The 244,322-nt window shown below is 53.1% G+C and overlaps 3 protein-coding genes and 1 long non-coding RNA gene across 20 annotated transcripts; 3 read left to right on the top strand and 1 right to left on the bottom strand.

Annotated features, from left to right (window-relative positions):
- The first annotated feature begins 10,035 nt into the window (after positions 1–10,035).
- Positions 10,036–99,645, top strand: COMMD7 (COMM domain containing 7). Of its 9 annotated transcripts, XR_009604919.3 has the most exons (12): positions 10,043–10,252; positions 16,933–16,986; positions 17,080–17,182; positions 26,593–26,649; positions 26,735–26,772; positions 27,414–27,504; positions 27,815–27,864; positions 28,215–28,290; positions 85,576–85,735; positions 86,481–86,645; positions 91,838–92,152; positions 95,681–96,065. XR_009604919.3 is itself a non-coding variant. In XM_060615237.3 (11 exons), exons 1-10 carry the CDS (start codon positions 10,169–10,171, stop codon positions 86,641–86,643), a joined length of 876 nt encoding a protein of 291 aa, XP_060471220.3. In that variant the 5' UTR covers positions 10,043–10,168; the 3' UTR covers positions 86,644–86,645; positions 87,088–88,210. The 9 variants fall into 9 exon arrangements, 7 of the variants coding, with proteins under 7 accessions (XP_060471232.3, XP_060471220.3, XP_060471210.3 ...); XM_060615237.3 differs by lacking the exons at positions 91,838–92,152; positions 95,681–96,065 and adding an exon at positions 87,088–88,210; XM_060615249.3 differs by lacking the exons at positions 91,838–92,152; positions 95,681–96,065 and having other exon boundaries at positions 10,036–10,252; positions 16,936–16,986; positions 86,481–89,120.
- LOC132677030 (uncharacterized protein C20orf203) lies at positions 59,474–75,885 on the top strand. Its single transcript, XM_078443792.2, is given in 7 exon segments — positions 59,474–59,531; positions 61,507–61,600; positions 67,617–67,681; positions 68,232–68,440; positions 68,442–68,488; positions 68,490–68,600; positions 68,602–75,885. Coding segments are annotated over 7 exon segments (693 nt in total). The 3' UTR covers positions 68,711–75,885.
- Positions 99,646–119,894: 20,249 nt separating the features above from the next.
- On the top strand, positions 119,895–243,922 carry NOL4L (nucleolar protein 4 like). Of its 8 annotated transcripts, none has more exons than XM_060615143.3 (11): positions 119,895–120,336; positions 169,910–170,065; positions 175,771–175,882; positions 184,088–184,197; positions 219,083–219,224; positions 235,192–235,469; positions 237,488–237,673; positions 237,755–237,946; positions 238,227–238,349; positions 238,668–238,869; positions 243,259–243,922. In XM_060615143.3, the coding sequence occupies exons 1-11, from the start codon at positions 120,016–120,018 to the stop codon at positions 243,477–243,479; spliced, it is 2,043 nt and encodes a 680-aa protein (XP_060471126.1). In that variant the 5' UTR covers positions 119,895–120,015; the 3' UTR covers positions 243,480–243,922. The 8 variants fall into 8 exon arrangements, with proteins under 8 accessions (XP_060471126.1, XP_060471148.1, XP_060471156.1 ...); XM_060615165.3 differs by lacking the exon at positions 119,895–120,336 and adding an exon at positions 161,842–161,948; XM_060615173.3 differs by lacking the exon at positions 119,895–120,336 and adding an exon at positions 162,751–163,454.
- LOC132666937 (uncharacterized) lies at positions 181,458–185,016 on the bottom strand. 2 transcript variants are annotated; one of them, XR_009604908.2, is made up of 3 exons: positions 184,937–185,016; positions 184,156–184,354; positions 181,458–181,702 (listed from the first exon to the last, which is right to left on the bottom strand). It is a non-coding gene; the product is annotated as an uncharacterized LOC132666937 (long non-coding RNA). The 2 variants fall into 2 exon arrangements; XR_009604906.2 differs by lacking the exon at positions 184,937–185,016 and adding an exon at positions 184,641–184,928.
- Positions 243,923–244,322: the final 400 nt, after the last annotated feature.

Here is a 244,322-nt window from a genome sequence, read left to right as displayed (position 1 = left end):
CCACCTCGCCTGGCTGAGCTTTACCGTCTCCATCTGTAACGTGTGGGATGGTGAGTGTTGAAAGGAATGACGCATGCCCTCATGTCTGTCCTCGTGCACATTGGCACAGACTTGAGCCTGGAGATTTTCCTGAAGACACATCAGCTGGGCTGGTGGTAGAGATAGTGACAGGGAAATCCAGGTGCCCAGTAACCAGGCCATGTTTACCTTTACAAGTTTTAGGCCCCAGGCCCACCCCAGTTCTGTTTCTGTTCTCAGGGCCTCCGAGAGACCTCAGTCCACCTTCCAGGTTTCAGGGTTCCACCTGAAGTTCTTGTCTGTTACTCCCAGGTAGATGCCTAAAGGATCTTACATTATAAGGTCTTTTTCATCCCCCTACTCCAGTGCCCTCAAGCTTCTGCTTAAAACCCTGACACAGGTCACTCTTTTTTTTTTTTTAATTTTTTTTAACGCTTATTTAATTTTGAGACAGAGAGAGACAGAGCATGAACGAGGGAGGGTCAGAGAGAGGGAGACCCAGAATCTGAAACAGGCTCCAGGCTCTGAGCTGTCAGCACAGAGCCCGACGCGGGGCTCGAACTCACGGACCGCGAGATCATGACCTGAGCCGAAGTCGGCCGCTTAACCGACTGAGCCACCCAGGCACCCCTGACACAGGTCACTCTTGATGCAAAACCCAGAGTCCTGGAGGTAGGATTGAGGCCACGTAATGTTTATGTGTGTAACATCTTGTCCTTTCCTCGGCCAATCCATATGGACAAAATGTCCATGTCAACACATATGACTGTCATTCTTTGTAACTGCTTCACAGAATCCCACAGGATGAATGAACTGCAGTTTATTTCACAACGGATCCTGCTCATGGACAATTCATCTGTTTACAAGTTTTTCCCATTACAATCCTGGTTACCAAGAACATTCCTCTATATTTCCTCTTCATATGTATATACACTTCTAGTTTTATAGTTACTGTTCAATTGTCCAAGATGACTATGGAACAATTTATTAGTTACTTTTATAATTTTCCAACATTTTATTATGGAAAATATTCTAACATTCAGCAAAGTTGAAAGAATTTATGGGGAACACTCTTATACCTCCACCCAGATTTTGCTGTTAACATTTTATCCATCCAGCCATCCATCTTACTTTTTGAAGCATTTCAAAGTAAGTTGCAGACGTCAGTACACTTCCTTCTAAACATTTCAAAATGCATTTCATTAACTAGAGTTTAACATTTGTTTACACTTTTTTGTCTTCAAGGTAAGATTTGCATAAAAGACAGGAACACATCTTAAGTGCACATTCCCTGAACACTTATATGCACATATACACAGGTGTGTGCTTGTGTATAAGACACAGTTAGGAGAACCCCTATGAAGATACAGAACATCATCATCACCTTGGAAAGTTCTTTTGTCCTTTCCAGGCAATCTCTGCCCCAACTCTTGCAGAGACCATTGGTGTTCTAATTTTTCCACCACTGATTGCCTGTTCTAGGTCTTTATGTTTTTTAATGAGTGTGGGGATGGGGGGAACACTCCCTACCTACAATTTTTTTCTTCCTTTTATTTTAATGGGAGAAAAAAAGTATCTCACCTCCTCTCCAACACCTAAAGGAATTTCTTCCTGGTCAGATAAGTTCTATTCCTTCTTTGAGTTCCAATAAGCAATTAACTTCTCATTCCCTGGGACACATGTATTTAGGCTCTGAGCTACCCTAGTGTAGGGACCACAGTTACCCGACAACAGGTGCTCAATAAATGTTTCTTCCCTTGAAACCCTAACTTATTTTTCTCTTACTTTCAAACACACCATGAAGTACCTGTGGGTTTTCCTTTATTTCTGGAAGCTCAGGTTTGACTCCTGAGGGGGGTAGGATGGTAAAGGGAAGAAGGTCAGCAGCCTGGTCTCATTCTTCCATCAACCCACTGAGTGACCCTGTGCAAATGTTTTCCCCAGGCTGGGCACTGGCTTCCCACACTGTCAAACAAGGAAGCTGGGACAGTGTGGAATGGGGCCAAAAACCTTAGTGTCATTCTTCACACCCTTCTCTCATGTTTCCACACAGGATCTACCAGCATATCTGACAGTTTTTCCTTCAGCTCTGATACCAAATCTGACCCTCACCACTCTTCAGTGCCAGCACCGTGGTACAAGCTACGGTCCTCACTCCACCAGAATCCTGCACCGAGCCTACTCACTGAGTCCCTAGCTTCCACCCTTGCCCACTCCTGTCTGCTCTTCCAGAACAGCCAGGCCGGTCTTTGTCCAAAGCCCTCCTGTGACTCCCCATCCCACTGGGAGCAAAAGCCAAAGTCTTTCCAAGGGCCCCCATGACCTTGACCCAATCCCACCTCCTACCACCTTCAGTTCTCACCACACTGATCTCTGCTTTTCCTTGAGCATGCCAAGCATACTCTGACCTCAGGGCCTTTGCATTTACTTTTCCCTCTACCTGAAATTCTTCCCCCCAGATATTTTCATGGCTCATTTCTTCACTACCTTCAGGTCTTTGCTCAAATGACACTTTATTAAAGATGCCTTCACTCACCTGCCTATTAAAGAGCAAGCCTTCGCCTTCCTCCTCCAGCACTCCCCATCTCCACTTACCATTGTCCAATGTGCTATGTATTTACTTATTACTGCCTGTCTACCTGACTCGAATGTAAGCTCCATGAGGGACAGCTTTTTTATCTGTTTTGACCACTGCTATATTTTGTTCACTGTGCACCTAGAAGAGGGCCTAGTTCATAGTAGGTGCTCAGTAAATACGTGGGGGAGTCAGGGAACATGGGTTTGGGACTTACCTCTACCAATGATCTTTTCTAAGGCTTGGACTCTTCCCTTTAAAAAGGCTCTCAATGTTTCCCTCGTTGTGTTGTGAAATATAACGTGTGTTTCCATGTTATAGAGTGCTGCCTAATTAAGAGTGAAGAGGCCTTATGACTTAGGGCACTGGCTTCCAACACCAGGTCACTCAGGTTCCCTGGCCCTTCTAGTACTTGCTTCAGAAGTTTCCTGAGGGTTTATACAAGAGGCCACGAGGAAAGTGCTTAACACAGTGTCTGATATAGTAATAATAACAACCGTCCTTGTTGAGGGGCTGGAAAAGAAGGATTCTAGTTCCCGGGATTTGCTCTGGATCTGGACTCTGCCTCCTCTTTTGTTTTGGGATAAACAGACCTGTCCAGACCCGTCCTTATCTCCTCTGGGCAGGCCCTCTCTCCCTCCAAGCTTCAGGAAGTCCATATACACAGGCTACAGATAACCCTGCCTGCAGGCTGGGCTTTGGAAAGTGCTTACTGAGTCATGCTGACCTGGGGAGGAGCGGGAGAAGGCAGGGTGGCAAGCCCCAAACCCTAGGGTTGCCCCCTTGGTTGTTAGGTTTATGCCCACGGCCAGTCCATTCGTCTTTCAGGTCTACCCACAGATGGCTTACCCCCACGGACGCTTCACCCCCATCGAACCTGCTCACAGCCTCCCCTCCTTCCTAGAATGTACCGCTTTGCAATGTCTTTGAGCGACTTTCTAAATGCAGTGGGTCTCTCCCATCAGACTGTGAGCTGCTGGGGGGAAGGGGGAAGGGGGCGGGGCAGTAATCTGTCTGGGTCACCACCGTGTCCCCAGCACCTAGCACAGGGCCTGGGACACAGAAAGTATTCCGTAAATACCTGCTGCCGGAATGACTGAGTGGACTTCTCCATCTTTCAGATGAGAAAGACGGTCTAGAAGCGAAAGTTCCCCTGGTAACTCCTCCAAGGTTACACCCAGGCAGTGTTCTCGGCACCCTGCGGCCATTTGCATTGCAGTCCTACCTCAGGCGAGGCCAGGCATTCATTTTATAATTGTCCTGAGGAGAAAAACAAAACAGACAATAGAGATCCGAGGCCTCATTTTCTCAGGCAAAGAGATTCCAACCATGAATTTGAAATAAGGGGTGAGATTCTCCTAAGGTGGAGGCATTATCACCCCCACCCTCAAAACTAGGAACTTCCCAAGGGTACTTTAAAAAGCAAATTTCTAAAAAGAAAAAGAAAAAGAAAAAAAAATACACACACATATATATATACATATATATGTACACACACACACACACACACATATATATATATATATATTAAATAAAAAGCACATTTCTAGAAGGGACTGTTTAAAAGTCCATTGGAGCTTAGGCCAAGGGTCTTAAAACGGCTTCACCTTTATCCTAGGAGTTCCACTTCTAAAATTTACGTCAAAGAAAAATCTTGAGATTCAGGCAGGTTTTCGAACAGGTGAGCAACTTCTCTACATCCTATTCAAAAATCGGAATTGGAACTGTCCTAGAAGTCCAACAATAGAGGAATGTTTACATTAATGTGCAAGTATAAGGATAGAAAGCTAAAAAGGAAATGACCCCTCTCCCCACAGCTTTCAGCAAGCTCAGAGCCAATTTGAAGCCTAGTCAATAATCTCTCTACTGCTCCACATGTTGGTGAGTTTGCACCCTACCTGGTCCTGATTTACGTGGTTTTTTTTTTTTTTTGTTTTTTGTTTTTTGTTTTTTTTTTTTTTTTTGGTTTTGGGGTTGTTGTTTTTTTTAACCCTCCTACTTTAAGTGGCTCATTTCTTCAGCCAGTAACAGCCTCCCAACAGGGGAGTTTTGTCTGGTTCACTGCTCTGTCCCAGCACCCAGCATGATTCTCAGTAAAGACATGTTGCATGAATGGACAAATACATCCACAGGGTTGACTTCAAATCTTGGGCAATTTCGCAACTCCTACCCGAATGAAAGGGGCCAACCCAGCAATTCCATTGTAAGACCCAGGAATACCATTCATAAGATATCTGTTTGCATGGATACCTCTGTATATGAAAAGGCAAGATGCTGAAGAGTGTAGTAGTATATATAGAAGTCCATGGTGCGAACCAAAAATAATAACTCAGAGAAAGAAGTCTCAGCCATTCTAGAATGATCCTAAAAGCACTTTTGGGAAGTTCAGATCTCAGTCCTGCCCCTAACCAGCGTGGGACCTTGGATAGCACCTTTCCTCCCTAGGCCCCAACCCCCTGCCCCCAAAAAACAAGGATAAGAGTTAAGACCTCCTGGTGGGGTTACTGAGAGGATTAAGGAAGAAAATGCAGGTAAACGCCCAGCGCCTCTCCCGGAGTGAGTACTCAGATATATTAGTTAAAGTAGAAATTTATTTCCCTTGCGACAGGATGGGAACAAAGATCATTTAACTTCTTTTCACTCCTTTAAAAATGTATTCTGTAAATAAGTTCAAATTGATGAAAGAGTTTCAGGAATACAAAGACTACCCATACACCCTACCCAGAGTCAACAACTGTTTATCTTTGCCATATTTGTGCTTTTAACCGCCTCTCCGGGTTTTTTTCTTGAACCATTTCATCCCTCTGTACCTTACTTTCAGCATGTAATTCTGAAGAACAAAAACATTCTCCTACATAACCAAAGTACAAAGGAAGTTGAACATGGATACAATAGGATTATCTAGTTTAAAATCATCTTCAAATTTCATCAATTGTCCCCATAATGTCCTCTTTTAAATTTGTGGTTAAAAAAATAAATAAAACTTGTATAACATAAAATTGACGATCTTAACCTTTCTAAGCATACAGTTCGGTAATGTTAAGTATATTCACGTTGTTGTGCCAATAACATATTTTATGGCAATTGCTTACCTCCATCCAAGACCACACATTGGATTTAGTTGTCTTGTCTTGTCTTTTTTTTTTTTTTTTCTTTTAATCTGGAACAATTCCCCAACATTCCTTTTTTGATGACTTTCATAACATAGGTGTTTTGAAGAGTCTAGGCCAACTCTAATTTTGCATTCCGTTATGTGCTTTTATAATAAAGGAGCTAGTATTGGAGGTCTGATGAGTATAATAATAAATGGAAACACGAAAATGTCCATAGTATTTTTCTTCCCCAGTTTTTGGTAGGAGGAGGACCTGGAGTCTATCCCTTCTGTTATAAGGCCCTTGGGTGACATGCCAGATCCTAATGGTGATGGAAATGTTCTGCATCTCCTACCAGTGTTAGTATTTTGCTTTAGAAGATAGGATCTGTACGTGGAGGGAAGCTGGGTGAAGGTATAATGGATCTATTGTTTCTTACAACTGTACATAAATCTACAATTGTCACAGAATTAAAAATTTAATTTTTTAAAAATGCTTTTTGGCATTTCAGAGCAGGAAGGGTCAACCCTTCTCCCAGGAAGAACCTGGCCCTGTGGTGGAATTCCCAGCGGGAATCCTCGTGCCTGAGAAAGGACTTCTTAATGAGCTCCTTTCACTTGCAGGGGTGGGGGGAGGGCGCCTCCTTTGCCCTCCACAGGGACATTTTAAAGTGAATGAAGGGAGCAAGGTCTCTCATTAAGGCTGAAATGGGAGCTGCTGGGGGCGGGGGTTTTCTAGAAAGGAGGCCTGGCCCCAGGTCTGCATTTCCTGCGACAAAGTTATGGCATTAACAATAATCACCACTCCTGCAACCAAGAATGGACTGTGAAGGGTAACATTTGGAAAGGCCGTTTTACCTATTATTTTCATTAACTGCCAAGTACTTAATAAAATTGAAAAATTGTAAAGCCCTAAGTAGGCATCCTTGGGGATTAGTTATGAGCATTATATTCTCGCTCAGAAGAATAGTAGGCAGCATCTAATAGCATTTATAGTTGAAGCCAAGAATGGCATTGTCTGAGATTTTGAGGTTTTTTTTAGAGGATTTGGAATTTTCCTCAAGGCTGAGGGAAGCTGGGTTGGAAGAAGAGCGAGATGCTCTTAAGAGCATCATCAGGGAAACGAAACTACCCCCGGATCCCTGTTTAGGGTGAAATGCTAATTTCTGAGATCAGTCATGGTCTCTCCCTACCTAGAAAATTTGGCCATTTTCTTGCTGTTTAGAACCCAGAAAGTCTGAACATAACATTCCTTGACCCTCATAGGAATTTCTCATAAACAAATCATCAGAGGTGGGGGAAAATGCTTATTGCCATATTTCTGTAAGATTAAAAAATTGGAATAATAATAACAAGCATTTGTTGAGCACCTACCATGGGCCAGTTGCTGTGCTGTTTCATGAACGTTGTCTCATTTCATTCTTTCAAGTAGGTTCTATTTTTGTCTCCATTCTTACAAATGAAAAAAGACATGGAGGCACAAAAAGGTTAGTATTTTGCCCAAGACAACATTATTAGTAAGTGAGGGAGACAGATGTGCAAATGGCAGCAATAATGCAACGTGATAAACTTTAAAATAGAAACAATATGAGCGACTATACGTAGACGATGTTACGTGTTGTCCACTCAGGTGTTTCAGGTAAAGCCTAGCACATGGTAAGCATCTAAAAATGGTTGTTATTATTTATACTTCAAACTTGAATGTGCCCAGGAATCACCTGGAGATCTTGTTAAAATGCAGATCCTGAATCTGCAGCAGGTCTGGGGGTGGGGGACGGGTGCTAAGAGTCTGCATTTCTAACAAATTCCCAGATGGCGTCCATGTCATTCAAGGATCACACTTTGACTATCAGAGAGTAAATAGGTTGGGGAAGTGGGAAGCGCTGAATATTTAAAAACAAAACAAATCACAGAAACCCCAAGGACCTGTGATGTGGGAGAAAACTGGAAAGTAAGACAGTCATTGTGTTACTACAGTGTTGGACAGCAGCTTTGAGTGGATTTCTTTCCCTCTATTTTCTTTTCTTTTCTTTATTTACTTTGAGGGAGAGAGAGAGCACGCATGTGAAAGGGGTAGAGAGACAAGGAGAGAGAGAGAGTCCCAAGCAGGCTCCGCACTGTCAGCTCAGAGCCCGAGGCAGGGCTTAAACCCAGACACTGTGAGATCATGAGGTAAGCTGAAATCAAGAGTTGGATGCTTAACTGATGGAGGCACTCAGGTGTCCCCCCCCCCCCCGCCTTTTGTCTATTTTCGGTCACATGGGTTAATTCAATTCCATAAATATTTATTGAGTGCTTCAGCACCAGTCACTGTGGGAGCAGAAATGAAAGAAATCCAATGGTTTCCTTAAGAATTTTTTTAAGTTAAAAATAATTTAGGGGTGCCTGGGTGGCTGGCTCAGTCAGTTAAGCATCTGACTTTGGCCCAGGTCATGATACCACAGTTTGTGAGTCGGGCTCCATGCTGACAGCTCAGAGCCTGGAGCCTGCTTCGGATTCTGTGTCTCCCTCTCTCTCTGCCCCTACCCCACTCATGCACTGTCTCTCTCTCTCTGAAATATAAATAAACATTAGGGGTGCCTGGATGACTCAGTCGGTTAAGCGTCCGACTTCAGCTCAGGTCATGATCTCATGGTTTGTGGGTTTGAGCCCCACATCAGGCTCTGTGCTGACAGCTCAGAGCCTGGAGCCTGCTTCAGATTCTGTGTCTCCCTCTCTGCCCCTCCCCTGCTCATGCTCTGTCTCTGTCTCAAAAATAAATAAAAACATTAATTTTTAAAAAATAAACATTAAAAAAATTTTTAATAAATAATTTAAAGAAACATACTTAAAAGCACATTTCATTGTATGTAAATTATACCTCAACAAAGTTGATTTAACACTTAAAGATATGAATAAATATCTGGGGCATACGAATAATGCTAGGGCATTATATTTACTCAGGGATATTTCTTAAAAGGTTAAAAATATTTTAATATAAAAATTCCTGGAGGGTGAGTCCGGGGGCTTGAGTTCAGTTCCTATCTGTCCGTAACTTGAAGGTTTGCTCTCTTCCAGGTAACTTGGACAAGTGCTCTGCATATATTTCCAAAGCACTTTGTGCTTCTTGGCATCAGTTAACAATTTCATGCACATGTGAGTTTCCCATGTGTGTGTCTGCTATCCTGAGTAAACTCTGACTTGTCCCAAGTCAGGCTCTGCATCTGGTTGCAGTGTGGTATCCCAGCACCTGTCACGGCATCTACTCCACAGTGGACACCGGATATTATCTGATGAATGAGTGCATGAGTGAAATAATGACTAAAGGGGAGGTGCTTGGCCTCTAGGTAGAAGGCATTTTGTTCATACCCTTCCAGAGGGTATTTAGTAAAAGGTAGAGAAGAAAGCCTGGTAGGGAAAGCCAGCCAGTCCTTTCCACGGTCCCCCATTCCACGTTTCTAGGCACCACCTCCCTACCCTCAAAGTTGAGTGCAAGGGTAGGTGAAGAGGCTCTTGGACTTGGGAGTCCTGTCCTAGGTTCCAGGGAGCATCTCTCAGTTTTCTTCTCTGTCCAATGGAGATCAGGGTAAAAGTTACTTGGGGCTGTGGGAGGTCCTTGGGAAGAGACAGACTGGGGGTTAAAGTGTTTCAGGGGCTGCAGTGATTATCACTGTCATAATAATCTCACTTCATGGACCTGACCACCACCACCCATCCTGGTATTATCACAGTCTTAGCACTTCTTTGGGGCAGTGTCCTCCACTCCAGAGGTTCTCAAAGCGTGGTCCCGAAGTACTTGCTGGAAATCCAAGTTCTCAGGCTCCACACTAGACCCTTCCAGATGAGATGCTTTGGGGGTGGGGCCAGCAATCTGCTTTACAACAAGACCTCCAGAAGATGCTGATGCAAGCCCAACTTTGAGACCTTACTGCTCTGCTCTGATGTAAGCTCTCCTAGGGACACTGGGCCTGCACTGTTCACTTCTCTATCCGCGGGGCCTGGCACGGTCAGCGTGCAATTAATATCTGCTGAATGCATAATAACTATCAATGATAGCCACTAACCATTGATTGAGGGCCTCCTTTGTGCCAGGCTGTGTTCTGAACGTTTTGGGAGGATTAGCTCAGTTAAGCAGCCGTCGCTGGGATCACGTTACAGATAGGGAAACTGAGGCTCAGGGAGGCCAAGGGTATTGAGGTGTTCTGGGGTCACCTAGCGGGAGATCCGGCATGGAATCCCGCGTTTCGCGGCTGGGCTCCTCCGGGCTCTCCAGGGGTCGCAGCGGCCGCACGCTCCTGCTGCTCAGCCAGGGCGCCCTGCCCCGCCCCGGGGCCCGCGCGTGTCCGCGGCTCCGCGAGTGCCCCGCCCCGAGGCCGGCCGGGGGAGGAGCGCGGCGACGGCCGGAGGGCCCGTGGCGAAAGTGCGGCTGCGGAAGCTCGGCGAGGCGGACGGCGGCGAGGGAGGAAGCTGGGAGGCGGCGGGCGCTGCGAGGCCGGGCCGACGCCATGGGCCGCCTGCACTGCACGCAGGACCCGGTGCCCGAGGCCGTGGGCGGCGACATGCAGCAGCTGAACCAGCTGGGCGCGCAGGTGGGCCGGGCGGCCGGGGCGCGGGCCCGCGACGGTCCCGAGGGCCGAGGGCCGCCTGGGGGCGGGGAGAGTCCGGGGCGCGGTGTGGCCTTAGGGACATTCAGCGGCGGGCTGAGAGGGAAATTGGGGTCTGAGGACAGTTCGGGGGGCCGAGGGCTCTAAGGAGGCCTTAGGGCCAGCTGAGGGGTCCCGGGGGCGTGGGGACTCAGACGTGGGACTTCCTGGAGGCGTGAGAACGGGGAGGGATCTCGGAAGAGGAATTGAGGGGAGCCTCGATGAGGCTGAAAGCATTGTGGGGAACCGAGGGAACAGACTGGGGTGTCGGGAGGCCTAGGGAGTTTGGGGAGTTGTGGAATTTGAGACGTTCAGTAGGGAGGCCAACTGCGGAGACTGAGGGTCTTTGCATCCTCTGGGAGCCCGGGGGTGGGGGTGGGGGAGCCTGGAGTAGGGGCAGGTAATCCGGGGTCGCATGTGGGTTTGGGTAATGGCCAGGCCAGGGTGGGACTGTCCTACCTCCCAATTAAGAGGAATACCTGGCAGTCCTCAAAGAAAGAAGCCATATAGTCTACACAGTGGAGGACCCCTCCCCCGCCCCCCACCTTGATAGTGGAAGTGGGGAGGCTGATTTTTGCCTGTTCGGGCAGCAAATGCCAGCCAGCCGACTTCCTGTCCTTGTGCTGGCCGGATGCCCTTTTCAAAGCACCAAGGCAGCGAAAATAAATAGGTTAAAATGACACTTCTCACCACCATTGTAAAGGTGCATCTGTTTCCCCCCACCAAGTCTTAACTTCCCAGGAGATGGGGTTCCCTCTCCTTCCTCTCAGCATCCCCTACAACCTACTGTTTTCTCCTAAAGTAATTGCAATGCCAGACATATTCTGAAGCCCCTTTGTCCAACAGAAATAAATTGCGAGCCACAGGTCTAATTTTACATTTTCTAGCAGTCACATGTAAAAATTAAAAAGAAGGTGCCTGGCTGTGACTCTTGATCTCAGGATTGTGTGTTCAAGTCCCACATTGGGAGTAGAGATTACTTGACAATAAAATCTTTAATAAATAAGTAAAGAAATAAACAGAAAGCTGATTTAATGTTTTCTTTAATCCAGTATATTAAAATACTATCATTTCAACATCTAATCCACATAAAAAATATCAATGGGGGATATTTTACTTTTTAGTACTAATTTTTCTGATTCTGGTGTGCGTTTCACATTTACAGCATATCTCAAATTAGACTAGCCTTTTTCTTTTTAATAGGGTTTTGAGTTTTTTTCTTTATTTTAGAGAGAGAGCCCAAGCTGGGGAGAGGGGGAGAGAGAGAAAGAATGAATCTCAAGCAGGCTCCATGCTCAGCGTGAGCCCAACAAAAGACTGAATCCTGCCACCCTGGGATCATGACCTGAGCTGAAATCAAGATGCTCAACCAACTGAGCCACCCAGATGTCCCTAGAGTAGCCTTTTTCAAGTGTTTAATAGCTACATGTGGTTAGTGGCCACTGTTTATCATACAGCACTTCTAAGTGCTTTTATGTGTATTACGTCATTGAGTCTTTACAGACACCCTAGGCAGTAGGTTTTATTATCATCCCCATTTTACAGATTAAGGAAACTGGATCACAGAGTGGTTGAACAAAAATAGCTGTCATTTATGGAGCATGTACCATGTGGCAGGCACTGTTTTCGTTGCTTTATGTGTAGCAACTCTAAAAGGTAGGTGCTGTTATAATTCCCATTTTACAGATAAGAAAAACGGTTCAGGGAAAGAAATTGACCTGTTTTTTTTTTTTTTTTTAATGTTTATTTATTCACTTTTGAGAGAGAAGCAGGGGAGGGATAGAGAAAGGGAGACACAGAATCTGAAGCAGGCTCCAGGCTCCAAGCTGTCAGCACAGAACCCGACGCAGGGCTCGAACGCCTGAAACGTGAGATCATGACCCGAGCTGGAGTCTGACGCTTAACTGACTGAGCCACCCAGACACCCTAGAAATTGACCTGTTTAAGGTCGGGCACCGGGGTGGTAGAGCCCGGAATTCAGGACCTGATGCTCGATTTTAGATTCCGGGGAATTAAATATACAGAACAGAGCTTTCCAGATGACCTCCCTACCCAGGTTGCTTAGCTTTTACTTGTATGTGTGGCAGGATTTTCTGGAAGACTTCCATGTGGAGAATAAAAAAGATTCTGCTGCTAAAAAACTTTTTTGAAGCTACAGGATGCTATGACGCCTAAAGTTACCTCCTCCAATTTGGTATTCATGGAAAAATATAAACCACGCCCTTTAAAACCAGAGGTTGCTTTTTACTCATTCTAACCTTAAACTACACTCTGGACCTTTCACCCTTTTCTCTTAAGTTTATTTATTAATTTTAGTAATGTCTACACCCAGTGTGGGGCTCAGACTCACAACCCCGAGAGATCAAGAAGTGCGTGCTCTTCTGGCTGAGCCAGCCAGGTGCCCCTTTACCTTGGTTTTTAACACAGAAAGCTTCTTCCTGATGAGCAACTTAGCAGAGTCCTTTCCCTGCCTTTTGTTGGGTGATCAGATTTCCCCGAGTACCCACTCTATTAGCCGAATTTATTTTGAAGTCTGAGGCCTAGATATCAAGGAGAAAAAGAATCATTGTATTAATGTGGGCATCACCATTTGTTGCTCACTCTGTGGGTATTTATCTGAATGCCCTACTGTGCCCAAATAGCCACTAAACACAGTGAGGTGTGCAAAGGGTTGATGGACACAGCCTCTTATGCTGGGGAAATTTTGATTTGCTAGGGCAGGTCAGAAAATGGAGACAAAGTACAGTGCTGAGTTCACCTAGATACATCCTGTAATGCCTTGGGCCAGTCCTACGTAATGTGGAGCCTTGAGAATATGATTTTAAAAATCATAATTTTGGGGGCACCTGGGTGGCTCCGTCGGTGAAGAGTCCAACTTTTACTCAGGTCGTGATCTCACGGTCTTTGAGTTTGAGCTCCTCAAGCTGTGCTGACAGCTCAGAGCCTGGAACCTGCTTGGGATTCTGTGTCTCCTTCTCTCTCTGTCCCTCCCCTGCTCACTCTCTCTCTCTCTCTCAAAAATAAATAAACATTAAAAAATATTTTAAAAATAAAATAATTTTTGGAATGGTTATTTGAGAGGAAAATCAGAAAAATATAAAGAAGAATAAGGCGCCTAGGTGGCTCAGTTGGTTGAGTGTCCGACTCTTGATATCAGCTCAGGTCGTAATCTTGCAGTCTTGGGATGTCATGGACTCTTGCGTGGGGAGCCTGCTTGGGATTCTCTCTCTCCCTCCCTCCCCCCATCCCCCGTACTCCCACCTCCCCACTGTCCCCCTCACGTGGGCATGTGTGCACTCTCTCAAATTAAATAAATGAACATTAGGAAAAAAAGAAATGGTCTGTAATCCTCTCATCTAGCTATAAATGAAAGCAACACATGCAGTTAGAAAATTTAAACAGTATTCAAGGTATAAAGTTAAAATGCCTGTTTCTCTTCTCTGCAGAAATTGACATTTTAATAGTTTCTTGTGTATCTTTGGAGAAAAAAAAAGTCTGCCTCTGCCTGTATATATATGGGTAGCCTTTACAACATTTTCTTTTTTACACAAGAGATTAGACTAGCCTCTTTCTCTTTTGCATGATATTCTTTGAAATGCATCTACCATAATTTGTTTAACTAGCCCTCTGTTAATAGACAGACACTTCAGTTGCTGTCAGTCTTTTGTTTTTCTGAACAGCGCTGCCGATGAACTGCTTTGTGTAAATGTGGCTGGGTTTACCTTTGGGAACATATCTGAAGGGTGTTCTTCCTGCAATCAATTACTAGGTCAAGAGATATGAGCATTTAAACATTAGATATGACTATCAGGGCGCCCGGGTGGCTCAGTTGGTTAAGCGTCCCACTTCAGCTCAGGTAATGAGCTCATGGTTCGAGCCCCACATGGGGCTCACTGCCATCAGTGTGGAGCCCACTTCAGATCCTCTGTCTCCCTCTCTCTCTGCCTTTCTCCCCACTCGCACTGTCTCTCAAAAATAAACGTTTTTTAAAAATAAATTAAAAAATAAAAATTAGATATGACTATCAAATTGCTGTCTGGGAAGGTTGCCCCAGTTTGTCCTCTCATCAGCAGTGGGAGCACATCTGTTTCCTGGCACTTACTTGCATCAGCACTGGTGTCATCAGACCTTTATTTTTGAAGATTTGATAAGTAAAGCAGTGGCATTTCCTTATTTTGCTCATTTGCATTTCTCATCTGGAATGATCTGGAGCATCTTTCCATGTATTCGCTAGTGAGAACAGTTAAGATTTTGATTTCTCGGATGGTGATGGGCAGGTGAGCATTCCAGAGGGAGACAGCTATGCAGATACAAAAAGGCAAAGAATGAGGAAAGTGTTTAGGGAGATTTATTCAACAAATACTTAACTATGCACTTTCATTAACTAAGGCTCTGTGACCATACAAACGTATACAAGGAACCTTCTCTGCTAAGACAAGTCTTTTCTTATCAAGATTTAACATTCTAAGTGCCCTCAGGCAAGGTTCCAAGAGGGAGCCTTAGAAGTTAAGAATCTGGGTAGGTCACTTTCTTGTTGGGAGGGTCATTGTGTCTTGGCAGAGCATTGAAGGATAAAGGAGGGTTTGGAAAAGTGGAGATAGGGATGGGGGTCAGCATGTCCTGCAGACCAGATTAAGTTGAGGCTCCCCTTGAGAGGAGACATGGGGGAATGAGGCCTCACAGGGAGGTTGAGCCTGAATGCTAGGCTGAGGCCTGGAAATAGAAAAGCTGCTGGAGGGCTTCACAGCTGCTCTCTTTCTTAAAAGGCTCAGGGTGGCAAAGGGTCAGCCAAAGATCTGAGGGTCCACAGATTCAGAGCTGAAAAAAAAAAAATTAAATCAAGGAAAACTCACAGTTTGAGGACACTGTCTGAAGCTTGTCCCTGACTTTTCTTGTTTTTACTATATAGAATCAGCAGTTAGGCAAAGCTATTATCATAAATACCACAGAAAGACAACCCCTGGGTCAGCATTGGTTAAAATGTTTCCAGGGAATATCTATGAAGTTTTGAGAAGGTAGATACTTATGTGCCATTGGCTGGTGGAAATGTAAATCCATGCAACTTCTTTGCAAGGCAACTTGGCACCATTTTACACAGAATTTAAAATGCACATATTATTTGACCTAAGAAATTTTTAAAAAGTGTTTTGTAGACACGTATGTCAAAAAAATATGTGGGAGGATATTCATTGCAGCATTGCAGTAACATCAACCAAAGCACATGTGCACACACACGCATACACACACACACACTAATGTTCATCCCTAGGGAGCTAAATTATACTGTCTATGCAGTTGAATACCATGCACTTGTTAAAAGAACTGGGTAGAGGGGCACCTGACTGGCTCAGTCGGTGGAGCGTATGTCTCTTGATCTCCGGGTTGTGAGTTCAAGCCCCCTGTTGGGTGTAGAGATTACTTAAAAATAAACTCTTGGGGGGAAAAACTGGGTAGAATTATATCTACTGACAAGATCAGTCTCTAAGATATAATTGAATGTAAAAAGGCAAGATGCAGTGTGTGGGTTCACTTACATCCCATTTGTATTTATTTAAAATTTTTTTTAAGTTTATTTATTTATTTCGAGAGACAGAGAGGGAGTGCAAGTGGGAGAGGGGCAGAGAGAGAGGAGAGAGAGGATCCCAAGCAGGGTCCACACTCAGCACAGAGCTCAATGCAGGGCTTGAACTCATGAACAGTGACATCATGACCTGAGACAAAGTCGAGAGTCAGACGCTTAACTGAGCCATCCAGGCTCCCCTAAAATAAAATATTTAAAAAAAAAAAAAAAAAAAGAATAAGAGTGTGTTCTAAGACAGTGTATAAGGAAGTGTAAATTTTACTGTTTTGTTATATACATAATGTTTATTGTGGGGGAAGAAATCCAGAAAATATGGATAGAGAAAACAGAAGAAAATAAAAATCACCCAAAATCTCACTCCACAGAAATAACTGCTTTAAAAAACAAGGTAGAGGGACACCTGGGTGGCTCAGTCAGTTGAGCACCCGACTTCGACTCAGGTCATGATCTCATGGTTTGTGAGTTCAAGCCCCGCGTAAGGTTCACTGTTGTCCATGAAGAGCCCACTTCAGATCTGTCCCCCTCTCTCTGCCCCTCCCCCACTTGCGTTCTCTCAAAAAAAAAAAACAAAAACAGATAGAGAAAAAGTTTATGAAGTATGTTAACATTTGTGTGGGGCAGAATAAGAAATTATATATTTGGATTGGCTTATGTTTGAATAATAAGTATGTGGAAATATAAACAAAACAACTGCTATTAATCTTCCAATGATTTTCCTTTCAGGCTGTGTGTGTGTGTGTGTGTGTGTGTGTGTGTGTGTATTTGGACCCTTGAGATGTGCATGTGCATGTGTGTGCATACACTCACAGTCTCTCAATACATATCTCCCAGGTGTTCCACTAAGATATACAAGTTTTTCAGACAATATGGTGATACTGATATATTGATACTGGGTAGTGGGTATTGTGAATATTTGAACTATAAGATGATCAGACAGGTGTCAGCACCTGTGTGTTCTCTCCAAAGGGTCTATACGTGGATGAGATGTGGGAACACTGACCCAGGAGTAGAATTTTGCTGATGTTCTGTGTTATTCTCTTCACAGCAGTTCTCAGCCTTGACAGAAGTGCTTTTCCACTTCCTAACTGAGCCAAAAGAGGTAAAGTACCTTGTGATAAGGAGAGTGCTGAGTGTGGGTCTACAGCCCTGAGATGCTTAGAAAGTGAAGGCCTGGCTTGTTCCCTCTCTGCAGGTGGAAAGGTTTCTGGCTCAGCTCTCTGAGTTTGCCACCACCAATCAGATCAGCCTTGGCCCTCTCAGAAGCATTGTGAAAAGCCTCCTTCTGGTTCCAAATGGTGAGTAGCCTCTCTTAGCAGCTGAGGCCAGAGACGTTCTTTGAACAGTGTTTCAGACCACGGAGTTGGCAAGCGTGCTTTGGGCGCTGAGCCAGTGCATTCAATGGAGAACCAGACGTGGGCGGGACTCAGTCTAGGAGGGAAGCCAGGTACACAGATCACCGCAGTAGAGTGAACTAGAGGTACAGCTAAAAGTGCAGTCTGTATCCCAGCTTCCATCCCCAAACTGCTGTCTGGTCCCCTGCGCAGTGTATAGAAATCGAGAGTAGGCAGTGAGCTTCCTTTTGCGAAATTAGAGCAATCTGGCAAAATATTTTGAATTTACTGATTTTTAAAATGGGGCTTATCTCTATATATTTTTAAAGATTTTATTTTTTTTTGGGGGGGGGGGCGCCTGGGTGGCTCAGTTGGTTAAGTGTCCAACTTGAGCTCAGGTCATGATCTCAGGGTTTGTGAGTTCAAGTCCCACGTCGGGCTCTGTGCTGACAGCTAGAGCCTGGAGCCTGCTTCAGAGTCTGTGTCTTCCTCACTCTCTCCCTTCCCCGCTCATGCTCTGTCTCTTTCTCTCTCTCTCTCTCTCTCTCAAAAATAAATAAACATTAAACATCCAAGGTGGGACTTGAACTCACAACCCGGAGATCAAAAGTCACATGTTCTACTGATTAAGCCAGTCAGACAGGCACCCCACGGGCTTGTATTTTTTTTTTTTAATGTGGTAAAATATGCATAATGTAAAATTTACCATTTTAACCATTTGGGGCTTATATTTTGTATGTGGTTTTTCGTTTCAGATTTCTGGAAATTAATTTTCGTTGTTTTTTTTTTTTTTTTCAAAAATATTAGTCCACAATGGATTCAAAATAGAAAAGGTCTTCCATGACAGATGGTTTCAGAGGTAGAGTTTGCCTAGAGCAATCAGGAAAAGTTTCTAGCCAGGAGGGAGGCGATCACAAAGGTTTAGCTGTAGAGATATCCATTACAGCACTGTTTTGATGGTCTAGAACAATTAGAAACCAATAGCCCAATAGTTGGAGATTAGTATAATGTGCTGTTTCTACAGGGGAACATCATGGGGGTCAAAAATTCATGTTCTGAGTTAGGTAGACGTGGGCCTGTCACTCGATGAGTAGTGTGACTTTGTCCAAGTACCCTATGTCTCCCAACCCCAAGCAGCAGCCCCTCTCTCACGTTTTCCCCCCAGTCTGAGCTTTTTCTTGGTGTGTGGAGGGGGCTTGTTTTGAAGACTGAGATAATATAAAACATATGCTTAACATAGTACCTCAGTAAAAGGTTGCTCTAATTTTTGAAATTCTGTAATAATTTAAAAAGACGCTATCAAGGAAATGTAATGATATGGAAAATCTTTCGCAGTATAATAGTTTAATAAAAATAACAGTTTATAAAACTGTTTAATAAAAATAATAGCTTATAAAACTACCACAGTCCTACTTTTGTAACAAAAACAAAAAAGAATGTTAACTGTGACTATATTATCTGGGTGGAGGGTCAGCAGGTTGTCTTGTTTATTGTTGGCTATGTTTTGCCTAAAAAGTTGCTAGAATTTGGCAACTTAATCAAAAGTTCATTTTATGTAAAGAGAGGGGCGACATTTGAGCCCAGTCTCAAAGAATGAGTCGATGCTGACCCGGCTGAAAGTGGGTGAAACAGCATCCCCGGTTTGCACGTTTTACAAATTAGTAACGGGCTGATGTTCCCCAGGCTCTCAGCCCGGTGCTGCTGCGCTGAAAGTTGGGCGCCCTCCCATGTCTCTGTGCAGGTCCTTTCCTTTGCCTGTCATAGGTTCCTGATGTTCTGGGGGCTCGAATCAGAACCTCCCAATGTTTCCAACTGTGACATTTTCTCATCCTCTGTGTGTGTGGTTCTCGCATTTTTTGCTCTCGTGGCGGGTTAAAGGCACGTGAACCGAAGGCTGTAGGAGAATGTGCGGTCTTTTGTAACGCGGGCATACTTTTTTCACTGCACACCTACAACAGTGCGGAGCTGTTGGAGAGTCAGAAGGGAAAGATCCCCTTTGACCCTCATGCTGCTCTTGTCTGCAGACACCATCGCAATTTAATTTTGCTGTGTATCCTTTTATATTTTCACACGCGTGTGCATTCATGTTCTGTTTGCCGTAAATGGTGGTAAACCATAAAAGTGCTCGTGCAGCTTGTATTTTGTCATACCTGTTACGTCATGGGGACCTGTCCATGTGAACCTCATTCTTCTCAGGGCTGTATGTGCCGTGGACTGGATGTATCTTTTAGCCATCTGTCTCCTGCGGCCGGACATTTTAGTTCTAGCCCTTCACTCTTAGAAACAGTGCCGTGGTGAACATCCTTAGGACATTGTGCCCTCCCGAGTGTGAGTGTTAGGATAGCTGCCCGGCATGCAGATCTTCTTTCTCGTTCTCTAGCCTACATCTGTGGGAGTGGGTTTGTTTGCAGGTGGGGACCTGTCCACCCAACAGCTGTTGTGGACACTGATTTTTCAGCAGACCTCTGTCTTCTGGCGTCCCTGCCTCCCTCCTTTGCTGTCTTCCTTAGCTCTGCTCCCCATGCCCCTCAGCCCTGTCAGACTGCCTTCACCCCTCCCCAGCCCGGGAACTCCCACCAGAAAGCCTTCCTAAACCACTTCAGTCTGCAGTGACCTCCCTTCCTCTCAGCTCCCGAGAGATGGTATTTATCTACAGTTACCATTTTGGGCCACAATCACTTACAGTTTTCTATTGTTCATGCTGTTTTACATGTGTCTGTTTTGTGGCTTCGACAGAGAGCTTGTTCTTTGAAGTCAGAGGAAGATCTCGTACTTCTTTCCTGAGCCAAGGTTACAAGTAAAGTGATGACATGAAGCGATGCTCAGTATATGCTGCGTGAGTTGAACTGAACTTGGGGGATCCTGTCACCTCCCAGGGGATGTCGGGCGTACGTTTTTCAGGCAAGATTGGTTGTCATTGTTTACAGCAGATCATTTTCTATAGGTGCAGAGAACCCCAAGGAACTCAGCATACCAATCAAGAGATGGGCTTTGCAGTCTCACGTGGATTTGAGGGTCGATCACATCACCTATGTAGCTATTCAGCCTTGGGCAAATCAGCCTCAGTTTCACATCTGAAAAATGGAACGATAAGAGCAGTTTATGGTGGTGGCATTAGGAACGAATGAGTTAATATATGCAAAGCACTTAATTCGGTGCTTGCTAAGCTTCGCTTTATGTATTGTAGTTGGTTTCGGTCCTATGACTCCTCAGACTATGAGGACTGAGCAGCTGAGAGAGTGTGACTTATAAGTCACTTGTCCTTTTCCTCAGCCCGGAATAAGTTCTTAGTCCTTCGTGCCTTCTTGTGGCAGTGGCGTCTCCAACGGGGCTCTTCCATCCCAGGTTCCAGCCTGGCCTGGAGTACGGTCTGCAGCACAGCGGGGGTCACGCTGCACCTCTGAACTGTTTGCTTCACATGATGACATCTGTAGCCCTCAGAGTGGCGTTCAAGGCCTTTCCCAATCTCATCTGAAATACAAGGGCCTCGAGGTCCTCACCTCCTTCCTCATCCCGGGCCTGCCTTGCAGTAAGACCTCCTTGTTAGAGCTGGAGGAGCCTCAACCCTCCAGATCAGTTGTCCCCAACTTGGTGTTTTCATCCAGAAAAGGCTTATGTGGTCAGCTAGAAGCAGGAAATACTGTCCCCTCCCACTCCCCCAGCCTTGGAACCTTGAAGAGACACACACATTAACATATCTTGGGCTCTGAAAAGTCCTGCAATAAAGAAACCTGCTTATCCGGTATCTGAGAAACAGTTAACCATGAAACCCTCCTTCTCCTTCTCCTCCTCCTCTCCTCCTCCTCCTCCTCCTCTCCTCCTCCTCCTCCTCCTCTCCTCCTCCTCCTCCTCCTCCTCCTCCTCCTCCTCCTCCTCCTTCTCCTCCTTGTAGGGGGAGGGTCAAGTAAAACCTTTTTGTAAAGGCTGATCTGGTGTAATCTTTGTCTTGTAGATAGAGACAGAGCCCTAGAGAGAAGTGACTTGCTTAGGATCTTACAGTAGAAAAGCTGGGGCTACTACCTCCCTTGGTTGGTGTAAAGCCCAGTGGTTTGTGTGTGTGTGTTTTAATGTTTTTCTTTTACTAACTAGTGTGTAATTCTTAAAAAAACACCTGACTTCAGGGACACCTGGTTGGCTCAGTCGGTTAGGTGTCTGACTTCAGCGCAGGTCATGACTTTGCAGTTTGTGAGTTGGAGCCCATGGAGCGTCGGGCTCCGTGCTGACAGCTCAGAGCCTGGAGCCTGCTTTGGATTCTGTGTCTCCCTCTCTCTGCCCCTTGCCCGCTCACGCTCTGTCTCTCTCTCTCAAAAATAAATGAACATTATAAAAAATTTTATTTTTTTTTATTTTTTATTTTAAAACATTTTTTTTTTAACGTTTATTTATTTTTGAGACAGAGAGAGAGCGAGCATGAACGGGGGAGGGTCAGAGAGAGAGGGAGACACAGAATCCGAAACAGGCTCCAGGCTCTGAGCGGTCAGCACAGAGCCTGACGCGGGGCTCGAACTCACGGACCGCGAGATCATGACCTGAGCTGAAGTCGGCCGCTTAACCGACTGAGCCACCCAGGCGCCCCAAAAAAATTTTTAAAAAAACACCTGACTTCAATAGTTACCAGCCCATAGCCAGACTGTTTCATGTACAACCCGTCCACTTCTCACTGCTCTCCACACTGGATTCTTTTAAAGCAACTCTCAGGTCATATCATTTCATTACTGAATACCTAATTACCATCTCTAAAAAATAAATTTTTTTTCCCCTTATCAAACCACAGTGCCATTACCTAAAATTAAAATATGCAGTCAGTGTTCTAGTGTCCCCATTGTCTCACACATTTTATTTGTCTGTAGTTGGTTGCTTTCGTCAGGATCCAGGGAAGGCCCCACATTGCATTTGGTTGCTGGATGTCCCCTCATATGCTTACTTGTCACCATGGCTACTTAACAGCTTTGAGATCTTGAGCCAAGTTACTGAACCTCTCTGAAAATCTGTTTTCTGAAGAAAACAGAGCTCCTAATAGTAGCTCATATATCATTATATGAATAAAGATAATAACTGTAAAATCCTTCAGTAAGCGGTGGCTGCACTGTTGCTAATATTATGATTGTTGTTATCATTACGAGTTGTCTCCCAGACACAGGGAGCTCCCAGATTACAGATTACTTGGCTGTAGGGCTACTACTGAAGGCTGGTTTTATTTTTTTATTAAAAAAAATTTTTTTTTACTTTTTTTGTTTTTTACTTTATTTATTTATTTATTTTTAATTTTTTTTTGACATTTATTTATTTTTGAGACAGAGAGAGACAGAGCATGAACGGGGGAGGGGCAGAGAGAGAGGGAGACACAGAATCGGAAGCAGGCTCCAGGCTCTGAGCCATCAGCCCAGAGCCCGACGCGGGGCTCGAACTCACAGACCGCGAGATCGTGACCTGAGCTGAAGTCGGACGCTCAACCGACGGAGCCACCCAGGCGCCCCTGTTTTTTACTTTTATTTTAAAATTTTTGAGAGACAAGAGCATGAATGGGGAAGGAGCAGAGAGAGAGGGAGACACAGAACTTGAAGCAGGCTCCAGGCTCTGAGCTGTCGACACAGAGCCTGATGCGGGGCTCGAACTCACAGACCACGAGATCATGACCTGGGCTGAAGTCAGACATTTAACCGACTGAGCCACCCAGGTGCCCCTATTAAGAAAAAAATTTTTAATGTTTACTTATTTTTGAGAGAGACACACAGTGTGGATGGGGGAGGGACAGAGAGAGAGGGAGATACAGAATCTGAAGCAGCCTCCAGGCTCTGAGCTGTCAGCACAGAGCCCAATGCAGGGCTCGAACCCACGAACTGTGAGATGGTGACCTGAGCCAAAGTCAGATGCGCAACTGACTGGGCCACCCAGGCACCCCAAAGCCTGGTCTTATTTTAATACGTAGCAAGATATGTGGCCCTTGTGGACACTCAGTAACTGGTTTTTTTTAGGAAAAGTTGATAACTCCCCTTCATTTGTCCCAAAGGAGTTCTTTCTGGCTGGGCAAAAATAGAGTAATCAACAATGAACAATAGTCACGAATGGTATTAAACAGCTGCAGAACTAAGTTCCCCAGGACTCCCAACCTCACTTCCCTCTATTACTTCTTTCTATGGCACTTTTTAGTCATATTCTATATGGCTTTCTTACTTGTTACATTATTGTTGTGGTCTTTCTCTTCCTTATAGAATGTAAGCCTCACGACCGCAGACATTGATGTTTGCCAGCATCTAGCATCGTGCTGGCACTAGTAGGTGCTCAGTAAATGCATGCACAGTGACTATGACTTCTGTCCTTCCGTGAGCTTCAGGGAAGTGGATTCAGCTGGTCAGCCTTCAGGGTCAGTGATGGCTCACTGAATGTGGCTTACCGTCATCTCCCATCTGCTTCCTTCTCCTGGAGTTTTAACCAAGGCTTAGTTCTTTTCCTTGAGTTTCCTTTATTACACAGAATAAGCCTATGTAGATTTTTGGCTAGTAGAACAATTCGCTAATTTCCCAACTGTTTCCTGGCAAAACTGAAACCGTCCCCCTGGACATACACTTCTGTGTTGTCCCCCATACTGTTTGATGGCAATAAGGGTTTACCAAGGCAACTGTTCCAGTGACAATTGGTGCTCAAGGATTTTATAAACCATCTCAGATGGTTATATGTGTGGGTTTTTTAATGTTTATTTTTGAAAGCGAGAAAGAGTGTGAATGGGGGAAGGGAAGAGAGAGAGGGAGACACAGAATCCGAAGCAGCCTCCAAGCTCTGGACACAGAGCCCGACGTGGGGCTTGAACTCATGAACTGTGAGATCATGACCTTGAGGCGAAGTCGGACGCTTAACCGACTGAGCCACCCAGGCGCCCCTGGTTAGATGTGTTTAAAGATGGACATTCTCAGATTTCCCCAAGTGGGATGTTCTGGGGACTCCAGCTCTGGATTTACAGTTTTCTTTCTGTCTGACATAAAGTCAAGGCTTCAGGCCTGTCTTGTGCTTAGGACAAAGGTATCACCAAAGGAGAAAGCTGAAAAAGAAGTTAAGAGCTATAGTCAACAATTCTGTTATTATAAACTTCAAAATAGCTCAGAGGCTAGATCTTAGAGTTTCTAACCACAGAAGGGAAGTGATAATTATGTGATGTGATAGAGGTATTAGCTAATGCTACAGTGGCAGTCATATTGCCATATATGAATGTATCAAATCAACAGATTGTACACCTTTAACTTACACAACGTTATAGGTCAATTATATCTTAATAAAAAGAAAGGAAGATTAATTAAGGGCTTGAGGCCTAGCATGATGCAAATATATATGTGTGTGTGTATGTGTGTGTGTATACGCACACATGTATATATTTTTTAAGATTTCTTTTTTTTATTTAAATTTTTTTGAATGTTTATTTTGAGAGAGAGAGAGAGAGAGCACATGCAGGGAAGGAGCAGAGAGAGAGGGAGAGAATCGCAAGCAGGCTCTGAGCTGTCAGCGCAGAGCCCGATGCAGGGCCCCATCTCATGAACTGGAAAATCATGACCCGAGCGGAAACCATGAGTCAGATGCTTAACCCACTGAGCAGCCACCCAGGCGCCCCGCAAATACATTTTTAAAGTACGACGTGGGCCACAACAGTGGGCACAACGGACCAAGTCTTTAGTCTCATCAAACAGGCATTCTAGTGGAAAAATTGACAGTAAATATGTAACATGAAACTGGGTGGTTATAAATGCAATGCTTTGAAAAGCGTAGCAGTAGGAGGGTGCCAGTGAAGAGCGGCTCCGCCTGAAATGGAGGGGGGATGTTCAGGGAGAGGCTGTAATGACTGTGTGCAGATTTGAGGAGGAGTGTCCCCAGCAGAGGGAACTGCAAAGGCAAATGCCAGGAGGTAGGAACCTGCCTGGCATGTTGTAGAAAAAGCTGAGTAAGCAAGGGAGAGAAGAGCTTAGGGGTTCTAGAGGTGGCCAGCCGCTGCCACACGTGTATTTCAGTGTACTTTCAGGAGTGTATCTGTTGGGTGACTTCTTGGCAGTGCAGTTGTTGACTATGTGCCTTTGCCAGATTTTCTCCCCCAAAGCTTAATCTTTCTGATCTTTAGTTTTCCTGGTAAATTAAAGGCTTCGATAGCAATCCCCCACTTCAGAGTACTTTGGGATCATCAAGCAAAATATTGGATTTGAGCTAGGTATACACTAAGGGGCTGTACATGTGGTAGTTATGAATTAATTGAATTGGCTAGGAAGTGGCCTTTTTCTAGGGCCTTTATGGCCAGGGTTTCCTGGTGTCTTGCCTTTTTTATTTCCCTATGGCTTCCTTGCTCAGTCTGATTTTGACGATAAAAGATTTCCTCCCTTTGTTTACATGGTTTATTTTGCTGCGGACAGGCTTTAGGATTGTTTTTCTGGAGTGAGATGGGAGTGGGGGTTGGGTTTAGGGTATTACTTCAGGGCCCTCCCTGGATGGTGGTGGATATCTTCTTATTCTTTAATTAGTCATCTTCTGGAAGACTAAGAAGTGGAAAATTTTAAAGTGGTTTCCAAATTGTGACTCTAGGCTGTAGTCTGAGGTTAAACACTGAGAAGCCCAGGTTGCTGGCGACACTTTGTTTTCAGGAATTGGAGCTCGCAAGCAGAACAAAGCAGCCCCCACAGGGGAGTGATCGCAGGGCTTGTGAGGAGCTTTGCCCGGCCCCTCTGGAAGTAACTTGTGAATCATAGAGGCCAACTGTTTAGTCCATCTTGGTTTACGTCCTGAAAGCAGGTTCTTTCTCTATGGCAGCGCTGGCCAGTGCAACTATCTAGGTAGACGAAGATGGTCTCTGATCTGTGCTGTCCAGTACCGTGGCCACTGGACCCATGTGGCTGTCGAGGACTCAGAACAGCTAGTGCAACTGAGGAACAGAATTTTAAATTTTGTTTAGTTTTAATTAATTAAAACCTAAGAGGGTGCTGGGAGAAAGAAAGAAAGAAACTTTAAATAGCCACACATCTTTATGGTTACGTATTGCCCAGCGCAGTTCTAGGCTGTTGCCCTTACGCCCAGCCTGACGTCGAGCTCCCCGATGTTGCTCCAGGAATCTGAGGCCTTACTCTTGCCTCTGATCAGGGACCCCCAGCCCCAAGTCCATAAAGTCCTTTCTGTTGTCTCTTAGTTTCCTTCGTACTTTCTGGAGGGGTGAACACCCCTGTTGTACAATAAATAGAACGTGCTGTCACGTTCTCCAGTCGTTTCCTTTCTGCATCTTCTCCGCAGCTGGGTTGAGATCTTCCTGGAACCGGCCACGTCTTTGTGTATCCCTTTTGTCCGTTGATGCCTACTGCCAATTGATTACTGATTTGTCCTTTTTAACTGCTTTCTCCCCTGTTTCCCAGGTGCCTTGAAGAAGAGTCTCACAGCTGATCAGGTCCGGGCTGATTTCATAACTCTGGGTAGGTCATCACCGAGGGAGGTTGCTCAGGGTGACAGGCCCAGTGGCTCTTTATGATGTTAAAATCTCCTTCTCTTCTCTTATAGGTCTTAGTGAGGAGAAAGCCACTTACTTTTCTGAAAAGGTATCATAATTCCTCTTAATCAAGGTTAATTAAGATTGTTTGCTTTTATTTCATGAATAGAAACAAATGAGAAATGCCGACTAAGGAGAAACCACTCATCATTATGTGTCATTTCCCCAGCTTACTGGTTTTCATTTGATTTCATGCAAATAACATACATACAACATTTAAACGGCACTATTTGGTGCATCTCTAATTTTTTGCCTCTGATTTGTCTGACTTTAATTGTCATACAGTTTTTGTTCCAATTTGGAACAAATCTTGGAATGAAAGAAAACATTTAGGGGCACCTGGGTGGCTCAGTTGGTTGAGTTTCCGACTTTAGCTCAGGTCATGATCTCGTGGTTCGTGAGTTCGAGCCCTGTGTCGGCTCTCTCCTGTCAGCATGGAGCCTGCTTTGGATCCTCTGTCCCCCTCTGCCTCTCAAAAGTAAATAAAACATTAAAAGAAGAAAAACATTTATATCGTCTTCTGCCCCTCTTTGCTTCCCACATCCCCCAGATCTGTGCCTATAGGCCAGGCCCTTAGTTCTGCATTCTTCGCCTTGTCTGTATAAATAAATACATTGCCGTGCTGGGGGCAGAATGAAGAAGGGGGATTTTCCCCATTGTTATGACTTTGGCTTTTTGCTTTTGTTTCAGTGGAAGCAGAATGCCCCCACCCTTGCTCGATGGGCCATAGGACAGACTCTGATGATTAACCAGCTTATAGATATGGAGTGGAAATTTGGAGGTAACTAGTTAGAGCCAGTCCTGGGTCATTTGGGGGATGTAGGGCGGGGGTGCAGAGGCTTTCAGATAGCTTCCAGGGGGAGGACAGGTCCTCAGTCCTCAAAGACGATTGGGGCCAGCAGCGGCTGCTCTGTATTGCCATTGGGGAGCTGTTTCTATCCATGGCTCTCAGTAAGTTGACTTCCTGAAGAGCACATTTTGCTGTCCTCATACTCGTCCCCACACGGCTTCTGCTGGACAGCCTGCAAGATTGGGGTGTTCAGAGTCCGTTGTCAACCCATCACTTATTACTTTTCTCTCTTGTGTCACAGTGACATCCGGGAGCAGTGAACTGGAAAAAGTGGGAAGTATTTTTTTACAAGTAAGTTTCCTGATCTGTGAAAATGGGTAGATTTTTGACTTGGTTGATAATTATAAAATCGACATTGGATTTTTTTTAATACCCAATTTGGATGTGGAGGTCCTGTGTATCTCCGAGCAGTATTGTCAGCCAAAAATGTGGCCACTGACACACCTACTCTCGGATTAATAGGATCCTGACATTGTTCTTAAAAGCTCGATTGTTCTGTAATCATGCAAATTGTTAGAAGTTTCAGTGATAGACGCCCAGACCGCTCCGTCTGACTCTCAAGTCCGAAGCTGGATGCTTTGATATTTAAGTGGAAGGATTTCAAGAATTTCTTTGCCCAGTTGTCATCATTTTAATTTCAGCTTTTTATTTCTTCTTTTTTTAATCAGTTAAAGTTGGTGGTTAAGAAAGGAAATCAAACTGAAAACTTGTACATAGGTGAGTCCAAATTCCCATTTGAGCCTTTTCACTTTTCCCGCGTTCTCTTCAGTCTGTGGGCTCGTGAAGCACCACAAATCATTTCTTCTAGCACAAAGTCATAACCAAGCTGTGGAGTAGCCATTCCGCTGCCTCTCCTCTCGTAAATAATAAGCCGTCGGCAGGTTGGAGACCCCACAGTTGAAGGGCCTCTTTGAAAAAGGGAAAGCGCAGGGAGAAGGGACGGCAAGACTGAAGAGCAAGCAGCCTTGCGTCAGAAGTCGCGTTGAGCGTCCTAATGCCCTTTCATCTCTTTGTGCTGTGGAGTTAGGCCGCTTTTAAATTCTGTATGGAGCTGAGAGAACCCTTCTCTGTTCAAGGCTCTCAGTTCTTTATTATGGTCAATTACCCATCAAGAGCTGCTTAGATGTACTAAGTCAAAAAAGAAACAGAAAAAACTCTTTGGGTGGAAATTCGTTTTCTCAGATGATTCTGTGGAGTTGGAAACATGTACCTGAAGCTGAATTTTCTCTCCCCAGAATTAACCTTGCCCCAGTTCTACAGCTTCCTGCACGAGATGGAGCGGGTCAGAGCCAGCATGGAGTGTTTCAGCTGATGTCTGGCCCCCTTCCCTGCCCCCTCCCCTTCCATGGGTGGCTGCTCTGAGAGGCGCCTCACCCACAGGCCTGTGGGGTGCTGATAACAGCCCTGCTTGCTTCTCGGGAGCCCAGGTGCAAAGGTTTCTGGAAAACAACAGGATTAAGTACTTAAAGAGCCCTACACGATTACTCTGTGAATCCTTTGTGAAGGGAACCTCCAGCACCTATATCTCCCAGGACACTTTTTAGGTATTCAGACAGGCTATTGCTTCTCAGATTCAGGGGAGGAAATAAGTTGTCACTTCCCCATCAAAGTTTCAGAGTAAACAGATGGTGCCATCACTCAAGATGCCCGCTGATCACCCTCCCCTCCAAAAAGCAAGGGCTTATTTATGGCTGAGGAAGAGGCGGACTCGATGGCTGACACACGTGGGGAGCCCCAGCAATCTGTGCGCACCCTGCCTCGGTGGTGGTGGCGGTGGTGGTGGTGCATGGCTAATCAGTTTTGAACGGGGCACCTGTGTATAAATACTTGCTTCGTCTGCTCAGAAAAGAACCGAGGCCAACCTCTGTCCTCGTTTCGGGTTGTGCCCTGTTGTGTTGTAATGAGGCTATTTTAGCTTGTTTTGGTTCAGGCTGACCTTCTCTGTTGGTTAGATGTTGAATAAAAAAGGTTCTGAAGAAAAGGTGTGAATCCAGTTGTCTCTGTGCATGGATGAAAGAGTCATCTGCCTCGCAGAACACTGTTGCTCTAATCTGCAACGTTTATTTTCCCAGTTTTAGGGAAGGCCCTGCGTCTTCTGTGAAACTGTTGTCCAAAGTTGGAATCTGTAAGAGCAGTTCAGGGGAGATTCAGGTTAAAAACATTACAAAGATCGTAGCGTATGAATGCTTTGTGTTCCCCTGACTCTGGGCTCCCACCTCGTATGTGATTTCTCCCCTCCTGCCTCATCCCTTCTTGGGAATTTTTTTAAATTGAGCATAGATGATACATGGCCGTGATCGTGTAGTGGTTAGTACTCTGCGTTGTGAGTAGATCATACGTGCCCGTGGTTCAGAAGGTACATTGTGAAGTAGTTTGTGCCTCACGCCCATTCCCTAGTTCCCTGTTGCCTTTCCCCAGAGGTAACCACTGTTACAGTTTATTCTGTGCCCTTCTGGACTCTTTTCTTGCGTTTGCAAATACACAGGCATAGGGTCTGATTTTCTTCCCACACAAGTGGGAAGTACACACGGCATCCTGCGTCTTGCTTTTTTTTCTACTTACCCTGGAAATCGTTCCACATCAGAACAGAGAGAGCAGTCCTCTGTAACAAGTGCACCATGTTTCTTCACATGGATGATTTATTTAACCGGTTTCCTGCTGGTAGGTGTTTAGGTTGGTTCCATTCTTTTTCTCATATTAATGATGCTGCATCTGAATATTTTTATAGGTATGTCATTTTGCATGTGTGGAAGCGTATTTATAAGGTAAACAAATGGGTGTGGAATTGCTGGGTCAAAGAATATGTGCATTTATCAAAGAGTATGAAAATGAATAAAACAAAAAGTTCTTCTGCCTTATCCCATTTACTCAGTTTCCCTACTACTCTCCTCCAACAGATAATCCCTGCTGTTAGTTTCTTTTTTGTTTTTAATTTTTTTAATGTTTTATTTTATTTTTGAGAGAGAAAGAGAGAACACGAACGAGTTGGGGAGGGGCAGAGAGAGAGGGAGACACAGAATCTGAAGCAGGCTCTGAGCTGTCAGCGCAGAGCCATGAGATCGTGATCTAAGCCGATGTCAGACATCAATTTAACCAGCTGAGCCACCCAGGCGCCCCATGCTGTTAGTTTCTTAAGTGTCCTTCCAGAGGGTTTTTCCCCAACATATAACCAATGAGAATTTAAATGTTTACTCTTTTTGTTTTATATACAGATGATTATACACTGTATGTACTATCCTTAATATATCTTGGAGAACTTTCCATGTCAGTATATAAAGTGCATTCTTTCCTGTGGCTGTAGCATATTCACAGAACCGTAGACAGACAGATTGATTGACTTTCAAGGATTGGCTCACATGATTGTGGAGATTTGGTAAAGCCTGCAGGATAGGGGTATCTGGGTGGCTCAGTTGGAAGAGCATGAGACCCTTGACCTTGGGGTCGTGAGTTCGAGCCCCACATTAGGTGTAGAGATTACTAGAAAAATAAATAAACTTTAAAAATATATAAAGTAAAAAATAAAATCTGCGGGATAGGCTGGAAGAATTTCTTCTTGCTGGGGGAGGCAGGGATATCCGTCTTTTTTTTTTTATTTCTTTTTTTAATGTTTATTTATTTTTGAGAGAGAGCATGAGCAGATGAGGGGCAGAGAGAGAGGGAGACAGAATTTGAAGCAGGGTCCAGGCTCTGAGCTGTAAACACAGAGCCCGATGCAGGGCTCAAACCCACAAACCACAAGATCATGACCTGAGCCAAAGTCACGCTGTACCTACTGAGCAACCCAGGCACCCCTGGGGAATCAGTCTTTGTTCTATTAAGGCCTTCAACTGATTGGATGAGGCCCACCCACACTATGGAGGAGAATCTGCTTTACTCTCATATAAAAGTCCACCAATTTAAATGTTAATCTCATAAAAAAATAAAAAAAAAACAGTTTCACAGAAACATTCAGAATAATGTTTGACCAAATATTTGGCCCTAGCAGGCCAGCCAAGTTAATACATAAAATTAACCATTACGGTGCCAAACTGACATATAGAGATTGTTCCAATGTATGCAAGATTACCAAATTAATCTTACAATACCAAAGAAGGGCAAATTGGTGCCTTTGGACAATGTCCAAATGTGTCTGTGAGATTTCTGGGGGCCTCATATGCCTGAAACCATGAAAATCTAACGTAAAAAGAATTCACAGAATGTCAGAACAGGAAGACACCCTAAATATACATACAATCTAGTTAAATCCACTCATATTTACAAATGGGGAAGTGGAGTCCTAGAGACTGAAACTGGTCACTGGCTAAAGGTGAGCCCTGTGAGCCATGGGTGTCCTGCTTAGTTCAGAAATGCAATCCTGAGAGACGTGAAGGGGATTCAGCCTGGCAAGTGCTGGTCTCAGTCAGGATACTCCGTAACGGTTGCACCCAGCTGGCCACTGGACAGATTCTGACCAAGGAGCTCCTTGGCCCTGCCCAATTCAAGCCTTCCGGCCCCACCTGGATCGCAACAGTGGCTTCCTGATGGCCCCACCCCAGGCTTCAACCTCACAGCTTCTGCTATCTGGCCTGTTTCCTGTGTGAGCATTCTTGTGGGCAAGTCTCATGTCAGTAGACAGATCCAAATGCTCGTGACTCTGCATGGTATCCAGGGGAAAGTCCAAACTCCTTAGCACACCAACCCCCCACAGTCTGGTCCCGCCTATATCTTCCACCCCTCCATCCCCCTTGCCTCCTGGCACGTGTCCTGTAGAGGAGTGTCTGGTCTACCAGCCTACTGACAGCTGACAAGCCATGAAGCCATCTGCCTCTTTTCCCCTTGGGCCCACAGTGCTTGCCAATGCTTCGAGATGTAGCATCCAGGGCACTTCAGAGGGCCTCCTCTGACGTCTCCGGGCCATAATAAGGAGAACTCTGGTCTCCGCCAACACTTCCACTACAGGGGGCACCTGGGTGGCTCGGTTGGGCATCTGGCTCTTGATTTCAGCTTGGGCTCTGCGATTCTCTCTCTCCCTGTCTCTGAAACCCCCCACCCCCATAAATAAGTTGACATTAAAAAAATACTTCCCCGGGGTGCCTGGGTGGCTCAGTTGGTTGGGCGTCCGACTTCGGCTCGGGTCATGATCTCACAGTCCGTGAGTTCGAGCCCCGTGTCGGGCTCTGTGCTGATGGCTCAGAGCCTGGAGCCTGTTTCAGATTCTGTGTCTCCCTCTCTCTCTGACCCTCCCCCATTCATGCTCTGTCTCTCTCTGTCTCAAAAATAAATAAACATAAAAAGAATTTAAAAAAAAATACTTTGCCTAGGGGCGCCTGGGTTACTCAGTCTGTTGAGTGTCTGACTTCGGCTCGGGTCATGATCTCGCGGTTCGTGAGTTCGAGCCCCGCGTCAGGCCCTGTGCTGACAGCTCAGAGCCTGGAGCCTGTTTCAGATTCTGTGTCTCCCTCAGGCCAGCTCCTAACCTCTCAGAACTTTAGTTTCCACATTTGTGAAACAGGTATAGTTCTCGCCTCACAGGGTTATCGGGTGGCTCATAATGCCTGCCCAACTAACGGTGAGCTCTTCATTATCAACTTATTGTAATTATTTGTTTCCAGGATTCTCTTCCCCACTAGCCTGTGAGCTCCTTGATAAGACTTGTTTTTCGGCTCAGGAACCCTAACACTTGGCATCCCAACCCCCACCTGGTCACAGGTCCTGTTGTCAGTCGAAATGAAATGAGGCTGTGTGCAGATCCTCTGTGGCAGGACTGTTAAACAGGCCTGGCTTGATCATTGGTTAGTTTTAACACAGATCATAGATAAGTCTTAGTACAAGGCAACCTGCCCCTCTTCCAAGGGCCTTCTTCCAGGAGCCGTTGAACACCTTGCTCCATGATCCCACCAACGTTCTTGGAGCGCCTCCTGTGGGCCAGGGCTCCCCTGGTCCCTGTGGACAATAAGCTGTCTACACCGGTAACTAGCAGTTTGTCTTTTCAGTGCCTCTAGTTCTATGCAAGAGGAGGTTATATCCTCACTCCCAATTGTTCTAGTGCAGATTTCATTATGAACCCCAGGAGCTCCTCCAGTCACTTTATCGATTGGAATTTCATTCCAAATATCATCTATCGAATCAGGGGCATTGATCAGAGGGCCTGTAGACTGTTAGGTAGAGATTCTGCTGCAGTGCTGGGGCCTCTGAGCAGGGTCTTTCTTACTGTTAGCACTTCATCTTTGCATTGATTCACTCTTGTTCCTATTCTGCTTAAAAATCTGCTATCCGTTCACCTAGTCTTTGGTTACAGATTCTTCTTATTTTATATCTTATTTACTTTTGGAGCACAGCGTTTCTTAAGACGGCACTAGTCAGGCCAAAAGATCAATCAGCAATACCTGTCTTCTTTCCCTGGAGGAAAAAGGACTGCCCTGGTTGGGGTGGAGGAAACATTCACTGTTCAGTTCTGACACAGAATTAATTTTACTCTGGTGATTTAAAAAAGAAAAAAACAAACAAACAAACAAAAAAACCCAAAACGTGATGACAAGGAAAATCCCCAAACAGTTCAAGTGGTCAGCTGCTCCACTGTGGGACCAGCTGCCTCACACACGAGCATTTGCTGGGGTGTCAAAATGACCTTTCGAAAAGGCAGATAGCCGAACAACACATATCTTCCTGAAACATATTTGGTCTTTTCTGGATTGTATTTTTTTTTACATTTGTTATATTTCACAAAGATATTTCAGAACTGTGAAAAGCATTACGGATAATGTCTGATGGATGATACCTTGTATTTGGATGGCACTATAGTTTTTTGGTTTTTTTGAGGGAAGTCAGATTTGTTAAGGCATAACTCGTGTAATACAATTCACTTTTTTTAAGTATACAGCTTAATGAGTTTTTTTTTTAATGTTTTTTAAATTTACTTTTGAGAGAGAGAGCACAAGCAAGGGAGGGGCAGAGAGAGAAGAGGACAGATGATTTGAAGCAGGCTCTACACTGACAACAGTGAACCTGATGTGGGACTCGAACTCACAAACCATGAGATCATGACCTGAGCCGAAGTAGGATGCTCAACTGACTGAGCCACTGAGGTGCACCCAGCTCAATGAGTAGGTGTATGTAGTCATGTAACTATTACCACAATCAAGATACAGAATATTTCCATCACCCCAAAAAGTTCCCTCCTATTCTTTATAGGCAATCCTCTCCTCTTACCCCCAGTTCTGGTAACCACTGACCTGATTGCTGTCCCTATAGTTTCACCTTTTCCAGAATGTAAGTGGAATCATTCAATATGCACCCTTTTGTGCCCAGTTTCTTCCACTTCGCATGCTTTTCAGATTCATCTATGTTATTGACACATCAGTAGTTTATTCCTTTTTATGCCTGGCTTACATTCCATGGTATGGATACACCTCAGGTGTTTTGTTTGGTTTTTATCTATTTACTGCTAACCAATGGAATGGGTTGTTCCCTGCATTGGTGATTATGAATAAAGAACAGTAATATAGTTTTTTCAGCATTCATTCTTTCACATCCATCATCTTCTGAAGCTCAGGACACCCTCAGAGTTGGGAGTTGTTACATCAGGTAGGAGAAAAAGGACACACCAAGGGTTGTGCTTACATGGGGTCACCGGGCAATATTTGGAGCCTTGGTCATCCAACTCCCAAATAGAAAGGGTTTTTGTTTGTTTTTTATTGAGAGATAATCCACATTCCATAAAATTCTATAAAATTGGAAAGGTATTAACAGAATTACGTAAACTAGGAAGTATTATACAATCTAATCCCCACTGAAACATCTCCAAGAATATTTTATTTCTTATTCTGTGCTAAGACAGGAAGAATCTCAAAACATCATTTAAAAAAAAACTCGAGAGAGAGTGTGCAAGCAGGGGAGACAGGCAGAGAGAGAGAGAGAGAGAGAGAGAGAGAATCTCAAGCAGGTCCACACTCAGCGTGGAGCCCGGACACAGGACTTGATCCCAAGACCCTGACATCATGACCCGAGCCAAAATCAAGAGTTGGACATTCAACTGACTGAGCTACCCCAGGCACCCTAAACCATTTTTTGATCCAGATTGGGTTCTTTTTGAATCATGAGTGATCCAATGATGACTTAAAGGTAGTAGTCTAAAAATAAACATTTGTAATAGCAACTAATTGAGAGCAATCTAGTATTAGGTAATCGGAGATTTGTTGTATACATTACATATAGGTATAGAATGGGATAGCATGCAGCCACTGAAGCTGATACTGAAGAAGACAGTGTGTGAAAGGGATCATGGTCATGGTGTATAGGCAAAAAAAAAAATCAGGTTGTCAAAACAGGTCAAAGCGAACCCACTCTTGTAAAAAATGTTTACATAGATATGTAATTTTTAATTTAAAAATAATTTTAATTAATTTTAATTTTTTCTTTTGCTTATCTGTAATTTCTAAATTTTTCAATATAAGCATATGATTCATTTATAGAGATAATACATGAAAGGTGCACAATCAAAAGTTCAAACAGAACTGAAAATGATGAAAAGTGAAAACAACCTCCTTCCCTGCCCCTCAGATTGCTAAGAACAGCTATTATTTTTGTAAAAACTTTTTCAACCAAAACAGTTGAACTTCCTCCACACCAACGACCTGAATTATTTCTGTCCCTAACATTTCTGCCCTGTCCCTAAAAAGGCCATGATGTGGCTGATGTGGGCCCATAACCTGGGAGTCCATTCTTCTAGCTGGTGGCCCCACTTCTCTCCCACAGCCCCTCTGGAGCCAGCTCTGTACTGTGTCTTTTCATTCTTGTGCCCCTAGATCCAGCCCTGAGCATCTTGACGGTATATTTAATTCAGAAAAACTTTCAGGTATCTCTACTCTTATAAAATCAAGAAGGAAATAAGGAAGGGAGGGAAAGAGAAAAGGAGAAAAAGGAGTAGAGGAAGAGAGGGGCGCCTGGGTGGCTCAGTCCGTTAAGCCTCTGACTTGATTTCAGCTCTGGTCATGATCTCGAGGTTCATGGGCTCAAGCCCCAAGTCAGGTTTCTTGTAGGCCTCCTTGGGATTCTCTCTCTCCCTCTCTCTCTCTGTCTGTGCTCCTCCCTTGAGCCCATTCGAGCATGCACACTCAGTCTCAAAATAAACAAACAAACAAACAAACAAACAAAAACGACAAAGAAGCTTTAGTCCTTAGTCCTCGCCTCCCAGAACTTGCATGACTTTTAATGCTTCCCGCTGATGTGGCAGAATGAGTTTGAGCTTTGGAATCAGACTTGGGTTCAAATTTGCCTCTTACCAGCTGTGTTCCTGGATACGCTTGTTCCATGAGAATACGTTGGCCACCTGATGTGCACCAGCTCAGATGCTAAGCTGCATGTGACTTTGAAGAGGTTCGCCTCACCACTGTGCACCTTTGGGTTCATCTGTAGAATTGAGTGGCTGCCTTATATACAGTGTGGTTGTAAGGACCGACGGAGGTGGCCTCTGCCCGGTGCAAAGCCCAGGGTCTGCTCCAGAGGGGTTGGTGCATTGTCACTGCTGTCACCCATCTTTGGGTTGTTGGTAAAGAGAAAAAGGGAAATACAATCATTGGTACTGGGTAACTGCACCCCTTCCCTAAAATTTTCACCCCAGGACTGAAGGAATGGTTAGACCTGTGGTTCTCAAAGTGTGGTCCCTAGACCAATAGCATCAGCATTCCCTGGAAACTTGCTAGAAATACAAATTCTTCTGCCCCCGCTCTAGACCTACGGAGTCAGGAACTCCGGGGTGGGACCCAGTCATCAGTGTTTTAACCAAGCCTCTGAGGGTGATTGTGGTATACGCTCCAATCTGAGAACTCCTGTATTACATACACCATCCCCTGCCTTTGAGAGACCCCTGAACACGTCTTTAATAAACACAGAATATGACCAGGCCAAGGGGGACTCTGCTAAGATTCTACCTCTGACAGAGATGCCTCTGAAGCATGGGTTGAGGAGCCTTGAAATTTAGAGACATCCCTTAAAACGCGTTGGCTTCCCCCAGGAGCACTTCATGATGAACTCACCCTTGAATTTAGTAAAGAGTTTCATCTAGTGGATTAGGTTGTTCTTCAATTTTTTTTTTTTTCATCCTGCTGTACAAAACGGCAGGTTTGAGACTTGTGGAGTGCTTTGTCTGGATATCAGAGAGAAGGGAAGACAGATTCTTCCCGTTATACTTTTTTTTTTTTTTAAGTTTATTTGTTTTTGAGAGAGAGAGAGAGCGAGAGGGCATACACACAGGGGACGGGCAGGGAGAGAGAGGGAGACCCAGAGTCTGAAGCAGCCTCTGAAGCACAGAGCCCGACATGGGGCCTGAACCCACAAACCATGAGATCATGACCTGAGCCAAAGTCAGATGCTTAACTGAGCCACCCAGGCACCCCCTGTTATACTCTTATATGTTCCCTTCAATCAATGGTTTTTTGAGCTGTTTGCTGTGTATATGGCAGCCCCAGTTTCAAAATTCTGCCCCCTTGTCCCTTTGGGAACCCTTAAGCTTGTGAGATCTTTTCCATAGGTTTTTGGTTTGGAAGTAATGGTCCCTGTAACCGTGTACGAGGCATGGTGCTGGTGTGGCAGGGGAGGTTGGGGGGGGGGGGGGGGGGCGCAGAGTGAATTAGGATATCTAGCTTCTCATCATCAAGGAACTTGAAATCAAGTTCAAGAAACTCAGGCAACACACCGGAAATGGTAAATCTGTGTGGACAGGCTGTGCACGGTGGACAAGGAAGAGCACCGGCCGGGGAGGAGAGGGGGTGAGTGGTTGTGGAGGCCTCACTGCAGGCTGGTCCAGAGTCAGGAGCTGTCGCTTTGCCCTGACAGGCTGAAAGAGGGGGAGTGCCAGGGCCACACGTTCCCTTCTCATGGCCCAGTGTGTTGAGGAAGATCAAGAAGCTGCCTCTGGCCTCTTCGAGAGACCATTTACCTACTGTTGACTAAATAAAGGCTTACAGAGGCTTATAGAATAAGGCGGCTTTCACATCAAAGGGCTCTTACAAAACAGCTTGGTGATGAGTTAAGTACAAATGAATCAGAAACAGATGGACTCAATTTCCTAGAAAATACCCCTGGGCTTCAACAAGAAGAGGAAAAGTGCTCAGCCAAAGGCATTGTGGGTTTTTGCTGATCCTAAAATATGCTGAACGATTTCGCCGGAAACAGAGCCAAGATGTCGGGACTCTGTCAGGCTCTAAGTCACTGGGAACTCCAGGCTGGGATCCTGCCAGCACATCACCTGATTCCCAGCAGCCCCTCACCTGCTCTCCCCAGTGGCCTGGAAGGGGACCCTGTCGACTGGGTGTATGAGGGCTGGACAGAGCGCCAGTGAGACCTTCCTCTTTCCTGCCTCAGTTCCAGCTATAAAATGCAGGAGTTAATTTAGATGATCTCTAAAGGCCTTTTCAGTATGAGTGTTCCATGAGTAATAATAACAATAATAATTGCCAACATTTACTGAATGATTCTTTATGCCAGGCACTACCTAAAGTGCTTTATATACATTGGCTTGTTCCACTGCTTTTGAATAACCCTGACTTAGAACTATAATGATCTCTATTGTACAGATGAGGAAACTGAGGTTCAGAGAGATTAAATAGCTTGCCCAAAGACCCACAGCTGGTATATGGTAGAGTCTGGAGTTTAACCGAGTGACAAAGTAAACAGTAATTCCTAGACTGTCAATTTATAGATTTCCATTCTTGTGGCAATCTTCTAGTCCTTGAGTTGGTACAGAATAGTCTCCTCTCTGCCCTGCCTGAGGCTCTGTGTCCTTTTGGGAGTCTTTTGAACCTGGCCACAGTAACCTGAAACCACATCTGGTCCGTGCTTACCCTCTGCTCCCCCAGACCACTACCTGCCTGGGCTCAATACTTGGGATGCCCAGCTTTGTTCTTAGGGACAGTGCCTCCAGGGCAGTGTCACAGATGCCCACTGGAGGAAGAGTGCAGGGCATACCCAGGAGCCCCAGAGGGGCATGTCTGACTCAGACTGGGGAGAGGTACCAGCAGGATCTGGGCAAGCAGGAAAGGTGGGGTGATGGTACTGCTGAGGGAACGGTGTTGCCTTTGCAGGGAGGTGACAGATGTGACAGAGACCCAGGGTTGACATAAGATAGTAAAGGACTAGATCCTAGCAGGCCAGCCTTAGGACTTGGTCCTGAAGGGAGTCACAGCCAGGTGTTTCTCAGAAGAGTGACAGGAGCATCGTGTCCTGCCTTCTGGTCTGGCCCTCCTCCTAGCTGTCTCCCAGCCCGAGTGGGAGTGAAGGCCTCAAGGGCAGGGGACGTGTCCAGCACAGCCCATAGTAAGTGTTCAGTGTTGCCAAGAGTGCTGGTGACAGAAGTTGGGTGGCCTTGACCCTGAACATCCACTTCCCACAAGATGATCCAGGTCCTCTGACTTGGGTCAGCTGGAGTAATCTAGAAAACGAGGATCTAGGCAGTGGTTCTTAACTCTGGCTGCACCACAGAATCACCTGGAGAATGTTTGAAAACACCAATGTCAGGTCCCTGGCCCTTGAGTCAGGATCTCTGGCAGCAGAGGGGCCTGGCATCAATGTTTTCAGAAGCTCCTCAGGTCCCTTGGTGTGCATCAGAATCCCCCAGGGCCTTTGCTTCGCCCCATTCCAGACTTGTGAGATTAGCATGGGATGGGGGCACGGTTGGGGCATCTGCATTTTTAATAGGCTCCCTGGGTAATTCTCATGTATACACAATGTTCAGAACACTTGATCCTATCATTTGGATGTACAGTAGAACCTTGGTTTGCAAACATAATTCATTCTGGAAACATGCTTCTAATCCAAAACACTTGTATGTCGAAGTGAATTTCCGCATAGGAAATAATGGAAACTCAGAGGATTCGTTCCACAGCCCCAAAATATTCATATAAAAATGATTACAATAATGTAATATAATGCAAAATAACAAAGAAAATACAAAATATAAAGAAAAGTAAATAGGGGCGCTTGGGTGGCTCGGTCGGTTGAGTGTCCGACTTCGGCTCAGGTCATGATCTCACGGCTCGTGAGTTCGAGCCCCGCATCAGGCTCTGTGCTGACAGCTCAGAGCTCGGGGCCTGCTTCGGATTCTATGTCTCCCTTTCTCTCTGCTCCTCCCCGGCTCATGCTCTGTCTCTCTCTCCTTCAAAAATAAATTAAAACATTTAAAAAAAAGAAAAGTAAATAAATTAACTTGCACTGACCTTTGAAAACCTTCGTGGCTGGTGTGAGAGAGACAAGAGAGAGGAGGGTTGTTTTGTAGGACCACTTTCACTATCACTAATGGATATTGACTACAGTACAGTATTAATAAACTCTGTCATATATTGTAATTAACATAACTGGCAATAAGGCAGCAGAGGAAGGGGTCTCTATCTGCAGGCAGCTTGACCTAGAATGAATCAAAACATCCCTAAGTTTACTCTTGTTTGGAAAAGCAAAGGACTGTCCGCAGGTGCTTCAAAGTGACAAAAAATACGCCAGTGCCAGTTGTGGGCACCTGTGGGCACCAATGTTCTGAAACATGACTGATTTCCGCCAAACACCATGGCCTGAGACTGAGCATCTGAGCATGGGAGACGTCACTCACAGTCCGAGCAGGGGAGCATTACCCACAAACCTGCAAAGAGAGAGAGAGAACCATTGGCTCAGTCGTCATCATGTGACATCTGGTGCCACGTCGTACTCATATTGCAAGACATCGCTCGTTTATCAAGTTAAAATTTATTAGAAATGTTGGCTCGTCTTGTGGAACACTCGCAGAACCAAGTTCTTCACAATCCAAGGTTTTTACTGTATTTGCTTTGCCTTCTGACATAGGTCTGGGTCCTAGTGGGTGCTCGTAAATGCTGATTAGAGATTGATCAGAGGGGGACCCAGACAAGCTCGAAACACCTGTCATGAAGCCATGGGTGTTTGATGACTCTGCCATGCTTGGGGCCACAGAGAAGGGGACGCCGGCAGTTTGTGGAGTGTCCTACAGAATGCTGTCTCACATCATCATCCACAGGGCGGGGTGCTCACCTGAGTGGGTGGAGCCCTGTGCCTGGGCTCCAGACTCTTGGCTCCACCCCCTCCTCCAGTGTCCTTCTGACCCCTCTCTCATGAATGTCAAATAAGAGCAATGAGGGGCACCTGGCTGGCTCGGTTGACAGTGCATGGACTCTTGATCTCGGGGGTTGTGAGTTCGAGCCCCGTGTTGGGTATAGAGTTGACTTAAATAAATACACTTAAAAAAATCGAGGTAAAAAAAAGTAAGAACAGTGAAAGGAATGGACATGTTCTGATCATTTGACTGGTCGACTTGGTGATATAGTCAGAGGACAGAGGGACTTGAGTGCCAGCCTGAGGGGTTCTGATCATATACGATAAGTCCTTCAGTTACTTATATAATAAATATTTGCCAAGGGTCTGCTTTGCATCAGGCACGGAGACACCATTGTGAGCAAAACCAACCTTACAGGCTTACTCTACACGTGGGCGCAGATAATAGATAGGTAAAGAAGTACGTAATTGTAATATGGGTTGGGAACTATTTTAATGCAAGGATAGGGATAATGTGTGGTGGGGGGAGGCTTCTTGTGGTGGTCAGGGAAGGTCTCTCTGAGGAGGTGACAAGAAGCCTAGTCCTGGAGAATGATAAGGAGCCTGGCGACTAATGTATGGTAGACAGAAGGTGTGGTATGTACAAAGGCCCTGCGGCATGCTTGGTGGGTTTGAGAAACAAGGACGCCAGGGTGGCTGGAGAAGGACAGCAAGGGGGAGTGTAATGAGGACAGAGGTTAGCAGCGCCCAGGCACACAGGGCTGTGCTAAGGAATTGAGTTCTTCAGGAGAGCAACTTGCATTTTATCTCCCAGGTGGGAGTACATCGGGGTTTGAATGATGGGAAGTGAGAAGGACAACCTACGACACCTCCATTTGAGGGGACATGGGCTTCAAGTCTGAGGACGTGTGTGACCTGGGGCGAGTCACTTCACCACTGTGGACCTCAGTTTCCCTTTGTGGGAGGACTGGCCCAGTGATCTATGTCTATCGAGGTGTCCTGGGAGCCTCTAGCTACCCGTACATACACTGAAGATAAAGAAGTGTCCACCGCTGACATTGTCCCCAGGGCAAACAACCAGCAGATGCGATTCACCAAGGCTGAGCTGGCCTTATTTCACATTGGTCTTTATCCCAGGAGGAGAGTGTAAAGTGGGCGGGGGAGAGGCAGGAGGGAGGAGGCTGGAGGTAATGTCGTTGTGTTGTGTAGCTGGCTCGGGGACAGTGGTTGGGGTGAGGCCAGGAGCCGGGCGCTGGGAAGGTGTCATTTTTTATGAATGATTTCCTGACAGGTAGAGAGGCTGACTCAGCTGGCAGCCTCCCGCAGGCGGGTGTGTGGGGCCTGCTTTTCCGGAGCCTCGTACTAATCTGCCTGGGGCAGCTGGCCCCGGGGAAGGAAGGGCCTCCCGCCCGCTCGGAGGGGAGGGCAACTGTGCATCTCTGGCGGTTTTTCTACCCCAGAGCTTTTCTTAGCTTGTCCAGCAGGACCCACCAGGCCTCTCTCCTCCTCCTCCTTTCTTTTCCTTCCCCCGCTCCTCCCCACCGTGCTCCTCCTCAGAGGCCTGCCGTCAGCAGCTTTCAGCTCCAGTGCCCGCCTCACTCCCGTGCAGCTCTCAGCAGCCTCGTGTCTGTGGGCAGCGTGTGTGTGTGTGGGGGGGGGGGGTTGTTGGGGGGAGAGGAAGGCTGCTCCCTAAGAGCCCCTCTGCCCAGCAAGCCTCTACAGCCAGCAGGTTCTGGGCGGGACTGGAGGGAGGGGGCTGAGCTCTCAGGAAGCCAGGGTGACTGGTGAGGACAGATTCTGCCTCCTCCATCCGTGCACCAGCCCTTGGGAGCTCTCCCCCAGAGAACTCCCTGACTCACTCTGTCATCTCCCCAGGGTCAGAGAAACCATTCCAGAAAGAAGCCCTGTGCTTGTGGCCAGCGTGGGAGGATTTTCAAGCCCGTCCAAGAGCCTGGACAGATGTGTGTCTCTGAGCTTGGGAAAGTGAGGGAGAGGGGGAAGGGAATCTGTGGAATGTCTGACCGCCTACTAGGCACCAGGAAGGACCGCCGGGGGCCCAGGTGGAACATTCCATCTTGTAGACACCTTATGTCATCAACTGCTTACTACAACATTAAGAAGCAGTTATTATTTTCCCTATTTTAAATATGAAGAAACAGGCTCAGAGAGAGGAATCCAGTTGCCGGAAGACACACAGCAGTTACGTTGCAGGGAGTGAGGCTTCCAACCAGTCTGCCTAGCCCTAAAGCCATCCCTTACACTTCATCCCCTTCCTCTGGGAGGGAAAACCTGTGAAGAAGATGAATTTGGAGGAAGAGTCCCTCTTAGTGTGTGCCATAGAGAAGGACGAGATGGGGGAGTCAGGGGATTAGAATCAAACTTGCTGTGTGATCTTGGGCAAACTGCGCCCTCTTTCTGCTCCTCCATTACTCCATCTGTACCAGAAAGGGTTTAAACTAGATGCTATTGAGATCCCTGCCCGTGCCGAGGTTTTCCTTCTGAAATCACCTGCCAAGGCCCAGAGCTTTGCAGGGGGGCTGGACGCTGACTGACTTGGCTGAGAGTCCTGCCTGGCTGTGGCTACCAGAGCCCCTTCCTGTGGATCTTCCACTCTTCCTTCAAAGCTGGTTCAGTTCAGGGAAGGAAAGGCACTGCTGGTAAGTGGAAGCTGAGCTCTGACTCCTCTTTGCCTGAAAGGTCTGCGTGACCTTGGGCAAGTCACTGAGCCCAGGCCTCAGAGAATGGGGTCCATGACCCACATCCTGCCTCCGTACTAGAGGCTCAAGGGAGATGAGGATGCCAAGTGCTCTGGGACACTCTGGAAGGAGGAGCCCCCTATTCCCTCTCAGGTGTTGATTAGATTGGGTCTGCTGTAATTATCAACATTTGGAAGCAATTTGCAGCCGGCTGCAGGCGGTGGGGGCGGAGGGGAGGGGGCAGCCTCTGGAGGGCCTGGAAAATCTAGTTGCTGAGGAGCATCTGGGTCAAGGTCTTCTCCTCCCAGACTTATCTGCAGGCTGAGTCAGGCCTGCCCCCTCATCCCTGTCTTTGTGGCACAGCCGAGGACCGATGCCCCACCCTGCTAGCTGGTTAGGGATGCTGGAAACAAGACGGAACAAGTTGGCAAGTTTAAACATATCAGGTTCCTGGAAGCCCCTGTCAGTGCTCCCTTGGGGGAACGTCTCTGGAAACCGGCATGCCAGCTTCCTCCTTCCAGACCCACACTTACTGCCTGGGGGCCCATGAGCAAGTTGCCCCCCTCTGCGTGCCTCAATTTTGCCGTCTCTAAAATGGGAGCAATTCCTGTGCACCTAGCTGGCTCAGTCAGTAGAGCATGAGCCTTTTTTTTTTTTAACTTTATTTATTTTGAGACACAGAGCGCGCGCGAGAGAGAATGTGAACAGGGGTGGGGCAGAGAGGGAGGGAGAGACACAGAAGCCCAAGCAGGCTCCACAGGGGCAGCGCAGAGCACGACGTGGGGCTCGATCTCACAAACTCTGAGATCACGACCTAAGTGGAGATCAAGAATCGGATGCTTAACCAACTGAGCCACCCAGGCGCCCCAAATGAGACTCTTGAACTCAGGGTCTGAGTTCGAGCCCTACACTGGGCGAAGAGCTTACTTTAAAAAAATAAAATGAAAAAGATAAATAAAATGGAAGCAAATCCTACTCTGGGGCTGCTGGAGTACATGAAGCCAAGTGTGTATTCTTGGCATCCAGGGTGAGTCAGTCCGTGACAGCCATCGCTGCTGAGGGTGGCTGTTACTGTTGGCATAACACCTCACACAGCCCACCCCCTTGCATTGCGCTGGACACTGTCCCCGGATGGAGGCAGCCGTCTCCTTTGCCCCCTGACAGCACTGTGATGGGACTTCCATCTGAGCAGCTGCACTGTACTTGCTTCTTTACCCATCTGTCTCCCAGCTAGATGGTGAGCTCCTGTGATTCCAGGGCTGTGCGCCCTAAGGCCGACACCCATTATTGTTGGATGGATGCTTTAACAGTCTTTGCAGGGAGAGGAGGGGAGGCAGGGCCCTTCCTGCTTCTGAGCCTCAGGGTACTACTGTGTGCTTCCCGCCTCCCCCCCCCCCCCCTTACTTTGCCGAGTTCCTGCTGGGAGCGTGGGGCTGATGTGTTCCCTGCAGAACCCCTGGCACGGGGAGAAGCAGACGATTGCCCAGACTGCCTTGAGAAGGAGCCAGGCTGCAGATCATGCACTTCCTCTTCCATTCGCACCTGCCACATCCTGAACTGGTGGTTCTGTCCCTCTGCGAGAGCTGATAAACGGGCCCGTGGGGGTGCCCAGAGCCACTGCCCATCGTACCCACCCCCAGCATCCTAGAAGGCCCCAAAACCGAGGAGGTGCTTGATATGTGTTTGCTGGATACATGTTTATGGGCGGGGCTTTCTTCCGGAAGCACCTACTATCAAGGTAGATAGGAAAGCATGTAAGTAGTATCCTTGAAATTGCCAAAGACACCCTGAAACCAGCTCTGCAACTTCTACCACTGAGGCTTGAGCTCGTACTGGACTGAGAGGGCTACAAACTGGAAGTGAAACCAATGTGAGGAGCTGGGCTCAGGCTCTCTAGGGGCCCCTGATGCCCTAGCACCACCAAGACCCCACACTTCTGTGATGGCGCTAATCAGCAGGTAGCAAGGAGGCCAGGAAGTAGTGGGAGCGCCGTGCGGCTGCCACCCCATCGTCTCTGCCTGTTGAGTGACACCGAGGGCGGTGCCGGTTCAGCCCACGTGCTCTCAGAGCATCCTGGAGACACCAAGAGCCAATTCAATAAATGCTTATTGAGCACCTCCTACACACCACTGGGCCTCCAAGATGGATGTGATGCACCCTCTGTCCTGGAAGCCCCAGGGTGGACACGTGACCCAAGGCAGGTGATTCAGAACCATTTGGACAAAGGGTTGGGTGCCTTGGGTGGGGGCAGTCAGGAAGGGGTGCCTAACAAGCTTCGGGTCCATGTGTAAGTCACCTGGCGCTGTGCCTTGGCTCCCCCACCTGTCAGGCAGTCCTGCGTGGTCGTGGTCCAGCCCCTGCCTCTCCGTCACCCTCTGTGCTGCTCTGGTGTCCTGTGGCCTCCCACACTAACCCCTCCTCGTTAGGCAGGTCTCAGCTCAGTGTCATCTCCCCCAGGAGGCCTGCACACCTCCGCATTCCCTATAGCTCTTTGTTTTGTTTTTTTAATTTTTTTAATGTGTATTTATTTTTGAGACAGAGAAAGAGCATGGACAGGGGAGGGTCAGAGAGAGGGAGACACGGAATCTGAAACAGGCTCCCGGCTCTGAGCTGTCAGCCCAGAGCCCGACGCGAGGCTCGAACTCACAAACCGAGAGATCATAACCTGAGCCGAAGTCGGATGCTTAACCTACTGACCACCGAGGCGCCCCTCCTATGGCTCTTTGTGACACTTGACATCAGGTGCGACAATATGTTTATGTTGCACCTTTTACTCTCTCTCCCCAGCCCAGGGCTTGGTGCTGAATACATATTTGATGAGTGAGTGAATGAACAAATGAGTGAATGAACGAATGAATGAATGAACGAATGAATGAACGAACGAATGAATGAACGAATGAGCAGGTTTGCCAGACCCTGTGGGGCCTTGCTCACCACACCAGTACTGCTCCTGGAGAGTAGAAAGACTGGAAGGTGTTTTGTTTTGTTTTGTTTTGTTTTGTTTTGTTTTGTTTTGTTTTTGTCAAAAGGCCTTCCTGTCACTCTCCCAGGAGGGGTGAGAGAAGAGGGAGGCAAGATACCAGAATAGAGGCTGTCACCATTGCTTTCCTCTCTGCCTCCCTTCCAGGCCTCACCCCTTCCAAAATGGAGTGTTTTCAGCTTGAAGCCCAGCTCCTCATGAACTGTCATTATAAATAACCTAGAGGTCAGGAACAAGAAAAATTCTTTGTTATTCTTTTTTCCTCCTTAAAAGATTAGCATAATGAAAAGCTGCTGTACAGGGGTAGGCAAGAGTATGGCATGCCTGAGCTAAGAAGGGCATGGGGTCCTCAAGACTGGAGGCCGGGGCCCAAAGAGAGGCACTCTCAGAGCCCAAGTGTCCCAGTGCCCTTGAGGGCAGTGCTTGATGCCCAGAGCGCTGGCAAAGTGAATGTAGTGAATGTCCTCCTGTCACAGTGTCTGGCCCAGACTGGAAGGGGAGGAGCAGCAGGGGGGGGGGGCGGGGAGCAGCGGGGGGGGGAGAAGGAGAGGGTGGGAGGAAAACCCAGGGGTACCTAGAAATCCAGAAGGAGTATCCTGTGGGAAACTGGCTTTTTGTTTTGTTTTGTTTAAGTAGGCTGCATAACCAACATGGGGCTTGAGCTCACGACCCTGAGATCGAGAGTCGCGTGCTCTACGAGCTAAGCCAGCCAGGCATCCCCTGACTGTGGAGTTTTGAGAGATGGAGAACTGGAGAGAAATACTCCCAGCAGAACAATGTGAAGATAGAAGAGTTAGAATTGTTTTCTGTGTGTTTGTTTTTGGTTAAGGGGTAAGGTTGTGAGGAAGGACAGAGAGGAAGCCAAACATATAGATATTGTCAACAACTAAAGCTTCTTGGGCGAGATGAAGCAAAAAGACTGGCCTGTTTTTGAAGAAGGTCTGGGTATTGTCATTTGTTGTTTTTAAATATATATATATATATATATATATGTTTATTTATTTTTGAGAGAGAGAGAAGGAGGGGGGTAGAGGCAGAGGTGGAGGGTGGGGGGGGACAGGATCTGAAGCGGGCTCCAGCAGGGAGTCTGACATGGGGCTTGAACTCACAAACCATGGGACCATAACCTGAGCAGAAGTCTGATGCTTAACCAACTGAGCCACCCTGGCACCCCTTGTCATTTGTTTTTGTCATTTAAATCCAGACGCTGTGGGCTAACCTGACTGAGCCCCTGACCCAGAGGTGCCTCCTGGTGGTTGGTTCTAAAAATACTCAATGTTTTCTGGCTTGCTTTTTCTCCCTCATTCAAACAAGGTACTGTATTTTTTCCTGAGTACCAAACAAATAAATCTAAATACAACATATTTTCTATAGGATAAATTCCTGAAAGCACAAGGGCAGGGTTGGTGGACACCAGCATTTTATTTTTTACTACTTATTTTATTTTACTTTATTTTTTTAAAGTTTTTTTTAATGTTTATCTATTTTTGAGAGAGAGAGACAGAGTGCAAGCAGGGAAAGGACACAGAGAGAGAGGGAGACACAGCATCCGAAGCAGGCTCCAGGCTCCGAGCTGTCAGCACAGAGCCCAACACGGGGCTTGAACACACGAGCTGTGAGATCATGACCTGAACCGAAGTTGGACGCTCAACTGACTGAGCCACCCAATCGCCCCAATTATTATTATTTTTTTAAAGTTTATTTATTTATTTTTGAGAGAGAGAGAGAGAGAGAGAACCAGTGGTGTAGGGGCAGAGAGAGAGGGAGACAGAAGATCTGAAGCAGGCTGTGTGCTAAGGACAGAGAGCCCAATATGGGGCTCAAACTCACAAACCACAAGATCATGACCTGAGTTGAAGTCAGACGCTTAACTGACTGAGCCACCCAGGCAACCCATGAGCATTTCACATGTGGGCAAGTTATGTCTAAGTCTTTTTCCAAAAAAGTTTGCACCAGTTTGCACTCCCTTTTTGGTCCATTTAATGTTTACTTATTTTTATTTTTGAGAGAGAGACAGAGACAGAGACAGAGCATGAGTGGAAGAGGGGCAGAGAGAGAGGGAGACACAGAATCCGAAGCAGGCTCCAGGCTCTGAGGTGTCAGCACAGAGCCCGACGCCGGGCTCTAACCCACGAGCTGTGAGATCATGACCTGAGCCAAAGTGGGCTGCTTAACTGACTGAGCCACCCAGGCGCCCCCCCCACCACCACCTTTTTTGGTCCATTTAAACATAAATAAGATGAGACAGGGTAGATCACTTCCCCGAAGTGTCCTGTCCATAAAATGATGGGTCTAGACTTTAAAAAAAAAAAAAAAAAAAAAGGAAAGGAACCAGTCTTTTTTGGGCAGCACAGCTCCTACCCTGCCTTTGAGAAGTGGGTGTATGTTAGACTCGTGCTCAGCTAGCAGGCAAAGGCTGAGAGAACAGCTGCTGGCAAAGTCTTCCCAGACAGCGACCGGCCCAAGGTCACACAGCTAGTGGGTCTCAGCTGGCTTTGCTTCTCAGACCTGTCTGATCTCCAAACGCTTTGCTGCACCCACTCCTTCCCTCCCCCGCATCTCCATCCATTCCACCAACAAACAGCTTTAAGTGGCTAAGGTGACCAGGCTCCCTGCTTCCTGTTGGGGATGCCACAATGAGCAAAAGCAGATGCATCCCTGCGAACTTGAAGAATCTCACCAAGAAACACACAACTGCAAACAGAGCCAAGCGGCCTGGGCAAGAGGCCCAGAGGAGCACAGGGTGAGGAGGGGAGCCTGCAGCTGGCCCCAGCTCAGCCCCTGTCTTTATCTTAAAAGCACGAGGTGACCCTGAAGGGTTTGAAGCCAGCGTGGGTGACAGAGGGAAAGAGCGAGCAGAAAGATCTCTGTGTGCTTTTGAAGTTGCTGTCTGAGTCTCCCTGGCCCTCACGTGTCCCCTGGAGCCCCACCTGGGCCTCTGGGCCCACGGGACCTGTTGTGGCCGGGGCTCCCCCGCTGTGGGGGCACATGGCCGTTGAGCCCATCTCCGGCAGCCAGGTCTGAAGTCCCGGCCACTTCCGCCCTTTGCTGTCCCTGTGGTTGCTGGTGGGGCTGAGGCATCTCGGGCCAGCGTTGAGGGGAGCAGGAGGGGCAGCCCGACTGTCCCAGGAAGGGCTGAGGGCCTCCCCCCTCCCAGTTTGTCTGTGGTTCTGAGGGCCCACTCCAGCCTCTTCCTGCCCTTTGTCCCGGGTCTAGTCAGGAAGGCATTTTCCAGGGCTTCTCCCCACCCCCTTCCCACTTCCCTTCCCCAACTTCCTCCCAGGCCGTGAGGGGAGGCATCTTGGGGCTGGCCGGCTTCTTTTACCGACACTCCCTTTCAGCTTCCTCCTCGCTGCTGGTTTCCACTCTTGCCTTCCTCAGGTCCTCCATGGTCTCCCAGGCCTGACGCCAGCTGTGCCTCCCATGTGTCTCGGTCAGAATCCATTCCCCAGCCACAGTACTTACCGGACTCCTCCTGGCGGCCAGCTCTGGGTAGAGTTGGGGACAGAGGGTGGGACGCTCCCTGCCCTCTGGAGCCCCCAGCCCGGTGGGCAGATGGCAGAGCCAGGCCTGAGTGAGCAAGAGAAGCAGTTTTCTGCAAATGCGTGTGCAGAGAGCTATAGGCTTGGGGGAAGAAGGGGAGGGAGGAGTGGTGGTCAGTGGAGGAAGAGTCCATGGCTTCCTTCCCCTGGGATTTCCAAATACAAGGCCTAGTGTGATGAGGAATTGTCTGGGCAGGGTGGGGGAGGGGGCTATGAAGAGAAAGAGAACAGGAGATCGAGACACCCGCACATGATGGTTATTTAAAAGCTATTTAATTTGGAAAAAAAAAACTTTAAGTTTTATTTATTTAAGTAATCTCTATACCCAACATGGGGCTTGAACTCACAACCCCAAGATCAAGAGTCACGTGCTCTTCTGACTGAGGCAGCTGGGCGCCCCAAAAGCTATTTAATTTGAAGGGTTATTCTTTATTTTGAGATGATGACCTTCCTGTTCTTTTGTGTTTTAATGTCCTGTCCAGGAGGTACTTTGTTGTTTATTTGTTTCATTGCTCTGAAAAAAAATTTCTTTTAAAGTAAGCTCCACGCCCAGTGTGGGGCTTGAACCCATGACCGACCCTGAGACCAAGAATCAGACGCTCCACCACCTGAGCCAGCCCGGTGCCCCCTCTTTTTTTTTCTATTGTAGTAAAAAACATATAACATGACACCTGCCCCTCTTGACAAATTTTTAACTGTGTGGTACTGTATTGCTAACTAAATGCACGATGTTGGATGGCACGTCCCTGGTTTGTATTCATCTCGTATGACAGAGACTCTGTACCTGCTGGCCAGCAGCTCCCGCTTCCTCCTTTCCCCGGTCCCTGGGAACCACCACTCTAACTTCCTGTTTCTGTGAGTTTGAATTTGACCACGTCAGATCCCTCCTATAAGTGGGATCTTGCAGGATTTGTCCTTCTGGGAGTGGCTTATTTCACTTAGCGTGATGTCCTCAAGATGCATCTGCGTTGTAGCATGTGATGGGATTTCCTTCTTTTTTATGGCTGAATTATATTCCATTGTATGCATAGACCACATTTTCATTATCCATTCATCCATCGGTGGACATGCAGGTTGTTTCCACCTCTTGGCTTTTGTCACTGATGCTGCAGTGACCGTGGGAGGGAAAATACCTTTTGAGATCCTGATTACAGTTCTTTTGGATAAATACCAAAGGTGGGATTGCTGGATCATATGGTAGTTCTATTTTTTTTTTAATTTTTTTTTAACGTTTATTTATTTTTGAGACAGAGAGAGACAGAGCATGAACAGGGGAGGGTCAGAGAGAGAGGGAGACACAGAATCGGAAGCAGGCTCCAGGCTCTGAGCCGTCAGCCCAGAGCCCGACGCGGGGCTCGAACTCACGGACCGCGAGATCGTGACCTGAGCTGAAGTCGGATGCTTAACCGACTGAGCCACCCAGGCGCCCGGTAGTTCTATTTTTAATTTTTTTGAAGGACCCCCATACTGTTTTTCCTAGCACCTGCCGCATTTTACATTCCCACCAACAGTGCACAAGGGTTCTCTTTTCTCCACAGACTCCAACATTTGTCTCTTGTCTTTTTGATAACAGCTGTTGAACATACGTGGGGTGATACCTCGTTGTGGTTTGATATCCATTTTCTTAACGATTAGAGATGTTGAACACCTTTTCATGTACTATTTGTATGTCTTCTTTGGAGAAATGCCTGTTCAGGTCCTTTGCCCATTTTTAAATCAGGTTTTTTGTTTGTTTTGCTATTGAGTTGTTAGGAGTTCCTTATATAGTTCGGATGTTACCCCTTACCAGATACATGATTTGCAAATATTTTCTCCCATTCTGTAGATTGTCTCTTTTTTTTGTTACTTGTTTCTTTTTAAACAATTTTTTTGTGTTTTTTTTTTAATTTATTTTGAGAGAGAGAGAGAGTGCACATGTGTGCACACGTTGGGGAAGGGCAGAGAAAGACGGAGAGAGAATCCCAACCAGGCTCTGTGCTGTCAGTGCAGAGCCTGATGTGGGGCTCAATCTCACGAGCTGTGAGATCATGACCTGAGCCAAAACCAAGAGTCTGACACTTAACTGACTGAGCTACCCAGGCTCCCCTTTTAAAAAAAATTTTTTTTGAAGTTAAGCTTTATGCCTGGCGTGGGTCTTGAACTCATGCTCTCTACTGACTGAGCCAGCCAGGTGCCCTCAGTTTACTGTTTCTTTTGCCCTGCAGAAGGTTTTCAGTTTGATGGCGTCCCACTTGTCCAGTTTTGCTCTTGTCGTCTGTACTTTTGGCATCATACCCGAGAAATCACTGTCAACACCAATGCTATGAAGCTGTTCTCTTATGTGTTCTTCTAGGAGTTTTATAGTTTCAGGTGCTACATTTAAGTCTTCAGTCCATGTTGAGTTGGTTATTGTGTGTGGTAACATCAGGGCCCATTTACACTCTTTTGCGTGGGTATCTGGCTTTCCCACTCCCATTTGTTATTTGGTTTTAAGGGCCTTCCTTGGCAGAATCACAAATGTTCAGTCCTTTGCAGGTTCCCCAATGTTTCTTTAGAAATGTTATTGGTCTGTGAAATCTTGTGAACCAGAGTCTCATAATTTTGTTGTAGTGTCCAATTATATTTTAAAAGTTTGAATGTGTGGTCTGGTATGCACATAGCTCTTATGAGATGAATGGGTCAGTCAGGAATGTTCCAGAAAAAATCTGAGCTGTAGGACTTATGTCCTTAGAGGCCACATCCCAGTCTGACTGGCAGTTAGTTCCTTTTCCCCAGAATGTGAGCACTTTGGAGTCGGGACTTCACAGAGTAGGGGCTCAGTTAACATCTGTTCTCTTCCATGCAGCCAGGGATGCTGAGATCAGAGAGGTGAAACCCTTTGCCCCCATCACAGAGCGGGTCAGCCAGAGGTGGCTCAGCCTGGGCTCTCCCAGTTCTCAGGCCAGTACTGTTTTGACTGCACTCGAATCGGCCTGTAGCTCTGTCTGCATTGAATAAAATTTTCTTCCCCTGTGGCCCAGAGTGGTTGAGAAAGAGGTTTTTCTTTCTCAATGGGAAAGCCTTGACTTTGTAGAGATGAGGCTTTTACCATCTTGGTGCCAAGCTGCCAGCACGACATCTGGCACATGTGGAGAACAGGGTAAATGTCCGAATGAAGGGATAGCCAGCAACTTCAATTGTGAGGCAGCCATTAGAGCCAGAAATGAGAACATTTAGATTCTGCCTCCTGCTCTGCCTTAGGTTTGCTGTGTGACATTAAACAGGTCCCTTCCTGTCCCTGTGTCTTAGTTGTCTGGTCTGTTAACACCGACAACAAGCATAGTAACAGGCTAACGTGTAATGAGTGCCTCCTATGTGTCAGGCACTGCCCTAAGCACTTATATAGGGTATAAACTCCTCCTGGCCACCCCCCAGAGATCAAGATCATTCACACATCCACTATATGATGAGGAAACAGAAGCCCAGAGGGGTCAAGTATCTTTCCAAGGTCACACAGCTAATTAGAGGGCAGCAGGGGTTCAAACCCAAGCAGGTCAGTCCCAGAGACCACTTAATTATTATATGATACGAGCACCTAGAAGATTTATCTTTTCTTGAGTGATTCTTTGGGATACAGAAAGTGGCAGCTGTTTCAGTTCTGGGCCCTTGGCAACATGTTTTTGGTTGAGTTCCTTTAGGCTTTGTTAAATAGCTACCATGCAGATCTCTTCCTGGAAGGGAGGCAACTGTTGAGACAGGGTTACTTGGGAAGAATTTTGGCAGAAAGGGAGGAAAAAGGCAGATGGCAAGGCTTCTCCCCTGTCTCGCTGCCTCTCCATGGCCTCTCCTGTGTTCCCTGAAGCTCACCATGGCTGCCTTCACCAAGGTACAGGCCACCTTTGGCCCTGACCTGGGCATGTCTCTGGACAGCTAATTCCGCTCTGCAGCATTGCAAGTGGCCAGAGTCAGCCTCTAAAAGACAACAATGGATCACATCACACCCCTGCTTAAAGCCTTCCCGTGGCTTCTCAGAGCTCTTGGAATGAAACCGAGCATGACCCCTGCCCGCCTCTCTGACTTCATCTCACACCTCCCCTTTGCTCAGCACCCTGTAGCCCTGCTGTGCTGTGCCAGCCAGTGGCCACTAGCCATATGGGGCTGCTGAGCATTTGAAATGTGGCCAGTCCAAATTGAGATGTGCTTGTCCATATAAAATACACACTGGCTCTCTAAGCTATAGTCCAAAAGAGGGCGTAAAATACCTTATTAGTAATTTTATATTGACTATATGTCTATTTTTTTTTTTAATTTTTTAAACGTTTTTATTTATTTTTGAGACAGAGAGAGACAGAGCATGAATGGGGGAGGGGCAGAGAGAGGGAGACACAGAATCGGAAGCAGGCTCCAGGCTCTGAGCCATCAGCCCAGAGCCCGACGCGGGGCTCGAACTCACAGACTGTGAGATCGTGACCTGAGCCAAAGTCGGACGCTTAACCGACTGAGCCACCCAGGCGCCCCTTTATGTCTATTTTTTAAATTTTTTTAAAAAAATTTATTTATTTTTGAGAGAGAGAGAGAGGGAGGGGCAGAGAGAGGGAGACAGAGAATCCCAAGCAGGCCCCATGCTGTCAGTGCAGAGCACAACACGGGGCTTGAACTCACGAATGAACTGTGAGATCATGACCTGAGCTGAAACCAAGAATCAGACGCTTAGACTGAGTCACCCAGGTGCCCTGATATTTATTATATGTTGAAATGATATTTTTTATATATTGGGTTAAACAAAATACATTATTAAAATTAATTTCAATTCTTTTTACCTTTAACAAAAATTTTTTAATGCTTATTCATTTTTGAGAGACAGAGCATGAGCAGGAGAGGGGCAGAGAGAGAGGGAGACACAGAATGCAAAGCAGGCTCCAGGCTCCGAGCTGTCAGCACAGAACCCAACACAGGGCTCAAATTCATGAACTGTGAGATCATGACCTGAGCCAAAGTCAGACGCTTCACTGACTGAGCCACCCAGGCGCCCCTACCTTTTTTTCTTTTTTAAAGAGAGAATGAGCACGTGAGCAGGGGAGCGGGGAAGAGGGACAGAGAGAGAGAATCTTAAGCAGGTTCCACACTCAGCGCAGAGCCTGATGTGGGGCTTGATCCCATGACCCTAGGATCATGACCTGAGCTGAAATTAGGAGTGGGACGCTCAACTGACTAAGACTCTCTTTTTTTTATTGTGGCTACTAGAAATTGTCAATTCCAAGCATGGCTTGTGTTCTGGTCCCATCGGACCGTGCTGTTGCAGCCACACGCTGGCCTTTGTCAGTTCCTGGTCTGCCCAAGGTCTTCCCTCAGGCAGGCAGGGCCTATGTCTGTCTGCTACTTTCAGTGCCCTCTGCAGTTGCAATCTTTCTCCTTTTTTAAAAAATAAATCTTGATTTTCTTATTTTATTTTATTTTTGAAATGCTCATCTATTTATTTTATTGAGTTTTTTACCTTAAGTGTATTTATTTTGAGAGAGACAGAGAGAGTGTGAGTGGGGGAGCAGCAGAGAGAGAGGGAGACAGAATCTCAAGCAGGCTCTGTGCTGTCAGCACAGAGCCCAATGTGGAGCTTGAACCCACAAAACTGTGGGATCGTGACCTGAGCCGAAACTAAGAATCGGATGCTTAAACAACAGAGCTACCCAGGCGCCCCTAAGTTATTTTTTTTAATGTTTATTTATTTATTTTGAGAGAGAGAGAGAGAGCAGGGGAGGGGCAGAGAATGAGGAGAGAGAGAGAGAGTGAGAGAGAGAGAGAGAATCCCAGATAAGCTCTGCACTGTCAGCACAGTGGATGTGGGGTTCGATCTCACAAACTGCAAGATCATGACCTGACCCGAGACCAAGAGTCGGATGCTTCCCCAACTAAGCCACCCAGGCGCCCTTGCAATCTTTCTCCTGTTTGCTGTCTTGCTGCCCCAGGCAGAGTCGGGGTCCCCCACTGCAGGTGCTCTGCCCTTGGTCCACCACCTGACTCTGGACCACAACCAGGAAGAGCCTGGGGTCAGTCACATACCTGGCGGAAGGAAGGATGGGAACTGACCCGGGCTCTCCAGCCAAAGGGCTCCGCGTGCTGCTGGCCAGGGTTTAGCTGAAGTAGGTGACCAGGATCCTCAGCGGCTCTGAGCAGAACACACACACGGACTTTAAGAGAGGGCCTTTGGGCTTTGTGTGGGGTTTGGGGCACCTGCCGTGTCAGTAGGATGACGGTGCGAAGCCTCCCCAGTCTTCATCACAAGAACCCGTTTGGCAGCCTGGGTCAGCGGTCATGTGTGCCAGGTCATTGGGAATCGCCAGTGCGGCCGAGGTGGATTTGGGCTTTGCTGGGACACCCCAGGGTCCCTCTCAGCCTTGCTGCTTACTACACGGTGACCTTTGGAGGTCACCCAGCTCCCATTTAAGTGAGGATTGGCTCCCTGCCTAGAGCCAGTGAGGACCAGAGGGAGGGCTGTGTGTCACCAGCGGGGTATGGCGTGGGGACACATAGGTGTTCAGGCCATCAGAACATCCTTGTGACCAGCTCGCCCTTCCTGCCCTCAGCTACCTTCACAGGATGCTGGCCACAGTGGGCATGGAAATAATGCATGGCCTCAGCTCCTGAGCAAGGGCCCCCTGCTACGGGAGGACCACCGGGTTGTCCCCTCATGCTGTTTTCACCCTGAGGACACTGACTTTGGCAGCATCTGGAGGAGGGAGAGATGCCACCATTTCTGTGAAAAGGGCCTGTGGGTTTTAATTGACCGCAAGCTCGGAGTGAGCCAACGGGTGACCTGATTGCTAAAATAGCCCAGGAGGAGGGCGGAAGCTTCCAGAACAGGGAGGGGGTGGCTAAGATCTCAGCTGGAAGGAAGTGAGGGCACCATTCTTGGAACCTGCCCAAGTCTGCAGCTCCAGAGAGCAGGGAGGCCCTTCTCTGTAAACTCTGCCTTATCCAGCCCCCCTGGGTGAGATCGGGGTGGGACAGGAGGCAGCACTGCCAGAGGCAAAGCTGAATCGCTCCTGGAGCACAATAACCTGGGAGGGCGAACGCAGGCCAGCACCCCTGGGCCTTCACCACTCCGTTTAGTTACAAGGGCCCAGGGAGACGAGGTGGGTCAGGCACTCCAGTCCCATGTGGGGAAGCCGAGAGCCTGCCTGAGCCCACAGTGAGAGGGTGACAAAGGCCAGCTGTCCTCCAGCCTTCCTGCTATACTCAGCAGCTCTGAAAGAAATGCAAGGAACAAAGAAGATGACTTCTCTCATACAGCAGATAATGAATGTTCTGATTCGCAGCCCCTGAGAGCATCAAATCCCAATGTCCCCGGCCAGGAAATTTACAGCCTGCCATTGACCCTTCTGGAGGGCCCAGACAGGGCAGTGTCCCCTTGCTGGTTCCTTCATGGGCAGAGATGGCTGGTGAATCCCACGACCTCTGTGCCGGCTGCCCTCGGCCTCCAGTGGCCCGGCCAGGGTCCCTCAGCTCTGGCCGGTGCTGGGCTGGTCAGTGAGGACAGACCCAGAGGCCACCCAGCTGTGTGCGGGGGTGGGTGGAGGTGGAGGGGACAGGCCTGGGCAAGGGCAACCCCTTCTCTGCCTTTCTGCTTTATGTCTAATTATAAAAGCAATTCATACTCATTGTAAAATTGGGGAACTACATTAAGGTGCAAAGGAGAAAATGAAAGTCATCTGTCATCTCGCTGCCCAGAGATAACTGTCATAACTACTTTGTTATATTTCTCTCCAGTCCTGTTTTTCTATTTGGATCATACATATGCATATAAGTGCATTTTTTAATTATAATAATACTCTGTAGCTGGCTTTACCCCCTGCCTTATGTTATATGGTGAAATGTTTTCTCACAGTTAAAATTTTCTTTAAAGTTATTTAATGGCTATATGGTATTGTGTTAATAATTTAACCATTCTCCTATTTTTTTTTTTCATTCTCCTATTTTGACTCTCTCTCTCTCTTTTTAAACCAAGGAGACTTGGCAGTTTTTAAAATTCTGCCCAAAGGGTGCCTGGTTGGCTCAGTCGGTTAAGAGTCTGACTTTAGTTCAGGTCATGATCTCACGGTTCATAAGTTCGAGCCCCACATCAGACTCTCTGCTGTAAGCTCAGAGCTTGTTTCAGATTTTCTGTCCCCCTCTCTACGCCCCTACCCCATTCACATTCTCTTTCTCTAAAGTGAGTAAACATTAAGAAATACTTTTTTCAAAAAAATAAAATTCCACCTAAAAATTTAGATCCAGCTTTTTAGCTGCTGAGATGGAACAGTTCTGGGTTGCTCTCTGCCATTCACACTGAGAGGGGCCTCTCAGGTTGAACAGCTCAGGTGACAGCAGAGGTAGAGTATTTAGAAACACAAAAACAAAAACAAAAAATAAAAACCACCACCATCGGGATGTTTAGGAAAGGAGTTTCCTGGGACCCCTGGGTGGCTCCGTCGGTGAAGCGTCCTACTTCAGCTCAGGTCATGATCTCACGGCTCGTGAGTTCAAGCCCCACGTCAGGCTCTGTGCTGACAGCTCGGAGCCTGGAGCCTGCTTTCGACTCTATGTCTCCATCTCTCTCTCAAAAATAAATAAACATTAACAAAAATTTTTTTCAATTAAAAAAGGAAAGGAGTTTCCCTCTGTGCCTGCAGCTCATGCAGTGCCCCTGCTGAAGAACGATGGGCATAGCCAGCATGGGTGTAGATGTGCCCATCCTTGCAGGTGGCTTCTTGGCATGTGAGCTGGTGGAGAGGGCTGGCAGTCCTTGGTTCACGTTTTGCCTGTGCCACAGGCTGGTGTGATCTTGGGCCAGTCCTTCCCCTGCCCCGTTTCTCCGTTTCCTAGGCTGTGAAAGGGACCTGATGTCAGAGTGGCTGAACCGAATGCCATAACGCTGCCTCTGAGCCAGGATGCTGTCAGTGGGGAGCAAAGGGACACACGCTTGTTCCTAAGGCATTAATTGGGTTTCCCTGCCCTTTCTGGATCCCTGCTCAGCATCCCAGAACCAGGCCCACGTATGATTCATGGAGAACCCAACCCCTAGAGAAATTTCCCATTGTGTTCAGGGCTCAGGGGTCACGCAAGCAGGGTTTCTGGAGGTTTGGAACTGGATACCACTAGAATATATGCTCCAGGAGGGCAAGAGCCTTGTGCTTCTCGTTTACTTGGTGCCCCCGGTTCCCAGCACGGGGCCTGGCCTACAGTAAGCCTTCAGTAAATACTAGCAGACCCAAGCAAGTGGTGGCCTCTTCCTGCCTCAGTTTCCCTTTCTGTTCTGCTAGGCCATGAGCTCTGCAAGAGCACAGATGAGCCCAGTTTACCTGAGTCCTCAATGCCCAGCAAAGACACTGACATGTGGAGAGGGTCCATGAATGCATAAACAGAGAACAAATGGATTGATGAATAAATCATGTCCCAAGAGAGTCAGAGCTCATGACGCAGGCCCTTCCTTCTCCCACCTCCCCTCCATAGTGGGTCCCTGGCCTCCCTCTGAAGGGTCCTGGATGATCCATCCCTCTGTCCCTCTTTGGTTGAAGTTGGCCGCCAGGAACTCTGAGACTTCCTGGCTGTGTGACTTTGGACAAGTCACTCTACCTCTCTGAGCCCCCATCACCTCTTCTGCAAAATGAGGCAGATATGATGTACTGAAAGGGCTTTATGAGGCTTGGTGCCCGATTGCATATAGCTGGTGCCTGGAAGGTGGTAGGTACCCAAAGAAGCAGCCCCTCTTGTTGCCAGTGGCCTGGCCCTCTGTCCACGATGAGCTCTCTGACTCGAGTTGGCTGAACAATTGACTCTGGGAGGGACATGAGATAATCTTGAGCTGGGGCTACCTGAGAGGCAGCAGAGGGTTACAGATCCCCTGAGACCCCTGCAGCTGTCCTTGACAATTCGCCTTGCCCCTGCCATTCAGTGCCCTTTCCCCTGCCAGGAAGGCTCACGCTACAGCGGGGGTGGGGGGTGCTGGGGGGGGGCGGGCCTCGGCTGGGAGGCAGGCCGCTCCGCTGGAGAACTGTTCTCCTGATGCCCCTGTGATGGGAGAAGGGAGCTGGCTGCACTGCCAGGAGCTTCCACACCAGGCTGCCCTGGACCGTGCTGTAGGGGCCCCCATGTCTTCACTGCCTGTCACTCATGGCTCTGGGCCTCCCATCTCCAGGCTTCAATCAGATGGAAGATTTGCAGTTTTGATGAGAGTAGCAAATGAAACAATGCACTTTCGCCTCTGCCCCCGCACGCTCCTGAGGTTGTGCTACAGTAACTAGTAACTTTACTAGGAGCCAGCCCACGGAGGTGGGGAGCGTGCCGGGGCCTCTCGCAGCTACCGCAGGCCGCCTGGCGGAGCTTCTGAGAGTCTCTGCCTCTGCGCCTGGCCCTGCCACATAGTCGCCGTGGGACATGGACAGGTGACTTCCCTCTCTCAGCCTCCGTGTCCTCATCTGCAAAACCAGGGCGGCCACCTTCCTGGATTTCCAGGAGAAGCCTCTGACGCTGTGCCTGCGAAGGGTCTGGCTAAGTCCAGCCTCAGTGAGAGTGACTTCCCCAGGCACCCAGGCTTCCCAGACCTCAGTTTGCCCAGGTGTACTATGGAGATGATGATCCCACCCATGGCTTCAGGTCATCGGGAAGGTTCCATAAAACCAACCATGTAACCCACCTAGCACAAATATATATTGCTCATTTAGCTCGTTATTACGGGATTTTGTGCCGCTAGTGGGCAAAGCCAGCCAGGATGAGACCCTGCGGCCGCCCGCCCTGCCCCCTGCCCAGGGCTTCTTCCTCTGGCCCACAATAGGAGGCTTGTACAGGTGGGACCAGAGTGACCTCCCTCCGGTTTGCCAGGTCAGAGCCACACTCCCATGTCTGGAGCGCAGCGGGGGGATGGCCACGCAGCACCTGCTGCCAGCTACCTGATCGGCTGAGTCTCCAGGAAGCCGCGGTGGAGGCTGGGCCTTGGGGTTTCGGCTAAGCCCTGGGGTGCTGAGCAGACAATGAACTTTGGTCTTCTCCTGAAGTGCCCCTGTGCAGTCTCCCAGTGCCCCAGCGTCTACTTTTCTGGCCACACAATGTCAGAGCGCCGAAGGAATGCCCCAGCCACAGTAAATAGCTTTATTGGTTTTTTTCGGGCTGTAAAAGTAATTCTTGTTCATTGCAGAAAAAAAAAATCAGAAAAGCGTAAATTAAGAGCACCCCAAATCCCAAACTTTTGGCTGCTTTTGTGCATATGCACATAAAGATATAGATTGTTTTTACTAAGATCGACTCTTATGATACACGCTTTAAAAATTGAAATGAGAATACTTGATTTTTTTAATGTTTATTTATTTTTGAGAGAGAGACAGAGCATGAGCAAGGGAGGGGCAGAGAGAGAGGGAGACACAGAATCCAAAGCAGGCTCCAGGCTCCGAGCTGTCAGCACAGAGCCCAACACGGAGCTCGAACCCATGAGCCATGAGATCATGAACTGAGCCAAAGTCAGACACTTAACCGACTGAGCCACCCAGGGCACTCAGGTGCCCTGAGAATACTTGATTTTTAACTTTTTTGTTACAAAATATGACACAGAATGACCATACAAAATAATTGTTCAGTTGACATATTATTATAAGGCAAACTTCTGGAACCACTGCCCAGGTGAAGAACTCTGCCAGCCACCCTAGAAGCCTTCAGTGTGCCCCCTCACCCTACCCCACTACAAAGAGTTACTGTTAGCCTGACTTTTTTTTTCTTTTTTCTTTTCTTTCTTTTCTTTTCTTTCCTTTCCTTTTCTTTTTCTTTTCTTTTTTTTAAATAATCTCTCCTCCCAGCATGGGGCTTGAACTCATGACCCTGAGATCAGGAGTCACATGCTCTACTGACTGAGCCAGACAGGTGCCTTTTTTTTTCTTTCTTTTTTTAAAGTAAGCTTTATGCCCAACATGGGCCTTGAACTCATGACCCAGAGATCAAGAATCATGGTCCACCGACTGAGCCAGCCAGGTGCCCCACTGTTATCCTGACTTTTAAGGTCATCACTTTCTTGCTAGTTATCACTCAGTGTGAATCCCTAGATACTATAATTTTGCCTTTAAAAAAAAAATCTCTTTTAAGTCCCTTTTAATCTATAGATGTATTTTTTTAACTTTTTTTTTTTTTTTTTACAAAACATGACAGTATATCTTAGACCTTGTCCATGTTAGTAAATGTGACTCTCATTTTTATTTTTATTTTTTTCAATGATTCCATTGTTCCATCCCAGAGTTGAACATAACTGACCGGTCTCCCCCACTGATGGACACTTAGGTTACACTTTTGCTGTTACAAACAATCCTATGCTGGAAATCTTTATACCTATGTTTTTATGCACTTGAGTAATTCTTAGAAGAAATTTCTGGAAGTAGAGTCATGGGTCCAAAGAATAGGTTTGTTTGGTTTTTTTTTTTAACAGTATGATTCACTTGCCATCCCATTCGCCCATTTGAAGCACACAACTCAATAGTTTTTCAATGGTATGTTCAGAGTTGTGCAATCATCACCACCATCAATTTCAGAACATTTTCATCATCCCAGAAAGAACTCCACACCCATTTCTTCCCAGTCCCTTCCCCCTACCTCTAGGCAATCACTGCTGTAAAAGAGTCTGCAAGGTTCACCCATTGTGGACACTTCATGTAAATGAAACCATACAATGTGCGATCTTTTGTGACTGACTTCTTTCACTTAGCATATATTTCAGGGTTTACCCATGTCACAGCACGTATCAGTACTCCTTTCCTTTTTCTTGCTGAATAATATTTCTGTGTGTAGCTAGACCACATTTTATCTATTCATTCATCAGTTGATGGGCATTTGGGTTGTTTCTACTTTCTTAGCTATCATGAATAATACATCTGTGAACATTCATGTAAGATTTGGGATGAACATATGTTTTCCCTTCTCTCAGATCTGTACCTCCCAGGTATAGAACTGCTGGGTCACGTGGTCATGCTACTTAAGCTTTTGAGGAACTCCCAGACTGTTTTTTTTTCTTTTTTTCTTTTTTTTTTAATTTTTTTTAACGTTTATTTATTTTTGAGACAGAGAGAGACAGAGCATGAACGGGGAGGGGCAGAGAGAGAGGAAGACACAGAATCAGAAGCAGGCTCCAGGCTCTGAGCTGTCAGCCCAGAGCCTGACGCGGGGCTCGAACTCACGGACCGCGAGATCATGACCTGAGCTGAAGTCCGATGCTTAACCGACCAAGCCACCCAGGCGCCCCTCCCAGACTGTTTTTCAAGATGGCTGCACTGTTTGCATTCCCACCAGTAGTGCGTGAGGGTTCTGATTTCTCCACATCCTTGCCAACACTTTTCACTGTTTTGTTTTTTTTTTTTTTGATTACAGCAAACTTACTGTGTGTGAAGTAGCATCTCATGGTTTTGATTTGCATTTCCCAAATGGCTAGTGATTTTCAGCATCTTTTCATGAGCTTATGGACCATTTGTATATCTTCTTTGGATCAATGTTTATGCAGATCATTTGCCCATTTTTAAATTGGGTTATTTGTCTTTTAGTACTGAGTTGTAAGAGTCCTTTATGTATTCTGGTTACAATTCCTTATCCAGATATATGGTTTGCAGATATTTTCTCCCATTCTATGTCTTTTCACTTTTTTTTCCTTTTTTTTTTTTTTTAATATTTTATTTTAAGTAATCTCTACACCCAACGTGCCTCGAGCTCACAACCCCGAGATCAATACTTGCACGTTCTACCAACTGAGCCAGCCAGGCGCCCTGTCTTTTCATTTTCTTGACGATGTCCTTTGCAGCACAGAAGTTTGTTATTTTGATGATGTCCAATTTACCTGTTTTCTTTTTGTTGTTGTTGCTATGCTTTTGCGTCATATTATCGACTAATCCTAGGTAATGAAGATTCAGGCCTGTGCTTTCTTCTAAGAGTCTTATCGTTTTAACTCTTATATTTGGGTGTAAGATCCATTTTGAGTTAATTTCTGTGTAGGGTGTGAGGAAGGTGCCCAGCCTCCTTTTTTTGCAGTGTGGATGTCTAGTTGCCCCAGGCACCATTTGTTGAAAAGACTGTCCTTTCCCCACTGAACTTTCTGGGCACTCTTTTTTTTTTTTTTTTAAGTTTACGTGTTTATCTTGAGGCAGGGGGTGGGGGACAGAGAAAGAGAGGGACAGAAAGAATCTCAAGAGGGCTCCACACTCAGCATGGAGCCTGATGCGGGGCTCAATCCCATGATCCCATGACCGATAGATCATGACCTGAGCCAAAATCAAGAGTCAGACGCTTAACTGACTGAGCCACCCAGGCGCCCCTGTCTGGGCACTCTTGTTGAAGATTAATTGTCTGTAAATGTGAGGGTTTATTTTTGGACTCTCATTCCGTTCTGTTAATCTATATATCTATTCTTATGTCAATACCACACTGTTTTAACTACTGTAACTTTGTAGAAAACTTCCTATGGTTTCTCCAACAATGTTCTTCTTTTTTCAATATTGTTTTGGCTATTTGGGGTCACTTGAATTTCTCTAAGAAATTTAAGATCAGCTTGATAATTTCTGCAAAGAAGCAAGTTGGAATTTTGTTGGAGATGGTATTGAATCTGAAGATCAATTTTGGGAGTCTTGCCATCTTAACAATATTGGGTCTTCAGATCCATGAACATGGGATGTTTTTCCATATATTTAGGTCTACGTTAATTTCTTTCAACAGTATTTTGTAATTTTTAGAGTATAAGTTTTATACTTGTTTTGTTAAATTATTTGTAAGCATTTTATTCTTTTATGCTAATATAAATAGAATTAATTTCTTAATTACATTTTGAAGTGTTCATTGCAAGTGCACAGAGATACAGTTGCCTTTTTTTGTATATTCATCTTGAATCCTGCAACCTTGCTGAACTCATTTTTTAGTTCTAAATTTTTGTGTGTGGATTCTATTTAGGATTTTCTATTTACAAGATCATGTCACCTGAAAATAGAGATAGTTTTACTTCTTCCCTTGCAATCTGGATGCCTTTCCCCACCTTGTTTAAGTATACTGGCTGGAACTTCCAGTAAAATGTTGACTAGAAGGGCAGGAGTGTACATCATTGTCTTGTTTCTGGTCTCAGGGGGAAATCACCCAGTCTTTCACCATTAAGTGTGATACCCAATACTCTCTGTAGGAAGGCTCATTTTAGGCTTTCCTGAAAGGCTGGTTGGTTAGAGCCTCACTATTAGCAGCATATGAGAGGGACCCCAGTCCCTAATCTCCTTGTCAGTAGCTCCAGGTTTTAGGAGGAGCTAAAGGAGGCTCCTTCTGAGCCTTGGCCTGAGGAGCCCAAGGCCAGAGAGCAGAAGTGTTGCATACATCATCACACAGTTGCTCAGCTACCTGCCATTCCAATTGTCTTTGGTCACTGGGGAGTGAGCCTCTGGGACACTCAGTCTTCCCTCCCCTGGTGGAGATGCCTCGCGACCCACCAAGAGCAGCCACTGGTGCAGAAGGAGACCTGGCTTCTGTTCTGGACCTGGCCACGGACTTACTGCATGACCTTGAGCAAGTTACTCCCCCTCCACACCCCTCGCAGCCCCAGGCCTTTGTTTTCCTATCTGTGCAGTGGAAGAGGTGGTTCAACTCTGAAGTCTCCACGTCTGACCCGTCTGACCGTCCACCCTTAAGCCTGGGCTGCTTCTGCCACTGCCCAGAGTGGCCACCAGAGGGCACCCCAGACCAGCATTTGGCCCAGCTAGGGCACAGGGGGCCCTGGGGAGGCTGAGAAGCAGGGTGTGTTTTTAAGGAGCTGCTAGCTTTGCTTGCTCAGGCTTCCTTGTGGCTACACCTGCCAGGCCCTGTGCCTCATTCCTCTGGATGAGCCCTGGTCTCCGAGGAGGGAGGATGGAGACATCACCCCCAAGACCAGTGACCTTGCACTCATCCCTGACTGCCTTGGTTTGGCTGCCTAAGGCCCAGGCATCCGGTGTCAGGGCCAACAGCCTTGAGTGTCTCAGCTGGGAAAGGTTTCTACTGTCTCTGGGCCCCTGTGGGCACCGCATCCTTTGCCTACTGCATTTCGTGGCAGTACAAAGCCTCCCTCCTGGTGAGTTCCCGGCCACCTGGAAGGGAACAATTACAGCCCCTTTAGGACATGGATGGATTCTTGCCGGGGGTCCTGGACAGTGTAGCATCTGAAACCACACCCTCTGGGACTCCCAGATTCCTCAAGAGACCGACTCCCCAAACCTCAGAACTAGGCACCTTAGGCATCAGAGACCACCCGACACTCCCCAGGGCAGAGTATCTGAGCCCCGTGGCAAAGGATTCTCCTGGGAGCACCAGAGGGGTTCCAGCAGCCCTCTCTAGCCTCCCCCCCGGTGCTGATTGTACCCTCCAAATAGAAGCAGAACTTTTGCTTTCAAATCGAGCTCCCAGTCAAAGCAGCAGCTCTCAGCCCCTCGCGTGGAAGGACACTGGAGCACGTGCCCAGATGCCCGCCACGTTTGCCTGGAGCCCCCATTGTTGTGTCTTCCCCCCCTTCCACACCGGGTCCTCTTGAGGGCAGAGCGAGTGTCCAGTTCCCCTACGTCCACTTCAGGGTGGCTGGCTCAGGACTTGGCGTCCAGTAGAGAAGCTCAGCAGGTGTCACCATGGGAACGCTGACCCCATCGTCTCCCACTCCGGGGACCAGGGCTGCCTCTGCCCCTTTCTGAGCCGTACGACTTTGGGCAGGTCACTTAGGTTTCTGCACATCCACTTTGTTTTTTCTTTGTTCCTCTACTTCCCTCAAACGGTCACGGGGGTCAGAGCAGAGATGAGAGCCGTGGTGTGAAGGGTGACCTGCTCTCCCTGTGTCTGACACAGGGACACAGGCCCTTATCACCCCTGCTGCAGCTGTGGTGTCAACCAGGAGGTCACATGGAAGAGAGGTGGACAGCAGGCCACATGACTCCCTGGGATTTTCAAATAATGGCTGGCGTTTTCTGGGCCCCTTCTGTGCACCAGACATTGTGCTGAGTAGCTCACCTGGGTCATCTCTCTCGATCCCTTCAGCGACCCTGTGAGGAGGACGCATTACCGTCCTCAGCTTTGCAGATGAGGAAACCGAAGCATGGAACGATTAGCTACCTCGCCCAAGGTCCCACAGTTGGCAAAAGGTGGGGCTGGGGCTTGGACCTCCGGCCTCTGGAGCCCATGCTCTTAGCCACTGGGCCACTTCCTGCCTTGAGCAGATGTGGGGCTGGGACGGGCAGTTTGGGGTCTTTTTGTCCACGACATAGGAACCTCCAAGGACCACAGATCCTCGGTTCTGATCCTCTTTTCTAGACTTGTGTACCGAGACCAGAAAGGAACCCCTCCTCTCAATCTCTGTCTCTCTCTCTCACACACACACCAGGGCCTATGGGGCAAAGCAGGACCCCAGCGACAGCAGGTGTTGTCACAGCAGGGAAATTGGGTAATCCTCAAAGCCCCTATGAGTCTCAGAATCTGTGATTCAAAAAGTCATCTCGGGGTCTCGTCCACAACAGCCAACCTCCCGTCTTGGTCGAGCTCATTTGCCCAACTCGGGGGTCTTGGGAGAGGGTGAAAGGAAGTACCTCAGAGGCTCAAAACGATGCCCACCCTCCAGCCCAGACACTGGGCACCAGCAGGCTCCTCCTCCCCAACGCCCGGGCCCTTATCAGGAAAGCAATTTGGGTTGGTGGGGAGGGGGAAGTCCGAGGCCCCGGGCTCCGGCAAGGTGGGTAGGAGAGATAGGGAAGTGGGGAGGGGGCCGTGGGGCCCTGCTGGGAGGGCCTGAGGATGGAAGGGATGCCGGGAGCCAGCGCTGTCCTTGCTGGCCTGGCCTCTTGACATGGTCCCAGAGCTGCCTTCCCTCCTTGCCAGGCAAGGCGCCCGCACCTTTAATTAGCGAGCAGCAGCCTCTCCCCGATTCATCTCAGTCACTGTTTAATTAGCCGCGCACAAGGCACCCCTACCCCCCAGCTCTGGGTTGAGCAGCCTGCCTCTCTCACGGAGGCTGCCACCACCTCATGGTGTCCCCTCTCACACACACACACACCCCACCGTATTTATTCTGCTCCCCAGAAGGGGGGATGGGGCGGGCACGCCTGGCTGAAACCTCAAGGAGATTCTGGGCACTGACGCTTGTATTCAAAGCATCCAGCAAACATTATTAGGGCTTCGAGTCTGCGCCAGGCTGGCGCTGGGCGGAACCCAGGCTGGATGGGGGTGGCCGGCCGCCGTCCTGTCCAACTGTTCCAGAACGGCTTTTCCCTTTGGGAGGTGCCGGGACACCTCTCCAGCTGGTCCCAGGGTGTTGGGAAAAGCTTAATAATCCTCCCTGTTGCTCCCCCCCGCACCCCGCAACCAGAAAGGAACGATCGTTTCTTCCTTCGCCTCCCTGCCCCAGAGCCCAGCAAGCCCCCCGGAGAAGGCTGCATCCACTGAGGGGGAGAGGGCCCTTCCTCCAGCCGGGCCTCCGCAGTGCTCAGATCCCAGAGGCCCGGGCCGAGGCCATGGGCAAAGGGAGGCGGTGAGGCGTCTCAGTCCCGCTCTGGGGCCTTGGGGGCACAGGAGAGAGCCCACAGCCTGTGGCCGGATCGGCTGCCCTCTGTTGCCCTGAAGCAGGGTGGAGCTGGTGGCCCCGGCAGCCGCGCTCACACCCTTCCGGGCAGAGCCGGGGTGCCACCGCCTCAGGGCAGCCAGCTGGAGCCTGGAGGCTCAGGTTCCAGCAGCCCTGCGCCCCAGTCCCTCCTGTGGCTCCAGGCAAATCAGCCGCCCTGGGGCCTCAGTCCTGCCCACAGAAGGGTGCCGGCCCCCCTGCTCTGATATGGACCAGGGACACGGAAGGACTAACGCTTTATCTGGTACTGACCGTCTGTGTGGCCGCGGCCAGCCACCAAACTGTGCCGTGCCTCAGTTTCCCTATAATGTCTACCTCGTGGGCTGTCCTGAGGATTAAATGATTCACGATGTTTAACACACTCAGAACGGTGCCTGGCAGAGGGAGGAATCATTGGCTGTTTCTGCCATGATTTCCCCTGCTTTTACCGATCGATATTTATTGCCAGGTATGAGGGACTTGGTGGTGAGTAATATGGCAATCTCCCTGCCTTTCAGAGTTTTCCTTCCGGTGGGGGAGGCGGATGAAAACAAGTAAATAAAGGAAAAGTGCAATTTCATCTGAACAAAGTCTGCGGTTTAGTTAATAGTAATGTGCCGGCGTTAACATCTTGGTTTTAACAGATGTACCATGGTCAGGTTAAGGGACGCGGTGACGTGGAGAAAAGTGGATGAAATGTATACAGCGACCCTCTGTACTGTCTTTGCAGCTTTTCTGTGAACCTAAAATTATCCCTCCCCCAAAAAAGTTTATTTAAAAAATACAATTTCAGGTAAGGGTAAGTGCCATGAAGAAAATAAACAGGGCTAAGATAGAAGAGGGTGTGGGGGCCGTTGTAGACAGGGTGGGGTCTAGGAGGGTCTCTGTGAAGAAGTGACACTTGGGAGAAACTGAGTGATGGGAAGGAGCCAACCTTGGGAGATGAGGGAAGGGCCTGCCCCAAGCGGACCGGCAAGTGCAAAGGCCCGGAGGCAACCACTGCCTTGGGAGGTTTGCAGTCCACCCGCTGGGTGGGAGAGGCTCGATGTGGGGAGATGCATTCAGAGGAGGAAGTAGCTTCCCTTCAGCATCATTTTGCCCTTTCAGAGGACAGGAAGGAAGGAGACTCGGCAAGAGCCTCTACCTAGCACTCTGGTACCTCTTTTTTTTTTTTAAAGTAAGCTCTACGCCCAACACGGGGCTTGAACTCACGGCCCAGAGATCAAGAGTTGCACGCTCCACCAACTGAGCCAGCCAGGCCCCTCTCTAGTACCTCATTTTAGTCTGTAACTTAGTTACCCCGTGGGGACAATGTGGTCATTTCGCTTCTAGACAAGCCGGTGGACAGGTGGAGACTCGGCCCATGTCACAGGCCTGTGCTTGGAAGGAGACACCTCCTGGGTGTTGAGGTTGTGCTGGGGTCTCGCTGGGAGACACGGAGCAGGTCCAGGCCTGGGTGTGGCTACGGAGGGGTGGGCCAAGCCAGGCACCCTGTGGATGGGGTCTCTGGCCAGCATGAGACCATGTGTCACGGCAAGGGAGCACCTCTGTGTGATAGTTACGTAATCCACTCCAGTAACAGTAACACCACACGTATGTCATACAAAATTCTGGAAGTCCAAAACAACAGATAGGATGACAATTTAGATTCCCCCCTCCCCCCCACTTTTCCTCCCCAGGGATGCTGTCTGAGACCCGTTCCTTGTGGTCTGGACGACAACTCTTGGACCACACCAGCAGACCATCGGCGGGCCCCCTGGTACCACCTTCCAGAAAGCCCTAGATGCAGAGCTGTCTTTTCTCATCCTCATCCCCAGCCTTGCCGTGTGTGTGTATTGAGCCCTTCCCGTTAAGTCAGAGTGAACTGGGGCGCAGGCAGGCTAAGTCGCTCTCCCACAGGGTTCAGACTCAGGGACTCTCTGACAGCATTGTACAGATGAGGAAAGCGAGGCACAGAGAGGTTGTGCGACCAGCCCCCGGTGACTCTGAGCGGGTTGAGGGGCCGGGACCCGAGTCCGGCTGGCTCACTTCAGAACCCACTGCACCACTGCAGCACCGTCCCGGGAGAAACGCCCCCGACTCTGGAGCCCGCTGGACCCAGGACTGATGTCTACCACTGCCTGGCTGCATAGCCTCGGGCAAGTCACCGTCTTCCCTGCGATGCGGGGGGGCCCCCCCCAGGACAAAGAGAAGGAAGCTTTCCTCTCAGATGGCTTGAGGGTGAGTGCAAGTGGTGGAGAGCTCAGGCGTGGGGCGGGCTCCGGGCACACTGGTCTCACCCCCGCTTGTCATGATGGGCAGGAGGAAGGGCACGGCCAGGTGGGTGCTTCAGGGGGCCCTCAGCTCAGGTGGGGCCTTCCTTCCCTGCAGCTGTGCAGACAGAGCAGGGGGTCGGCCCACGAGAGGGATGGGTGGAACCCTCTCCCCACTGCCTCCCAGCACGCAGCCACGCTGCTGACCCAGGAGTTCTGAGGAGTCAGGAGAGGGGAGGGGGGTTTCCAAAGGTTTGTGTGATGCCCGCCCCCCCCCCCCCCACACACACAGGCTGAGCACCAGGACCCTGCGGGGGTGGGGAGGTGGCTGGGGCAGGATGCAGAGGAGGAGGCCGCAGCCAGAAGCGGGCACCCAGGTGCCAGCTTAGGCTGGATTCCTGGGGGTCTCCATACTGGCAGTGTGACCTCAGGCTGGTGGGCTGGCCTCCAGCCAGGCAGGCTCAGAAAACGGATTCATCTACCTGCCCTGACCACCCCGGGATGATCAGAATGTTGGGGGCTAAAACAATCAGATTCTCCAGGACAAACCCAAATGCCAGTTTTTTTCATCTGCAGTGTGTACCAGACTGTTAGGGGCCAGACTATTTTAGTCCCCCATCCGGTTCCCTTCCTCACACCCTAGGCCCTGAGAACCTGGGTTAGTAATGACAAGGGGGCCCTGGGATCTAGGTGTAGACCGAGGTCTTGGAGTGATCCTAGCCAGGCTGCATCAGAACAGCACCGTGGAGCGGAGAATGCTGGGACCGGGGAGGCAAAACCACGCTTGGGTTTGCCGCCCGGCTCTGCTGTGTCCCTGGGCATGCTAACTCACCACCGTGAGCCTCATTTTCCCCATCTGTAAAATGGGGCTGTTATCAGTCCGAGATCTCACCGCAAAGATAGAGCTTCTGACACAATGCACAACCTGTAGTAGGTGCTCAATAAATCACTCTCCTCCACTGACTAGCCAAGTAATCTTGTTTTCCAAACCCTACGGGGCCTAGAGACAAACTCTGGCACTTGTCCTGTATTCACACGGCCGTCTGGGATCTGTACTTTGGCTGCCAAATGCTGGAACATTTACAAGAAGATGGAAGAGATGATTTGCAAGTGGTGCTGTCCCTGCTAATGGGGCTTGGTGGTCCCAGGGCCTCCTCTGCAGGTGCCAGGAGTCTCCTGAGCCTGAGACACCTCTCTCTTGCCCGAGGCTGGACTTGCCCAACTCACAGAGGTTTCTCTTTGGCAAGTCCTTTTTCTCAAAGGCTCCTGACAAGACAAGACGCCGCCTTCTGTCCTGATGATGTCTGGGTGTTGCGTGTGGTCTGTAAGAGCCGAGGCTGCTGCGGAGGGTGGAAAGGGGCTGGGTCAGTTCTTGCCGGGCATCCTTGAGAGGCCTTCACGCTCCGATCCCCCCCTGACCCGTGGAGCAGGGCTGAGGGCACATGGCAGGGCGACGCTCGCCTGTGGGCCAGCGTGACCGTGCTTGAAAAACTGGGGGTTTCTGAGGGGGTTTTCAAGGCAAGGAGGATGATTTTTAGAAAACGTTCTGTCTTTTCTGTGAGGTGGAAACTGTGAGCCAGATATGACCTTGACCATCAGTGTTTTTCCAGGAAGATGCTAAATTGATATTGGGCCGAAAAGGGCATTCGTGGTCAAATAAATTTGGGAAACACCACCATGAACATCCGATGGGCTTCCTCACTGCAGGTTTCTCAGGCCCTTTCCTGAGCATTTGCTAAGGGCAGGGGCTGTACCTACTCAGCAGCCAGGCCTGTTGGATGGTCATGTTCTTTTCAACCGTCTTTTCTTTCTTTCTCCCTCCCTTCCGTCCTTCCTTCCTTCCTTCCTTTCTTTTTTAAATTTATTTATTTATTTTGAGGGAGAAAGAGGGAGAGCGTGCGCAGGGGAGGGGCAGAGAGAGAGGGAGACAGAATCCCAAGCAGGCTCCCCACAGCCAGCACAGAGTCCGATGACGTGAGGTTCACACCCACGGACCGTGAGATCACGACCTGAGCGGAAACCAAGAGTCAGATGCTTAACTTACTGAGCCACCCAGGCGTCCCTCAAATTGTTTTCTCAAAAAGCATCTCGTGAGACTAGAGGGCTATGGAACACACTTTGGGAAATGCCGAAACGGTTGAAAATTTCCCCCTCCTCCATGTATGAAAGCTGGAGGACATGAGGGGGAGATGGAGGCCAAATAAGTTGAAAGGACTTGGAGGATGTTCGAACCTTTATTTTATTTTGTAAATGGTGTATTATTTATTTATTTATTTATTTATTTATTTATGGGAGAGAGAGAAAGAGTGCATGAGCAGAGGGGAGAGGTAGAGGGAGAGAGAGAGAGAGAGAGAGAGAGAGAATCTTAAGTAAGCTCCCCGCTCAGTGCAGAGCCCAACTCGGGGCTCAATCCCATGACCCTGGGATCATGACCTGAGCTGAAATCAAAGAACCAGACTCTCAACAGAGTGAGCCACCCAGGCACCCCTCCAACCCTTATTTTATTTTTTTAAATGTTCATTTATTTATTATTTTGAGAGAGAGAGCGACAGACACAGTGAGAGAGAGAGAGAGAGAGAGAGAGAACAAGCAGGGGAGGGGCAGAGAAGGAGGGAGACAGAGGATCCAAAGCAGGCTCTGTGTGCTGTCAGTGCAGAGCCCAAGGTGGGGCTCAAACTCATGAACCATGAGATCATGACCTGAGCTGAAATCAAGAGCTAGACTCTCACGTGACTGAGCCACCCAGGTGCCCCTCCAACCTTTACTTTAAAGCTGGGACTTTGGGACACCTGGTTGGCTCATTCAGTGGAGCGTGTGACTCTTGATCTCAGGACTGTGAGTTTGAGACCCACATTGGGTGCAGAAATTAAAAATAAACTAATCTCTAAAAAGCTGAGACTTTAATCCCTATTTTATGTGTGTCAACTCACAACCACACTGGAGAGTAAACACTGCTGTCGTCTTCATTTTTCTGAGGGTAAACAGAGGCACAGAGAGGCAGGCCCTTCCCCAAGGTTCACAGCTTGTAAGCGGGATTTGAACTCAGGCTGCCTGAATGAGGGGCTACACACACAACCACCGCGCATGCCTTCACCACGGAGGCTGGGTTGGTGAAGCCGGCCCTGCCCAGCAGCCACACGCTGAGGCTCCTGTCTGAGGGTTAAGCTTCCTGCAAGAGGCTGGTCTCCAGTGTTCTTGGGAGAGTCTGCCTCCCATTTCATAGGATGACAGTCTTCAAGCTCTGAATCCAGGGCCTGGGGACACCCAGTAGGCGAGCCCTGCTGTCCACAGCTTGCCTAGCAGCAGTCTGGCCCCACCAAGAGGCTCTGTTATGGTCTCATTTCATCCGCACCCCGGTTTCTCCATTCTTGCAGGAGAGGCTTAGAGGGGAGCCAAGACTCAGAGCGGGGAAGTAATTGTCCCAGCCACACAGCCAGGAGATGGTGAGGCTGGGATTCAAAGTCAGGCAGTTGGATTCCAGAGCTGGATGTTCAGGATTCAGGTGCCCTTGGTGACAAAGCAGTGGCTTTCCGGAGCCAGGGCAGGGGTACAGCAGCAGGGTCACGCCCCACCACGGCCCTGTTCTCATCTGACTCGCCATGGCCCCTACCGATCTTCTACAGTCCCCCTCTGGACAGATACGCTCTCCAGTTCCTTGCTAATGTCTCCGGGCCTCCCCTTCCCAGCCTTACACAGGCCAACAGTCAGTAGCATAAAAACAGGCAGATCACTCAGGGCTTTATCTCCAGCTCCCGGAGCAGGGTCTTGGCCATAGCCTCCCTCTGGGGGGCAGACTTTTTGTTCTGGGTGTTTTTTCTTCCCTTTGGTTCACCGGTTCCTGGAGGTGGGCTTGTTTGTCCGTCTGTGTTCATCCACAGACCCTCATTGGACACCTGTCATGGGCCTGGCCCCAGCTGGGCTGGCTTCCGTAGCAGCTGTGCTGGCCCTCACTTGCCCAGAGGGTAGGCAGGACTCCAGGATGCTTCCAGATCTCCCTGAAGTCAGGGATGCATGACTGTATGGGCAGGATCTATTGCTTGACAGTAGGACAGGACGTGGGTTCAAATCCTACTTCAGTAATTTAATAATAAAGACACAAATGACCCATGTTTTTTTTAAATGAGCAAAGGATCTGAGTAGACATTTCTCCCAAGAAGATATGTAAAGAGCCAATAAGCACACGAAAGATGCTAAACACTATTAGCCATCAGGGAAATGCAAATCAAAACCACGTGGGATATCACATCATACCCACTAGGATGGCTCTAATCAAAAAGACAGATCATAACAAGTGTTGGTGAGGACATAGAGAAAGTGTGACCTTCATGTACTGCTGGTGGGAATGTAAAGTGGTGCAGATGTTCTGGAAAACATCCTCAGAAGACGAAACATAGCATTATCCTATGCCCCAGCAATTCCACTCCTAGGTGGATCCCCCCAGGGACTTGAAAACACATGTCCACACACACAAATGACATAAATGTTCATAGAAGTATTATTCATAATTCCCAGAAAAGTAGAAATAACCTGAATGTCTTTCAACTGATGAATTGAGAAATATAACATGGGATGCTACTTAGCCATTAAAAGGAATAAAGTGCCGACCACACGCTATAGCACGGGTGAACCTTGAAGTCATGTTAAGTAAAGGAAGCCAGACACAAGCACCACACGTTGTGTGAATCCATTTATATGAAAGGTCCAGAACAGACACATCTGGAGAGACAAAAAGTGGTTGCTTATGGCTAGGAGCAGGGGTTTGGGGAAATGGGGAGTGACTGCTAATGAGTAGGGTTTTGTGGGGGGAATGATGACAAACTTAGCAAATAGTGGTGTTGGATGCACAGCTCTGTGAATACACCAGAAACCGTTGAATTGGACTCTAAATGAGTGAATTGTGTGATATGTGAATTACATCAGCATAAAGCTGCTATAAAAAGTTAGGAAATACAGATAAGCAAAAGAAAAAAAAATGGTAAGGTCATAATCCTATCATGTAGAGACAACCCCTGTTACATTTTATTTATTTTTTTTCCCTGTTACATTTTATTTTATTTTATTATTATTCTATTCTATTCTATTCTATTCTATTCTATTCTATTCTAGTCCAGTCCAGTCCATTCCATTCCATTCCATCCTATCCTATCCTATCCTATTCTATTTTGAGAGAGAGAGAGAGAGAGAGAGAGAGATGAGAAAGAGAATCCCATTGTCAGTGTGGACCTAGGCGTGGGGCTCAATCTCATGACCGTGATCAAGGCCTGAGCCAAAATCAAGAGTCGGACACTCAACCAACTGAGTCACCCAAGTGCCCCCTCCCCTGTTACATCTCAATGATACTCTCCCAAATTATATTGTTGCCCTACATGCTGCTTTTTCATTTGATAATACATGGAGAACATGTCAGTAAACCTACCTGGATGTAAAACCGAATCCTGCTTCAATCACTCCCTGGCTGTGGGCCTTGGGTAAGCCAACCTCAGCTCTCAGACACTTGGTCTCTCCACCTGTAAGGTGGGGTAACCCAAGGACCCCCTCCAGAGGAAGCAGAGAGGACAGAAGGAAGGACATGGCACACGTAAGGCACGTGATACAGACACGGGGCCCAAGGGAAACACTCTGAAGGTGGAGGCCCTGTTCAGATTCCATCTGGGCCCAGCTGAGCACTCCCGCCAGGCCCAGCTCCTCTCTGTGCCGTTCTGTATGTTCCAACACATCATGGTTTAAAACATCCATGGTTTAAAAGTAGGGAGGGTGGTCAGGCACTGACCCCGGAGGTTGTTGTGACCCTCTGGAAAGAAACCAGCCTTCCCAAGCACCTACTGTGTGCCTGGCGTAGGCTCATGTTGTCTCCTTACAATATCATCAACCCCATGTGACAGATGGGGAAACTGAGGCTCAGGGAGCTGCCGCCTGCCCTTTGCAAACAGTCGAGGGTGGAGCTAAGGTTCATTTCCAGGTTTGCCTCTTGAAAGTCAGTGTCCTTGCTGCTTTGCTGTCCTCCAAGGAAGGGACACCTCTGAAAAGCCTTGAATCCTGTCCAAATTGGGGATTGGGCTATTATTTCCCAGACCTGGAGAGGGAGCAGCCCAAGGGGGAAGTCACTGCTGCTAGATTTTGAACAAGAGATGTGTTCATGTGTGCCTACTCGCTCTGAGCCCTCTGCTGGGCTGTGGGGACACAGTAGGGGCTTGAATGCGGTGTCTGCTCAATGCACAGGCTGGCAGGGTGGCTGCCAGGGTGAGCCAGGGCCCCACCTCCCGGGTAGGGGTGAGGGGCACAGGCTCTGCAGCCAGACAGTCGGGCTTGGAACCCCACCTCCACTGGTGACGTGGGCAGCTACCCCACGGTCTGAACTTGATTTTCCTGTGACAGGTGGGAGTAAGCACTGAATAAGTTAGAGTGCCTGGGGTCACTCAGCGTAGCTCCTGACATGGGATGAGCTTTGGTATCACTGGGGTGAGCCAGGCTGACAGAGACAGGGAGCCCAGGAGGAAGGGCCCCTGAGGGGGCTTTTGCCCACGCTGGGGTTTTGTATGCTCCCCTCCAGACCCAGCGGATGGGTGGCCAGCCCATATGAAGGCTTGGAGACGGTTGGCCACAGCTTCCCAACCCATTGGCTAGGAGAGAAGAGGAAGGGGACACTGCCACCAAGAAGTCTGCCCAAACAGGCTGGGTACCCCCTGTCTGCCTGTCCCAGGCAGTTGCTCTGTATCCCTTCAACATGGACCCCAACTGGCCTGGCCTGGTCTCTGTACCCCTCCCCTGCTTCCTGTCCATCTTCCCTCGGTCCCCCTCAGCACCAGCCCCAGGACAGCCACCTACTGGGACCCAGGCTGCCTTTGTAGTCCTGTGGACCCTTCTGTGAAGCCCAGCCCTGCCTCTGCGCAGCTCGGTGACCTCAGTAAGAGATGCCACCCCACCCCCCACCCCGAGCCTCCTTCCTTCCCTATGGTAGCAAGGTTAGCAGCTGGCTCCAGAGTCTGATTCCGACCCCCGCACTTACTGCTGTGGCCCCCTGGGAAAGTAACTCAGCCTCCCTAGCCTCAGTCTCCTCATCTGCACCTCCACAATTTGAGAATTCACTGAGAAAATTACATGTAAAAGCCTCAGAACAGTGGGTGGGCAACAGTAGCAAATGTTCAAGATATTTTGGCCATGGTTACTATGATCCTGGCCTCTTAGGACTGTCGCAGTGCCCAAGTCCTGCCCCAGGGACCCCAGCTCCAAATGCCAGGTCTGCGGACCCACATACAGCCTGGTCTCTGTCCCTCCCACCACCAGCCCGTTAGACTAAGCACTCTGCTTTGTAGGCCCCCCCCCCCCCTGCACCCTGCATGGACACGGTGTGTGCTGATGTCTGTTGAACAAACTAAACAAAAGACGAAATGCATAAAAAGAAGGTGGAGCGGGGAAAGTGCAGGGTCCACTCATTCGGTCACCGTTCATTCTTTTATTCAACTATTGCCTGCTGAGCACCTGCTATTGGAGGCACTGGGGATCCAGCAGCAAACACAACAGGGAAACCGCTGCCAGGGTAGAGGGGACACTCTCATAGGGGAGCCAGACCCCAAAGGAAATGAATAGTGACACAGAGAGAATGCTGGTTCGTGATAAATGCCGGAAGAACACGTCCAGCAGGGAGAGGGAGGAGGCTACTGGAGAGGTTGTGAGCTGAGACTGGGGAGCCAAGGAGGCCCTGCGGAGAAGGGGTATCTGAACAAAGATTTAAAGGAGGTGGGGTTATTTGTTCATTCATTCATTCATTCATTCACTCGTTCGTTCACTTGTTCCTTCCTTCCTCTTCCTTCCTTCCTTCTTCCCTCCCTCCCTCCCTCCCTCCCTCCCTCCCTCCCTCCACGCAGTCAGCCAGTGACACCAAACATCTCCTTGGGCCTGTTATGTGGCCTTAGCAGGCCTGGTGGGAGGAGTGGAAGCAGAATCTAGGGTGACCAGTCACGGGATCTGCCCGGGGCTGAGGTGTCCTCGAGACACAGGACTTTCAGTGCCAAACCAGAAAGTCCTGGACAAACCAGGACAAGTGGTCGCCCTCACAGAGATTGCCCTCGGTACCAGCGGGCCCAGGAAAGGTCAGCAAAGGCCTCCACTTGCTTCTCTGAGGATGTGACCCTTGCGAGGGATGGGGAAGGGAGAGGCCATGCGCCCTTGCCAGGTGAGCGAGGATGACAGAGGCCCCAAATCACCAGTGCCAGAGCCTGTCAGGGGTGCAGGTATGGGACAACACTGTCTTCCGGGGATCAGCAGGCGATGGGGCGGGAAGGCATGACGGGGCCTTGGGGGTCTGTACGGGGGCCACGTTGACTGTGGGCAGCCGGCTTCCAAGCAGGTGGGTGCCTGTGTCTGCATTTTAGAAAAATCCATGCTTTGCTCTGCAAGTTTTCTCCCCCAGGCAGAGGAGAGAGAGAGAGAGAGAGAGAAAGAGAGAGAGAGAGAGCAATACCATGTCCTCGTTCCTTCTTTCCTTCATTCCAGCGAGCATTGAGCAACTTCCAAGCTCCCAACTCTGGCCAAGATGTCTGCACTGGGTCAGCAAGACAGGGAATTTCAAAGCGAATAGTGGAGAATCTAACTGAAGGGTAGAGGGGTGTTTGTTGCATTATTTTCTGTAGGTTTAGACATGTTCAAAAAATGTTGTGGTGAAGAGTAAATAAAAATAAGTCCTCGGCCCCATATAGAGCATCTGGGGAGGGTATAGATGAGGCAGGGTCCTTCCCTCCAGCAGCCCAGGCTCTGATGCGGGGTCTGGGTCCATAAACCTGCCTTTCCACATGGTGGGTGCTCCGTGTGTGTGAGGTCCTCAGAGGAAGGGCCCTGAGGCAGGTCTGGGAGGCCAGGGGGTGGGAGTGGGGCGGGGGAGGCAGGGAGCCGGGGTTCACAGGATGGAGAGGGAAAGGGAAGGGCACTCAGATGGAGGAAGAGCAGAGACAAAAGCTCAGAGACTGGAGGCACAGGGATGTTGAGGCAACAGGACGTTCTGTGTGGCTCAATGGAGGGTTCGAGAGAGACTGGAAAGGGAAGTTGTGGCCTCATGGACCTTGTCTCCTCGATTCCGCCTCTGAAAATAAAAGTGAGACTGGCCCACTGTTGCAAAATCAGAGAACACAGGAAATTATCTTAAAAAAGGAAATACAACCCCTAGGTTAGCCCACCACCAGAGGTAACCACTGTGAAGTATTCGACGCATTTCCTAATATCTTTATATATACATATATCTATACATACTTATAACTTAGAATAATAAGTTAGTTTGTATCGTGCTGTCTTTGGGTTTTTTTGAAGATTAAAAATTTTATTTTTATTTGTTTAATTTGAGAGAGCGAGAGCGCGCACGCGCGCAGGTGGGGGAGGGGCAGAGGGAGAGAGGGAATCCCAAGCAGGCTCCAGGCTCAGCACGGCAGAGCCCGATGCGGGGCTCAATCCCATGCCCCCTGAGCTCATGACCTGAGTGGAAACCAAGAGCCAGACGCTCAGCCGACTGAGCTACCCAGGGGCCCCTTAAAGATTTTAAGTAACCTCCATACCCAACCTGGGGTTCAGACTCAACCCGGAGATCGAGAGTGGCATGGTGTACGAAATTCAGGAGCCCCTGCATTTTGCTGCTTTCTACTTAACGTTATGCCAGATGCATTTTTCGAGTGCCGTTAAATAACCTCTGCTAACCTGATTTCTAAGCCATTCGGATGACTCCAGCCAGTGGTGGGTTCTTGGCTGAAGTGGTGATTTTTCATGGCTGGGCACTGTTTGTACTTGTTTGCTGTAACAAAGAACACCGTGATAAACAGCCTCCATACATACATAATTCCATGTCCACATCGCTGATTTTTTTTTTTTTTTTCTGGTCAGTTCCTAGACATGAGATTCTTGGAAACCCTGCTCAGCGCGGAGCTGGCTGGGTAACCAGGAGAGGGGGTGGGGTTCCCAAGGCCACCTGGTCCCACCTGAGGACAGCCTGGGCCTCAGCTGTAGGGAACAACTTGCACTTTCTGAGTGCCTCTGGTCCCACCTACCTCCAGGCCGGTTTGTCTGGGTGTTACACCGCCCCTCCCCGAGCTCTCTCTTTTCCCCCTTCTCTCTGTCTTACTGACTCTTCCTCATCTTTCCAGATGCTGGCATAAGCTTCCCCAGGGAGCTTTCCCAGGGCCCCCAGGCTGGGAGCTCCCCACCGCCACTCCCTCTGCCGCTGTGTGCCTGGGCCATCTCCACCGGAGTGCTTTCTTGTGGGGTCACAAGTGCTGTTTCTTTGTCTGGTTTTCCTTGTCCCCTGAGGACAAGGCCCAGGCTAGATTCATCTCTGAATTTCCTGAACCAGGGGTTGAGCTGGCTCATTTCAGTTTCAGTAAATGTTTGTTGAGCAAAGGAATGGAGAGTTGGACAAATGAATTGAACAAATGAAACAAAGTCCATGGAGGAGGCTGGGGCTCAGACATTGGACTTCAGACGAGCATCCAGTGCAGGGGGACAGAGTGGGGTGCAGAGCAGGGCCCCTGAGCCAAGAGCAAGGAGCAGGGAAGGGCAGACTCTTGAGAAAGGAAGCAGAGGCCTGGGCAGTGCAGGGCAGCAAAGGAGGAAGAGAACTAGGGACTGACCTTGGGAGTCAGAGGCAGGGGGCACGAATGGAGGGTAATGTGGACAAGAACATTCCAGAAGAGGGAAGAGTTTCATGGGCTCTGGAGCCTCCACGTGGATTCAAATCCTGACCTTGATGCGTACAAGCTGTGTGATTCTGAGTCAGTGACTTTGCTTCTCTGTGCCTCAGTTTTTCCATCTATAAAATGTGAATAACAAATGTTAGTACTTCATTCATTCATTCATTCATTTTCTTTCTCGCTTAACAAACACTTGTTGAGTGTCTGTTCTGGGCCCAGGATCAGAGGCTGAGATGGAACTGACCGTCACGGTCACACACGCAAGCAAGCCCTGTAGCCGAGATGGAACCCAGGTTTGGAGACCACAGGTTCCGTTCGTGATTCCCTGCAGTCTCCCTCCCAGGCTGTGGTGAGACCAGAGGAGGTGCAGTTACACACGGAGGAAACACTTACTAAGCAGGAGATGCTGCCAGTCCTCCTGAGGTGTCGTCATCATCAGGTAGCCTGTGCTGACCGAGCACAAGGTCTTGGAGAATGTCCCCACCCCCTCTGAGCCTCGGTTTCCTTTAGGGCGAGCAACCATCTTGGTTTGCCTAGGAATGAGGATTTCCCCAGGATGCGGTGCTCTCCATGCTAAAACTAGGACAGTCCCAGGCAAAGGGGGATGGTCGGTCACCCTAGTTCCCTCACCTGGGACATGGGGAACCGCCTGCCTCCCAGGGCTGTTGTGCACAACAGAAGTAAGCACAGGGGAAAGGCAGAAAACCATGGGAGTAGAATTCTAGATCGATTACATGAATATTAAAGACTTCCATGTGCCATGGAAATCCAGTCATGAAAAAGAATGAGCCAGCTCGCGTGTACCGCAATGGAAGAAGCTCTAAGATACATATTTTTAGTGAAAAGAGCAAGGTACGGAACGTTTTGTGTGGAGACCTTCCACTAGTATCAAAGGAGGGGTGTGAATAGACACACACATGTTCATGTGCGTGGATTCTCTGGGGAGGGAGCTGGGTGGCTGGGGAGAGAAGGTGAGGAAAAGATCAGCTTTTCACTATATATCCTTTTGTGTTGTTGGAAGGCTTTTAACCTTTTGTTGTCCTCATCAGGTTGAAAAACCTCCTCAACTTCTGTGTGTCCAAAAAAAAAAAAACCAAACAAACCCAAAATTAAAATAAAAAAGAACGATTCTAAACGATTAGAAGGCCAAAGATACACAGCAGGAAAAGCATTTAGCTCAGGGTCCAGCACCCAGGATGTGCATGAATGGCCTTCTCCCCTCTCCCACCCATGGCCTCGTTGGCTGCGGGTCTGTGTAAGCAAGGGGCACAGTGTTCATCCGGCTCAGGTGCAAGCACAGTCTGGGAACACACAGTCTGGGAACCGTAGGCCTGGGGCTCACGGGACCCTCACCCGCTTCTGTGCCTACATGTTCCGAGGTGGCCATCCACCAGGTTCCAGGGCTCTCCCTGCATCTTGGGGTGGAAGTGAGCCCATCTTGCGGGGTAAGTGCTCAGTGTTCACATACTTCCAGACTTCCCCGACTAGGAAACCTGCATGTTCTACTGCTGCCACCAAAGCCAATTCTCTCTGCCTCTGGCCTTGGGGAGAAAGAGCCACAGCTGGTGTAGGAAGGGGCTCCAGGCTCAGCCTGAGACTACCCAACGGGCCTGACCCCCACAGAGCAGCCTCCCGTGAGATCCCGGCCCAGCCCTGCCTCGAGATGCCAGACACGTGGCCAGGCTCTTTTCTTTTTTAATTTTTAGCGTTATGCACATATTTCAGGGAAACGTTCTCATTGCAATATCTCAAGCATTAACAAAATGTAGCAGACAAAAACCGGAGTAATTCCCCTGAATTTCCTGAGCCTCATTCCCCTCAAACATTACTGCCTGTTAGTGGGTATGCCCTTGAACGTTTTTGCTATCCTGTGTATATGTCTGTATCTTTCCCTCTGTATGTACATTTCCATCTGCGGGTGTGACTATACCTTCGTCTATATCTGCATCAACTGTATCTATAACTATGGATGTAGAGGTGTGTGTGCTTCTCACATAAGTGGTAACATTCTGCATGTTCTGTTCTGCATGGTGCCTCATTTTTCACTGAATGTCATATGGGCATTGTTCTGGGTCCGCACACATACAACCACCTGCTTTTTAACAGCTGAGCACTATTCCACCATGTGAGCTGGCCCGTCGTTTCTTGTCCAGTCCCCTATTGAACATTTAAATGATTTCTATTGTTTTGCTTCCACAAACGGCCCTGGGCAGGCCTCATTGTGCACAGAGCAATTTCTCTGGGATAGGTACCTGGCTAACCTCCCAGCACTACTGAAGACACTGGGTACCCCATCTGTGACGAGTACTAAAAAATCGCAGCCCGGGGAAGCCAGAGAGCAAAGCCACACTCCCACACAGGGCATAGACCGCCTGCTTCTGTGCACATCACTGGCACTCAGCTGCCCAGTGTATCACATTTTTGTATCAGACCATCTCTCCCCAGCATGATCCTTACCTCCCAAGCCTCCAATCACTCCATTGGGATGGCTTTGAAGCCTGGATTACAGGGAACTTTCCAGCCATCTTGGTTTGTCCTGCTAGTGAGTGACCTCCTGCCTGGGGTGATTTTAGGGAAAACGGAGGAATCTCCCAGTCTCCAAATTTCTCCCATATCTAAAGGAAGAGGAAGTTTCGTGAAGTCCCTGCCCCTTTTGGGAGCTCTTTTTCCTAAGGCTTCCGCCACATGGGCAGTGTGGAACAAAGAAGGGCAGGCTTGGGAGGTGGAAAGCATAGCAGGAACCAAAAGAGATAGAACCGTAATAATGGCCTATTCCTTACAAAGTACCCGCAGTGCCCCTGACCCCACACCAAGCCTGAGGCACACACCCTGCACTGGGTGCTGTAATTGCCCCCACCTTGTAAGTGAGGGAGCCGTGGCTCAGAGGGAGGGGAAGCAGGATCTGAACTCAGGCCTATACAGCCTCAAAGCCCCGGTCCTGTAATGGCAAGGAGCTAAAAATGTGTGCCAGAAGGTAGTACTGACTCCCCGGGGAGCCCAAGATACACGAAGGCTGGAGAAGCGTGTGTGTGTCTTGGTGAGGAAAGGGATCTGAGAGACGAGTGGGATTTGGGGAGCAAGGGAAGCACCTTCCGGGGTCGGCAGAACAGCCTGAACAAAAGCCCGAGGTCGGGGTGAACCTGGCATGTTGATGGGAGAAAGGTCTGGTCTGGGTCTGGGTGTGAGACGCAAAGCTGGAAGCGGCGGAGGGGGGCGGGAAGGGGCCCTGCACTGCCTGCCATGAATGCCAGGCAGGGAGCTGGCTTGCAGCTAATCACCACCGCCGTTATTATCTACAGTCAGTGACATGAACACAGCTGCCATCACCCCGGCCTTCCACACGTGTCAGCACACCCTTCCAACAACTTCAGGACATGGCCGCCACGACGTCCGTTTTGCAGACGAGGAACTGACAATGGAGCACCAAGGGGGCCGGATCACGGCTGCTGACCCACCCCGGTATGCCCTGTGCCCAGTCCTGGGACTGCCCTCCAGGACGAGAGGGACAGAGGGAGGAGGAAGGCAGACGGAGGGATGAGGGCGTGGGGCGCCCCGCAGCGCACTGTCACGGCCCCTTGCACCCTTGGGGTTTCTGAAGATGGCGGGTGCTGGCTGTGGTGTGGCCTTCCTCAGTCCTCCTGACCCGAGCCGCTTTACCCAGTGACCTGCGACTCCCAGGGCTGCTATTAGCTGCGAGCTTGGCCCGGAACCCTTCCTTCTGAATTTACATCCACAGTTCTTTCTCTCACATTCCAAACGCAAGCACTGTTGGATGGCTGCACCCCACAGAGCTCTGGGAATACATGGGACTTACCCACCCGGTTCCAGCCACTCCATGATCTGGGAAACAGCAGGCTCTTTGGGTCTGGTCCTGGCCAGAGCCTCAGTTTCCCCGTGTGTGAGACAGAAGTGGTCACTGTCAGACTGGATAATTGCTATGGGTATTTATGCTTGTCTTGGGCCCCTGCTCCTCTGGCTTCTGGTCTCAGAAGACATGTTGGCACAGGGAATGGAGTGTGGCCCCACCTCAGACCCTTGCTAGCCTCTGTCTCAGGAGGACAGAGCCACCCTGGACCGGGGGTCAGCCATGATTTCAAGCTCTGCTCCTGACACTTTCTAGCTGCAGCCTGAGTGAGCGTGTTGGTACCCACCACTTATCGGGCACCTCACGTCACAATCCCTCCCTCTTTCCCTGCCTGGGCAGGTCAGGTCGCCTCTCCGGGCCTCAGTCTCTGGATGCCTGCGATGGCTGTTCCTCCCACCCAGCCCAGCACCAGGGCTGTTCGAATGAAGCCAGTGTAAGATGCTGGATGGGGAAGAGTTTGCGGATGGAAAACTTGGCCCATTGGGAAGATTTATTGCCGTGACTGTGAGTGTGAGGGCCAAAGGCCATCGGGGCCGGACGGGCCCTGCCCAGAAGGCTGTGCTGGAGCCCAGGCCGCTTTCCCTCCATCTGTGGTGAAGGAGCAGATGACCTTCTCCCCGCGGCCTCAACGTGTGGTGACATGCCAGGGCTGGGCTCCCTTTCGACCAACATTTTGCCTCTTATTTTGGAATGCCCACCTCCCCTGCAGGGCCCTGGTCAGCACCTAGATGACCCAAGTCTGGGGGGCGGGATACACAGGCAGCCCAAACCCCTGGACAAACACAGAGACGCAGACGAAGCCCTTGCTCCCTCTCAGCCCCCAAGTCCCATCTGGTCTTCCTGTTCTCCTCTAACCTGCTATTCCTGGGGGTCCTTGCCTTACCTGTGGCCCCTGCCAGCTTCCCCACCGCCCTCATGGCCCCTCCATTTCCTCTCTTGCCACTAGCGACCTTTGGAAATCAAGGATTCCGGCAGATCTCTCCTGCCGAGTGCCCTCTGCCAAGTGTCCCAGCCTGTGCAGAGCCCCAAGGGGCAACAGGGGCCAAAGGAGAGGAAGAGTGTCCCCGTGCTCTGTAGCCTGCTGACCCCTGGCCTGCTAGAGTGGTCTCCCGCTGCTCCTGGGCCCCGCATGCTGACCGAGGTGCGCCCCCCACTCCTGCCCACAAGAGGCTGTGCCTGCCCCCTCTCTCCTCTGCCCGGACCCCACCCCTTCCCTCAAACCTGACATCGCCTCATGGGCATCAAGGCTCCCTCCGGGCCCTCTTCCCATCCTGCCTCCGGTGTGTGAGGGAACCTGTCTGTGTCCCCTTGACAGTGTGTGCTCTGTAAGCCATGGCTGCAAGTCTCTCTGAGGGGTCCATGAGCCCCGGGGGGAAAGGCACACCTGTTTCGCGGCTGGGGCTCTGAGCCCAGCACTGCGCCTGGCTCCTGAAATACTCGTCTGATACCCAAACCCATGGACGTCACTCGCCAGCCTGAGCATGGTCACCCCAGGCAGTCGGGAGTGTGTGTGACCTCAGGCTCAGCCAGGCTGAGCTATATTTAGACACCGGGGCCCGGGCGAGCTTCTGGGCCAGAGAAGGCGGCGGAGCCCATGGTGGGGCCCCAGGGGGACCTCCTCATCTAGGGGGACGGTCCCACGTAAGAGGCCGTAGCCCAGACCAGGCGCTGTTGGCTCCCACTGCCCCCAAAAAAGGCCAAGGAAAGATTCTGTTTGAACAAAGGAGGCTCTCTGGCTGGTTTTGTGTGTGGTGTGTGTTTATAGTTAGAAAAAACAAGTTCCGGGCTGGTCGGTCAGCTCCAAGGGTGGGCCAGGGGTGGGGGGCAGGGGCGAAGGCAGGGGTCTCCCGGGCAGCCCCGCGGGCCCCTGCCGGAGCTGGGTGGGTAGCCGTCTGCCCACCGGGCTGCCTGCGCGGCGTTCCTCCCCCGCATACCTCCGGCGGCGCCGGGCCAGGCCAGGGTGCGGCCACCCGGCGGGCGAGGAGGGGCTGGCCTGGCCCCGGCTGCTCGCTCCCCTGCTCTCCCGGGCGGGCAGGAGGCAGGATGGATGTTCGCAATAATTACCCAGCTGCAGCTTCCCCAGAGCGGCCGCCATAGCAACGGTGCCGGGCGCCCCAGCCGAGCGGGCGGCCGAGTGGCAGGAGGGGGTGTGGGCGCTCTGGGCAGGTCGGGGAGGGGGTCGCCCGAGCCCCCGGCGCAGCCCCACTGGCTGCCTTTGTTGGCTCCCTCTCCCCGTCTGCCCCTCCCCCAGAGGCCAGGGGGAGGGGGCTTTGTCTGGGCACAGGGAGGTTGGCACGGCCCAGGGGAGGCTCCAGCGACGCCCCATTCCCGCTGCCAGGACCCGTGGGGGCAAGGGAAGCAGGTGTCAGGACTGGGGGTGCTTGGGGTCCCTGTGGCTCAGGGCTCCACTCGGGGCATGTCGGCTGCCCGCTGCTCACCCAGGACCCTTGGGTGTAATCACCCCCAATGTCATCTCCCCTCTCCAGAGGGGGGCGCGCAGTCACTGAGGGCTCTCCAGGAAGGGTGTTTATGACTCTACTCACGCTGCCCTGGCAGGGTCCTGCTGGAGCCAGGCATAGAGCTGTTGTGGGCAGGGCTGGCTTTGTGTGTGGGGTTGCCTGTGGGGGAGGCCTTGGGCCCAGAGGCAGTGCTTCAGGACCCCCAGAATCCTGCCCTGATGGTGTCCAGGCCACTCCACTCAATAGTAAAGGCCCCATAGGCCTCCCTCCTGAGAATGCTTGATCTGATGGAGGGGATACATTTACCTCCATTTTACAGATGGGGAAGCTGAGGCCAGAGAGGTTATGTGGCCTGTCTGAGGTCACACCACTGAAAATAGAGAGTGTCCAGCCAGTTCAGGCTTGTCACGGCCCTGCCATCGCTGTGGTATTTGTTGTGGCTATTCCCCAGTCATCTGTCATCTGGCAGTGTAGCCCAGTAGTTGGTAAGGGCGCAGACTCTTTGGTCTGGGCTGGGAACGGGAACGGGGGTGGGGGGGTGTGGGGATGCGAGTCAACCTCTCCCAGCCTCAGTTTTCCCCTCGGTCCAGTGGGGGATATAATGAACCTTCCCTTATGGGATTGTTGCACGGATTAAAGAAAACAGTGCATGGAAAGAGCAGCGCCTGGCACGTGGGAAGTGTTAGCTGTTGTTATTGTTGGAATTATGATTATTTTTATTATTGTTACAACGCGAGGAGGTGGACCTATGCTCTCACCAAAGCCCCTTTTGGCTCTGGCCTCCCAGGGCTCTCCAGGCGGCTTTCTGAAGGCGAGGCCTCTCCAGCAGGCACCAGAGAGGCTAAGCAGGCTCGGAAGTGGGGAGTTCACAGCCTAGCGAGGAGCGGGTGCTAATTGCCTAATCCCGCAAGTGTGTCTGGGGTGTGGGCTGTGAGTGTGAGGAAGGAGACAGATGTGGGGCTGAGATGGGGTGTGCCAAGCAAGGGCTGAGACCCCATGTAAGCAGAGTGAGCCGGAAGGGCCTCTCCAGGGGGCCAGCCTGTGGAAAGGTCAGGAAGAGGACATTCTAGAACATGGCCTTCCTTGAGGAACCGAAGGGGTGCCAGGGTTCTGGAGCAGAGAGAGACAGGAAGACTAAGGTCGGTGAGGTCTCACAGGGTTGGATCCCCAGGGCTTTGTGGGCCATGGAGGAGAGTTTTGGGATATGATTCTAGAAGCTGTAGAAAGTCAGAAAGTGGTTTTCGTCAGAGAAGGAGGTCAATACATATTTGTTAAATGAATGAATGAATGAATGAATGAGTGAATGCATGATTGAATGAATGGAAGTTTTGTTTTGCAGTGGCCAACCACAGAAACCCTCTCCCTTCACCTCTCCCCCTCCCCATCACCCCAGTCCTTCCCTGATGGTTTGGTCCAGTCATTTGTCAGCCGCTGCCCTGGGAGCCCACAGTCATATGGTGGATGATCAACAAGTAAATGGAAGAATTCCAGGTCAGCTGTTTGGCCAGTCTGGAGGAGTGTCCTAAGAAAGGAGAGATGACACTGGTCAGGGCACTTTCTGAGATGGGTGTTGAAGGAATAGGAGTTCACCGTGTTGCCAAGGCAGAGAACACAGCACCTGCACAGGTTCAAAAACAGGAAACAGCACAGCACAGTGGGAGAATATTTTAGTGTTTTCGTGGGACCAGTGATAATTAAGGACAGCTACCTTTATGGAGCCCTGACTGTATGTCTGGCCCAGGGCTACAAGGCATGTGCTCTTTGGAATCACACAATTTAAACCCTGCTCTCTTTGTGGCAGCGGCCGATTTCACCTTTCAGAATGAAGAATCGAGGTTCAGATAAGTCAAGTAACTTGCTCAAGGTCACACAGCAAACCCAGAGTCCGTTCCCTCCAACACTCAGGGGTGGGGTTGGACTGATGATTCTAACTGGGCCATAAAAGGCCCTGAAGGCCAGGCTAATGTCAGGATCCAGTTCTGGGGCTTCTGGGGAGTCATGGTGAGGCTTTGAGGTGGGGAGAGAGAGGGTCGGAGCTGCGTGCGAGAAGAGACTCTGTGGCCTCTGTGGAGGGTGGGTAGAGCCACCAAGACCAGCCGAGAGGCTGCTACAGTGGTGCAAGTGAGGGCTGGTGGGGTCTTGATCCACAGGGGCCCCAGGGCAGGACAAGGGGAGGCCTTTGAGGGAGGCCGAAGGGCAGAGGTGGGGCCGGGTGAGCAGAGAGAGGCCTCTGGCATGGAGGCCTGGCTCATGGCTAGAGTTCAAGTGTAATGAGCCTGACAGGAAGTTGGTGCTCTTTCCTCCCCTCTGGCCGGTTATTATTTCACTGATATGTACAAGAGTTGGCCTTTTCTCCCTTGTGAGATTACAGGCGGCTTTTTTCTTTAAAGGTGGCTGGGACAAGGCATTTCTTAACCCACAGTGATGCTGGCTGATGGTGGCATTTCAGGCACAGGGCCACTACTGTGGGTTTTCCCCAGAGTCTCCAAGGCCCCTAACAAGCCAAGAGCACAAGGCACCATTCTTGGTGGCAGTGACCCCTGAGTGTGCAAGTGGGAGCCAGCATTTGGGAGGGGGTCTGGGCAGGGGTCAGACTGCCCTGGGTCCATTCCAGACGTTGCTACAGCTACAGAAACTGGAGACGCTTCTGGAAGCCCAGCAGCAGCATTCCTGACCTCCCTCTTTGGGCTTCCCGAGGCCGGGCCAGTGAACTGAAGCCCTTGGCCCGCCTGCCCGCTGCTCTGGGAATATTGTAGCTGGTGGGCCAAGCAGGCGGTGGCTCGAGCTGCAGGTGCTATATGTCACCTGAGCCCAGGTCCCGGCTGCTCCACGGGGAGGAGGGAGCATGTTCCCATACAGCCTACTGGCTGGCTCGCTTCCTCTTCCTCGTAACTCAGAGAAGCATGGCCCGGGCCTTCCCCAGCCCAGAACCTGGGATGAAGGTGTGGCTTTGTCGACCCCCTGCCCACACCTCAAGTCCCTTCTGGGTGTCTGAGGCCAGTGGGGAATTGGGACTTGGTGGAAAGTGCTGGTCTGGAATCCAGTAGTCCGAGGTTGAAATCCTGGCTTGGCTTTTTAACACCTAGGTGTCCTTAGACAAACCACCCTCTTCGCTGAGCCTCAGTTTCCACACCTGTAAAAGGGGGGGGGGGGGTTCGTATAAGATGGAATGAGATGATGGCTCCCACACAGAGCAGACAGGAAGTGTGAGCCCCTGTGTCCCCTTCTGTTCCCCAGCAGTACCACCGGGGAAGAGATGGGCCAGACGCAAGCCAACACAAAATCACTGGGAGCCTGATGAATCTGGGGACGATGGCCCTTGTCAGAGGCCCTGCTTGAGCCGGATGTGCTGTCAGCTCGGCGTCCAGATGGGCACCCCAGAGCAGGGCACGCCTGGCCAGCCGTGGAGCACAGATGGCAACAGCACAGGAGGCCAGACCCAGGTCTCCCGGGCCAGAGCCAGGACTGCGGTGGGACGGACCATGGAGGTGGCCGGGGGCGCCAGCAGCCTCCAGGCCCTCCCTTTCTCCTAGAAGAGCCTCAGCTGTTCAGGTCAGTCTCTATCGGCGGTGGTCACACTGCTGATCTTGGCGCTAAGTTTCACCAGCCTTTAGGAGCCCTTCCTCATCTGTAACCCTGCCCTCTGTGACAAGGCAGACAGCTGAGTCCCCAGGAACGGTCACTGGCTTCTGTCTACATGACCGGGTCCTCTCCAGCACACCCCAGAATCCTCGAAGGATGGGACAGTCCCTTCTGGCCTCACCACTCTGGGATTTTCTTCTCCCAGAATCTCTCACAAGGCAGCCCACGGAGCTGAGGCCACCACCATCCCCATCCCACAAACGGGACGTAGGGGGCAGCTCCATTCATTGCAAAACTCCTTTGGAGCGACGCGGCACCCTCCAGAATGACTCTGTTACCTTGGAGTAATCCAGTTCCCACACGCCTCTTACACATCTGCATTCACCGTTCCCTCTGCCTATAGTGCTCTGCCCCTAGATCCCTACCAACTCCTGCGTGTCCTTGAAGCCTCTGTTCTAATGCCCCCTCCCCACAGGAGCTCTTGTGATCATCTAAAGGTGCCTCCCTTCTCACTCGCTACCCCCTACTCTCTCTAGTCTTCTTCCTAGCACTTACGCACTGTTTGGTTAACGTGCAATCACCTGCCTCCCACACCCTGGCCCCAGGAGTGCGAGTGCCACCAAGGTGAGGGCCTCTCTTGTTCACGGCTGAACCCCAGGGCCTAGCACAGGGCCCGGCCTAGAGAAGGCACTCCATACAATCGTCGAGAGAATAAACGAGCGAATGGATGACAGAAGGAATTTATCACTCAGCACACATTTATGGGCACATACTTCGGGCAAGGTCACCATCGGTACAGGGCCTGGGAGCCAAAACCCTCACACCGGGTCTTGGGGATGACGCTGCAGGGCAGATGACCCAAAAGCAGAGGACAGAAGGAGGCAGGGAGGAATCCCAGGAAACCGAGGCATGGGTTCTCATCTGGGACCATCTTCCATTTCCTAGCTGTGTGCTTTGGGGCTCAGCGCTTGCCCTCTCTGAGCCCCACAGTCCTCCCTGTAAAGTGGAGCAAAAAATTCTGACCAGGGGGCCCCAGCCGGCCTCCGCCTCATCTCCCAGCCACCGCCATCTGGGCACATCTAAAATCTATTATCCACATGGCAGCCAAAGGGGCCTTTTCTTTTATCTTATTTCTTTCACTTCCAAAAAAGTATTTATTTTTTGAATAGGTGACAAATTTGCATGGCTCAAAATTCAAAAGGTGCGAGAATGAGTGTAGAAAAAAGAAAGTATCCCTCCCACCTGGCCCAGCCAGCCAGAACTCCACCCCAGAGGCAGGCACTGTTTCCTCCTATTTTCATCTATCATGCCAGAGATAATTTTATGCATATACAAGCCAATGCATACCTTTCTCTCTCTCTCTCTCTTTTTTAAGCAGACCACGCACATGGTTCTGCCCCGTGCTTTTCTTCACTTGACAATCAATCTGGAGAATTTACAGAGGACTTTTAAAAACAAACAGAATGACTGGTCCCTCCCTTGCAAACCACCCCTCTGGTGGATCCCTAGCCTTCTCAGAGTAAAATCCAGACTTCCACAGGGTGCTCTCTTATCTGGCCACTGCTGACATCTCTGAACTCACCTCCCTCTCTCTCCCACTGGCTCCCTCTGCCCCAGCCACCGTGACCTCCTCACTGTTCCTCCAATATGGCAGGCACAATTCCACCCCAGGGCCTTTGCACTTGCTGTTCTGTCTGCCCTCTGCCTCCATAAATTCTCTCGGCTCTCTCCTTTTTTTCAGGTCTCTACTCAATTAGCACCTGTTCCGAGAGCTCTCCCTGATTAATTACCCTGACTAAAGCATCCATTCCCTGCCCTGTCCCTTTATTCCCCTTTATTTTTCTTGATAGCATTGATTAGCATTTGTGATGGGGTGTAACTGTACTTCATCTGACTCTTCCACCTGACTGCTGGGTCTGTCTTCGTCAAACACCATTCAATACTTGCAAATTTTTTTTTAAGATTTTATTTTTAAGTAATCTTTATACCCAAAGTCAACCTTGAACTCACAACCCCGAGATCAAGAGGCGCACCGACTGAGCCAGACAGACCCCCCAACACTTAGATTTTTTTTTTTTAAATAAAGTTTATTTATTTATTTGGAGGGGGGGGAGAGAGAGAGAGAGAGAGCAAATGCACAAGAATGGGGGAGGGGCAGAGAGTGAGGGAGAGAGAGAATCCCAAGCAGGCTCCGTGCTGTCAGCGCAGAGCCCAACACAGGGCTTGAATTCACGAGCCCATGAGATCATGGGCTGAGCTGAAATCAAGAGTTGGACGCTTAACCGACTGAGCCACCTGCGTGCAATCCCCCCAAACACTTCGATTTTAATGAGTACTCCGTAACTATGTGTTGTCTGGTGAATCAACATCCCCATTTTACAGACGAGGAAACTGAAGCACAGAGAAGGGAAATCCCTGCCCAAAGCCGGGGGCGGGGTGGGGGGTGGGGTGGGGTGGGCATCGCAATTCCATCACCCCTCCTGGGTTCTTTCTCCTCGGAGCCCCTCCTCCATTTCCTAGCTGTGTGGTCTGGGGCTGGCCTCTTGCCCTCTCTGAGCCCCAGCGTCTTCCCTTTCCGTGCCGCGAGGGACTGTGAGGAAGATGAGAGGGTGTCCGTGGCGCTTTCTCGGAGGAGCACAGCCTTACTCACACATCATGATGCATCAGATACATCGCTGTCCTTTGTCCGCCGGGACCCCACCGAGGCTGGCCCATCATGGCCGTCTAGTGCAACGAGAAGGTTCCCAGCCACTAACAGTATTTTTAAACAACGATCCCAAGGAAATATTTTTAAAAGCCTGCGTCGTGCTGGGGAACAGCTCTGAATTATTAACTATCAGGTAGCCCTGCTATATTTTTGGACAGAGTTTATTCCGACACATACAATTTTCCTCCTGGTAATTTATGAAAAGCGCATTCCCTTCTTCAGGAAGTCACACCCCCTTCTGAGCACCACCTCCCCCACCCCAAACTTGAATGTTTACTGGGTAAATGCAACAAACTTTTATCTTAAAGTGCATCTGCTTGCTCGCTTGATACTGGAGGACATTTCCCAGGGAGACACTGCAACGGTATTTTCTGAAATGTCCAGCCTGGGGCCTTTTAGGAATTCAATAAAACCTTGTCAATTAGGATGAATTAATCATCCACCCCCTGCAAGGCCCCCTTTCCCTCTGCCCCACACTGTGACACCTACTGGGGAGATCACATATCTGCTTCATAGCCAGGCGTTTGTGGGTTCAAGCCCCAGGGGAATCCTGTTTCTTGGGACTCAGGGAAAGTGGCCTCCCCCTGCATTGCCTACCCTGTCCCAGGCCTCAAAGGCACACACAGAGTAAAATGATCCTGAATCTAGAGGCAGAGGCCCTACGTTGTCTTGGCATCAGACTTAGCCGAGTGACCACAAGTAAGTCACCAAACCTCTCTGATCCAGTTTTTGTGTTTTTGGTTTTGGTTTTGGTTTTGTTTCCTGATACAGTTTTCTCATCCCTAAAGCAGGAGGTGATGGTCCGAATTCAGGCATCCACTCAACAAATATATAGACGACCACGTGCTGGGCACTGGGGACCCAAGCCAACGCCCACCCTCACGGAGCTCAATCCAGGTGGCAGGTCCGACCAGCTACACACACGAGTGAACAAGAGAAATGTTGAACGCTAGTAACAGCTATGGAGAAAATAAGGCTGGGGGCGCCTGGGTGGCTCAGTCGGCTGAGCACCTGACTCTTGATTTCGACTGTGGTCATGATCTCACAGTTCGTGGAATCGAGCTCCACGTGGGGCTCTGTGCTGACGGTGCGGAGCCTGCTTGGGATCCTCTCTCCCTCTCTCTCTCTGCCCCTCCCTATTCGCTTGCACACATGTTCTCTCTCTCTCTCTCAAAATAAATACTTAAAAAATTAAAAAAGAGAAAAGAAGGCTGGGGTAGGGAGGTGTGATTTTCAGAAGGAGGTCCAGGACAGGGTGGGATGGGGGGAATGAAGCAAATCCCAGACCTCAGCAGGGAAGAGTGTGCCCCCCAAGCCCCAGAGACAGACATTCGGCAGTGTCTGGAGATTTGGGGTTGCTGCCCTGGGGGTGGGGTGCTGCTGACCTCCCGCAGCGCAGGGGGCAGCCCTAAAGTGGACAACGCCCGGGCCCTGGACGTCATTAGTCCCGAGGGGAGGAACCCTGCTATGGGGCCGTGGGCCACTGCAAAGCCTTTGGCTCGTACTCCAGGTGGAAGCCACGGGAGGGTTTCAAGCAGAGGGAAGACGTGACGTGACTGGGTGGAAAATGGGCTGTATGGGGGAGAGGGATGGCCGAAGTCCCCAGAGATGCCCGCACAAAGACGACGCCACTGATCCCCAACCCTCCTTTACAGGGAGCAGCCGCCGGGTGCTGCTCACGTAGCAGGTAGCAGCCGACAAGCTGGACCAGGGCCTGCCCTCGCTGGGTGTGCATTCCACTCGGGGAGCGGCAGGCACATATGCACGGAGCCACTGCTCTGTGCAGAGTGCAGAAAGCTCCTCCCGTGTCACTTGGGACGTGCTCCAGGGTCCACAGGCTGTGCCTGGCCCCTCTGCGCCCTGCCCGGCCCTGCGCTCCCTCGCACCCTGTCTCCGGGCCTGCGGATGTACCTGGGGTGTGCTCGCCTCCCACCAGCAGTGCCTATGCTCTTCCCTCTGCTTAGATACTCCCCTGCTTTTGTGACCCTTCTCAAACGTCACCGCCTTACCGAGGCTCCCTTGGCCCCCAGCCGCCCTGTCTAAACAGCTGTCACTTCATCCTTCACCTTCTGGCTCCATCCTCTGCTTCTATCCATCCTCCCATCCATCCTCCCTTCCGTCTATTCATTCGTTCAACAAATGCTCAGTGAGTCTTAACTATGTGCCAGCCCCTGTGCTGGGTGCGGGGGCCCCAGGAGGGAATGAGACAGACAGGGCCCCACTCACGCAGGTCCACTGAGGACAGGTGTTATTAGTCACACAAGCACACGCCTGCAGCTATAAGAAGAGTTGTAAAATAAAGGTTCGGGTGCCCTGGGAGTGTACAATGGGAGTGCCTGGCACAGGCTGGGGTCAAGGAGGGCTTCCTTGAGGAAGCGGCCGCTGAGCTGAGGTCTGGAAGGCAGTAGGAGGTAAGAGGGTGAAGTGTGGGTGCATTGGTTAGGGGGCTGGGGGTGGGCAGGAGCATGGTGCATGTGGGGACACTGGAGGCCAGTCAGCGTGGAAGAGCTTGGAGAGGTCGGGAGGTGCGTGGGGGGCAGGAAGTGAGGTCCAGAGGTAACCGGGGGCTCAATCATGTGAGGCCTGTGGACCAGGGTAAGGAGGGCCAGGGGGAGGTTTGAGGCAGGGGGAAGTGGGAGATAATTTACATCCTGGGTCCTCTTGCTCTTGGAGAATAATCTGAAAGGGGATGAAGGGGACCGCAGTGAGAAGGGTGCTATGATTGTCCAGGCCAAAGAGGGTAGTGGCCTCAACCAGGAGGTAGCAGGGGAGATGGAGAGAAAGTGAAACGTCAAATGGACGGCTCTGAGGGTGGAGTGGATGTGAGGCTAAGAGCAAGGGAGGAGTCAAATATTCATTCACCCACTGAGTTGCCCTTTGTTGGGCATTGAGTAGTCCACTGGCCCAAGAGTCCCCTTCTCCATCCATCCATCCATCCATCCATCCATTCATCCACCTGCCCATCCATCCATCCATCTACACATCCATCCATCCATCCATCCATCCATCCACCTGCCCATCCGTCCATCCATCTACACATCCATCCATCCATCCATCCATCCATCCACCTGCCCATCCGTCCATCCATCTACACATCCATCCATCCATCCATCCATCTGCCCATCCATCCATCCATCCATCTTTCTATTCTGTGTTTCTCAGCACCTACTGTGTATAAGACTGAGTGTTGAGACCCAGGGACCAGAAAGCCGAGCATTTATCCCACTCTCACTGGGAATCCGGAAGTCTGGTTTCAGTTAGAGAATCTTAGCAAGGCTGGAAGGGGCCCGAGAGGTCAGAGGCCAGATGCCATTGCTCCAGGGGCACTGAGGCCAGGAGAAGTGCAGGTCCCCATCCATTGCCGAGAAGCAGGAGGATGGGCCTTGGAATCAGAGAGCCCCCACACCTCCCACTGCAGCCCTTTCGCCGGTCTCCTGGAAGTCCTTCCTGGGACCCTTCAATCCCTAAGGAGGCCCTGCAGCCATATGGGGAGTAGCCTTCCTGGGCCCACAAGCCCCTCCTTGCAGACATCCTTGTCTCACTGCACCCCCCCCCCCAACCCCAATGGCTGCAGGAGGGGCCCGTCTGAGAAAGTGCTTCTGTGCCGCCCAGAGGGCCCCTGGGCTGCTGATTCATGGCTCACAGGAGCTGCCTGTTAAATATGCAGAGCTTGGCTATGGCCTGTGCCTGTCTCTTTAAGGCGGGCTTGGGGCTCCCTACCCAACCAGCATTCCCTGAGGAACAGGAACCGGGCAGGCCTGGTGTCTCCTGGGTATAGACCTTGTGACTCCTGTTAAGGCAGCCTGGGGCGGGACCACAGGTCCCTGGGTGGAGCAGGGAGGCACCCCCCAGCTCAGAGAGGCCATCCTTTTCCCAGGATCACATTCCCAGGAAGGAAAGGAGCCTGGATCCCAGATCGGGCAGCTGGATTCCAAAGTTTGGGTCTGTGGCACCTAGGAGGTCCTGAGCAAGGGTAACCTATTGTTTGGTTTGTCTGAGGCTAAGGGGGTAAACCAGGACGTGTCGGTCACTCTATTATGAGCACTCTATCAAGGCCAAAGCAATACCCATGCCGATAGCCCTGTGGGGTGGAAAAATTCCTGGGTCCTAGGGGCTGCCCCCCCGGGACAAGTGTGACCTTGGGCAGATCCTCTGGTCTCTATACTCCCTTCTCCTCAGCTATAATGTGAGGCCATGGCCACTGCTCTGCCCCACTCAGGCCAGTGAGAGATTCCAGGCTGCCCAGACTTGGATGCTTCGTTTGAATCCGTTTCTGTGCACTGGGGTCAGCTGTCCTTGGGGACTTCTGGATTGGCCGATGTGAGGAAGGGGATCCGTGGAATCACCGGGCACAGGGCTTGGCACATAAGAGGTGCTCAGTGCATACTGAATGAATGCATGCGTGCATAAATGAGCGGACAGAAACATTTGTCTGTGCCTCCTCCGTGCACAGAGCTGGCAAAACAGAAGAACCAGACCTAGCCCTGACACCAGGAGGTCATCCTCGGCGGGGAGGGGAGACAGAAGAAGAGGCAGTGCCCAGAGTGGCCCCGGTTTGACCTTCTGGGTTATACTACTGCCGGCCAGGGGACCTTGGGCAGATCACTTTACTGTTCTGTGTCTCAATATTCCCCACCTGAAAACAGCATTCAAAATGGCATCTTCCTTACAGGTGTTGAAAGAAGTAAACAAGCAAATGCACGTAGCGCCCAGCACCTGCACGATGGTGGTTATTATTATTGCAATCATGATGTGAGGGAGGCAGATGGGGGAGAGGGGAGAGGTTGCCAGGAGGAGGGGGCAGTGGCAAGGGGAGAGCCAGGAACCCAAAAGGGTGACCTTGGGGAAGGCGCCTAGCCTCTGTCTCCAGCTGGCACGGAAGAAGTTGGAAGCAGCAGCTCTCAGGCCTCTGGGGTCTGCTGGTCTGAGTCTGCAGAGTCTTCAGGAAGCTGAGATCCCTGACTAGGGGGGTGGGGTGGGGGAGGTGGGGCGGGGGTGGGGGGGGGGCCCTTTCTGGCAGAAGCCCTTCTGCCTTGTCCACACCTCATCAGGGCCAGGGTCGGGTCCAAGGACAAATCACACGATTCGTTGCTGCCGGGCAGCCTTCAGCCTCGCCACAAGACCACGCTTGGCAGGTGAGGAATCCACCACAGCTAAGGTTCACCAGCTACCTGATGAGCCAGGGTGGGGCAACCATTTGCTGAACCAGAGCCAGCTCTGCCCCGACCCTGTCCCACATAGAGCTCTTTCAGCTCTGTCGCTCTTATCCTCCAGAGGCGGATGGGGAACTGAGGCTCAGGGAAGCCAGTGGGTCACCCGTGTTGCCCAGTGAACAGGCAGAGCAGAGAGGCCAGGTCTTAGGCAACCAGTCTCTACCTGCTTCTTCCTGGGCTCCACGGGACCCACGGGGACAGGGACAGATGGCAGGCTTCTCCCCAGGACACAGAGACATTGGGCATTATCATAGCCTACCACCCACGCTAGCTGGCCCACTGCCCTCCAGCTCCCGCGCCTGCTCTGTTCCAGGGTTCCCAGAAGCCCCATGGCCAAGCCCATTCATTGTGCAAAGGCCAAGGTGGCACTGGCTGACTCCCCTCCTCTTGGCCCAGGAGCTGAAACCCGGGGACAAGGCTGATGCTGAAACCGGCCAGGCGAGGGGCCTGCAGCCTGCCACTGTGCTGGGCAGGCAGGGGTCCTGAGCCACTTCTGGGCACCTGCTCGCTCACTCGGCCTCGTTTGCCATAATTATCCAGCCGTCCCCTTCAAATGTATGGCAACCATAGCAACAGACAGATGTTCTGTCCCAGCCACAGTCCACAGTGAGCCAGGAGGCAGCACAAAACTTAACCCCTTCCAGCTCAGGCAGGCAAGGGCAAGAGTGGACTGTGGGCCCAGAGGCCCCAGCCAGACGCTTAACCTCACTGGACCCCTCCACGTAGGACTAGGTGACTCCTGAGGACCCATTCATCTTAGACAGTCACTTCCCTGTTTGTCCCCTCCCACCCTTTGTACCCGCTTCTCCCTTCTCCCCAGAAATGAAAGAGAGTGGTGAGGGATAGAGGCCCTGTATAAAAGGTTGGGACGGGCTGGCTGTGCCTTGAGGACTAGCTAGCAATGGTGCAGGCTGGAGAACCCTGGACACGGTGTCAGGTGAGCCGAGCTGGGCACCTGCTTTAGTTCTGCCTCTGGTTTGCTGTGTGACCTTGGGCAAGTGACTCGCCTTCTCTGAACCTCAACTCTGCCTCTGTACGATGAAGGGGGTAGGCTCTCATTCCACAAATATTCATTGGTCATCCATTGCACGCCAGGCCCTATGGCAGGCCCCGAGGAGACTCCAGGGAACGCGTGGGGAGTTCACACCCCAATATAGAGATGGAGACCCAGACAATAGAAGCAAACAACACGTAAGCTGACCGGCATTTTTGTTAAGTGCCGTGAAAGGCCTGAAAGTGCCCCCTGACGGAGGGTAAGAAGTGGTGGGCGCTGGCCTGCTTTAGACAGGTGGTCGGGGGAGGATTCTGAGGAGGGGACGCTGGAGCTGAGGCCTGAGGCTACACACGGCCCAGCTGTAAGCACTGGGGGAAGACAGTCCCTGGCAGAGGGACCAGCAAGGGCTAAAGCCTGTGGGGGGAATGAGTGAGACAAGCCTCCACTGTCTGGGAGCAGCAAGGAGCCATGGGGAGGGGAAAGTTGGGGTGCCAGCCGGAGACGGTCCCACAGTGCTTGGCAGGCCCACCTGCCCTGGGGAGGTTCTGAGCGGCGGCCCCCCGGTCCGACTTCTGCACAGCCTCGAGGCCTTGGCTGTGATGTCTCCCGTCCCAGCCAGTCACCCTTGACTCCAGCAAATTGGGCCTCTCGAGGGGGCAGGGGACAGTGGCTCCAGCCTGCCCGCTCGCTCATTGAGCTTGGCCCCAGAGGTGACTGGGTTGAGCCAATACCTCTTGGCTCCTGACCTAACAGGGCCCCACCTGGGTTAGCTATTAATGAGCAGAGCACAAGTGAGCCCCAGGAGTGATCGGGAGGGGCCCCACCTAGGGAGGGGCCCCAAATCCCAGCAGGCCTGAGTCCAATCCCACCTCTGCCACCTCCTTGTTTTGTGGCCTTGGGTAAGTCACTTAGCTTCCTCGGGCCTCCACTGACCCTCGTGGGAAAGGGCCTCCCCAGCCCAGTCTCCCTGGTTCACTCAGCTCTGGCCTCACTTGCTGTTTTGTAACACCCCGAGCTCTGCCTATCTCAGGGCCTTTGCAATTTACTGCTTCCTCGACCTGGAACATTCTTCCTCGGGTTCAGTCTTCACGGCCTGAGTATCTGCTCTTGCTGCCTCCTCACAGAGGCCTCCGGGACCCCCCTGGCTAGCATAGAGTCACCCCAGGGCATCTGGGTGGCTCAGTCGGTTGAGCATCGGCTTCTAGATTTTGGCTCAGGTCACGATCCTGGGGTCGTGGGATCAGGCCCTGCATCAGGCTCTGCGCAGGGCCTGGAGATTCTCTCTCTCTCTCTCTCTCTCTCTCTCTCTCTCTCTCTCCCTCTCCCTCTCCGTGTGCTCCTCTCCTGCATGCACATGCACGCTTTCTCTCTCTCTCTCAAATTAAAAAACATTTTTAAATGAAATAATGTAGAGCAACCCCATCTCTCTGTCTCTCTGTGGCACTTGATGTTCTCCTAAGTGCTTCTAGATGGCACTCCTTCATTCGGCGCCTGGCACTGTCCTAGGTGCTGGGGAGAGAGCAGAGGCAATCCTTGCCTGCCCTTCCCAGAGGGCACATTCTAGTGGGTGACACAGACGAAGATAAAGCAAATGGCGAGAGGGTGGGGAATTTGGGGGGCCTATGGTGGGGGGGGGCTCACAGAGACAGCAGCAGAGGAGCAGAGACCTCAAGAAGCAATGGCAGGTGGGAAAGGTGTCAAGGCAGAGGCCCTGAGGAGGTATGTCTTTGTTATCGCTCTGTTCTTGGCGCCTAGCACACAGTAGGTGCTTAACAGACGTCTGGCGTTGCTATCGTGGGGGGCAGTTGGAGGAGCGTGGACCGCTGCCGAGCTCCTGGCCCACGCAGGGCCTGCACACCCAGGCCCTCAGGGAGCACGCTCACCGTCACAGGGTCTGATGGAGCCGGCTGGAGAACCCTCCTGCGGGCACAGGGAGGTGGCGAGAGCCAGCAGGGAAGGGGGAGGCAGGGTGGTGGCTGGGGCTCGTCTCCAGGGGTCTCCCATGCCATGCAGGGAATGGACATTATCCCGAGGGCCAAGGGCAGCCGTTGAAGGCTAGGGTGGGTGGAGGACATGATTAGATCCAGGCTTTTTAAAGCCCTTCCGGCACCCACTGAGGAGAATGGAAGATCCGAGTGCGCCAGGGGATGGCTGGAGGCAGGGAGACCGTGGGGGAGCAGGAAGGCCTCCAGCAGGCCCAGGCCCAAACGAGCCCCCTGACTGCCCAGCCAGGCCCTGTTCAAGGCTCAGGGGAGGAGGCAGGAGCACATGAACCCAGGACAAACCGGTGCCCTCCTGGGAGAGACCGGCTACAAAGGCGGTAAGTAAAAATACATGTATGCGGGACTGTTCTAAGTGCTAAGGGGAGAGAACGAAAATGGGGAAGGAGACAGGAAGTGGCAGGTGGAAACTGTGGATAGGGCGCCAGCAAAGGCCTCCCCAAAAGGAGACTTCTGTGTGCCTGAATGCTGCTGGGGAAGGACATTCCCGGGAAGCAAACCCCCTAACGCAGGAGCTGGAGTGGAGGCACCTGGGGAGGAGGAGGGAGACAGCCAGAGGGGGTGCGGAGCTTGCGGGGCCTAAGGGTGTTTATAAGGAGCCAGGCTTCTCTGAGGGCCTGCCACCCACCGGGCAGCGAGCCCCGCAGGCCATGTGGGGCTCTCCTCGGAGCAGGGTCCCTCTGGCTGCCACGTGGAGAATAGACTGCAGGCAGCAGGGCAGAAGCGGGGCCGTGGGAGGCTGGGGAGGCTGCTGGCGGAGGGAAGAGCCGGATGGAGGCTGATCCAGGGGGAGGTGAGGGACTGGCGAGGAGCGCTGGAGACGGAGGTGAATCGAGAGGTTGGCGCCAGCAGGACCTGCTTGTGCTGCCCGGGCGGGATGAGACACACACACACACACACACGCACACACACTCACACACACACACACACGCATACACATGCACATGCACACGGAGCCAGAGCCCGAGTCCGAGAGGGAGGAGTTCAGGACGTCAGCCAGCGTTTTGGCGTGGGCCGTGGGAAGACCGGAGTTGCCATTCACTGGGATGAGGAAGGTCGCGGGTGGAACAGGTCAACGTGCAAATATCAGATCAGATGGGAGCCAAGTAAACTGGGGAGGCCAGGAGGAGCGGGGGGCTCCGGGGAGATGTCCAGGTTGGCCATCTCGGAGAGGCGGTCGCCCGCAGAGAAGCCGTATTCATTTTTTTTTTTTTTTACTTCTTGTATTCTATTATTTATTTATTTATTTTAATATACTTTATTGTCGAATTGGCTAACATGCAGTGTGTATGGTGTGCTCTTGGTGTTGGGGGTGGATTCCCGTGGAGAAGCTGTCTTTAAAGTCAGCCAGGGAGGAAGGTAGTCGGAAGACACTGGATGGGGGGGGCAACCCTCAGAGGTGGGGGTGAGAGGGCAGAGGAAGCCGAAAAGGGGCTGAGAAGGGGCAGCCAAGGGAGCAGGAGGCAAACCAGAACATTCTGACAGCCGGCAAGGAAGGTGTCGAAGGAGGGTTAACTACATCGGATGCTGCTGGTGCGTCAAGGGCAATGAGAGATAGCAGGGGTTTGGCAAGGCGGAGGTCCTTGGTCTCCTGAGAGGGGAGGCGATAGGCTGAGGGGCGCTGGTTCAAGGGAGGAGAGGGGGCCGCAAGGAAAGACTCACTTTCCTGTGCAGGGTGGGAGAGAGACGGGACAGCAGGGGAGGGATTGCGGGCTCCGGGAGAATACCCAGCGGTGTGTATGTTGCTCGGGTTGAGCAGGTAGACGGGGAAATGCTGGCGGGTTCTAAGAGGGGAGAATTGCTGGAGCGATGTCTCAGGGAAGACAGAGAGAAGGGGTCCTTGAATCATCCCCCGCCCCCTCCACCCTAGGAGGAGAGCAGTGCTACCGTTTCTGCTTTACGGATACGGAAACCGCAGCCCAGAGAGGTCGGTTCTCCTGGCCCAGGTCACACAGCCAGGAGTGATGGCGGATCCCCACTACTCTGCCCTACACTTCATAGGCGGGGCTGTTGTCCTAGTTGACAGATTCGGCCCAGAGAGGTTCAGGCACTAGTCACAGCTCACAGAGCAGGTTAGGAGGTGGATTTGACTAGATGTTGAGGGAGGGGCAGTAGGAGGTGTTAGGAGTGACTCAGGTACCCAGAGCAGTTGCCCGGGGACTTCTCCCTGGGCTGGGAACCGGGAGAGGAGCAGGTTTTCAGAAGAGCTCAGTCTGGGATGTGCATGAGTTTCCCCGTGTATAAAATGGGGCATGGAGCTGACCTCACCAAGTCACTGAGACTCAAATGAGTAAATACAGGTAAAGCCCTTGGACTAGGGCTCAGCACCCAATAAATGTCATGTAGTGTGTTTGTAATCATTAGTCTGAGTCTGTCCGGTTGGCTGCACAGGGCGGCTTCCACCCAGAAACGTGTAACCAGCAGCTGGCTCGTGGGTGAGCTTGGCAGGACGAGAGGATGATGGGAAACTCGGGGCCACAAAGACCCTTCGGAGTCCCTCCAGGAGAAGCCTCGGCCCTGAGTTAGTCCCTGGATTTGAAGGCTCGGCCTTCAAGGGACCTCAAGAGCCCCTAAGAAGCTCCAAGGATAGGGGTGCCTGGGTGGCTCACTCCGTTAAGCGTCTGACTTCAGCTCAGGTCATGATCTCATGGTTTGTGAGTTTGAGCCCCACATCGGACTCTGTGCTGACAGCTCAGAGCCTGGAACCTGCTTCAGATTCTGTCTCCCTCTCTCTCTGCCCCTCCCCCACTTGTGCTCGCTCTCTCTCTCTCTCTCTCTCTGTCTCTCTCTCTCTCTCAGAAAAAGTGAATAAACATTTAAAAAAAATTTTTTTAAAGAGGCTCCAAGGATAGAGCCTCTGGGGGAAAGAGCTTTCATTTCTTGAAGCCTGAGGTCTTCATCTAGAGGATGAGTAACCTGACTCTCACTTTGAGGAGACGCGGTAACTGTAAGATGTGCTGACTGAGTCCTGGGACCAAAATTCAGGACTGGGAACTCTACCTGCTCTGCCCTAATTTGCTCTGTGACCTTGGACAAGTAACCTAACCTCTCTGGGCTTTGTCTATAAAACCGGGGTGATGTGAGTGTTCCTGCAGACTGATGACCCCATCATTATTTAGAGCTTCTTGATTTCATTAGTAGGCAAGTCCACAACTATACCTGGGGAGCTTCTTAGCTTTGAAGGCCTGCTTCTCATCACAGCAGGACAGGGGCTAGAGCAAGGAGAATGCAAGGCCTCCTGGGTCTGAAAGATCCCACTTTGGGGCAGCCCTGCCCCAGGAACACTCTGAGGTGTCTGGGGTGGCATCTCGGGTGGCCTGGGTTTCATTGATCCAGGACAAAGAAGCTCTGGCATATTTTCCAAGTGTCCCCATTTTATGGATGAGTAAACTGAGGCTCGGAGGAAACATAACTCACCTACCCTCAGAGCCCTCCTCTTGCCACAACTCCAGGCCACCCCAAGGAGCTGGTCCTCAGGGTCCAGCTATCAGACCCTCAAGGGCATAAATAAGCCTCCGCTCTGGTTTCCCAGTCAGTCTCAATCTGTGGCATCTCCCACATGTCAGGCCTCGTACTGGGCACTGGGGACACTTAGAGGACTCAGATAGCGTCCTCGCCTAGAAAAGACGGGCATCCTCTGGTGGAAAAGACACATGCGAACAGAAACACAGAGAAGTTAAAGAGAAGGAGAGATTCATTCTGACCCAAGGATCTGGGGAGGCTTCCCGGAGGAGGAGGCACCAAGATGGTTCTGGAACACCAACAGTAACTGTTACCATCTTTTGAGCAACAGCCCCCCGCTTCAGGGTATGGTCTTGCCGCACCTTTCCAGGTCCATTTACCTCAGTCCCATTTTAGAGATGAGAAGAGTGAGGGTCAGAGAGCCAACGTGACAGGCCCAAGGTCACGTGGCTTGTGAGAGGTGCCTGAGCCCATTCCGGAGACGCACCCTCCTGGGCTGAGGAGGCAGGGAAAGACTCCTTAGCCCGACAGCCTCAACCCAGGAGGCCCAGGTCTTCCCCTGGCTGAGTGTCCCCAGCACCCAGTTTCACTTCCCAAAACACAGACCTATTTTGGATCCTGCTGACTTCCTTTCTCACTCATGGCCGTTCAGGCTCCGAGGACTGGGCAACCGTAGAATGGACCCGGTGCCCCGGGCCTTTCCCAATGCCCCTCTTACACCACCGCGTTGGAGCCTTCTCCCTACCGGGCGCCCTGGCTCCTCGGGGAGGGCATCGACCGCAGGGGGCTGGCAGGAGCTGCTCCCCCCGCACCAAGCCCCAAGCCCGCTCCCTCCAGGCCCCTGGCTCAGCCTGAGCTGTCGGGGTCCAAGTCCCAGCCCCACTGTGTCCGGACCCTGCGGCCTCAGGCAGATCAGTGCCTTCCCCGAACCGCCCGTTTCCTCCTCCGTGCTAGGAAATTGAGGCAGCCTCCCATCTCGGTAGAACCGAGGGAGAGTCCGCCTAATTTAGCAGCTGTTGTGGCCCAGACACTACCCTCGGCACCGGTGATTCCAAGACCCTTGCCCTGGGGAAGCGGAGGCCCTTCTGGGGGGGGGGGGGGGGTGAGGCGGTCAGGGGCAGAGACTGAGCAACGGGATAGGCCAAGTACGTGGTGTCTTAGAAAGCGAGGTGAATTGGGGCGCCTGGGTGGTGTAGTTGGTTAGGCGTGGTGGTTTCCGCTGGTTACCGAAACTGACGATGGTCAGTTACCGCACTGACCATGGGAGCCTGCTTGGGATTCTCTTTCTCCCTCTCTCTGCCCCTCCCCCACTCGTGCTCTCGCTTTCCCTCTCTCAAAAGTAAATAACGAAGAATTTTAAAGAGCCAGGTGAGTTACCGAGAAAACGAAGGTGAGAAAGGGATGTATGTGTGTTGGGAGGAGGGGTGTCATTTTATTTTTTTTAACTTTTATTTATTTATTTTACTTGAGAGAGAGAGAGTGTGAGCGGGGGAGAGGGGCAGAGGGCGAGAGAGAGAGAATCGTAAGCAGGCTCCATGCTGAACGTGGAGCCCGACTAGGGGCTCGATCCCACCACCCCAGGATCATGACCTGAGCGGAAATCAAGAGTTGGCTCAACCGACTGAGCCTCCCAGGTGCCACAGGAGTTGTCATTTTAAGTAGGGCGGAAGGAGACCTCCGGAAAAGGTGACATCTGATGGCCTCGGGGACTGACGGAGCTGGCTGTCCTGCAGAACCCCGGGAAGGGCATTCCAGGCAGAGGGCACAGCACGTGCAAATACCTGAGGCACGAATACCACCTCGGTGAGGAGGAGAGAGGGCTGCAGCAGAGGAGAGAGGGTGAGAGCCTTTGGAGCAGGGGAGGGACGGTTTGCTTCCCGCTGCCTTTGGAAGGTACACAGAGGTACACTGTGGGCCAGTGTGGGGGCAGGAAAAGGTGGGGGCAGCCATCCTGGTGGGGCCGGGGGTGGCAGTAGGGCCGGGAGAAGCGGTCAGATTCTGGTTCTGTTTTGAAGGTGGAGCTAAAGGGATTTGCTCCCGGGTCAGGTGGCAGTGAGAGAGACGGGAGGGGGGAGGGTAAAGGTGACTCCAAGTTTTCTGGCTGAGCAGTGGGAAGAATGGAGTTGGGGTGTGCTAAAGTGAGGAGGCAGTGGGACGGACAGACGCGGAGAGGAAATGGGGAGCTTGGAGTGGTGATAGGGGATCAGCAGGTGGGCAAGCAGGTCTGGAGGTCAGGAACAGGAGCAGGCTGAGTGCAGTGGCCGTGTCTGCCTCCCAGGCCTCCCTGTTCCCCTCCTGCCCTCCTGCAGGCCAGCCCACAGATAGACCTTTCCAGTCCCATAACTTCCCACTGTTGTGGCCTAGAGCCCAAACCCCTAGCCCGGCCAAACTTCAGCTTCATCTTCTTTCAGCTTGTTGGCCTCGTTCATATTTTGTGCCAGCCACAGGGCCTTTGTACTTACCCTGCTGCGCCTCACCTGCCACGTGGCCCTAGGCTCATCCTTTTCCTGGGCCTAAGTTTCTCCATCTATAAAGGGGGAGCTTGGACTCCTCGAGCCCTAATGCAGGTCCTTAAGTTTGGAACTTTTAGGGCCACAGAGAAGCTACCCTTCTTCACACTGTTTATGCCTGGTGAGACCTTGGGCAAGATGCTGCATGTTCCCCACCCCCCTCCATCTTACCTGCCTTCCAGGGTCTGTCACACGTGCTGGCTGCTGAAGGAGGGACACGTAAGCCCTGGGATCCCATCCCTGGAGGAGTCACACATCGGACAGACCTGTGTGGCCTGGGGCAAGACCTTCCCCACTCAGAGCCTCGGTTTTCTCACCTGCAGAATGGTGCTCGTGGTTGCTGGGGGGTCTGGAGACAGCAGAGTCCCCGGTGCACTGCAGGTTCAACAGGCACTCACTAAGCGCTGGCCCGGGGCCCAGCCAGCTGCCCTGATAGTGGGGGTGAGAGACCCAGCCCTACCCTCACAGAGCTTGCCCGGCGGGCACTAGGCAAATGGTGTGATTACCACATAGGACACACCCAGGGTCCCGCCCCAGGGGACGTGGGGGGCTCAAGCTGCACACTCGACCAGCACCCGCTGACTGCGTTCTCCTCGGCCTGCAAGGCTGGGCCCCGGGCCTCCCTCAAGGACTCCACCCAGGCTGACAGCTCGGAGGATGAGTTGGACTTAATTAGGTGAACTCATGGCAAGAGGGGAAGGGTTTGGGCAAAGTGGTGGGAGGGAATGACATGTCCGGCATCACATGGCTTGTAAGAGGGGCCTGAGCTCATTCCCGAGGCTCTGGTAAAGTCAAGGAAGCAAAGGAAGTCAGTGTATCTGGAACGTCCAGTGACGGCTGTTGAGGAAGATGGGAGAGCAGGGGGTCAGACCTTGCTGGGTCAGTCATGGATTTCACGGTTTCAGGACAGAAGTGACCTCAGAAACCACCCAAAAGCCCCATGATACAGAGGGGGGAAACTGAGATTCAGTTGGGTAAAGGACATGGGCAAGGTCAAAGCAAGTTGGGGGCAGACCCAGGGTTGGAACCTGGACTTTCTAACATGTGCCCATGGCTCTTTTTTTTTTTTTTAACGTTTATTTATTTATTTTGAGAGAAAGAGTAAGCACAGGCATGAGCAGGGGAGGAGCAGAGAGAGAGGAGAGAGAGAATCCCAAACAGGCCCCACACTGTCAGTGCAGAGCCTGATGTGGGGCTCAATCCCGTGAACCCAACTGGGAGATCATGACCTGAACCAAAATCAAGAGTCGGACGTTTAACTGACTGAGCCACCCAGGAGCCCCTGCCCATGGCTCTTTCTGCATCTGGTGAGTATCCCAAGAGAAGAGGGAGAATATAAAATGTTAAATTAGCACCTACTATGTAACACACACACACACACACACTTCACCAGTGGGTCCCTGGGCCTTAGGCCAGGGCCGGCCATAGCCTTGGGAATCCCTTCCAAACAAGAAAGGAAAAGGAACCTAGAAGGTCATTTGCTCCAGCCTCCTGCCACTGGCCTCAAGGCCTCATCCCACTGTCTCAATTGAAATCCTCTGTAGTAAGCAGAAATTATAACCCCCATCTTGTTATGAGCAAGCCAAGAGGAGAAAATGAAGCACTGACCTAAACTCCCACAGCAAGCATCAGTTAAAGCTGTCTTGACTCCTAGTTTAGTGCTCTTTCCAAGGTCATGCACAGCCCAGGTCTGAGCTAGCTGGCAGGAGGAAGTCCTTCCTGCTGTCTAACTGAAACCCCTCCTGCTTTACTGTGCCAGCTTTCCTTTGGTTGGATGCCTGAAGAAGTAGAGAAGCACCAACATCCACCTCATGGTCCTTGACTATTACTGTGGAGGGGACTGAGCTGGGTGTAGGAGACTCAGGGACACCTCCCCCTCCCCGCCATGAATCTGAATGCAGGAGTTCGTTTGCCGGATGGGGTGGGGGAGGTAGACAGGCCATTTGCTATTAGGGCCTTTCCTCCAGGGGAAGGTTCTGGGAAAACTCTGGAAAGAATTCCTTGGGGAAGAAGTCCTTCTGGATCACCCCAAGGACACACATGCTCCCCAGGACACAGCCGCCTGGGAACTGAGCTCGCGGCCAGCAACCAGCAGAACCCAAGGCCTCAGATCCACCCCCGTGGCCAGAGGCGGCCTTGCGTTTCCTCCGCACACATGCCTGTTCGACTTGCTTGTCAGAAACCACTCAACAAAATCCAATTTATGGAACCAATATGAAGTGGGGGAAAATTCCTCTAAACAAAAAATGTCTTTTTTCAAATCAGGGAGGAGGAAAGCCCGGCAGTTGGACATCCGGATGAGTAGGCCCGGTGCTAAGATCCGGGTTGCGAACCCTGCGGAGGGGAGCCGAGTCGGGACGTAGCATTTACTTGGGTTTCTCCAGAGAGACCCACGGCTCCCCCAGATGTCAGGGCTCAGTGTGCCCAGTACTTCCGGAGAAAGATGAGCTCATAGGGATGCTGGTGGCGATTTACTGAGGGCCTACTGTGGGCCGGCCCCTGTGCTAAGTGCTTCTATGTGGATTACTTTGCCTGAACCCTCACAGCAACCCCATGAGGTAGGTGCTATTACTGTCCACACCCCACAGATGAGGAGATCAAAGCTCAGGGAAGTTAAGCCATTTGGCCCAGGGCACACAGCTCGGGAGAGGGGGTACAAGACTTAAATGCAGGCAGTCTGGCTCCAGGGACCCCCACTCTTAACATTTCGCTACAAAAGTGACTTGCACCTAGCGGGGGCCGGAGACGTAAAGGAGAGAGATACAGAGGCACACGGGAGAGAGCACCGGCTGAGGCAGCAGGGGGCTGGGCCCCAGGCCAGTTCCGCTGTCAACCGTCCAGATGAGTCCTTGTCCCTCTCTTGCCCCTTGTCATTCCTGAAAGGCCGCAACTGGGTAAGGTGATCTCAAGCTGGCACCCAGGCTCCCAGTGCCCACTAGCACATGAAAGGTTCTGAGAAGTCCCGAAGTAAAGAAAAGCCAGTGAGTGCTTAACTGGAAGACCTGACCAGCAAAAATCGTCACCTAATGATTCATAACCTTGAGTTGAACTCCTATCAGTAAGTTGGTAAGTTGACAACTATTCACGGGCCCCTTGGAAGGTAAGTGAACAAGACATGATCCTGCCTGTGAGGTGCTTCTTCTCTGGAGAGAAGGTAGCCAAGTGGAAGACAGTGACCACACTGTGTGGCCATTGCTCTGAAGGAGACCGGTCAGGGAGCCTGAAGCACCAGGCAGGGGAAGAGGCATCTTGCCCCACCTGAGGGTCAAGGGAAGTATGGCAGAGAAGTTCACGGTCAAATAGGGTTTTAAAGGAGGAGTAGGAGTTCTGCAGGAAGAGAATTAGAGAGGAAGGGCAGCCCCAGGGGTAGGAACAACATGTACAAGTCAGTCGTGTTAAGGGTTTCTTGTTCCACAGGCTGGAAAATACAGCGTGGCTGGCAGAGAGGGGTGGGCTGGAATAGGAGCGTGAAAGGCCTTGAATGCTAAGCCAAGGAGTTCAGATTGTATTCTGGGGGAATAATAGAGGCCATAATTGAGAAGAGCAACCCTTTGGATCCGGGTGGAAGGGAAAACCTACAGGCCAGGAATCCAGTGAGGAAGCTGGTTCTGCCGTCTGGGCCAGAGCAGAGGAGGCCCAAACTGCATTGAACAGACAGCACATCTGATCAGCATCTTTGGTTTGCAAGAAATCCAGCACAAGGAGACCTAGGTGAAAATGAAAAGGGCCTTCAAGCATGACTGAATCCAGGGGCTCGAATGATATTGTCAGAAATCTGGCCACAGTCACATCGGTCCAGGGGATGGGATTTTTTCGTGACCAGTGTTCAGGTCAGTCATGCTCCAGCTACATGCTCTGAATGTGGGGCAGGGGCAGTTTCTCAAAGGAACTTCGGATGACCGGCAGCAGGGTGTTGCCAGGCAGGTGAAAGCAATAGCTGGCCGCTGTGGGTGGCGACTGTTGCGGCTTTTGGTGGGGGATGGGCCCTTGCCCAGCCCTGCCTCTGAGGCTGAGGCACGCAGCTGAGGGCCGGGGTGGTCAGGGTGGGCTCCATGGAGGAAAGGGGCCTGGAAGGGAGACTTGCACAGCGAGAAGGACTGGGGCAGGTAGAGTGGGCACTCTGGGAGGAAGGATCCTGGGAGAACAAAGCTACGGAGGTGAGAGTGAGCAGGATGTTCCGGAACCGGTGAGCACGGCAGGCCCAGAGGGCTGATGAAAGGGGGTGGAGGGACGTCAGAGGTGCTTCTACGCCAGGCCCCCTCTGGCCTAACTGGACAGCCTCCTTGGATACACAGGTCGGGGCGAAACAGTGGCTTCATTGCTCAGTAGCTTCCCATGGCTCCCTATGGCCCAACCATGAGGAATTTAAGGCCCCAGCGTGCCCATTGCCCCCTCATGGGGCACGCATGGTCTCACGGAGGGCCATGCCAACCACACTCCAAACACACCGTTCCCCTTCCACCTTTGAGCCTTTGCTCTGGATGTTTCCCTGCCCTGAAACACATCCCCTGTTTGGTATTTCCACCCATCCTCTGACAGCCAGCTAGAGGAACGGGCCTCCCCTCCTTTCTCACTTTTGAACTCCCAGAGCTCTTTCTTTGGGTTTTTTGGTTTTGTTTTTTACATGCCCCTTAGCCCAGCCAGCCTGGTGGGGGCAGGGTGGCAAGTCACATGCACCTGGGCCTTGGATGCTGGTCAGATCTGGGTTCAAATTCTCCCTGCGTCACTCACTAGCTGTGTGACCTTGAACACATCATTTGACCTCTCCTTGAAGACCTTTTCTGACCTATAAAATGTGAACAAGACATCACATGAGGCTTAAATGTGGTTATATGTAAAAAGTTCCTGGCACATGGTCTCTCATGCAGCCCTCACTACTGTTTCATCATTGCTCAGATTATGAATTATGTCCCTCTCCTCCTCTATGAGCTCAGGCCAGCCAGGGACTACACCTGGATTTTTTCCCAGTCCCCCAGTGTCTGGCATATCGTAGGGGGCTTGTAAGGGCTAATCTATCTGCTTTCTTGGGCCATGCAGATCTGTTCTGCCCATCCTGCTTCACCTGGCTGAGGCTGGGGGGAGGCCTCGGGGGCCCCACACCTGCTCCCTGAGGCTGACCCGGCAAGCTACTAGGTGCCAGCATCCAGCATCAATAAATTACCGGCAAGTTCAAGTGACGGGACAGATCCAGTGTCAGCTTCCTCTGTGTCATGCAGGAAGGCTCAGGCCCAGGGGATTCCCCTCCATGAGCCTCTCCCGCCAAGGGCGCCATCGGAAAAACAGAATTGCTCACAGGGCACCTACTGTGCGCCAGGCCCCATCTGGGCGCTTTGCACCGCATTTGATTGGCGCCTCACAATGACTCTGCAAAGCAGGTGCTAGCTGCATTTTACACACGCGAAAACTGAGGCTTGATGAAGGGAGGCGATTGGCAAAAGACACAATTAATAACAGAAAGAAAAGCCCCCTTCCTTTCTAATTCGACATAAATCTTGGATCTCATTTCAGTTTTTAGTTACAATACATCCGCACGCACACACACACTTGGGGTTTCGTCATTCATTTATTCAACAGCTATTTATTGAACACCTACTATGTGCCAGGCCATTCCGGACTTGGAGATACTGCAGTCAAGACAGAATCCCTGCCCTCTGGGAACATACATTCCAGTACTGAGATGAACAGAGACAAGGAAACAAATACATATACTGGAAGGTGGTGCTGAGTCTTGGAAGGTGAATAAAGCAGGGCAGGAAGATAGAATCACTGGGGGACTATTTTGAAAAGGGCTGTCAAGGAGGGCTCCTCTGGGGAGGTGACATTTGAATGAAATTCCTTGTCTCTTTATGCTTTCGTTTCTGGAAAAGGGAGACACTGGACTCTAAAGGTTTTCAAACTCTGTGAGGTGGACAGAATGTTTTCCCACTGGGTTGTGTTTCCACAGGCACCATGCCATGGGCCATTGGAGATGTGGAGACACTTTTGTCCCTCCTCTTCTCTTTGCCCCGAGTGCTTCTGTCCAAGGAGCCCTCAGGCAGGGCTTCTCAGGGATGCTCACCCGAGCCCCCCTACCATATGTTCTCGGGGCACCTTTTTGTTTTCTAATTCTCAACCCATTTGTCACAATCTTTGGAAAGTCAGCTCTTCCCTGGGCTTCGTGAGGGCTGGGGCCAGGTCCACCTCGTGTATCCCAGCACTGGGCGTGGCATCCGACACAGAGGGCACTCAAAACATAAATAAACATAAATATAACATAAACATAAATAAATGGCAGGCAGACATAGTCACGCTAGGAGCTGATACTTATCGAGGGCTTATTCTCACAATAGGCCTGTGAGTCAGGGGTAACTTTTATCCCCACTTTACCAGCGTTGCAAACTGAGGCTTAGAGCAAGGAACCCACGTCAGGTCACTGAGCAGCAGAGCATGCCGGGAGGAGACACTAAATGCTGCTAGACTGACTGGTTAAGAGGGAGGCAGTGTAGTATGGTGAAAAATGCCATCAACTTTGAGGTGTGCATTTTTAGGACCAGCCCATTTACTCTTTCATTCACTCACTTTTAAAAAATTTATTCAGTGATTGTTAAACCTCAGCTCCTGTGCTGGGCACTGGTAAGTACAGGAAACCAGGTAAATGTGAAATTGTGTGGTCAGAGCCGGGATGGGGAAAGCCCAGGGGTCGGAGGGTGAGGAACCGTGGCGGTCCCTGAGCCAAACTGAGGGGTCAGGAAGCCTTTCTGGGTGAGGTGGCCCTGGAACAGCAGGGGGGTGTGCCCAGGCAGACTACGGGGGGGGGCCAGGGGGAAGCAAGGGACCACCTCACCTCTGAGTCGTAGGCATTCCCACCCCATCACCTTCCTCCCTCCACCCGCCGCACTCTCCCCTTCTCCCTCCCCCCACCCATTCCCAGGCCCAGAGTCAGAGCTCAGTGAAATACAGGTGATCTGGCCAAATCAGGTAAAGGCTATGCCTGTGGCCCTGAGCCTCTTCCCCTCTGTGGGACTCAGTTTACCCATCTGTAAAAGGCAGAGTTTGTATTGTATACTCTCTACAGACCCTTCATCGGTGGCCTCTTGTGATCCAGGATAGTACTGTCAGCATTAAAGAAAAACTCCAGGGGATCTACTGACCTATGATTAATGGGACAGCCTACTTTGTCCTTTTGGCAGGTGGCTGGAATGTGAAGAAAAGAGGAGCAGTTGTCCCCTAGGACCATGACCGTCCCCCTCCCTGAGATGGACATTGTGAGAAGCTTACCTCCCCCCCCCCCACCCCCCGCCGCCCCCAGCATGCTCTGGGGCAGGACCTCTGCTAAAGGATGCCACTGACATGAACAGGCTAGAAGTCCAGGGATCCGTTTCAGCAGAAGGGGCTTTGCTTTGGGCTCGTTCTTCTGCTCGGCCACCTCTACTTTTTTACCGGTACTTTTTTGGGGCACGAGGCTGAGATGTGCCTAGTATAGAGTAAGCTGACACACGGGAGGAGAGGGCAAGGCCTCTGACCTCCAGGCACCTTGATCACAGACCACTGGGCTGCCCTCCACTCCTCACTCCACCTCTGCTCCTCAGTCTCTCCCTTCTTTACAACTCACCAGTGGCTTTGCATCCCGTTTAGAATGCAATCCAGAGTCTAGGGTCTCCTGCCTCCTCATTCACTTCACTCTAGCCACCCTGGCCTTCTTTCAGCTTCTAGAAAATGCCAATGTCTTTCCCACCTCAAGGCCTTTGCACATGCTATTCCCTCTGCCTGGAATGCTCTTCCCTCAGAACACAGCCTAGATGGTTCCTTGTCATTTAAGTCACTGTTCAAATATACCACCTCAGAGGGGCCTTCCCTGATCCCCTAAGGAAAGCCGTCCCTTGTGTCCATTTGTTATCACAGCTCCCTATTTCATTTAAGGCCCTTTCCTCAAGCTGTAATTATTTTTTTAAAGATTTTCTTCTTTAATTTTTTAAAAGGAATCTCTATTCCCAAAGTGGGGCTCAAACTCACAACCCGGAGATCAAGAGTTGAATGCTCTACTGACTGAGCCAGGCAGGTGCACCCCCCAAAGCTGTCATTATTGATGGCTGATCTGTTCAGTGGCCATCTTCCCCACCCATTAGTGTGCTCCACAAGGGCAAGGACCTTCAGAATCCCCTGGCTAGATCCCCAGCACCTGGTGCATAATGACTGCTCAAGAGATGTTTGTTGAATGAATGAAACACAAAAAGTATCAACAATCCCCATTTTCCTCCTTGAATACTTTGCAATCGTATGAAGGAGAAAATGGCATTTATTGGGCACCTGTTATATACCAGGCGCTCTCATGTATATGATTACATCCATGACACCCACGCCATTAAATAGGTGATGAAGTTGATGAAGTTGGGGTTCAGTGAAGGGTGGACTGATGGGCTTATTCAGTTGGGAAGCAGCCACCTGGGACCCGTGGACATGAAGAATGCCCTGGAAAAGAGCGGTCAGGATCCCATCCCAAGTCTGTTTGACTCTACCCGAAGCCCATGTTCTTTCCACTGTGCTACATCTTCTGCCACAATAGAACCCAGCCCAAGATTGGTAAGCAGGTTTCTAGGTTCTGAAAGGCGGGCAAAGACCCAGATTTCATGGACAGGTGGTCTGGCTTAGTGGTTACTCAACTGGGTCTTGGAACTGAAGAGAGAGACCTGGGCTCCAATGGGGGGGGCCCCACCACCTAGGCACCAAGGCACCCTTGCTGAGGGTGGTCATTCACAATGCTAAGTGAGGGCACTTTTCCTCTCCGGAAGGAAGTCAGCTGTGAGGGCAAGTGTCCACGGGTATATTGGAAAAGTCAGGGTGTGGGGCTTCCAAGTCATGCAGAAGCATACCTCCGGGGCTGGGTAGCCTTTGGGTGGTGCCTTCCCCTCTCTGAGCCCCAGTAGTAATCTCCGAAAAATGGACACGCCAGCATGGAACCAAAAAGAGCTTTTGGGGAGATGAAGAAGAAAAATGACTGTGGAGTTGTTGGTGTATATAAAGTAACATGGAAATGTAAATTATCTAAAAATAAATCTTCCATGTGAAATGCAGTGCGAGGTTGGGACTTGGGAGACCTCTTCGGTTCTTTCAGCATTTATTGGCACCAACTGTGTACCTGGTACTGTGCTAGGGCCTGGGCATAAAAGGATGAGTCAGACATGGGTCCTGTGCTGGACTGGAGCTCCCTGGTCTACTGGGAGAAGTGGGGTAGGCACATACATTGCGGGGGGTTCCTCCCAGTGGGATGGCGGGGGGAGACTTCATGTGGGGTGTGGTAGCAGGAGACAGACAGCCCTGGGCTGCAACCTTCCCCTCCTCCCTGCATGACCTTGAACAGGTCAGGCTACCTCTCCAGGCCCTAGGCCTTCATCTGTAAAATGGGCCAATCCTCTCTGCCTCTGAGATGCCAGCACATGGCACACTGTAGGTTCCAGGGTGTGGGACCTTGGCTGGGGGTAGCCACTGGTTTCTATTAGAAGAAGAAAATGGCCCTGCACAGGTCACAGTCTGGGCCTCAGGTTTGAGTTGGTGACTTACAGGAGTGGCCTGGAAATATGGGGGTGGCCGCCAAGGAACACTAAGGAGAGAAACCAAGTAATTCCTCACAACCTGTTAGGAAAGGAGGGCAGGAATACTGGGGAATTGGCCTGGGCCTTTATTTGTGTTAGTGGTTTCATTAAGGGGGAGAGGGTCAGCTCTACCCCAAGGTCAGTCCTGCCCAGGGAGGAAGAGGGTAGGGGACTACCTCAGTTTACTCAGCAAGAGCTTCTAGGTGCACGCATGAAGGCAGGGTGTCTTGGGAATGAATTTGTGGGTGTGCTGAGCGTGGCCTGAAGCCTTGGTGGAGCTGGCCTGAGTGAGGCCACGGGCCAATGTTGACGATTTTCCTGGGGCCTGGGGCTGTCCCAGAGCAGTGGGACTGCCAGAAGTAAGGCCGGCTAAACTTCGGGGGAATTCAGGGTGAGGGGAGAGGGAAGGAAGTTTGGGGGCCCCAAAGGGCGGCGGTTCGGGGTTCCCCAGGGGGAACACTGCTCTTCTGGCGCCGGGCTCGCACCGGAGAAATCAGGCCAGTTGCGGGAGGGAGGGAAGGGCGCCTGCCCGGTACCGCCCGCGCTGGACTAAAATCGGGCGGGGCCGCCCGGGGAGGCAGGGACGCGTGTGGCCAGGCGGGGTCTGCGCCCTACTCCCTGCGAGACCGCCGGGTCCGGGCGGAGAGCGGCCTGCGAGGCTCCCGGCCAGGCCCGGACAGAGGAACTCGGTCCCTGGGCTGGGCACTGCGCGCCTGCGGCTCCTGCCCTCTCCGCGGCTACGGGCGCGGCGGCCCCGGCGCCCCCAGGGGCCGGGCCGGGGCGGGGTCTGGGCCCCGCGGGCGGGCGCGGGAGGGAGGGGGGGGACGGCGGCGAAGGCTGCGACGCTCTAACAGGTGGGATCCCGCGGCGTGGTGGAGGCGGGCGCGGGAGGAGGAGGAGGAGGAAGAGCAGCGGCAGCGGGAGCCTGAGCAGGAGCAGGATGAGCCGCGCGAGCTGACAGCCGCCGCCGCCGCCCGCGCCCAGGCTCGGTCTCGCTCCCCGCGCCCGGAGCCGCTCCCCGCCTCCCGCCTCCCCCGGCCGCCCGCGGGGCGGCCCGCCCCCTCTGCACCTCCGGGCCCGGAGCTGCCTCCATCGCTCCCGCATCCCGGCCGGGGGGGAGGAGGAGGCGGAGCAGGAGGCGAGCCGGAGCCGCCGCCGCCAACGCCGCCGCTGCCGCCGCCCGAGCAGGACAGAGCGCGCCGCAGCCCCGCGCGTCCGGCCGCCGCCCGTGCCCATCAAGCAGCCGCGCCGGAGCCACACCGCGGGACAGCCCGGGCCGCGGCGCGCCCCGGCCCGGCCCGGCCCAGCCCAGCCCAGTCCCGGCACCGGGCGGCCCGGCGGCCGGCCCGCCCCCGAGGGCGCCGGGCGCGGCGGGAGGATGCCGAAGCCGACGCTGCTGCTGCGCGGGGGCTGGGAGCGCGAGCGCAGCCCCGGGGACTCGGAGCTGGGCCGCCAGTTCCGGGACTGGTGCCTGCGCACCTACGGCGACTCGGCCAAAACCAAGACGGTGACACGCAGCAAATACCAGCGGATCGCCGAGGTCCTGCAGGGCGGCGGCGGGACCGGCGCGGGCAGCGGCCCGGCGGCCGGCGAGAAAGGCAAGTTCCAGTTCTGGGTGCGCTCCAAGGGCTTCCGCCTGGGCAGCGGCCGGGAACCCAAGATGGGCCAAGTGGTGTATGTGCCGGTCAAGACGGGCTCGGTGAGTGCGCGCGCGGCGGCCGCGGGCCGGTCCCGCCGCGGGGCTTGGGGCGGGCGGGGGCGGGGTGTGGGGGTGTGGATGTGTGTCCGAACGTGTGTCCCTGAGGTTGTCCGTGGGTCTGGCCCGCCCGGGGCGCACGCGTCTCTGCTCACCCGCCTGCCCCGGCCCGCCCAGGCAGCGCTCCGGGTTCGGGGCGTCCCTGCCCCCCTCTGCGCCGCTGCCCGGGCCGTGGCCCTGCCGAGCGGGCTGTCCCGGGCTGCTCACCCCAGCATGTTCCGTCCTCCCGTCCCCTCCCCCCGCCAGCAGGCGGCTGCTCCGAAGCCCGAGCCTCCCCCCAACCCCCCGCCCGCCCCGGGGCTGCCTGTCCCGGGCGCCTCGCGCTCCCGCCCCCGGGCCGGCTGGGCGGTGTGTGTGTGTGTGTGTGTGTGTGTGTGTGTGTGTGTGGAGGGTGGTGCTGTGGGGGGGGGGGGGGGGGACAGGGGCAGCCACGGGACGGGGAGTCCACTCGGCTCCCCAGCGCCAGGGTGGGGGGGGGGGCCCTCCAGGGCACTGTCTCCCAGACCCCACCCGGGGCTGGCCCGGGGAGGGGCGGCCCGAGCCGCAGCCTGGCGCAGGAGCAGCCTCGCGCGGGTGGGTGGGGCGCCCCCTCCGCCCCCCGGGCCCCTAGCTCCCCCCCTCCCTGGGACGGGGGCGGCCTGACCTATCCATCCCCTCCCCTCCCCCGTCCCCGGGGCCGGCCGGGTCCGGGCGGGGTGGCGTGGGGGAGGGGGCGGGGAACCGCAGCCGCCGGGAGGGAGGAGGCGGGCGGCCGGGCGGGGGCGTCCCCTCCGGCCCGGGGCGCCCTGGAGAGGGCGTGCGGCGCGGGCCCCGCGGCTCCCCCGCCGGGACCTCATTGTTCTGCAACGGGTGGGGGCTGGGGGGGGGACGGCTGCTCCCGGGGCGCTGCTGAGCTTTGAACTTTCCGTCGTGGAGACCCTCCATTAGTGTGTTCAGCCCCCGGCCCGGCCCGGCCCGGCCGGCCTCCCTCCCTGCCCCCCTCGCTCCCTCCCCGGCCTCGCCCGGCCCGAGCGAGCGAGCGAGCGGGGCCGCCCCGCGCCGGCCTCCCTCCCTCCCTCGCTCCCCCGCTCCCCCCTCTGTGCTCCTCCCCCGTCCGGCCCGCCCGCCCCGCGCTCAGCCCCGTCCCCGGCCGGAGCGGGCTCTTCACACACAATTGATTCGGTCGTTACGAAAAGTGCACTTGTCCCCTCCCCCTCCCCCTCCGGCGGCCGCCCGGGCCCGGCCCGCGGGGTGAGGGGGCCGCGAGGGAGGGAGGCGGGAGCCGGGGAGCGGATCCGGAGGCGCCTCCCCCCCGCGCCCAGGGGACGGGGCTGCAGGCCGCGGGGAGTGGGGAGCCGTGAGCGCGGAGGGCGGGCGGCCCATCTGCGAGGAGCGCTGATAACCGCGCCGCTGCCGCTGCGGCCGCCAGCAGCCCATCTGCGCCGCTGCCGCCTCCGGCCGGACCCGAAGCATGGGGCCGGGCCGAGGGGTGCGCCGGGGCGGGATTCCCGGAGGGGGAGGCTGGAGCAGTGTCCCACCCTGCGCGAGTCAGGGACCCCCCCCCCAGCCCCAATCAGTGCTCTCCCCCAAACCCGGGGAGTCAGGATCATTGTCCCCTCCCCTGATGGAGGCAGGGGACCCCCCCCCCCAGCCCAAATCAGTGCCCACCTTCCCTTAAGGGGAGTATGGGTCAGTGCCTTTCCCCAGCGTAGGTCGGTCTTCCCCACCCTGCCTTCCTTACCCCCTTGGGTTCTCCCCCATCTTGGGCTAGTGTCCCCAATCTAAGTGTGGTTTTTCCAGGTCAGTGGCCCACCAGGTGGTTGACTGGATCTGTGCCCCCTACCCTGCGACAGTGCCCTCAGCCATCCAGGCCAGTTAGCACCTCCTACCCCATCCTGGTTATCCCTCCCCAGGGAGCTGAGAGTCTTGGCTCAATCTTCTTAGCGGGCAGCAGGGTCCCCCACTCTACCCACTCCTGGAGTTGGGAGGCAGGTGACCCTCAGAGTTGGCAGCTGGCTCACTGCTTCTCTGCGTGGGTTTACCTCTTCCCTAGGGAGTGGGCATCCTGGGGCAGTCTCCCTATCCTCTTAGCCATACTGCTGTCTAGGCAGAGCAGGGGTGATTTCGAACACACACACACACACACACACACACACACACACACACACACACACACCCATGCAGGCCACATGCAGAAATTCAGTGCTAGGCCTGGGTTCCGGGTCCTCGAAGCCCAGCTAGTCTCTTCAGACCCTTCATGAGGCCCATGCTGACCTGCCTTGTCTGCCCCTGGCATCAGGGGCCTCATGAGGCTCCACCCTGACTCCCAGACCAATAATAAGCCTTCCTCAAAGGACCACCTGCCTGGGAGGCAGGGAAAGGGGACCCAAGTCTCCCTGCCCAGGCTGGGGGGTGGGGTGGGGAGGGAGGGGGAACAACGAACACAGCAGAACAGACGTACCCTCCTCTGACAGCCTGCCCCTCCAGCTCCCTGTGCCTTCTTGCCTGGCCTGCTGGTCCCTAGAGAGCCTGTTACCTGCCGCTCGCCCAGCCAACTGGAGCCAGCCGCAGGAGATGCCCCTGGTCCTGCCACCCCCCGTCTCCAAGCACCTTCCTGGGGCTCAGTTATTATTATTTTTATATTTCCATTTTTCTTTTCACTGATCTAAGAGGAACAAATCCTGCTGGGAATTCTGGGCCAGCCATGGCCTCTTCCTGGGAGAGGCTGAATGGGACCTTCTTTGAAAGGTGCAAAGGACATCCCCTACCTTCACTAGCCTACACACACACACACACACACACACACACACACACAAAGTTGCCATTGCCTCTGGTGGCAGTTGGGAGACATCCTGTAGTTTTGTCCTGGGTGGGTTTTTGTGAAGGTCATTGGGCCTTAAACCTTCGTCTGAGGCGTTTGTTCAGTGCCCACAGGCCTGGTATTGGGTATAGGGGCGGGTCAGACTCTGCCTGCTCCTGGGCGCCCAGCTGGTGGGGGAGGTGGGCATCTCGAAGGATGTGATAAAGAAGCCCGCGCACGGAGCCACCAAGGGAGGGCGGACAGGCAGACCGATTTCAGGCAAGAGGGGGTGTGGGAGTTGGGTCGTCCAGCAGCTGAACAAGGGCCCCCGGCGTGGTGTGCGGTCCCAAGGGTGGCCATGGTATGTCATCTCTCTTCCATGTTGTTCTCTGGCTGCCCCCTCCCTGGGCCCCCTTTCCTCCTCCCACAGCCATATGCGGTGCTATGGTCGGGCCCTTCCCTAGTCCCGGCCGGCCGGCCGCGGGTCGATGATCTGACACCACTTGTCCTGTCCCATCTGGCCCTGAGCTTTTCTGGGTGTGTGTGACAAAGGCTTAATCTGTCCGGACGGGCCCAGGGCGGAGAGGAGGGCGAGGGGAATTGCTCTGTGCCGGGGCCTCCTGCAGCTGGGGCCCGGGCGGGGGCGGGGCGGGGCGGGGGTCGAGCCAGAGCCTGGGCGCGGGGGAGAGGCAAGTTGGTCTTCAGTTTGCAGGTTGTCACAGGAAATAGAAGTGGAGGCGGAGGGCTGAGGGCTGAGGGGAGGAGGGCGGAGTCCTCCACCAGCGGCACGGGGCGCTCTTGGGGATAAGATCTTTTTATGACAAGAGCCAGCCGGGGCCTCCTGACTGGGCAGAGCCTGGTTAGGATTTATTATTTCTTGTGTTTGGCCTGCTCCAGCCTCCGTGCGCTGCCACGCAGGGGAAGCAAACCCCTTGGACGCGAGACCCTCTAAATTCGTTCCAGCGTCGACCACAAAGTGAACCAGCCCCTTTCCTTTTCCCCTGGTCTCTTTGAGTGGGCTGTCCCTGGGGCCTGCAAGGGCCACAGGTTATGACTGGGGCAGGGCCCCGGGCCATCTGTCAACTCCCAGGACCTCCTTGGAGATAGATGTTCTCAGCTCAACTCTACCATTTTCCGGATGGGAAGACTGAGGCCTCGAGAGAGGCGGTTTCCATTGGTAGGGGGCAGGACTGGAATGCAGATTTCTGTGCTCCGCAGTGGGCGTTGTGGGCCCATCACAGGCCATGAATCCCCCCATTAGAGCCCCATTCCCCCGAGGGGAAACGCCAGCTTGCCAAACCCCACTGTCAACATTAGGCTTTTGCGAGCCGGACCCCAGGTGTTCCGCTGGCCAAATTGACTAATGGTGGTCTTTTCCCAGTTTGCAGACAACGTTCATTTAGTGGAGAGCGTTTTCTCAGTCTTCGGTCTTTCTCCCCAGAGCTTTTGTGTAAACCTTTGGCACCTGCGGCCACTGGTCTGGGCGGGAAATGGCCTCTGACTTCGCACAGTGTAATATATGCCATGACCTTCGCTTGAATTCCTCGATGTTTCTTGCTTTTCTCCAAGTTATCACCACACTGACCATTTCTGAGTCACCTACTATGTGCCTGTCACTGTGCCAGGGTGCTGACACACACTAATTTGTCAGATTCCCAGGATGGCCCCCGGGGGTCAATGACGTTATTTTCGCTATCCTTCAGATAAGTGAACTGAGGCTCAGCAAGGTTCAGAACTTCCTTAGCGCCATGCTGCTGACAGGGGCAGGCCCTGAGCTTGGGGACTGCTTGCACACATCTCCATTCTTACCTCATCTGAGGGGTCTTGCAGCCTGATCCATTGGAAAGCACAAGTCCCTTCGTGACAAGCTTTCAGTCCATTACACCTTAATCTGAATTATAGTTTATGAGAATCCCTCTGTTCAAGATGTCACAGGCTAGTGCTTGAGGCAGGACTGGCTCCACACGAGGTGTCAGGGGACTTTCCTGGGGCTCACTAGGACGGAGAAGGAGTGAGAAGAAGGGAGGAGGCCTGGATCCTGTGGGACTTTTGAGGAGAAGGTTGACAATGGCATCTGGTGTGGGCCCTGTTCAGATTTCTCCTGAGTGTCAGAAGTGGGCAATTTTGTCAATTAAGCCTCGGTGATTTGGGCAGATGTGGTCTCAGGCACTCTGGGGGCTCATTTTGGAGCCTGGGTGATGCTGGAGGATCAGGCTCTGCCTTCCTGGGGTCTCCCCTCCAGGTCCTGGGTCACTCTCTGCTGGGCACGAGGACAGGATACCCCCTTCTTCCTTGGCTAAAACCTGGCATGGCCCCAAAGACTGCCTTCTTGTCCTGGGGTGTCTGAAAGTCAGGAGGCCCATCTGGGACTCTAAAAATGCTACTGGAAAGACTGGGGGGTGGGCAGCCTGTGTCTGGGGCTGCCCAGGGACGAAGGTCGAGAGCTTGACTCAGCCCCAGGCCAACTTGGGCTTCTCCAAGCCAGCTCTCCACTTAGAGATTGTGGGATTGATTGAGTGTTGTGCACAGGTGCGTGTGTGCTCATGGGGTAGAGCATGTGTGTGCATGAGGAGGCTGTGTGTGTGTGTGTGTGTGTGTGTGTGTGTGTGTGGCAGTGTGACTGTGTGGGTGTGAGTGTGCTTGTCCATGTGCAGGCTGGGGATGCTCGTGTGCCCGGGGCAGTGTGTGTGTGTGTGTGTGTGTGTGTGTGTGTGTGTACAGGTGGAGGGGAGACTGCGTGCTTGTGAGTGTGTGTGACCGTGGGCGTCTGTGTTGGCAGATGTGCAAGCACCTGGGGTGTGGGCATTGGCAGAGCACGAGCGTGAGTGTGTGCGTGTACACATGTTCAAGCTCCTGTGGAAGAAACCCCATCAGTCTGGCAGTGCAGTGCTGACAGGGGTGTCCTTCATCATAACAGAATCGGCCCAAGCTGCCGTCCTGGCCCCCGCTGCCCCCGGAGTCTCAGCAGCTGCGGAAGTGAAGTGTGAGGGAGGCAGTGGACAGGAGAAATGATGCCTTGTCCCTGTCCCCATGACGGTGGCCAAGGCGCCTCCCTGTTTCCAGCCTTCCTCAAGCACCGTGGAGGGTGGGTATGCCCTTCTGGGAGAGAGGGCTCAGCCTACTAGAACAAGGACTCCTGAGTCCACTTTCTGCCCCTACCCCACCCTGACATACACGGAGGGGAAGGGCCTGGGGTTTCAAGACTCAGGCTCCTGGATTCAGATGCCAGCTCTGCCCTTTCACCAATTTGACCTTAGTTTTCTCATCTGCAAAATGGAGCTGATAATTCTGTCTCCCTCATAGCACTGGTATGAAGATTAATGCATGAATCAATGCAGAACCTGAAGAATGTGCATATCTTAGGAAATGTTAGGTGCTCTGTGATCTCACCGAGCCTCAGTTTCCTCATCCAGAAAATGGGGATGGTGATGAAAGATGTCATGGATATTAGATGGAACAGTGGAGATAAAGCAGCCAGCCAAATCCCTGTCACATAGTTGGTGGGCAGTAACTGTTAGTTCCCTGGAGATTGTATCTGAGTCATTTCTATGTCTCCAGTGCCGTTCGGGGTTGGTTAGTGTATTGAATTGCACAGAACACCGGAAGAGCCTTGATGAGGGGCATAGGCGTGGCACGAACCCCCAGGCCTGGGGACTTAAAAGCTCAGGGTCTCTCTGCTCTGGTCGGTTCCTGCCCTGCTCTGAGCCTCCGTTTCCCTAGTTATTACACAGGGACTGCTCTTTTGGTCCCTCCTGCCCCTGAGTCTCTTCCTGGTGCTGGGTGCTGGGTGCTGGGTCCCAGAGGTCAAGGAGAGTGGTGTAGAGGGGTGAGGGTAGGGACTCTACCGAGGCCTGTAGGCATCTCCCGGGTGGAAAGGTAGTAGGATGAGCATTCTGGAGGCCTTCTCCTTTCCACTCCCCATCCCCACCCCTGCTCCCGTCCTGTTCGACTTGGGTCGGCTCTGGGATCTTAGAACACAGTGAGGCTGCTTGGGCAGGGGTCTGAGCACATCTCCTGGGTTTTCTAGCCCCTGCCATGTGCCAGATACTTTATTTCACTTAATTATCCCTAGACTCTGTGAAGTGGGTGAGAACCTGATATCAGGGAGGCCAGGGAACGTTCCGAGTCCCTCTGTGAGGCAGTGGCAGGGCTTGGGTTCCATGGCTATCCGACCCTAAAAGCTACAGGGCGTGGAGGCAGGGGTCCACAGGGGCCGTAGCTCTCCACCTCTCTGCACCCAGGCTCATGGTGCCCCCTCGTCTGATGGCAAGCCACAAAAGCTTCTCAGAGCTCGAGGCATCCCCCCACCTGCCCAGACCCAGCCTAGTGGGAGACAGATGGCACCCCTCCCCTCCCCGCTGGCTTCCCCACCCCCTCACCTCAACTGTTGCTCCAGACCCGACCCTCCTCCCCACGAAGTCATCCACTCCCTCAGCATCCAGTCCTCTCACCAGCCTGGGAAGGGGGGGAACTAAGGCCGAGAGTGGACAGAACAAGATCAAGGTCCCAGAAAGTGCCAGAGCTGGGGGTGAACAGGCAGGCCCCCAAACCTGGCTGGTTGCACATTCAGTCACTCACCCTTCACTTGCTCTCTTGCTGTCCCCGTCTGGGCAGCCCCATCCTGCCCCTGCTCCCACACTCCACTGAGGACTCCTCTCTTCCTGCTCCTCCTTCCCCATCCAACTCATTTGCAAATTCTGTTGGTTTGACCTTGCAAATGCATCTCAGGTTTTACCTTCTCACCACCTCCACTCCTTCCACCCTCCCCACTGCATCCACTCTGACCACCCCCCCCCCCCGCCCCCGTAGCCCCTCTGGCTCACGCAGCCGGAGAAAACTTTGCAGAAAGCAAATCAGATTCTCACCTGCCTCTGCTCAGAACCCTCCAAGACAACCGTCTCACTCAAAGCGAGAGCCAGAGTCTCTCCTGAAGCCTCCAAGGCCCTGTATGATCTGCCCCAGCTGCCTGCTGCCCTCACCTCACTCCACTCTCCCCTTGCCCATTGGGTCTCAGCCACAGCGACCTCTTTGCTCTTCCAAACACTACCAAACACAATCCTGCCCCAGGGCCCTTGCACTGGCTGTCTCCCCCCAGCCTGGAATACTCTTCTCCCATATCTCTACATGGCTGGTTCCTCTCCTCTTTTGGGTCTCTGCTCAAATGCCACCTCCTCAGAGAGGCCCTCCCCAATCACCTAGTCAGGACTGTTTTACCATTTTAGGTCCCTTGGACCCTTTTCTCACCCCTTTCTTTTTTTTTTCTTTTTTTAAAGTTTATATTTATTTTGAGAGAGAGAGAGAGAGAGATAATGAGTGTGGGGGAGGGGCAGAGAGAGGGAGAGAGAGAATCTCAAGCAGGCTTTGCCCTGTCTGCGCAGAGCCCCATGTGGGGTTCGAACTCACAAACCCCTGAGATCATGACCTGAGTCAAAGTCGGACGCGTAACCAGCTGAGCCACCCAGGCGGCCCTCTCACCCCCCTTTCTATTTAATCTTTTTCTATAGCTCTTATCCCCCCTGCCCCCGACATTAGGTATGTTTTTTAGTTTATAGGTTTAGTACCTGTCTCCCCACAAGGCTGTGAGCTCTGCCAGGGCAGACCAGCCTGTTTGGTTCGCTGCTGTGTCCACAGGACATAGAATAGCCCCTGCCCAAAGGGACTGCCCGCTGTGGGGGGCAGCAGAGCATGGCTTCTGCACTCGGAGGGCCTCGGGAGCCCCAAGGCCCAGACCGTCCCTCCTACCCGAGAGAGTCCAGGGAGTCCTCAGGAAGACGACATTTGAGCTGGACCTGGAGGGCCCAAACACATTTTTCAGCAAGAGCAGAACACGGAGGAGCTCATTCCAGGGGGTGGGAATGCGAGCAAGAGCTCGGAGGTGGGGCAGGTTTTCACAGGTTAGCGCAGGCTGTGGACGGAGGCGACTGGGGCCACGTTCCCGGAGCAGCGTGCTCCGCAGAACATTTCACATGGGGTGGGGGTGGGCAAATGGTCAGATCAGCTCGAGAACCGCTGTGGGGTCCTGAGGGGATGAGCTGGTGAAATCACTTGGGGCCAGATGGGAGAGAAGGATCTGGAAAGCCACTCAGAGGAGCTGGTGTATCCTTATCTCCTTGTGTCATCGTGACAGAAAGCCAGGAGTCCACAGGAGGGTTTTTTAGCGGAGGGAGCTAAGGTCAGATTTGGGTTCTAGAAGGAACCCTCGGAATGCCGGGCAGGAGGGAGACATATTCCATGTAGGGGAAACAGGAGGTGAAGGAGTTGTGAGGTGCAGAGAGGGAAGGCCAGCCTGGGACGAAGAAGAGGGGTTGCCTCCCCCGTAGGACAAGATGTGGAGTGACTGGGACCGAGTGACAGGGAAGGTGGGGAGCAAGGGTTGTTCGAAGGTCAGGGTTGACCCAGTTTTCTTCGGTGGAAGCAGGGGAGGTTAAGACACCAGGAATGTGGACAGATGTACAGATCTGGGGTGAAGGCTCAGGGGCCAGTGGGTGGTGTCCGGGAGCTGTCCTTAAGGCCAGCAGCATGTGGCAGTGGGGGGCTGTGGGGAGCTGGTGACTCAGGGCTCCGGGGGGCCAGCTCGGGAGTCATCGTGTCCACGGGGCCCCCTTCCCAGCTTGGAACCTCCCGCGCCCCGGCTGGGACCCGACTGCAGGCTCCTGGGAGGCCTATGCTTGGGTGGATGACTCATCGTTTTCTCGGCATCCCCGGGCTGAGAAAATGTTCAAGGAGACATGGGGCCCTTCCTTTGGCAGGCCAGGCCCTGACTGGATGCTGGCGGGTGGAGAAAAGCGCACTGGGGCCTCATCTCCAAGCGTCCTGAGGGCGTGTCTCCAAGAGCCCCTGGCTTCCACAGTCTTGCGCGGTCCTCAGCCACCCTGGGAGGCGGTTATGACCCCATTCTACAGGTTAGCAAACCCAGGCAGAGCCTGTGCGGGCGACTAGCTAAGTAACCTCTTGCTGCTGCAGTTCTCCACCTGAAAAATGGGTCTGATGATTGCCCCTCCCTCCAACAGGTTTGTTGGGAAAACCCAGGGAGGGAATCATGTGAAATGCTTAAATAGCGGCGTTGTCATTTTCCTAGGGACAGGGAGAGGCGTCTGCCCAGGCGATAGGGGCTGTCTAGGGATAGAGCGAAAATAGGGAAGACCAGAGAGTAACATGGCCAACAATAGACCTGAGTTTGGATCCCAGCTCCGCCACCAGCTTCTGGTTCTGGGCAAACGGCTTGCCTGCTCCGATCTCTTGCCCCCCTTGTGTAGAAGTGGCTGATAACCCACATCCTGTGGAGTAGCTGGGAAGATGTCCTAAAGCCAAGCCTGGCAGGCAGGCCACAGAGCAGGGCCTGCCGCTCCAAGTCGAGGGCCCTTGGAAGACCCCTCTTCCCAGCGCAAAGACCCCCAAACCACATAGCACGGGTGGTTAAGAAGCACTTTGTGGGGCAGTAGGAAATGCCCAGGCCAAGGGGAAGAGAGACGAGAGCTCTCGCACCTCAGAGGGTTCCTTCTGGGAAGGCCCATGGGAGGGGGTCCTCTCCGGGAGCTCTGGAGCTGGGACAGGAGTGGGCTGGGGCAGAGGGTTTTATGTTGAATGTAAGGCCCCTGCAAGTCACAGGAGGAGTGGGGCATGTGGAGGCAGGGGCTGAGTCCAGGCTCCGCCATTCACCGCTGTGCAGCCTTGGGCGAGTCACTTCCCCTCTCTGAGCCTAAGTTTCCTCGTCTGCAGGATGGGGTGATGACAGCTGTGGCTTCACTTATACCTCCCTTCTAAACTCTGTTGTCTGATACAGAGGCAACTATCCCGGGGTGTGGACATAGTGGAGCCCTCGATGAAAGGGAGCTATAATTAGGATTCTGGTTGTGATTGAATCAATAACCCCAGAGCCTGTGATGAGACTCGGTGAAGCGGTGCTGCTGAGTGGGGCTTTGGAGCACAGACTGGCCCCAGGTTTGAACTGAACTCTGCGACTCACCAGCTGGGTGGCCTTGAAACAAGTCCCTTTCCCTCTTTGAGCCTTAATTTCCTCCTCTGTAAAATGGGCCCAGTGGTATGACTGCTCTCACGGGGTTGCCGTGGGGAGGTGCAGAGAGACTCCATGTCAGGTGCTCAGCACAGGAAACAGGAGCTTTTGTCTCTTACACCTGCAGTGTGGCTGGGGCCAGTTGGACCTGGGATACGGGGTCTGGGGCAGGGCCGGGAGAAGCTAGAGCGGAGAGGTACGGGAGAGGCAGTGGGCTTCACCGGGTCCAGGCTGCCCACTTTGGGGCTGAGAGTGAGCATGCTCCCTGGGCCAGAGAGCCCTGGGTTCGAATCCTGCCTTACCAACCAGCTGTGCACCCTCAGACACACCCCGCCCTCCTCTCTGAGCCTCTGTGTCCACGTCTATAAAATGGGGATACTAATATCGACCACTTTTCAGAGTTGTGAGGATAGTTTGAAATACACGAAGGACACAGTGAACGTCTGCCGCTGAGCAAAAACAATGACAGTCGTGACACAGCTAGTATTTGTGGCCCGCTTACGAAGAGCCAGGCACTCTGTTAAGCACCGTCTGCACATGACTCCATGTGATTGTCCAAACGTGGCTCCCTTTGTGATCCTCCTCTTGCTGATGAGGATGTTGAGGCTCAGAGAGGTTGAGTAATGGGCCTGAGGCCACACAGCTGATAAGAGGCAGAGCAGGGACTTGAGCTGGTGAGGTTGTTGTGTCCTCAGCTCCCCATATCACTCAGCCTCTTGACAACAAGTCTCAGATCCTGGGGTCCCTGTGGTATTCCACAGGCTTGCCCAGTGCCCCTTCCCGGGACGGAGAGGCGGCCGTGAGTCTATCTGGCAGAGTGTGCTGACCCTGGGACGCGCTGTTTAGGTGCAAACAGGATCTACTGGTAGGGTTGACTCTCAGGGTCACCGAGGGATTATTTGGTTCAGGGAGAGCCAGATTATGGCATGGGGCCACGTAGCAAGCTGGTCGGCCGGCATGCTGCACTGCAGCTGACCCAGGGGGAGCCTTGTGCCCACCAGCACGAGGCAAGGCAGAGCTCAATGCCAGTGTCACAGGCAGCCACCAGCAGCCCCGGGAGGAGGTGGATGGCCAGTGCCTAATCTGGGTGGCACGGAGGGGGGTCAATGGAGACTAGGGAGGAACCAAGGAAGGCTCTTACGAGGAGGTGAGTCAAGAAATGGGAGATGTCCTTCCGGGACAGGGGAAAGCGTGCTGTGGACAAAGGGGTGCAAGAGAAGTATGTTTTCGAGGTAATGTGCATATGTGACTTAAAGCAACAACCACAAAACAGCAGCCACCAAGGGGGTACAAAGTGCCCAGCCCACCCCATTGCACGCCACCTAGTTCCCTGCCCAGAGGGATCCAGTCCCTTAAGTGTTCTCCCCGGTATACTTGGCTCTGAGCTGGGCTGCCTGGGTTTGAATCCTGAATCCACTATGCACTTGCTGTGTGACTTGGGCAACTTACTCAATCTCTCTGTGCCTGAGTTTCTACACCTAAAATGGAGGTAATATGAGGGCCTGCTTCTCTGGACTGTTGTGAGACTCAGGGCTCTTCGAGCCTAGCTGAGGTGGGCCCGTGGCCGAGGGCTCCATGAGTGCCGACCGTCCCTACTGCTGCTGCCGCCGTGGCTGGGATCGCTGTGGCGTGCCCATAGCCGTGCACGCCATGCGTGTGGTTTTAACGCCCCGCTTCTCTTGCAGGTCCTGAAGCTCAGTTTTCATGGCTTCTGCCCTTTTAGGCAAGAGGCAGAGGTGAGAGGCCAGCCCAATGGCCCTGGGTCTTCAGAAAGGCCTCTGATGCGGAGGGGTTTCTGACATTGACTGGGCCCCAGGAACTAGCCACTTGTCTCATCCAGGGCTGGGGGCCTGGGGACTCGATCCCCCTTTCCTGTGCTGGGGACATGAAGTGGCAGTGGGGACGGGAAGGATGAGGTAGGCTGTGGAGAGAGCCCTTGTCCAGGCTCAGAAGATGGTGATCCTGCCTCCCTCCTCTGCCACTGCTCAGCCCTCCCGTTGCTGAAAAAGTTCCCGGCTCCTTATCAGGATGGCAGTTCAGCCTTGGTGGGGATCCAAGGCAACCCTTCAGATGTGACAGGGCCTTGAGGCTGTTAACAGGGCCCCTGCCCTCAGGGGATTTACACTTGAGCCGATGGTGTCATTTATAAGATCCCCAGGTAGGAGGTATTAACATGTAGCTGAGGATAACCCAGTCCTGGGTTCAAATCCTAGCTGTGCTGTTTACTAGCTGAGTGACCTTGGGGGAATTGATTAACCTCCCTGGGCCTCGGTTTCTTCCTCTGTAAAATGGACATAACAATAGAACCTGCTGTGTTGGATGCAGCGTAAGAGGCTGAGCTGGGGGGTGGGGGCTGGCTCGCAGCAAAGCTCTGAGATCAGCGGCCGTTACGATTATTTTAAGGAACTCAGCCTAATACAAGAAACCACTGGCAAACAGTACAGGGCTGCAGGCAATCCATTCACTCCCGATTCGTTCATTCAAAAATTTACTAAGCACCTACTACGTGTTGGGAGTGGTGAACGGGACAGACATGATCCTTGCCCTCCCAGAGCTGGGAGTCCCAGGTACCCACACGGGCTGGTGGCGGGGGGCAGCCTAGGGCCTAATGTGCCATCCAGCTGGTTGGCTCAGACAACCCCTGGCCCTGTTGTACCAGGCTTGCTGAGCTTAAGGGGGCTGCTTCTGCCTGGTGGCCCCAAGCTAGCCCTGCCATCCCCATGTCTGGCTCCTCTGGGTCCCCCTTTCCCAGGGAGGTAACCTCTGGGGGTTGTGGGGAGCGCAGGGCCATTTCTACCCCCCTACCCCAGTTCTTGTCACCCCGTCCCCAGCACTAGCTCATTGTCCTTCCTCCTATTTCCTCCCTCTTCACACAATAGCTAAATGGCTGTGTTAAAAAGGCAAACTTGACCATGTTCCTTCTCTGCTAAAACCTTCTTGTGGGTCCCCATCAGCCTCTGAGCAAAGGACACCAGGACCCACCAGGCCCAGCTGTGGCCCCTCTCTCTACCTGTGGGCTCCTGCTCACTACCTTTAGACACACTGTCCCCCAGGCTGCTCCCCCAGCCCTCACTGGGCCCTGCTACATTGTCACCTCTGCAGTGAGGCCCTCCCTGACTGCCTTTCCAAAATGCCTTTTGTCCCCATGTTCTCTGCCCCTTCCTCTAACTTTGGAGCCTTTATTAACCTCTGACCAGTGCCGTCTTTGTGTGTGAGTTCCTCTTGGGCTTTGTGAGGACCGGAATATCGGCTATCTTGCTCACTGCTGTGTTTTTAGCACCTGGTGCCTAGTCAGCACTCAGTAAATATTTGTTAAACAAATGTCTCAAACCTTTTCATTCTCCATTTTGTGCCTCAGTTGCCTCCTCTGCAGAACAAAAGGACCAGGGCTGTTGCAGGGCTGACATGAGGGCTGGTGCAATGGTCAGGGTCCTGTCTAGGGCCGTCTGACCTGCCTGACAAGCAGGCTCCTCCAGTCTTAGGGCTGAGGGAGCCAGAGGAGGCTGGCAGGGTCAGCAGGCGGTCACAGAGACATTTGGACTCGCTCCTGGCCATGTTGAGAAGCCCAGGTGGAACAGAGACACAGCTGTGGGAAGAGGGGGAGAGATGCTGTTTTGATGGGAGGTCTGGGGCTGGGGCGATGTAGCTTGGTGGCCGGTCCCTTAATGGGACCCCAGAAGGCCAGATCTCAGGCAGCGGGAACTATTGGACATTGCAGAACAGGGGACCATGGGGAGGGAGGCATTTAGGGAGCCGAGTCTGGTCTGGTGTGTGCAGAGCAGAGACTGAAGTCTCAGGCCCAGGATGGCTCTGGGTTCTAGGGCACAATGGCCTAAACGGGAGCAGAAGCTACAGACACAAGGCGGCGAGGGGGGGGTGGGCTGGAGAGGGGCTACAGGAATGGGTCTGTCTCCTCCTCCTCGTGTCAGCTGCTTTGGCCTCCATAAAAGCCAATTCATCATTCATTCATTCATTCATTCATCCATTCACTCATGAGTTCGCTCAGCAACTTGGAGAGACACTCCTGGGGTACAGTGGTGAGCCCCACAGATGTGTGTCCTGCCCTGGTAGGGCTCAGGATGCATCGCAGGGGACAGGCGGTTGTGGTGACGGTGATATGATGATGATGGCGGTGATGGTGGTGATGGCAGGGGTGGTGGTAATGAGGGTGAGATGGGGATAGTGTGGTTGGAGGTGTGTCAGCACACATTTATGGAGTGCCCACTAGGTGCCGGCCTGCACTAAGTGCTTCCTGTGTGTTTGCACACTGAGCTCCTGAAACAGCCCTGCGAGGCAGAGATCTTACGCAACTTGCCCGAGGCCTGCTGTGAGCAAAGGGCGGCACCCGGATGTAAGCCCAGGCAGGCTGACTGACCAGCAGCTGCTCCCAGCTATGGCTACCTGCCACTTCCAGCAGGCAGCTCCCTCCCTTAGCCACAGGCGGGTCCCTTCCTTGCCTCCTGGACCCAGCACCCAGCATGGGGCCCACACGGGGGAAGGTACGTGAGCCTGACTTGCCTGAGCAGGGCTTGAAGTCTGGCTTTGCTCCAGCAACCTTGAGCGAGTGGTGCCCTCCCTCCTCTGCCCCCAGCACCCTGTATGTGAAAGGGGAGAACTGTCTCCCAAGGAGGCCACTGGAAAGGCAAGGAACCACCACCCTCACTGTAGCAGTTGATGTTTTCAGGGGGACCCCGTTCCCTAAATCAGGAGTCAAGAAGGCAGCGAAGGTTCTATTTTGAGTCCTGCCTCTGGGATCTGAGATGTGGAGGGTGCAGGCAGGGAGCCGGGGTCTCTCGGATAGACACATTGTACATACCGCCCCCCTCCCCTTGCTGCTTCCCCTACACAGGCCCCTCTGTGTTCCCTGTGTGGCCTGGGGCCCAATGCTGTCCCTCTCTGAGCCTCAGTTTACTTCAGTTGTTCAAATACCTATGCAACGACTGCTCTGCCAGGCGGTGTGCCATGCTCTGGAGATGCAAATGAAAATCTCTGCCCTCAGAGAGCTGACAGCCTAGTGGGGGCTGACACCACATGATAAACGAGGAAAGCTCCCCAGCTTGTCAGATGCAGCTAAGCGCTGTAGAGAAAAACCAAGCAGAGTTAGGAGGATCAGAGGTGCTGGGGAGGGAGGTATTAGAATTCTAATCAGGGTGTCAGAGAGAGCCTCACTGAGTAGGTGACATTCTGAGCAAAGCCCTGAAGGAGGTGCGGGAGCAAGTTATGCAGGTATCTGGGGGAAAAACATTCCAGGTAGAGGGAACAGTAAGTGCAAAGGCCCTGAGGCAGGAGTATGTCAAGTGGGTTTGAGGAAAGGCCAGGAGGCCATTGTCCCCAGCTGCCCCCACTCCTTGTATTTGGGAGTCAAAAGACCACAGTTTATCCCTCAGGACCTTAGTCCCCAGAACAGAATTATTTCTGAGCTCTCATAGCCTGTCCCAGTGAGAGCTAGTGAGAGGGCCTTGATACCCATTTGTTCAACCTGTAGGGTGGATTTTAAGACCCATGGGTCCTTGGAAAAGAGAACACCATTGTCTTAACTCCTCACTCCGTGTGGCTGACTCTCAGATGGCCCTGAGCTTGAGTCCTGGGCCCACCCCTTTCTGGCTATGTGACCTCAGGAAAATCATCTTCGGAGTCTCCACGTCATCTACAGAATGGTGATATGATGCTTGTGTAACAGGGCTGATGGGATGGGAGACGGGAGACATCCCAGAAAGCATGTGTGGAAGTACCCAGCTGTGTGCCTGCCTGTGGGAGGAGCTCAGTAAATGTTTAAAACCAGAACTTAACATGTGTATGACTTTGAACTATGTTCACCATTGTTGGAATCTGTCCTGTCACTTGAGTCTTCTAAGAAGTCCATGAGGAAGAGGGGGCAGAAGGAATAGTCCCAACTTATAAAGGGGTAAACTGAGGCCTAGAAGGGGCGATCCCAGGGCCACGGTGAGGCAGGGCCGATAGAAGGCTAAAATGTGGGTCTCCTGGCTCAGGGAACCCTGGGGATCCGGGGGAGTGGAGATTGTCCAGAGCCCGCGCCTGACCCCACGAGCATGATGAGCGTGCGTGTACACGTGCTTACCTATCACTGGCACCACGAAATAATAGCGACTTTCAGATTTGTGGTCCCCGAGCAGGTTTTGTAAGGCATGGCTTGGTGGGTCAGGAGGTCTGTTGTAAGGGTGTCGAAAGGCCCGGAGCGTGGGGAAGCTCAGGCCACAGGCAGGCGGAGTCTGGGGTCCCCAAGAAGAGGAAGAGGTCTGAGCTCATGTGATTGTCCACTCGGCCTGTTTGTCCATCCGGTGTCTGGCCTTGCTGGGCAGGGAGGGCTGGGTCCCCAGACTGGTCTCCCAGCAGCCTGGCCGGTGCCTTATCTCGTCCTGATCTTCGCCCGAGCCTCAGGACAGCTCTGGGGGGTGGGGGGTGGAGCATCATGAATGAGGAAGCTGAGCTGCGGGGAGTGCAAGCCGGGCTGGCATGGGGAGCCCTGGTTTGGAGTGGCTCCCGACCTAGCCCCAGCCCAGGCCGTTCCTCCCAGGGAGCTTGCCATGGCTCAGCCGGGCACCAGCAGGTGGGCTCTGTGCAGGGGCCCCTTCGTCCCTTGGCCCACCTTCCTGGCCGCGAGTGAGCCGCCTAGCCCTTGACGGGGGACTCTGCCCACCAGTTTCTGCTCCTCCGTTGCTGCAGCCCCAACCCTCATCTCACGGGCCCCGGGTTCTAGCGCCACCCTGCACCAGCCCGCTGTGGGCACTAGACCGACCGTGTGACCCTCTGAAGGAGAGGTCAGGGAGCCCCTCTGTATTCAGCGCCTTTAAGGCCCCCGTGCCTTTCCTCGGTGCCCGCACAACTCGGGGGTTTCTAGGCCCATTTTCTAGACAAAGAAACTGAGGCACGATGAGGCAAGGTTATGTCCTGAAGCACACAGGCCGTGAGAGCAGAGCGGGGACTCCAGAGCCTGTACTTATTCTGTAACGTAGACTCCAGCCCTCCGTTTCTTCAGCTGCAAAATGGGAGAGGGGAACTGGACAGTCCCCACTGAGGGCACAGCGGAGGGCGCCTCCTGCCTCCCTTACCTCTTAGCGGGGTGGCCTTGGGCAGTCACTACCACTCCCAGGGCATCAGTTTTCTCACCTGGAAACGGAGCCGAGAAGAGTACCACCCCCAGGCTGTTGTGAGGTTCATGGGCAGCAGTACAGAGTGCCCAGAAAATGGAAGAACACTTACAGGGGTCGTTTGTTTTGAAATCGCTGAGCTCCCTGTCTACCCCTTCCCTGCAGGGCTCGACAGGAGGCCAGGGGCCGTTACACTCTTTGGCTCTTCCTGGGGCTTGGTCCAGTGACCCAGCCTGGCTGGGGGCTGTGTGGATGTGTCCTGCGGACAGACACGTCCCGGGAGTCTGTCCCGGTGGGTAGTGGGTGAGGTGGAGGGTGTGGGACCCGCTCAGGCTGCGCTGGGCGGCCAAGGGCGCCTTTGTCCCCTTTGTCTCCTCTCGTGCAAATTAGCAATTACCTTTCCTGCTCCTGCAAGCTCGGCCTTCCCTGGGAGAATTATCCAAAGCAGCCAGTGAGCAAGCAGAAGCCGCCTGGCTAATTAGCGGGTGGCCACGAGGGACAGGCTCAGGGCCTGGTGGCCAGAATTGGGGCTACAGCTGCCTACAGCTGGTGCCGGCTCAGCTGGGAGACCCAGCAATGTCCTGGGCTCTGGGACGTCATGGCCTTTCAGTCATGAGGTTCAGATCCCGGCCCTGTGACTTTTTAGCTGTGTGACCTCAGCTAAGTTGCTTTGCCTCTCTGGGCGGCAGTTTCCTCACCTTTAACTGTAGGACTGTGTGGGTTTGGAGACCGGCACCTGAACGGTGTCGTTATTAGTGGGCAGTATTATTACCGTTATTGTTGTCATCACTCCACAGCCTTGGGTCTGTGCTGGCTCAGGTGAGAGAACACAAGGAATGTAAGCCCAGTGACAACCCCCTGGGGACCCTGTAGGGCCACCCTAGCTTCATAGGCAGCAGGAGAAGCCCAGCTAGGCCTCGGGCCCTCAGGCGATAGAGAGGCTTAGTCTCCCTGAGCCTGAACTTCATTTCGCTCCTCTAAGTGATGCAATGAAATAATTGAGATACTGTGTGGTCACGTGCCTAGTGTAGGGCCTGTAGGTGCTGATACACGTGGAGCTTCTTCCCCTCTCTCCTCTTCCCCCTCTTCTCCCTCCCTCCCCCTGCCTCCTGTCTTAGCTCCCTTTGCCTCAGGAGCACACAGAAGGGAGGCAGGAAAAGCAGATGGAAGGACTGCCTGTGGTTTGGGTGGTCAGGAAAAGGCTCCAGAGGAGGGAGGGTCTGAAGTGGACTTGGAGGGACAGGAGGCTGCTGGGCAGCACGGGGAGGGCAGTGTGGCAGGCTGTGCCTGTGTGGTGGGGCTGTATGTATGAGGCGGGGCCTAGCGCAGGAGGACAGCACAAATGAGCCGTCTGCTCAGGGGCCGAGACTATGAGGCGGACGGCCCAGGACAGAGGCTGCCACCTCTGTGGCCGGTTGAGGTGGGGCAGAGACTCTGGAGGTGGCCTCTGCCCGCTAGGACTCGGATGTCAGGCCAGGTGCGTTCTCCCCCCTGGCCTGGAGTCCAGAGAGGACATCTTTCAGGGCTGTGGGTGGAGGTTCATAGAGGGTCTCCCAGCACAGGACAAGGGGCCCCTGGCTTGGTCTGAAGAATGCCATGTTGGGAAGACTTTCGGGAATAGTGAATCCTAGAGCCAAGGCTCAACTCATCTTGGAGCTAAGCAGAGGGTGGGTGTCCTGGGCAGAGGAGATAGCCTTGCAGAGGCGCAAAGCACTGCTCAAAGCTGCAGTGAACAGGGCCACCTCGCTGAGGCCTCTGATGCCCAGCAAATATGCCTGGCTTCCATCCGGGCCATGGAGGGCCAAGGAAGGTTTGGGGCAGGAGGCTTGAGATCTGATGTTCCAAGTCTAGCCGCAGCCCCATTCGTTGGGGGAGGTTAAGATGGTGGTTGTGCCACCTGGGAACCTGACGGGGTCAGCCTGGCATCTTTCCTCCCTGGGTGTCCGACCCAGGCAAACCCCGCATCGCTCCTGGAGCTTGAGCACTGTGTGTGTCCAGTGAGTAGGCTGTAGACCTGCCTCCACGAGTGCCTGGGGGGAGACTGAGATCGTCCCTGTGACACGGCTGGGTCTGGGCACCCTCCGGTCCTCCTCAGAAGGCACCCGTGATCTTTCGTGGAGCGCTCACTCTATGCTGGGTGTCTTGTAAGGAATATATCATTTCATTCTCATGACGGCCCTTCTAGGCAGGCCGTCCCCATTCACTTAGGAGGAAACTGAGGCACAGAGAAATGACTCGCTTAAGGGACAGAGCTGGGACCTGAGCCCAGACTGGTCTGGCCCCCCAGTGCTTGCTCTTAGCCCTTCCACACCCTGTCCCCAGGTGGGGGCCTTGGCTGGGTGTGGCTCAGTCCCCAGCCAGTTCCCTTGGGCCCCACTAATCCCCTCTCCGGCCCACCAGCACAAGGGCCAATTAGCACCTGCTCTGTGGGGGGCACTACACCTGTCTGCCTGCCCTGGGCACCCCTCGCCCCCCCCCCCCCAGAGGCTCAGCTCTGCCCAGATGTCTTGTGGTACCACCCTCAGTTCCAAAAGCTAACGTTTCCAGTATTGCGCCGCAAGAAAAAGGACTAAAGCTCATTTCTTGTCAGAGAAACTGGGAGAAATAAAGCCAGTAAGAGAATCATCCCAGCATCAGGATTTTTTCCAGGCCGTGGCTGGGCCGCCTGCGGAGCACCATTTCCCCCGCCTTGGCTCGGCCTCTGGCCTCCCGTCTCTCCTGCGTCTGCCTCCCTCTCCCCCACCTGGGGCCGTGGGCCCCTCGTGGGTCCCCTGTGCGGGTGGCATTGGCTGCAGCTTCTCACCTGTGTGCCGGGTCTGGCTCCAGCGAGAAAGGAGGAGGAATAAAAGGTCCTTGAGATGGTGACAAAGGTCTGAGTGTGGGCCGCCAGAGCAGCCTGTTTCCAGGCAACTGCTCTACCCCGGGCTCCCCGCGGCGGCGGGCGCATCCGTCATGCCGCAGCTCAGCTCAGTGAGGGAGCTCAGGCCGCCCCGGCAGCCCGGGCACGGGGCCCATGGCCCCCAAGCTCCAGTTCTGCTGGGGACACGAGGCCCCTTCTACAGGGGCTGCAGGAGAAAGCACAGCGTTGTCATGGCAACCGCTAGCCAAGCACCTACTGGGTGTCCAGCTGCAGGCCTGGTGCACAAAGCAGAGCTCCTATCCATTAGCCGCTCCATCCATCCATCCATCCATCCATCCGGAATGGAACGGTGTTTAGTGTGCAGGCTCCAGATGGCTGGATTGAACCCCCACTCCACCACATCCTGGCTGTTTGATTTTGGTCACATCACTTTACCTTGCTGGGCCTCATTTTCTTTATGTGTAAAATGGGCGTAATAATAGCTCTTACCTCATAGAGTTGTTATGAGGATTAAATGATTCAATATAGGTAATGCCCTAGCCACAGTGCCTGGCACATATTAAATGCTCAGTAAATAGTAATTATTGTTTCTATTTTTATTGTTTTTTTAAAACAATCTTTAATGTTTATTTTTGAGAGAGAGAGAGAGAGAGAGAGAGAGAGTGTGTGCGAGCATGAGTGGGGGAGGGGCAGAGAGAGAGAGGGAGACACAAGAATCAGAAGCAGGCTCCAGGCTCCAAGCTGTCAGCACAGAGCCTGATGAGGGGCTCAAATTCATGAACTGTGAGATTATGACCTGAGCCAAAGTTGGACGCCCAACCGACTGAGCCACCCAGGCCCCCCTTTATTGTCTTTTTTTAATGTTTATTTATTTTTGAGAGAGAGACAGAGACAGAGTGCGAAGGGGGGAGGAGCCGAAAGGGGGGAGGAGACCGAATCCGAAGCAGGCTCCAGCCTCCGAGCTGTCAGCACAGAGGCCCATGGGGGCTCAAACTCAGGAACTGTGAGATCACGATCTGATCCCAAGTTGGACGCCTGACCGACTGAGCCACGCAGGCGCCCCCTATTTTGATTGTTAGTTGTAAAGAGACAATAAGGGCAGTGGGAAGCATAAGGTCTATTGCCATCACATGGACCTGGGTGGGGCTCACATTTGCCCCACTTGCAGCTATGACCTTGGGCAAGTCACTTTGCCTCTCTGAACCTCAGTTTCCTCCCAGCTAAACTGGGGAGAGAATTCATAGTTTGATACCTGCTCTCTTTGGTAGAAGCCTGAAGCCCCATCTGGTTGGAAGGCTCAGTGCTGCTGTGTGGCCAGGGCCCGATCCTGACAGTACTCTGTACCCATTATTCAGCAAACCTCGGTTGGCGCCTGCTGGGTGCCAGCCCCCCACCCACCTGATCTCTGGGCGGCTCAGCCCTGCACGACTGCCCTGTTCCCGGACCATCGTTCTGATTGCTCCAGCCTCTGCCCTTAGGGCTGTCCAGTCCAGTCCCTCATCCTTCCTTCCACCTCCTTTTTGAAAATAATCTCTGCCAGTGCCCCCAACCTGGGCCCTGGAGAGGGAGAGAGAGACAGAGAGAGAGAGAGAGGAGGAGGAGGAGGAGGAGGAGGAGGAGGAGGAGGAGGAGGAGGCAGACCGAGTGCCAGGGGATTGGGCACGCTGCCGGCCTTTGTCTGGGCTGCCCTGCGGCCCAGGCTCAGTCCCCCGGGGCAGGCCACGTTGCCGGCCTGCTGGCGGCTCAGGGAAGGCCGCGTGGGCGGTGGGGCCTGGACAGGCCTGGGCTGGCAGCAGCCCCCAGGGACGGCCTGGCCCACTTGGGCGGGAGGGAGACACAAGCCTGGGAGGAGAGTGGGATCACGCTGCAGCTCTCTATAGCAGCTGGTTTGGGGATGACTGTGTCCTTCTGAGGTCCGCTACAGACACATCTCAGCACCTCATATGTGCCAGGAACAGTGGAGTGCTGGGCCTTCAGAATGAGACCACACGGTACGGTCCTGGAGCCTGACAGCCTGGGTTCAAATCCCTGCTCTGCTGTTGGACAGCTGTGTGGCTCAAGCAGATCCCCACACCTTTCTAGGCTCCATTAGCTCGTCTGCAAAATAAAGCTAATAGTCCTACCTCAAGTACTTAGAGCAGTGCAGTATTGAACAAAGAAGGAAGAGGCTGCCCTTAAGAGGAAGGGGCTGAACATTTAACTCCTACTGTGTGTTACATCTGCTGGAGAGATGATCCATTTCAGGAAATGTTTACTGAGGTGCGCCTGGCTGGCTCATTTGGTAAAGCATGTGACTCTTACTTGTGGGGTTGTAATAAGTTCGAGTCCTGCGTTGAGGGTGGAGATCACTTAAAAATAAAATCTTAAAAAAAAAAAGAGAAACATTTACCAAGCACCTACTGTGTGCCAGCATCTGGGCTGGACACTAAGGATACCCAGATGAAAGACCTGAGAGAAGGGGTATTGGGGAGACAAGGGAAAGAAAGGGAGGGGGAGTGACATATGAGGTCCTACTGTGTGCCAGGGTCTTTGCTGAGGACTGGGAATCCAGAGAGAAGCAAAGTAGCCCCTGACTTCTTGGTGGGAAAGGGCACGGAGATCTGGAAACCAGTGATTGTGTCCCAGGATAATTAGTGCTGTGATATGGGATGCTTCGGGGCTGCCGACACAGCCTTGGAAGTCAGGGATGGCTTCCTGGAGGAGGTGACCTGGAATCTTGGCATTATGGTCCAACTTATCAAGTCCCTACTATAATAGGTCTGTCGTGCTGTGGCCTGGGCTCAGTTAAACATGTCCGGGGCCGGGGAACTTACAACCCAGGGGCAAATATACTTTTGCCATTTGCGATCAGCTCACCTTCCTTGGACCCATTCAAGCTCTCTCACTGCTCCGTGTCTGGCCCAGGCTGCGCTGGCTTGTGCATCAGTCTCCTGCTCCTTCTCTTGCCCCTCTAGTCCATTCTCCACCCAGCAGCCAGAGCAATCTTCCGAAACATAAATCAGAGAGCATCAGTTCCTAGCCTAAAACCCTTCAGTGACTCCCCAGGGGCTCTTAGGACAAAGACCAGACTCCATACTGCAGCCTGCAAGGCCCAGCCAGGCCTAGTGCAGCCGACCCTCCAGCCTCCCTGGGCTGCAGAAGGAGCCGTGTACGGCCAGATTCTCCACCTGCCCATGTGGCCTCTTGAGGGGGCAGGGGCTATTTTAGTATAGACGGAGCCCCCTCCAAATGCCTCTGTCAGGAGACACGTGGTGCTGGGCTGTGGGGTGGTGTTATGCCCAGTTTGGTGGTGTTATCTAGGCACATAGTCCCTTTCCAGCTCCGTGACTCAGTTTCCCCATCAGTAAAACAAGGGGGCTGCCTGGGTGATGTCCCTGATAGTCCCGTTCACAGTGCTGGGCCACTTGGGCTTTCACGAGCTCATCCCCTCAGCCCATGGCTCCCGTGATAGACTGGTTCTCGCCCACCCCCCAGAGCTGATCTCAAGAGACTAGCAAATTGGGGTTAGATTATGGCATGGCTTTCAATAGCTACTTCGATCCCGAGGAGACACCGAGGCCCGTAAGATGAAATGACCCCTCTCAGCTCGCTGTGTATCAGCCACTCCTCTCTGGCCGGTTGTCAGTTACCTGCAGGAATGGCAGAGGCCCGTGCAAACTTGGGGTGCTGAATCCTAGATTCTGCTATATTTGTAATTTCGTTTAAATACACAGTGCATTCACATGATTTGAAACTTGACCGTTTTAAAAATTACGGTAAAAATTCCCTTCCTGCCCCTTTTCTTTCCCCGGTTGCCCAGTTCCCCTCTCCCAAGGCACGGCTGTGACCAGCCCGTTGTCTTTCCAGAGCCAGCTGATGCATACAGAGGCAAATGCTTATGTACAGAGCCTGTTTCTAGAGCTAGAGAGAACTGGTCCATGTCAAGAGTTTGCTCCCTGTCAGTCGTTCAGGGCTTGCCAGAGGTCACAGAGCTTGGTAGGGAGCAGAGCCTCCCCTGATCCTGTCACTGCCCGAGCACTGGGCATGCCCAAATGGGAAGATTTGGGAAGCTGGCTGGGTTGCTCCCGAAGTCCCTGCAGAGGAGGCCCAGGGTCCTACTTTCAGAGGGTGTCTCTGTAGAAGCAGTAAGTAGACAGCAAGGAGAAGTTAAGGAAGTTCTAACTGGCTACCCTGAATACCTTCAGCACTGTCCACAAACCGAGGAGCGAAGAGAGTTGGTGCCGTGACCCCGCAGATGGGACCACAGGGCAGCTCAGCAGCAAGGGGGCCCATCATTGGGGGCAGGGTGCGGGGGGTGAAGGTGGACCCCACTTTACGGAGTGGACTGAGTGGGTGGACCCCACTTTGAGTGGTAGACAGGCTCTGGGTTAATGGCTTCTTCACCTTTAAAGTTGACACGCATGAATGAATGTTAGCCTTAACATCGTTTCCCTGAACCTTCCTCATATCCCACCAGGTAGATGCCATGAACCCCAACGTTACAGTTGAGGAAAAACATCCCAGAGCCATGGAGTCCCTTGCCTAAGACCACATGGCTAGATTTGAACTCAGGACTGCCCAAGTCCTAAGATTCCCCACTCTGTCCTACAGCAGGGGCGGGATCAATATTACACGACCCAGATCTGGCCCCACTCTTTCCTGACTGTGTGGGCTTGGGCAGGCCACGTTCTCTCTGTGCCCCAGGACATCTGCTGTGCCTGAGGTTGGCTCTGGCCAGTCTCTTCTCAGTCCAGAGCAGATCTGCTGGGTAGGGTGAATAGAGGGGAGGGGGCAGTTTCCCCAGGGCTGAGGACACTTTTGTGGGCAGATACCACGGCTGATGCCCTGTGAGATGGGACTGGGCCCTCAGCAGAGATTCACAGATGCCCCAGTCCCTGCTTGGCTGTGTGACTTTGGGCCACTGTCTTTCCCTTTCTGAGCCTCCAGTTCACATCTCCAGGTTCTCCAGAGGTGAGGTTATGGGGGAGTGAAGTTTTTGGATGCACCCCAGGGAGGTGGCCAGATTCAGGCAGCACCAGAACTGAGGAGCAGAAGAACGGGGTTCAAGGAGACAGAGGGACAGGTAGCGGAGGGTAAGGAACCTTCTGGAGACTCTGGGAATTAATTTTACCCTTTTCCAGCAAGGATTTGATTTAAAGTTGTTGGGCAGAACCAAGCCTGGCAGAGCAGAGGGGCCTCAGGGCAGACCCCCACTCCACAAATTAATATTTGCTTCAGAAGGGGAATGAAGTTTAAAAGTTCCAGAAGCCTTGGATTTGCTGTTTCATGATCAGGGAAACGGGCACAAAGGAGGGGCAAGAGAACTCCCCAGGGGCACGGAGCTTTGCTTATCCCTTATTCCCTCAGCACCTGTTTATGGAGCACCTATTGTGTGCAGGCACTGTGCTGGACCCTGGTGGAGACCATGGCTGACCCCGTCGGCGCCCTCGTGAGGGTCACCATCTACCGGGAGAGATGGCCGCTGACTAAATAGTCGCACAAGTAAACAGCGTGGCCATTGTGACAGGTGCCATGAAGGCAGTGAGTGCTCACAAGGGCCCGACGTAGGCTTAGGGCGTCGGGGAGGGCTTCTCTGAGGCGCCCCAGTCATTTGCTCGGGCTGCATAGTCACATACTGCAGACTGGGGGCTCAAACAACAGAGATTTATTTTCTCACGGTTCTGGAGGCGGTGCGTCGAAGGCCGCTTTGTTGGAGGTTGGTTTCTTCTGCGGTTTCCCTCCTCGGCTTGCAAGTGGCTGTCTTCTCTCTGTGTCTTTACCTGGGCCTCCCTCCTTATGTCTCTGTGTCCCAGGCTCCTCTTCTTAAAAGGACACCAGTCGAATTGGACTAGGGCCCACCCTAATAACCTCATTTAACTTAACTACTTCTTTAAAGACCCTGTCTCCATCCGGTCACGTTCTGAGGTATAGGGTCAGGCCTTCAACATAGGAATTTGCAGTGGGGAGGAGTGGAGAGACACAATTCAGCACGTGAGCTGAAGCCTCAAAGTCAAATAGAAGTTAGCGTAGGGGTGCCTGAGTGGCTCAGTTGGTTTGAGTGTCAGACCCTTGATATTGGCTCAGGTCATGATCCCGGGGCCGTGGGGTCAAGCCCCGTGTCGGGCTCCATGCTGAGTATGGAGCCTGCTTAAGACTCTCTCTCTCAGGGCGCCTGGGCGGCTCAGTTGGTTGAGCATCTGACTTCGGCTCAGGTCATGATCTCATGGTTTGTGAGTTCGAGTCCGCATCTGACAGCTCAGAGTCTGGAGCCTGCTTGGGATTCTGTGTCTACCTTTCTCTCTGCCCCTCCTCCGCGTATGTGTTGTCTCTTTTTCTCTCAAAAATAAGCATTAAAAAATTAAAAAAAAAATTCTCTCTCTCTCCCTCTGCCCCTGCCTCCTCGCTCACTATCTCTCTCAAACAAACAAAAACAAAAGAAGTTAGCTTGTAATTGGGGAAAAAAGAGTGATTCAGGCAGAGGGTACAGCATGGGCAAAGGCCAGGTGGCAGGAGGGAGCATTTGGCCTAGATGTGGTTCAGAGAGGAGCCAGCGTGGCTAGAGTGCAGGGAGGGCGTGGAGAGATGGCGTCCTACTGTGGCTGCTTCATAACCCCCTTCTGCATCCTTTTCCAATCATTGGGTTCCTTGCTGGTGAGAGAGGAGTAACCAAATCAGCCTTGCAGGCTGGGGAGCCTGGAATGAGGTCACGTAAGCCTGAAACGTCTTGTCCGATGGCAGCCCCTAGAAGTTTGTGGGTTCGAGCCCCGTGTCAGGCTCTGTGCTGATGGTGCGGAGCCTGCTTGGGATTCTCTGTCTCTCTCTCTGCCCCTTGTGCTCTCTCTCGCTGTCTCTCAAAAATAAGTAAACATTTTTTAAAAATGAGTTGTTCCTTTTCTCTTCCCTGCCTAGACCACTCTTGTTCTTTCTTAGCCCTTCCTCATCTGCTACCCTGATTTGTGTGACCCAGCTTGAGATCCTGAGCAACAGACCCAAGAAAAGCCTTGGCAAACTTTATCATGATTTGGAGAGGCTGTCTGGGCCTCCTGGGGACCAAGGAGAAAAGGACAATTTTCTGGGGAGGTGCCTGTTTGAGTGTGCCTCACTTGTGAGCTCTATAAGACCAGGTGTGGATTCTCAGTAGAATGCCTGAGCCCCCTGTGATATGTGGAAAGAAAAACTCCCCCTCTCCCAATACAACATTGCCCTTCATTGCAAAATAAATAGATCTCCGGTGATAGTAGCCTCCTTCTCTTGGGGGCTGTTTGCTGGGTCTCTTTGCCCATGAGTCCCTGGTTTTCATTGGCTATGTAGCTGTGGCAAGTGCCCACAAGTTTGAGCCTCAGTTTGTATATTTGTGCTTTTATTCAACACATTTAAAACATTTATATGAACAGTTTATTTTAGAACAATTTTAGATTTCTAGAAAAGGTACAGGGGCACCTGGGGTGGCTCAGTCGGTTAAGCATCTGACTCTTGGTTTTGGCTCAGGTCATGATCTCTTGGCTTCATGGGTTCAACATCAGAGCAGAGAAATATTGGAGGTGAGGGAGCCTCCATGTGGGTATCTAGACAGACAGCAGAACAAGTGCAAAGGCCCTGAGGCAGGAAGTGCCTGGGGAGCTGGAGAAACAGTCAGTGGGCTGATGCCCAGGGTGTGGGGGCAGGTGGCAAGGACAGATCTGTGTGGAGTACAGATGGAAGGGTGGAAGCTGGGAGTAGGGTGGTGCCATGATCCAAGCGAGCCAGGTGAGAAGGGATGGCAGCCTGGCCCTGAATGGTGCCCATGGATGGTGAGAAGTGGGCAGATTCTAGGTTTGGTTGAGGGAGGAGCCACAGGATTTGCTGGTGGAACTGGGGCTGGTGCTGAAACCTTCTGGCAGGGCTTGTGTGAGGAATAAGAGAGGCTAGATGTTAGTAAGGCTTGGAAAACTGTCAGGTTGGGTTTTCTTCTCCATCTCCTGTGTTCAGAGCCTCCTGGCCCAACCCATCCTCTGGCTGAGGGCCACTAATAAACCACCGGGCGTTTGTTTTCTTTGTTTGTTTGTTTGTTTGTTTGTTTTAGAGTGTAACATTTTGCAAAGGTAATAAAATCTCATTTCTTAAAAAAAAAAAAAACAAAAACAGAAACAGTTCATCAGGTACTCATGTATAGGGGGGAAAAAAAAGTCTACTTCCTAGTCCTTCCTGCCTGCCAGCCACTGAGAGCTCCCCTCCCCAGGGGCAACCATTATTATTTCTTGAGTATCCTTCCAGAGATGTGTGTGTGTGTGTGTGTGTGTGTGTGTGTGTACACACACACACACACACACACACACATATGCATATATATTTGTGGGGTTTCTTTCTATTTTTACATAAAATATGTTGTACAAATATTCTGCAGGTTGCTTTTTTTTCTTAAAATGGCTTTTTTGAGATATACTTTACACACCACGCAGCTCGCCCATTTAAAATATAATTCAAGGGCACCTGGGTGGCTCAGTTAGTAGAGCGTCCAACTCTTGATTTCGGCTCAGGTCACGATCTCACAGTTGGTGGGATCAAGCCCCGTGTCGGGCTCTGTGCTGATGGCATGGAGCCTGCTTGGGATTCTCTCTCTCCTTTCTCTCTGCCCCTCTCTGATGCACATGTGCTCTGTCTCTCAAAATAAATTTTTAAAAACATTAAAAAATAAGGGGTGCCTGGGTGGCTCAGTCGGTTGGGCGTCCAACTTCGGCTCAGGTCACCATCTCACGGTCCGTGAGTTCGAGCCCCGCGTCGGGCTCTGGGCTGATGGCTCAGAGCCTGGAGCCTGCTTCCGATTCTGTGTCTCCCTCTCTCTCTGCCCCTCCCCGTTCATGCTCTGTCTCTCTCTGTCTCAAAAATAAATAAACGTTAAAAAAAAATTTAAAAAAAAAACATTAAAAAATAAAATACAATTCAGTGGATTTTGGTCTGTTCAGGGTTGTGCAACCATCACCACAATCCATTTGAGAAGCTTATCATCATCCCAGGAAGAAACTCTATACCCATTAGCAATCAATCTTCACTCCCCCGCCCCTGCTCCCCCAGTCCTGGGCAACCACTGATCTGCTTCTTTCTCTGTAGATTTGCCTTACCTGTAATTTCCTCTAAATGGAATCATACGACGTGTGGTCCTTCGTGTCTGATTTCTGTCACTTCGTATAGTTTTTCAAGGTTTGTCCATGTTGTGGCACGTATTTCATTCCTTTCCATTACCAAATAAAATTCCCTGTTATGGATATAGCACGTTTGATGTATCCGTTCAACAGTCGGTTGACATGTGGGTTGTTCCTGCATTTGGGCTGTTATGAATAATGCCGCTACGGATAGTCATGTCCAAGTTTTGGGGAATATGTTCTCAGTTATCTTCCACCTAGGAGTGGAACTCCTGGGTCATATGGTAACTCTATGTTTAACCTTTTGGGGAACTGCCAGACCGTTTGCACCATTTTATAATATCCTACCAGTAGTGTTGTGTGTGAGGCTTCTGATTTTCCCACATCCTTGCCAACACTTACTAGTAGGTCTTTTTGATTAGAGCCATTCTAAGTGCATGTGAAATGGTATCTCACGGTGGTTTGGATTTGCATTTCCCTGATGGTGAATGATGTTAAGCATCTTTTCCTGTGCTTATTGGCTATTTGTATGTCTTCTTTAGAGAAATGTCTGTTTAGATCCTTTGACCATTAAAAAAAATTTTTTTTAATGTTTATTTAATTTTGAGAGAGACAGACACAGAGCGCAAACCGGGGAGGGACAGAGAGGGAGACACAGATTCTGAAGCAGGCTCCAGGTCTGAGCTGTCCGCACAGAGCCTGATGCGGGGCTCAAACTCACGAACCACGAACGTGAGGTCATGACCTGGGCCAAAGTGGATGCTTAACCAACTGATCCACCCAGGTGCCCTCCTTTGACCATTTTTAATTGCATTATTTGTTGTTTTATTATTGAGTTATAAGACTTCTTTATATATTGTAGATAAAAATCCCTTATCAGATATAGGATTTGCAAGTATTTTCTTACATTCTGTGAGTTCTCTTTTCATTTTCTTCTTCTTCTTCTTCTTCTTCTTCTTCTTCTTCTTCTTCTTCTTCTTCTTCTTTTTAAAGCAGACTCTATACCCAACATGGGGCTTGAACTCATGATCCTGAGTTCGAGAGTCCCACACTCCACTGACTGAGTCAGGCAGGCACTCCTGTTTTCTTTTTCTTGGTGGTGTCCTTTGGAGCACAAAAGTTTTTAATTTTTATGAAATCCAACTTGTCTAATTTTTCTTTTTTTATTGTAAAAAATTTTTAATGTTTATTTTTGAGAGCGAGAGAGTGCGTGTGCACAGGTGGGGGAGGGGCAGAGAGAAAGGGAGACACAGAATCCAAAGCAGGCTCCAGGCTCTGAGCTGTCAGCACAGAGCCCAACTCACAAGCCGTGAGATCATGACCTGAGCCAAAGTCGGATGCTCAACCGACTGAGGCACCCAGGCGCTCCTGTCTAATTTTTCTTTTGTTGCTTGCTCTTCTGGTGTCATATCTAAGAAACCCTTGCTTAATCCAAGGACACAAAGATTTATCCCTATGTTTTCTTCTAGGAGCTTGATAGTTTTAACACTTACATTCTTCAGGTTGTTTTTCCATTAAACAGTAAATTTATGTACTGCCAATGCATAAGTAGGTCAGAACATAAAGAACTTCTTTATTCTTTTTTATAGCTGTGTAGTATTCGATTTTATGGGTGTACCGTAATTTATTTACCTGGTCCTCTGTTAATGGACATTTAGGCTGTTTCCAATATTTTTCTCTCATAAAAAATACTTCAGTGAACATCCTTGAATGTAGATGGCCATTTCATACACGTGTGAGTGTATATATCAAGGAGTAGAATTGCTGGGTCCGGGGACGATATGTTTTTTGGTCTTTAATTATTTTTAAGTTTATTTATTTATTTTGAGGGAGAGACAGAGAGAGTGATCAAGAGAGGGGCAGAGAGGAAGAGAGAGAATCCCAAGCAGGCTCTGTGCTGTCAGGGTGGAGCTTGACGTGGGGATCGAACTCACAAACTGAGATCATGACCTGAGCAGAAACCAAGAGTTGGATGCTTAATTGACGGAGCCACCCAGGTGCCCCTGTTTTTTGGTCTTTAATAGTGCCCCCCACTCCTGGTGGCAATGTCCAGAATATGAACCATTAATTACTAACCATGGTAACTGTATACTGACTGCTCACTATATAGAGGCATCTCCTCACAATGACGCCGATGGTGAGATTTAAATCTCCACTTTACAGTGACCTAAGGTCGTATGGTCTCTCCAACTCCTGACCCGGCCAACTTCCCCCCGTCCTATCCCCCTTGTGCCTCCGGAGTGCCTCGAGCCCCTGCCAGATGATTACTGACAGAATGCCAACTCTGCACGTGGTCCCTGGAAGATCTCTTTCTAAAACCGCACTTACTCGTGCAGAAGGCAAAGGCCATCCCATCACTAGGAAGTCTTGAGTGAGCACCTACTATATGCCTGGCACTGTCCCAGAAGTGCAGAGCGGCCTTTGCCCTTGGGCTGCGTCCCCCCTCGTAAGGAAGGCAGCTAAGGCTCAAAGACAGACTTTGGGAGACATGGTCTGACTCAGAGGTCTAGCTTTGGGTCAGGCAAATGTGGGTTCAGTCCTGATTGCATCCCATATCACTTTGGGAAACCCACTTCCCTTCTTAGTGCCTCAGTTTCCTCATCTGTAAAATGACCTTGTTCAAATACCTCCTGGCATATCCAGATACACTAATTATCCTTGTGGGCAAAGTGCTACAGGAAATCAAAGGCAAGACATATGGCTAGGGATCAGGGAAGACTTCATGGGCAGAGGGAGTGGGTAGAAGGGCACTGAATGAAACTCGGAGGAGGGATGGCTCAGGAGCCAGGTGATGGCATTTCAAGCAGAGGAAACAGGAAAGTGTGTGTCCAGGCACAGAGGCAGGACAGCTCTGGTCTGATGGGGAAGAGAGGCAGCTAGGACCGCTGGCACATTAGATTTATGCTGGGGCCGGGGTGAGGAGGAGATGTGGCTGGGGCTACATCCAGGGACCTTGAGTCCAGATGCGGGTATTGGGTCTCATGTGACCAGCAATAGGGAGCCATGAAACTGCTGGCATCCCTGCCCAACATATCCCCATCTGCAACATGGGCTGCCTCCCTGGGGCAGGATTCCCCAAACCTCATTTCTTCTTGAAAGCAGCCTGAAAGAGTGTTTAAGAATGAGAGTTCTGAAGTCAGGCTGCCTAGGGTGGTCTATGGCCCAGCCACTTATAAGCTGTGTGACCTTGGTCATGTCACTTAACCTCTCTGGGCTTTAGTTTCTTCAATCATAAAGGGGAGCTGTTCATACTTTCCAGGGTTACAGTGAAGAGTAAACCAGTGGGCTGGCCCAGTCGGTAGAGCACGCAACTCCTGATCTTGGGGTTGTAAGTTCGACCCCCGCATTGGGTGTAGAGATTACTTTAAAAAATTAAGAGGCACCTGGGTGGCTCAGTTGGTTGGACTTCTGACTTCGGCCCAGGTCATGATCCCACGCTTCGTGGGTTCAAGCCCGCATCAGGCTCTGTGCTGACAGCTCAGAGGCTGGAGCCTGCTTCAGATTCTGTGTCTCCCTCTCTCTCTGCCCCTCCCCTGCTTGGACTCTGTCTCTCTGTCTCCCAAAAATAAATAAATATTAAAAAAATAAAAATCTTTAAAAAAGAGTAAATGAGTTAATATATGTAAAATGCTTAGACCAATGCTTGGTGCATAATAAGTGCTCAATAAATGTTAATTTTTTTTTTCAACATTTATTTATTTTTGGGACAGAGACAGAGCATGAACGGGGGAGGGGCAGAGAGAGAGGGAGACACAGAATCGGAAACAGGCTCCAGGCTCTGAGCCATCAGCCCAGAGCCTGACGCGGGGCTCGAACTCACAGACCGCAAGATCGTGACCTGGCTGAAGTCGGACGCCCAACTGACTGCGCCACCCAGGCGCCCCAATAAATGTTAATTTTTACAAGAAGAAAGGCAAGGCATTAGATTACTCTGTTTCTCAGATGGGAAACTTAAGGTCTCTGCAAGTGAGCGAATGCCCAGGGTTCCTTTGGAGTGACTTGAGGATTCATTCATTCCTTTGTTCATTCAATAAATGTTTCCTGAGTAACTAGTCTGTACTGGGCTCTGGTAGATATCGGGGATCTAGTCAGAGTTAACAAGACAGCTTCTACCCCAGAGAGCTCCTGACCTGCCCCCTCAGGGTGTCCTTCCTAGGCCAGAAAGGAATTAGGATCTTAACATGAAGTGTCTAGCTCCAAAATCTGGACAAACGGATAATAGGAGTCAAATGACACACTTTATCTCACCCTTCCTACAGATGAAGCAACTGAGACCCAGAGAAGGGAGACGGGAGCCACGCCCCAGGGCCCTTGAATGCCAGTGCATGCCTTTCCCAGGTGCCCCACAGGCCCTGGGCCAGGAGGTCAGGAGCCCGGGGAGTTGTAGAATGCAGTTGGATTCTGGGTATAGTTTAAAGGTGGAGCGAACAGGCTTTGCTGGTGGATGGAATGGGCGTGGGGCACGTGGGAGAAGGCAGGAGGAACCCAGGATGGCTCCAGGGTTTGGCCTGAGTGAGTGGGGATGGAGGAGGCTTCTGCTGGAGGAGAGCTCGTGGATGGCTGGGCAGTGGAGGGGGTGGTGGTCCAAACACTTGTTGGATGAATGGATGGATGCCTTTCCCTGGCCATCTAGAGGGGCCCTACTCAGTCGCTTTCAGATTTGGCCAGCCAGCCACATGGAGGCAGAGGAGAGCTACAGGCTGGAGGTGTGACCTCCCCTGGAGGCTACGAGATGGACGAGGTTCAAGGACTGGGTCCTGAGGCTGCCAACATCGGGAAGTTCCGTCCAAAGTTCAGGGTTTCTCCTTCCATGAAATTTTCCAATGTTTTAGTAATAAATTCAAAATTATAATAAATCTCTACATGCTCCCCCCCCCCCCCCAAATATGTCCATGGGCCTCATTTGGCCTGTGGCCTGGTTAGGACATCTGGTGTATGGGTCTGGGGTCAGACTGCCTGGGTCTGAGTCTGGCTCTCCATTCCCAGCTTGTGTGCCCTTGGGCGAATGACTTAGCCTCTCAGAGCCTTGGCTTTCTCATCTGTAAAATGGGAGCGATAATAGTACCCACCTCCTGGCTTCATAGTAAGGGCTCCATAGCTGACAATGAGGTTGAAGCACTACTCATGATGGACGTTATTGGCAATCAAGGCAGATGATGCCAAAGGGGAAAAGAGCACTGGGCTCTGGGGTGAGAGCCCATCTCTCTCTTGACAAGCTCTGTGACCTAGGACTAAGTTTTGGATCTCTCTGAGAAAGAAGTGTGTGTTTCTGGAGTTGGGCAATGGCCAAAATGCCTGTTGAGGCCTCTGAGTCCCCACCCACCACGCTCCCCGCCCCCTGCCCTCTTCCCTCTAGCCTCACCCACCCACCACCTCCCACCCCTCCAGCCTGCCACCAGAGTGATCTTTCAAAAGCACAAATCTCAGCATGGTCTTTCCCTGCCTGGAGAAAAACCATGTTGGTTTCCTGCTGCCTTTAGGAAAAAGCCCAAGAACCTTAGCCTGGCATGAGGAGGTGGGAGGCGGCCCTCATTTCTCTTCTCTCATTTCCTTCCACCAACCCTGCTTATGTACCGGCCCCGCATCCAGCTCTGTCCGCCCATCATCCATCCAAGAGTTCCTGAGTGCTGCCACTTCCTGGATCCAGCCGCTTCCCTCCCACAGTGACCGATGGCTTCTCCACGGTCTCCCGACGTTCCCTCTTACCCTTTCCTCTCTGCAGCCCATTTTCCACAAGCAGCCAGAGGGATCCTGAAAAAAATGTAGTTTGGATGGTGTTGCCTGCCTACTTAAAATCCCGCCGTGGCTGCCTGTTTCACTGTGAGTGAAGCCACAACCCCCATCCCGTCTCTCCACGCTATCCACTCACCACCGCCTACAATGCCAGCCACCTTCCCACCTGTGGGCCTTTGCACATGCTGTTTCCCTTCCTCGATGCTTTCCACGTCACTCCTTCAGGAGGGCCTCCCTGCCCACCTGCCCACATCTCCCCCACCTGAGCTTTCCCCACAGGTGCAGATCACTTGTTCAGGAGGCCGGGCCGCAAGGGTCCGCCTGGGACTCTGCGGCCACAGAGCCTGGCACTCTGCGGCCACAGAGCCTGGCACTGGTAACTGCCCTTTCTGTGGACAAAAACGCCACTCATCCTTTAAGGCCCAGCCCCAAAGTCCTCGGTGAAGCCTTCCTTCTTTAACACAGCCCCATGCCCCACCCTGTTCCTGAGGCCCCTTGGGATCATCCCCTCCTGGGCCAGCCCCTGCCGGCAGGCACTACCCCATCCTGGCTTCCCGTGAGCTTTCTTCTCTCCCTCTCTGTCTCCCACATTCAACATTATAATTATCACTGGATGGCGAGCTCCTCAAGGCCGAAGAGCGTCACAGTGAAGAGAGCTAATGTTTATCGAGCAAGCGCTGGCTCTGTGCTAAGCCCTTTCCCGCATTCTCTCCGTAAATCCTCACAACCCTGTGGGGTTGGCTCTCCTAAGAGCCCCACCTTAAAGAGAAGCCAGTGGAGGCTTAAAGGGGTTCAGTCACGTGCCTACAGTCACCCAGCAAGCCTGACACCAGACCCGGAGCCTTTCATCAACGAGGGCAGTAACTTCTGCACAGCACCTTCCCTATGCCAGGCATGCTGCTGAGGCCTAGCCAGGTGCTTCGACCTCACGGTAACTTTTATGGCAACTCCACATTACGGCTGGGGAGACGGAGGCACAGAGAGGTTAAGCGACGCGCTAGAGCTCAGGGGTAGGATGTGAACCGTGCTGTCTGGCTGTGGGTCACGCTGTGCTAGCCATTGTACCGTCCTCCCTCTGACCTGCCTAGAGGGTTCTCTGTATCCTGGCATCCCCAACACCTGGAATAGCAGCCAGCCCCCAGGCGGCACCAGTTAGTGAGTGTGTAATGAATGCGGGAGTAGGTAAGTGGTGGACAGGGGACCCTGCCCTAGCCGTCCCAGAGCCACATCTGAAAGCTCAAAGATGCGGCAGCCCGTCTCCCAGGCTCAGTGCTCCCCCCATCCAGTTGTCCAGACAGCCCCGGGGAAGGACCAGATCCATAAACATGAGGCTCCACTTGGGCCCAGGAGGGGCTCTGGGCACTGTACAAGTCCTCAATATTATTGCTTTATTGTCATTTAAATGGAGCCTGCCTTAAACAGGCCACCCAGTTCTAGCCACCAGCGCTGGACAAAACCCCCATTGAAAAGCCAATTACAATCACTCCATCTAAATTGTCATGGATTTGTATAGAAAATTACATCTCCATTTAGTCCTGAAGTGACGTCCTGGACACGGACAGAGGGGAGGCTGGCCCATTTACCCTGCCGGCTCAGCGCGGGTGCCGCGGGCAGAGAGAAAGCCCAAGCTGCTGGGTCTCGGCCGGCCTGGGGAACAAAGGCCAGTTTGTGGGGGCCTGGAGAGAAGCTGGGCCTCTCAGGACGGCTCAGATTCCAGGCCTGGGCCGATGGACCCTGCACCGCCAGCTGGTCTCCCCTGCTGGCGGCCGTGGCCAGACGAGCTCCTGACAGCCGGCTTCAGGCGGCCCATCAGGCCTGCCACCATCCAAGGCAGCTAGAGCTTGGCTCATGTCCACACGGCCATGAAATGAAGGAGGTTTAGCTTAGGGAGCATTGGACTGGGATCCTGAGATCTTGGTTTCATTCATTCATTCATTCATTCATTCACAGGTTATGAAGTGCCTGCTGGCGGTGTGAGAAGTACAGTATCAGAAAAGTGAGCTCTAGCTTCAGAGTAGCCTCGGTTTGATTCCAGGCTCTGCCCTCTGTAGCTGTGAAGAGAAGGCTACTTGGATTATTCATTTAGTTCTGAAGTTGGGGGCACCTACCGTGTGCCAGAGGACAGGACAAAATGGTCCTTGCTCTTGGCCCTTAATGTCCAGTGGGGGGGGCGGGTTACTGTTTCACAAATGATAAGTGTTCTCAGGGAAGCAAACAGGGGCTGACGTGGGCTTTTGGGAGTTGCTGTGTAAGTAGGCAGTTCAGAAGGAGCTGGTCATGCCAAGACCCGTGGCAAGGGCATTCCAGGCAGAGGCAACAGTGTGTGTGGGTGGGGGTGGGCATGTGGGTGGGTAGTGGGGCAGGCTGGAGCAGCAAAGTGAGAGTGTGGCAGGGGACAGGGTGAGTGGGGGCACCCTGAGGACTCTGGGCCTCTCCCCTGAGCCTCAGTTTCCTCATCTGTGAAAACGGGGACAATGACCTTAGCCGCCGGGGCTGGGGCCAGGACTCAGGAGGTAACGTAAGTGGGATCTCAGCATGGTGCTGGGTACAGGATGCTCCAGGCTAACTAAGATAGCCTAACATAGATGGCGCTATGTCTGAGGGTACAGCCCCACTCCTCCTGGTCACTTGGGGCGATAGCCCAGGGCTGTGGCATGCGTTAGCTCAGTAACCCTCCCAACAGCCCTGTGGGGTAGGGCTCTTTTCCTTCTTGCACAGATAAGGCAACTGAGGCAGCACCACAGGTCACCTAATTATCTGTTACCATTTCAATAATTCTTACTATGGGTTACCCAAGGCCTGGCACAGAGCAGATCCTTAAAGAGTATTTGTTGAATCAATGACCACATCTGGAAGCGGGGTGCTGGGCAAGTGTGGGGAGCTCCATGGGAGATTCCTATCTGTGTGCATGTGTGTGAGTGGCTCTGAGACTGGGTATAGCTGTGTGGAATTCTCTCCGGTGCCCAGGTGCGAGTCTATGTCTGACGGTGTCACACACATGTCTCCTGGAGCCCTTCCCCAAATGCCCATGGCTGTGGGGACTCTGTCAAAGTGACTGGGTGTGTGTGTGGCTGTGTCAGCCTGTGTATCACATGTGCCTACACATGTCTGTCTGGGTCCAAAGGGGCACTTGGCACCCTTCCGGGGATGGCTGGCAGGATAGGCGGCTACTGTGGGGCGGGGCAGGACGGGCAGGTTTAGGGTTCAGAGGTGAAGAGGGCAGAGTCCTCATCCTCCCCAGCCCATCCCCACCAGGCAGACAGGCAAATGGAAAAAATGTTCACACCCGGGGCGGGCAGGCGGATGGCTGCCCCACCAAGGACTGCTCTGTGCACAGAAAACAAGTTCTTCTGGTATCAGCTCAAGTTTGGCAGGAAGTGGCTTTTGGGTGGCAGGAAGCTGGATTCAGCTCATATCAGCCCCGGCCGAGGGGCAGGAGAGCACTTATCTGGGGTTAAACAGAGTTACTGAGAAGCAGGGCCCCAACGCCCTGTACCCGATAGAGCTGAGGGCACAGCCCACCCCTCCTGGTCATTTGGGATGACACATGGGGAGGGGAGGCCTCGTAAAGAAGAGTTGCCACCTGTCAAGTGCCCGTTGCACCCCAGATTCCAGACAGAGCTCATCATCCACCTCCCATGAACCCCATTTAGCAGATGTGCAGACTGAGACTCTAAGAGGCAGTGACGTGTCTGAGGTGACTAAGACAAGTGAGGAGAACGGGAGGAGAGAGACTGCGAGAAATTTATAACTATCTAGAGAAAAGAGGAAAACCAGGATAGAGGGCAAAGAGGAGAGGGGAGATGGGGACAGGACAGAGAAATTAGTTGGATGAATGCAGAGAGCCATGACTTGAGGCCAGTGGGAAGACTTCTGGGGCGCCTGCCTACTGTGTGCCAGGCCCCCCCAGGAACATCCCAACTGACCTTGAGATCCTGAACCCATTTCTCGGATAAGGGGAGTGAGACCCACAGAGCCTTGCTGGCTGAACCACACCTGGAATCTAGGTCTGATTCCAAAGCCCATGTTCCTTTAGGCCATGCCCCTATGCCCAACTTTCCGGGAAGGGAAGTGGCTGTACTAAAAGGGATGCACAATCTCACTCCCTATTCATCTGGGTACACGGTTGAGGAATTCACCAGTGGAGAGCCAGGGTTCAAACCTGCACAAAGTGGATGCAGAACTCATGTGCTTAACCGTGTGACAGGGTGTGCCAAGCACTATGCCAGAGCAGGCACAGAAAGCCACAGCTCTGCCCTCAGGCTGGGACGCAGAGGGTCCAGTCGCTGAAGCCCCAAAGCTATACCTGGTGAGAAACTGAATCTCCCAACTCCCAGCCCTGGACACTCTTGTACCCCTCCACTCAGCCCCAACTGGAGCCCCTAGGGAGTGGGCCACTGGTCCTTCTGTTCTCATCCCAAAAGCAGCACCCAAGCTGTTCCCTGGCTAGGATGCTGATTTGAAGCTCAGTTTGTATGTCGTTTGCACATTACTCAGTGCATGTCAGGAGGTACGAACATCTCCCTTTCCCAGAGAGAGCTGCTGCCCCCCCCCCCCCCCTTGCCCTCCTCCAGACAGCAAAAATGCCAGCCGGCTAGACAGGGAGCTGCGCCCTGGCCTCTGACAGCACCCGCCTGCTGCCGCCTCCCCCATTCCCTCCTGGAGCCAAATTTAGGCAGCTCCGCTACTGAGAGATGGGGAGAGCGGAGGCAGGAAACGGTGAGGTTGGAGGCAGCCCTGCCTTGGCCTGCATAGGGTGGGGCAGCCTCAGGGGTACCCCTGTCCCTAACGCCCTTGGCCCAGCCTCCCCCAACCCCTCCTCCCCCAGGAATGCGGGCCAGGTTGGGGAACACAGGGTTCTCAGCTGCAGCCCAGGGTGCTGGCTACTCTGGCCTTCAGGGAGGAGGGAGAGATGGAGGGAGGGAGGAGGTCATGGCCGGGGCAGTGGGGAAGGGATCAGATAGCCTCCTCCAGCCCCAGACACCGGCTGCCACTGGGGACAGGAGCCTGCTCTGCTTCTCAGCACTTCCTGCCCCTCCTTGATGTGCCCACCACAGACCTGATTGTGGGGTAGGAGGCAGGAGGTACAGCTGGGCCTTTGGGGACTGAACTCCCCCCAAAGTCTCCACCAGGATGTCTCCTCCTCGGGCTAGACTTCGGCCTTGGTGGTCTTGGTTTTCCTACCTGGGAAACGGAGAGGCTGGCCTAGAATGATTTCCCAGTGTCTACCTACGGCGACAGCAACGGCTCCTGGGAGGCCTGGTAGAAATTAGGGATGTGGCAGTAGCTTTAGGCCTAGGAACTTCTTAGATTTCTCAGGTATGGCTATATAAGAGACAGCTCCTCACTGATGTGGGATGTGGGTGGGCTGAACAGTGAAAGACCTGGGTTGCATTCCAGCCACCAGGAACCTGGGGGTGCAGTTAGTAGTGCCCAGTAGCTGGGAGCATGGATCCTGGCGTCCGACTGCCTGGGTTTGAATCCCAGCTCCACCACTCTGCTCATCCTGACCGTGGGCATGCCAGTCGCCTCAGCTTTCTGTGCCTCAGTTTCCTCACCTCTGAGATGAGGGTAATAAACCTCCCAGAGCTGCTGGGAAAGTGAAATGAGGCAGTGAATATCTGGCACACATTAAGTGCACCACGATGCCAGCTACCAGTGTGACTGTTTTGTCTCCTTGAGCTGTTGTGAGGCCCCCGAAAGCTATAACGGATGTGGAGGCGATGGGGAGGCGCTGTAGCTTGGTGGTTAAATGGGCATCGGGATGGGGGTTCAATTCTGCGTGACCCCGGGCAAATGGCCACACCCCGCTGCGCCTTGGGCGGGGAACAGCACAGGCTCCTACCGCACAGGGTCTGTGAGGATTACACAGATCAGGCTTGGCACAGCGCCTGGCACATAGCGGGCGCTCCCTGAAGGAGAGCTGGCCAGATCGAATGGTACCAGCCCGCACAAAGGACAGGTGGGCAGCGTCCCGGGGATGGTTGGCGGGGGCGCGGGGGAGGGAGCGGGCGCAGGGCAGGTGCGCTGGGAGTGGGGAGGCGGGGCTGGGAGAGGGGGGAACGCGAGGGCGGGCTGGCGGGCGCGCGGGCGCGCAGCAGGTGCGTGTGGAGTGGGCGGGGCCCCGCGCGGGCGGGGTCTCCAGGTGAGCGGACGCGCGCCTGGAGGCTGGCGACGGGGGGGAGGCGCGTCACCCTGGCCCACAGCCCGAAAGCGTCCCTGTGTCTTTAACGCCCTCCTCCCCGCGTCCCACCCCCCCCCGCCCCCTTTGTGCGCCCCCCCACCCCCCCAGCCGGGCTGCAGCCGCGGAGCCGTCCCCCCTGCACTGACAGCTGGTATCTAATTACTGTGTGAGAATGGAAAGTCAGGCTGTCCCAGCTCCGGGGAGAGGGGATTAACGTCTCCTGCAGAATACACTTCCTCTGGTGGGTTGCCATGGTTACTCTCATTACCTGCCTGCCCGCGAGGAGCCCGCGCGAGCCGCTCCAGCAGGCCCTCCGAACCCGGGCCGGCGCGCGCGCACCTCCCCGCCCCTCACCGCTTCTCCCCGCCCCTCCCCGCCGAGGCGCACGCGCGTGCGCCGTGGGGGGAAGCGAGAGCGGCCTCACCCCCGCCCTGCGCCCCGCGCCCCGCCCCCCGCCCGAGCAGCTGTCAGCGGCGCGCGCGGCCCGGCCGGCCCCTGCGCGCGCTGTCAACAGTCATTAGCGCGCGGGCCCTCCCCTCCCCCTCGAGCTCCCCCTTACCCCCCACCCCAGCGCAGGGTGGGGCCCGCACCTGGGGCCTCCGCTCGTTAGCGCGCCAGGCCGCCCGCCGCGGCCCCGGAGGGACCCGCCCGCAGGGCCTGCTTGGCTCAGAGCCGCCCCCTTCCGCCTAGAAGCCCCCCCTCAGCGACCCCATTCCCGGTCCTTGGCCGCGGCGCCCGAGGGAGGCGGGTCCCCAGAGTCCTGGAACGCACCCTTTCGGAGTGGTCGCGACAGCGGTCATTTATGGGGGTCTCGCCCAGGGTAGGCGCTATTTGTGCGCCACTCGCGTTCCAACAGCCGTCCTGTCACATTGTATCACCTCGACACAGGAGGAAACTGAGGCCCAGGCAGGCCAATTCTTTGGCCAGGGTCAGGGCTGGATTGTCTTCAGGCCTGTGACCTCACCCCTAGGGCACTGGGGCCTCAAGGGCACCCCCAGCCCAGAATCCCGGAGTCAGGCCCGGACCCCCACCCCCCATTCCCCTCCTCCTGCCCCACAGTGCCCTTGGCTGCTCTTTCCCTCCATCCCTTAACCTGGGGTCATTGCCCCTTCCTGCCAAAAGGGGGGCCCTTTGACTCTTTTCCCTTCCCACCCTTTCTCCCTCATCCTTTCCAGACATCCCAGAGCTAACCAAAAAAATTAAAAAAAAAAAAAAAAAAGGAAAGGAAAAAGAAAAGAAAAAGAAATATTCAGAACTGCTTGAAGGATATGGCATCCCTCAAAGGTAGCGCTGTCGTTCGGGGGGCTGATCCCAGGCACCTTTCTGTGGCCTGGGGTGTGCATTTTGGTCCCCGGCGTGATTTGAAAGAAGATGGAGGTTCAGCGAAGCAGAAAGGAGGTCTTGGAAATATGTGAGGCCTGTTCCAGATGGCAGGTGCGCCGCTGTGGCGGCCCGCACTAGCAGTTGGAAATTGTGCAAAGGGGTGGAGAGGAGGCAGGTGCTACACTGAGTCCTCAGCGCCTTGTTTACGTATTTATTTATTTATCAGGGGTGTGGTCTCCTCCCTCACCATCCAGGCCTCCAGAGCTCATTGCAACTGTGGGTCCTAAAATTCTGGTGCATCTTTGTTTTAGAGGGTTGGTGTTTTGTTTGGTTTTGGTTTTGGTTTCCAGCCCACAGTAGGTAGTATTTATAACTGAGAGATATTCAAATGCCGTCCTTGTTCCATTTAGGCAATGCCCTCCCCTCCATCACCTGAATGCCTAGCTTTACTAACGATGACTGGCTTCTCGTGGGGGTTCTGTTGAGAAAATTTCTGGCTCTCTGGGTGCGGGTCTTCATTCCAGTTTTCTTCTTTTCAGTCTCTCGGTTTAGGGTGGCTTATAAATTTCCCATCCACCTCTTTCCTTTGCCTCTGAGAACCCTTTGCAGGAGGCTGACTCCTCCCTGTCGGGTCTTCTTTCGGCCTTGCCAGGAGCCGGAAGGAGACTTTGTAGGAACCCACCCCCCACCCTGTCCCCAAACTGCTACCCCCACTTGCAAAACCTCAGCCCTTCCTGAATTTATTAAAGTATGGTTTGGGGGACAGGAGGAACAGCCCTAGTTCCAGAAGTTGAAAGTAGCATGCAGCTGATATTTGCAGGAACTTTGGCTGTAATGGCAGCCACTTAGCCGGCTGGCCGAGATAGGACAGCACAGCATCCTCACATTTGCCTGTGCAATCAACCCCCTGAAGTCCTGGAGTCCCACGTAAGTGGTAGCCAGAGGTGTCTCCCCCCAGGGGTGGGTTCTTCTGCTGACTGACTTTCTCCTCTGATGGCGATCTTGTTGATTTGTATGCTTTGTCAAGAGCTGGCCCTGAAATGCACCAGAAGGCCACATCCTAAGGACTTTCTATGTGGTTTCTTCCTCTGCTGTAGGAACCCAGTTGAGACATGTCGGTGCTATTTAGCCACATCCCCTCAGCCATGGCCTCCTCATTGCTGGGAGGCACACGCTGCTCTTATTGTGGTGATGCACTAGCCAGCACCCTCATGACCGGAAACAGGGAGCCCATCTCGATGGGTGTGCGACTTATTACCAGCGAGTGACTTCGAAGTTCCAGTGGAGATGACAGGCCTGAAATCCATCAGCCGTTGGACGGGGGTCTGTTTAATTGGCTTGGTGAGAAGACAGGCAAGGCTCAGGCAGATTCGGCAGCTCACCTGAGGGAGGCCACCCTGGCCAGGGACCTAATGGCCTGGCAAGATATGCTCATCTCTTCTGGGTAGGTGTGCAGTCCTGGTGTCACAATCCTCCTGGTCCTGAGCATTCAGATCAGTTGAGGAAACTGAGGAAGCCAGAAAAGACCTGTCAAGGGGTGACCCACTGAAGTGTTAATTACTTTTGCCAGGGAGGACTTAAAAATCTGATGTCAGGACTCCGGGCACTCCTGCCCTTTCTACTCATAATTTGCATGAAGTCTCTGGACAGGTGTTTTGAATTTATACCAGCGTTGCCCAGGAAGATTCTTTTGTTCTCACCATCAGGAAAACTGGCCTTAAGTGAAGGAGAAGAAAATAATATTAGGCCTAGAAGCACAGAGCAAGCATATACTGAATGAGCCAATACCAGTTTCTTTACTCGTTACCTCCCTGTCCGAATCATGGAGACATTCTAATCAGCATTCCTCAAAATCTGTTGTGCATCAGAATCATCCGGGAAGCCCTGTTAAAACCCCCAGAAAGTGAGATTTGGTGGGTCTGAGGTGGGGCCGGAGAATTTGCATTTCTATCAAGTCCCCAGGTGATGCGAACTCAAACAGTCTAGGGACCACCCTTTGGGGCCACTGCTGTAAATATTCTTGAAACATGAGCAGTATATAAGCAGACGTTTGGTGATTTCCTCCATAATTCGCAACCTGGCCTTTAGTTTAGAATCCACATGGACTGCTTTAAAGGAAGATGGTGATGTCCAAGAAAGGTCGTAGCTCTGTGAAATCTTTAAAACTATTGCCATGCCTGTTTTTGTTGGCCTGGGTCTGACTGGCTGTTTTGGAGTTGGCTGGTTCGAAAGGATGTAGTGTGTTGCCATGGCAATACTCTTCCCCAAGCAGGAAGGCCCCAGAGGTTGGTCCTGCGCAACTGACCGTGTATTTCTCATGGCTTTTCCCTTGAGGTGCTTCAGGGTTCCGTTCCATCACTCCTGGCTGGCGGTCCCAGGAAGCCGGGGTGAGTCAGGAGGCTCTGGGCCCCCTCTTCATTCAGCCTGTAAATGAAGTGAGCTTTGTCAAGCCAAGGCCCAGCTTGCTTAGGGCCATGGATCAGATTAAGCTAATTTGGGTACAAAGCAGAAGTGGTTGGCAGGGGCATCCCACGGCTATGGGGAAGGTGCTTTCTGCTCCTTTAATTACCAGCTCTTGCCTTATAGCACTGTGTCTGGATTCTCAGCTAAGGAAGGCATGGCTCTCCTGCAGCACTTAGCATGAAGGTTATTACCTCTATGGATGCAGGGCATGGCAGAGATGTCTCGCACGTGACTGCCATGGGATCCCTTTGTTCTCTTCCCAGGGTTCTCCTTGAAGGACAGACAGATATCCTGGTGTTCTTCCCTTAGGGTGTAGCACACATGGTGTCCAGGTGGCCACAGCTCACCAGAGGACAGTTCAAGGTGGGGCTCTGCAGACCTTGTGTGGTTTGAATTTGGGTTGCTTACAAGCCCTTTCCTTTCCCGTGTACATCTCTGCAGTTGAGAGAGACCAGTTATAGGACCCAGGTTTGAACATCAGGGGAGATCACAATAGATTTTTAAAGCGGGAGCTACTGAAAATGATCCCTGAAGAGTTTCTTTGGGGCAATTTTGTAGTCACATTGGACCAGGTACAAAGCTGTTGGGTACTCGTGTCTGCCTTAGAATGGGGGTGAAAGGCTGGGACAGAGATGGGCCAGGCACTGGGCAGTGAGGTTTGCTGTTTAATCTGGGTTGGTTAGTTACACCTTGACTTTCAGAAAATTTATTTTAAGTTTGTGTGACAGCCTTAGCATGTTACTTAGGAATTGCATAGGACTATGCATCTCCTCTGATGGTGGGTATTGCCTTGGGGGACCCGTGCTGTAACCTGAATGGATCAGAGGGACAGGACATAAGAGCAAATTCCTAAACACAAAATGTCCAAATTCAGTGGGTCCAGAGGGAAGAGATGAACATTTACAAGCCTATATGTGCCAGATGTCTGACATACACTCTTAGCCTAATCTTTGGAACAGCCAACAAGGACTTTCTAGGCCCATTTTACAGGTGAGGAAACTGAGTTTCAGGAGGTCAAGAAGTGGGGTGCCTGACTGGCTCAGTTGGTGGAGCATGCAACTCTTGATCTCAGGGTTGTGAGTTCAAGCCCCACATTGGGTGTAGAGATTACTTAAAATTAAAAAAAAAAAGAAAAAAAAGGTCAAGAAGGAACCTGCCCAAGGTCACCAAGCTGGTTAGGGGACACTTTCCATTTCACTTACCTGAAATACTGTCTTTCATCAGATTATTTTCTTTCTACATTCCTTCCCACCAAATTTTATCTCCATTTTCCAGAGGTGTCTACATTCTTGCTTGAAATGGTTTTACAAGCAGAGAGGTCTATTCACTTTTAAGCAGCTAAGCCCCTCATTATGCCTCTAGATTCAGATTATCAAAATGTTGTGGAACTACCCACCTCATTATACTTTTTTTAATATACTTTTTTTCTATTAAAGCTTAGCAGACATATAGAAAAGTACACAGATTGTAAAGTTTAGATTAATGGCTCTTTACAAACCAAACACACCTGTAAAACTACCACCCAGCTCAAGAAATAGAAACCCAGTTATATTTTTATTCTTATGATCCTTTTGTTAGTTTTTGCCAACATGAACCTCTGGTTAGAAGGATATTATTACTGGACTGTCATAATATTTGTCTCATCCAACTCTGTCACAGCAGTATTTGAAGATCCCCAAAATGCTGGGTAGTTACAAGTCAGCTAATGATCAAGTTTGTCACTGATGAGCCCCGTTTACAGATGGCCCAGGACGTCAGAGGGGACTTCAGATACCCCCAGGAAAGAGGTAACGGTAACTCCTGAGAGAGTTTAAGAAAAGAAGAGTCATGGAATTTTACAGCTCAGCTCATAAGTGAAGCTCAGGGAGGCTGAAGAGTTTGCCCACAATCTCACAGCAAGGAAGCAGGACCAGCAGGCAGCTCCTCCTACACACACACACACACACACACACACACACACACACCACACACCACACACCAGATGCATGCTATCTGAGAAGTCCCCATTGAAATGGATCCTGACTAGGAAGGAAGCCATTGGCAAGAGGAGCTGTACAGGGCCAATAGGGTCACCACCCAGGGTCACCACCCACGGATGCTGCCCACTGGCTGTAGGATTTGGCACCCTCCACTCCAGATACCCATCTGCTCTCAAGTGGGCCACTGGCAAAGAGACAGCCCTATTTGCCCATCATGGCATATTGGGAAAGTTGCTGGACAAAACCAAGCCCCGTCTGTGGCCAGAATGTTCTGTGAGCAAGTGTCCCATTTAGCACCGCCTCTGTTTTCCTTGGACTGCAAAGACCGAGGTCTTAAACCAGCTCTGCCACTTACCAGGCACCATACCACAGGCAGGTCCTGACCCCAACAACCTCCCAGGCTTGTCACAATGTTCAGCCCTATCATAGCTAGGGGAAACTAGCTATGGAAACTAGCTAAGGAAACGACAAAGCCCTTCTTAATTATAGTATTTGTGTAGCAGTTCCTATGGGCTGGGCTTGCTGCTAAGTGTTCCACACGCATCTCAGTTCTTCCTCTCTGTAGCTCATAGGAAAGGTGCTTCTGTTACCCCCCTTTTCTAGATAAAGGAGCTGAGGATTAGAGAAGCAAAATAACGGCTGAGGGTCACACAGCCACTTCGATGATGGGCCGCAAACTGAGGAAGCGTATGTCTCAACTACCCTGCCTGGCTGCTGCTTATAGTCAGTCAGGCGTTCGGTTATTTACTGAGCCTAGTATGTGTCCGGCATTGTTCTAGGTGCTAGGGAGACAGGCAAGAGCCAAGAGATGAAGTGCACATCCTCATAGAGCTGATGTTCTTGAGCCGTGAGCAAGATCCTTTAGGAAAGAATTCTCTGGGAGATTTGTGTTTTGGACAGTTTTAGAGACTATCCTATCTCCTTTTCCCCCATCTTCCCCCTACACACACACACACACACACACACACACACACACACACACACACACCTGGTTGCTCTTAATCTGTGAAGCTCCCCAGAGCTCTCCAGGTCTCCCCATAGGGAGATGATGGCTAAGAGCCGGGTGTCCCCGAGCATGTGTGTATCCTGTGCCCTATGAATAAAGACCTCACTCTGCAGTCTGCTCCCTTATGGACCCGGCCACACACCCCCCCCCCAGCCTCATGCCATGCAGTTTCCTGGTTCCCTCCCATCCCTGCTGGTGGGAGACAGCAGGTGTCTGCCCAGCAGCAGGACCCCCTTCTCAATCCTGGCACACCTTTTCAGGACCAGCTGACAGCACCCCTGCCAGCCTTGTAAGAGGCTCAGGGGCCCACGGCCACCTTGCTCATGAGGCCCCGCCACCTCCACGTGGCCTTGTGTCTGTTATTCTCTGTATCTCCACACACAAAGAGCCTGGGTCTGCTGCCGGCGCTCAGCTGCTGGAGTGGGGAGGGCCGGCAGCGGTGAAAAGCTTTTCAGAAAGGCCAGGGTGGAGGCAGGAGTCACCCAGGTGATCCAAGCCATTCCCCTGGGACCCCAGCCCGGGACCACAGTGAAAGGTTACTGCTAATTGGCGAGCTCCTGATGGGGCTGCATCTATTTAGCACCCCCCCCCCCCCTCCCCAGAGACTTCCAGGATGGTCTTGGCACAGCATGTGATTCGAGAGCTCCCCGCCTGAGTCTGGCACAATCTGTCTGAAATTGTGAACATGGAGCCTCTTGGTTTTTTAATTTGTATTTTCGTTGTTGTCGTTCTCTTCCCATTGTTTCTGGTAGATTTGGTAGCAGCAGCCGCCCTGACTCTGGTGCCCCTGTCTCTAGGGCTCTTTCGGCAGGCTCCTTCCACCCCCAACCCTCCAGACCTACCTCTGGAGGCCTTGCGGGTCAGGGAGCAGCGCCGTCCCTGCCCCCGACCCGTTGCCAGGCCTCAGGGCCCAGCTCTCACCCTGCCATCATCCCTGACACTAACACAGCTTGTCCACCCTGTCGCAGGGGGCAGATGGCCTGTCGGAGCCGGAGGGCATCTCTCTGAAGCGGGTCGCTGTGGTGGAAGATTTCTTTGACATCATCTACTCGATGCATGTGGAGAGCTCAGCGGAGCCAGGCAAAGCCCCCAAGCACGCTGGGCAGAAGAAAACCTACCGAGCGGTGAGATTTCTGTCTCTGGGCCTCTGTGGGCAGCCCCAGGCCTTGGCAGGAGGCCATGGGCTCCGCACATGTTGGGCGGGGGCGGGGCAGGGAGCTGAGGCGTGATGAAACGGCCTTTGGGGACCCAGGGGGGCACAGGGCAAGGGCATGGCAGCCAGAGATGGCTCAAGGGGGGCGAGGGGGCGGGTTCTGTGGTCTGAGCACAAAGGAGAGGCAGGTTGAAGGGAGCGAGGGAGGGAAGGAGAGGGACGAGGGCAGGAGCAAAGCCCTCTTCCTGGTTTCTGCTTCACTCATTCCCCTCCCCACCTCCCACCCCAGCCCCTTGCAGCCTGTTCTGGGACTGTGGGGGTAGGGGTGCCTAGATAATAATAATCGAAAGAGCAAATGCTTCCATGGCATTTACTGTGTGCTAGGCCTGCCCTAAATGCTTCCTGTGTGAGTTCGTCCGGTCCTCCACCACCCTGTGAAGTCAGTACAACAAGTTCCCCAGGGGAAGTCTGAGGACCTGGTCCCTACCTTTGAGGGAACAAGAACCCTGAGGGCATTCAGCAAAGGCACCTCCAGAACCCTTACGTTCATATTATTGCTAAGCCAGCGAGGGCTTCATGGAGAAGATGGTGCATAAGCTGGCATTCTAAGCTTGGGTAGGCAGAAGGGAGCAGAGATGGTGATCTAGGGCTAGGAAACGTCACACATGGGGAGGTGTGGGAGACAGTGGCTAGAGAAGGAGGAGCCTGCCTGCCTTCTGGTCCCGTCCCCCTGTTGACTGCCATTGCCACGGATCATGCACAGCTCTGAACCCAAGACCCACCACTAAACCAGTAAAGCCAAACACTATACGTTCATTCAAGCCTCAGAGCAATTTTGTGATGGAGGCACTATGGTCCCATTTTGCAGTTAAGGAAACCAAGACCCAAAGAGTTGATCTACGGTCACACAGCACTTATGTGACAGACAGCTGGTGTTCTCATGCCCCCTGTGTGTCAACTTTCTCTCTGGCTTCTTACCTGCCCCTCTGTAACTGGACTTCCCCACCCAAGGCAGCTGTGAACTCCACCCCTACCCCAAATTCTTCATATAAATAGCCTGGACTGCTGTGGAGGTAGCCTGTATAAGTCTATAATTTTCCTATACGGCCTGAGTTCTGAGGGTGTTCCCACCAGAGGGTCATAGATGAAGGGAGGGACAGCCAAGCCAGGGCCTTTGTGGGCCCCTTGGTATTACTGAGACCCAACACATTTTCTAAGCATTAAATTTGTCAGTGCTGGGCAGTTTGCGTGTGCCAGGCTCTGCACTCAGCAGTTTCCTGTGCACCAGCTCTCTGAGCCTTCACTCGTACAAAGAGTATGTATACATACATATGTGATGGAGGTCATGTATATATATGTGTGTATACACACACACACACACACACAGACATATGTATATGTTAATGTTACCTCCATTTTACAGATGAGGAAAATGAGGCTTAGAGGGACACATAACCTGCCTTGAGGTCACCCCTCTGATGCTTGGAGGCAGGCAGCTGGACCCAGAGCCTGTGCCCTGACCAGTACACATCCTGCCTCTCCACAAACCCCCCGTGTGCAGCTAGTAAGCCCCAAGACTTGTTGTGGTCAAGGTAAATGGGCTTGGGCCAGCCAGACCATGTGACTTCCCTGGTCCCCTTCGTGTCTAGCACCAAGCCTCACCCACAGGCACTCCCTGGGTATTTACGAAGGCTGGGTCTGCGGCCTCCATGCTGTAGAGAGGGCTGGGCTGGGCTGGTTCCGCCAACCTCTGTGTCCCTGGGCCCTGTGTCCAGCCCTTTGCTCTGCACTTCCTGGCTTCCCGTCCATATGCCCGCCGCGTGCCCCACTTCCCGCTGCCCAGCCTGGAGCTGGCACATGACTGGCAGTGGGCCAGCTGGGCTGTGCACAGAGCTGGAATTTCAGCAGCAGGGCCAAGGCTGAGTGGAGCAGGCCAGGGCCCTCCTGCAGCGGGTGTGAAGGCCAAGGGGGCTGCTGCACCTCCCTCCCCACCGTGTGCCTCCTCTCCCTTCCCCCTCCTCTTCCCCATCTGTCACCCTTCTCTTGCCACCCTTTCCTTTTTGGGGGGTGGGGGTGGTGCCTGGATGCTTTTGTCCCCCTGCTTTTCATCTGCTCCCATTTTCCTCAACCCAAGCGTAGCTCTTCAGTCCCATCCATGCCAGGGAAAGAGCCCCCAAGGAAACTCTGTGCTGACGACTGCAGAGAGGCACAGCCTGGCACAGTGGGGTTTACATCAGGCCCCCCGGCTGAGGGTTTTTTGGACCTGTCTCTGTGTGTTTTGCCAAACCTGAATCCTGGGACTTACTTGCCATCTCTAGGGCACCGGAGACCTTCCAGATTCTTATAGGCCTGGGGTGCCTGCAGGAAGCAGGGGGCTGGAAGGGAGATGGGCAGACTTGTTCAAGGGTATTGAAGGAGGCACATTATTCTGTGGGAAAAAGAAGCTTCTAGCACCTACCACTATCCAGCAATAGATCAGAGAGGGCAGGTAATGAGCTTTCTGAAACTGAAGGTATATGAGCCAGGGATAGATGGCCATTTAAATGGATAATGCAGGGGATTCCCATTTTGGAAGAGAAGCTCCTGCCTTATGCTGCCTCTGATGCAGTGTGACCAGAGGATCCAGAGGCTTCGCGGGGGGACTTGCCTATGCCAGGGTCTGGGGAGGGTTCCAAGTGGTGCTACAGAGTTCTCTGAGCCCACATAGAGGACTGGGCCTCTTTCAAGGGGGCTTTTCTGGTGTCCGCACCCATCTGGGTTGGAGCAAACTCTTTGCTTCCTTCCTCTCTCCCAGGGTGCTGGTAAGCTAGATCAAACTACGGAGTCCGGATCTGGCTGCCCTGACCACTCTGGAGGTGGGGCCAGATGTGGTCAGCAGCTGCTCCAGGCCCACCGCGTGCTAATCCACCGCAGGGCAGTGGCACGATCTTGTAAAGTGGTGCAAATCCCCCCAATTGGCCTCATCTGTCCTTGTCGGCCCCTGAGCTGGGGAGCGAAATGGGGCCTTACAAGTCAACGACTCTGCAAATAGCTTCTGCTCTCCCTGCCAGTGAAATCTCCTTTTTACCATGAGGGAAAACGTACAAGGCAAATGCACTTACGGGTCTCAGTGTCCAGGCAGGAAGCCCTGAAAGCAAGGCAGCAGCAGGCAGCCGAGGGAAGCTGGGTGGGGACAGTGGTCCTTAAACACAGCAGCTCCATCTCTATCTGTTTCACACGTTGGCCTTCAGCATAAGAGACTACTTCCAGAACTGTGTCCGGAGCTCTAAAACTATCTGAAAACCACCACCCTATTGACTAGAGCATGAGCTAGGATTGTCTTCCTCTCTTCAGCTCATCCCGAGTCCTGTGGCCTTGGGCATCCATGCTGTAGAACAGAAATGGATGTCCCATTTCTCACGTGGACAAGCCAGGAGAGTGAACCAAAAGATGCCCGGAGGAGGCCGAAGGCCACACATTGCCCCCTCCTCCATGCCAGCCCCTACAGCAGCGTGGAGCTGGGCTAGACGCTGCACCTCACTGACTCCCCATGGAGCACTTAGTGAGGCTGCAGACATTCCAGCCACCCAGAGCAGGGCTCCCTCCTGGCCCTCAGATGGCTCCAAGGACTCCTCACCTATACTTCTTGGGTCCACCCCAGCCACCCCCGTGTGGGACCCAGGTCCAGAAGGTGTGCGCCCCGTGCCCCCTGGCCAGCTTTGCGTACGGCTGGGGTCCCTGCCGAGGCCAAGGGAGCTGCGGCCACCATCCTGGCCCCTGGGCTGGGCCCTCCTTGGGAAGTATCCCTGAGCCCTCGGTGGGTCAGGTGCAGCCAGGCCGGGAGGGCTCTCCTTGAGTGCTGGGAAAATGATTTCTCTGCCCAGCGGCGGGTGAGCTCTGTATAGTGAATCGTGCTGTCCCTCTGGAACTTTCCTCCTTTCTCAGCAGACTATGACCCTCCTCCCCCAAGCCCTCAGCTCACCTCTCCTAGGTCTGACCTGGGATATCACCCCTTCTGTTGCGGCACCTCGGAGGTCACCTGTTTGCCCGACTCAGCCACACCCCCCTCTTTGTCCAGCAGGTGCCCTTCCCTCTTGCCCGTTTCCTCCTGCAGCCGGCAGCCCTTCAGTGGGGCCCACCCCTCCCAACCCTGAAGGCCTGAGAGGTGCACACCACCCACCACCCATAAGACTTCCAGGCAGGTGGGGCTGAGAATGAAGATGTCCACGTGTGTGGCAGGAAGGCCCCCATCCCGCAGCCCTGAGACCGGAGGAGGATGGGCTGCGTGCCCTCCCATCCACTGGCTCCAATCAGAGAGCTGGGGTTTGCCCTTGTCCCTGACCTCCAGAGGAAGGCAATCAGACAGGGAATTTGGAAGGGAGATAACTCATCAAGGAGACTGCCTGCTCTGCAGAGCATCAAATCAGCTGAGAAATAACAATTGTGTCACCAAAATTAACTCTGCGTTTGCAGCCGGCCACCGAGCAGGAGTAGCCCCCGAGGTCCACAGGCCAGCTGAGCAGGGGGCACGGCCTGGCCCCCGTGCTGGGACCCTGCCCCCCCCCCCCAGCCCCATCCGCTCTGCCCTATCCTACTCCGCCTCCTGATCGCCACAGAGATGGGACAGGGTGCTCGTGCACCTCCAAGCAGCAGACCTGGTGCGGTCCTGGAGAGCAGTCCCCACCCCCTGAGGGCTGACCAGAGCCCTCCGCCAACTTTCCCCGCTGGGCTGCGGCGAGGAGGGAGGAATGCTGGGGTGATGCTGCCCCTTAGTGGAGAGGAGCGGAAGGGCTCCGGCTCTGGGAAACGTGCGAACACCAGCGGCTGGGCAGCTACCGGCCTCAGCCAAGGGAACCTGGGCCTAAGAGGCGGCCAAACCAGGGCCAGTCCATTTCCCAAAACCCAGAGCGAGAGGAGATGGCCTGGGCTTCTGGGACTGCACCCACTTCTCCACTCCCCTGCCCAGCCTGTTTCTTGTATTCCCTCCCATCTATTCCAACTTCCTTCCCACACCTGCTTTCTCCTCCCTGGCTAGGGGAGGCCCTCTGGAGGCAACTATGGAGGACAGGCTTTTGGTCCAGCACTGCCTCTAAAGAGCTGTGTGACCTTGGGCAAGTCGGTTTACCTCTCTGGGCCTTGTGACCTCACCTGGAACATAGGGGTCATTGGCAGCCCAGTCTGAAAAACCTGATCCCTTGGCATCAGACTTTCACAGCTCTCTCTAAAAATGTTCTTGATCTGTGAGTTATTGCAGGAAGAGCTTATAGAACCTTGGGCTCTGTTCATAGGCCCGGAGCCAGTAGCTTTGTAAGTGGGTCTCCGTTTACCCATCTCTAAGAACGGAAATTTTTCCTCCTCCCCTAGAGCAATGCTTGTAAGCTAATTTTTCAGTAGCAACAATAAAATGCTCTGAGAGGAGTATTACTTATTAAAACATAGGTTAGATAATGTTTACGTGTTTTGCTTTCTCAGTTTTTAAGCTCCTTTATTCAAAATTTTAGAACAAATGGTTTTCCGTAAGAGTCCTCACTCATTTCCATGGCTAAGAATTGAGGGCACCTGCCACCTGCTCCTCGAATCCCTTCCCTTCCCGGCAAGGGCCAACCACCTGCCACCTGAGCACTGACCTCGGTGACCTGGTGATCAAGTGACCTCCCCCTGGGTCCATATGATGAGCAAACCTCCTCTCTCCCCCAGATTGCAGAGACCTATGCCTTCCTTCCGCGAGAAGCCGTGACTCGATTCCTGATGAGCTGCACAGAGTGTCAGAAGAGGATGCACTTTAATTCCAATGGCCTGGAGCCCAAAGGTAGGGGAGAAGGCAGGCATGCTGGTGCCTTGGGGGAGGTTGTGCAGGGAAAGGCCCTCCCACCAGCAGGGCCTGCCCTTTGCTGGCACAGACAGAAAAGTGCATGGCCAGCAGTTGTCTCAATTCCCAGAGGCCAGTGTGGGTCCATGCCTAGAGAACTTCGCTGTTGGTTTGGTTGGGGGTTTTTTGGGGTTTTTTTTTCAGCTTAAAAAAAATGTCAGGTTTTATTTAAAAAACCAATGGTATATTCCTACCTCCTTTTAAGACCCTCTTCTCCCACTGAGGTTCCTGGTGGCAATGATCACCTCGCCCTAGTCCCTGAGCACCTTAATACTTGCCACCCAAGCCTCACTCTGGGCAGTGTCCTCATGGGTCTGGTCTCACCATCATGACTGCGAGCTCTCTGAAGACAGGAGCGCCCCCCTCACCACGGGTACCTCTGTACCCTGTAGCCCCACACCTACCAGTAGTCGGTCCTCCCTCAGTGTTTATTCCCTCGCTGTGAACATCCAGGAAATCTGTGGGAATTACCTCGAATGCAAATGCCCAGAGCACTTGTGACCAGGCAAAGTTGGTTCCTTGGGCCAGTGTCCATGCTCTCCAGCTCTGCCCTGCCCCCTGAGATGCAGCAAGGACCCCCATGTCAGTCCCCCTCAGCCCCTCACCCTGAGCACGCCCAGAGGCCTCTGGCAAGCCTGGCGCCCATTTGTTCGCAGGTGGCTTTGGCACAGCAAGGTGGGCCGATACATGTGGCCGGTGTGACTGTAACTCTGCCCTGAGAAATGGTGCTCAGGTGGGCGATTTATCAGGGCTTCTAGGCTGCTCCTGGGCATCAGGTCTGTAAAGGTTGCTGAAGTCAGTGGGCGTTTTGCCTGAGGATGGGAACAGACTCAGCCTGAAGGGCAGGCTGTTCACTTTGGGTGGTACTCAGGTGGCACCCCCCATTTCTGGGGAAGGAAAAATCAACAACAAAGCTCAAGCAAAGTAGATGACAACAAAGAAATTAGAGCCTAGGTATCAAGTGTTTTGGGGTTTTCTCACTTTGGTGATCTCTGCTGACTCACCAAATCCAGAAGCCTTCCTGTCCATGGGGTTGCTAGGCCATGGCTGCTTCACCAGGCACATTGGGTAGCTTCTAAAGTATGGGGGACAGGAACAAGTGTGGTTAATGCCTCACAAACGCTGGGTTCCTGGTTTAAGAGCAGAGCCCCCAAGACCACACTGGGTGGGTCTGAATCTCTGCCAGTCAGCAGCTATGCATCCTAAACAAGTGACTTTGTCTCTCTGAGCCTCAGTTTCCTCATCTGTGAAGTGGAGTGAATCATGGGACCTACGTCAGGGGGCTAAGGTTGGAGAGTTAATCCCTGTACCCCGGCACAAGAGGAGGGAACCGTGGTGGTTGTAGCTATTATGGTAATGCGCATGCCTCAGAGGCCCCCCCCCCACTGGGCCTGGCCCTGGCTGAGTGGCTGCAGCCTTGGGCCAGGGCAGTGTCTGGTCCCTGCAAATAGGCCAGGAGGGCTTTCCCTGCCGCACCCCTACCCTGTCAGGGTCTGAGTCCCAGGGGCACGTGCCCTGGTGGTGGCTGCCTGTCCCCTCCTGTTCTGGCCTAATTGTTTCCATAGCAACTGGCGGAGTCACACTGAAGCACTAGCCTAGGGGAACAGAGGCCAGGCCAAGAGGGACTGCATTTGTGGGCCGCTCCGGGGTGTCTGCAGCCTCCCTCTGTTCTGGTCCCTTGCTCTCTGCCGGTGTGGAGGACGTCCCTCACCCCCCGCCCCCCAACTCCTCAGTGAAGGCTGCAAGGTCTCGTCTCCAGGCTGCAGCTCCGCTTCTCCTCATCTGTGGGCTTCGGCATGGCCAGCGCGGCCAAGAGGGCGATGCTGAGCACAGCGGCAGGCAGCCGGTTTCTTCTCCAGGCTGCCACCATCAGGCCCCCACCCCCAGGGAGGAGGAGGGAGGAGAGTGATGGGAGGGAGGTGGAGAAGGAGAGGGAGAGGGGGAGAAAGAGAGAGAGAGAGAGAGAGAGAGAGAGAGGGAGAGAGAGAGAAAGAACGCGCGCGCGTACTCACGCCAGGAGGGAACCGCCTAGAATATAAACCAGCTCCGTGTGCTCTGTGCTGGAGCCTCCCTTCCCAGGGGTGTGCTCCAGTCAGGACGGAGCACAGGAGGCGTAAAGCTGCGTGGTACCCATCCTTGCCGGTCCTCAGGCAGAATGCCACTTCTCTGCCCCCGGGAGAGGAGCTTCCCATGCAGGGAGAAGAGGAGACACTGAGGGAGCAGGAGACGGTGCGACCCACGGAAAAGCCTGGGCTGGGGGTCCAGCAGACCTGGGTGTGGTGCCTGGTCCCTGTTGTATGTCCTGTGGCAGGCTGGGGACCTCCCTGCTCCTAACAGCTTGTATGATCCTACGAGGTATCCATCCCACCTTGCCGCTAAGAAAACGAGGCACAGACAAGTGTCATGGTGAAATCAGTTGTCCAAGCCCTACCAGAAGGCAGGAGAACTTATTTTATCATCAGCAAGATGGGAGTAATGCCTCCCTCATGGAGCTGAATTAAAGGAGCCTATTCTGTAGGGCATCTGGTGTGGCAGGTACCTGGGGAACATCAGCCCGTTTCTCCCACCCTATTAGGTGTGTGCACCATGGTGTTGAGACACAAGAATGCCAATGTTCAGGTGGCCCCGCAGGGAGACCTCCGGTCAGTCAGCCTACCTAGGTGAGCACCCTGGGTCCACAACCTGGTCGCTAAGCAAAAGGGAAGAGCTTGGTTCTGGAAGCTGCCAGTGAAGAGCTCTGGAGTGGGAAAGGCTCCCCTGTCTGCTTAATGGCTAGAGGCATTAGCTGCCTGGGCCACCCTTGCCAGCTGGCAGGGCGTCCCTTCTCCTACCCCAGCTAAGAGCCCACAGCGCTGGTCTCCCGCAGTGCTGGCCTCCCTGGATGAAGCCATACTGCTCGTAGGCGCCCCTGCCATGCCAGCCCTCCCCCCTCCCTCTCCTGCCCCAGGCCCCAGAGGCAGGCCTGGGTTCCTGTCCCAGGAAGGTGGGGCAGGAGGGGGACAGGGAACAGGATGGAGACTTCTCAAGGGGCTGTTGGGAAAACTCCTGGCTTCCTGGCCTCGTGTTAAAAAGAAAGAAAGGAAGCAAAGCAGCCTCCCCTGCTCAGCAGTTTGTCCCCGACAGAGCCTGGGGGCCTGGACCGTCCCCTGCCCTCCCCCCAACTCCAGGAGCACAAACAAAGGAGGCAGCTGAGGATCAGGAAGTCCAGGGATGGGAAATTCCAGGGCCTCCCGGCTCCACACTCCTTTTCCACCACCCCACAGCAAGTCCAGGCGGAGATGGGACAGAGTGAGAACCGGGTGTGCCCTCAGACCAGCCCTAGCTCCTGGGGAAAGGGCCTCTGGAGGCATGCTCCGGTTTTCTCCGATCCGATGTGGCAAAATATTATTTGCAAGGCAGCAAACTAGGAGTTAGCAGTGGGCAACCCAGTTACCTATTGAAGGGTCCCTGCCTTGGAGACAGAGTTGTCCACTCAGGTGGTGATTCATTCACAGCCAGGCCCAGACTCCTCTGTCTCAGTCCAACCCCCTCTGTGCCCCCCCCCCCCCCCCCGGCATCCCTCCTTCCTTTCCTCCCTTCACGTGACCCCATTGCAGCTCGTTCCTAGGCCCCTGCAGAGTCTTTCCAATGCTGGCCTGGTTGCTGGCTTGGCCTGGCCCAGTTCTCATACTCATTTGCTGTGTGACATGGGGAGGGTGCCTCATCTGTAAAATGGGCTGTTAATACTAGTACCCACCTCCTGGAGCAGGAGGGTCTTCGTGGAGCTCCTAACGGGTGCTGAGTAGCGGTCAGCTAAGTGATTGAACATTGTTCAGATCCTCCCTCCACAAAGCTGTCTTGAACTACTCCAGAGCCTCTGAACTCTTCTCCTCTGACCTCTAATGGGCTCCGCATCAGTCCCACCCCGCCGAGTACAGGGATTGTACCTACAGAGTCCCCCCTACCTTTCCCGCCAAAGGTACACACATCAGTGCTCCTCGAATACCTGTTGGCCTACTGATTCACTCCCCGGGGAAAGAGGCTTTCCATCACCTTTTGAGCCAGCCCCAGGCTTTGGGTCTCTGTTTCCAGATCCAAACACCCACACAGGCTGGCTGGTCTCGTGGCTCCTCTGGGCCCTCGTCACGCACGTATACTTCAACATCCACCCCTGCCTGGGAGAGCTCTTGCCACTGGCAGCTGAAGCCACAGGCCTCTCTGGACTGAGTTCTGTTCTATAGGTGAAAGCTCAGGAGAATTGCCCGCGTTTGCTCTACGTGGAGGAGCGAGGGCCACTGCCTCCGCTGAAGCTTGCCTCGATTGATGCATGCCATTGGAGCCTAGCTGTGGAGGCCAGCACTTGGCTTGGCCTGGGTCAAGCCTCCGCATCACGGGTTATTCTCGAGGCCCATAAAGCCAGGGCTAGCTCCTGGGCGGGTGTCAGTTTTCCTTGGCAAAGCATGTTGAGACATTTCTTTGAGTGATTCCTCTGCTCCTCTCACCAGCAGCCTGCTGGATTATGGTGGCTCTGCGACCGTGGCGATCTCCTAACTCACCAGCGGTATCGCTAAGTGGCTTGAGCACGGCCACTGTGTGTTGACCCCAGCGGGAACTGACCTGTCTCAGCAGAGCCCAGGGAAGCCACTTGTAACCCATTCATGCGTCCACCTTAGCTTATGCCCATCCTGGCATTCGTCTGGCCTGTGAGCATGTGGCTCCACGGAGTTCCCGGAGCTACCACTGGCTTCTGCACCTCCCCTCTTTCCTACCAAGTTGATCCTCTTGATGTGAGCCACTTACCACCTCTGGAACTTCCTGGCTGGCAGAAACCCTGCCTGCCTTTCTCCTCACTGCGGTCCCACAGCCAGCTCCCTGGCATGTTTTCTCACCTGGAATGCCTCCCCGCTGCCCGCCAAGGTCCCGCCTCCCCGCCAGCACTCTCGCTTCTGGAGCCGCAGGCACGAGCATTCCACTGCACTTGGATCTCTGATGGATTTGTGCGTGCATGCTCAAGGCATCCGGGTTCCCCCCAGACGGGGCATCCTACCTCCTCTTCTTGAGCCCTCCTGGCTCACCTCTGGGCACTGGAAATGGTTTCTGATCTGTGGACCTGCCGGGGACAGAACAGGCCAAGGAAAACCCCTTTCCCCTCCTCCCAAGAGTAACATCCTAGCCATTGGTTTTCTGTTTTCTTTCTTAAACCAAGCTGTACCCGGCTTTATTAGAGGTGCCTTCTCATAAGCAGCCATGGTATTTTAGGCAGGACATGGGTGACCATCAGGGAAAAAAACACAGTGCCTGGCCTCCCCGGATGGCCAAACACGGAGAGCTGCCGTGACACTCCATGAATTCTTCCCTTGCGGCTCTGACCAGTGATCTCCAGGACGAGGATGGCCCTGCTCATGCACCATGTTGTCTGGCAGCTTCTCACCAGACAACCATGTCTCTGAGGAAATGAAACGGAAATGGCAGAGTTCTCTGTCTGGAGACCCAGGATCAGAAAACAGGAACCATGGCTCTTTTGAGTGACGCCCTCTCAATGTGGTTGCTCAAATGTCCGCCTCACATACGGCCTCCAACCCCGTCGCTGTGTGGGGGAGGGAGGTCCCAATGTGCTCCTGGGCTTAAAGAGGTCAAGTCTGGGTTGAGGGTGGGGCAGCAAGAAGAGGACTAACGGACGCTGAAACCGACTTCAGTCCCCTCGCCGTGCCAGTCGTCTGTGCGAAGGTGCCAACGTGCAGCGATGTCAGAACCCTCTGCCACGGAACCAAGAGGAAGTGTCTACGGAAAGAAAGTGCAGCTCATTTTAAGCCAGTTTTCTGAGATACTCTATTAGTGATATTCACTTCTTCCTCAGAGAGCAAAGACCTTCCTCAAGGAGCACAAAAACCCCGAGTGCGACAACATGGCTTTAAAAAGCAAACCATAGTTGTGCATTTTTATAAACCTTGATGATATTCAAGCTGTGCCGTCACCAGAAGGATACCACCTCAAAATGACACCCGTCGGCCCCAGACCCAGTCTCCGTGGACCCCGTTCTCTGTTTCTGTCCTTGTCAAGGCAGGGACTCCCTTGTCCCCTTTGGGTAGCTTCACCCCCTTGTTTGCAGGGGCTTTTTTCTTTATTGTAAAATATAACATAAAACTTGTCATTTTAATAATTTTTAAGTGTACATTCAGTGGCATTAATGATATTCACACCACTCAGCCACCCTCACCACTGTGTGTTTCCAAAACGTTTTCACCACCCCAAACAGAAACCACGTGCCCATGAAGCAATAACTCCCATTCTCAACCCCCGGTCTCCAATAACCTGTGTTCAACCCTCTGTCTCAGTGACCGGGCCTGCTCTCGATAGTCCAGCTAAGTGGAATCCTAGCGTATTTGTCCTTGTGTGGCTGGCTTCTTTTACTCAGCATAGCGTCTCCAAGGTCGAAGGGACCTTCCTGGCCTGGGCCCTGGCTCCCGCATTCCTCCACCGAGGCCCCAGCACCCGCTTGCCCCTGAGCCCGTCTCTCCGGCACGATGGTGGTGGTGGCAGTGGTGGAGAGCAAGCTTTGGCAAGTCCACAAGTCGCTCCTGCTTCTCCTCCTTCTCCTCACACTGCTCAAATCCCAGCCCATGAACAGAACTGAGCACCAGGGGGGACTTTGGGCCAAAGGCCTGGAGTCTTGGAGGCAGGAAGAGGAGGCCGGAGAACAGGTAACCAAGACTATGCCCCAGGTGGAGGGTGAAGCTGGGTCAAGTGACTAAATGACCAAAGGAGGCCCCGCTTTGTGTGAAAGGTCCCAGCAGGTGACTCCAGGGTTTTGAGACTGGTCATAGCAGGGGGCATCTGCAGAGAAAGCTGGAATGGGAAAAGGGGCAACGGGCTGGGCTCCCTTTCAGTCCTGCTCCCCGTCTTCCTTGACTTATTACTGTGCCATTTTAGTCTGTCCCTTATGACGCCCACGGTGGGGCCTCAGACGCAGAACACAGTGACTGGGCACCGTCCACTGCAGCAGCCTCTGCAGAAGGCATCTCAGCTGGAGATGTTAAGAGTTCTGGAACAGTCCTACCCTTCGGCCCCCAAATTCCATTTTTTGGAAAACAATTAGAAATACAGACCAATATTCATGAATAAAGATGTTCCCTGTAGTACTGTTTGTAATAGCCTCCAATAGGAAACAACCTGAATGGCTAATCATAAGCAATGACTTGAGCAAGTTATGATAAAATAGTACACAGCCATAAAAACACTGTTTGCAAAGCAAAACAAGATTTTTGATGGTGCGGGAAATGACCGTGACAATGTTAAGTGGGAAAAAATGTTTTTAAGCAAACTATAATTTTCTGTATGCATTTTAATATCAAGTGCGTAAAGAAGAGAAGCCACAGAGAAAAAATAAACAGAAGCATATGTCAAGCTGCTCGGTGCAATTATTGGTTTTGGGTGGTTTTTTGGTTTTTGGTTTTTTTTGGCCTTTACATTTTTCCACATTTTGCAAATGCTTTACAAAAAGAACATGCGTGACTTTGATCTTCAGGACAAGAAAGCAATAAATGGGGGGAACAGAGCTCCTCTCCGTGTGATTAAGGAGGAACCAGAATTTGGGAGGGGGTAGTGGAGGCCTGGCCCAGACCTGTGAGCCGTATGGTACCTGACAGTGCTTTTGGGGGACGCTGTCGGGGTGGGAGATGGGGTCAGGTGGTGGTGGCAGGTGTGCACCAGGAAGCTGGCTTAGACCAGAGCTGGAAACGAAAATGCCTTTGAGGGCCCGGCAAGTGTCATAATCAAGTGGTGAAAATGCGCATAGGAACCGGTAGGGACTGTGGCAAAATGGAGAGTTCACACGCTGGCTAAAGTGGCTGCTGCAAGGCTGCCCTGGTAGGTGGCCAGGTGGGAGCATGGGCCCTGTGTGACCAGACCTTGCAGCTTCCAAGGAAGCCAGATAGTCCCGATTTTTAGCATGTGAACACTTGCTAAACACCGGCACCTAACTGAACAATATTTTCAGGGCCTCACAGTCTGCGTCCACAGGCCAGATGTGGTAGGTGAGCCGCCAGCTTGTGAGCTCTGGCATGTTCCTTCCTCCTCCTTAGGCTCTGTGTGGGTGACAGGGTGTGGTGCCTGCCAGGGGGCCCCTGGCCCAGACTGAAAGTGGCTTCCTTTTGTTCTTCCTGCCAGAAAACGAACCTCCTTCTCCTCTGGTCTCCGGGATTATCGATTACAACATGCCCCTTACCTCCACGTACCTGAAGCAGATGAAGTTGCGAGTGATGAACTCCCAGGAACAGGTAAGGCACATGTCTCTCCTCTCTTCGTCCCGCCTGGAAGTGTCCCGACCTGTCTGGGTGCAGTTGGTCCTTTCTAGGATGTGGGGACCACAGCAGGTGTAAACACACTGGGAATCGAAGGGGACCGTACGTGGTTATCTGGTCCTTGCAGTCCAGGCTGAGGAGTGTGGGGGTGGAAAGAATGTGTTCTTAGTTAGGGATCTGCTGGGCAGACAGCCCTGCCAGGTCTTCAGTGAAACTCAGGAAGCTCATGCTTCACAGAACTTTCCCCAAGGGCAGGGGTGAAGGAGGGGGTGTGCATGAGCTGTAGACCTTGGCCCTTAGGTTGTTCTCTCTCTGCTTTTTGCCCTTTGTCTGCTGTGTCACTCACCTCCTTTCCCCAGGGAGGCATGAGAGAGAAAGAGAGAGAGAAAGAGAGAGAGAGAGGTGCCCTGGCTGCTCACCTGTGGCCTCTCACTCTGGGGGCCCAGAGAGGCCAGAGGCCTTGGAGGGTGGCCCGGGTGAGATAAGGCCCTGGGCCCCCCTGGCTGTCCAAGACTCCCCAGCTGTGGATTGCCAAGTGTTGTCAGGCACCATGGAAACTGGCTCTGAAAAGAAAACTGCTCTTGCCAGCTTCCCCACACAGTCTACCTTCTAGCCCTTTGCAAAGCAAGTAGCATGACTGTCCTTCAAGGAAGGACTAGGTGAATGCCACCCCCTCCCTCCACCACTACCTAAAATCAGAGTAATAATTTCTCACACAGCTTCACATCTTCTCATCTGTTGTGACGTATGAACCTACTAGACCTTTGAGGCCTCCCTAGGGGAATGGGTTCTTCCTCCCCACCCCCACCGAGAGTCTGACTTCCGGCCCTGGGTGCATGCTGTCCCGCGTACTGCTGGTCTCCTTGACAACCTGAGTGTGTGTACGCAGAGTGGGTGATGGCTCCACAGCCAGCTCCAAGGTGATGTAGCAGGTTGTTTAGGTTGCATCTGGGGCCGTGGCACCCACTGGAGGATTTGAGCTGGCCTGCTTGAGCATGACCCATTCTGCCCTCCCCCAAGGAGGAGGGATGTCCTCCCAGCCCCGTACCATGCCCGGCCCATAAAGGTTGAACAAAATAAGCCTTGTTCTGGATGCTAGGGCTGTTTGTGTCTCTGTGCCTCCCGCGTCTTCTCGCCTGACATAGTCTCCTCTATGATGGTTACATCCCTAAGAAGCTTCACGTACTCAAAAATAATGTCAGTGGGGGAAAGGATGTGGGGGTTTCTAACTCACAACGGTAAAATTGTTTCTGTGCAGGAATGCCAATAATATGGCAGTGTTTTTGTCAATAGTTACAGAATCTAAACACCACCATGCAGGTTCAGTGAGAGACCTCTGACTACGCTGAAGAGTAATTTCCTTTCCCGTAACCATCCACACAGTCATAAGCACCTGGCTTCTCTCACCTTCTTTTCACCATTCCCATCCGTCACCATGAAGCGCACAGCCACTCAAACAGCTGGCGGTCCAGCCTCGTGCCTCTTTCTTTCCCACAGAACGATGCTAGATTCAGATCGCCACCAGGACCAGCAGTGGTCAGGGTAGCCCCATTACTGGATGCTGTGCTATTTTGCTTCGTGATACGAATTCTTGCTATCTGTGGGGAATTACAACTATCGGCCAGGTGCATTTGCAAGGATTTAACCCTTCAGCAAATACTTATGGAGCCCCGCCCCGTGAGCTCATCTAGGGATGCGCAAGTCTTCGGAGCTACCATTACTAGCCCTTCTTATGATTTGGGGGAAACAGACACTAATGAAAAAGAATCACACACAAGGGCCCAGCTCAGAGGAGGTAACGATAAATAATCGGAGGGAAAGATGAATCGGTTATCACAGGGCAGCTACGACAAGTGCCACACGGGAGGACACACAGTCCATGAGTACTCTTAGATGGGCATGAGGGGTGGACCGAGGCAGGGCTTTGCTTCAGAAAGGGGTGCTTGAGGGGCGCCTGGGTGGCGCAGTCGGTTAAGCGTCCGACTTCAGCCAGGTCACGATCTCACGGTCCGTGAGTTCGAGCCCCGCGTCAGGCTCTGGGCTGATGGCTCGGAGCCTGGAGCCTGTTTCCGATTCTGTGTCTCCCTCTCTCTCTGCCCCTCCCCCGTTCATGCTCTGTCTCTCTCTGTCCCAAAAATAAAAAAATAAAAAAAAAAAAATAAAAAAATAAAAAAAAAAAAAAAAAGAAAGGGGTGCTTGAGCTGAGGTGGAGGTCCGAAGGGAAGAGCTCCAGGCTAAGGAAACCGCTTGTGCTGAGGCCCTGTGGCTTGAGGGAGGACGGTGCCTCTGAGAACCTGAGAGGCTGATGTGGCCGGTGCAGGGAGTGTGAGGTATTCTGTTCCTGAAGAAAGAGGCAGAAGACACAAGTGTTGGACAAAGAAGCACTTGGGTATCTGTGAATGAACCAAAGTTCATGAAACAAGATGGATAAAATACCCTGGTGAGGTTTGGGCCACTCACAAAGGAAAGGCGGGTTGTGGGAAGGTGTTTCTCTCCAGGGTGCTCTGAGAGTCCAGCTGGGACTGAAATTGACAGCAAGTGTCTCAGAGTCGACTCTGCCTTCCTCGCCTCCATTCCCAGTTTCCCAGGTGGGGGCCCTGGGACAGTATCCGCTCTTCTCCTGTCCCCTGTGCTGCAGGAGATCAAAGGTGTCGACCTTCCTTGCATACACCGGGCAGGAGAGGCAGCGTCCCTCCCCGAGCCTAGGGCTTGGCATCTGCTGGGCTCCAGCACTCTCCGCAGAGCGGTGAGCTCGCAAGGCCTCACTCGCTCAGGCCATCCCTGTTCTATGGCTGGGCACATGGTGAAACCAGAAATCGCATCGCTCATCAGATTATTTATCTGTAGGAGCAAGGAAGGGCCAAGGACCCAGAAGTCTTTGATTCTTCGGTTTGAGTTGGAACTAAAAATACGTTTATTGGAATTGGTAGGTTGTTCCCCGGGGGGAAGTGGGAGTCGGGCTCCCCTCGGGGCCAGTGAATGGAGTGCCGTGCGAACACGCAGCCAGGGGCCTGCCTCTGCCGCTGTCACGTCTCGTGTGCCGCCGCCGAGGCTCTGAAAGCAGCTTCATTCCCTGAAGCCTCCTCTGGCCCCGAAATGCTGACAGAGGGCCTAAGTGTTTGCAGGTCACTCCTACAGGCCCTACGGAAAATAAACCTAATTCTAATGTAACAGGAGCTGGATAAGTGATAATTTATTAATGCCAAACAAAACCCTCCATCTAAAAACTCCGGGTAAGAAAAATCCCAATAATTCATTTTTTCCAGCATTCGATATCCAGGAGACAAACAGTAAGGCAGGTAGAACATGTTGCCCTCACTTTGCTTCTAGCAGACAATGAACAGGTGGTGGGATTTACTTGCGAACTGGACAGAATCATGTTACTTGTCCAATTGTGTCAAATTAATATGCCGGGAAATGGGCCCTTCTCCACAGAGGATATTAGGTAATATGAAAATCTAATAACAATATTCACACAAAGGAAAAAGATTCTTCTTGAGGTCTGATTCAATGCAGCAAATATTAATGGTGTCCTCAACATGCAAGACATTTGGGGATCAGACACCAGCCTTCCAGGACCTCCATCCTAAGACACAGAACCTGGGAGCTATCATCGCAGGGGCCACATTGAGCTGAAAATAGGGGACTGTAGTCTGATAAAATCCTTTTTCCCCCTTGCTTGGGGAAACTCTAATAAAGACATAAAACTGAAATCACATTTTGTTGTACTGATGAAGAAAACGTTTTCTTATAGGGGGCGGGGTAGGAGGATCTCATAAGTTGCGGACTGTCTCTCGGAGAATGCTCTGTAGCATTACGTCATAAGATGAGGTCTCAGGGAGACATGCCACACTCACAGGACAAGTGCCATCCACAACGGCTGGCCTGGCACATCCCCCTTTAGGGCTGTGTGCAAGATGCACCGAAGAGGAGTGCTAGGGTCTCCTCTTTATGTGGCCGCTGGTTTCATACCTCTTTTTTTTTTTTTTTTTAACGTTTATTTATTTTTGAGACGGAGAGAGACAGAGAATGAACAGGGGAGGGGCAGAGAGGGAGACACAGAATCGGAAGCAGGCTCCAGGCTCCGAGCCATCAGCCCAGAGCCCGACGTGGGGCTCGAACTCACACACCGCGAGATCGTGACCTGAGTTGAAGTCGGACGCTTAGCCGACTGAGCCACCCAAGCACCCCCCTCTTTTTTTTTTAAGAAATGTTTTTTAATGTTTATTTATTTTTGAGAGAGAGAGCACAAGGAGGGGAGGGACAAAGGGCAGAGGGCAGAGGATCCAAAGTGGGCTCTGTGCTGACAGCAGAGAGTCTAACGTGGGGCTCGAACTCACGAACCGTTAGATCATGACCTAAGCAGAAGTCAGACGCTTAACCGACTAAGCCACCCAGGTGTCCCCGTACTTCTTTTAATTACACAGGTAGCACCTGACCTCAGTAGTCAAAAGCAAAAGCATGGTGATAAAAATCACCACCATCCCACCACTCAAGTCACTGAGATTTTGGGGTCCAGCCTTCCAGACTGTTGAACAGAAAGGGGATTATCCTGCACAAACACCGTGCTTTGCTTTTCTTCTTTCAAAAAAAAATTTTTTTTAATGGTTATCTATTTTTGAGAGAGAGAGAGAAACAGAGTGCAAGTGGGGGAGGGGCAGAGAGAGAGGGAGACACAGAATCTGAAGCAGGCTCCAGGCTCTGAGCTGTCAGCACAGAGCTGATGGTGGGGACTTGAACCCACAAATCGCAAGATCATGACCTGAGCTGAAGTCAGACACTCAACCAACTGAGCCACCCAGGAGCAGGGTGGGTGGGTGCTTTACTTTTCTGATGCTGATTTTCCATGTTATCAGAGTCTCTTTACCCTCTTGGCCAAGATATTTCCCACCTACCAAATAAACTGGTTATATAATTTTCCTGCCATTCCCTCGCTCCTTCACCCATCCATCCACTCATCCATCCACCCATCCACCCATCCACCCACTCATCCATCCACTCACCCATCCATCCACCCATCCACCCATCCACCCACTCATCCATCCACTCATCCATCCACCCATCCACCCATCCACCCACTCATCCATCCACTCACCCATCCATCCACCCATCCACCCATCCACCCACTCATCCATCCACTCACCCATCCATCCACCCATCCACCCATCCACCCACTCATCCATCCACTCACCCATCCATCCACCCAACCATCCATCCATCCTTCTGTCCATTGCACACTGTAGCCAGACATGGTTGTAGGCGCTAAGGGAACAGTGGTGAACAGAGGCGAGTCTATGCCCTGCTGGCTCTCAGAGTTCAGTGATAGAGATAAGGAAAACCCAAATCAACACTCTGGGGTTTTAGAGGAGGGACGGAGGAGGGACAAGGAAGTGAGCCAGGTGGATGCTATTGTAGGCACTGGGTTATTAATTTAGGCACTTGTTCTGTGTCCAGCACTTCACACTTTACCCTTTGCCCTCACAGCCCTGCAGGGTCCCATTATTCTCATTTTGCAGATTCCATAGCTCAGGCTCAGAAAGGTTCAGCACTTGCTCGAGGTCACACAACCACTGACATGAATGAAACTCAGATCTCCTCCATCCCTGAACCTGTGCACCTGCCAGAGCCCCAAGCCCTGCTTCTCTCCACACTTACTGGATGAGGATGTGCTCATTAGAATCTGAAGCAGGTGTGTCACCCATGGGGTTGGAGGGGGGAAAATGTCCTCGGCAGAGATTCTGGCAGAGCACGTCAAGGGTCTTTTGTTTGGCCTGGGAACTGGGATCTGCTTTAAATACATGATGCTTGGGGTGCCTGGGTGGCTCAGTCGGTTGGGCGGCCGACTTCGGCTCAGGTCATGATCTCGTGGTCCATGAGTTCGAGCCCCGCGTCCGGCTCTGTGCTGACAGCTCGGAGCCTGGAGCCTGTTTCCCATTCTGTGTCTCCCTCTCTCTGACCCTCCCCCGTTCATGCTCTGTCTCTCTCTGTCTCAAAAATAAATAAACATTAAAAAAATTTTTGAAAAAAAAATAAATACATGATGCTTAAGGAAATATCACAAGAGGAATTTGGCAGGGGGCTGGGGTTGGGAGGATGGTTACCCCTACCTCGTGTATGCTCAGTTATCTGCGGGGATACGTGTATAATTTGATATGCACATTACGGGTGATGTTATCCCGATCTTTTCTTAGATCCCAGTGTTTGACCCAAGACCCTATTATAGAAATCATGTCCCGATCTGGAAGGAGGGAGACAGATTGTATTCTTTCTTCTGACACATACTTCCATTTTATAGAAGTGGAGGCTGAGACCTCTGGACTATTTGTTTTTGTCGGTGGTGGTGGTTTCTGTTCTTGCTCTGTCCGGAGTGGGAAGGCTGTCAGACCTTCTTAGACCTCCCCTTCTCCAGTTCCTGGAGCTGTTCTAATGTCCTACTAATGGTTTTAATCATTCTCCCAGCAGCCGGTGTAGTGGTGCTGCTCCATTGTTTAAGCCCCAGTGACAGAAGCTCTTACTTGTCTCCGTTAACCTCTGCCTCCCTTTCTACTGCCTTTCTCCTGGCCCAGAGGGTGTGGGAGGACCTTGAAGGCCCCAGCAAACATGTGGGGCCTGGAAGGTCCACCACCCCCTGAGTCTCCAGAGCTTGGGCCCTCATGCTCCTTGCAGCCGGCCTGTTGGAGCAGCACTGTTCTTAGCCAGGACGCCAGCCCCCCACCTATGCAAACACCCTAGAGGCAGGTTGACAGCACCAATTCCACCACCTACCAGCTATGTGACTTTGGGAAAATTGCTTCACTCTCTGTGCTTTATTACTCGAGAGTAGTAATAATACACCTAACTCATAGAGTTATTCCAAGAGGTAAATGATGCGAGGCAAGATCAGTGCTTAGCACAGCGCCTGGCACGTTAGAACTATGGAGTGACCTCTCCTGCTGTTAATGCACCTTGTGTTTAATAGACACAGTGGATGACCTTGTGCAAGAGACCAGGGCCGTAAAGTTGAATAAGAAGTATAGTTGTTCTCAAGGAACTCTTCTTAACAGACGGGACAACAGCCATGGAACTGTGACCCAGACAGAAAACAGAGGCCAGAAGGGGCCAGGAATCTGCCAGGTGGTTCAGGGGACATTCGCTTATTTTAAAATGAGATTCGGGCCTCTCATTGTAGCCCATCTGGCAAAGAGGGCCCAGGTGAGGGAAGCTGAGAGTCGACAGCTCTAGGAGACGCTGAGCTGGTGAAGGCCACAGCCAGTTTGGGGAAAGTAGGAGAAAGGAGACAGAGGAGGAGGAGGAGGAGGCTCAGAGCATGGGTCTCTCTTGGCAGTGAGGCCACAGGAGAGCCCTTTCCTCAGCCAGCACTGGGGAGCGAGGCACGGATGGGGGCAGGAAGTGAGCACAGTCCAAGTGTGGAACTTTCTCAGGTCCCAACCTCCCTAAGTGCAGGAGAAAACAAGCCCACTCCAAAAAGTTCTCCACATTCACTTTGTTTTTTAATTGTGATAAAATATTTGTAATTTAAAGTCTGCCATTTTGACCATTTTTTTAAAGTTTATTTATTTATTTTTTTATTAATCCCTACACCCAGTGTGGGGCTCTAACTCACAACCTCGGCCAATATCAAGAGTTGCATGCTCTTTGGACTGAGCCAGGCAGGCGCTCTGCCATTTTAACCATTGTTTTTAAATTTTTAAAAATTTATTTATTTTAAGAGAGAGAGAGAGTATGTGTGTGTGAGGGGGCAGGGACAGAGAGAGAGGGAAGAGAGAGAATCCCAAGCAGGCTCTGCACTGTCAGCACAGAGCCCGATGCCAGGTTTGAACTCACAAGCCATAAGATCATGACCTGGGCTGAAATCAAGGGTCAGACGCTCAACCGACTGACCCACCCAGGCAGCCCTAACCATTTTTTTAAGCTTATTTATTTATTTTGAGAGAGAGAGAGAGAGAGAGAGAGAGAGAGAGGAGGGGCAGTGAGAGAGGAGAGAGAGAATCCTAAGCAGGCTCCTCACTGCCAACACAGGGCCCGATGAGAGGCCTGAACTCGGGAACCACGAGATTATTACCTGAGCCGAAATCAAGAGTCAGACACTTAACCAACTAAGTCACCCAGGTACCCCCACTTTAACCATTTTTAAATGCACAGTTCAGTGGCATTAAGTACATTCACAATGTTATGCAAACAGCACCACTATCTCCAAAAGTTTTTCATCACCCTGAACAGAAGGTCTATAACCATTAAGCAATAACTCCCCGTTCTCCCCTCCTCCAGCCCCTGGTAACCACCTAGGTTTTACTTTTTGTCTCTATAAATATGACCACCTAGGGACCTCATATAAGTGGAATCACATAATTAATCTTTGTCCTTCTGTGTCTGGCTGACTTCACTTAGTGTAATGTGTGTCCAAGGTCCACTCGTGTTGTTGCATGTGTCAGAACTTCATTCTTTTTTATGGCTGACTAATATTCCATTACTTACCAAACCATATTTTATGTATCCCTTCACCCACTGATGAACGTTTGGGCTGTGTCCACTTTTTGGCTAACCACACTCACTTTTTAATCTATTGGACCAGGTTGCAGGACAAGGAAGAATTAAATCAGGGCTCTGTTCCTTCTCTCCCTGAGTCCTTAACCCTCTTTGTGGCTTTCTTTTCTCATGAACACTCTCAACCTCAGAAGGACACCAAGAAATGGGGGGACCCAAAGAAGAAGTGAGAGCCTGTTGCTTAACTTAAACAGTGCCTGACTCATAGGGCTCTTACTTGTGGAGAACCCATGAGCACTGACTCTGATCCAGATTTAAGAGCTTGGTAACAATAATGATCTCTGGGGCACCTGGCTGGCTCAGTCCAAAGAGCATGCAACTCTCGATCTTGCAGTCATGAGTTCAAGCCCCACATTGGGTGTAGAGATTACTTTAAAAAAATAACAATAATGATCAAATAATCTCTTCCTTCCCCCTCCTCAGGCTGTCTTGCAGCCCAGGCAAGATGTGAACTCAGGGGGAAAATAACAAAAAAAAATCATTTCCATGTCCCCTGCTGTGGCTCAGTGTATGTAACCTTTGGTGGTCTCTTAAGAAAGCAGAGGTTCTGAAGTATTTCTTTAAAATTAAACAGTAATCTCCATGCAACAGAACTAGAATTTAGAACTTTTCAATCCCTAGAGAAAATAAAAGAAATAAAGAAAACTTGACCAATGCAGCAAGAGTAATTAAATGAGGGAATAAAAGAAGAAACAACTAAAAAGAGATATAATAAGTAGAAAACATAAATAAGCTAGTAGGAACAAGACCAAATGCCAGTAAATCACAGTAAATGTAAATGGGTTAAATTCCACTGCAGAGAATTTAAAAAAAAAAAAAAAAGAGGCTCAGATAAGGTTTGTTTTTTTTAATGGCAAACAAAAGACATTTTTTTAATGACACAAAAACTAAGATGAAATCAAGAGAAAGAGAAGGCAGTGTTGCTCCTGTCAAACAAGCAAATGTTTAAGGCAAAAAAAAAGCATTAAATAGGGCAAAGTGAGATATTTCATGTTGATCAAAGGCAGTTTCCCAGTAAGATTTCAGAGCCTCTTGACCTTGGAAGTCTGCCCTTGGGGGAGGTTGAGGAGGTGGTTGGTCCTGTGGAACATAAGTAGCGCCTTTAAGCTTCACCATGAGAGGCAGCATCCTTCTTCTGTGTCCCCATCATCATTCTCTTCACCTTTTGTCATTTGTGGTACTGTCTTGCTGTAGCCACTTCTCTAGACCAGTATCTTCAAACTTTGAGCATTTCTGTTTGCTCTCTGGAAATGTGCATGGAACAGAATGTGGCGTGGACCCTGAAGAACCTGTAAGAATGTGGATCTGCTCCTTGGCTACCTGGATATTAGTCCTTCTCCTCCTCTCCTGACTGGGCTCATCCACCAAGGCATACTGGACTGCTTTCTCAGTTCCCAGCCTCCTCCTTTCCTCCCAAGTCCTGGTCTTCCTGGCTTCCTTCTCTTGCTTCATCTCTTGCTTCCCGCCTCTCAGACACCCTTAACAAGCCTCTGGGATCAGCCCACCTATGACTTGTTATGTGGTTGAACTGAAGGGGTGCAGCTTGACTCCATGAGAGTCCAAAAAGGACCTGAAATGGCCCTGGCTCCATTTTCAAGATCTGAGAAGCTATAGCCCAAACTTTTTCCTGTCTCAGTAAATCCCTGGCACTGTGGAAGGTTTGTGCTGCGGCAAGAAAAACAAAAAGCAACTGAAATATTGACCTTGACCAAGGCTGCTGTTTGGATTTTTCCAGGCAAAGAATGATCCTTAGAGCATTTCTGCTGTGAGATGATGTGCAGGTGGGGTAGTTGCCCTCAGATTCTGCCCTGTGCCCCTCAGACCCTCCCCCATAATTCCAGGGTGGTTCAGTTTCAGAAACAGCATCTCAGGTGGCCCTTTATCTTTTTTTGTTTTTGTTTATTTGTATTCATTTTTATTTTTATCAAAATAATATATATTTTAAAAATCAGATAGAAAAACAGCAGACCCTGCCCTGGCCTTCCCACTTTAATTTCTTCTTTTCAGAGACAGCCTCTTAGTTATCTTTTAGCTCTCTCTTCTGGTTTTACCTTTTATTTCTAAATAACATACGCTCGTGCTGCTAGTTCTTGGTTTTTTAATTTGGGCTGTTTGGATTGATGTTGTTCAATTTCTTGCTGTATAAGATAGATATTTATACTATTACACCCTTTCATAAATACATATATTATTTCCCCTTCCTGCATCCCTCAATATTCTCCATACCTCTCTATTTGGATAAATCACTTCATTATCTATATTATTATGACTGTGCATAGATTATTCATAGCTAAGCCTTATGAGCATACTATGATTATATTTTCTTTCTTTTGATTCCCCAGAGTTAGCCATTGCCTCTTTTTTCCAACCTTCACCTTCTACCTTTTGATCTTGCTTACGATGTGTGTGTTTTGTCATTTTTATTTTTGTCTTTATGTGCTCAAATTTATCTTTTTTTCTTTAATGGCTTCTGCATTTGACTCTTTAAAAAGCTAAGTAACTCCACTTCCATGTTCTCCTTCAGTACTTTCATGTTTTCATTTTTTTAATAGACTGCTTTTTAGAAAAGTTTTAGGTTTACAGAAAAATTGAGACGAAGGTATAGAATTCCCACATTACACCCCCCCCCCCACGCACACGCACACCCAGTTTCCCATACTATTAACGTCTTACGTGGTTACAATACATTTGTTACAACTAATGAACCAATACTGACACATTATTGGTAACTAAAGTCCATAGTTTATTTAGATTTCCTTAGTTTTTACCTGATTTCCTTTTTTCAGTTCCATAATCCTGTTGGGGATACCACTTTATATTTAGTTGTCGTGTCTCCTGAAGCTCTTCTTGGCTATGACAGTTCCTCAGCTTTTACTTGTTTTTGATGACCTTGACAGTTTTGACCTACTGGTCAGGTATTGTGTAGAATTCTGGAGTTTGTCTGATATTTTTCTCAATATAAAGCTGAGATTATGGGCTATTAAGAGGAAGACCACAGACATAGAGTGTGATTTTTACCACATTATAGCAGGGGTACATACTGTCAACATGATTCATGACCATTGCTGTTGGCCTTGGTCACACCTGGCTGAGATAATGTTTGTCAGGTTTCAAAACTGTAAAGCTGCACTTTTCCCCCCTCTCCAGAAAGGAAGTCACTATGTACAGCCCATACCTAAGGAGTGGGGGTTATAATTTCCTTACTTGAGGGCGAGGTATCTACATATATTATTTGGAATTCTTTGACATGGGACATTTGTCCCTTCTACCTCATTTGTAAATTTATTTAATCGTTCAGTAATTTATATGACTATTTATTTTATACTTTGGGTTATAATCCAATACTACTTTATTTATCTTGATGCTGAAACTGTTCCAACTTTAGTCACTGGGAGCTCCTTCAGTTGGCTCCTGTGCTCTTCTGACAAACCCTGATGGAGGGGTCTTGGGGTTTGTTCTTTGTAGGGTTTCATTTACTTTCTGGCACTGTGAGATGCTCCAGGCCCATCTTGTATATTTCCTGCCCCAATCCCAGATCAGCTATATCTCAAAGGAGCTCTGGTTCCTTTTATTGAAGAATTGTATTAAAAACCATGATCTGGGTGCTAGGTGTGCTTATTGCTACTGGAGTTTCCTTCCTTTTAGACCATCTAAGCAGAAGGAGCAAAAAATAAGCACGTTTTTATTTTTCAATTAATCTTTGATCCATTTGGAGCTTATCCGGGTATATTCCGAGACACAGATCCTGTTTTACCCTTCTGTGGAAGCATCACTTATTAAAGAATCTATTTTCTCCCCATTGATTTGAGATGCCACCTTTATAATTTACCAAATTTCCATCTGAAACAGAATCTACTTCTATTCAGCCCATTGGACTCTTTGTCTATTTAGTATCTGGTAGGAATGGTTCCCTTCCTTGTTGTCCATCTTTTCCAAGTTATCTTGGCTTGAAAAGAAAGTTATTTGAAAAAAAAAAATGTTTAATGCCTGAAAATTTTTGTATCCCATTCTTGGTGGGGGAAAGATAACAGAGGCACCGGGCTTTGGTGTTTTTTTTTTTTTTTTTTTTTAACATTTATTCATTTTTGAGAGACAGAGCATGAGCAGAGGAGGGGCAGAGAGAGAGGGAGACACAGACTCCAAAGCAGGCTCCAGGCTCTGAGCTGTCAGCACAGAGCCCGATGATGCGGGGCTCGAACTCAGAAGCCATGAAATCATGACCTGAGGTGAAGTCGGACACGTAACCGACTGAGTCACCCAGATGCCCAAGGCACTGTTGATCTAACCAAGTAAATATTAAGTCAAGACACTTTTACTGCAGGCCTTTCTGTTCACCAAAAAACAGGGGTGGACTATGAGCCAGGAGCATCATGACCCCAGCGTTATCTGGGGGCTATAAACATGGACAGCCCAGCATTCCCATCCTCCTAAGGATGATGTCAAGCAAAATAGGGCATTTCTAAATTTGAGAGGGATGGTTTTCTTGGCAACCTCTTTGAGAGGACAAATAAGGGAGTGAGGAGCCCACTCCCAAACGTTATTTTATTTTATTTTATTTTATTTTATTTTATTTTATTTTAAGTAGGCTCTATGCCTGATGTGAACTCACAACCCCCAGATCAAGAGTTGCATACTGTACTGACTGAGCCAGCCAGGTACCCCTAAACATCTTTGTGATAGGGCATTGTTTTAGAGATTAATACATACTATTGAGGATACTCAGGTACTTTCTAGAAACTTGCTGCAGTTTCCAGGTACTCAAAGAAAATGAGCATTATGGCTATTTTGCTAGGACAGCCTGGGGTTCATAGAGATCTGTATCTCTTCTGTCTTCCTGCTTCCCTGAAGTTGTGTGGGAAAAAAGCAGAAAACAACCAACATCCTGTCTCAAAAGCCAGTTGCCTGATGGAGTCAGTAGATACCTGAAACCTAAACAGCTCATTGTCCCCATCAGTTTTTATTTTTTTTAATTTATTGTATTTTTTTTGAAAGAAAGACAGTGAGTGGGGGGAGGGGCGGAGAGAGATGGGGAGAGAGAGAAAGAGAATACCAGCATGACAACCCCACACAGGGCTTGAACCCACAAACTGTGAAATCATGACCTGAGCTGAAACCAAGAGTCAGATGCTCAACTGACTGAGCCACCCAGGCGCCCTACGTCCCCATCAGTTTTTAAAGGCTCAGTGCCCTTCCAGGCTGCTGACATCCACCCCGGCATGTGAAGATGCCGACCTGGCCTTTCAACTTCATTATCCAGGAAAAAAAAATGTACACAGTGCCCATAATTTACTGGTACAGGCAGGAGAGCCGCCTGGTACCACGAGCAGAATCCTGCATGCTAGGCTAGCCCGGAGATGCTTTATCTGTGTCAAGGGAAAAGCTGGGAGCAAGGTCAGGAGCTGCTACCTGGGCCTCCTGAATGGGAAGCAGCTCTGTCTCCTCAGACTCTGACTGTAAACCGCCCCTGGGAGGCACCCTGGGGAGCTGACTCCTGCTCTGTCTTTAAGGACAAGAGAGATCCAGCAGGAAAGGAGGTGTCTCTCCTGGGCTGGGCTGGGCCAGGAAGGAGCAACTCAAAACATCCAGATGGTCACTGAACCGACAGCTGACCTTGTGACACCCCCCTCCCTTCTCTGGGCCCAGCCTGACTGAGGCCCAGAGGGGCCCTGTCTTGTGACCAAGTCCCATTGGGTCATTGTCGTTGCTGTTTTTCACAACTGAACTCCTAACCCCAGTTTTCAAGGTATCTTCCATCTAGAGCAAGTAGGTTATTTGGGGCAGCGTGCTTTCTCCAGCCCTCCCTGTTTTCTGTCACATTTGGGGGGGGGGGGGGCGGCAAGTCCCCTGGTGGCTTTGTCTAGCCTCCCACTGAAGGCCCTGAAATATAGGTCTCTGGGCCCCTGGCAGCTGAGCATCTGTGGGTTGTGGTTTTCCATAGGTTCTTGACCACCCCCCCCGACTCTTACCGCCCTGATTGCTCCTTCCCACATGGGGGGCAGATGGGTCCTGGCACCCCAGCAAAGAGCTGCTGGGGGAGATGTGACCCCACTGGGTGGGCCTGTGGGTGGGTGAGCCAGGGCTCTGTAACCAGACCTGGGGGATGCGGGAGGAGTTCAGGCGCTTCAGCAGCTGATGTCTGGAGATCAATTAGAGATAATGGCTTTGGGTGAACGCAAAGAGGCATGGCCAAGATTTTCCTGGTTATGATTGTGTTTACCTCATTAGCAGCCTTTTCTTTTTTTCTTTTTTGAGGGTGGGATGGCACAGTGCTGCACTGTGAATTTGTGCCGGCTGCTTTGTGTCACTCAGGGTGACCAGGCACGGACCCCTGGCAGCCGCTCGTCCCCCCACCTCCACTCAGACGGAAGAGACACAGGCCCGCGGCTTCTGCTCACAGCCCACCAGACCCGTGCCCTCCCAGTGACCCTGTGTTTGTACAGCTTTAACATTTTTTCTTCCTTCCTTCATTCAAAAGTCACTGAAGTTCCTACTATGTTCTGGACACTATGTCCTACTATGTTCTGAGCAAAGAAGACACAGCAGCGAAAGAGACACATAAGGATCCTGTTCTCGGGGAACTCCCAGGCTGTAGGGATGATAAACAAATCAATAAGAAAAAATACACAAAAGTGAGAAGTTTGGGGCAGAGAATTAAAATAGGGAGAGTTGATAGACTGCACCTCTGGGTGAGAAGCCCTCTCTGAACAGGTGGCAATCCAAGCCCAGATGGATACGAAGTAGTCAGACCTGAATGGTAAGAAGTAGCCAGACGTGGGGCAGTGAAGGAGAAAAGCCTTGCCAGGTGGAGCAGACACAAGTGCAAAGGCCCTGGGGTGGAACAGCAAGGGGGCTAGGACAGAGGGAGTGAGGTGGAGACACGCTTGAACAAGCTTGAGCGGTCTGCAGAGGACAGCTCCCTCTGGGCCTGCCAGCTGGATATGAAGTTTGTCGTGTTCAGTGTGAAACCTTAGGCTGCATTTTCCTCCACCAGAGGAGACTGGTGGCTTTACTGGGGGTGGTGACGAGCAGAGACGAGCACCCAAGAGGGTGTCCGGGGACTCGGGTTATAGGTGTGGCCCTGCCCCTGACCAGCTATCTGACTTTCACTTCTCTGTGCTGCAGTTTCCCTGTTACTGAAACAGCAGATTTAGGCCAGGCTTTAGTGGTTTCCAAAGTTTGCCTTTTGACAGAGGAACCCCTTCCTTCAAGGAAGTTCTTTTGGGGAGGAAGTCCAGCATATCAAGGGGCAGCAACAGGCGGGCATGTTGCCGGCAAAGCTGGCAGAGGGGCCCATAGCTCTACCCACCTTCCTCTCCTATGCCCAGGCGGCACCCCCTCCACCCTTCCATAGGACCCCAATAACAGGGCCTAGAAAGCTTTGGGCTGAGGTGCTAAAGACAGGCAGAAGGGCTCAGCCCAGCATAACCACAAGCAGCCTGGCTTCAGGCCAGGACTCCTCTCTCTCCTGTAGTTTCCTCCTCGGTGGAAATGAGTAACTGAGCCCATGCTAGCCCCATGGTGTTTTAAGGCTTGGATCTTTGGAATGTCTCTTAAGTGCCTCAAGAAAAAAATAGCATAGAAACAGAAGATATGTTTTAACTGGTGCAGTGCTGTGGCTCAGGAAGTGCCCAGGCACAACCGTGCAATAGCCTTGGCACCGTCCCCTCCTGCAGAGTTCATAGGGAAGGGAAATAAGAGCTTGTCTTCTCCCAGGCACCACGCGTGCACAGCAGGTGCCTGGACATAGCCGCCTTCCTCAGTCTTTTTAAGGAGTCTACATTCTAGAGAAAAAGCCACATAGGAGTGGGGTCCTTGCTGTCCAGTCCAACCACAAACAGGAATCCCATGAATCATTCAGAGATGCATGCTCCTGACTATAAGAGCAAAAAGTCAGCTGACTGTACAGCCAAACTTGAAGCTTTTTTTTTACTGCTGAAACAAGACGAGCGGAGGAGCCATTGTTGGGGTTAATGTCTACAATGTTGTTGATGTCTCTGATGTTGCTGACCTTTTCCTCATGCTTGCAAGTTGGCTGCTGTTGCTCCAACCATCTTGTCCACATTCAAGGTGAGAGGAAGATGGGAAGGGGTGGTGTAAGCTTAGTCCAGCAAAGCAAAAGCTTTCCCAGAAAATCGCCAATAGACTTTTGTTGACATCACATCGGCCAATGTCACGTGGCTACCTCCAGCTGCAAGGGAGGCTTTGAAAGAAAGAATTTTGTTGTTCTACCCTCTCTAGTTGAGAAAAGGAAAGGAGAAATGTCGAGTTTGGGTATCAGATAAGTTAGTCCACAGTATCTCCCATGGCCTGGGCGCCATCAGTTGAGCTTGATAATGCACTTGGGTTATTAAGATGCCAAAGGATCGGGTGGGAGAAAATAATAAGAAGGGAGGGAAACAGAGGAGAAGCAGGGAGGGAGAAGAAGGAGAGGAAGGAAGAGAGAAGGAATGGTTGTTGGAGGCCTTCTGTGTGCCAGGTCCCCCACGTGGCTAGGGAAACTAGGCTCAGTCTCAGAGAGCTCAGGTAACTTATCCAAGGTCATAGAGCTAGTGCGAGAGAGCCCTGTTCCCTCTAACATTATGCTATTACTTCCCAAGGGAAGAGGAAGGAGGAGAGAAAGGAAAAGGAAGGTGAGAGTGAGCAAATATAGAGACAAGGCCCCCAGTGGCACCAGCACTAACAGCTTCAGAGGGATGGGTCTGGGTCCCCTTATCCCAGCACCGCAGTCCTGGCACGTGGGGCAGGACCCGGCACACAGCGGGGACTCGGTGAAAGTATTTTGGCTGATGCCTTTATTACAAACTACTTATTTAAATGCATCACTGCATTCAAACCTCACAGCAGCCTTCAGAGCTAGTCCCTGTTGTCCCCCCATCTTAGAGATGAGAAAACAAAGTTAAAGAGGTTAGGTCGCCTGCCTGAGGTCACGTCGAGGAAGGGCCTGAATGTAAACAGAACACACCTCAGTCACCTGCTCCCCGGCTGTACCCCCACCCCGGCGCTGCCCACCAGGCACAGGACTCCAACCGTCAGAAAGTTCTCCGTGCTGTAGCTCTGCCCCCAGAACCCTTGGCCATGACCCACACACCTCCCAGCCTCGGGCTCTGTCACGGAGGGTGCAGGCCGAAAAGGGGAAGTGCCACCCGCCCCTTTCTCTTGGCAACCTGTCCCCACAGCCGAGCCTGTCTTCCTTGGAGCAGCATCCAGTAGCTGCAGCATCTGGCAGAGGGGTCCTGGCCTCTCCTCCCATCACCTGCTGAAGAGCTAAGGAAAGGCCCCAGGCCCAGCTTCCCTCAGGGGTTGCATGGAGAAGCCTTGGGGTCCCACCGGGGGGGAGCAGCCCCAGCCCCTTGCCAGTGCTCAGCCCGAGGGAGACCTCTGAGGGCCCAGACTTGCTCTGGGGCTTTGTCTTTCTGTGCTGCAGGTCGGTGAAGTATGACACCACATGGTCCGACTCAGCGGTCCTGCCTCAGCAGGGTACTCCCCACACTCTGGGGACCCACATGCCCTGGTTCGAACCCCAGCACGGCCACTAGCTTCCAGCTCTGTGACTGCGGGCATGTCCCCTGGCCTCTGAATGCCAGCTTCCTCACTGTTGGGTGACTGGATGAGTCATTTAATCTTCCTCCCAGAGCCCCTACTTGTCATTACACAACGGCAATTAATATCAACCTTGCTATTTGGCTGATTCAATAAGGTAACATATACTACCACCCAGCGTCAGTGCCTGGCACAGAGTGGGTCGCAGTTAATTGAGCACACAAAGCTCCAGGCTGCTCGACCATGGTAACTGGCTCCAGCTTTTTTTTTTTTTTTTCCTTTTCCAAACTTTCATTAAACTATACCACTCAAACAGAAAAGAGCACACATCGTTTAAGTGGACAGCTCAGTAAGTTTCTCCAGACTGAATCCACCTCCTGTGACCAATTCTCAGATCAAGAAACAGAACATTGTCAGCACCCCAGAGACCCCCTGTGCCCCCTCCCAGTCACCACCCCCACCAAGGGTGACCACCACCCTGGCCTCTAATAGCATACATTGGTTTTTCCTATTCTAGAAGTGACTATGAATAGAATCATATAACATGCGCATCTTCACTCACAAGCCTGAGTTTGTGAGCATCATCTGTGTGGTGCTCCCTCTGTCGCCGAGGGGTATTCCACAGCACGTGTGGAGCCACAGCCAGCCGGTCTCCATTAGCGTTCACTCGGGTGGCTTCCAGGTTGGGGCTCCTGCGAATAGTGTTCTGTGATCCTTCTAGAATGTGTTCGGTAGGGACCGTCTCCCTTTGGTTTGTTGTGTGCGTACCTAGGAGCGGAAGTGCTGGGTTGCAGCCGGCCTTGGCTTTTTGGCTGAGCCTCTCCAAAGGTGCTAGAACGCAGGAAGAGAGAGGAGGGGGGAGCGCGTGCTCTGCGGGAGTTACAAAGTGCGGCCTGGGTTGCAGATGGTGTGCCTAATTCAGAGCTGCGTCGTGGAGCTCAGAGCTGTACTGGGCGGAGGGCGAAACGGGGTCCTGAGTGATGCAGTGAGGAGTTCTGCCGGGGACTGTGCCGCCTAAGAGCCTGTCCTAGCCCTGAGAGTTCATGGTCCAGTTGGGGAAAGGAGGTCTAAAGCAGGAAACAGGAAGTACAAGCACATTAGGTAACGGGAGTAACGGAGACCTGCCACAAGAGCCAGCCGCGTGGTCTGCGAAATTGGCTGCTCCAGGTTCAGAGGGTTCCAGATTTGGCAAGGGTGGAGGGGGTCTTTGCTGATGGCCGAAAGCACCTTTCTAGCATGCATCCTTCAATGCCCAACTTAAATGTCACCTCCTTAGTGGATCCCTCCAGGATCCAGTATGTCCTTCTCACATGCCGGGGACTTTGTTCTCACCAGGCCCCACAACTGTCAAGTACAAACTGAATGTACATCCTGTGACCAGAAACCATGTGGTCATTTGTTTAATCTCTCTCTCTCTCTCTCTCTCTCTCTCTCTCTCTCTCTCTCTCTCTCCTGATGGCCTGCAGGCTCTGAGTGGACAGACTTATATCTGTATTGTTCATTGCTGGGTCTCCCATACTTATCATGGTGCATGGCATGTGATAGGGGGTCTATACATATTTGTGGAAAGAACATGTGCCCGAAAGCATGCATGATCAAAGGAATGGAGGGGGTCACACATGGGTGATTGGGGAACAGAAGATAGTGAGTCTCTCTGAAGCAGAGTTCACCACTTGGAACAGAAGGATACAAGGCCAGCAGGGCTGTGGAAGGCCTCCAACACGAGGCCATTGAGCTGCAACTTGATTCTGCCAGCAACTGGGAGCCATTGAAGGTTTTGGAGTGGGAGAGCGACATGAACAGAGATTAACTGATGACACTTTAAAGCAACACATCACTGAAAAGGAGATTGGGTGAAAGTGTAATTTCTACCTTTTGTTGTGGTTGTTAGGAAAGTACATTTCCACAAGTACATTTCCACAACCCTTTTAGTTATATTCACATGGGAAATTTATCTAAACAGAGAAGGAATGAGGACACAGTATTGGACAGTTCTTCTAGATTTCAGCAAAGTGGTCAAACTGACTATGAGGTTGCAGCCAGCTGTGCAAAAATCAGCCAATGCCAAGAATAGATGGAGAAGCCAAGCTAGGCCCCAATCCACAGATCAGGTGTTTTGAATTCAGGCATGTGTGAAGCCCTTGGTGCTTCCATCCATGCTCCTCTTCCTGCTGAGATGCCCTCCCTACTTGCCACCTGTCACATTCCTCCTGCCTTCTTTGGTTCAGATGGATGTCATCTCTTCCAAGAACCTCCTACCCCAAGCCCCTCCTTTCTCCATGATTGTCTGCACCTAGGGCACCTCTCTGTTACGGCCTGGGTTTAATTGGACAGCTCTTGGGGGATAGAGGTGGATGTCAGCCCTACTAGATATTAAAATAAATTCTAGAGCTATAATACTGGGACAGGAATAGATCAATGAAATAGAATAGACGATTCTAAAAATAAGGGAAAATTAGTGTAGTGTGCTATAATGGTGGCATTTCTAACCCATGGACAAAGATGAATTATTTAAAAGATGGTATTGGGACAACTTGGAGAACCTCTTAAAAAAATACAAACTAGGTTTAGTAGTAGACCTCACTACTTATATGGAGATAAATTACAGATTGAATGAAGATTTGGGGCACCTGGTGGGCTCACTCAGTAGAGCATGTGACTCTTGATCTCAGGGTCCTGAGTTCAAGCCCCACATTGGGCATAGAGCTTATTTAAAAAAAAAAAAAAGAAAGAAAGAAAAAGATTTAATATAATGGAGCTATAAGTGCTCTGCAAGAAAATATGGGTGAATTACTTTTATAATCTTAGAGTGGGAAAAACCTTTGTTTTGGCCTGAAACCTTTAAGCCCTAACAGAAAAAAAAAATTGAGAGGATATAAAAATAAAAATTTTCCATATGGCAAAATAATCTCATCACAAATAAAATAAAAAAGACAACAAAAGGACAACATATTTGCAAAATATATGACAAAAGATTAAATTTCCTTCATAAAAAAAAAGACCACCAGGGCGCCTGGGCGGCTCAATCGGTTGAGCATCCAACTTTAGCTCAGGTCATGATCTCACAGCTCAGGAGTTTGAGCCGTGCATTGGGCTTTGTGCTGACATCTCAGAGCCTGGAGCCTGCTTCGGATCTGTGTCTCTGTCTCTCTCTGCCCCTCTCCCACTCACATTTTTTTTCTGTCTTTCTTTCTTTCTTTCTTTCTTTCTTTCTTTTTTCTTTGTCTCTTCCTTTCTTTCTTTCTCTCTTTCTCTCTCTCTCTCTCAAAAATAAATGTCAAAAAACATTTTTAATAACATTTTTTAAAAAAATACCACCAACCCAAATAGAAAGATGGGCAAAGAATATGAACAGGTTGTTCTAAGAAATGCAAGTGACCGATAAATACATGATACACATAAATATACACTCACACTGCCAAATGAAGAGAGGCAAAGGAAAATAAGAGATACTATTTTTCACCTCTCAGATTGGTAAAGACAGAGGAGATTGCTAATACTAAGCACTGACAAGCATGCCATGAAATGGGAATTGCCACCCGTCACTGGTGGCTGAGTAAACCAGTGCAGCATTTGTGCAGGGGGTTGGGGGGTTATCATTGTGAAAATTCAGAATCCTGATGGTGATGATAAAAGCTACCATTTGCCAAACACTACCCCTCAGGAGGATATCCAGCTGCATTTTATGACCTAACCTCAGAAGTCATTCACCCTCATTTCCACAATATCTAATAGCTTGCACAGCCCTATGCATTGTGACCATTGTGACAGGGCACTAGGGCGTGATACCAGGAGGTGAGGATCACACGGAGCCATCTTGGAGGCTGGCCACCACAGTGTCCAATTTGAAAGGGGAAATTTGGTGTCAAATACTACATTAACCACACTCTTACTATCCACTTTGTATATCAGGAAACTGAGGCTTAAAGAGATTTAAGTGTGGTGCCCAAAGTCACTTGAGTGTCAGAACCAGAATTTGAACCAGTCCCATTTGGCTAGACTCTATTGGACCTCCTCACTGGTCTCCCTGCTGTCACTCTTGCTTCCTTATAATCTCATCTCCTCTGATCTAAAAACATAATTCATATTGCATCATTTCCTCACTCTTAGAATAAAATCCACGTACTTTACAGTGGTGTACATGGCCCTGCATGCTTGGCCCTGAATACCCTCTCACCTTTATTCCCCCGACCCCGGCCCATCTTGCTCTGGTCACACTGCTCACCTTTCTGTTCCTCAGACATGCCAAGTCCCTTCCTACCTCAGGGCCTTGGCACCAGCTCTTCCCTCTGCCTCGAAGATTGTGCCCCCAGGTCTTCACCCAGTTGTCCACTTCAGCCACCCTGGGGTCAGGGCACACATTGGCTTATTCCTGAGAGGATCCTTCTCTGACCACTCAGCCCAGAGCCCACTCTTGTCTCCACCCTCAACCCGTCTCCACTCGATCCCTCGCCCCGACTTCCTGTGCCTCTCCTTCGCCCCATCTCCATCTTACTCCTTGCTTCCAGGATCCAACCAGGATTCAAACTTTGCATTTAGTTGTTATTTCTCTTTACTCTCAGGGTTTAGAACACCCGAATTAATAACAATGAATCTTTTTGAAGAGTCCTGGACAGTCGTGTTGTAGAGAGTCTCTCTAGATTTCTTGTCTGGGTGTCTCTTCATAGTCAGATTCAGGTTATGCGTTTTGGAGAACACAACGTGGGTGATGATTGCATCTCTTCAGGAGGTGAGCACATCATGTCAGGTGGCCCCACTTCAGGGGGCTCCTGAATTTGATCGCATGGTTATGGGTGTCTGCCAGTCTCTCTATTGTGCAGGTACATGTTCTCTTCCATCATAAGTAAGTAATATATAGGGATAGATGGGTTTTTAAATGCTCTGAGATGCTTGAACAGTATCCTCTCCGATCAGACTAAGCTCCTGTTTTTCCTAATAGTAACAAACCCTTGATCCCCTTGGCCAGGTCCCTACTTGTGGGGGGGATGTCTCATGTCATATAGGAGTCTGTCTGGAGGAGTTTGCTGCTTAAGAAGTCTTATAGAGCAAATGCCCTGCCAATTGTCCACTTACAAAAACCCCTACTGTTGGGGCGCCTGGCTGGCTCAGTCGGTTGAGCATCCTACTCTTGATTTCAGCTCAGGTCATGATCTCACGGTTCATGAGCTCGAGCTCAGTGTGGAGCCTGCTTGGGATTCTCTGTCTTCCTTTCCCTCTGCCCCTCCTCCACTTGCGCTCTCTCTCTCTCAAAATAAATAAACATTAAAAAAAAAAAAGCACCCACTGCTTGCAGAGCCTGACATGAAGAGGACATGAAGGCAGTACTGCCCTCTGAAGCAGATGGGAGCAGCCTTCCCTGCCATACTCTCCCACCAAGACTGGGGCCGAAAGAAGGAAGGTCGCATCCTTGGGAGAATTAGTGGTCAAGAAACTAGGTCATGCCATTCCTTGTTGGGACCCGTGCTGTGGCCACTTTAAGGATCGAGGGAGTTGTCCAAAGGCACAAGGACACTGAAAACAACCAGCACAAGGTTACTCAAGGAGTGGCCACTCCTGCAGGAATAAGGATCTGGGAGATTTCTGCAGGCTTCAGCACACATGAAAATTCACCTAATTTTCGGTGCTGCTAAACAGCCAGGTTTCTCTAGGGCTCCCAACTGCTTTCTGTGGGTTGAGTGGGGCTGAGGCTGTTTTATCTCAGGGATGGTAAATGAGTTCACATTTCATGCCTAGAGAAAATCACTGCTCTGCTCTCCTGGGCGGTACTGGCTCTCTTTTATTAGTCAGAAAGGAGGTGGGTTATCTGGGTTCAATTCCACCTTTGAACTTCAGCTGGATTTGGCTTTATATTTCAAGCCCAGATGTCCACCACTGCTGTGAAATAGTGAATCAGGCCAAGAGAAGTCAAAGGTCTCTAGAAATGTGGTGGGAAGAGATGGGAAATCCGGGCCTGAATTATCTCATTTTCAAAGTGAGGAAGGGCATTTCCCATGTTGGAAACGCCCGCATTTCCCTGGATGAACTGGAGAGTCATGGCCACTAATTAAAATTCTAAAAATCATTATTGGGCACCAACATGTGTGGACATTCAGGTGATGCAGCCTCCAGGCTGTCCCCACGACAATGGGCAAGAAGATCTATTAGAGAAAACTGGGAAGGGTGCATTGGTTTGAAAACACATTGGATTTTAGGAATAAAAGGCGCTAATGAGTAACATGCTTAGACCCTCTTTTAAAAATAAAGTGTAAGTTCTATATTGACAAATCTTTAGCACGTGTGGGACAAGTCTGTCTGCCTTTAATTTGATATGTTGCCATCCTTCTATTTTTCTAAGGGGTGAATCCTGAGCTCTGAACCTGTGTTGTACTTCCCACTCACACCTGTAGAGGGAGCCTTGTTTACCTCGGATTGCTCACAATGCAAAGCTTTCAGTGAAAGAAAGAAAAAGGCTTTTAGAGAAAAAAAGTTGGAGGGTTAAAGGCAGTCTGTTTCAAAATTGCAAACAATCGAGATGGCTGTCTTGTTTTTTGTTTTTGTTTTTTTTTCTTTGCTGTTCTACTGTGAATGAGTTGTAGCGTGAAGTCAGTAGAAATTGCCCTTCTTTTTCGGATGCGACTAGAGGGACCAGGAGGTGGGATCGTTGTTGGTATTTTTGTTTTGTTTTTTGGCCATTTCCTCACAGAATTCCACGAGGGCAGCTCCTTATCCCTGTTAAAGCACAAGCTTTTCCTGAAAGCTGATGCGTGGTAACGGAGGTTGTGAATCTGAGGAGGGGGACGTCTGCCCTTGACCCATCTTGTCTGTTGGGGTCTAATTGTGCTGTTTGGGGACGAGCGAGTTCTGTTCTAGGCTGAGTCTGAGGTTGCTCGCAGGTCCAGGGTCCTCCACTCCCCACCCCGCGACGCCCCACGCGGTCTTCTCCAGCACGCCAGGCGGACAAGGTCCGCCTGTGCGGAGGACGGCGTCTCAGATCCGCCTGGGTCTTCCCTCTCCTGCCACGCTGTGTCTCCGCGGACAGTACGCGCCCAGGTCTGGGATGGAGCAGCATTCGTGATGTTATCCTATTACTTTACAACTGTAGCTCGCGCGCCGTAAGGAGCCGGTACGGTGTGGTCTAGAGGAGCACAATGACCGGCGGGAGGAGTGGGTGGGGGTGGCCGGGAGGGAGCAGAGAGCGAGTCGGCGGCGAGCGCTCCCGATCGCAGAAATGTTTGGGTCGGACAGGTGAACGCATCTTGGAGTCCCAGGCGCCCGCCAGGGAGGAAGAAGGGGAGCATGGGAGGGTGTAAACTAAGTGGTGGGAAAGAGACAAAGGAAGAGTGAAGAGGCGAGATGGTACGGAATATAGGGAGGGGGAGGGGAGAGGAGGGGGCAGGGGGGGCAGCGCGCTAAGGACCCCGATCTTGAACTTGATCAAGAAAAGGGGGGCCCTGAGATAGGGGTGGGGGGGGGCGGGAGAGAGCCGGCCACGTGCCTGATTCTCCCAGACTAGGGTCTCGCTGAGACCGCCCGGGGACCCAGCAGCCCCGCCCAGCGAGGACCCGCGTGCCCAGGGAACCAGGGGACACGAGGAGGTCCAGGGCTGCCCGAAGGCCCCAGGGCGCGGAGAGTTCCTAATGGTGCCTGAGTCACTTTCTTTGGGCCAAGTCTCTCCTCTCCTGGCCTGAACGCAGAGAGCCGGCGGGCCGGGTGCCTCCCCTTCCAACCCCCAGACCCGAAGACTGCGGCCTCCAGGAGCGAGGGGCGGGCACACACCCCACCGCTTTCTTTCCGGGGCTCAGCCCCCAGCAAGAATCCTCCTCGAAGCGCTTCCCCCTTAAGAGCGCTCTCCCCCCGGAGCGCACGGCAGCGCGTCCAGTGCGCCCTCATCCCTCCCCCACTACCTGGCCCAGCACCCCCTCCTTCCACCTCCTCTCCCCCCTCCCCGCCCCCCGGCCTCTCCCTCCTTTCTCCTCTCTCTGGGTGCCTCCTTTTCCTCTCTCCCCCTCCCCCCGTGCCCACTCCTCCCTCTCGTCAGCCCCTCCACCTCCTCCTCCTGCTGCTCCTCCTACTCCCCCTGCGTGCGCCCTCCCCGCGCTCCCCTCCCCCCGGCCCCCGCCCCGTGCCCGGTCCCGCCCCCCCTCCCCCGCCTCCCCGTGCCCGGTGCCCCCCTCCCTCTTCCTCCCTCCCGGCCGCGGCGCCGCCGCCGCTGCCGCCGCCGCTCGCCTGGGCCCTCCCCCTGGCCACCCCCGCCCCCGGGCCGGGCAGTGACGCGCCGCGGCGGTGCCAGCCCCTCTCCCCGGGCGGCCGCGGCGGCAGCAGCAGCAGCAGCAGCTGGAGCTGTGGGGCTGTCACTGCCGCCCGCCCCGCTCACTCGCCGAGCCCGACCGCCGGTCTCCGCCTCGCCTCCCGCCCAGGTACGGAGTCCGACCCGGATCCCCGCGATCGGGCCGTTTCCGGGCCCCCGGCCGCCGCCCCCCTTCTCCCGCCGGTGCCGCCGGCCGTTGAGCTGCGGTTAAGGGGGTGGGGGAGCTGGGGGGTTCTGGGGAGGGGGACGCGGGGGAGCTTCCTGCGCCGGGGCTGAGGAGGGGGGCGCAGGGAAGCGGCTGCGCCCTGGGCGGAGTGGGCTGGGGCGGGGGGCGGGTGAGTGTGACCGAGTGGGGGGGGGGGGACGGGCAGGGGAGGTGCACTCTAGGGGCTTTGGGGTCCCGGAGAGGTGTGCCTGGCGGCGAGTGCCGGGGGGCCGCCGGGCGCACCCCACTCCCGGGCCGTGCGCGCCGCCGGTCCTGGGGGGCGGTGATTGTGTGCGCTGCGCTGCGCCGCGCCGCGGTATTGTGCGGCGGCCACACCGTTTGCAGCGGGCTCGGCACCGCGTCCCGGGGAGGAAGGCGTTCGCAGGCGGCGGGGTGGGGGCCGGGCTCGGGTTGCCGCCACCGCGGCCGCCGAGAGAAGGGAAGTGGACTGTTTGGGGATATGAGGACGGGAAGCGTTGAGTGGCAGGGAGGGGCTCCCCGCCACGGCGCGGGGAGTTGAGATGAGGTTTGCAGAGTTGAGCCCACTTCGGCAGGCCCCTGTCCCTCCCCCGAGAGGACCGGGTGCCCTGCTCAGGTGTACCGTCAGAGCGGAAGCCGGGGGGCGGCGGCGGCTCCTGGCGAAGGGGCATTCCTAAATGAAGGGGACACACGGGGCGGGGGCAGCCGGCCGGAGTGAGGGCGCGCGTCCGCGTTAAGTTGAATTTACGCCTCCGCCGGCCACTCTCCGCTCTCCACCTAGCCCTCCTGGACCGGACACTTCTCGTGGGGCAGGGTGGGGGTGTGCCATCCACAGTTTTTATTCCAGCGGCTCGAGTTCAGAAATGACTCCCCCTCCCTGCTCCCACCTGGAGCAGCGTTTTGCCCGAGTCCGGTCGCCCCTACTGGGCCGCGCTTCCTGGGGGAAGTTCTCATTAAGCCTGGCTAATTAGCATTATTCCTGGAGAAAGGTTAAGGTTAGACCGTCCTTTTCCTTACCGGGAGGCCCACCCCCTTCCTCCCCATTCCCTTCTCCCTTCTCCCTTCTCCCTTCTCCCTTCCCCCTCCCCAAGAGCACAAAAGCACAAAAAGAAAGTGTGAAGAGGCGCAGATCAATGGAGAAGCCACAAACCCATTAATTCAAATGGAACCTTTTTCCCCCCTCTAAAACATTGATTTTTCTTTCTGTCTGCTCTGAGGGGAGATTAATAACCTCCTGATTTCACCTGAAATGGTGTTTGGACTCTGTGATTTCCTCCTCTTTCTGAGAAGGATTGTGGCTTGAAATAGATTCTCCCTTGAGATAAAGCCCTACTTATCCCAGAATCAGCTGGAAACCCCAGCCTGGGGCCCCCAGCCTACCAGGTGGGGGTGTGGGGAGAGGTGTTCAGGGGCTCTCACAGCTCCTCTGGGGAGAACCATCTGTGTGATGGGACTAGGGGTGCTGTCTGGCCCCCTGCTTCTGGGCTGGAGGTTGGTTTGGGGAAAGACCCCTATATGGCCCAGGCCTCGGGGGTAGTTTAGTCCTTACAGAGTAAATTACCCCTTCATTGGAAAACCATTAGGGCCCAAATGTGTCTTTAAATAATATCAAGCTCCTGTCTAATCCCATCTCAAGCTGGGCTTGTTTTATAGAGTAGGTTTTTTTTTTTTTTTTTTAATTTTTTTTTCAACGTTTTTTTTATTTATTTTTGGGACAGAGAGAGACAGAGCATGAACGGGGGAGGGGCAGAGAGAGAGGGAGACACAGAATCGGAAACAGGCTCCAGGCTCCGAGCCATCAGCCCAGAGCCTGACGCGGGGCTCGAACTCACAGACCGCGAGATCGTGACCTGGCTGAAGTCGGACGCTTAACCGACTGCGCCACCCAGGCGCCCCTATAGAGTAGGTTTTAAGACAGCACCTCCTCCCACACCCACTTTACCTCAGCTGTGTGGCATGACCCCATTCAGCACCTTTCGGGAGCAGAACACCCCAGAACTTTCCTCCCAGCTGAGGAGGTGGATTTGGGGAAACTTCTGTGGCCTCAGCCACCCTGGGGCCATGTGGAGCTGGGCTGCCCTGAGTTTCTCAAGAACTTTTTTGTCTTGTCTGGGTCCTTTTCTTGGAAGGAAACTCCTGCAGGGGATTAGCTCAGAGTGGTTCCTCTCCAGCTCTCCTTTTGGCTGGAAGAACCCCGTCTGCTGCAACTCCTCTCTCCAGCCACCCTCTTAAAGAGACCCCTGTTAATGCCAGGGCCTGGGGTGTCAGTGAGGCCCTCATGGTGAGGAGTGCTGGGAAAACAGCCAGTTGCCTTTGCCTAGGAAACAAAAGCCCATTTTACACTCGACACACTAGTAGGAAGGTGTTGAAAATGCTCACTCCCAGCATTCAGGCCTTCGTGACAGCAAGGACAACAGAGCATCTCCCTATGTGTGTATGTATGTTTCTGACGGACCCTATGCGTGTGTGCGAGAACACCTGAAAGGTGTTAGGGGATTGGCTGCCTCAGCCCTCCCCACTCCACGTTTCCCAGAAGGGCTTGTGCTCACAGGACTAGTCAGCAGAGAAGGTATGTTAGCAGGAAGGAGTGGAATTGTGCAGGGAGTGTCCCCAGGAGGCTGGCCTCCTCCCCTGGTGGCCAGGTGGGCTCAGTGTGGAGCATGAAGCGGCAGCCTTGGGACCCCACAGCTCCCAGGAGCTGCGGCTCAGACCACCCTAAGATTTCATTTGTGCAATCCCTTCACTACTTTCAATCCTGGGGGGTTTTCATCTTCCATTAATAAGCCATCTGATGAACCGAAGGGGTTAAGTTGGGGTCAAATGCGGTTCAGTACCTTCTTGGCATGCTCAGAAGGCTGTGTGTGTAATGCTCGCTGACATGGAGACAAGGGGAAGAGTTGCCTCTTACTGAAGAATTCCAGGGCCCAGAAGGAACGTGCAGGTGTTCCAGAAGGAGGTGCTCACTTTCTACATCTTGGTGCCCGCCTCCTTGGGGTAGAGCTAGTGCTGGGGCAACTGTCCCAGCCTGGCGATCTTTCTGGCAGGAGCTTCAGCCTCTCATCAAACAGACTGTGGGGGCTAGACAGAGGGGTCTGTCTCCTGCCTGGCCCAGAAACACCTCTGGCACATCCCTGCGTCCCCTCCCCCACTCCCCTTCTCTGAAACGTACACCCAAGGCTCCTGGTCAGGGCTTATGGCTTACAATTGCACTAAATTCTCAGCAAATCCTCCTCTTTTTTTTTTTTTTTTTTTCCCTCAAAGCAAGTGGTAGAGATAGAGTTACAGCTGAGAGGAAAGGCCTGGAAAATGTTGTGTGAGGCACGCCCCAGGATCCCTGTCCTGGAGGATGCAAATGGCTCAACTTCAGAGGCACCAGGAACCTAGTTCCCAAGAAATTGACCCCAGTTGTAAAATAATCAGGTTACTGATAGCACCTGCTCCTAGTTACCCGCCATGGATACAGGCGCGTTTCCACCATTTCCCCTCTGCTCTCCCGTTTTCTCCTCCTCCTAGGCTGGGCAGTGGTTGGTGCTAGTTTGCCTGCAGAGGAGGAAGGGCCTCAGAACCTGGGTGGAGAGAAACTGAACCTGCCCATGAATTTTGGACTGCAGATAAGCAGGGAGGGTTTGGTCCGGTTCCTCTCCTTCTGCCCAGAGTCAGGGCTCCAGGATTGGGGTGTGTTCTAGGGCCTGGCTGGGTGCTGCTCACCTGCTCCCCACATATTCTTAAGGTCCCCCCCTTCAGAAAGGCAGTGGTGCTATCACTTTGACGCCCACAATGGCTCAGGCCCTTTGGTGCTGAATGATGGACTTTTATCAACAGGTGGCAAGGCTGTAGGCTTCAAGGTGTCTGAGGTAAGAGGAGCTGGGGGAAGGGGGCAGCTGGCTGGTCACTCTCATGGGGTCTGGGGAGAAGTGGCCCAGAAAGACTGGATTGTATACACTCTTTTATTCTCTAATGAAAATTTCACTGAAGTTTGTTTACAGAGAGAAATTAGTAGATCAGATTCCCTTGAGAGTCCAGAAGGGAAAAGCAAGAGGGGCCTAACTCGTGACCTCTGGGTGAGCAGGGGGAGAACACCCTAAGTCAATCCACAGGCCCAAGAGCCTGCGGCTCACAAGGCCGCGCTGGCCACCTCCTGCTGATCCCTCGGGAAAGGAGTGCATCGCCCGCCCCGCACAGTCATGGACGGTCTCAGAGCCGCGTGCACCGGCGACTGCCTGTGTAATTAGCCTGCTCCTGGAGCCTCAGCTCCATCGAGGGGGCGAGGTCGCGGCCTGCCCTCTGCGGCTGGGGGCTGCGCTGTAGCAGCCAGGTTGCAAAGGGGTCTGGGAAGGCTTCTCTCCCACAAAAGTAGCTGTGGCAGCTCCGTCAGAACATACTCGTTTTCTGTGTTTCAACCGGGTTGACGACGCTTGGTTTCTCCTAAAAAGCAGCTACAGCAGCGGTGTTGGAACCTTGCACGGAGCCACCGCCTTCAGAGCCAGGGGTCGTGCAGCAGACCCCATGGGCTGTGAGAACACTCTCCAGGGGAGAGCTTGGCGGTCCATCAGCGGCTTGGGAGGGGTCCGTAGCCCCTTTCTCCTGGCACTTAAGCGGGGCAGAATTTTTGGCTGGTGTCTCTCCGTAGATAACAAGGTCCTGAAGGAAAGGAGCCTTCGTTGTCTGTGCCCCCGGCACAACACAAGCACATAGTAGATGTTCAGAAAATGTGTGCCACTCATTGAAGAGAGGGAGCGCGTGTGGGAGTATGTGTAAATATAGCTCCATCTCCCATGAGTCTCCTGTGGGTCTCATCCTGAGACACTTTGTCGTTAAGGAGTCTGGCTCTTTCAGTTGAAGGGAGGAAGCGCGGTGTGGCGGCTCTGTGATGTGGGCTCTGGGCACAGACTGCCTGGGTTCAGAGCCCAGCTCTGCAGCTAGCTGTGGTGCCCTTGGGCAGCTGGGGTCGATCTCCGAGGGGCAGGTCCCACATCCTGAGACAGGCCTGACGTGGGCGCCTGCTTTTTTAATGGAGCCATGGGAGGGAAATGTCGTGAAACCCTTGCCCCCAAAGACCCCGCTGGCACAGTGGGCACTGGGTTTTCGCTGTCAGTCAACTTCAGTGTAAAGTTTTGCTCACCTCTTCCCACTTCGACTTGGCAGGGCAGGGAAGGGTGGAGGGGGTCATTCTGGTGGACAGTTAAGCGATCTGAGTCAGAGAAACCCTAGGCCCTGCGTGGCGTGGTTGGCATGTGCCACAGGGAGACGTTGCGGGGCCGTGTGCTGCCGCCAGCCTGCCAGCCACCATCCGGGTTTCATATGGTCTCCATTCGAGAACCGTGTTTGGCGGGACCGAGGCCGCCATTGTCGAACTGATGCCGCATCCTCCTCAAACGCCAGGATCCCGCCAGGCAGTTCAGCCAGTGCCCCGCGTCTCGCAGGCCTTGCGGGGGGGGGGGGGGTCCGGGAGACACGCAGCCTCGTCCCCACCCTCGGAAGGACTTAGGTTCTCTGGGGAAAGTCAGGGCAAAGCCCAGAGTATGTTGACATGCCGCAGCTGAGGGGCGTGTGCCTGACTGCAGGGGGCTGCTGGTGCGGACAGATTGTGTAAGAGTGATGGAGACAGCCGGAGCTGGTGGGTGAGACAGGTACGCGTTCGGACTTTGCGCTGTGCGGTGCCACAGGCCGGTGGGTGTTCCGGGTGAGGGGGACAGCCTGGGCGCAGCCTCGTAGGTGGGAAGGATGGCGCGTCTGGGCCCCTAGGATTGCGCACGTCCGGCTCTGCCGCTTGTAAGCTCACGACCTTGGGCGGTCGCCCTAACCCCTTGGAGCGGCCGTTTCTCATCTGTAGAATGGGGCTGGCGACTACACCTGCCTCATGAGGCCCACAGGTGGGCCTGTGGGGAGGATGACCTGAGACGATCAAAGGGGAGCACTTGACGCCTAATGAACTTTGGTGTCTGTTCACGTTTTCAAGTTGGTGGAGGGGGGGTAGAGTGTCCCGCTCCTGGGTGAGGCGTGTGCTTAGTGGACCCGCTGCGGACAGCCCCGCCCAGGCTTATGCACACCTTGGGAGGGGACACTCCTGTGTGGCGCCGCCGCCCCTGGCCTACCCCTCTCCTCCGGCCACAGTGGCCTCCTGGCTGCTCCTTGGACCCACCAACATGTGCCAGTGCCTGGAAGGCTCCCTGTGCAGACCCCTGCATGGTAACCTTCCTCACTTCCTGTGGGCTTCCTCTCAGATGTTTCCTAACCGGCGAGGCCCTCCCCGGCCACCTGACAAACACGGCCCCACGGGCCCCTCTCCTGCTTGCTCTGCTTCGTTCTGCTCCGGAGCCCATCACCACAGCTGTTACGTGTTTTTTCTGCTGATTATCCATCTCCTCCCCTGTGGGACAGGGAGTGCCAGGAGCACTAGGACTCTGTCTTGTCCACTGCTGAACTTCCCAACGCCTAGAAAGTGCTTGGCTCATAGTAGGTGTTCAATAAATGCTTGTTGAATGAATGCATGAAGCGTTTTGAGTAGATAGCGCTTCCGGATGTTAATAGATTCAGCCTTGTAAATCATGGGTGTTTCAACGACACCCAAGAGCCAGGAAAGGCCTTCCTACCTCAGGTCAGACCTGAGCACAGTGTGCTCTGGGCAGACGGGAAGGAGCAGGCGGCCCAAGCAAGGATGTGTCTGCCCCTGGCTCCCAGAGCCTCGATGGGCTCTGTGCCTCCAAGGGTCCACTCTCTGGCCAGCCACCCCTCTCACTCTTAGGTTCCGTCCTGAGGGGCCGCACGGGAGAGTTTTGTTGTCCCTTTGTGCCTTTTGTGCAGAGAGAGCCTTTTGACTGTGTGTGTCCCTCTGGGTGTGAGAACATAGTCTGAGTGAATGTGAGTGAGTGGGCTTTCACCCAAGGAAGACTGGGTGGATGTGCTTGTGCGTAAGGAGCAGGGCGGCCAGTGGGAGGGAGGCAGGGTGAGTGGAAGCGGGTGGGAGGGGAGTAAGTCCCAAGAGGTCACCTGGTCTCTGTCCCCTGAGGCTCTGGGTGTGCCTCGTGGGGACCCCGGAGCTGGGCAGAGCTGGTGTGGTGGATTCGGCCGCAGAGGGCACACACTGGCTGCACAGAAGCTGTAAATTCCAGGAAACTCCCTGCCAGCCTGCCATAGTGGGGGAGGGGTGGATAATCCACGCCGGTTCCCTAGCACTTGGAGAACAGATGTGTCTGCCTCAGGGACAGCCTCCGAAGAAAGTTCGAACCAAAGTGTGTTTGCTCATTATAAAAGAGTCGTTTGTGAGGGGGCCCTGGAGAGGCTTTTTTTTGGGGGGTGGGGGGCTCTGCCAGAGGTCCTTACTGGGGGCCCACAGATGCCATTGTATCCTGCTAGAGAGGAGAGGGGAGGGGGCAAAGCCAGTTGGGGGGTGGGGGGAGCTGCTGGGCCATCTTTCTTGCATTTTACAGCCAGCTCCCAAACACAGTTGCTTGCTGCTCCTGAAAGAGGCTGGGCCAGAAGGAGGTGGGGTCCCTTCCCACTGGAGGGCTGGATTGAAGGGGCCCCGCCCTGGGGGTTCCCAGATGACTGGCCAGGGGCTCACTGAAGCCAGCAAGGGGAGAGGAGGCAGGCGTGGTCCTCTCTAACAGGCCCTCCGGCTGTTTGGAAGGCCCTGGCGGCCCCCCAGGCCCTGGAGCCAAACCCCCTTTGCGGTCTGATCCGAACCCTCCTTGCCTGCCCCACCCCCTTCCTTCTCTGCACTTCTGGGGCTGGCCTTTTCAGCCCTGGAAGCTGCCCAAGAGCATATCTTTGAAGCACAGCAAAGGTTAGGAAGGAGGAAGACAGAAATGTCCTCTGGGTTGGGGGAGTGGGAGAAAGGAATTCCATGCATGCTCCATGGGAGCTGGAGTCGGAGGCAGTCCTAGTGGGGGCGGTCTGCTTGGCCTCAGCAGTGTCCGCATGTCTCGCTACCCGCTTTTGGCCACCCGTCCCTGTGCACAGCGAGCCCTCTTCCCGGGGCTGCGGGCGGGGAGTGGTGGCCCTTGTTTACAGCGCTTGCTTCAACCTTGGCTCACAAGGGTAAGAGCCAGGCCCTGCCTATCTGCCCCTCCAGGATGCAAGACCTCATAATTGTCTTCAATTACAGACAGCGCCGGCCCTCAGCCCTGGCTTCCGACAGGAACCAGAGCCCGAACCGCTTGCACGGGGGGCAAGGTTTGGGGGTTCCCTGTGGCCTTTGGAGGCTTCCAAATGCCCACAGGCCCTAGGGTTCACCCAAAATGCTGCCTTGGGGCTGCACAGAGCCTGTCCCTGTTGAAACATCCACCTTCTTTGTCCCTGATCAGGATGAAACTTCTGTGAGCAGTGAAGATTTTGATATGAACGACTCCACATGGATGTCAGCTGACCCACACCTGGCCTCCAGCCTGAGTCCCAGCCAGGACGAGAGGATGCGGAGCCCTCAGAACCTCCACAGCCAAGAGGACGGTGAGTGTCTCTTGGTGGCCAGTGAGGAAGGCGCTGTGCCTGCCTGCAGGGGCCTAGAAATCTGGGCTGGGGCCTGGCGAGGGGTCCTACTGGAGGGCCTCAGCATCTCCACCAGCACTCCAGCCCCCGGCTGCAGGGAGAGCAAGTCCTCCCAAAGGTAAACGGAGAGAGCTCTCAGGGGCTGGCAGCCTGACAGGCTGTCCTGCCTGTCTGTTTGCCCTGACGCTCACAGGCTGGTGGGATATGGATGTCGAAATTACCGTGATTCAGGTCTGGGAAGGCTAATAGTTGCCTGACCCGGAAGAGTTCAGCTGCCCAGCAGTGAAAGCAAGAGTTAGGCTTCTGCAACTCAGCATGAGGCTATAGGACAGGGTCCCTGCCTGTCACCTTGTGAGCCAGCAGGCAATAAGCTTGTCCACTGTGTGTCCCCAGGCCCTTGTGATAAGAAGTGGCCCAGCTCAGGAGCCGTCTGGCCTCTTCCCTGGCCCCCACTGCCCTCCAGGGCCAGCCAGGCAGCTTCCTGTGGCCTCCCTCGGAACGGAGGCCGCCTTCTTGGCATGGGAGTCTTGGGGTCAGAAGTCAGATCCCAGGGGTCCACTCTGGAGCACCTGTGTGAAACCCCCAAGGGGCTGGGGCTCTGAGACAACAGTGCCTGTGTCAGTCACGTGCAGTTGTGGGACCCGGGTGGCACCTGTGGTCAGTGTCTCTGGTGGGGCTCTGGGTTCTGGGGAGGTGATTGGGGGGCGGGGGCTGAGCCCAGGGCTGAGCCTCAGAGATCTGGGGTGTAGAACCAGCAATTAGGAAGGGTCAAAGGTCGGGCCTGGAATGCGGGAGGGAAGTGCAGGGTTAAAAAGGGGTGTAATGTTAACTCTGTGAAACGGGTTAGCCTTAAAGAGTAAATAAGGGGTAGGAGCCTTGCAGTTTGGGTCAAAGTTCATCTCCATGGCAGAACCCGCGCGCGCGCGCCTGCCTCCCGACTGCCCTCACAGGCCTGAATCCGGCTTTGTCTGGGAGGAGACCCAGCCTGGAGGCAGCTGGGGAAGCTGGGCTAGGGGCTGGGGAGCCCAGAGGGTGGTTCTGCCGGGCCTGGAGTATAAGGCTGCTGGGAAAGAAAAGACTTTTGTGCCCTGACACCTCGTGAGGTCGGCACGACCCCCTCGTGCTGTGAGCCTCCCCACCAGAGCCTCCCAGACCAGTAACCACCTCCCAGTATTCCCACAGGGTGGGGGCAGCCACATGCTGCTGGGGGTTCTGGGGCTCGGAAGTGCCCAGCAGCTGACCTCCCTTCTCATCTGAGCCGATCAAAGGCCACGCCCAAAGGCCACACCAAGGGCTGTGCCAGCAGAGCTCAGCCAAGGGCATAGGGTTATACCTTCCCAAGAAGGATCCAGAACATTTTTTTTAAAAACTCAGAGTAGTAGGACTGAATGGGGGCCATATTCCCGCAACTCACTCTTGAAAAAGTCTTATGTTATTGTTGCTCAAAACCGTCCTTTAGCAGTCTGATTTTTGTTGGAGACATCTCCCAGGGAGACTTGGCACTTTGTGGGGAGTTTCCAGGCTCAGGTAGCAGAAGGGAGTATTTCTGTGGGGATCGCAGGGATTCTTCAGCATCATTTGCCCCGCTGCCCGGGGCTTGGCCGGTCACGAAGATGAAGCAGAGACTGGGGTCGGCACATCCTGCAGGTGGTCCCACAAGAGCTTCCCAGGGGGAGCCGGCCTGGGTGTAGTCCTGCAGTCCCCCTGCCCCTCCCGCCGCCCCAGGCCTTCCTGGTTGTGGGCACTGGGCTGAAGCAGGCTGGCCTGCTGACAGTGCCAGGGTGTTTATCAGGGCAGGCAGCCCGAGCTGGAGACAGGGAGGACGGTGTTGACTGTGATACCATCAATTTAATTATTTAATCAGAGGCTGTGTCTGGAGGCTGTGGGCTGATGTGCTGGCCAGAGGCCGACCTAGACCCAGTGCGGGGGGTCGCAGGCCTTGAGAAGGCCCAGTTGTCTGGCCTGGTCTCTGCTGCCCCTGCTGGTCCTGGATCTATTGGTGACTGCTGTGTTTCTCCAGAGCAGTGGGTTCCCATAGGGTTTTGGCTGGGTACAGACCTGGCCTAGAGCCCTCCTCCAGCCCCCCAGCCCCCACGGTGGCACGCAGCCAGCTCCCCTCTCTGAAGGTGCTTACAGTGCAGACACAAGCCGAGATCCTGCTCCCATCAGTGAATCAACGGGAGACCGTCAGACTACGGGGTGTTCTCATATCCCCTGTTGTTAACGAAGGACCGGGGTGGGGACAGGCCAAGCAGAGGCTCTGGTCTACCCTGGACTCCGAACCTAGCCACAACCCTCCGTGGTGGCTTGCTGTGTGGTCTCCGGCCCTCGGTCCTCCGTGGAGCTGGCAAATTGGAAAGATGAGGTCTAAAGCCCCCATTGTGAGTCCTGCAAGGCACAGACCATGTCAATCTTGCTCTCTACTCTGTCCCCAGTGACTCCAGCTGTATGCTTGGCACGTTATAGGGGCCTGCTGAATATTTGTTGCCTGAATGAATAAAGAAACAGACATTCATCAAGACCTACCTCTGAGCACACCATCCGGAGGGGATATAGGCCCACCCTTGTTGGGGACCAGTTGGGTTCTTTGTTCCTGAGGATATCCCCAATCTGAGCACCTGGGTCTTTTCCCTTAGCCAGAAAGTGTGGGGCTTCCAAGGCTGTCCCAGGGAGTGCACCACTCGTGCTGGCCAGTGATGCGGCCCAGAACCATTTCGGGAAGCCAGGTAGCTTGCACACATTCACACCTGTAGGTGTATGTGTTGGGCCCTCCTCTTTCCCCTCCTCCTCCTCCTCCCCCCTGCCCCCGCCTGCCTTCACCACCCCCTCTTCTCTCCTTCCCTTTTCAAATTTTAACAAATGCAGATGAAGACTGGGTCTTGGCGGGCCAGGTCCCCATGCCGAGACCAGAAATGAATTAGCACACCAGCTTTCACCCCTGGGAGCTTGCCTCTGAGATGTGCAGGGAGTGGGAATGCACTCGCCCTGAAACATGCATGGTTGTGCTTTTTCCCTCAAGCCCGCCCCTGCCTGCAAGGATGTACTTCACGGATCTCTTTTCTGGGTGCTGTTCCTGGCTCCCTGAAATCACAGCAGCAGACACTGGGCTGGGGTGGGGGAGGGACACACCACGCACAAAGTGCTTCCCTGCTGGGGGCTGTCGCTGCCATGGGTGAGCATACACTCTTGTCTCACCTCATGAGACGTAGGAGATGATGAAGAGAATTTGGGTGATCTGACCCTTCTCACGGTAGTGCCGAAGGAGGCTGCCCTCCTGTTTCTGCCTTGGCAGGTATTGGCCATGTGTGAAGTTCCCCAGAAGATGGGGGAGGGGGGAGCCTGGGAACCAGAGGAGCCTCCCCTCACGTATTCGAAGCACTGGCTTCTTGGGGCCAGAGTGATCCAGGCTGTTCCCGCTGTGGCCTCTTGCCCACGCGTAGCCGAGTCTTTTCCAGACCTGCAGCTAGGCCCTATCTGAGGCTTTGGCCTATGAGTCCAAATGGAACTCTGTGTACATCACAGGTGACTGGAAAGACACTTGGTTCAGGGGGTGCCTTCTGGGGTAGAGAGAAGACGCCTGGGAGAAGCTAGCTGTTGAGACTTTGTCCAGAGACACTGTAGTCTGGAGTTGACTTGGGACCAGTTTGTCAGTCTGTAGTCATGTCCCATCGGTGGGATTATCTGCCTAATGTCCATCTCTCCCCCAGAGAGCATAAGCACCCTGAAAGCTAGGACCCCAGAACCCAGCACAGAGCCTGGCACAGAGCAGGTGGGGGTAATGGTCTGTCAAATGGATGCTCGAATGAAATGGTGAACAAGAGCACACACATGGGCAAGGCAAGCCCGCAGGTCCCCCAGGCTTCAGATGCCGGCCAGGCCAGGGTCCCAGGGGGCCATGGGCGGGCCAGGCAGTCTGGGCTGCAGAGGGCGGGGCCAGGCCAGGGCCTGCTCCTTGATTTCTCCTTGATGTGCTTCACTGGCCTCTTGCTCTGCCCCTTCCTGAACGGAAAATGTGAGGCCTGGCCTCCAGAAGGGATGCGAGGGGGTGGGGAGCGGACATTACTCACCTCTCCGGCAGACAGGAAGCCAGCGCCAGGGGAGAGCAGAGGGTCCCACTTCCCTCTTCCTGCATGGTCGTCTTCCTGCAGGATTGTGGGGGTGGGGATTGCCGGCCAGGGGCTGTGTGGTGTCCTGGGGCATTTCAGGGCCCCTTGTATGTGCCTCTCAGACGAGACCGCTCCTATAGGCCCACAGGACACCACACTGGACCTCTCTTCTTCCCTCCCTCCGGTGACCCGGTGCCGGCACTCCCTTCCTGCAGATGGGGAGGGTTTGGAGCCTCCCCTCCGGTGCCCATGACCAAAGGCACTGGTGGGGAGGGGGGGGGGTCTTCAGTTCTTTCAGGACTCTTATCAGTTTGGTCATGGGAAGATTGAGCCCCTGTTCCTGCCTTTCAGAAGTCAGGCAGAGAGGGACAGGCACAAGAATGTGGGATCCCTGCCAGGCTGTAAGCCTCCTGAGGGCAGGTGTGCCTCTGTAGAAACCTATCTTAGGTTTCCCCTGGTTTCACAAATATTACATTTATTGTAGAAATTTTAGGGGGAAAAATGGAGCAAAAGAAAAGAAAAAAATACCAATATTTGGGGCATATTTTTCTCAGTCTTTTCTTTGCATATAATAAAAGTCTTGTTAAAAAAAAAAAAAAAAGGCAGGGGGATTATGTAGTGTTGCAGCCACCTTTTTTTCTTCTTAATGTTATTTGCCTCTCCTGTCAGTGATGTGGCATTTTTTGAAGACTGTCCAGTCATTCTAGTGACTGGAATCCCCATTCCCAAGCCTGCTGGGTGCTCAGAGCTATGACCATGCCTTTCCTACAGGGAAGGACATGTCCTCTCCTGAGGGGGAAGTAACTTGCCCAGACCACAAGTCTCTCTGACTCTGGAGCCAGCGTTTGGGCCACTTGTGGGGAAGGACATTCGAGTTCCTCTTTTTCATTGTTTCAGACAGCGCCACGGGGGGCATCCTCAGGGTCAGGGCCCTGCACTGGGATGAGTGTCCTCTTCTGGACGTTACCCCTAGCTCTGACCATGGAGTAGCAGCTCAACCAATGGCTGTTGAGCAGCTAGTGGCAGAGATGGGGGACCAGAGGAGGCCCGTGGGAGCAAGCAGGCTGTGTTTGGTGCGATGTTGAAGGCAGGCACAGGGGGCCTGAGGCGTGCCTGGGAGGCTCAGGTAGCAAGCACGTCTGTGCTCCTCCCAGGGAGGAGGCTGGGCAGGGGAAAAGGTGCTGAATGCCAGGGCTGGGGGTTTCCTGGGTCACATGTCTCCAGAAGCTCCCCAGGACTCCAGCCTCCAAACAGGAGAGACGGGGCAGGGAGGCTGCAGCCAGGAGGATGGAGAGAGCTGGGGCCATGTCTGTGGGCCAGGTCTCAGTTGGACGTGGCCCCCTGCAGGCAGGCCCTGGCACTGTGCCATGGGTCTCCTGAGCTGGTTCTGGCCAGTCCCGTCCCTGCCCGGTGGTCCTCGGCAAGTCATTGGCTCTGATTCCTGGCTTCTGCTGACATAGGACAGGCTAATGTGACCATTAGCCCTGAGGTCCTTGGGAGCTCTTTGAGAGAAGACCGAGGCTTCCTGCCTGCTGACAAGTAGGGCCCTCCACCGCCCAGAAACGCAGCCCGGGCGGCAGGGGCTGTCCCCTGGGGAGCAGTGGGGCTGTCCCTCCTTTCCTCACCAGCCGGGGCCTCTCTCAGTGTGCCTCCCCCACCTCCCTGCAGCGCAGTGTGCCGGGGAAGGGGGCGGCCGTAGCCCTGCTGCCCTGCCCCAGGCTCCGTCCTGCCTCCACTCGCAACTCCTCTCTCCTTGCTGTGGGGCCTGGGGCAGTGATCTGCCCTCACTGGACAGAGAGATGAGAGCTGGGTGAGGCAGTGACAGAGCTTAGCGCAAGCCTGGGACGGGAGAGGCTCAACAAATGGGTGTGGGGCCATTTCCTCATAAGTGGCCAGCCTGGTGCAGGGGGCTGTGCTGGAGGGCCGGGCGCCCGGGCTCACTGCCAACTGGCACGCGCGGGCTGAGGGGCTGTTGGCAGGTCAGGGCCTCCCTTGAAAGGCTGAGGGGTTCTCCTCACTGGTCCCAATTTCTAGACTCTTCACCAGCCTCACTTGGTCCCGTCCAGTCTATCTGTTCAGGTCCCTCTGGGTCCCGTCTGCCACATGATCCCCGTGTGGTCCTGACCACAGCTCCCTTACAGCGTCACACCAGTGTTCCTTGCTCCTGCTCTACCACACACACACACACACACACACACACACACACACACACCCATCCATCCATCCATCCATCCATCCACCCACCCACCCACCCACCTACCCACCCACCCACCCAGAGCCTTGCTGCTTTGGAAAGAGCTGGGATGGGAGGTCAGGTACTCACAGCTTGTCCTGGCATCTTGTGAACTCCTGTCACACACCCTGCTCATATGTGCCAGGGACCCTGAGTCCTTCAAGACCCTACCTCTGGATCCGCCTGACCCTGTCTCCAAGCTTCCACACAGGCAGGTAGCTAGGCAGGCAGCTGTGAGATTGTTCTGCTGTCCAAGGAGAAGGCTCCTGGGCACTGAGGACGCCACGGGAGGGTTCCCGGCAAGGGGTGGATGCTGCTCGTGCAAGGGAGAGGACAGGGGCCACCCTGCTAGTGGGGAAGGGCTCCGTAGGAGTTGGGAGCAGGCCATTCGGGCTCAGACAGTCCCCAACACCACCCCCGTGCTCCGGATACTTAGTGTGCTCTGTGGATGGTGCCCGCCCTCTGGCAGGCCCACTGCTGGGGTTGGAGCTTTATGGTTTGCTTACACCTGACTCCCTGGGGACCCCAACGTTCATGGTTGCGTGTCCGCCCTGGTCACTGTCACATTGGGGGAGGATTGTGGCCCCTTCACTGTGGCCAACTGGGGATGGCTTCTGAGGGACTTGTCCTGCAGTGAGCTTTGAAACTGAGCTTTCTCTCTTTCACACCTGTTGTCATCTTGGCCCTGGCCACCCCTGACCCTACTTGTCTAAGCTAAGGCTAGAAACCGGGTCTGGGCCCCATTCTCTGGCTACAGGTCACACTCCCTCCTTCCAGAGCACGAGCTGTTTGTTCCTAGTCAAGGCTCCAAACATCCACACGGAATGATCCCTCTGCCCTGCCCTCCCCCAAGGAACAGAGAACTGGGGCCCAAGTCTTTCTGGGGATTGGCCATGGGCCACCCTGGCAGTCCTGGGTCACAGGAAAGTGTCCATCATCAGCTGGGCTGCTGGCCGCACAGACAATGCTAGGCTGTCCTGGCCTCCAGCCACTGAGGGGTGAGAGAGGCTGGGAGACAGCACCGAGGGATCCCTTTATCCCAGGAGCAGGCGGGGCCTGCACAGCCCTGGCCTTGTGTGGGCTGCCAGGGTCTTAGGCCCCCAGATGCCTGTGAGGACATTAGAGCAGGACAGGCTCCCTGGCCTGGGGTGGTGAGGTTGACCTGCTAAGGGAGAGGGCGACCCCCCCCCCCCCCCACACCCCGGGAGATTAGCCTGCATCTGCCGGCCTGTCGGGGAGATCAGAGCCGTCCTGCTGCTCCTGCCCTTCGGTCTAGGATGCATTAGACCCCAGTTCCCCGTTGACCCTCTGCAGACACAGCCCTGCTGCGCTGGAGAGCATACCCAGGGTGGGTGGGGGCCATGCAAGAGAGGCATTGCCACCCCAGCCTGTCGAAGGGCAGCTTTCTCGGGAACCAGGAAGTGACCGGAGCCATGGTGGCGTCATCACTCTGACCTAAGGACTGAGGTGCACCGAACCCAGGCCGGCTTCCGGGAAGGCTGGTGCAGGACCTTCCAGGGCCCTCAGATGCCACACACACACGCACAGGCTTTGGGGCCCGGGCCCTGCCCCGTGAATCATCCACACATGGTCACCTGAAGTGGCTCTGTTTGCTCTCAGAACACACGATTTGTTTGGTAGGGGGGGTGGTAGGGGTGCAGTGGGCATATTGGCTGGAGCTTTGTATGTTGAGTTAGCATGGATTTCTCACTGCCCGTGCTTGACCTAGAGGGTGGGGCCAGGGAGATGTCAGACCTGGGAAGACACAGACCCAGCCTGTCCATAGCGGGAGCACCTCCCACTGGGCATACCTGACCAGTGCGTGTTGGGGGAGAAGCCGAAGGAAGTGGGGTGGCGGCAGAGGTGGGGACCGTCCCACGGTACAGATGGGCAAATGGAGGCCTAGAGGAGAAAGAGGGCAGGTGCCTTGGGAAATCGGGGGCCTGTCTGGGCTTTGCCACACACGCGGTGTGATCGCCGATGACTCCCCTCGGGGAGCCCCTGGTTCCTCCCCGATGCCTGCCGTGGGGTGCTTGCGCAGATCGGGAACAGTGTGCCTGGCGCCTGACACTTAGTATCATCCCCCACTGAAGGTGGCACCCGTCCCCAGTGCCCTGATGCCAGCCCTGCTCCGGCCCCCTGCCCCCAAGACCCAACTCCTCTGTGGGTCAGACACCTCACTAGGGGCTCCTGCACTGAAAGACAGGATTTCAGTTTGAGGGGGAAATCTAGGTCTGCGCTGTCTGATACTATGGCTGTAGATGGCTGTTAGAAAGGCTCCTGCAAACTGAGGTGTGCTGTGTGTGTGAAATACGCACTGAGTTTCAAAGGCGTCGTACGAAAAAAGAATGTAAAATAGCTCAGTTTTAACACAGTATTGACTCCTTGTTGAAATAAGATTTTGACTATATTGGGCTGAATAAAATAGATTATTAAAATTCATTCTCTCTGTTTCTTTTCACTTTTTAAATGTGGCTACTAGAAAACGGGAAAGTCCATGGCTGGCTCACATTCTGTTTCTATTGGACAGCACTGCTCTAGTCTCTGAGGGCCCGGGTGTCGGTGCCTGCCTAAGGAACGACCTGCAAAAGGCCGGGCGGGAAGGCGATGCTGTGGAGTAGAGGTGCCGGCGTCCCTGGGTCCGTGGCATTAGGAGGCAAGAGCGGAGGCCGGTGGGGAGCATGGTGGGGAACAGGGGCCGGCCTGCCCCTGGAACCACAAGGGTGGGATGGGATGCTTCGAAGGGACAGTTCGGTGGGCAGCCGGGGGCCTGACGGCCAGACCGCGGGGCGGGCACCCCGTGTGGCCCTGTCACCCAGGATGGTGGGATCCCAGCAAGACCGCCTGGTCCAACTCCTCTGTGTCCCCCGTTTGACCCCAAGGCCCTCCCCCTTCCTTCCGGGAGGAAGAGCAGGGTAGCCTGCCAGGAGCCTGGTGCTCCTGGGAACTATGCATCATGTAAACATGGCCCAGGCCACTGGCCTTTGTCAGAGCAGGCGGGGACCGGCCCTGGTGAGGTGCACACCCAAATTCAGAGCGCGGGCGGAGGAGGAGGAAGGGCCGGCTCTGCAGACTCCCTGCGCCTGCCCTGGTGTCTACTCCTCCCGGCCCACGGTGGGGCTGCCGGCTCCAGCCCTCTACCCCCCTCCTCCCCCCAGCCCAGCTCTTTTGTGTGTGAATTATCGATGCCCCCTCCTCTCCCCCTCCTGGCCGCCACTGTGACAGAAGCCCACGGAGGAGGGGGCCTCAGCCCCCGCCCCTCTGGCCGCAGAAGGCAGCCCGCGCTGGGCATGCCGGGTGGCGCGGCCACAGGCCCGGCCCGTGGTCTCAGTGGTGGGGTACCTTCCCACCTTTTCCCAGCCCGCCCTGGGAGCTGGTGCGGGTCACCCACTGGGAGAGGGTGCCGCTGGCTGCGGCCCCAGAGCCCGGTGTGGCGATTGGCGGCTCGCACAGAGCCGGGCTTGTGCGGGCTGCGGGGCGCTGGCGCCCACATAAGGGCATTGTTTGCCGAGGTAAAAGGGGTTTTTGTCTCCTTCTGGAGACGGGACAGAGGGAGGAACAATTTCCCCCATTCATCGCTAATTCCCCCATTGGAATAGCAGCACATCGCCCCACGTTAAATAGATGGGCACCTCGGCCCTTCCCTGCCCGAGGCGTTCCGGGCACAGGTGGTGGGCTCCGCGTCCTGCCCGAATCGGGGAGGTGTCCTTTGCCAGAGCCGGGGAGGCCTGGCTTTGTGGAAACGTTCAGAAGGGGTGCACCCCCCAGCGGCTCCCCTGCGGCCACTCAGGGCGCCCTTCTGTCTGTTGTTCACACACAGTCACAGGCTGGGGGCAGTCTCACCCCGCTGGCGCTGTTCTAGGCTCCGGCGGCCTGGCCTTGGGTGGGATGCCCGTCCTGCCACAGCAGCACGGACGAGGACCGGGTAGACACAAGAGGGTCACTTCCGGCCAGGTCTGGGACGGGTTGGACCAGAACACGTGTCCGCCCGGGGAGACCCATGGCCGGAGGCCTGCGCCCTGGAGGGCCCGACTCCCACACCCCGTGTGTCAGGGCCCCTGCTGCCCCTGGGGCCAGCTGGGTTCTTTCACAGGGTCATAAAGTGTCAGAGCCCAACAGGGCGTCAGCGGCAACTCCCTGGACTGCAGATAAGAGGAGCCAAGGAGGCGGGCTGTGCCCAAGGTCGGGAGACAGCGAGGCCTGCACCTGCTCCTGCCCTGGCCCCGCCGGCCTCATTCTGGCACGCGTTTGAATACGTGCCTGTATCTCCTTTAAATCACACTGTTTTGGAGGGAGTGGGGAGGAGGGAAGAATTGGGACCGTACCGGAACCCAGCTTGCCTCAGCCTGGGGTGCTGACGCTTCTCTCTGTTCCTTCTTTCCCCAAACGGTGCCAGGCGCTGCGGGGGCGGGGGCTGCCGCCAGCCCTTCCTGCGGGTACCAGCCACCTCAGGACTGAGCTAGGGGGACCGACCCAGTGGGGCTGTGGTGGGCCACAGTGAGGAGACAGCCTGGCTTGGGCTCCAGTCCCTGGGCTCCTCCCAGAGGGAGGATTGTGGATCACTCAGAGACTCCGGCTACCTTCCCCAGTAAGGAAACTGTTGGCTCCTGTAACCGAAAAGTCTAGGTTCTTCTTTGGCTTTAGGCAAGGATGGATATAAGGGGGATTTATTCCTGACAGCTATTCAGTCTTGCCAAACGGGCTCAGCAGCCCTGGGGGCTTGGGGGAGCACTTCTTTCCAAACATTTCAGCCAGAGCCCCAGGATTGACTTTCACGGGTCCAGCTTGGTCACATGCCCACTGACCGCCGGGATGGGCTGTGCCGACTGGCCAGGCGTGGGGCACGTACTTCCCCTGGAAGACTCAGGGTGCCCTCCCCCAGAGGAAGGGGTATGGGTTCTGGAGAGGCGGGAGTGATCTGGGCCCACCCAGCACAGCCCTGCTGACCCTGGGTCTGCTGGGCTGGGGCAGCTTACGTGGGGAAGGGGTGCTGGGCACAGGCCACAGACGTACGTAGTATGTCAGAAGGTGATTAAAATGGTCTGGAAAAAGTAGGTAAAGGGGTCAGCCTGTCAGAGCGGGGGCAGGGAGGTCTTACTGAGAAGGTGACCTTGAAGCAAATCCCTGAGGGGGAGAGGCAGCTGGGGACAGAGTGTCGGAAGAGGGAACAGCAAGTGAAAAGGTACACAGCTGGCACAGCTGCAGTGGGTGGCAGCAAGGGGCCCCCTCTGGAGGGAGTCTGGCTTCCACTTAGGGGGTTGAACTCCTTTCATGCAGCTGCTGCTGCCTGGGTGGGGGGGGGGGGGGGGGCGCTGACGGATGGATACACTTACCCCCTCCCCAGCAGCACCTTTGCCCCCACCAGGGTCAGGGGCCTTCTCCTTAGTCCCAGGGCCTTCTCAGCCTCCTCCAGTGAGGCTTCTTCCATGGGCTGCTTCTTACAAAAAGCCTTCCCTCCTTCCCTCCCTCCTGGTGTCCCTCCCTCCTTGGAAGGAGTTCTGGAGATGGGGCTCTGCCGTCGGGGCTCAAGGGCCAGAAAGCTCACGACTGTCTTTTTGGGGCCCAGTCTCTTCTGGAGCCCTGTGTCTGGTTTTTTGCTCACTGGAGTATGAGTCGCCAGGACAGCGACCACCCTCTCTTTTCACTGCTGAGTCCCCAGTGCCCCTCATGGGCCTGACACCAGGAAGTGTTCAGGCAGGGAAGGGACAAGGGTGGGAAGAGCATCCTGCGGGCACTAGCCTCCCCCTCCTCCTCCCTGGCCCACCTCAGATTTCGCACCCGGCCGGGCTCTGGCGGGCCCTCCGGAGCCCCTGTGTGTAGGAAGCAGGTGCGTTATGAAGGAAGACAGCGGGGCATAGAGAACCAGCTTTTTCTTTTTTAGCGCCTACTCTCTACGCCAGTATTGTCTACACCTCATGCATCCTGGTTTACTGACAGGAGACGCATTTGGAAAGGAAACCGAGGCTCAAGGAGGTAAAGTGGCATCTTCAAGGTGACACGGCCCCTCTGCATTCTGCCTAAAACCCACGGCCTCTCCAGTTGGCAAAAAATGGACCCGAGTGGGAGGCAGTCCGTGAGAGGGTGGCGCTGCGGGTGGTCGGCACGCGGGTTGAGGGTGGCCCCGGCAGGATGAAGGGCAGGATGACGGGGGAGCACACGCTCGAGGTGGGCTGTGTGTGTGGCTGGCTTTCCCTGCCCCCGGGCGAGGTGCGGAGGTGGGAGGGCCTTGGCCTGTGGCGGGAGGAGGTGGGAACAGAGCTTGTGAACTGGGGCCCGCTGGCCTGCTCAAGGTTTTGGGGTTCTTTTGGTTTTGGGGGGACTTTTGTGGTGAAATATGTATAACATAAAAATCTTATGTTACATTTTAACCATTTTTAAGCGTACAATTCAGCGGCATTAAGGACATTGACAGTGTTGTGCAACCAGCACCGTTATTTCTAAAATACAGTGTTCCTCACCCCAAACTATATCCATTAAGCAGTAGCTCCCTGTCCCGCCTCCTCCAGGCCCTGATACGTTTTCTGTCTCTATGCATGTGTCTAATCCACACACTGGGTGGAAGGGGACTCATTCAGTATTTGTCCCGTTGTGTCTGGCTTCTTTCACTCAGCATAATGCTCTCGGAGTTCATCCGTGTTGTAGCGTGTGACAGTATTTCATTCCTCTTTAGGGCTGAACAATATTCCATTGCATGGATAGACCACATTTGGTTTGGCAAGGTCTTTCAAAATGGAAACAATGTAGGTCAGTCATTAACATTTTAAAATCTGGATATTTACATAATGGTGCAGATTTCTGGTTTCTTCTAAAAACTCAGGATGCCTGGTCTGGACTCCTGGCACCTCCTGGTCCCACCTGCACAGCCACTTCCCTTACTGGATGAGAGCAGCCTCGGAGTACTGGGAAGAGGGTGCTGCGTTGCAGTCGGAGCCAGTGCCTGTGGCTGTCTGGCCGAGCAGCAAGGATGCACAGCCCTGGGGCCACCCTGGGCTCCTGAGCTGTGGGAGGCTGGGAGTAGGCACGCATCCCCTTTCCCCCTTCCACCATAGGTGTAGGGCGAGGGAGGTCCGTCCTCCCACGACGAAACCTAGTCAGAGAGGCAGGTGGTTGGGGTGCCACCCGTGGGCCTGTGCAGGGGTGTGGCACCACCGCAGGAGGCCGTGGGCCTGACGCCCCTGCGTTGGGACAGTTGGCTCACTGTGTGCAGAGCATGGTGCCTTCCTATCAACCCCTCCTTCCAGAAGAGGAAGCCAAAGCCCTCCAAGGTCAAGCAGCTGGCCTATTAGGAATGATGCCAGGGTGTGAAGTCTCACCTATAAGGTGGGCCAAGAATGGGCACCTGCCAGAGCAAACGGGTTCACGTGATCAGTCAGTATGGGTGCCCATCCCTGCCTTCCAGCTCCTCAGCTCCAGAAGAGGCTCCTGCATGTGTGGGGGCTTCTCTGGCAACAGGTGGGAGGTAGGCAGCCGTCAGAACTCACCCTGGGCCAGGCAAAGGAGGCACGAAGTATCCCCAGGAAGGACGGGCATTGGGCTGTAACTCCTTCCCAGGGACAGTGGAAGAGGAGGCCTGCCCTGAGGAGGCCGCATTGAGCCAGGCCTCGAAGGTAGACTGAAATTTTCTGAGTTAGAAGCAACATGGCAGGCAGGCAGCAGAGCCTGAGCCCAAGCAAAGGCCTGGAGATGTGAGGTCCCGCGGTGGCCAGGAGGGTGGGGTCTGGACTCCAGAAGTCAGGGGACTAAGAACACACCCAGCGGGAGTCTGGAGGATAGTCTTCAGGGGTCTTTGGAGAGCAGGAAGGTTATGGAACAAGAATAGGCTGGTGCTGGAAAGGGGTGGGGTGGAGGTGGGTGTGATGAAGGGAGGGAGGGCAGCCACTTTCCTGTGGTTTGGTAATGAGCATCTGTCCCTCCAGGAGGGCTGGCACCTTGGTTGTCATTGTTACTTTGTTTCTCAGCCTGGGACTGTGCGGGCATGCAGTAGGTGCTCAGTAAATACTGCCGGGCAATTTGTTCATTCCGCCAACATCTGCTCTGGTCGCTGGAGATCCTTCTGGAGGAAAACCAGGCCCATCTGTGATGGAGGAGGAGGGGGGCAGCGGACGCGTGGTGAGGTCCTGGAGGTTGCAAGGACGCAGGCACAGGGACTCTGGGGTGTCGTTCAGCAAGCAGGGAGCTGTGGGGCGGCTTTGAGCAGAGCCTGGAGCTGACCTGCAGGAGGATGAAGGGAGCCGTGGCTGCCCGGAGGAAGAGGAGAAGGAGGGGCAGCCTGGCCCAGGGGACCTGCGGCAGCCAGGGGGGGAGGGGTGCCACTTCACCACGGCCTTTCCCATCCCCCTCTGCCCCGGGCTCGGCTGCTTGATGGGCAGCCCGGCCCCGCCCCCGGGCAGCCGGGAGGCCAGCGATTGGTTGGGGCGCTAGAGCCGCTCGGTCGCCATGGGGACGCTCTGGCGGTGCGCGTGCCCAATGCCCAGCCCCGGGGACTAAATCTTCATAATCTGCTGGCTGGGAGAGTGGGGGTGGGGTCTTGCGCGACCCTGGCCTGGGGAGAGGGGTGGCCTGGGATGCGGTCTAGGCTCACTGTGGTTCCCCCCTCCCCCACCAGCTCTGGGTCCTGGTGCCGAGCCCCGGGGGCACCTGGGCGCCACCGGGAACCGCTCGGTACTCACCTGGCCGTGACCCCGGGAGCTCAACCTGCTTTGGCCTCCGCCGTCTCAGTTGATCAAGCAGGAGGCTGGGCCTGGATTGGGGAGAGGGGCCTGGAATTTTATCTGAAAATGTCTAACCCCTCAGTTGAAGTTTGTCCTCCCAGGTCCACCAGGCAATACTGTGCTCTCCGCAGCAGGGGGCGCCCTCGGCAGAGCTTTGTTGGGTTGTCACCTCTGGAAAGCAGAGACAGCCTATTGAGATGCCAGGAATGCAGCCCCCTGAGCCTGCAGCCCTGGCTCAGGATGTCCAAGGCCACCTGACCTTGCACAGAAGGCAGCTCTGGGGGGAGAGGGGGGCACTGTCTGTGTGTAAGCTGCCAGGACTAGGCAGGGCCCACATGCGGGAAGAGTGGGTAACTGGGGGAGGAGGGGGGAGGTCACAATGGAGGCGTTATCCCTTTTTCCTTGGGCAGATGAAGGAAGCTGAGAGCCCACTGTGGGGAGAGGGTGTGAAGGGGCAGGGCAGTGGCGAGTTAGAGGAAGAGGGGGATGCCGGTCAGGCCCCAAGCCAGCTCTGGGTGTCCAAGCACCTCTGGCGTGCAGCAGGCTGGTCAGACCTGAGGCAGCAGCCACTCGGTCCCGGGCCCTTGAGGCTGGGCCTCCCTCGAGCCTGGATGTGGTGTCACGGGTGTGGAGTGCAGGAGATCACTACGGGCGCTCCACTCCTGATGGCCTGCTTCAGGCAGAGGGGCCCTGTCCCTCCATCGGGCAGGGGCACAGCTAGCCTCTTCGACAGCAGGGCTCACCTCTTGCTCAGAGACGCCTGTGAGGACAAGACGGGGCAAGTATTCCCTGTGGCTGCCGTGGCCGCGGTCCCCCAGGGCGCGTTAGGGGGCAGGAGGGGCTGAGGTGGAGCCTCACACCCAGGCCTCTTGTTCCAGATGACTCCTCCTCTGAGAGTGGCAGCGGCAATGGCTCCTCCACCCTGAACCCATCCACGTCCAGCAGCACGCAGGGCGATCCCGCCTTCCCCGAGATGAATGGCAACGGCGCCGTGGCCCCCATGGACTTCACCGCCACCTCCGAAGATCAGCCCATCAACCTGTGTGACAAGCTCCCGCCGGGCACAGCACTCGGCACACCATCCTACCCCTCGGACGGCTGTGGCACCGATGGACTGCGGAGCCGCGTCAAGTACGGGGTGAAGACCACCCCTGAGGTGTGTGGGGCTGTGGGCCCGCCTGAGATGTGAGCCCCCTGCTTCCTGTACACGTCAGGGCTGCACGAGGCTGAAATGACATTGTGTGTCCCCAGAGTTGTGACGCCAAGTCAGGGAGGTGGCTGCTGTCATTTTCCTGGGAAGGCTCTGGAATAAGAAATCACACAGTGTGTGACCTCAAGCAAGGCCTTCCTTCCTCTGAGCCTGTGTCACCATCTGTAAAGAGGGGTGGGCCCCACCTTAATGAAGGTAGCGGGTGACGTGTGGCCTATTTCCCTCAACCCCCAGCACAGAGTCTGCTGCAAATTACAGCAGCAAAGTGGCCGCTTTTGGCACCAAGTCCCCACCTTTCTCGGCTACTCTGCACGCCTGTCCCCATTTTACAGATGGTGCGGAAAAAGAATGAGGCCTCTGAAGCCCCAGGGATGTGAACGTTTGAAACTCAGTAGGCCAAGCTGATGGGAGGCGGGGGTGGCCACCAGGGAAGGCTGGCCCGTACAGGTGCCCCCCACCACCGGGAACTCCCTCCTGCTTTCTGCCCCACCCCCCTCCGCTTGCGCCTGCTGCCTCTGGGCCACGGGGGTCTCCTGCAGTGGTGCGGTGCGTCACTGGGCACTTGAACTCTCTCTGTGCAGGAGCGTTTTCTCCTGCCGGGGCCGGAGGAGGGCCAGAGGTGACTCATCAGAGCCCTATGCCCCTCCGCTCCAGCCGGGTACCCCTACACAGCTTCCCTCCCCTCCCTGGGCCTTTCTCTTCTGCAGAGGGCGTAGGGCAGGTGCCAGTGCTTGCCTCTGATGGCCTGTCTCACGGGAAGGTTCTGTACAGATGAGCGGGTGTTCGGTTGTCACTGTGTGCCTGAGCTCAGGCCACGGAGGTCAGACATAGCTGCCACCTGCACTGAGCAAAGAGCTGCAGAGGGGGAGTTTGCCGCCGTGAGCTCAGGCCACGTGTGTGGGCCGAGGAAGTGAGACGGGAGCACCCGTGCCACCAGCAGCTTGTGTCTCACGGTTTCTGTCTCCCCTGGCCCTGGCAGAGGACTTGGCCGAGGAGCAGCTTGGGAATGGGACTGGCCCAGGGCCTGGAAGGTCTTTCGACTCTCCACTGCGAGTCTGTCGTGACCCGGCCGGAGGACCTAGGTGTCTCTGCCCGTTAAAGTCTGTGTGTGGATCAAGAGTTGGGCACCAGGCCGGGGGCCCTGGGAGGTGGGTCACATCTCCCGTGGGATGGTCACAGAGAGTCCTGGTGGCCGCAGCCGCAGCAGGACCGGGCGCCGGTCAGTGTCCATCTTTATCCGTTTGTTCTTCAGCGAGAGCTGTGATCCCCACAAAAAGAGGCTTATTCTCTGAGGTGTTCATGGGGTGCGAGTAGGCAGCTGGGTCCCTCCTCTGCTGAACGACACGGTGACTACCTGGGGAGCTGGGCCTGGTTCCCACTCCCCCTTTCTGCACACACCCCCTCCCCGTGATGGGGCTCACGGTGTCTCCCCAGGAGTGGCAGCAGACAGGGGAACCCCAGCCCAGGAGTTTCGGGAATGCGCTTTGCCTGATGGACCTGTCGCCTTGGCTGGTTCCCTCTCCCAGCCCGTCTGTTCCTCCTCCCTGACAGACGGCGCTTACTTGCTGCCTGTGTGACAGCTCGGTTGCCGGCTCGGGCTGCGGCTCCTTGGGGATCGGGGAGGAAAACCCCAAAACCAGAGCCAGCCTTGGCAGAAGCAGAAGAGGCTGGGAACCCTTCCCACGAGTGCCCGTCCCTCACACGATGCGGCGGGTCACGCTGTGGGCGCTGCCGCCGAGTAGAGCACTCACACGGGCCCAGACCTCTGCTGCCCTGCCTGCTGCTGCCCCCGGGCATCTCCATTCACGGAGGAAGGGAGTGGAGAGGGGAAGTGACACAGGACCTCGAAACTGTGGCTAGCGCGGCGGTTAGGTGCGCTCACCATCCCGGTGCCCGAGCTCTCCGTGGCTGTCGGAGACCACGAGCGGGCCTGGTCTGACCCTCCGGCCCCTGCCCTCTCTCAGTCGCCCCCTTACAGCTCCGGGAGCTACGATTCCATCAAGACCGAGGTCAGTGGCTGCCCTGAGGACCTGACGGTGGGCCGGGCCCCCACGGCGGATGACGACGATGACGACCACGATGACCACGAGGACAACGATAAGATGAACGACTCTGAGGGCATGGACCCTGAGCGCCTCAAGGCCTTCAATGTGAGCGCCGTGAGGGATGGGCGGGGTGGGGGCCGGGGCCACAGCCGCGGCGGCCCTTCCTACAGCCGGTGTCTCCCACAGATGTTTGTGCGTCTCTTTGTGGACGAGAACCTGGACCGCATGGTGCCCATCTCCAAGCAGCCCAAGGAGAAGATCCAGGCCATCATCGAGTCCTGCAGCCGGCAGTTTCCCGAGTTCCAGGAGCGGGCCCGCAAGCGCATCCGCACATACCTCAAGTCCTGCCGGCGCATGAAGAAGAACGGCATGGAGATGGTGAGCCCCTCGTCCCCGGTCCACCTGCTCCCTCTGCGCCACCCCCCCGGGGACTCCTGGGTGGCCCCCCTGGCCAGACACTTCCCCTTGACCCTCCCGATGCCCCTGGGAGCAGGAACCACGATCCCTGATTCTCAGAGGAGGGAAGCTGAGGCCCAGAAAGATTATGCGGTTCCATAGATCACGGTCCTGGAGCACACACGCCAGCCCTGTCCCAGCCACCTCCAGGGCAGGGTCTCGGTAAGCCCCAGCACCGGCCCCATCCCCGTTCTGCCTGCAGACGAGACCCACACCTCCCCACCTGACCTCGGCCATGGCAGAAAACATCCTGGCGGCAGCCTGCGAGAGCGAGACGAGAAAAGCAGCCAAAAGGATGCGCCTGGAGATCTACCAGTCCTCCCAGGTACCTGCTTACCCACAGCTGCCCGGGCGTTGTTCCTGGCGTGGCAGGGGTGAGAGGGTGACCGTCAGTCATGCTGGAGACAGCTGGGGACAGGGAGAGAGGGAAAGGCCGTCCTGGGACCCAGACGGAGCTGCAGTGGGGCAGATGAGGTGGGGCAGATGTGGAAAGTCAGAGGGCCCGGTCACACAGGCCTCACAGACCTCGGGAGCCCGGCCTCTGAGAGGGTTTTTGAGCCAGGCAGGAACGGATCCAATCTGCCCCCCAGAGAGATGAGCAGAGGCCCGTAGCTCAAAGCACCCTTCGGTTCCCACTCTGCAGGATGAGCCCATTGCCCTGGACAAGCAGCACTCCCGGGACTCTGCAGCCATCACCCACTCCACCTACTCACTGCCAGCCTCCTCCTACTCCCAGGACCCCGTGTATGTCAACGGCGGCCTCAACTACAGTTACCGCGGTTACGGGGCCTTGGGCAGCAACCTGCAGCCCCCTGCCTCCCTCCAAACAGGAAATCACAGTAACGGTGAGTGGGGGGACCCGGGCTCTCTGGCTCCCTGACCAGAACCCAGGTCTGTGTGTATCACAGCCTGGAGAAGGGGGCAGGGCAGGTGGGGAGGCAGAGGCCGCGTGGCACAGACACCCGCCCGTTTCACAGTCTTGGCCAGTCCTCAGGTTGGACGGCGAGGAAACCTCAGCTGGTTAAAACAGAGCATACCAGTCCTTTCTCGCCTCCGAGGAGGCTGCCCCAGCGCTCGACTGGATGCGCTGCTGGGCCTCTCCCAGCTCCGGCTCCTCGCAGGCCATCGCAAGCACTGAGTTGCAGCCAAGGTCTTGCTCTGACTTGAATCCTCTCCACACACCTGCTTTACCCCCAGTCACCAGAGCTTGGCGAGGTGGCCGCTGGCCCAGGTCACTCGGAGTTGGTAGCAGAGCCAGCATCAGGCCCGGGCACGGCCCAGTTCAGCAGCTGTGGCCTGCAGAGGGGTCCTGTCTAGTGGCTCTGGGCAGGTCCTCGCCTTCTCCAGGCCTCAGCCCTTGCCCCTGCCCCATCTAGGAGCCCCATCTAGGTCACCTGGGGTGACAGTTAACTCTCTGTTCCCCCAACTCCAACCCCTTAAGCTGGTGATTCCCTTGGTGCCCCTGCAGTACTTCCCAGGGGCCTCTGATGCAGACAGGACATAGCCCAGTATCGGAGAAACGGTCCCTGAGAAGACGCAGACCTCCCTGTGGAGTTAGGCATCACCCTGAGTGGGAACTAGCGTGGGGACCTGAGGCCCATTCACGCTGGGCCCCACTTGAAGCCGGGGTGGGAGCAGCAGGGGAAGAGCAGACTCGGCTGGTGGAGAGCAGCCTGGCGGCCTTGGGGAACGAGAGGGGAGTAGGTTGGGGGGGGCGGTGACCTCAGGGCTGGGTGCTTGGAATTGGTTGTGTATGCAGTGGGAGCCACTGATAGGTTTTAAGCAAAGCAGGGCTGTGAACTCTGCTCTGTCTTCGTGGTGAGATCTGAATCAGAAGGGCAGGAGGCAGCGGCTGTGTGCAGTGAGGGTCCTTCAAAGCCAGAGGGGGGAGGAGGAGAACTGAGGGTGACCCCAAGTTGCTTGAGGAGTAGGTTGGAGGAAAGTACTGCCCATAGGCCAGGGAACTTTGGTTCTAGGTCTTGGCTGAACGTGCCTGAGAGTTGCTCTCAAGCCCTTGTCCTTGGCTTCAGGAGACCCCTCAACGTTCCCGGGCAGCAAGGGAGGGGCTGGCCCGTACCCACGGCAGGAAGCCCAAGCCCCCTCCGCTCACCTTGCCCCCTGCCACCAGGAAGTGTGTGCAGGTCCCCGGAAGATTCCTGCCTGGGCTTAACTTCTCATCCCTTCCTAATGCCTCTTAACCTAAAATAAGAGGCTGCCTGGCCTTAATCCCTGAAGCTGAAGCCGGAGTGGCCAGCCCCAGTGAGAGGTGGGACCACTGTCCCAGAAGGGTGGCTTTTCTTCCAGGAAGAAGAGCCATCTGACCCCTGAGCAGGGACCCTATTAGAGTATCTGAAGATAGGCCCCAGGGCAGAGAAGTTAGGACCCCCCTAGATATACATGAGGAGCGTGAGGCCCAGTCATTTCCAGGCAGCAGGCTATGGTGACAAGCCCCGACTTGGTCCATGCAGCGTGACCCGTCTCCGGGCTGCAGCTGCCAGGGAGGGCGCTGGGCCTGCTCCCCTCTGCGCCCTTTTCACACCTGCCAGAGAGGCTCCAGCAGCAGCCAGATCTTCCTTTGAGGGAGGCAACTGGCTCTGCCCTTTGTACTTCCCGGGGCCTCCGTTCCCTTCCGTATGCACCCTCCTTCCTTAGAGGTGGGTGGCGAGGTCACTGTAGCAGAGCTCTGCTCATTTACCTCCCGGCCTGGGGCAGCACATGCCCTGCAAGCACTGGGTTGGAGTCCAGCAGCTGTCCACAAGCAGCCGCCCCAGCCCTCCCGCCCTCCCCGGCAGCAGCCAGCCCTGCAAGGGACCCTTCAGTCAGACCGGTGCCTTGGCAGGGCGATGTGTTAGCCGCTCGGAGCTCCTCGTGTTGCTCATCAGGTTGTCATTGGGAGATGCAAATGAGCTTAGATAACATCCGCTTGGCCCCCTCTCCTGGGGTGCTGGGCATCTCATGCCCACTCCTGCCCCTCCAGCAACCACACCTGAGTGTCAGCACTAGCGCCTGTGGGAGGATGGCTCCAGAGCAGACTGGCTGCAGGAAATAGGGACATTCTCCTCTCTGGGCTCTAGCTACTGTCCAAGAGAGACAAGAGGACAAGGCTCGGCAATGGGAGAGAGAGGAACCCCAGGGCCCAGTCACACCAACTGTGGCAGGCGGCTCTGGCCTTCATTGTCTGGAAGAGACTGGGAGCCGCTCCAGGGGAAACCAACCCCCCCCTGGCCCGGAGGCAGCCCTGCAGCTTCCAGGAGTCTGCGGAGGCGCCCCTGCCCCCTACCTGTCCCCTGCAGCCCTCTGGCCAACAACAGGGGAGTCCACCACCTGCTTGGCTGCTGTTTCCAGCAACTCACAGCCCTGCTTCTTCCTCCTGCATTTCATTTGAACAGACTTAGCTGCTCCTTTGACTCTCAATTCCAAGGACGGTCCTTAGCAAGCCAGTTCCAAGGACCTGCTTCTTGATGTCCACGTGCTCCGGTCAAAGAGGAAGCAGCCCGTGGGACAGGTGGCCCCTCCCCCCCACTCGGGCTGCACCAGCTTCCTTTAGCAGCAGGTCCAGCTTCCAGTGTCAACCAGCAGGTCACTTCCAGGCACGACGTCTCCACAGACTGGAGCTTGTCCATCTCTCTCTCTGCAGCAGCATAAAAAGTGCCACTGCAGATACAGTAGTGAGTGAAGCTGGCCGTCAGAACCCACGGGGTAGTGGGGAAACGGCTGATAGCCAAGGACAGCCTCACACGCCTGCCTGCCAGGGTGAGACCACCCGGGGTGGAGGGTGGGTAGGCAGGAGCAGGGAGACGGCCCCCCGAGGAGGCTCCAGGTATGCTCCTCCTCCTCTCACTCAACACCTCTCAAGAATGCTTTTCAACTCCCAGGAGCCTCCAGGTCTCCTGGGAGCCCGTTCAGAAAGCCGCCCCCCCCCCCCAAACCTGTCTGGAAGCCCTTTCCCAGTGGGCCTGGCAGCTCACGGCCACGCGGAGTGTTTCCCAGGCAGGGCTCAGCCTCCCAGCAGCCTCCTCCTGTTCCGAGGCTCAGGGACGTTGAGCTACCTGCAGAGTGGCAGAGCAGGCCTTGCATTCAGGCACCCGTGGAGTAGCCTGGGAAAGGCAGAGAGGAGACAGGGCCTGGTGGCCCCTGCCTCACATCCTCCCGTCTGTTTCAGAAAACCTCAGGCTCCTTTTTTGCCGCCACCATTTGGAGGGTGAAGGGGCCTTCTCCAGATAGCACCCCTAGGTCCTGTCCTGACCACTCCGACCCTCGCACACCTGCCCCACAGCATGGACTTTCCCCTCGCTCAGGCACAGAACACCTCCTCAGAGGAAGGGGGATTCTGCGGCTCCTCGGAAATAGGCTTAGCACCCACAGCACCTTCCTCCATGTGGCACTCCGTGCCAGGCACCCCGCCCCCGCAAGGCACCGTCACCATCTGCCCGGCCTGGCCTCAACCTCTCCCACAGCCAAGCAGGGCACCTGGCCTTCTCCATCTGGACAGAAGTCCCACCCCGGTCTGAGCACCCGTGCGGCTCCACTCTGGACTCCAGGGCTTTCCACACACCCGTGCCTCTCAGGGTGTCGGGTGCCTGCTGCAAGGTGCTTACCATCTCCCGGACAGCCTCCCGGTGCTGGGAGGAACAGCACACCTCTCCGGCGCACGCAGACGCTGATAGCCCACGGCCGTTCTTCCAGGGGGAGCTCTGCTTCACCACAGTGCAGAGAGGCAGGGCAGTTCTTTGCCTTGAGGCCTCCCCCTCGCCCGGCTGCCAGAGCTGGGATACGTGCGCGTTAGGGGAGCGCTGTCCGCCTGAGGGTCCCCAGAGAGCCGTGCAGGTGGGAGACGGGCCGGGGAGCGAGGGTCAGAGCCCCACGCTGGCTGATGTAAAGCCCGTGCCCCCACCACGTCCCACCCTGCCCTAAAGGCAGAGCCGAGGGCCCACATTCACCATGTGGTCTCTGGCAAACCTCGACCTCCAGGTCTCTGCTTCCCCCCCCCCCCCCGCCATGTCACCGAGGAGGTCCCCTTCCTTGAGGATCGCCCTGAGGGTTAACAGAGAAGCCCACGTTTCGTCTGCTGGTACCAGGCCCCATTCCGGGCACTGGCATACACCCGTCAAGAGGCCCAAGTGCCTGAGTCACAGCAAGCCCCCAAGACAACACAGAGTGATGGCCTCCGGTGCCATGGGAGGTGTCGCCTCCCCTTTTGCCTCCGCTCCTCACCCACACTCTCCCCTCTACAGGGCCCACCGACCTCAGCATGAAAGGCGGGGCCGCCACCGCCTCCAGCACGCCCACACCCACGCCCTCCAGCAACAGCACCAGCAGGACCATGCCCACCGCCCAGCTCAGCCCCACGGAGATCAGCGCTGTGCGGCAGCTCATCGCCGGCTACCGAGAGTCCGCGGCCTTCCTGCTGCGCTCCGCGGACGAACTGGAAAACCTCATTTTACAGCAGAACTGACCCGCGGCACCTGAAGCGCACTACCCTAGGGAAGGAGGCCGGCCCGGCCCGGCCTCCTGCCTCACCACTTGGTACATTTTGGTTTTTGAAAGAGGTGGGATCCAAAAGAGCGGTTTCTAGCCACACGCCAAGCACCTGCGACTTTGGGCACAAGGACACTTTTTTTTGGAATCTCACCACACGGGTGCTCTGACCTGCTTGGAAGAGGCCATGGGGCAGCTTTGGAAGGGCTGGGGCTCCCCTGACGAGGCGCTGGGGACGCAGCTCTATTTAGAATCATCTTCGTGGACCCTGATGTTAGAATCCCACCCCCAGATAATTACCTTTCAAGTCTTAGGTGAGCAGAATTGCATATTTATTGAGAAAAACAAAGTGGACCCTTTCTTCCTCTCCCCTTAGTAATTTATTTTTCTGAAAATGGATTCTTTTGTGTTTGTACAGATTGCCAGTCTGTGTCTGTCTGATCAGAAGGATGTATCCCTGTGACCTAACATTCCATATCACTACACTGGCGCGGGCTGGGGGAACGGCAGGGCGGGGTGAGGTGGGGCAGGTGCCGGGCTGGCTGTCCCCTTGAGCACCCGGCACAGCCAAGCCGCACAGCCAAGCCGGAGGACCTCGCCCACACCCAACGCAAAGCAAAGGCAAAAATGGCTCCCCCACCCCTATCCCACAGAAGCCCCCGTCACACGGTCACCTGTGTTCTACCTCACACTCCAGCGTGGGCTTTTTCCAGGATGTGCCCTGAGCCTGTTCTGAATGGCTATCGCCTAACTCCCCCACACCATGTGTCCGCCTGGGAGGTAAGTCCAGAGGGGTGGCCAGGAGCTAGAGCCCAGAGAG

The sequence above is a fragment of the Panthera onca genome, chromosome A3 (assembly GCF_046562875.1).
Source record: "Panthera onca isolate mPanOnc1 chromosome A3, mPanOnc1 haplotype 2, whole genome shotgun sequence".
Taxonomy (NCBI): Eukaryota; Metazoa; Chordata; class Mammalia; order Carnivora; family Felidae; genus Panthera; species Panthera onca.
Note: the sequence above shows the minus strand (reverse complement) of the source record. Positions and strands in the feature narration are given on the sequence as shown.

Coding starts and splice junctions, on each gene's coding strand:
- COMMD7 (XM_060615227.3), top strand. CDS start 10,169: ATGGGCCGCCTGCACTGCACGCAGGACCCGGTGCCCGAGGCCGTGGGC. Junction 17,183..26,592: donor CCTCCTTCTGGTTCCAAATG/GTGAGTAGCCTC, acceptor CCTGTTTCCCAG/GTGCCTTGAAGAAGAGTCTC. Junction 28,291..85,575: donor AACTGAAAACTTGTACATAG/GTGAGTCCAAAT, acceptor TATTATCTACAG/TCAGTGACATGAACACAGCT.
- NOL4L (XM_060615143.3), top strand. CDS start 120,016: ATGCCGAAGCCGACGCTGCTGCTGCGCGGGGGCTGGGAGCGCGAGCGC. Junction 120,337..169,909: donor TGCCGGTCAAGACGGGCTCG/GTGAGTGCGCGC, acceptor ACCCTGTCGCAG/GGGGCAGATGGCCTGTCGGA. Junction 238,870..243,258: donor AACAGGAAATCACAGTAACG/GTGAGTGGGGGG, acceptor TCCCCTCTACAG/GGCCCACCGACCTCAGCATG.